This window comes from Phoenix dactylifera, chromosome 3 (genome assembly GCF_009389715.1).
Source record: "Phoenix dactylifera cultivar Barhee BC4 chromosome 3, palm_55x_up_171113_PBpolish2nd_filt_p, whole genome shotgun sequence".
Lineage (NCBI taxonomy): Eukaryota > Viridiplantae > Streptophyta > Magnoliopsida > Arecales > Arecaceae > Phoenix > Phoenix dactylifera.
Genome location: NC_052394.1, coordinates 5,783,984 through 5,987,989, shown reverse-complemented (window position 1 = coordinate 5,987,989; position 204,006 = coordinate 5,783,984). Strand labels below are relative to the sequence as shown.

At 40.3% G+C, this 204,006-nt stretch overlaps 16 protein-coding genes, 2 long non-coding RNA genes and 1 pseudogene across 28 annotated transcripts; 8 read left to right on the top strand and 11 right to left on the bottom strand.

Annotated features, from left to right (window-relative positions):
• Positions 1-21,011: 21,011 nt before the first annotated feature.
• LOC103701021 lies at positions 21,012-29,963 on the top strand (annotated as a pseudogene).
• Positions 29,964-31,289: 1,326 nt separating this feature from the next.
• LOC103701020 (gibberellin 2-beta-dioxygenase 2-like) lies at positions 31,290-35,075 on the bottom strand. Its single transcript, XM_008782950.4, has 3 exons — positions 34,554-35,075; positions 32,480-32,873; positions 31,290-31,849 (listed from the first exon to the last, which is right to left on the bottom strand). The coding sequence occupies exons 1-3, from the start codon at positions 34,931-34,933 to the stop codon at positions 31,577-31,579; spliced, it is 1,047 nt and encodes a 348-aa protein (XP_008781172.2). The 5' UTR covers positions 34,934-35,075; the 3' UTR covers positions 31,290-31,576.
• A 12,520-nt stretch (positions 35,076-47,595) lies between these two features.
• Positions 47,596-48,783, bottom strand: LOC103717578. Its single transcript, XR_605688.4, has 3 exons — positions 48,608-48,783; positions 48,318-48,389; positions 47,596-48,160 (listed from the first exon to the last, which is right to left on the bottom strand). It is a non-coding gene; the product is annotated as an uncharacterized LOC103717578 (long non-coding RNA).
• Positions 48,784-57,034: 8,251 nt separating this feature from the next.
• On the bottom strand, positions 57,035-60,469 carry LOC103717608 (putative UDP-rhamnose:rhamnosyltransferase 1). Its single transcript, XM_008806064.2, has 2 exons — positions 59,201-60,469; positions 57,035-57,142 (listed from the first exon to the last, which is right to left on the bottom strand). The coding sequence occupies exons 1-2, from the start codon at positions 60,467-60,469 to the stop codon at positions 57,035-57,037; spliced, it is 1,377 nt and encodes a 458-aa protein (XP_008804286.2).
• A 5,094-nt stretch (positions 60,470-65,563) lies between these two features.
• On the bottom strand, positions 65,564-66,937 carry LOC103717606 (putative UDP-rhamnose:rhamnosyltransferase 1). Its single transcript, XM_008806062.2, has one exon. It carries the CDS (start codon positions 66,935-66,937, stop codon positions 65,564-65,566), a length of 1,374 nt encoding a protein of 457 aa, XP_008804284.2.
• Positions 66,938-70,062: 3,125 nt separating this feature from the next.
• Positions 70,063-73,102, top strand: LOC103717605 (putative pentatricopeptide repeat-containing protein At1g56570). The gene is made up of 2 exons (XM_008806061.4): positions 70,063-70,730; positions 71,476-73,102. Exons 1-2 carry the CDS (start codon positions 70,110-70,112, stop codon positions 72,685-72,687), a joined length of 1,833 nt encoding a protein of 610 aa, XP_008804283.3. The 5' UTR covers positions 70,063-70,109; the 3' UTR covers positions 72,688-73,102.
• Positions 73,103-73,823: 721 nt separating this feature from the next.
• Positions 73,824-77,377, top strand: LOC103717577. 2 transcript variants are annotated; one of them, XM_039124386.1, is made up of 6 exons: positions 73,824-74,200; positions 74,269-74,393; positions 74,495-74,683; positions 74,810-74,861; positions 74,966-75,718; positions 77,066-77,377. In XM_039124386.1, exons 1-5 carry the CDS (start codon positions 73,931-73,933, stop codon positions 75,059-75,061), a joined length of 732 nt encoding a protein of 243 aa, XP_038980314.1. In that variant the 5' UTR covers positions 73,824-73,930; the 3' UTR covers positions 75,062-75,718; positions 77,066-77,377. The 2 variants fall into 2 exon arrangements, with proteins under 2 accessions (XP_038980314.1, XP_026664437.2); XM_026808636.2 differs by having other exon boundaries at positions 76,992-77,377.
• LOC103717604 (pentatricopeptide repeat-containing protein At3g62890-like) lies at positions 76,430-81,607 on the bottom strand. The gene has a single exon (XM_008806060.4). It carries the CDS (start codon positions 81,330-81,332, stop codon positions 78,945-78,947), a length of 2,388 nt encoding a protein of 795 aa, XP_008804282.3. The 5' UTR covers positions 81,333-81,607; the 3' UTR covers positions 76,430-78,944.
• A 15,328-nt stretch (positions 81,608-96,935) lies between these two features.
• Positions 96,936-97,616, bottom strand: LOC103717603. Its single transcript, XM_008806059.2, has one exon. It carries the CDS (start codon positions 97,614-97,616, stop codon positions 96,936-96,938), a length of 681 nt encoding a protein of 226 aa, XP_008804281.2.
• Positions 97,617-101,610: 3,994 nt separating this feature from the next.
• LOC103701019 (long chain acyl-CoA synthetase 1) lies at positions 101,611-110,950 on the top strand. Of its 5 annotated transcripts, XM_039124383.1 has the most exons (21): positions 101,616-101,897; positions 102,545-102,705; positions 103,238-103,301; positions 103,401-103,490; positions 103,606-103,662; positions 103,815-103,863; positions 104,072-104,148; positions 104,262-104,301; positions 104,402-104,496; positions 105,097-105,264; positions 105,441-105,551; positions 105,686-105,773; positions 105,876-105,942; positions 106,019-106,094; positions 106,298-106,415; positions 108,260-108,505; positions 108,577-108,716; positions 108,799-108,981; positions 110,402-110,521; positions 110,685-110,770; positions 110,806-110,950. In XM_039124383.1, the coding sequence occupies exons 2-20, from the start codon at positions 102,557-102,559 to the stop codon at positions 110,730-110,732; spliced, it is 1,986 nt and encodes a 661-aa protein (XP_038980311.1). In that variant the 5' UTR covers positions 101,616-101,897; positions 102,545-102,556; the 3' UTR covers positions 110,733-110,770; positions 110,806-110,950. The 5 variants fall into 5 exon arrangements, with proteins under 5 accessions (XP_038980313.1, XP_038980311.1, XP_038980310.1 ...); XM_039124385.1 differs by having other exon boundaries at positions 101,611-101,897; positions 108,589-108,716; positions 110,685-110,950; XM_039124382.1 differs by having other exon boundaries at positions 110,685-110,950.
• Positions 110,951-114,541: 3,591 nt separating this feature from the next.
• On the bottom strand, positions 114,542-122,077 carry LOC103701018 (importin subunit alpha-4-like). Of its 2 annotated transcripts, XM_008782946.2 has the most exons (10): positions 121,723-122,077; positions 119,232-119,328; positions 119,049-119,140; positions 118,824-118,955; positions 118,516-118,701; positions 118,222-118,385; positions 118,016-118,094; positions 116,282-116,410; positions 115,909-116,036; positions 114,542-115,160 (listed from the first exon to the last, which is right to left on the bottom strand). In XM_008782946.2, the coding sequence occupies exons 1-10, from the start codon at positions 121,942-121,944 to the stop codon at positions 114,779-114,781; spliced, it is 1,611 nt and encodes a 536-aa protein (XP_008781168.1). In that variant the 5' UTR covers positions 121,945-122,077; the 3' UTR covers positions 114,542-114,778. The 2 variants fall into 2 exon arrangements, with proteins under 2 accessions (XP_008781168.1, XP_008781167.1); XM_008782945.2 differs by having other exon boundaries at positions 118,824-119,140.
• Positions 122,078-123,827: 1,750 nt separating this feature from the next.
• On the top strand, positions 123,828-124,675 carry LOC120110177. The gene is made up of 3 exons (XR_005510952.1): positions 123,828-123,937; positions 124,221-124,251; positions 124,326-124,675. It is a non-coding gene; the product is annotated as an uncharacterized LOC120110177 (long non-coding RNA).
• A 127-nt stretch (positions 124,676-124,802) lies between these two features.
• Positions 124,803-125,933, top strand: LOC103701017. The gene has a single exon (XM_008782944.4). It carries the CDS (start codon positions 125,255-125,257, stop codon positions 125,519-125,521), a length of 267 nt encoding a protein of 88 aa, XP_008781166.1. The 5' UTR covers positions 124,803-125,254; the 3' UTR covers positions 125,522-125,933.
• Positions 125,934-126,302: 369 nt separating this feature from the next.
• LOC103701015 (adenylosuccinate lyase-like) lies at positions 126,303-137,604 on the bottom strand. Of its 2 annotated transcripts, XR_603121.4 has the most exons (11): positions 137,207-137,604; positions 136,765-136,917; positions 135,650-135,865; positions 135,316-135,498; positions 133,970-134,191; positions 133,149-133,265; positions 132,914-133,057; positions 132,504-132,605; positions 131,403-131,471; positions 126,944-127,344; positions 126,303-126,597 (listed from the first exon to the last, which is right to left on the bottom strand). XR_603121.4 is itself a non-coding variant. In XM_008782943.4 (10 exons), the coding sequence occupies exons 1-10, from the start codon at positions 137,384-137,386 to the stop codon at positions 127,111-127,113; spliced, it is 1,620 nt and encodes a 539-aa protein (XP_008781165.2). In that variant the 5' UTR covers positions 137,387-137,604; the 3' UTR covers positions 126,736-127,110. The 2 variants fall into 2 exon arrangements, 1 of the variants encoding a protein (XP_008781165.2); XM_008782943.4 differs by lacking the exon at positions 126,303-126,597 and having other exon boundaries at positions 126,736-127,344.
• Positions 137,605-145,417: 7,813 nt separating this feature from the next.
• Positions 145,418-149,984, bottom strand: LOC103701014 (probable glycerol-3-phosphate acyltransferase 3). Its single transcript, XM_008782942.3, has 2 exons — positions 149,256-149,984; positions 145,418-146,500 (listed from the first exon to the last, which is right to left on the bottom strand). Exons 1-2 carry the CDS (start codon positions 149,928-149,930, stop codon positions 145,616-145,618), a joined length of 1,560 nt encoding a protein of 519 aa, XP_008781164.2. The 5' UTR covers positions 149,931-149,984; the 3' UTR covers positions 145,418-145,615.
• An 11,806-nt stretch (positions 149,985-161,790) lies between these two features.
• Positions 161,791-168,267, top strand: LOC103701013 (AP2-like ethylene-responsive transcription factor AIL7). The gene is made up of 9 exons (XM_008782941.4): positions 161,791-161,892; positions 161,958-162,479; positions 162,613-162,695; positions 166,374-166,382; positions 166,467-166,555; positions 166,883-166,956; positions 167,050-167,100; positions 167,241-167,317; positions 167,653-168,267. The coding sequence occupies exons 2-9, from the start codon at positions 161,968-161,970 to the stop codon at positions 168,090-168,092; spliced, it is 1,335 nt and encodes a 444-aa protein (XP_008781163.3). The 5' UTR covers positions 161,791-161,892; positions 161,958-161,967; the 3' UTR covers positions 168,093-168,267.
• A 3,788-nt stretch (positions 168,268-172,055) lies between these two features.
• On the top strand, positions 172,056-174,210 carry LOC103701012. The gene is made up of 3 exons (XM_008782940.4): positions 172,056-172,219; positions 172,314-172,462; positions 173,723-174,210. The coding sequence occupies exons 1-3, from the start codon at positions 172,099-172,101 to the stop codon at positions 173,798-173,800; spliced, it is 348 nt and encodes a 115-aa protein (XP_008781162.2). The 5' UTR covers positions 172,056-172,098; the 3' UTR covers positions 173,801-174,210.
• A 2,858-nt stretch (positions 174,211-177,068) lies between these two features.
• LOC103701011 (ABC transporter G family member 51-like) lies at positions 177,069-196,353 on the bottom strand. Its single transcript, XM_039125165.1, has 24 exons — positions 195,995-196,353; positions 195,129-195,249; positions 194,461-194,549; positions 194,012-194,189; positions 192,396-192,558; positions 190,100-190,176; positions 189,859-190,003; positions 188,086-188,387; positions 187,737-188,018; positions 186,541-186,857; positions 186,273-186,433; positions 186,001-186,104; positions 185,744-185,900; positions 185,553-185,645; positions 185,306-185,391; positions 184,881-185,213; positions 184,515-184,805; positions 184,327-184,410; positions 182,968-183,101; positions 182,625-182,852; positions 180,824-180,995; positions 180,662-180,749; positions 178,271-178,437; positions 177,069-177,528 (listed from the first exon to the last, which is right to left on the bottom strand). The coding sequence occupies exons 1-24, from the start codon at positions 196,351-196,353 to the stop codon at positions 177,262-177,264; spliced, it is 4,398 nt and encodes a 1,465-aa protein (XP_038981093.1). The 3' UTR covers positions 177,069-177,261.
• Positions 196,354-198,094: 1,741 nt separating this feature from the next.
• LOC103701010 lies at positions 198,095-203,248 on the bottom strand. 4 transcript variants are annotated; one of them, XM_039124380.1, is made up of 5 exons: positions 202,882-203,248; positions 202,714-202,796; positions 201,901-202,615; positions 198,662-198,827; positions 198,095-198,345 (listed from the first exon to the last, which is right to left on the bottom strand). In XM_039124380.1, the coding sequence occupies exons 3-5, from the start codon at positions 202,454-202,456 to the stop codon at positions 198,285-198,287; spliced, it is 783 nt and encodes a 260-aa protein (XP_038980308.1). In that variant the 5' UTR covers positions 202,457-202,615; positions 202,714-202,796; positions 202,882-203,248; the 3' UTR covers positions 198,095-198,284. The 4 variants fall into 4 exon arrangements, with proteins under 4 accessions (XP_038980308.1, XP_008781159.2, XP_008781158.2 ...); XM_008782937.4 differs by having other exon boundaries at positions 202,918-203,248; XM_008782936.4 differs by lacking the exon at positions 202,714-202,796 and having other exon boundaries at positions 202,918-203,245.
• Between the last annotated feature and the right edge of the window lie 758 nt (positions 203,249-204,006).

The window sequence follows — 204,006 nt, the reverse complement described above, 5'->3', positions numbered from 1 at the left end:
CGGGATGAGAAGGAACTTCCTTCAAGGAGTCGGAGAGAAGAAGCCGAGAAGGGAAGGGCCGAAGGGGGTTTGGGGAGTGGGGACTGCCCGACTGGGGTGGGGGGAGAGAAGAAGCCGAGAAGGGTTCAGAAGAAAGAAAAAAAAGCACTGGGGCTTGTCTTGTCGTAGCCTTTACCTCACCAGGCTCACCAGTAGGCCGTAGCCTGTCGAGAAGCCGGGAAGGCACCGTAGCGGCGTCTGTCCGTTGTCGTAGGCACCAGACGATAGGCCGCCTAAGGCCGGTAGCTGCTGCCGTGAAAACTGCGATGCAGCGGTGCCTTCTTTGGGCAGCGACGCAGCGCGGCAGCGGGGGCCTTCTTCGGCCGGGGGCCTTAGGCGACCGCCTCAGTCGCCTAAGGCTCGAGCCGGCAGTGCCAGCTGCATGTCTATAACTATTACAGATAACGCAAAAGCCACAAATGTAGTTTTGAGCGGCACGAGATGCTACCTATATATGGTAAAAAAAAATGTTACAGAAAAAAAAACTATATATATTTAGACTTTAGTTAGAATAAAAATTTTAAGTTAACCTATTGGAAAACAAGATAATGATTGAAAATTATTAATGGACTATCCAAATTTGAGATCCAAACCAGTTAAATATAATCTGCATTATGAAAAATATCTAGAAATTAAAAATCATGGGTTTTAATATCCTCTAACATAATTATCAAGTAGGCGCCAAAAAAGAATAGTTTTAATATCATGATACCCTATTTTATAATGTTCTAATCATTAAAGCCTAATGAATTTACATTTATTTTTATTTTAAGATCTCACGGTTTGAACCCAACATCTGGGTCAGCTACGTGACACGGCCACATACTCCTTAAAGCAAAACCCTAAAGAATATACAAGGCCTAAAAATATATTACAACCTCAATATCATTGAACAATAATGATCTCAATTCATAATAATTAACAAAACTGGTATAATTATAAAATTTAATATTCAATCAGTATCAATGATGGTCATCTACTCATTGTTTCACCTATGATCCCAACTATAGCCAAGTACCAAGCAACCTGTAACCCCCAAAAAAAATAGAAAAAGAGGGTGTGAGCGTTACAGCCCAATAAGAATTTTCACACATCTCCACCAACATAATAATATAAGTTTGAAAACAATATATCATAAAATCACACACCGACTATCAATTATTCAAATAAACAATATACATATGTACGTCAAATATCAATAGAAAACGAACCACTTAAAAATGATATATCATACGATATCTCGTAAATTTTTAATAATGCTTTCAATGCTTTTCATTGCATTCCTTTTTAACTTGATCCAGATTCAAGATCAATTATCTTTTTTGACTTTGGGCCAAATTTCAGTCATGTTTTCTATCCGTGATGGGGCAATCGATAGTATCACATTTCCAGCCTGTGACGGGGCATTTCATAGTATCACATTTCCAGCTTATGATGGGGCATTTGACAGTTTCACATTTCCGGCCTATGACGGGGCATTCTTTAGTATCATATTTTCGGCATTTGATGATAACAAAATTAGCCCAAAGTCTTTATTTATTCAATCAAGTTCATATCCACATATCAATTATTTTTTTATTTTTAGCTTTAGACTGACCACGGTCACATTTTCCATCCTTGACAGTGTAATCAATAAGTATTACATTTCCAGCTGTGATTGAGCAATCAATATAACATGATTAGTCTAGAGCACCACATCCATTAGTCCGATTATGCAAGTATAAATTATACTTACATATGCATCCATCATACTATCAATCACAAGCATACATGATGAAAAGATGATTTAATACAGAAAGCATTATAAAAAAAATTCTTGCATTTTATTTATCTTGATCATTAGCATATCATACATATGTGTATAAAATATCTATAATCATGAAGATGAGGGTATAATGATTCTTACTTCTTTGTTGACAATTCAAACAGACTAATCACCTGCATAAACCGCGATCTATGAACTGGGGTGCGCAGAACCCTACTCGATGTTCTCTTTTTCTGAACATTGTTCTCCTACAGAATCAAATCAACATTAAAAATCATACAAGGTATTTGACAACCAAGGATTCTCTACTAGTCCACTAAAGAGTCTACCATCATATAGTAATCCTTGACTACCCATCAGTCCTTCTAACCAAGAATTTCTCTAAATCAACTAGAGAAAGAAAACATCAAGATAGAGAGAAGTCAATCAGAAAACTCGAGACCCCTCGTACGGTCGCATAACACCGACCTGGAACCTCTTGTACGACTGCATAATACCGACCCGAGACCAATACCGGCTTGAAGCTCCAAGTCACAAAACTTGCCAGGACCCCTCTAAGGGTCAGCCCAACTTCATAAAGTACCTAGACTCGCCATTGGTCCACTAAAATATACAGAGAGAGAACGCATAGAGAGAGAAGGAGTGATAAAGAAGAAGAAGGAAAGAGAGAGAGAGAAAAAATAAGGGAAGAAGAAGAGAGTTGTGAAATCCTCTCTCCTTCCCTCTCTCTCCTTTCCAAAATAGAGAAAAACCCTTGACGACGCTCGTGGTCGACGACCCCCAGCAACCGTCGATTCAAGGGGGTGTCAGCTGCGTGCCCCGCCCGACGATGACCGTCCAAATGGAAGACAAGAAATATCAAAACAGGGAGACTTTGCCTATGATCAATCCACCGATTCGCCGACCGAATTCAAGCAAGATAACGGTGGCTGCAGTGGTGCCTGGGGTCAAGGGACCCACAACCAGCTAATAGCCTCCGGTGGCCGATGGCGATTGGCGGCCAACGACATTAGTTTCACTTAAAACAAGGATTTCTGACCCTTTTAAAATTGAGGAACAATGCATCCCGACGGCCGGAACCTTGGCCATGGCCTATTGCAACTGTGAGGAATGGGAGGAAGGCCTCCGTGATGAACGTTGGCAACAGATAAAGATCGGAGAAAGAGAAGAAGGCTCGGGCTTCCGAAAATAGGGAAAAATAGGGTTTTCCTTCTTGGCCAAAATCCGACGACCACCGGCCGATCCTCAGGCTCCAAAGAATCCGGAGAAAAGGAGAGAGGGTAGCTCGAGGGAGGCTGGGTCCTTATGTGGTTTTCCGACAAGAATTGGCCGCAACAATGATGAGAAGATGATCGACATTCGGAGAGAAAAATGAAAAAAAGTGAGCTCCGATCATGGTTGCAACTCCGCTGGGGGTTAGAGAGAGGACTTAGGAAGCCTCTAAATAGACTCGATCGTGACCGGAATCCGAACTAGAGTTGAATTCCATCCGGTGAGATCGAGAGAAAGAAGACTCCCGTTGGAAGTCCCTTTCCTCTCCAGGTATGTGCGCAGCACGTGCTAGTTTCTTTTGTGCGTGTGTATGTGTGTTTGGCTAAATTCAATTCGGCCGATCAAATAGACTAGGCCCAATTCGCTCAAAGGGTTAGATTTTACATAAGATGCGTATATCATGATTTATAAAGTAGATTTTCTACTTATATGCTCTTTTATATAGTTTACCATATTAGTGCAATTGATATTGCGCCAGCTTAATATACGGATTAGAGATCATCAAAATATATAAATTTTGGTTTCTAAATATTTTTTTAATGTAAATCACGTTCAAACATTTAGATCTTTAGCCCGGATGGTCTATTATTGATTCTGAATCATTAACTATTTTTATAAGAAATTAACGCGAAGTGTATAATCCCGACTCTTTGCACGTTCTTTTACTTTTTTTTTTTTTCCGGTCTATATATCCATTTCCTTCTTGTTATAAATATATTCAGTTTAATTAAATTCTTAATATGAGATAAAGAAAAAAAAAAGGAGCACCTTTGGAAAAACAAAAGTATATTAATCCTATATGAATAATAAATAAATCGTAACAAGGTCGGCAGCTATTTTTACTTCTTCAGACAGGCGTTCAATATGCACCACGCTAGGTTCCGTGTAACCAGAATTCCACTACCATTGATCCCGTGCGTTATTATATGATGCGAAGCACATTTAGTGGCACTGGAATCACAAAAATAAAGAAGCAAGAAAACGTGACAAGGTACGCAGTTATTTTTACTCCTTGCAATGCGCGTTAAACATGTCCTCCCACTAGTTTTTGTATAACTAGAATGCCTCTTTTTTTTTTTTGGTAAACAAAAGGGGAGAAGGGGTTGAGGAGAACCTTACCCGCGTAGCAACCTCCACTGGCCTCCCTACCCCTGCTGGAGAATGTTCGATGCAGGTAGACTCAGTTTTACTCATACTCTCCCCACCCGTGGGTTGCCCTACGTGTGAGTATGTCACACCAGCACAATCTAAGTAACAACAGACCAGATAGCGATTCTATCCGGTCTCCACATTTAATCGACGCCTGCGCATTTCAAACCTAGGCCACTCCGTGAAATCAAAGTTCCGTTCTTGTCGTGCCACCACCTCTGTGGTACTAGAATGGCTCTAGCATTGATCCAATGCCTTCTTATACGATGTGAAGCACATGCATCTAAAAAAATACAAATATATAAAAAGAATAACAAAAGTTTTCCTTCCCAAATTATCTTTCCCATATTCCCAAAAATCTGAACTACATTTGATCTTTATATGCCACAATTAAAGCTTGCAAAAAAGAAATTTCTATATGGGTGTCAGATTTCTCATCCATATCATCTATCACATGTGTCATGTTAATTTGCACTGGAACTTTGGCTCATGCATGACCACCTAGCTACATGAGCCGGTGGAACGCATGTCTAGATATTTACATGAACTTCTCTTACTGGTGCCATATGCCTACTTAAGAATGTAGGTGATTTGCATGGCCTAAATATTGATGCCAAAACTACCTCCCATTCGCTGGAACTTTAACATCCACACCAAGTTTCAAAGTTTCTTAAATTCCTAGTTTCTGGTGGTTGTACACACTTATTTTCTAATATGTACACAATTACAAGTAATTGTGTCAACATAGAAACAAGCATATGTGCAAGAACAATATAACTAGTTTCTAGCTTCCCGCTGCTAAGATTTTTCGAATACAAACTGCATAAAGAATGCTCATTGTATAAGCTACTTGGGTGCCCAAATAGGCCCTCCGTGATCCATAAAGCAGCAAGAGTTGCCTAATGCACATCTAATGGAAAAGTAATACCATATCAAGCCAACCAATAAGATTAACTATAGCTAAGCAGACGAGATCTGAGACTAATTGTAACAACTCAGGACTTTACCCAAGATGGCCAGTTAGAACGTATTATTTGGGTTCCTTGAATCTGTATAAGTACCTAAGATTTATCCAGTGAATAATCGATGTGGAACTAAACACACGCCTGCAATTTACACTAACCCTAATAATCCTTACACTAACCCTAACCAACCAATTTAATCCAAATAATTAATGATCTTTCACCTTTCATTACTATTCGGAGCTGTGACCTCTATACCAACACAACAATTTTTTTTCGGTAGTGACTGCGAATTCAGCATTGACTGCACCATTAATTTGTGACCGGCCACTGCAAGCAAGTTCCATACCCTAATGGATCAAATGTGAGTCACGCTTGACACTAGCTATAACTTTTTTTTAATTTTATTCTTGACTTTTGTTTCTGTTACGGGGGAATTTAGCCACCATGTCCCACGTGACCGGCACGCGCGCCCAGGAAGACTACGACAGTCCCTTGATCCAGCAATCCGACCCCGAGTCGGATATCTTCGGCTCCGCAGCCCGACCCCGAGTCGGCTGCCCCTTGATCCAGCAATCCGACCCCGAGTCGGATATCTTCGGCTCCGCAGCCCGACCCCGAGTCGGCTGCCCCCTGATCCAGTCATCCGACCCCGAGTCGGCAATCTCCCGACAACGACAGGCTGTTCCCCTGAGGCACGCCGCGGCCCCCTGCTCCACTACTCCCTGCAACGGTCGCATCCGGCGCTGCTCCACGATCCCCTGTAACAGCCGTACAAAGCGGAGCCCCACTACGCCCTGTCATGGCCGTACCCAGCGCTGCCCCACGACGCCCTGTAACGGCCATGCCAGTGGCAACTCCATCGTGCCACACGATGACCAACCCCCCAGAAAGACCCCCCAGCCTGGTATATATGCGGCTGGGGGGGAGAAGGGGGAAGGTAAGCAAAGGTTTTCCAGAGTATTCTCTTACCTGCTGCTGCTATCTCTCCTTCTCCTTCAATCTCCTCTGACTTGATCGTCGGAGGGCCCCCACTACCCCAGTGGTGGTGCGAGGCTTGCTTGCAGGTTTTTCGGTGGAAGGTGGAGCGCAATCAACCCAACTCCAAGGGAACCTCGTTCACACCGCTGTGCCAATCGTTCTCGATTTGGACCACCAGCAACAGTTGGCGCTAGAAGGAGGGCCCGGATCTTAGAGCGATCGTAATGGCACGGCGAGGTGGTCGTGGAGCTTCCAATGCTTCCGGTCGCGGGGCCTCTCGCGCCTCTGGCCGGGAAGCCGCTGCATCTCCAACACGCTCTCAGCAACACTCCACCGCCCCACCGCCCATTCAGACGGTCGAAGTCGCCCAGTTCGACCAGCTAGCCCAGCAGGTTCGCACCCTCGCGGAGGCGGTGCAGAATCTGCAGGGTGCGATGTCCCGGGTGCCGCAGCGGGCTCAGGAGCCGCTGCTGCCTGAGCGTTCGCCTGCCCTCCTCAACCCGCGCTCCTTCCTCTCCCACGGGGAGGAGCGCCGGCGCGAGGAGGATTCTCGAGCACGCTCCATTCTGCCAGGACCTTCCCATCAGAGTTGCGCGGGGTACGAGAGGCGGGCCCGGGCGCGTTCCCAGACCCCCCAGTCCTCAAGGAACCCGCGCTCCAGTCGGTCTCCCTCTCGCCGCTCCTTGTCTCCCACCCACCGGTCGCGCTCCCTGGATCGGCGGGTGGACGATCTCCACCGACAACTCCAGGTCATGAAGGGCCATTCCAAAGATCCCTTCGCCGACTTGGAGATCTCCTCCCAGCCGGCGCTTGCCTCGAGGATCCTGCGGACCCCGAATCCGCCGGGTTTCAAAATGCCGGCGATCGAGCCCTATGACGGGGCGGCGGACCCTCGGGATCACGTCGAGAGTTTCAGGACCCTCATGCTCCTCCACGGAGCATCAGATCCCCTTCTCTGCAAAGCTTTCCCGGCAACCCTCCGTGGCCCGGCGAGGGCGTGGTTCGCCGGGCTGGAGGCTGACTCGATCCGGTCCTTCGACCAGTTCACTCGCCTCTTCATCACTCACTTCGCCGTCAGTAGCCGGCGGCGACTGGTCTCCGACTCCCTCTTTGATGTCCGGCAAAATGAGGGAGAGAGCCTGCGGGATTATCTTACCCGCTACAACAAGGCTACGCTGGAGGTCCGGAACCTGAGTCAGGAGGTGGCCCTTTCAGCCCTGAAGCGTGGCTTCCGGAAGGGCAGACTCACCTTCTCCCTGGATAAACGCCTGCCACGGAGCTTCCCGGAGCTGTTGTCCCGGGCGAACCAGTATGCGGACGCCGAGGAGGCGGCCGCCCACCGGAGCAAGGAGGCCGCCGAGATCCCTCCAAAGCTTGGGAAGAAAAGGCGAAAAGAGGCACGCCAGAGGAGGAGCCCGACGCCCCAGCGTCGGCGCAGAAGCCCGTCGCCGGCGAGGAACCACGGCGCCCCACGCCCTCGTTCTCCGCCTCGACGTTTCAACCGGTACACCCCTCTCCTGACTCCCCGGGCCCAGATCCTTATGGAGATCAAGGGGCGGGAGGATCTCCCGGCTCCGAGACAGATGCGGAAGATCCCTGGGAAGAGGCCCTCTCGGGCGTACTGTGAGTACCACCGAGACCATGGCCACGACACGGAGGACTGCTTCCAGCTTCGGGACGAGATCGAGGCTCTCATCCGTCGGGGGCGTCTCGGTCGATATGTGAGCGACCGACGTCCCCCCGCGGACCCGCGTCCGGCCGACCCGGCTCCTCCGGAGCCTCGGGAGCAGAATCGACCCGTTGCGGGCGTGATCCATACTATCACTGGGGGCTGCTCTCGGCCTGTGAGGAACGCAGGGGGCTCGGCGGAAGCATCAGGGATGGCCGTCGTAAAGAGGCAGAGGGTCGGCAATGTAATCACCTTTTCTGATGAGGATGTAAAGGGGGTTCAGACTCCCCACGATGACGCCATGGTGATCTCCCTCACTATGGCAAATTATGATGTAAGGCGTGTTCTTGTTGATAGTGGAAGCTCAGCTGATATTTTGTTTTACGAGGCCTTCCAAAAGATGAGCTTGTCCAGACAATTGTTGCACAAAACATCCACCCTCCTCATCGGATTCACTGGTGACGCTGTCCCGGCCGAAGGAGTCGTCGAGCTGCCTGTGACTGCGGGCGTTGCACCCGCAGAAGCCACGGTGCAACTCGGGTTCTTGGTCGTCCGTGTTCCCTCGGCCTACAACGCTATCCTCGGACGACCTGGACTGAACGCCCTTCGTGCGGTGGTCTCTACGTACCACTTGCTCATGCGGTTCCCCACGGCGGCTGGGATCGGAGAGGTCCGAGGTGACCAACCGACCGCACGGCAATGTTTCCTAGCGACTCTCAAAGGGAAGAAGCCCGTGGAAGCCCTAAGCGTCGAGTCCCTTGATGCCAGAGAGAGGTGGCCTTACGGCACGGGGAGCCGGCCGAGGGTATGGTCGAAGTCCCCCTTGAGGAAGGCCGCCCCGACCGGGCGGTCCGGGTCGGCGCCAATCTCGACCCGGGGGCTCGGGCCCGGTTGGTGGAATTCCTCCGAGCCAATGCCGATGTATTTGCCTGGTCGGCGGCCGATGTACCTGGGATCGACTCGGAGGTCATTTCTCACGCCCTCAACGTCGACCCGACCCACCGACCAATAAAGCAGAAGGAGAGACACTGTGCCCCGGATCGGATCCGGGTGGTCGACCAGGAGGTAGACAAGCTCTTGGAGGCAGGATTCATAAGGGAGGTAAGCTACCCGAGTGGCTGGCAAATGTTGTACTTGTCCGGAAGGCGAGCGGGAAGTGGAGGATGTGCATCGACTATACCGACCTGAACAAGGCGTGCCCTAAGGATAGCTTTCCGCTTCCGCGAATAGACCAACTGGTTGACGCGACTTCCGGATATCAGCTGCTGTCTTTCATGGACGCCTTCTCCGGTTACAACCAGATAATGATGGCCCCACAGGACGAGGAGAAAACTGCCTTTATAACAGACCGGGGGCTGTACTGCTACAAGGTAATGCCCTTCGGTCTGAAGAATGCTGGCGCCACTTACCAGCGCCTCGTCAACAAAATCTTCAAAGAGCAAATCGGCCGGAACATGGAGGTGTACGTGGACGATATGCTGGTGAAGAGCCGCCATGCAGACCAGCACATCGCGGATTTGGAGGAGACTTTCACCACCTTGCGGAAGTTTCGCATGAAGCTGAACCCAGCGAAGTGAGCCTTCGGCGCTTCGGCCGGGAGGTTCCTCGGTTTCATTGTCAACCAGCGGGGTATCGAAGCCAACCCAGACAAAATCCGGAGCCGTTCTGGCTCTCGAGGCGTATCCTCCCACGATCTCCTAAGAGTCGTTCTCCTTAATTGCATTCTTCATGCAGGACACTCCGGGCAGCGTGTATCCCGCGGCCCACGTATCTCCGCTCGCGCCCAGGCCGCATCCGCCTCGAAGAGCGCGCGTATCGCGGCCGCTTAACTGACACTCCTTGCAAGCAGCAACTAGCGATCCGATTTCCCAGGTAACGCTTCAATTAGCATTTAATGCCCTTCCAGTGTTTCCCAGGCGACGCTTGGAGAGGAGGAGAAACACGATCGTAGCTGGCCACGGAGAAATCCCGTCGAGCGGCAAGCGACAGGCGCGTGGCCAACGAGCGGAATTTTCCGAGGCTCGGCCCTCGGATGCCAGGCTAACCCGATGATCATCCCGGGAGCAGACTAGCCTGAAGCCCCGACCGGTCGCCTCGGCTTGCGCCAGCCTTGGCCGACCAACGAGTGGAATTTTCCGAGGCTCGGCCCTCGGATGCCAGGATAACCCGATGATCATCCCGGGAGCAGACTAGCCTGAAGCCCCGACCGGTCGCCTCGGCTTGCGCCAGCCTTGGCCGACCAACGAGCGGAATTTCCCGAGGCTCGGCCCTCGGATGCCAGGCTAACCCGATGATCATCCCGGGAGCAGACTAGCCTGAAGCCCCGACCGGTCGCCTCGGCTTGCGCCAGCCTTGGCCGACCAACGAGCGGAATTTCCCGAGGCTCGGCCCTCGGATGCCAGGCTAACCCGATGATCATCCCGGGAGCAGACTAGCCTGAAGCCCCGACCGGTCGCCTCGGCTTGCGCCAGCCTTGGCCGACCAACGAGCGGAATTTTCCGAGGCTCGGCCCTCGGATGCCAGGCTAACCCGATGATCATTCCGGGAGCAGACTAGCCTGAAGCCCCGACCGGTCGCCTCGGCTTGCGCCAGCCTTGGCCGACCAACGAGCGGAATTTTCCGAGGCTCGGCCCTCGGATGCCAGGCTAACCCGATGATCATCCTGGGAGCAGACTAGCCTGAAGCCCCGACCGGTCGCCTCGGCTTGCGCCAGCCTTGGCCGACCAACGAGCGGAATTTCCCGAGGCTCGGCCCTCGGATGCCAGGCTAACCCGATGATCATCCCGGGAGCAGACTAGCCTGAAGCCCCGACCGGTCGCCTCGGCTTGCGCCAGCCTTGGCCGACCAACGAGCGGAATTTTCCGAGGCTCGGCCCTCGGATGCCAGGCTAACCCGATGATCATTCCGGGAGCAGACTAGCCTGAAGCCCCGACCGGTCGCCTCGGCTTGCGCCAGCCTTGGCCGACCAACGAGCGGAATTTTCCGAGGCTCGGCCCTCGGATGCCAGGCTAACCCGATGATCATCCCGGGAGCAGACTAGCCTGAAGCCCCGACCGGTCGCCTCGGCTTGCGCCAGCCTTGGCCGACCAACGAGCGGAATCTCCTGAGGCCTGGCCTAGCGCCGGAAGAATTTCCTGAGGCCTAACCCTCGGATGCCTGGCCTAGCGCCGGAAGAATTTCCTGAGGCCTAACCCTCGGATGCCTGGCCTAGCGCCGGAAGAATTTCCTGAGGCCTAACCCTCGGATGCCTGGCCTTGCGCCGGAAGAATTTTCTGAGGCCTAACCCTCGGATGCCTGGCCTAGTGCCGGAAGAATTTCCTGAGGCCTAACCTTCGGATGCCTGGCCTAGCGCCGGAAGAACTTCAAGAGTTAGGAGTCGGCGAGACGCTACCAAGAGTTAAAAAGAGGAAGGACGAAAGTGAAATGAAGAAACACTCTATTTGCATTAACTTTCATTGTTTCAGGGCCGAGACCCATACAACTTGGCAAAACGCCAACATACAAAGAAAGGTACAGAGGGTCAGCTTGGAGGAACCCCTGGGTCAGGAACGCCGGACACGTCCGCAAGGGGTAGGGAGGCAGTTGGAGAATCAGCAGGCAATGGCGCCGGAGGGGAGTCGAGGAGGGAGACCCCACTCAGGTCAATCCCGGGGTATTTGGCCGACACCCTGGCCAAGCCTTCATCGAAGCCTAAGATAAAGGAGTCGGACCCCGCGTCCGACATGTCACGGACGAACTCATCGGACCGACGATAGGCCTGTACCGCCTCCGACATGTCACGGATGAACTCGGCGGACTGACGATAGGCCTGTACCGCCAGACGCCCGATTTCCGCGCTCTTCTCGGCCAGCGCCGCCTCTGCTCGCTCCGTAATCTGAGCTTTTGCCTCCATGACCTTCGCCACAATCCGGTCGTCCGCCTCGGAGGAGACCCTCAGCAGATCAGCCCGAGCCTCCTTGTGCTTCGCCTCGGCAGCAATGCGAGCAGCCTCGGCCTCCTCCAGGCGCGAACGAAGCTCCTGGTCGCTCGCGCGGGACTCCTCCAAGACCGACTCCAATTCGCCCAGCTTGGCTTCAAGAGACCGGGTTCGGTTGCGGGCGTTGTCGGCTGACTGCCGGGCCTTCTCCCACCTCTCCCGGAAGTCGGCAGCCTTCCGGGACTGCTTTTCGGCCCGCTCCTCCGCCTTCCTAATCTCGCTTTCGAGACCCGAGGCAACCTTGAGTTGCTCCTGAGCCTCCAACAGTTGCCTCTCGAGGGCGGCGAAGCGAGTGCCCGCTCTTTGGCCACCTGAAGCCTCGTCTCGAGGTCCCTGGTCGTCCTCCCCGCCGCAGCCTGGCCTCCCTCCTCTACTGCTTTCAGTCGGCTCTCGGCCCTCGCCAGGAGCCTCGCCTGTTCCTCGTGGCTCTCCTCCAGACGAATCATGTACTGGGCGAGCTAAAAGATAGGAAAAATGAGAGCGTCAGACGGGGACCAATAGAACTTATAAGTGGCGGAAGCAACCAAAAGAACACTCACCGACATAAGACAGACGCAGCTGACAGCCCCGACGTCAGGGATCCTCATCTGCCGGACCTGCCTACGGTCCTTCTCCAGCAGCACCGTCTCGATGAGGTTTCGGGCGCCGGCGAAAGTGAAGGCCGACCCCGACTTCGCCCCGGAGCCGGACGGTGGTTCTACAGCCTTACCCTTACCCATCGCTTGGGGAAGAGTCATGCTGACCGTGCTCGGGGCGGGGGCCGCTCCAGGAATCGACAGGGTCCCGCTTGGCCGGGGCCTCGGCGCGCCCCTCCTTCTCGTGTCATCCGAAGCCGACCGAGTCGAAGGCCGGGTTGGGGACCGATCGCGTCTAACCCGGCCGTCTCGGGCGCGCTCGGATGACACCTCCGGAATAACGGTAGTCTCATCACCGGAGGGCTGATACAGCGCCAACTGTCGGTCCGAGCCCGCGGCGTCCCCGATTAAATAGGCGGAAAGGCGGGTGACGCCTCGGTGACGTCAGAGGACGCCTGGCTGCCGAAGGATCGCTCGCGCCCCAAAGGCGAATCGACGCCATTAAGGAAGGATGTCCGCCGAAATCCGCAGACTGCCAGATCAGCGACAACCGCTATACGCCATAAAGGAGGCGGGGAGCTCGAAGTGCGCGCGCCTTTCCGAGGGATGGCGGCAATCTCGAAGCATCACTCCCTTCACCCGTTCCCCTCCTGGTTCCAGGCTCGGAAGTGGGGGGCTACTGTTACGGGGGAATTTAGCCACCATGCCCCACGTGACCGGCACGCGCGCCCAGGAAGACTACGGCAGTCCCTTGATCGAGCAATCCGACCCCGAGTCGGATATCTTCGGCTCCGCAGCCCGACCCCGAGTCGGCTGCCCCTTGATCCAGCAATCCGACCCCGAGTCGGATATCTTCGGCTCCGCAGCCCGACCCCGAGTCGGCTGCCCCCTGATCCAGTCATCCGACCCCGAGTCGGCAATCTCCCGACAACGACAAGCTGTTCCCCTGAGGCACGCCGCGGCCCCCTGCTCCACTACTCCCTGCAACGGTCGCATCCGGCGCTGCTCCACGATCCCCTGTAACAGCCGTACAAAGCGGAGCCCCACTACGCCCTGTCATAGCCGTACCCAGCGCTGCCCCACGACGCCCTGTAACGGCCATGCCAGTGGCAACTCCATCGTGCCACACGATGACCAACCCCCCAGAAAGACCCCCAGCCTGGTATATATGCGGCTGGGGGGGAGAAGGGGGAAGGTAAGCAAAGGTTTTCCAGAGTATTCTCTTACCTGCTGCTGCTATCTCTCCTTCTCCTTCAATCTCCTCTGACTTGATCGTCGGAGGGCCCCCACTACCCCAGTGGTGGTGCGAGGCTTGCTTGCAGGTTTCCCGGTGGAAGGTGGAGCGCAATCAACCCAACTCCAAGGGAACCTCGTTCACACCGCTGTGCCAATCGTTCTCGGTTTGGACCACCAGCAACAGTTTCCTTAACGTGAAAGGTTGGTATGTCCAAGAGAGATACACAAGTCACTTTGGCCACAGCTTCAGGGATGCCTCAAATGGTTAGTACATTGATGGTGTCCCCTATCCTCCAAAGTATTGCTATATGTGTTAAGAAAGCATTGCCAACGGGCAACAATTTTAGGAAATGCGATGGCCAGGATACTTCTATTAGCATGGACATTTGGCGCCTCCATTTTTTTCTCCACCAATGATTAGGATTCCAAAGAATCCACCAATAGATCACTCCTTTTCCCCAACCGCTGGGAGCCACAAGTTAGCTTGCGGCCCAGGATGGCTTATCCCATTGAGGGAGAGTAGCTCAAGAAACGATATCAAGGGGGGGATTTATGTGAGTTCATGATATCAAGGAAGGTATTGATTAGACTGTTTGAGGTCAGCTCAAGAAACGAATGCTTCCGTATGGTTGCAGTACTTTCTTCGTTATGCATCCAATTTTGGCAATGAGAGCAAAGATGGACGTTAGGAGTAAGATTTATGAGATTCATTGCAACGTGACAGCTCATTTGCTCCTTGAAATAGATAACGAGCTACGTGTGACTGTCTGATGTTACATTTGGAGCTTGGCATACAACTCTTTGGAGTATCGAGAGCAGAGTTTGGTAACTTTCGATATCATATCCAGTGGGCAGGGATGCAAGAGACACCCGAAGACCCGATAACATGACCTGGTCATTCTATAATAATCAGGTTTGGATTTAAATTGCCTTTCCTACGATCTTATCGGATTGAATTGAGTTTCCATATATAGGATTTGTTTTCTTAGCGGATCGAACTTGGATTGAACTACCTTCGAATCTGAAAACATGATAAGTCAAATATCCAAAATCAAACTATATATGTACGTAGTATATATAAATATAGGGAAAAAAAACTAGCTATATGATTTCTGTTAGCTCTTTTTTTATATATATATTTAGATTTTCATATTTTTCTTATGCATGCTCGCCTGGACTCTTCCTGCTATTTTAGTTCCAAAATCCCAACTGATGTTTAGATTATGATAATGTAAATAGAAATTGTGAAAGTCCTTTTAGTTTTGTAAATTGTTGACATTTAGTTAGTTGGCTTACTAAAGTAATGTGCTAAATTAAATCTCAGAAAAACTTAAATTTCAACTCCAATCCAATTATCCATCAAGCTTGGATACAAGTTCGGTCTCTACTCATTTTGATGGATCCGAGCTGAAATCAAGATCGATTTTCTTCTCCAGTTCGGATGCAGATGCAGCATGTATCTAAATCCGACCTGTTTACAGCCTAGCTAGCCCCGAATATAGGTGCACTTCCACTTTGCATCTGTATTCTCTAGACTTGTGTGGATGATGAAGGAGAAGCGCTACGGCGATATTGCATATGTAGTCTTGCTTGTAGGTTAGAGTATGATAGCATAGTCCAACAATGGCTCCTGCTACTAAAGCATATATGTGTTAAATGATGGCCATGCCATTCCTAGAATATCTCTAATGGTGCTTGAGCTGCATCTATTTGCAATGAAACACTCCCATCCAATTAAATAGAACCATTATAATTCATGTCCTTAGGCTTTAACATCGCATAACCATGCTCTTTACTCCAATGAGCAAACCTGGACAAAATTGCTTTCTCATCTATACATGCTAACACCGTACTAGTCGATGACATGTATTATGCTCTGATCCAAAGATCAGATTCATGGACGGTCATGGTCCATTAACAACATGGCACAGCTGCAACACGAGTTTTTTAGGGTGGTGGGCTATAGGATGATGATAGACTGGTGTATAAAGTTTGCTTGTCTATAAAACTTAAGAACCTGATTGGTATTGCTTTTATTTTTGTTTTTCTATTTTAAACACAGAAACTGAAATGAAAAACTAGGTTTGATGTTATAGTTTTTATTTTTATTTTATAAAAAAAATTTTCATTATTTTAGAAAAACAAAAGTAAAAAATTACTTTTAATATTTTAAAATGATAAAATCATGTTTTTACTAACCCCCTCCAAGGCTTTATCCTCTATAGTCATCGCTATTGTTATCATTACCTCTACTGTATTCGAGTGCTCTCAGAACCGCCATCGCTACTGTCACCAACCCTGCTATGCCTTCACCATTTCTACCGCTATTTCACTGCTTCAATCATCAAGTCACATATATTTTTTAAAAAATTAATTATATGAAATATATTTATATTTTAAAAATATAAAAAGGAACAAAGTTTTGAAAAAACTAAGTTTGCATTCCACTTGGTTATTCTCATTTTGGCCCGGCCCAAGAAGTGAACTTTGCTAATTTGTTAATGGGGCCACAATAGCTTGAACCTCAGTCCATCAAACATTTTTTTTTAATTTTAATTTTAATTTTCCTTTTTTGCGGGATGGGGGAAGAAGACAGAATGCATCTTCATTGTATAATAGCAGCAAAGTCGGTTAGAATCACATAATGCATCCATCCAATGATTATTTTTTTTTTTTTCCTTCTTTGGAGGGGAGAGGTTAAGAAAGGCTACATTATCTATACAATCATGGAGCCGTGGAAGTGCATCTATGAATTAAGTGACAATCCATGCAAAACTTGTGAGTTTTCTTTAAAAAAAATATATGACTACTTGCTAGTTATGAGTTCAGGTTGCATCTTTCGTGTAAAAGAATAAGTGATCTTCGTTCGCAATGTCATTCATTGGATCATGCCCCACGCAGCTCTCAAAATATTCCAAACTCTCTCGTTCATCGACCTGCTCAGATTCAAGGTGAAGTTTGCATGATCAGTCGGTGGATTCATGCAAAGGAAGGTGAATCATGCTTCATACAAAGAATACAACCCCTACCCCAAATTACTAGCTAATTTTCTAATCTCCAAAACCCAAACTACATTAAGAAAATGAAATGAGTTATGGGAATGGAATCATATCTTTGAAGCAAAGCCTACCGCAGGAGAGGAATAGATGGTTACAACGGACCCAGCCCAAACACACAAACAAAGACCTGACTACACTTTTCTAAAGCCCACCCCATTCGAAAACATTTGCACAACCTCTGCAAAGCCCACGGCAGCCCAAAACACACAAAACAACTCCATCCCCCCATCATCAACAATAATCACCTGCCTAATAAACTAATATTTTATCCACATATACACTAAAAGATTGATATATATATATATATATATATATATATATATATATATATATATATATATATATGATTGGATGGTATCATATGTAGCCAAACACACGAGAACTACTTTGTAGGCCATTGTGATAGAGATTCTTTCTGATTTTTTGAATATTTTATTTTCTGACTCTCATAGAATAATGGTATAATAAATCTAAATTTACCAAAAAATATGGATTGATATTTGTGCAAAGAAAATGCATTATTTCTATCATCTATTTTACTAGATAGTCCAAACTCTGAATAAGTGTGTTTCGTGAAGCTCTGCACCTCCATTTCTCTTCATGGTCATATACTCCATCGTGTCCATTGTGTCACAAATTCTATTCACAGAATTAAAACGCCGGACTTAAGGATGACTCTCGCATTGAACTTGAAGATCTTTTGGGATAATTTTTTGTTGGTTGGGACATCACCGATGGTTGATAAATAATAGTTTCCCCTTGCCGTAAGCCCTAGTACCAATTTGATGTCAATTAACGAGAATTGGCACACTCAGAAATTTACATATCTCCAACAAATTTCCCAAAAGGAAATTAAATTATGGAATGAATCCTACTGGATGAAAGATAAGAGGAAAATATAAGATTCTTGACTTACCTTTTGCTTTGTCGTCCCGGGTATCTACCTCCTCAGACCTCATTTCAGTGTTTAAAATATCTACAACTTCAAATCGGGCCCAACTAGAGCATATCAAGCTCAATCCTTAATTTGTCATGAGGTGGATTAAAATGACTAGGGGAATACATGGCTTTAATGAACTAGGTTTGATAAAGGTTGGGTGCTAGGCCTTGCAAAGGACTCCAACCTTCACAGTTGAGTTTGGTCATAACCTAGTTAGACCCAGAGGTGGCCACTCCATGATTTCTAACGCTAAACGAGCGTCCGCTCCATATACATGAAAAAATCCTTTTATCATGTGGCATGAGAGGATTAATGTGACTCTCATGAGTAAGGGGATGACAATTGACACGGTAATGAACTATTCAATCAATAAGAGGTAGATCTACAAACCCTTTCGTGCGCCCTAGAAAACACTCCAATGTATTTTTTCTTCGATTTTGACCGTTGCCAAGAAACATTCCTGTCATCCATTCAAATGACTGGAAGCAGCAGCAACAGCAACAACAACAAAAAAAAAAAGAAAAAAGAAAAAACCCTTCACACTTGCCCTACAACAAGTGCAATTGATGTGGCTGCAACTTGTGGCTTGCCTTATCAGCAATGCCATGTGATCAGGTCATAACTATTATCCTTGCGCTTCTTCTATTCGATAATGCTTCTATAAGGATCATAAGACAAAAATTAGTTTCAACAATTTATCTCTCCTTAGCATTTCTAGATGAAAGTGAAGGTGTTTAGCCTCCTTGTTTTTGAAGATAAGATATTTCAATAAAATATAAATTTATCTTGCAGCTAAAAGGTTTGGATGGGAATTTTTGTGATTGGAAAAATCTCTCCCCCCGACTCGATGCTACCTGACCTAAAAATATAGTAATAGCACGAATTAAACTAACACTTGAGATGCAAATATTCGGTTTTCAGAATCCCCAAATCCTGAAAATCATAATGGACTAATGGCCCTAATCATAATTTTGTATTTTCCAAATCACCATGTGCCTACATGTACCGCATTCTAAGGAGCTTTAGCATGATAAGACATCATCCCAACTAGTTGAATCCAATTTTTTGGCCCAATGGCCAATGGGTCATTCATTGGCATTTTATTAATTTTAACATTTTGAGTACATTTTGTTATTGTTGAGAGTAGAAGGGCTTTTTATTAATTTTTGAGATTGTAATCCACGACACGCGGGCCGTTGGATTTTGTCCCCTTCCGACATGGCGAACATTACCGTAATTTCCCCGTTAGTGGCGAACATTATCTTAACCGTAATTCCTCCGTCAGTGGCGAACATTATCTTAACCATAATTCCTCCGTTCCTGCTCAAGAAAAGAGAAAAACCACGCCACTGAGGTGGTAGCTCAATAAAACTAGGCTTTACTTCCACCTGCACGGTTCGAGTCGAAACGTATGGACGTCAATTAAATACGAGGATCGGATGGTTTCTGCTCAGATATGTAGGATGGAAGGGCTCATTGGTCCTCTAATAACTTCGGTGGTGCCAGATGTGACGTAATCATATCGAGGGCTCAGGCGCAATGTAGAGGGATAACTAAGGCCCTGTTTGGAGGAGCTGTTGGCAGTAGAGCTGTTGGAAGTAGAGCTGTTAGAAGTAGAGCTGTTGGAAGTAGAGCTTTTATAAAAAGCTGTTTGCTGTTTGGTAACTACATTTCTAAAGTGCTGTGGCACTTTAACATTTGTTTGGTAAACAAACTGAGAAAGTACTTTTGTATGACAAAATGACCATAAAGGACATTACTAGTATTATACAATAGTGTATAATAAAATATAATATATATTAATACATAAATATATGATATAGTATAATATTAATATAATGTAACATAATATTATTATAATATAGTACTATAACATTATATACTATAAGATAATAATTTAAAATAATATTAAATTATTTAACATAACATAATATTATATTATATTATATTTATAGTATAATACAATAATAAATGTATAAAATATTATAATTATTAGTATAAATTAATTTTTTACTCTTTTGATGACCATTTATTTCTCTAACAAATTTTCTAACTAGGTGAAAAAATTGGTTAAATAATTACTAATATTTTTATTTATTTATTTATTTATTATTTTATTTCATTGAAATATATTTATTTATTATTTTATTTATTTATTTATTCGTTCATTTATATACATATTTATTTATTTATTTATTTTTCTTTTTTTTCTTTTTCTTTCCTTTTCTTTTTTTTTCTTCTCTTTTTTTTCTTTCCTTTTCTTCTTTTTTTTCTTTTCTTTTTTCTTCTCTTCTTCTCCTTCCTTCCTCTCTTTCCTTCTTCTCCTTTCTTCTTCTCCCGCGAAGCCGGCGGCGCCGGAAGGGGGGCCGGGCCGCGGCGGCCGCGGGAGGGGGGCCGGGATGGCGGGCCGCGGCGGCCGCGGGAGGAGGGGGGCTCGGGAGGGGGCCGGGACAGCGGGCCCCGACGGCCGCGGGGGGGCTCGGGAGGGGGCCGGGACGGCGGGCCCCGACGACCGCGAGGGGAGGGGGGGCTCGGGAGGGGGCCGGGACGGCGTGCCGCGGAGACCGCGGGGGAGGGGGGGCTCGGGAGGGGGCCGGGACGGCGGGCCCCGATGACCGCGGGGGGAGGGGGGCTCGGGAGGGGGCCGGGACGGCGTGCCGCGGCGACCGCGGGGGAGGAGGGGCTCGGAGGGGGCCGGGACGGCGTGCCGCGGCGACCGCGGGGGAGGGGGGGCCTCGGGAGGGGGCCGAGACGGCGGGCCGGCCGGGGAGGCAGCGGCCATGGCGGCCCCTTCCTCCCCTTCCTTTTTTTTTTGGCTGTGTGGTCGGTCGCAGCGGCGGGGGGCTCAGGTGGGGGCTGGGGGGCGCGGCCACGGGTGGCCGGCGTGGTGGCTGCCTCCCAAAAAAAAAAAGAAAAAAGAGGAGGGCCGGCGGCATTGAGGAGAAGGAGATAGAGAGGGAGAGAGAGTGAGAGGGGGGGATGGTGAGAGAGAAAGAGGCGGTGGGATTGAGATTTTTGGGAGGAAAAAGAAACATTTAAATGGGGGTATTTTGGTCAAAAATACAGCTTCCTGACAAAGCTGAAAATAGCGTTTTCGGAAAGCTCCAAAATTGAGCTTCTGCCAAAAAGCTGTTTTCAGCTTCCCGCAAAAGCTGAAACAGCTTTTTGAAAATTTTACCAAACACACTTTTTTTCCTAAAAATACTTTTGGAGGGCCAGAAAGTGCTTTTTGGCCCTCCAAAAGCTCCCCCAAACAGGGCCTAAGTTGGACCTAAATGAGGAGGATATGAGTAAAATCGATCGGGTGCCATTATTTCTACCTGCATCGAACACTCTCCGGCGGGTAGGAGCCTAGTGGGACTGCTATGCGGGGATGGGGTTGTCCCTTCCTCCCCTTTCCCTGAGCGAAGGGAAAAATCTCTTCCGGGATCTCAGTTCCCCGCATCTCTTTCCGGGATTTGGACTTCCTTCGCATTATGCCCCCGCAACTCCACCAGCCTCCCTCAATAAAAGTCCAATCTTTGATCTCTGCTTCCTAAAACCTTCCATCTTCTTCTCCTCCTCCGTAGCAATCTTCACCCTCAAACCCTGCCGCCGACTCCTGATCGACTGCTCAAGACCGCCGAATTCTTCCCCAAATGCCCCCACCGCCACCGCCGGCCCTCCGCTGCTGACCCCTACTCCCTCCCCGCCGACGGCATCCGGCCAAGCGACCCCGACCCCACCCGACCTGGCCCCTGGGCAACCTCGGCCCGCTCGGGCATTCCGGGAATCTCCGCCGCCTCTCCACCTCCGTCGATTGGGTCCGGGCGGCGGCGACAAGGCCTTTGATAGGATCTACATCCAGGGCATGGCCGTGAAGCCTTTCATGGTCGCGAGCGTCGAGGCGGAAGCCCTAAAGGAGGCGCTGAAAGAGGAAGTGGAACAAGAACAGGTGGCGATGGTGACGACGGACGAAAAGGAGGGGGTTTCGGTGGTGGAGTTGGGGATTTGGAGGCATCCGGGGGGAATTTGGAGGTGGGATAGGAGACAGAAGTATCAGAGATGAAGAAGGAGGCGTGGAGGCCTTTGAATGAGGCGGTGGTGAGCGACCGTGGGAGCCTGGTGGGGACTGTGGCCGCCAATGACCCGACCACGTCGAACCAGCTCAACTACGACCAGGTGTTCATCAGGGACTTCGTTCCCTTTGCGATAGCGTTTCTTCTCAAGAAGGAGAGCGAGATCGTCCGCAACTTTCTCCTCTACACCTTGCAGCTTCTGGTAAAAATCGAGCCTTTTATCATTCAGCGTTTGTCTCAGTTCTTTCTTGCTCTAGTGATGTGAAATTATTATTACATTTTGTTTCACTCCTAATTGCTTGTAGTTTGGTTTAGCTTTCTGCTTAGAAATTATTTTCAAACTTGGCTCTTTGCACACATCCGTCTTGAATTTATTTCTATCATCGCTAAGTTAGAAATTAATGTTTTGATATGGTGTCTTGTTCGCTAGTTGGGATCTGCAATGATTTGCAAACTTTTAACCCTGGTTTCAGTGATAATGTTGCAACAATCATAATCTTAAATAAAAATAAAAAGTATAAATCCATCATCCACTAAATAATTAAATAAATATTGGTTCAGAGCGACTAAATTTAAATTTAAATACCCAAACCATAACTTCAAAATTCAGAAAGTCATCAAGTACAAATCTATAATCGATTAAAAAACTAAAATTTTGCTACAAAATCATCAAACTTGCTAGCGTGAACTCCAAGCTTGAATTATTCTTTATTTTTAGTGGCCCTATTCCTTTAAAAAGAAAAAATAAAAAAAGATATGAGCTATACAGCTCAGTAAGTAAACCTTATGCTACCTTATCGGATCAAGCATAAGTTTTACATGAATTAATACATCATTTAGGAAGAATAACTATCATTGCAAAATAAAATATTTTATAATACATCGTGATATAACAAGTCATAGAAACCAATCATACATGCATAAATCATGATGATTTCAAGTATATAGCATAAATAAAAGCCATAAATTATAATCCATTTAGCCAGTTCATAATGTGAAACATTGCTCACAGACATTCAGTGATATGGTCACTTTATACCCATGATAGGGCCATCATTGTAATCGACAAAGTATCATAGTTTGTATTTATTACTAACTTTATACTCGTTGGTAGAGGACTGTTTTCGTTGAATGCTAGCTCCAAGGTATCAATTGACCCCACATCAATGAAGCTATCCTAGCTATCTGAGAGCCTTTAACCATACTTCTTAAAACAAATTTTCTTAAGTTATATTTTCTTATAAAATATTTTTTTAAATCATACATGAAAACACTAAATGTCTTTATCGAATTTGTAGTCCATAAACAAGTCTTTAACAGTAAAGCAATCATGAAATCAATCTTTTCATAAAAAATATAAATTCCATAAATATGGAGTTTGTATTTCATAAATCAGTCATTAATACTAAAATATTCATGAAATTGTTATTTTGCGATAAGTTTTAGAGTATTGTATGCTTAATACTTAATTTTAAGAAAAATATAGAAGTATTCCTTTCATGATAAAAACAACTGGTAGTTTAAAACCTAGTAAGGAATGTCCGGAGTACTTCTTTTGTTCTGAACCTTCAAAAATTCAACTAAGCAAATTAGTTGAACCTATTCAAAGCAATTAAAATCCATAATCAACGACTTCGAAACCCAAGAAAATTAAAAAAGAGTTAAAATTGGGCAAAATGATCCAATTTAGCTACTGCAATTTGTGTGGCTTCATACCCGAATCAGGGTGGAGAAAGCACGGGCCAACTAGGCGGCGGTGCTCGACTGCTTGGGGCGGTCCAAATAGGGTGAACTCAATTGGTCAAGATTAGCTATGGTCTAGGTGACTTAATAAGGGTCAATAGTAACAAGGCAAGGGCCGAGGTGGGGTTTGGCATGCTGCCCGGTGGCTAGGGGCCAAGATCTCTTACGACTGTTAACCTATGCTGTAGCGGTCATATTGGTGAGGCCCACAAATCATGAAGATGAGAGAGAGAGAGAGGCAGGGATGAAATTTTTTTTCTTTTCTTTTCTTTCTTTCGTTTTTTTTGACAACATAGAGGAGGAAGATGGCCTCCTCTTGTTGTTCCGAAGGAAGAGAAAAAGGAGAAAGAAAGGGGTGGCAGTGGTCCGGTGATGCGGCAGCACAGTTGGAGGTTTGGCTGCAGGGGGCGAGGCATGGCCGGCGACAATGGGCATCCGACTAGCAAGAAGACAAAGGGCATCCGACCAGCAAGAAGACAAAGGGCAAAGGCTGAAAATAGGGAAAATAGGGAATTCATCTTGTTTTGAGCACTGGATGTTTACCGACAACTATGGCTCTGCCAACTAGTCATTGGGAGACCCACTAGGACTCAACCGAGGGTCCATTAGCAGGCAGTGACCGTGTCGATGGCTGGAAAAAAGAGAAAACAAAGTAAATAGGTTGGTAAATAATGGAATAGGGGAGAGGGCTTCACAGCGATTTCCTAATGAAATCTGGTCGACAATCACCCAATAGAGAAGGGGAAAGCTAGAAAAAGAAAACGGAGAGGGATTGAGGACTTCATACCTTGTCTTTGGCGAGATTCATGGTCGTGATTCCGGCAAGCACAATGATCGTAGGTGGACGACACTCAAGAAGAAGAAAGAAGGGATAAGGGGCAACGGTGGTTGGCGATGAGTGGCTAGAAGGGGGGGTTGGGGTCCTTTATATAGAGCGGAGGCTAGGGTTCCCTAGCCTCTGGCGGAGTCTGAGGAGGAGAGCCTTGGTTAGAAAGACGGAGCAGGCTTTCGGGCCTTGCTCTTGCTAAAAGGCTGGGCCAAAGGGCCGGGCCTAACACTTATTTTTGATTTTGGCAGGATTGTGGTGGATTAGTTTGCTGAGAGCTTATGGAAAGATCACATGACATTATGCATTACAAGAGAGGCTGGATGTACAAATAGGCATTAAGTTGATTCTGAATTTATGTTTGTCAGATGGATTTGGCATGTGCCCGCCTAGTCAATGATGGCTCATGTATGATAGACCATTGGATGGGCATTCATGGGCACCCTCTTGAGATCCAAATAAGTCAAGCATTGATGGATTCTCTCTTAAGAAAGCATTAATTTTCACCTTTTCTCACTGAACCAACATTTTGTGACTCATATTCTGCCATAACTATTCTTTATGTATTATAAATTATTCTTGCTACTTGATTATCTAGACCTAGCATGCTATCGCTAATTGCTGGTGTATGGTGACATGAGACACTGAAAGATGTGCATGGTTCCAGCACATAGCATCATTAGATCAGGTTATGGGTCATTTTTATGCATCTATCTATTTGATTGCATGCCATGTAATGTGCCTGATACTTTGCCCGAAAGAATATTCCAGGCCCTATGTATGGTATCCTGGATTACCATATTTGCTTGTCTGGTATTCTCTTCTTTTTTTTCTGATATGAACTGTGTATCCGTTATCTACAAATTATCCTGCCAAGATTTTCTTAAAACACATCCGTATCTCACTTACGAGATTTGTGATGACATGGTTTTAGCCATGCCAATGTGTACAAAAAATGCCACCTCATTCTATGCAAAATATCTCTTATCATTGTGCATATATTGAGTTTGTGACATCATCTTAGTTCTGATTTAGAAATGGACAAAACAAAACAAAAGTTACCTAGTTTAGATGTGCTAGTGCAGGGGGGTTATAATCTTCATAGGTCATTTTGTAAAACTGAAATTATGCCTGATACCTAAACTTCCATCACTATAAAGAAAACTAGTTCTGCATGCTATGCAGTTAGCATGTGTATGCTCTCTTCTGCATCTCTTTCGTTTTTTGGCACACACACACACCCACATGGTATGCGTGCGCACACACACCCACACATATATATATAGAGAGTTTTGTTTATAGGTGACAATGCCTAGTGGCCTTCCCCTCCCCCTTTTCCCCCTTTATTTTTGAGCAATACGTTGGTAATGTGCCACCAGGCTCACAATCAGGTACGAACTTTGGACTCCCTGAGGGGCTTGCCCTTAAGAAAGGGTGCTAACCAGGTGAGTTAACAACTGTTGGTGACAACAACTAGTGATATGGATCCTCCTTAACAAAGCAAAAAAGATAAAATACAAAGATGTCCCTTTTTTCTTCATTTCTTTCAATGTGGGATTGGAAGTGCCACCCTTTTGACAAACCCATATGATTGTACGAGCATGCTGTACGCTTGTTATATTTGAAGATTAGCACACTTTTTTCCACCAGATACCTGCATAGGCTTTGACACTCTTAAACTACTGTCATTTTATTTACGTACATTTTCTTTTTGGTTGCTCATGGCTCTGTTATTTTCTTTAACTTCCTAACACCGATAGACCATTTAAAATAAATGCTTTATATGAATCTGTACGAGATCTGGTAGGCTTCAAAATAAAAGAAGCTGTCTTTGAAAAAGGGTTGGGTTTTTTAAAGGTTAAGTGATGATAAAGGGCAGTCGTAGGTTGGCAGAAATGCTGAAGAATCTGTAAGAGATATATTCATATATCACTGTCATGTATGGTTTGTGGTTATTGAAAAATGAAGGGTGTGAACGTGCATAAGTCAACCGGCATAGATGAATATGTTAAATTTGATGCTGTTAGAAGCAGTGATACATTGAGACATCAAATTTAGGGGGTTTCTCACATCTGAACATTGCTGTGGAATGAAAATTCAGGTGACATGGTGCAACATGCATGACGTGTGCAACTACCATGCAACAATTTGTCTTGTATTGTCTAGATGTTGACACAGTGATTGAAGCTGTCTAAGTAAATATGATGAGAAAAAGGGCTATTAGCGTTAGTCTTGGCACAGTCAAACAGCTTCTCATACCATGATAGGAGGTTTAAATTTAGAAGTTTGATGCAGAGTTGCCTTATTTCACACCCTGGTGATTGGACTTCTTTTGAAGAATGTCTCTATAAAGCAAATTTTTACCATAAGAATTCATGGGTATGTGAGGCATCTTTGACTATGAGCTTATTATGCATATGGGTCCACTTAATGAGAGACTAGTTTTATGAAGTGCAGAACCCAACCTTATTAATTTATTCCTAGTTATGTTTGACTATACTTGAATGTAGCAGAAGAGATAAATATAGATAAGCATACTTGTATACAATATTAGCCGAATTGGTACCAGGACGCTTGCCAGTCGGCTACCAGTTTGATATAGGGTGAGCCGGGCGGTTCACCACCAGCTCAACAAACCAATTTCAAGCTTTAAAGAGGTGGTGGTGGTTGGGGGGGGGGGCCTGAACCGGTTTGAATCAGTTCAAATTGGTGCGAACCGAGCGGTTTTTACCAGTTTCTCTTTGAACTGCCCGTTTCGGATTGGTTCACGATATTTTCCGACAAACAAGGTCGGACCAACCCAGTTCTGCACGAGTTTGGTTCGGTACGGGGTGAACTGGTCAGTTTGGCATACATTGCTTGCATATGTATGATAATTGTGTAAAGGCAAATGTGATCATTGTTTTAAAAGGCAGTTGTTTTAACATCCCAAAATCTCATCCAAAATGGCTGGTCGGAAGGTGTTATTTAGGTTCCTTAATCCTGTATAAGTATCCAAGATTTAACCAGCGAATAACTGATGTGAGACTAAACACATGCCCGCACGGGTCCTCGCGTACTCCCCCGTTCAAGCCCTGACGTCCTCGTCAAGCTAAGGGTTCAAATCTAATCACAAACACCACGATCGGCCTATGGTCAGCCTAGTGGATCTGTACTGCAGTGTCTTCTAGTCTACATAGGTTATAAGTCGGGTTCGTTCTGATACCATTTTTAACAACCCAGGACCTCACCCAAAATGGCTAGTCGGAAGGTATTATTTGGGTTTCTTGATCCTGTATAAGTACCCAAGATCTACCCAGCGAATAACCGATGTGGGATTAAACACACGCCCGCACGAGTTCTCACATAAAAATTTCTGATTGGATATTATTAAAAGAGAAAAGGGAGAAAAAAAAAGAGAAAACAATCTAGTTGTTTGAATTTTCATGTTTGGATTGGGCTATTAGATCCTTCTTATAATTATTGGGGACTATTGGATGTGTTAGCAGATAGTCGCATAGGAAATGCGAGTGGAGTCAGCTATAGAGTTTGATATGGGAACATGTCCAATAGCACATGACATTTAGTGCTAAGTAGACCACCTTTTTGGTCCATATGCAATATGTATACATATAATAACCACATACAAGCAAATGCAGTACGGTCAAAGGACCGCATATAGGCAAATATGGTGCGATCATAGGACCGCATGCACACATGCAACCACATGCACCATATTTAAAACCCCGAATGTGATCTTTTGACCTAAGACCATGACTGAGAGAAAAAATGTGGAATTCAATATGTGAGGCCTTACTACTTATACAAGCATTACTTCTTGCTGACTTCCATTTTTTGCTTCAAGAGAATATCTGGACTTTAGACACTAAGATAAAATTTAACGAAGCTTGCTACTGCTTTAGTCAATTATGCCGTTTTGGAAAATTTTAGATTTATGGAGATAGTTCTACAAGCACTTTGCTCAAGTCATCCGTACCTACATTCTTTTTGCCCTCCCAACAAAAATACGCATACACCCTCTTTTTTCTAGGAGATAGCACCTGGGAATTTCACTTTCCTACAGCTCCAATATGCATGACCTGAAATGCATCCTTTAGGTTAGTATTCTCTGAAAATGTGTCTTTCATTATTAGAAATAAGCTCTATCATCATCTGCTTAAAAGATTCCCTTCCACAGGCTTTATTCTACTCTGCTCTGCGGCGCTCTCGTGAAATGATCGCTATCAATGATACTTCTAAGAACCTGGTGTATGCTATTGATAACAGGCTTGGTGCTCTCTCTTTCTACATAAGAGAGTAATATTGGGCGGATTTGAAGAAGATCAATGAGATCTATCGGTACAAGACTGAAGAATATTTCCATGAGCCATGATGCTGTTATCAAGTTTAATATATATCAGGAGCAAATTCCTTCTTGTCTAGTGGACTGGATTCCTGAGACAGGAGGCTACCTTATTGGGAATCTACAACCAGCTCACATGGACTTTAGGTTCTTGCAATTTTTGGGCCGTAGTTTCTTCTCTAACAACTCCAAGACAAGACAAGAGCATTCTCAATGTTATTGAAGATAAATGGGATGATCTTGTGGCAGATATGCCTTTAAAATATGCTGGTGTATGGTCACTGGTGTCACTGGCAGTGATCCAAAGAACACGAGTGTTTCTTTTACCTGCTTTTTAACTTTTGATTCCTATATGTGATGGATGCTTCATAATTGGCACCTTTCAGAGAGCTTTTGAGATGATTTCCTTAGGCATCGTTCTTCTTCTTAATTTTTCATGTTATTAAACTTGAGGCATCTTAAGCAGGCATTCAGTGGCCATAAAACCACTAGCAGGGCTTTTCCCTGCTAGCAATGCAGGATTTCTAGAAAAATAGGCACGACTCTTTCCTAACAAGTAGAGTCATCCCAATGGCAGATCTTGGCCTACACTAATATGGCAGGTAAAGTTATTTTTTGTGATCTCTTCTTTTGGTACTCTCTTTAGCATTTAGCTTTGCTAACCATAAACCTTAATTGTTTGTTCTTGTTTTATATTTCAGTTCACGTTAGTTTGCATTAAGATGGGCAGGCCAGAGTTAGCCCAGAGGGCTGTTGCAGTGGCTGAGAAGCGTCTTTCACATGGCAAGTGGCCAGTATATTATGATACGCGAGATGGAAGATTTATTGGAAAGCGGTCATGCCTATATCAGACATGGACCATTGCTGGTTCCTTGTCTCTAAAATGCTTTTGGAAGATCCAGAGATAGCATCGATATTGGCATGCAAGGAAGATCTTGAGCTTCTTGAAGGCTGTATTTGTGGTCTAAGCAAGAGTTCTTGGACCAAGTGCTCCCGTCTTGCAGCCAGATTGCAAATTCTCGTTTAACCATGCCAATCTACTGACCTTGTGGGATGTATTTGTACTGTATAGAAGAAAAAATCAACACAGGGGAACTAGTTTGAAACTGCAGACATGACATACAGCCTCTAGGTCAAGGTCATATTATTCTTTCGTCTTGATTTGTCAGTGTTTGTAATAGTTTTGTTGAGCTTCCATCAAGGACTAATCAAATCCTGTGGGTGGTGATGGTGCTGCAGCAGGCAATTTCTGTATGTTGTAACAAGATTTACTTATTCATGTTACTGCTAACATTTTAGTTCGATTTAAGAATATGTAAAATAGATGTGGACACTACTAATTGTTTCCAATACAATGGTTCTAGAGGTGTACAGGTTGTTCGGTTATGAATATGTCTCCTGGTTCCATTGGTTCTATGGTGCTTAAAACATCGTATGAAACTAATAGATGTCCAGTTGGGCTTGAGCTGGGCTGAGTTCACTTTCACCAACAGATATTGCTTTGATGGATTAATCTCCTCTCCTTCGAATTATACGTTTGCTGGTTCGTGCATGCGAGGCTAAATGAAGCATTCAGCTATCGCCCATCTCTGATCATCTCTGTTGCCATCGCTGTTGCTGCTGTTAACGTAGCAGCTTTCTTTTGTAGCCATTTTTGTGCTCCAGTTCTGCCTCTTGGTTGCATTTTGCTCTGCAGAATGTTGATCGAGCTTGCCGAGCCCCTCCAATGCTGCAGGGGCACCATCATTTTCTCTCTTCATCAGAGCTCTCAAGAACAAGAGGATAGAAGCCATTTGCATCAGAAGCCCTACAGTTGCATACCCTTTCCACTATAAATATATTCCAGGAGTGCTTCACAAGTTTATTATTGGTAGGGTATCAGGTAGGTGGGTGATTCTTCCAAGACATTTTTTGGTAACTCATGTGGAAATGCTTTCGGTTGCATGCAAGAATCCTGTTTCATTATTGCCGAAGTGTTTGTTGAAAACATGGTTGGTCATCTAACAAAGTAGGATTTCCTCTTAACAGGTCAATGGTTGTTGATCCACTAATTTAGGCATGTTTGTTTTGGTTGCCATATGCTTTCCTGATCGCCTGAATATAATTCCATTTATATAGCACTCTTGCTCGAGGATGTTTTATTATTTTCTTTGTGTTATTTCAGCTTATAAATTCCGAGATCGATCAGGCTTCTATCCTGCATGCATATTCAGGATGTTTCATTTGTCAGCATATTCAGTACATGTTGCCTACTACATTTTCATTATTTTTCTTTTTCATATTTCATTGCATTACATCAATGCAACTCCTCAATAGTTGCTTCATTTTGACTCCTTTACCAGACATATACCTTGTCCATCTTGGACATCCAGACATTCTTCTGTTCAACAATTATGACTGCACGCCACACTATATTTCTGGTTATACTACTTCCTTATCATATTTTCCTTTAAAATATTGGAAGAATTGATTGTATAGAAAAGGGAAAGGATGCAATCTTGGGACCAGGCGCCTGTTCCTCCTTGCTTCTGAAATTTTACTCTTTATCATGATAATTCATGATGCATCTGTATATGTATTTAAAGTGTGTGTATAAAAGAAGTTAACCTATTTTTTTTTAAGCTATAGTCAGACAACCCTTTTTTTTGAACTTACGGTTAAACATGGATAACTAATGCCCACTGAAATGCATTAGGAAAACCAAAATTTTCTGATTGTTGCAAAATATGGAGAAAAAAGGTTTTACCCAACCTTGAAAGCATACAACACTGTAAATCTCCTTGGATATTCTTCTCAAAACATGATCTTCCCTTTTTGACGTGACCCTGGTAATCTAATTATACTACATTGATAGCCTATTGAAGTCACCCCTCTGCTTCTAATCAACAAACATTAACAAAATTTGGGGGATTATTTCAAAAAAATAAACCCCCTCTTGATAGACATTGGTTTGTACAAAATGTTATCCTAAGAAATCTCTACTATCATTTTACTAACCAGGGATATTCTTCCATTGTATCTTGGCGGAAGTGATCAAGGCGATTGTGTCCAAGCCTGAGTGAATACATGGCTCTCTTATACTCGGCCCAAGTAAACGATCTGTAGCAACGAGGCATTTGGGGTGTGATCATCTCTGGGAGAGGGGAGATCCATTCATGGAGGGGAGGTGCACCAAAGTAAACCATGGAGAGCCTTGAGCTGTAGGAGTTAACCATGGCCCTATGTCTCACACTAACTAGTCTCCCATTCGTCATAGCCTTGGATAAGATAATATATAAAAGATAAAGCTTAATCAATAAAACATTGTTACTCTAGACTATAACTATCATGTTTAAAGAATGTGTCAAGTAAATCAGTAGATGGTCAAAGTCGAACTTAAAAACAAGAAAGTCTTCAGAATAACTTAGAAAATTGATGTGTTCTTATGTAAGTTATAAAGTTGGCGGACCAATTTGAGTTAAATAAGGGCAGGCAGGTTTTTGATTTGACTCGATGAGAGAATTAAATTCTAACATGGCTTTTGGCTTTCCACGAAGGGATGAATCGACTCAAGCTAGAATCAAGGTGGTGGAGTTGTTGCCAAGAAACAGGGGTTAAGTAATATGTTAGAAATTAATTAATCTGGCATCTGTATTTATTTATTAACAATATTTGCATCCTTCTTCCCATCTACAGAAGTGGGGTGGGGCAGCAGTGCTCCTAGGGGTGATGGATCCAAGGCCTGCACACGAGCCCTTTGCACGTGTTCAGGTTTCAGAAAGACAGCAGTGTCACCTGCCAAATTCCTTGAAGAAAGCATCAGGGGTGCGAAACTTTTTCAGTGACAGCAGTCTCATTTTTCAGAGACAAAGCAACCCTGCGAGAGGCTAAACCGAGAAGAAACAAACCTGAAGCAGATCGCCGACCATGATATAGAATGTGGTAGGGTCAGGTGGCACTGGGACCCAAGCTGCACCGTCCGAGGATGAGGGAGACAGTATCTGGAGCCCTCCCACACCATTCGATCGAAGGAGGGTGATGATCTGAGGGTCCGAGTGCTCGCCAAATCCAATCCTCCCGCTCCTAACAGTATCCTTATCGTTGCTGCTATCGCTGCTGATATCCTCCTTGTTATTATAGCATGGAGGGTAGTGATTCAGCCTGAGCAGTGAGTCGCTCTCGCTGTCTCTTATCAGCCTGCTAAGTACCCCACTGTCTGCCAGCCCCAGCCCTTCTCCCAGCAGCTCCAGTATCTCACCTGCCAGCTCTTGCATAGACTCCACGTACTCATTCACCACACAGCTGCAGATACAAGGACAGAAGTTAGAAAGGGAGAGACTTGGATTGGTCACTTAACTGGTAGTCATGGAAGGAAGACTGTTCCACATCTGCCAACTTCAAAGACCTTTTCCTGGCGCTGGGTGTTAACAGAGCTTGTGACTGCCAATACTTTGCTTTTTTATAGATAGCATGGCGGGATGTGGCATCATTCATTCAGGTGTATGTACCATGCCCTTCTTAGTGGGGCTCGCGGGGATTCTCTCACCTTGTTTTCCTGACATTGATTTGAGGTGATAAGACTTACCAGCCATTCTTATGGGGTGTCGTAGGATGTCTGGGGGCAATCAACTTGGTTGGATTTAGAGGATGACAAAACCATTCGTGCTAAAAAAACTATTCCAGGATGGAGCTTGAGCCGTAGTTGGCGATCCATGGCTAACAATGATTTAGGGAGTCCTCCATTTTTTTTCCCTTAAAAAATGTTAGTGCTGATTGGTGCTTATGCAGATATCGAATGCCACAACAGATATAACAAATCCTACAGGTGATCTACTTAACTATGGAAGATTGAGATTGATCAGCTGGTTCCGATTAAAGTAGTCATTTCATAGTTTTAGTTGATGTGATTGCTCCACCAAAGAAGCATCGTCTTTGGGAATGGCTGAGAGACATGAAAGCGTGTATGAAATAAATCATTGTATTGAAGTATGTCTACATGATTAAGTGGATGACTAAGTATTTTTTTTTTCCAGAAAGAAAGGTATGTAGTAAGTTGAGGAGACTATTTTTTGCTTATATACACACGTAATTGAGGAGTGAGCAACATCTGATGATTAGGACCGATTTCATTTTCCAAATTCGTTGCTATGTTTGGGGGCATCACCCAAAATGATATAATATATTGAGTTAGTATTTACCTTGCGACTCCTTTCAGATTGATTGGATTGATCACATGTAATATATAGTCCTTGCGTCTACACTATCTGTCTCTAGTCGTTTAACTTTTTTCCCCCCTTAATTTCTGTTGTTCCTGGTATGGATCTACCAAAATAGTGATTGATTGATGGTCTCCAAAACCATCCCTGCCGATATTACTTATCACCACATCTTCATCGTAACCCTCCACCATAAGATCTCTGGCAGCAAGTCAATAACTACAACTAAAACATGTTGTTTATAATCCCCTAATATCAAAGAATGCAGTACTCCTCCTTTTCTTCCTTCTTTTTTTTTTCTTTTGATTGGAAGTTGAATGCAATATTTGAACAACTATACTCAGGAGGATTAAAAAAATGTTAATTGTCTTTTCATCTTACAAGGACTTTTTTTGGAAACGTCAACTACTGATGTATAATATCTAAACAAAAGCCATCTTATATGGAAGTGATTAAACTATTCTAGGAGTAGAAAGTTCATGGCATGCGATAACAACCCCTGTGAATTAATGGAGATAATCACAAAGCTACACACATAAAAACACTGTTTTTGAACTCGATAAAATAAAATGACATGCATGCATAACAAACATGAATATTCAAAACGAACGACTTCAGATTTCCTCCTAAGCTCTGAGGATATTATAGCAGAGTAAAAGCTATACCTCTCATCAAAACCATAGGAAAACACTCTTTGCATAATATTAGTAATTTCTTATTCTACCATCACAAATACCATCATCTAAGAGATTAGTTCATGTGATACCTGAATTTGGTTGGATTCATTCTTGATATTGTACTGCCTCTCTGGGAGATCGAGGGGTTGGCGTGGAGGAGGAGGTACTCCACCTCTCCGGAGTCTCCACTCTGCCCAATGGCCTTGTTCCCATATCCAAGTGGATTTGGAGGCCCCGCTCGTTGCTTCTCGGCAGCCGGCAGCGAGAAGAAATCTAATGCAATGGTCTCCATCTGTGAGATGACGGCGGCAGGCACTCCATGGTTGATCACTTTAAAGAAACCAAACTCCTCGCAGGCCTTCACAATGAGCTCGGAGACGAGGCCCCTATGGCAGGAGAGGTCGACGATCGGGAGGGCGAGTGACTTGATGTCGTCACCATGCACGGGGCTCAGAGAAGCCGCTACCATGGCTGAGGGCTCCTTCTCTCTATGTTTTGTGTATCTATATAGATGTTAGAGTCCGAAAGAGTCGCTTGGTTGGAAGAGAGAAGACTCTATAGTAGGCTAAAAAGAGGAGAGTAGTAGGAGAGCAACGGTATGCAGAGGTGTAAGAGAGGAGGGTGGTGTGGATATTTAATGGGTGTGTATGTGTGGGAAATCATGGACTGAAGGCGGTTGCGTAATACAATCAGAAGAGTCCTGCATTGCACACGAGGCACTTTGACTATATTTGCTTGTTTTGACTAGATTCTCAGTGAAGCCATGCTATTTATATTTTTTTAAAGAAGAAAGGGAGGCAGAGTCTCCAAATTTCGTTCAGATCATGAAATATGGGAAGGGTAGACTCTGAATCCAGGTGTCTTGTACCAATACCAAGATATTTCACCAAATGGGCAACCTAGCATCTTCTATTAATATGCTCCATATCATGTCTCTTTTATTAATTTCATTTTTCCTGTTCCTTAACTCACGAAGCCTCTTAATAAATGCTCCTTATAATGTTTGAATTTTACGTACAAGAGCCCTGAATTGTCTACCACTGTATGAACTAGTCGCAGCATCATTAAAAATTAATCAACTTTAGGAGGATTCTCCTTTGTGGGGTTGCATCTTTCACACTAAAGAAGGGTTCTCGCACAAATCAACTATTAGATCACTTACCACACAAATCTCAAAGTACTTTGACTTCTATCGTTCATCCACTTGCACATATCTCAAAATGACCAATGGATTATCCAATGATAGATTTGCATAAAGAAAGATAAATCCTTCTTTTTCGTGAAAGATATAATTCTGACTCGGAGTGTGAAGCTATTAGCTTTGCCTACTTGGTTTTGTTTATTCTTTAGACAAAAAAAGCTCTCAAAAACAGTAAAATATATTGACTTCAGGTATTCCTTTGTTTCTCTATTACTGAATTAAATGTAGCTTCAAAGCAACATCATGTGATGGTAACTTGTTTAGCCTTTGCCTGTTGGAGCCAGTACTTTGCAACCTTGCTGCAAGAACCCTGTTACAAGAATAAGGGAATTATAATGAATTTACATATGCATTCAAAAACGAAGGATTGTGTACTTTATTTATATATTTTTTGTGGATTGACGCTACAACGTATAAACCTATAGGCGTTGAGCTGTCGAGAACTTTGTGAATCCGTTTGTGTTTGTGGTCCTCATCGCGAGCCAAGCGTCATGGTCCGCTGTTACCGTGGACCTCTCGAAATCTGGACGACTTTGTCGGCTCGTGGGTCCCACTGGTCGTGCAAATTTTCCACTAAGATCGGCGGTGCTCCCACGTGAACTTGACCTGTCCGGGCCGAAACATAATTCCGGTTCCACCGCCAACGGCCGCCTTCTTGCTAACCGGACCGGAGCAATCAGACCGGCGTGGAATTGAAACATGATTCTAACACAAGAGGGTTAAACAGAGTTTGTCAAATACACTTAGCCTCCAAAACAAGCAACCAATCTACGTTTCACCACAGCTTATCTACAATACCTTATGTGACTTCCAACCGATGTTCTTTAGATGGTACTCGGTCTATCTTAGATGATGCTGCATGATAACTTGATCGGCCTTGTACCATTTAATTTCTTCATTTATCCTTTAACCATACCCCATGGCCTTATCTAAGCTAATATCTATACCTTTGATTAGGATATGGTGTAAGCAGACATGTTATCCAATCTTTATCGGGGATGAACCCTCTCTTATTATTACTTGGCTTCTGGTGCTATTTAGATCTTTAGGTTTCCACTATGGGCAAATATGTGGTGTAAACGATATTTTTTTTTTTTTGATGATAAATATGGTGTAAATAGTATAATATTTGGTTTTAGAATTTTGTTGGTATTTTTATTGCCTAGTTAAAAACTTACCATGTAACTAATGTTCAAGAGTTCAACAGAGTACTTCTTTCAATAAAAGAATTCAATGCAGAACGAAAAGGGCGGCTAGAACATAATTAGGGTATGTTGGTGAGTTGAAAATAAGCCCCCAATTATGGTGGACTCCAAATCACCGCGATATTGATGTTCTACTATCTCGAGTCCACGTGGGATGATGCTTGGCCAAATGAGTGAGCTATCTCCGAACATGGGAAAGGTCCCAAGGTATGGCTCCAGGACTATGGTGGGCTCTGGTACGCATGCTTTGCTTGTTAATATCTATCATTATCGGTCTGATTGATTATAGGTTTAGCATAACTGTTTTATCACAAGCTTGCTCTTGGCACGCATTTATACCGTCGTGGATTGATTGTTTTAGGTTCTTCGTGAATTTCTTAAAACTATTAAATTTCTTCTTGAAATATAGTTTAATCAATTACCTAAAAATATATATATAGTTTTAATCAATATCTTTCAATATCTATTTGGATCTTTCTATGGGATTAGACTGAAAATTATGTAGGATTGGTGGATTGACTAGTATACCCAGTAAGATTCTAAGTTATAGGCTGAGCTAGGGCTGCATTCATAAAATACTCAAACATAGCTTTGGAGTATGCCGACCCAAATCCTGTAGAGAGAAAAAAAGATTTGGGCTTGTAACCTTTGATATTTTATCTAATCTAATTTGTAATATGTGATTTTGCTTGATGTACTAGTCTAATTCTATGGAAAATCCAAACATGCCCTCAGTTTTTTAATATATTTCTGGAGAACTTTTTTTTGGGGGGTCTGACACAGTAAAAACTAGCTTCTTTTACTAATATATGTTCCTAGTTTCGCAAAAGCATTTGGTGCAATGCTTGCATTTTTGTTATTTGGGAGGTGTTGGGAGTGCAATCACAACATGTTACATTCTTCTAAGATGATCAAAGTCTAAACTTGTGGTAGAAGAAGGTAGAATACTATTTTCGCCCTCTTCAAATCAAATTAAGAACCAAGGTGAAGTTTGTTTTGTGGAACTTAGTCAAACTTCTTTGTTAAGATCTAATCAATTGATGGATCTAGACAAAGGGAAGGCTCCAAGAGCTGCGTAGAGAAGGGGTAACTGCCTTTCATTAAGTCTGGGGTTTGCTTTCCCGTGCAAGACCGCCATCTATGACATTGAGGGCAGTCTCTATCAACAAGGAAAAGAAGAGAATTTGGTGGCGAAAGGCACATCTAAACCCTCAACTCAAGGCTGTGCAGTCTCCTTTCCCATTAGCTCCCACCTACCATCCATTTGGAGCATTTATTATGAAAACTCCTGCACCAACTCCTATTAACATTGGAATTGAAATTGCAGGGAGTTACCTTCAAAACACAATCAGCCACGATATTTGTAACTAAATGAAAGCAAAAGAAATTGTTCAGTGTTCGCATATTTCTATTCGCCATCGTCACCACCACCATCTTCAGTACAAGAATTTTAATTATATGGCTAACATTTCTAATGTTGAACGTCGCTATTATTTCCGTCGTTATGCCTCCAATTAAAAACTTGCCATGCTTGGAGGTTATGGCGAGCTGCCCATCTCTTTCAGTATCTTAATCAATGATATATTCCTATTCCGCCAATTAGGCATCAACTTGCACTGATTGATGCATTCTGAAAAACTAGCATATGATGTACCAAAAAAAAAAAAAAAAACTAGCATATCCTTGACAACATGACCTTTAAACAAAATGAGTTTAAATAAATAAATGTTGGTAGTGGTTGGCGAATCAGGGGCCCATCTAAATTGATTTTTAAAGACCAGGTTGACAGCCACTCCCTGTTTATTGAGACTTTGAATAAATCACCATTAGTATGATCAGCACAAGTGCGATTTAATAATGATAATTGTAAAAGTCTATATTCCTACAGACAACTTATAAAAGTCTACGCGCTCATCCAATCGGTAAGAGTGGGATTGCAAGGTACAATGAGGATTACATACCTTTTCCTTAGAATATATATATGTCCTATGTGTCACAAAATTATCAGGTTATAAGAAGGGGAGTAGCATTTCCAGCCCAGATCGTCAAATCTGACAAGAAATAAAAAAGTACTGAAGCGGTTTCTTGGCACCTGCAAGTCAATATTAGAGATTGAGAAGGATCTCTGTCTCCTATAATTACAGCACGTTGCCAGAATTAAGGGGGCATTGAGATTAGATAGTTGAGCCTCCATAAAATGTACATAAAAAAAAATAATTTTTTTAAAAAAAATCTGATTCGTTCTTAGGAGTATTGCATATACTGACAGTCAAGTATGAACTTTCTCAAATAATGGCCGCCAAAATCATTTTCCATGCACTTCGCCAAAAAAAAAAAAGAGTCATTTCTCAGGCTAGCATTTCCCTTTACTACTTAAAATGGTTCAAGTCCACTTAGATAAATAGTCTATGCAACATAAATTTCTTTGCAGCATACAAAGCATCTAGTAGGAAAAAAAAATAAATACTTCGAACAAAAAAAATATAATATATTGATTTTTTATTAAAATGTTAACATGCACTTTTCTAACAAAAATTCTAGTGAAATATACCATATTCACTGTCAGTTATCCTTCTAAATTGCTCCTCATAATTTTCTAAAATCTTTCCATCTTATTGGCAATCCAATAGTTCATTATACTTGTTCCTTATTTTCTTCACTGTATTACGAGTTAAGATTTATTTTATTGAGATATGAGTAGTAAATTTTGAGCCATTAAATTTAGAAATGAAATTGTTGTTAACTTATTTTGGAATAATAATTGCTGCAGGAAACTTAAATTACCTAATTCAATATTATAGTAAGTTACCCTCCTATTAAAAGTGAAGACAATCATTTAAAACAATAAGGTCACTGTCCTTAATGAATGCCCAATAGCCATTGTCCTTAATGAATGCCCTATGGCTCATTTGCCAATGAAACCATGGCCGCCGCTGCCGCCGCGGCGGTGCGATCGGCGGATAGCGAGCATCCTGTCAGGGAGCTACAATATTGGCTTGCATTCTTTCATACGGAACTCTTCGATAGCTCTGCTCCCACAACCAACGTAATTAATGATGCCACATCCATGTATGGACTTCGACATGAGACAAGGAGACAATGGCCCTCCACAAAACCATAGGTGAAATGAGAGCTTTGTATACATTGGATTCCTTTTTACCTTGGATTGATTCGGAGATCAAGCAATTTCCCTCTCTCTCTCTCTCTTCAGATGTATGGACCTTTTGCTTTGATGTAAATGGGTCGTGCAGGTGTCAGTTCAACGATTGATATTTTGTATTACTAGATGGTATCCAATAAAGAGACACATGCATGGCCCATGAAAGGCTTCCGATAGTAGCATAGATAAAATTGTACGATATTGTGGCCAAAAAAAAACCTTTCCGTGAAAAATTCATTTTATTTTAAGTTTTTTTTTGCGCAAATATTTTACCTCATTATTTGTGCATTGATATATATATATATATATATATATATATATATATATATATATATATATATATATATTATTTATGTATGTATTATTGTAAATAAGAATACAACGACTAAGCTCGGGCTAAATACGTGCGTTTAGTTAAGAGAGAGCATAATGGTCTAGTAAAATCCAAAACAGATAATCTTTACAAAAACAGCTAAAGTAGAACCAGAAGCAACAACACTATAAAAAACAATTCATTTTTAAGAAAGGAATATCTTCTTGCAACATAAATTTTAAAATTACATGATATTTTTTGAGAGTTTGCCAATTCAAACATATGTTGGCCACATATATATATCAATATACTGAATTAATAATTTTACAAAATTATCATCTTGTTAGAGAAAAGTATGAACATACAATTTTTAGAGGTTTTTTTGTTTTTTTGCTGACTTTTCAGCTGTAAAATAAATTGTTGTAAAGATTCCGTATAGCTTTGATTTGAGAAATGTTTGTGTAAAATCCAACAAAATTCAAAGTTTGCAGTGGATCTATTTTATGTTTTATTGGATGAGCATATTGAATGGAGTTCCTTGCCATAACTGGTGTGATCCATAAGGTTGCCATCCTTTCTAGATTAAATTTTTGATTTTATGGAATTTTTTGGTGTAAATCTTCTATTCTCGCTATCATGTCGGATGGTATACACTCCTGGTGTGATCTGTGTCAGGTCACATAACAATTTTTTCCTTTTTTTCTTGGGGATCAAATTGAATCTTAGATATTGTTCATCTTACTTGGAAAAGTCAATATTTTGTGTGCTCTTCCCTGTTGGCCAAAATAATTAGCAACTGGCAAATCTGTGCATCCGTGCATTGGATTAATTCCCGAGTTATTTCTCCATCCAAATAGGACTATGCAAACCCGAGCTCAATCCCTCTGATCCATTTAAATATATGGCAGTGAGATTCTTCCTAAGAAGCTAACAATCATATCAATTGGATACTATAATTACAAAGCAAAAATTATAGAATTTTGCAATATCTGTGATTGTACCGAACAATACGAAAAGGATAAGCTGAGGAATATTTGAACGACGGAATCATTTTGTCCCTTCATTTTTTACAACTCTTTGTGAACCGGAAAGAATCGTGGATGAAAGCATACTACAATGGACAAGAAGGAAGAAAGGCGACATTGGGAATTAAATCATTGACAGCCACCTCAGGTCTGGGTAGTGAGTCCAAAGGTTCAAGAGTCATGAATATATCCAAGGTAAAAGGTTAACAATTTCTATGATATTGATTCATTATATTTACAGCCTAACATTAATTGGCGTAAATCTGTCCTAAAAGGAGGAATATTGCATTGGGGGGGCCAAAAAAGCTAGAAGAAAGAAAGAGAGGAGGAAATAGAGTAATGTAGAGGCTAAAAGCACAAGAAAATGACTTGATTTGGTTGGATTTGTGTTCGAAACATAGCACGGGCCAAGGTAAGTCATAAACCTAGTCAGTGCTGCATGTAGTCAATTGGACCTACATGAAGGTCATGCCTACTTAGTTGTTAAAGAGGCATGCAATTGGACCTGCGGTGTCTAATTAACTTGCATCTAGCTTAATTGAGAAGTGAAGCTCTCCCTCCAAACATGCCCTCCCTCGCTGCCGGCAGCTACCGAAGAGCCACCAACACCAACGTCTGTCCAAGATCCTACACCGACCGGTCCAAAATCATCCCGCGACCGCAATCTTGTGCATGCTTCTCTGATCCTCATCCTCCTCCACCACTCCCTCTCCTTTCTATCCAAAGATAGGAGATGGGGCTATTATAGCTCAAGTGCTAGCAACTCAAATTGCATTAATTACAAATTAAATTACGGTAAAGCTCCATCTATAGCGCTCCAAACAGCCTCAAAGTTGGGCTGCACATAGGGTTGATGTCATGTATTGAGGAAAATTGGCCGGTCGGACTTGATAAGGCATGATTCATGAGCTTTTGGGTTAGGCCAGCTGAGTCACAATTTTAACCAGAAATTTGTTGCCTACATGTGGATTGGTTAAACATTACATTAATTTCATCTTAACCATAACATATTTTAGTCTCCATTGAGCGGAGGCTCTTCTATGGGGCTCTACAACCAATTAGATTTTGATGCTGCTACAAGGTTTCATAGTAAGTTAAGTTTTTAAGTGCAAGGTACAAACTACAAAGTGTAGCTAACTGGGGTTTTCATTATAATAACTCGCTCTTGCAAAATAAGCCTCATAGCAACCGTGCTTAGCGACACTCAGCCTCTTGTGACTGGTGGATATGCAACAGAGTGGGAACAAAATCCCTCTACACTGTAGAGAACTTAGGATATCTCCAGTGCTGGGAGATATCTTTTTGGAACGAGAAAATCTTGTCAGCAGGATATTACAAAGCAAAGAATGACATGCAGTGGAAAATGAATGGTTCCATCAACCTATCTGCTTAGCCCAGGAGGTGGATCATATGAATTTCGCACGAGGGAACAAAAATTTCCTTCAAGAAAAAAGGAAAGATAAGATGAAGAAATTTAATGGATGACGTTGATGGCTAAGGCAATGTGGTTGTGGATAGTACACGTAAATGGAGGCTTCTGCAACTCTCACGGCAATGTAGGCACCTCGAGAGACAAGTGGGATCGATGCATGAGATGGATCATTTTTGAATGAAATAATCTGCTTTGGCTAATGTAGATACATCAACCCAAAAACTGTTGGGATAATTAATTAGGTGGCATCTCATCTATATAGTTTCTGCTTATGAAGCAAGAAAGATATAAGAAAAGATGGCTTCTGAACTCCTCATTCTAACTTGGAATAGGATACGATAGGTCCTTTTGCCCGTAGTAGACAAGTTTTAGTGGCTTCCAAAAGCAAAAGGAGACCGAAGTATGAACGCCAATCATAAGTATCGCCTTTAAGCTCTAGAGCACCATGTGGACAGCATCAAGACATGCATTAACTAGTAGCATTAGCGGAAGACACGAGCATTCCTTTCTTATATTTTGTTCCTCAAGTTAATGGATGACCCGGCCCTACTCATGACTCACTGCAGGGTTAGAGTAGCTTTACTATATATATAGGTGCTTTTCAAGGATCGTCACTAATGGATCTATGTAGCTTAGGAAGCCTTAATTTGTTACTATCATATATTCTTGGTGGAAGTTGCAATGAACAGTAAAAGAGGTCAAGCAACGGGAAGAGGCGGTGCTATCATCCAATGCACTGCTTCTTAGTGGGATCTTATCCATCCTTTAGTTGATTGATTTGAATGTTCATTATGGTACTGGAGTTAAATCATGGTGTTGTTTAGACTATCAGCTTACCATTTGGCCTCCATAAAATGACGGGTGTTGTTGTCTCCTGTGGATTTGTTCAACCAGATGCAAAGAATAATGCTTTGTATCTGGCCACAATTTACTGTAACCGAAAGAATTTTTCTCAAAGGGAGTGCTATACTCTAATTTGTGTTATTTCCAAGCCGACATGGCATTTTGTCTTTGCCAGGCGGCACCTTGATATATAATTCGTTATTTGATGTTTGCTGTGGTTTTCATTTGAAGTATATCTGGACTTAAATCACATATCTGAAGTGTAAGCATCGCTTTTTCTTTCTTGTAACTTGATCATTTATTTTGTCATTTTGCTTTAGGCGATGGCCTTTCTGTTTTGCCAAAGCCAACAAAAGAAAACTCCATTGAACTTGAGAGACCACTTCTTACATTAATTGTATATGAACGATGGAAAAATTATCAAGTAAACATGCAAGAAGTCAAATATGGCACTAAATCCATACATATTATTGTCACCACGTTAGAGAGTTGATGACTAGGTAATCTATGGCAAACACATATGATAAACAAAACGTATGTGTCGATCCGAGTACGTAGGAATATCTATCCTAAAACTAGTTGCTGTAGGGAGACAAAATAATAATGTTCTTGCCTCATCCAACAATTACTAATGTAGCGGTCGACTTATCATGCACTAACTTTTAGGTTTAGGATGCATGATTCGGAAATCTTCTCATCAGCTTCCCTAATCTCAAAAGTTTCCTCCAACATTGCTACTTGTCTATTTTCTAAGTTTTTTTGTTATTTTTCGACAGAGAGTTTTTTCTTAGCAAATAGGTAAAAAAAAAGGAAAATAAACTAGAACTTACGGGTGCCAACCCACAGTTCCAAGTCTTGTTGAAGATCCAAGTCTAAGATCTAAAGCAAATGGGTAATAAAACTCTTTGTGTCGAAGGTTGTGTGATGCTTTGTGTTTTATCCAAAGGTAAACAGTCCAAAGGTAAAAAGTTATTTGCTCGTGTAAGAACAAGGGGAAGGATGAGGTCCATGCAAACTTATCGCCTGCAATCAACCTTTCTGGCCTTTTAACAGGCTCATTTGTGATAGGCTCCAAGACCATGAGGAGACGCATCAAAAGAACTTTAGTAGAAGCATATTCCAGGGGAAATCAGAGATGAACTACGATACAAAAAGGCCCAAATAGTCCAAAACATTCTATACGTTGGAACAGCTTCGTTTGGTTGCAAGAAGAATATCTCACCAATAAATATGCAAAACAGAAAGAAAGGATGGATGCCTGCAAGCAGGCATATTTGCTCTATGCACATTTAAAAAAGAAAATAATGACAAAAATAACAAATTTAAGCTTAAAAAATGAAATATAAACATCCAAGAGATAGCTCTTCATAGGGTGGAGCGCTTGAGATCCTTAGGAGCATGCTACTATGCATATACATATTAAATTAAGGGAATAAGCATGAAAGAACTTCCATGTAAATAGCTCATATTTGAAAATCATGACTAATCAAAATAAATGCTAAATTTGAAATCCAAGCCCTCCAATTTTATAAATAGTTGTGGGATCACATACCATAGATATCTACACAACCTTGTAGGATCACATACCATATACATACCATCTGTGATGGAATCTTGGGAGATCACATACCATTTATGGCCCATAAATCTTTCGGGGTGGCATAACATATAAATTCTTATCAATCATGGGATCACATTGCGATGGCATACCATTTAAATATTCTTATCAATAATGGAGAATTGATTTCATTACCTCCACCAACTCATAAAATTTTGAGGAGAATGTATTCTCATGGTTGCTTATCTTATAAATAGGTTACCTACAAAACTATTAAATGACAAAACCCTATATAAATTGCTATGTCGGCAAACTACATCCCACAGTCTTGTTCACATTGTCGGGTGCTTGTGTTATGGTCATAACACCAACATCTAATATAAATTTGATCATTGTGCCAAACTAGCTAGGGACTTTCATTGTTAATCTCCAAAAAACATATATGAGTAGGGATGTTATTTTCTATCGAACTTCTTTTCTCTTTTGTGGAAATACCAAATCTACCACCTCCATATATATTGAAAAAATCATGAATAATTAGATTAGATGCTATGAATGTTCGTTGAAATTAAAGTACTCAAGTCTAACAATACATGGTCTCTTATTCCATTGCCAGCTAGAAGGAAGCTCATCACTTGTAAGCGAGTTTTCAAAATCAAAAGACATTCTGATGGATCTGTCGAACACTATAAGGCTTGTCTAGTAGCTAAAAAGCCATATTCAAATTGAAGGCATCGACTACCATGAAATATTTGCTTGAATGGCAAAGCTTGTGATTGTTCACATGCTGCTTGCTATTGTAGCCGCTAAATGTTGGTCATTATGCCAACTCGGTGTACATAATGGCTTCTTGTATGGTGACTTGAATGAAAAAGTCTGTCTAGCCCTTCTACATGGATATAGCAATAAAAGGGAGAATGTTATTTGCCGTATTAAATCTTTCTATGGCCTTAAGCAAGCATCATGCAACTAGTTCTCTAAATTCTAGTGCTCTTCGAGATACTAGTTTCACATAATCAAAGATTGATTATTCTTTGCATATTTATCTTAGCGTATACGGTTGACGTTGTCATTACTAGCAATTATCTATCTTCTGTCTTCACTTTTGAGTTCTTTCTCCATCATCAATTTCACATAAAGGATCATGTGCAACTTGAATATTTTCTTGGCATGAGCTTGCCAAATATAAACAAGTGATATATCTTAACCAACAGAAATATACCCTTGATAACCTTCAAGATGCTGATCTTACCAGGGCTCAAACATTCGAAACTACTATAGAACATCACATTCTCATCTGATACCCTTCATGTTATCAACACTTGGTTGGCTGTTTGATTTACTTTACTATTACTCCACCCGATATAGTTCATACAGTCAATACATTGAGAAGATTCAAGAAACAACGTCGAAATGCATTTATGAATTTCTACAATTTGTCTCTTATATACAATATTTAATAGGTTCTCCCAGCCAAGGTATTTTGCTACCAACTAAGAATCTCTTACATTGTTTGTGTATTGTGACTCTAATTGGGCTATTTAATTATATTGTGACATGGCACTCCCAGACTGGCTATTGTGTTTCCTTGGCTCTAGCCCTATCTCCTAGAAGATAGACAAGCAATCCACTATGTCAAGACCTTCTGTCGAAGCTGAATATAGAGTTAACTTGGCTCAACTACTCAGCTTCATGATCTTGATATACACCACTCAATACCTATGCCACTATTTTGTGATAATCGAGTTGCCTTGCACATTGCTGCAAACTCAATGTTTCATAGATCGACTATCTTGTCATTCGAGACTAATAACAAAGTGGATTATTATATCCTATACATTTTCCACTTCTCTGTTGACATCTTCACGGAATCTTGAGGTACAAATCAATTTCAGTTTTTCAAAAAGGCAACCTAGGCGTCCTCGATATCTACGCTCCAACATGAAGGGGAGTATTGGAAAATCATGACTAATTAGAATGGATGCTAGCTATATATATAGCCTAATCCTATCGATTGTCTCAACATTTATGGAATCACATGCCGTCAATCATGGAATATTGAGAGATCACATACCATGTAGTGGCATAAGATAATGCATGCTCATCAATCATGGGATCATGAATCTTGAGGTACAAATCAATTTCAGTTTTTCAAAAGGCAACCTAGGCGTCCTCGATATCTACGCTCCAACATGAAGGGGAGTATTCGAAAATCATGACTAATTAGAATGGATGCTAGCTATATATATAGCCTAATCCTATCAATTGTCTCAACATTTATGGGATCACATGCCGTCAATCATGGAATATTGAGAGATCACATACCATGTAGTGGCATAAGATAATGCATGCTCATCAATCATGGGATCATGTTGGGATGGCATATCATATACATTCTGATAAACCATGGGATTATATTTCTTTAAACTGTACATATATTACATACTGTGATGTGAATACCATGTTGCATGCCCATATTTTTATTCCTAACAGCTCAGAAGGGATAGACAGGAAAGGAGAGCAAGAGGTGGCCGAGAAGGGAGGAATATAGAGATCCAGGCTTCGTCAATGAGGGCAAGGAGGAGGCTCGTGGTAGGGAAGGAGACGAGAATAACCAACCGAGAGTAGGGCCTTACAAGGTCAAGAAAAGGTCTTACAAGGTCAAGAAGACCCAAAACTTGCAAGGCTGCGAGAGGAGAAGAGGTGTTAAGTGTGTGAAGAAGGATAGGGGTAGATGTGGAGGTTGAGGGAAAAGCACAGGTAGGATAGCACCGTCAAGGCATTAAAAACAAGGAACCTCGGATGGTTCAAATGAAAACCTTCTGCTCCAAAAGATGAAGTCCCCGAGGAAGTCGAGCATCCCACTACCATCTATCCCAATTCTCGCAAAATTTGTCATGGCAACCTTGGTATCATGGTTGACCTTCTTCACTGAAGTGAGCCCGGGGCAGAACACTTGCTGCAATGAAAATATGTATGATTCAACGCAACGTTTTTTTTTTTTTTTTGAGACAGAGAGAGAGAGACAGAGATAAAGATAGAGAGAGAGATTTCAAAGTTTAATTATTTACGGGAAGGCTGAAGAAAGGATGTTTTTCTTTGCATTTGTTCCTTACCAAGTGAGGAATAGAGCTTAGAAAGAGGAGTTGATGGGATTTTACGTGCTCCATCCAACAAATGTGAAGGACCTGCAAGAGCGAAAAAGAGAAAAGAGGAAGCGCCCTGTTAAAGTGTTAAGATGATGGAAGCCAGACAACACACACATAGATCTCATTCTCATGCATGACTCCTAGCTGATCATATGGGAAACAATAGAGAAGCAGCAAGGTTCGTTGTATATCCAGCCTTCAAGACATGGATATTTAGATGGAAAACAAAAGTACTTATCCACGAGCTTTCTTCTCACCTTGTTTTCCTTTTTTTTGATAGCTTTCTCACCTTGTTGAAAGAGAGGTGGTATGAAAAGAGACGGAAAGAGCTAGAGAACGGAGTGGTAACAACTAGAAGATATGTAGTCAGAATATCAGAGAGAGAGAGACTTGCCCTTTTCGGGGGGAGGGAGGATAAGGCTATCCAGGGAGGCCTTGCAAGCTGGGGCTTTTGAAGGCTACAAGAATGGTTGGGGTGTGCTAAGGCTTAGGGTTGGGGACCTTGGGGTTGGGTTTCGGGCAGTGACTGGACTGCCCGGGGATGGACCCGGAATGCCACAGGTCAAGGTTAGGAGGGCAGGGAATATAACTGCTAATGCCTAGTAAATGACACTTTTTTTTTTTTTAATATAAAGGGAGGCAGAAGGAGCCATCCGGCTTTCATCAGAAATTAATCATATTTACAACAAAGATGATAAACAAAGACGAGTTATAGAAAAAAAAAAGCTAAATAGTTGCTTTGGCTGCCCATCAGTCCCTCGGCACGTGTGAGAGAGCTAAGGATGGCTGACACATGTCTTACAGCCACCGATGTGTGTGTGCGGTTTTCCATGCGGGACGGCAAAAGATTTTGCATGTTCCTCAGTGAAAACTCCAGGGAGGCCCAATCTTTAAAAGGTTCACCGGTTTTTAACTAAAGTCTGAAATGACCACCGCAGCCTATGTTTCAGATGCTATGTATTTTTGTTGGAGCGTTGCCTTCTTTTTTGTAACTTGATTTAAACTGATTTCTGAATTGTTTAATTCCCTTAACTAGATTAATTAAATTTAATACTGAGAACTAACATTAGATGCCAGTGTTATATGTGAAGCAATAAAGTTGTTGACCACGGCAATAGAGATGTATCAGATAACGCATGGCATATCCAGTGAAGAATTGCTTTCTATCACAGCAATGAAGAGGTGCGAATCTTGCTGGTCAAAGAATTTTCATCATTTTATAGTCTGATAATAATGTGATTTAATATCATCTCCGATCTTTGATGATCAAAAATTGTGCATGGGCTATAGTAGTTGGAAACCTTGATAGCTGTCAGGGAAAGCAGACAGAGATCAAATAATGATTTGCTTGAGATCAAAGCTCTACAAAAGCATGCTTCCAAGTAATATATATATACGGTTTAGAGCCTAAAGCGATTTGTTATTATAAACAAAATTTTGCAACTCAGGACAACGGAAGAGTCAACCTCATACTTATTTACTGGCATATACCTAGCCAATAGACAGACCTTCAGATATTCCTTGTCTAGATTGTGTCGATCGAGCTATGGTATGACAAGATGCAGGCCTAAGCTAGGTTTTTATCGAAGACTATGTCTTATCCAACATTTTAACATGTCATTGAAATGCTAAAACATTTTAGTGCATGCAAAGCATACATCATGCCTAGGCCCTCCCCTCACTCTTTAGAACGGTGAGGAATTCTAACCCTATATCTTATCCTCAACCCGCACCCCCTCCATCTGCACCAAAACTTGGATAGGTTTGGGTTGCATCTTTCACATGAAGGAATGTTTGATCTTCTCTCGCCATGTCAACTATTGGATCGCACCTTGCACAGATATGAAAGCACTCTGATTTACTTATTTATCAATCTGTACAGATCTCGCAGCAATTATTGCTTGATCCAATGAAGGATTCGTGAGAATGAAAATGAATCCTCCTTTCGTACGAAAGCTACAACCCCTACCCAACCTAGATCCCCAGGAAAAAAAAAATAGTTATGGCCAAAGAAAAAGCCATGGCTACTCAAAATTCACCTCTTGTTTAAGGGCAATGGCAGTATAATCCAAACTATAAGATTTAGTACTATGTTATGTAACAGCTCAGGACCTCGTCCAAAAAAGCTAGTCAAAAAGTCCAATAAATAACTGATGACCTCACTCAAAAAAAGTTAACTAAAAGATATTTTTTAAGTTTCTTAATCATGTATGAGTTTCTTGGGACTAAATATACGCCCTAATATTCTTATCAGACTAACAATTCAAATCCAGTCGCAAGCCCGTGGTCAGCCCCAATTCAAATCCAATCACAAGCACTACGAATTATTTGTGGTCAACCCCAAAAAAATCTGTACTATAGCATCTCTGAGTCCATATAGGTAATAGCTAGTCTAAAAATATTTTTTTAGTTTCTTAATTCTATATAAGTACTCAAAAATTTTTTCGACGAATAATCAATGTGGAAATAAACATACGTCCTTAATTATAAGTCATATATATCAGATGCAAAGGCTTTCAGCCCAGCCTCGTTGTTTTTAGAAACATGGTTCTAAGCAAGGATCATGAGTGCCGTGCCAACATATTTTGAACAACTGAAAGGAAGACGTAGAGACATACACGTGGGCTAATGGGTTTATACTCTCTCCATGGGGGATGGAAGCGTGTGGGCACGCGTGGAGCATGCGCGGAGAACGCGGTCTTCCAGGACGAGACCGGTCAAAGAGAAAGCGGGCCCACCTTCGTCCCCTTTACGCAACCCCTTCGGCGAGAGCCGACGAGGTAACGGCGGCGCGGGGGACCTTCTCGGCCGTCGCCGGGTGCCCTCACCTTGCTCAGATCACGTAAGATCTCTGGAGAGGACTCTGTGGTACGTTTAGTAACCATCATTAAGCGAAGAGGAGACCTGGCTGTCGTGAGAATGAGATCGGAGCGTTCATGTCACCCTTCCCATGCAATATTTATATATCACTCTGGAAAAGTTGGGAAAGAAGAGAAAGGTGAGATTTTTCTCACCAAACAAGTCATGATATGAACTCGGTAAGTGAACATCAAACAGTTGTTGCACATCATTGATAGGTGTGAATCTTGAACATTTTTCAGAGATGAATAATTTTTATCTGTTGGTTTGTGCTTGCTTGAACACTGGGCTATCTCCAAAGATTCTTGCTAATGTTTGGCTTATTGTTGGCACTAATCATCTCTTCGCTGTGTGTTTGATATTTTTACTAGTAACTAGAAAATTTTAAAAGCATTACTTCACGATGAAATGTGTATGTTATGGATTCTGCTAGCTATGTTAATAAACCTAGATGCATATCCGTCGTAGGCCAAGGCATATAGTGTAATAGTGACAAGTGCAGTAGGCACCATGTTCTAACTCGTTCTCTGCAAAATAACTAAAAAATTTTAAACAACAAAGAAAAAGGAGCACTCCATGTTGAAAGAGATTTTGGATCAAAATTAGGGAAAAATATCATCATGGATCAGAAAAGAAAATTCAACATTCAAGACTTAGACAAGAGCATCTTCATATTTCTCAAATATATAATATGAATAATTATTTTTTAAAAAATTAAAAATAAAAATAAATGATTTGTTCAAGGATAACTATTTCTGAGAATATGATTTTTTTTTTTAATGACTAAGAACTTAAAAACTAGTCATTTGAAGACACACATAACATTGGGGGGAAAGACAAAAAACTACTGGAAAGCTGCGATAAGAGACAAAATAAAATGATTTCCCCATCGCTTGGCTCCACTATAATCTTTAATAGTCGGTATATGTCTAAGCTTCCCATTCCTTTCCTGCGCTTTACTTCTCGAGTCTCCCGCCAATTCCGCAACACAAGGAAATTGCACATCCAGTACTCGATTTCTTTCAAACAAATTTATTAAGAACTAGTGAGTCGTTTGAAAATATTTTTGCTGTTGATTATGTTATAAACAAATTTCATTCATAAAGTCTGTGAATCCTCTGTATCCCAAACTGCAGGAATTTCCTTGTGTTCAGTTACATGGCAAGTTTTTTTTTTTTTTTTTTTTTGATGATAAGGAAGGCCGAAAAGCTCTCAGTTTTTGTTAAGGGGCAAACAATATTAATTTGCGCTCATGTAACCTGATTCTAACAGCATATACACTTATGTAACAGTTCATTAGTTGCATGCAATCAAATAATTCAAACCCTTGCTATGCCAAGAAACAAAAACCATAAAATGACTAATAATTAGCATTCACACCTCAAGTAGAACAAGAATGGTACTTCATGGCTGCCCTCTATTTTAAGATAAAGAGCCTTCGTTGATCTCAAACAACCTAGTGCTTTCCTTTTCTCTCGCAAAATTTGACTCAATTCACAACACCCCCCCCCCCCCCCCCCCCGCCCCCCACCCTCCTCTGTCTCTCTCGTGGTTTAATTCTCTCTTCCCGAGGATTCTGTCATCTTTCTAGCAAATTTGCTTGTCGTTGTTCCCATCTCTCACGTATGCACATCCTGGGCTAAGCAGAGAGGTTGACGGGGACCTTTCATCAGAGTTTGGACCAATTCCTTTAATGTACCCTTGGTCCCTTCCCTCATTGCCAACTTGCTCTCGGTCATAGGACTTTCAAGGCCAAGGTCCCCATGGACAGCACGAACCATGGGATGGTCCCTCGTTTACACTATATATATATATATATATATATATATATATATATATATACTTACTGCGATCTTGGTGACGGGTTCTGCAGCTAGACTTATCACGAGCCACCCCGTGTACCCTTGGTCCCTTTCCTCATTGCCAAATTGCTCTCGGTCATAAGACTTTCAAGGCCAAGGTCCCCAGGATGGTCTCTCGTTTACACTATATATATATATATATACTGACTGCGATCTTGTTGACAGGTTCTGCAGCTAGACTTATCACGAGCCACTCCATGTTTGTTTTTGTTGTTGGATAGATCTGCTATCATCACGCTTGTCGAGTAATCACGGGGGACTTGACCCAGAAAACAGTGGTACCATCCAAAAGAGTGGTACCACGAGAGTACCATGATGACACGCCATCAGATTTCATCGATCCATTCTCTCATGAGTCCTTTGAGTCTGTAAAACAGCATTAGGATCGCAAATGATACCTATGATCACCACCATTTTCAACTGCAACCCATAGCATCTTACACTGCACATCCATGAATCTCGTAACTCCACTGTACCTTAATTGACAAACAGCAATTTAAAAAATAAAAGTGGACAAACCAATCTTTATTATATAGAATATTCATTGATTGCATCCCACGTATTAATTGCAGCTCTCTAGCATGCAAAATGGTCTTATGCATATATGTCTTATGACATAGTTCACAGAGTTTAACCTTAATTATGCCAGCACAAGACGGCATAATTTGATCGTGCATTGATGCACCTTGGGTGGTAGCAAATCCTACGAAGAGCTCAAAATTTCATGGGGGACTCCAAGGTTTTCCAATTTGCATGACACCAATATGGATGGCCATAGCCTGTGATGTCAGAAGATTACGTTGAAGTTGGCGTAGCGACGTGGACGTGTCGAAACGATGTCAATTATGCGGACGCGCACTAAAATGAGGTCGGCCTTCAGTTCTCTCTTTTTCTCCGCCCCACTCTTTCATACCTTTCTGGCCTTTCCTGCCATCCCTTCTGCTCTTCTTCTGACGTCAAACTCAGCTTTTTCATTACTTTTGTACAGTCTCGCTGCACGCATTAATCAAGACTCAGTGGCTCGTTAAAAATAATCTGACTCCACCTGCACCACGTAATGGTTAGAAGAATTTTAAAGGAGGTATTAGGCCCATTATCCACATTTTTAAAATGGCTCCACGGTGTAGCATTCCTCATTGAAATACTAACTGCATTTTAGATGCCACAAATCAAGGTTGTAATGGTAACTAACAATAATGGAGGGGGGTTTGCAATTAATTAATTTGACGTCGCAAGTGCTGCTGGAATCTTGCGGCTCATCACTCCAAAGGCTTTATATGGAAGAACAATATTTCTATTTTATCTCTCTTGCACTATATTTTGCTCGCCGGCTCTTTAGGCTGTACTAGCACATGTTGTGTGTGAACCGCCGATTTACTTAAAAAAAAAAAACTCTTGCTTCTGACCCTCACTTGGATGGTCATTATTATTTATTTATGTTGAGTTGATTGAAAGTTCAACTTCAAGCCTTTGGCTTTGATGACCTTTTAATCTTTAGTCCCTTGTTCATGTTTTAAGTATCTATAGAACAAGAAATAAATGCATGCAAGGAACTAAAAGTATATGTGAATTATTAGATGGGATGTCCAAACATGTATTAAGTTCCTCTATTTGTTATTAGTTTGGGTCTTCAAACAGGAAGTGACAGCTTGTATTGAGATATCCAAAGACAAGGGGAAGCCCATCCGAACATCGGGATATCCTTGTTTGCAAGTGATTTCCTTCCTTCAAAAAAAAGAAGGACAAAAATAGAATAAGGAACAAAAAAAGAGGAAAGGGTGATCGAGAGACTTAGGGATAACAGATAAAGTAGTGCAAGCAGCTTAATTCATGTCTAGGCTCAACATAATTTGTGTTTGATTTAAAATCACTTCTACTCAAAGATTTAGAGTCGAATTCAACCCAACATTTAGTGGAACTTGGATGGACATACAAGTCGAATCTAAGCTGCTTAAGGTTTTGAAGCTAGATCTAGCTTCTTTTAACTAATTTTGCGGGTTGAATGTCCAATTTAATTGGGCCACTTGTAAAAAATAAAATAAAAAAACTCTCGATCAAATTATATTTGGGCCTTAATTTGGTATCCAGGGGCCTTTGATCGGCTTTATCTTTGGTGGGTTGAGTTTGAGTCAGATGAAATGCATGTTGCTGACCTAGTTGTGCCATTGCTAATATCCTTGCTAAAGTGGATGCTAGAATGAGTCATTGAGTCCTCTTAGAACAACGTACCGGTGAGCGAGCAGAACACTTGAATAAATAGGATAATTTGCTGATGGCATTGATGAATATGCACTTGGGGCAATACCATGAAGCTAGCATGAGGACAGCTAAGTCACACTTAATGCTATCGTTTAAGATGTTTTCATTCTCATTGCTGTCTTACACTTAACCAACAATAAAGATGAAAAATTTAGTAAACTTGGGGGAGTCACTCCCCTCTGATCTTTCTAAGAGATTCTGGATTAACATCCAGGTGGTGATTCATAAGCAAAATTATCACGGGTGGGGAGAAACTTCGTACCTTGAATTCACTGTTTACCTAGATTTATGATTACAAATCAGTTAATATATATATGTAGCAAGGTTCCAGTGCATTTGCCTAAAATTCAAGGTTCCAGTGCATTTGCCTAAAATTGAGCCTTAAGGAGCCTAGAGCCTGCCTAAAATTTCCAATCATCTACCTGTGCATTTGCCTTGCGACCAAAATCGGTACTGAAATCGGAATCGAAATTGAAATGGATTGGAATGTTAATCGGAGCCATATTTTACAATAAATTTAGTTTGTGACAAAATCGGAATCAAAATTAAAATAGAATTTAGATACCAGGAAACAATCAGAATAAGGTTTTGGAAGATTGGGGCATTTCTATTCCTCTTCGTAATCGGAATTGGAATGAGACTTCCCAATCAAATAGTTAGAATGGGAGTTATACATTCTCATTACCATTTCAGAGCCTAACTCCCTCTAGCCAAACATGCACTACATGTTTGGTAAAGGATCGAGTTATCTATGGAGCCATCAAGATAATCTTAGGTAACAGATAATGCTAAGTCAATAAATAAAATAAACAAGATAAACAAAATACCATTAAATCAGTAAACTAGCATGAATTAAACAAAATTTATACTTGCTATATAAATTGCCTCAAATGGAGAGAAGAATACTCTAAATTGCTCTAATTCTTAATAACCATTAATCCGTGAAACCACATTGGTCACTAGACTTTGGTTGTTCTCCGTGTCTGATCTCCTCAGGAAAATGGGCAAAATTTCTCACATGCGGATTCTCCACCTCTTTTGATCTCGAGCACAAGCCTAAATCCCCTAGCTGGGGCTTTGTACTCCTCCTTAGGGTAGCAATCAGGTTAGGTCGAATATAGGATTAGATCAAAAATTTTGTCAACTTGAACCTGTCTTGTTTACTAAATGAGTCAAAAATTCAAACTCGAATCTTCATTTTATTAAATAGATAATCTAACACAAACTATAATAAGTTGAAATAAGTTAAACGAGTTAAACGGTTAAGTATTGGCACCCTTAACGCCTCCCCATCTCTGTCCACATAACCAAATTCAAAATTCAAGCAATCTTGGCCCCAACAAAGGAGCTGTCCTCAGCCTTCCTCGGAACCTCCACCCCTAACACTTTGCCCTCCATAAGCCAGGTATCTTGCCCTTGGTCATAGACGAGGGCAAGGGCAAGTGGGTGATCTTCTACCAAACCCTAAAGGAAGGGGGGCCCACTGTCCAAACCTGGGTCCTGGATCCAGTCGTGGAACCTCTCCGGCAGTGGCCCATTGGGCTAGTCCAATATCCTATGCACTTACTCTCTCTGTGGGCTCTCCAACAATGGCCTGAGGAAGGCAACGATCGACTGCATCTCTTATGCAGTCATATGCCCTCACATTTTAGTGCAGGACATGATTTGAATGCCTAAGATGCTGACAATTGCTAGGCAAATGCATTAGAGTGACAGCTTGCATGAAAGTATTCCTCTGTAGGAATATAGTTTTCTTCCTTCGATGCCAATGAGAGTATTGAGTTGTCTAGCGTGATCTGCAGCCAATTTGAGCTAATTTCGTATCTAAAATTCGGATGTAGATCCATCCCTTAACTTGGTAGGCTTGGATCGGATACGATCTACGTTCTTGAGATTAAACTTTCACTTTTAAGCCACCTCTTATCATATTGAATCGGTTTTGCTTGGGTAAAATCAAGTCGAGTCCAATTCCTCTCACCCCATCAGTTACAGTCAATTGGAGGTCAAGTTTTACTTGGAACTAATCTCTAGCCCATGGATAATATCTTTGAATAGGGACTGGGCCTATGATTTTATGCAAGTCCACCCAACTGACTTGCACCCCTAATTCTAACCTATTTTCATAAGTGGGTTGTAGGATAAGTTGTGTTATACTAACCTAACCAAGCTCAATTAGGCATTAAAATTTGAAACTAATTTGTGTAAAATGTTCATGTGGTCAATGCATTTGCTATTATTAACATGTCTCAGCAGATTCATTGGATTCAAGCTAGCCAGATTACACCCAAACCTACCACTTGAGTTATTTCTGACCCCGATGCCAGTTTGCACCGAACCAATCGAGAGAAAGATCAATCACAAGAATTTAGTAAATTTTGATTTTCTCATAAGAAAAAAATGTTGAACCGACATTTTATTCTCTTAATGAAATGTCTGATATAGTATGCATATCTTTTTCCTAAAAAAAATAAAATTACTCCGAGTATTCAGATCTATGGTGGCAAATTGATAATCACTCACAGCAAGTTAAAGATGCTCGATCATGAAGATAATCGTGGCCAATTGCCGAGAACAGTTTCATCAAAATTTGATCACAAGATTAAGCTAATTGTTTCATTTTCTGTCAAATGGAATGCTCCAAACTTCTCGATCATGAAGATACAAATTGATGAGAATAGTCTATAAACATGCAAGCCCTAGCACGATTGCATGAATTCTAGAAATGTGTCTACATTTAAAATAAATAATCAGGTTTCTAATACTCAAAGTTTCGTAATAAAATATAATATAACATTTAACTTATTATTATATTATATTATATTATAATTATAGTATAATAATATATTATGATATGATATGATATAATATGAAATGTAATTGTGAGATTTCTTGGTGGGCATTTTGATTATCAAAAAAATTTCATTAAAACCAAAATAATTTTCTGACATTAGCCAGAAAGTACTTTTAAGAAAAAGCTACAAAAAGACGTTTTCAGCTTTTTTAAAAATAGCTTTCTAATTTTTTACCAAACACCATTATATCATCTAAAGTGCTTTTGAAGAGCCAGAAATTGCTTTTTAATCTACTAAAAGCTTTGCCAAATGGAACCTTAGTGGCCGATAAAGCTGTGCCTATCATTGGACATGATCAACCACCCTTCTACTCAGGACCAGATTATCTTTGGCCCAGGCTGGCCCAGGCTAAAAATCTTTATGATGCTTACTAATAATTAAAAACACATTCTGGATTTGAGACTAAGAAGCCCATTTGAGCATAGCCCATATCAAACCCAACCTTCACTAGCTCCAATGCTGAAGAAAAAAAGAAAAAAAAGCTTTCATAGATTCCTTTTCTTCTTTTTCTTCCCACGTCAATAGACCCACGAGCAGAATTTAGGCCAGAACTTTGACGGATTAGAAGATACTAAGCTAGGTAAGCCATAATTCCCAAACACCTGTTTGCATGCTGAGGATTTTATGGGTTAGAACCCTGTTATTAGAATTATGAAGAAGGTGGAACCGTTCAAAGAGGTGGGATTTCCGAAGAGGCAACTAATCCCTGGGGACGGGGTAAAATATCTTAAAAAGGGGATTAGTTATCGTCACATGCAGATTTTATCGGATCTATAACATGGCCCAACAGTATCCAAACAGTCCCTTCAACAAAAATAATAAAAAAAAAAACAAAAAAATCGCTTTGTGACTTAAAATTGGGATTACTTTATTGCTTCACGAACCGGAAGAAAGAAACGGCCGGCCCATCGATTGCATACTACCAAGTCTACCAGGATACTTCGGAAGCTCCCGGTCGTCACCATCAAGCTTAGGCCGGTGGCCTGGCCCCGCGTCTGTTACTTTTAAGGTGCTCGACAAAATTCCTCACATGCCTGTCGTGCACCTCCTTGCTCCCAAGAACTCGACTAAGCTCCTTAGCTCGATTCCTGCACCCCTCTCCTTCTCTGTCAACCATAACTAACCTGACTGTCCGAGCGATATCCTCCCCAACGAAGGAGCCATCCTCTTCGTTCCTCGGAACCTCCGCCCCGACCTTCTTCTCCACCATGAGCCGGGCATTGAGGCCTTGGTCGTAGGCCAGGGGAAGGAGGACGAGGGCGAGTCCAAACTGGAGAGCCTCCACGAGAGAGCTCCAGCCGCAGTGGGTTAAGAACCCCCCGACCGAAGGGTGGCCCAGGATCCCGACCTGAGGCGCCCAGCCCTTCCACACCAGCCCCCTGCCCCCGGTCTCGTGTAGGAGCGTCTCGCTCTCGCTCTCTGAGCTCCTCAGAACCCACAGGAATGGCAGACCGGAGAGCTCCAGGCCACGGGCAATCTCACGCGTTTGCTCTTGATTCAAACTGACCGAAGTCCCCAAGGCCACGCACACCACCGTTCCAGCTTCTTGCTTGCCCAGCCACTCAAAAATATAGTCGCATTCTGGATCCGTCTTCGCCGGAGCAGTTGGGGGGAAGTGGCCGAGAGGGAGCACCGGCTTCCGGTAGAGGGGTTCGAGCAGCGCGAGCCATTCGGCCTCGAGCTCCGGTGAGCTCCGGACGGCGACGACGTCGCAACCCCGGATCGCCAACCCGCCGCGGGATCCCCACGACGCTCCGAGCTGGTTGGGCTCGAACATGTCGCGCACGACTTGCCGAGCCTCGTAGGGGCGGTAGGCGAGCGACGTCGGGAACGGGAACCGACCGGTCGGCCCGGCGAGGTGCTCGGGCATCACCTGGCCGCCGTCGGCGGCAAGCGAGACCGCCGGCCAGGAGAGGGCGCTGGCGGCGGCACCGATGAGGCAGACGAAGGCGCACGGCACGCCGAGGCGGGCGGCGACGCGGGGGACCCAGTGTGGGATGAAATCGAAGATGATCCAGTCCGGGGGAGGGGAAGCACTCTCGAGGAAGGCGGCGAGGGCGGCTTCGAGAGCGTCGTCGTGCATATCGAAGTGGAGGGGGACGAGGTGGACGAGAGGAGGGAGATCGGAGTGGGACGCGGCCAGGCTTTGGACGAGGGATGGGATGGAGAGGAAGGAGATGCGGTGGCCGAGTTGGGCTATTAGCCGGGAGAGGTGGAGGAAGGAATGGAGGTGGCTGTAGTGTATCCATGGGAGCACAACAATGTGAAGACCAGCTTCTTTGTCCATGGTAGGGTACGTGGTGATGGGATGGGAATGGAATTCAGAGGGGGTGGCAAGGCGTTGCGCTTTTGTGGGTCGACATGCTGTGATTTTCCATGCAGAAACCGTGTCAGTTGCGCGATTGTATCAAAAACGAGCCACGTAATGGGTCGCGTGGAAGTGTTGAATTTGCTTTCAGCATTGAATAATTTATTTTTTATATCAATTTTTAGTATTAATTTTTATAATGACATTTTTAGATTCTTTACCCGAATCTAAAATATTATTCATTTTTCTTCTCTATTATTCCCGCTCGCATTAGATATGACGTGAGAATATTAATAATGGAACCAGTGGGAAGCTACATAGTGGTTGTGGAACTTTTTTTTGCAAGGAATTTTCGCATTTTTGTGCTTTTCATTTGAGTTTAATATAGCCAAATTTCTCATTTTCTGATGAACCGAGTGATGATCAGTAGCGGGTTAAAAAGTACTTTTGGCAGGTCAAAAAGTACTTTTTGGCCTCTCAGAAGCTCTTCCAAATGGGGCCTCATCTCTAGTTATCTAGGACAAAAGAAAAAAGGCAATCAATTTATGCTCAATTATGTCAACCTGAATTTAGCATGCTAAAACCTTTCCTTCAATAATTCATTCGTAATAATTTACCCATTTGATCGCATTGTTTATCAAGCTATTATTGGTAGCTTTCTGCTGCCGAACAAAATTCTTCACATGCCGGCCATGCACCTTGATGCGGAATTTGCACCCCGTCACCAGCATAGCCCCCCACCGATCCGAGCAGCGAAAGAGACTGCGTTCCTCCCGAGGTATTGTCCGCTTTGGGCGCTCCGGCCCGCGCGTCCAGCACAGACGGGGGGAGACTGGTGCCCTCACGGTTTTGTCCCACAAAAGGGCCCTCGGGAGGAAAGGCTTGAGCCTCCTCATTATAAGGCACAGACCTTTCCGCTACTCGGTCGATGTGGGACTAAAGTCCGGGACCCCCCCACAACACAGCCCCCCCAGCGGGAAGGTCCTATGCCGGGTTAGGAGCCCCTTGCTGGATGGAGGCGAAGGGCCAGGCCCTCCTTCTAGCGCCATCTGATGCGGGATTTGCACCCCGTCACCAGCATAGCCCCCCACCGATCCGAGCAGCGAAAGAGACTGCGTTCCTCCCGAGGTATTGTCCGCTTTGGACGCTCTGGCTCGCACGTCCAGCGCAGACGGGGGGAGACTGGTGCCCTCACGATTTTGTCCTACAAAAGGGCCCTCGGGAGGAAAGGCTTGAGCCTCCTTATTATAAGGCACAGACCTTTCCGCTACTCGGTCGATATGGGACTAAAGTCCGGGACCCCCCCACAACACACCTCTTTGTTCCTAAGGGCGGCCTCGAGCTCCTTAGCTATCACCCTGTACACCTCCCCTTCTTTGTCCACCATTACCAACCTCAAGGCTTTGGCAATCTCCTCCCCGACGAAGGAGCTATCCTCTTCATTCCTCGGAACCTTGACCCCCACCTTCTTCTCTTTCAAAAGCCGAGCATTGAACCATTTGTCATGGAACCAGGGCAGGAGCACAAGAGCAAGGACAAACTGGAGAACCTCAAGCACTGAGTTCCAGCCACTATTGGGCGATCGAGGAACCCCCCAAGAGAAGGGTGCCCCAGCATCCTGACCATGGGGCGCCCATCCCTTGAACACAAGTCCATGGTTTGGGGTTCGATCCTCGAACCCCTCGAGGAGTAGCCTATCTGGCTCGCCTTGGGAGCTCCAAAGAGCCCACAAAAATGGTAGCTCCGAGAGGTCCAAGCCACGGGCAATCTCATGCGCTTGCTCTTTGCTCAGAATTGCCTCGCTCCCAAAGGCAACGTAGACCACCGAGCCAGCTTCCCTCTAGTACGTCAAGCCACTCAAAGATTTGATGCCGGTTCTTGGGACCAGCACCACTCGGATGGATCTCGATAGCTCGGGATATTTAGGGCTCTACCTCTGCTCGTAGAGCGTCCCGTATGGTGATTTTCACCTCGGAGCTCCCACCCTCGAGTTTCCTCAAGGTCAATTTTAAATTTTAATGGCTCTGTCCTGCAGGGTGGCATAAGGGAGGGTGTGGCCTTTGTTGTCAGGGGCCCGGACTCCAGGATTGTTGCTTCTAGGGGTTGCTGGTTGTTTGATACCTCCATGCCAGAGGCGGAGCTGAAGGCAGCCTGGTTTGGACTGAGTTATGTGCGTCGTGTGTTGCAGGCTAGAGATATTATCCTAAAGGGCAACTCGGCGACAGCCATTGGATAGACTGGGCAGGATTCAGGAGGGGCTGGCGACCACCACCCCCTGTTGAGGGACATCCGGGCCATGTTGCGGAATGGGATGGTCATCCAGGTGAGGTATGTGTTTAGGGAGGCAGATGGGGCTGCTGATTGGGTAGCTTCCTTTGTCGCCAACCATTCAGGTGATCACCTATAGGTGAAAGAGGCGGAGTTGTCTAGTGCTCTCTGTGATATACTGTTTTTTTGACTTTTTTGACTGTATTCGTACACGTTATGTATGATACTTCCGTTTTAGCAACAAAAAAAAAAAAGAAAAAAAAAGTATTAAACCGGGGGCTAAGGTGTTTCGCTTGCGAGCCAGCAATGGCGTTGGTTGCACCAAATCCAACAATCTGAATGGGTTGGATGAAATGGTAAAATAGGTAGGTTTGTTGCTTGCCCCCATTAAAATCGGCATGAAGCAGAAAACCGAACTTCCAATGCTTAAATCAGGCCAAGTTTTGATAAAATAGTGAACATATGAGAGTATGTATTATGTAGAATGGAGTGGAGAAAGGAACAAGCATATCTGAAAATTCTCCAAATCGTGTATATATAGAGATATGAACGTAAAGCCATTGTTTGAAAAGAACAGGCACGTCATAACCATCGGGCATGCAATAACTATCTAGACACGTGGAACGCCTTAGAAATGCATATGTTTGTAACTGCCTTCTTTAACAAGTTTTAACTTCCTTTAATGCGCTTTGCATACTAGTTGACCGGTTTGATTGTCATTATTGATCTGCCAGCTCAGTCGGCTAGTCTGGTCGGCTGGTCTGGTCGGCTGGTCTAATTGGTTGGTCTGGTCGGTAGCAGTCTCAAGCTGACAAATTCAGACCATATCAGTGCTTTACATTAGGGAAACGGAAATATTTTGGGCTGCTATGTGTTGGTCACAAAAATATTTGCTTACAAGAGGACACATCATTAAACCTCGAGCTAAGGTTGTTTTACTTGCCAGTCCAAAAAATTATTGCAACTCCTTCAAGCATCGAAATAAAACAAGGCATCTATTACATGCACATGAGAAAGCTCCCAATGTTCTATAATAATATAAATACTAACTTGGTAATTTGATTTTCAATTACTTTCTTATATGTTGTTGCTTAAGAAAAATCTCCGTGCATGTTGAATTAATTTTGATAAATAATACTTTTTTGCACCACAAGAAAGCTCTTCACATGCATAAAATAGAGAGTCCTAGCATTACCTATCGATTCAATTAATTTATCAAATACTAAATGCTAAAAACTAATTATATTAAGACTATGCGGAAGACAAATGATGGCCAAACAAAGGTTCCAATGTGAGTTCTGATGCGGCTAAAATCAGGCTTATCTATCACAAGCTGGCACATGATATAACAGTGATAAGTTTCAGTTGGACTCAAATTCATAGCCTAATCCTAGTAAAGAAAGCCAAATAATAGTTTTCCACCTGATTTAGGACTCTGAAGAATCAAATCCCGTAGAATTAGAACTTTCCATCTATAAAAGAAGGCTCAAGGTATGAAGCATATATCTCATATTATTCTACATTACTCCTCATTCTTGGACTTAAGCATCAAAGACCCCTGGCTGGATCAATTCTAGCAAACCTTTGAGCTTTCGACCGGTGCAGATCAGATATTCTTCTTCGAGCATGAATCCACCAGCAGTCTTCCATCTATTTATTTTTTTTTTTTTGTGGTAAAAATGGCTACTCATTCATATAAGTCTAACATGAGTACAACCAGCCAAATCACGGGAAAGTAATGACAACATAGCAGAAGGAACGTCTCATGCAGATGCCCATAAAAAATTCCCGGAGTGCCGGGCAACAAAAGAGGCGACCCAGTCTGCGGCCCTGTTCGCCTGCCTAAATATGTAATCTGCCTGAAAGTCGCCCATCAACTGAGCCATCCTGCGAGTCTTCCGGATAAGGGGGTGACCATCACCATACCTGTCCGCCCTCCGGATCCAGTCGATCACCACCGCTGAATCCCCCTCAAGGTACACCCGCTCGACACCAAGCACCTGCCTGGCATAGGATAAACCCTCCCAGGCAGCCCGTAACTTTGCCCCAACTACTGTAAGCCCTGGTGTACGCCGCCCTCCTGCAGCAAGCATCCTACCATAGTGGTCCCTGATCACAAATCCAACCCCTCCAGTCACACCATCCACTGACCTGCTACCGTCGAAGTTTACTTTGAGATAGCCAAGGGATGGGGGTACCCAAGAAACAAGGACAAAACGGGGCGCTGAAACAGCGTGAAGAGTACCCCAGGTGTCCCTAGCTATCCCAGAAGAAAACACAGCGGTAGCCGCAATAACCTCCCTCATATGTCGCGCCACTCTATCCACCACCAACCTCGGAGGCGACCGCTTCCCCTCGAATATACCGGTGTTCCTGTTCAGCCAAATATGGTAGGACAGGTACGCCCTAAGAATCCCATCAAACCGGGTTTTGGAGGCAGCAAGTTCTCTCTTTTTGACAATGATGTTGATTGGATCATTTTTCAGAATTTCATAAGTCTAAGTTTTGGTAATTAATTTTATAAGTCAGATAGTTGGAAAATAACAAAAGTAAATTCCAACTTAGTAGTTTTGCTCTCATGGAACTTATTAGATCCCATGAGTTTGAGTTACAATTGTCATATCCCAAACTTTTGTATTATAGTTTCACTTAAGAACATTAGCTGTTGTCATATTTTATGAGAAAGACGGTAGAGAGCACTTCATTCAAAGTAGAACGAGAAGTACATTATTTGCTCTCCCGATTATTATATCAACGACAAATTAAACTCTGAGCCCGCTAAGACACCCATTTCGTCCAAATTCATTAAGCCTCAGCCAAAGGGGCCTTACTCGCTCGGCGCCCATTGTCCTTAAGGTACTCGACAAAATTCTTCAGGTGCCGGTCCTCCACCTCCTCGTTCCCAAGAACACCACCCATCTCTTTTGCTCTGACCCTGCACTCCTCCCCCTCTTTGTCCACCATTACCAACCTCAACGTCCCAGCCACGTCTTCCCGAGCGAAAGACCCGTCCTCGTCGTTCCTCGGAACCTCCATCCCCAGCTTCTTGTCCACCATCAGCCGGGCATTGAGCCCCTGGTCGTCGAACAAGGGCAGCAAAACGAGAACGAGCCCATACTGGAGAGCCTCCACGAGCGAGCTCCAGCCACAGTGAGTCATGAACCCCCCCACCGAGGGGTGCCCCAAGATCCTCACCTGAGGGGCCCAGCCCTTGAACACCAGTCCTCGGTCTCGCGTCCGGTCCTCGAAACCCTTGGGCAGCTGCCCCTCCGGGCCGCTGGGGTCTAAGGCCCAGAGGAAGGGCAGCTTGGAAAGCTCCAATCCATGGGCGATCTCGTGCGCTTGTTCTGTGCTCATAAACCGAACGTGGCTTCCAAAGGCTACAAAGACCAGCGAACCAGCTTCCTTGTTGTCTAGCCACTCAAAGATGCTGTCGCTGCCCGCTGCATTGCTGTTGTCTTCTGCGGTGGGGCTGCGAGGAAAGTGGCCGACGGGGAGCGCCGGCTTCCCATAGAGCCGCTGGAGGAGCTCGAGCCATTCGCCCTCGAGCTCGGGGCAGCTCCGCATTGCAACGACATCGCAGTCCCGGACCGACGCGCCGGCCTGATTGTCCTCAGCGGCGCCCGTGGCCTGCGGCTCGAACACGTCGCGCAGGACCTGCCGGGCCTCAAAGCGGCGGTAGGTCATCGACGTTGGGAACGGCACCCAGTCGGGCGGTGCGGTGAGCTCGTCGAGCGTCACCCGGGAGGCCATCCCGTTGGCAGCCGCTGCGAAGAACGGACAGATGAAGGCGCTGGCGGCGGCGCCGACGAGGTTGACGTAGGCGGACGGCACGCCGTGCCTGGCGGCGACGCGGGGGGCCCAGTAAGTGAAGGCGTCGAAGAGGATCCAGTCCGGGGGAGGGGAGGCGGTGTCGAGGAAGCGAGAGAGGAACTCCTGGAAGGCCTTCAAGTTCCGGTCGGCAGGATCGAAGTCCGGGGAGTCGACGGGGACAAAGAGGAAGAGTGGGGGGATGTCTGAGGGGGATGAGGCCATGCTCTGGATGAGGGTTGCAGTGGAGAGGAAGGAGACGCGGTGGCCGAGCCGGGCGATGCGCTTGGACAACTCGAGGAGCGGATTGAGGTGGCTGAAGCCTAACCATGGGAGCACGACGATGTGAAGGGAGCCGCCGCTGCTCATGGTTTGGTGGTGCAAATTGTTGCCGCTAGAATCCAAGACTTGTTGTAACGGGCGAAGCTAAAAGTTCACAATGTGATCTTCACTGTATCTTACTGTGTCTTAGAATACAGGTGCAATATTCATAACTACAAGAATATTATTTTTTCAATTTTAGTAGATTTCTCTCTACATTTTGTCTACCAATTTTTCAGATGAATTTGGAAATTACAATCTCAATTGAGTCAAAGCTCGGACAAACACTTGAGAAATTAGCAAATTGGTTCTTTATGTAAAAAAAATAAACGAGGTAGAATATCACTTTCTCCCCTCTATTTTGCTTTCCTATTCTGTTTGCTTGATGCATTCATCTCTTCTGTCACAAATAAATTAAACCATTCAAAATTAATCAATATTCAAATTTGAGTTCTTGATTGTGGGTGTTTTTCAAACTAAAACATTCCATCCCACTATGATAACATTTTTCTTATTAAATTCCTCTCACAACAAGCCATTGTGTATGATATCATTTTTTATAATTTTTACTAATATAATTTTAAAATTTATTTTTTTTTCTTATAACTTAAGTATGGATTGCATGCGTTTGATTGCATCCGTGTGTGACAAATGCTTAAATCTGGTTTGCTTCCCTTTGTTTTTGAATTAAGAAAATCAATCCTTAGGATATTATAGAAGGCTGCAGATTAGATATTATTTCATGAAATCCAGAAGGCTTCAAATGAATCTTCATCTTCTATTTAAGAGAAAGAATATCCTTCTGTAAAATAAAAATAATAATAAAAAAAATCCATAAATTCCACTGAAAATTAATTCCTAGCTTTTAATTTGCTTGTCATGTAGCAATTAAGATCCAACCGTTTTTCTTTTAAATTTAATTTTGAGTGTGTTTTGGACACACTTATGTTTTTATTATCAAACGCTAAGGATTTGCTGGCATTCAAAAAGTAGAGATTGAGAATTAAAAATGGCCAATAGGCAGCACTAATTGTTAAACGGTAGTCAAAACAAAGGCCAAACGTTAGCTGAAAAGCTACCCGGTTAGGAGCTGTAATAGTAAATAAAAGGAAAAGAGAGAATTTAATGACATGTTCACTGTTTGTTTATTGTGGAACAATCTCTTTGGTGGGGCATAGATTGGCTCTAGGAGCGACATCATTTGGCACTCTAATAACAATAGGACAAGGAAATAATAACTCAATAACATTTAATCTGATAGTTACAACTTTAGGAGACTTTGAATGTTAAGATAGGCTGTTTCCCATTAGTGTCGAAATTCTCTAGTTGGGGCATGCTGACTCTTCTTGCTAGATGTCACCTAGCATGCCTCAAGATTCATATACAATTGCTTACGATATGAATTAATTAGTTTTAATGATGCATGATATACACTTATATGCAGCAAGCAAAAAGATGCTCCTAGTAAAGCCAACACACATTGTGACTACTAATACCCCGTAACTGAGTCGAAGTAAAAGAGCATCCTATGTGTATATATAATTTTATCCATATTTGAAGGTCCAAATTGGTTGGCTTAGCAATGTCGTTCGGTATTAGATATCAATAACTTCAATTCCATCCTACTCAACACCAGGTTTTGTTGAACCTGCGACCCTTTTGCTCTTTTTTTTCCCTATATATATGTGTGTGTGTATGTATGTGTGTGTAGATATGTATGTATGTATATGTATATATATATATATATATGTATGTATACATACATATATATATATATATGGGGATTGATAACCTACTCTCTGTTATGGTAGGTTATCAATCTACCCATTTTTCATTGGACAAAAAATACCCTTATGTGTTGTAACTTTCAAGGGTGCTTTATGTCTTTTTACAATCTCACATTAACTCACTCTCTCAACCCCCAATTAATGCTCTCTCCCCTCTCTCTCTCTCTCTCCGGCGTGTGTGTGTATGCATGTATATACATACATACGTATGCATGTATGTATATGTATGTATATATGTATGTCTATGTATATATGTATATGTATGTATGTATGTATGTATGTATATGTGTGTATGTATGTATGTATGTGTATGTATGTATGTGCATGTATGTATATATGTATGTATATATATATGTATATGTATGAGAGAGAGAGAGAGAGGGAGAGAGCATTAATTGGAGGGGTTAAGAAGGTGAGTAAATGTGAGATTGTAAAAAGACATAAAGTATCCTTAAAAGTTATAAAAAGTAAGGGTATTTTTTATCTAATGAAAAATGGGTAGATTGATAACCTACCATAACAGAGAGTAGGTTATCAATCCCCATATATGTATATGTATATGTATATGTATGAGAGAGAGAGAGGGAGAGAGCATTAATTGGAGGGGTTAAGAAGGTGAGTAAATGTGAGATTGTAAAAAGACATAAAGTATCCTTAAAAGTTATAAAAAGTAAGGGTATTTTTTGTCTAATGAAAAATGGGTAGATTGATAACCTACCATAACAAAGAGTAGGTTATCAATCCCCATATATATATGTATGTATGTATGTATGTATATGTATATATATATGTATGTCTGTATACATATATATATATATGTATGTATGTATACATATATATATATATATATATATATGGATGTATATACATAGATATATATATATGTATATGTATATGTATGTATGTATACATATATATATATATATATATATATATATATATATATATATATATCTATATGTATATATATGTATATATATATATATATATATATATATATCTATATGTATATATATGTATATATATATATATGTATATATATGTATATATATGTATATATATCTATATATATATATATATATGTATATGTATACATATATCTATATATATATATATGTATATGTATACATATATCTATATATATATATATATCTATATATATATATATATCTATATATATATATGTATGTATGTATGTATACATATGTATCTGTATATGTATATGTATATGTATATGTATATATGTATATGTATATACATGCATGCAGCTGAATTCGAACACCATTGGTAGATTTCGAGCTCCAAAGTAATCACGATCCCATCTTCCCCTTAATTGATGGTCCTGACCTATCGGTGAACCTACTATGGAATTTGGAGGTCGTATATGGACCTCTACTTGCAATCCCTCCACGCATATCAGAAGCAACCACGAAATGACCAAATTTCCCTTCCCAATCTTACTCTTCCATCCAAATCCAAGAACAATAAGCCCACTCAGAAAGGCCCATTATAGCCCTAACAAGCCCAATCCCGCCACCCCATCGGTTCTCTCACCAGTTGCCGCCACCAACCTCATCAAATCCCTCTGCGCGCAAGGGTCGCCCGCACTGGCACGCCGGATGTTCGACGAAATGCCCGAGCGAGACGTCGTCGCGTGGACGGCCATGATCTCGGGCTACGCGTCCAACGGCCGCCACGAGGACGCGTGGGCGACCTTCCGCCAGATGACGGCCGACGGCGTGGGCCCCAACGAGTATACCGTGTCCAGCGTCTTGACGTCGTGCAAGGGGCTGGGGTGGCGCCGCGGCGGGGCGGTGGTGCACGCGGTGGCGGTGCGGCGGGGCGTGGACCGGGGAACGTACGTGGAGAATGCGCTGCTCGACGTCTATGCATCATGCGGAGGCGGCAGTGATGACGACGGCATGGACGAGGCCCGGAAGGCGTTCGAGGAAATGGCGGAGAGGACGGCGGTCTCGTGGACCACCATGGTCGCTGGATACACCCACAGAGGCGACGGGTACGCCGGTGTTCTGGTGTTCCGCCGAATGGTCCAGGTGAAGAGTTAATATGAAGATATGGGCGAGTTAAAAGTTTTATATTAAGCGTTTACTAGCAAGTCAAACATTATTTGATTCAGTCTTTCTCCTCTTAGCGTATTTAACTTTTAGAAAATATTAAATGGTCACCCACACGGGAAATTGTATTGCACACTGCATGCAACATATGGCCATGCACACCACCAATTATAGCCACCCATTTCTATAGTAGTGCATCAAGATGAGCGCTTCATGAATAAGATCTCAAAAGCGAGCAACTGTAATTAGTAGCGTGCATGACCACGTGATGTATGCTGTGTAGGATATAATATCTCCCATGTCATCGTTCACCACTTTGATATAGAAATTGATGATCAAGTAGTAGGTGGACCCAATTGACATCACTAACCTGCTGTGTACTGTGAAGTGAGCGGTGATCTGACTGGTGATCGACAGCAGTGCTCTTAATTATTTATTTCATGCCTCTTGATTAATTCCTTATTATTGGCAAACTTCGAATGAATTAAATATGTAAATCACTCGAACAAACTTCTCATCCTACTCGAAGTGGATTATGAACCCAAATTAAAAAACCAAGTAAACTAATGAACATAAGCAACTATAGTCTAACCATTAAGACTCAAATGGATTCTGTCACTTAACGTTCACTAGAACATTTTTTTTGGAAAATTACTACTTAGTATTGCTAGCGTTGATAAGATGCTGAAGTACAGTCTAACATGAAATTTCCCACTGAAACCAGGAGGGTGCGGAGCTGAATCCATTCACTTGTTCTATCGCAATTCGGGCTTGTGCTTCAATTGGCAGCTTAACACTTGGGAAGCAACTTCATGTCATGGTAGAGAAGTCCGGTCATGGCTTCAATCTTCCCGTTGCCAATTCCTTGGTTGACATGTACTGCAGATGCATGAGCCTTGCAGAAGCTAGGAGGTACTTCAATGAAATGCCACAAAGGGACTTGATCACCTGGAACGCCATGATTGCCGGGCTGCAGCGATACAATTCACAGGAAGCCCTGCAACTATTTCTCGAGATAGGTTCAGAAGATCTGCAACCAAATTGCTTTACTTTTACTAGCATTCTATCAGCTTGCGCAGATCTTGCAGTCCTACATTGTGGGCAGCAAGTCCATGGGGCTATAGTCAGAAGAGGGTTCACTGGGAACCTCCAAATGGCTAATGCCCTTGTAGATATGTATGCAAAGTGTGGAAGCATAGCTGACTCAAGAGAGATTTTCAGCGAGATGAATCAGAAGGATTTGATCTCGTGGACTTCTATGATGATTGGATATGGAATAAATGGATATGGGAAGGAGGCGATGGACCTTTTTGATGAGATGATTAATCTAGGAATCCAACCAGACCATGTGGTGTTTATGGTTGTTATAAGTGCTTGCAGCCATGCTGGATTAGTAGATGAAGGCTTGAAATACTTTGATGCGATGCGTACTGGATACGATATTCCTCCTAATAGCGAGGTTTATGGGTGCGTTATCGATCTTCTAGGCCGAGCAGGAAGGCTTATGGAGGCTTATGAGTTGATAAAAGAAATGACTTTTGAAGCTGATGAATCAATTTGGGGTGCTTTGCTTGGGGCCAGCAGGATGCACAATAATGTGGGTTTGGGTAGGTTGGCTGCTCAGAAGATAATGGATTTGAAGCCAGAGGAGACCAAGACTTATGTCTTACTCTCAAACATATATGCTGCTGGAAGTGAATGGGGCGAGTTTGCAGAGACTAGGAGGTTGCTGAGGGGGATGGGGAGTAAGAAGGAGGCAGGAATGAGTTGGATTGAAGTGAGGAATAAGGTATGCAGCTTTGTTGCTGGTGACAGAAGCAATCCTTATGTTGATCTGGTTTATGAGATATTAGAAATGCTGGTTCAGCACATGACTGAAGTTGAATGTGACTATAATTCAGATGGGTTGCTGCATGATTTGGAAGAAGTGACGTAACAATGTGAAACAATTGCATATTGTCACCAAGACAAGGACTCTGTGGTTTCACAACAAGAACACTTCTATGAATCAGCTAGCAAAAAAGGCCACTCATCATGAGATCTTTCTCACATAACAGAGAGGAAGATTGGATGCTGCTGATGAAAAAGAGATATGGAAAATTACTCATTCTTTCCACAATTCATTCTTTCAAGTGAATTGTCGGGCTTAATAACAAGCTAAATTTGTTTATTTATATTCTTTAACATGCTGTATTTTCTTTTGATTCATAGGAGAAAATGATTATTATTATGCCAAGCATACGAATGCCCAAAATGATCTGTTGTATGATACCGTGTAACAGTGTTCATGTTTACTCATGTTAAAGATATTATATAAATCTACTCCCAATACCTGGTACTTTCCAATGTAATTGTTGAGATGTATCATTAGCAGTTTAATCTGATGAGGTATTTAGCTGAGATGATGATTCTTATGCACCACACAGCCCAAGTAACAAGAACATCGGAAGTAAAACTGAATGTTCAAAAAAGCCTCGATCCATTTAACAAGTACTGCTAAATTACGGAACTCTGGGGCAATACCATGTATAATTTCAGCTATATTCTGGCTTAAGCTTAATTTAATGTATTTCCTGGTGCAGCTTTGGGCAAAACTCCAGTTTGGATAGGATGGGGTGGCTGAGAGTTAGAGGTGGTGTTAATATATCTGGAGGGGCTGGGAAGTGGTCTTTAGTGGCCTGCTGGAATTTTGAAGGGGTGTGGAGTAGATCAGGGAGTGATACATTGTTGTTGGCTTGGGAAGAGGGCCTTGTATCTTGCTATGATCATATCTTAGCTAGAAAACAATATAGAGAAACAAGCAACTCAAGCCTTCTGTCATGTATGGATAAGGAGTGGTTGATGTAGGTCTGGGAGAAACAAACGATAGTGTGGTAGTCAGGCAGTAAAGAACTCCCCAAGTCTGAGTCGACTCTCTTGACTTCTACTTCTGAGTTAAAGTTTGGCTCTGAGCTCAGCTCGAAGTGCAATTGGCCCCCATGTATGATGGGCATGGGGTGGTCACCGCACAAGATAAGTTCAAGTGAAAACAACAGCCTCTCGTTTATCTTCTTTCCCTTGTGGTCAGTTGGATCTTTTGGTCTTCCTGAATAACAGCCAAAGAGCTCAGGCCACCTCTTGTATTTTTTTTTCTTTTTCTCCTTGTCTTGAGATGCCTGAGGCTTTGAAGAAAGAGAAGAATGCAATCCTTCGGAGCCTTGACCTCCCATCCTTCTTTCCCACCAAGTTCCTTTCGCCATTTCAAGTCCTGCTCTCTCCACAACACCCTGTGCTGTCTGAGGAAGGTGAACAAGAAGGGCCTTAAGGACACCTGGCCTTCCATTTCTTTCTCATTATTCGGATCAGGTTTCATCTTGGGTCCTCTTGTTGATGGTCTCCATTCGAGGGTGAAGCTTTTAATGTACCAAAATGGAGCAATTGATATAGGCCCTCTGCATACCAACATCTGGGTAAGAAATTCTTCTCTACTATTCTAGCATTGATTCTACTCTGTTCATTCATTGATCTAGTGGACTAGGTTCCTCCTTTGCTTGGAGCCTTTTACTGCACTGTTGGCCTGTTGCAACTCTTTTTGGATGAAAGGTTCCCTTCCAGATCAAAGGCTCCAGTGGGAAACCTGGAGAGAACTGCACTTTCTCTGATGTATGTGTTTAGGTTTTTTTTTCCCCCCATCTTCTCAACCTTTTTGAAGAAGCAAAAACATGGAGCATGGTCTATTCAATTAACTGTTCTTTGATGATCAGAACACTCGTGGTATTCATTGAATTAAGTGCTGAAATGTACAAAGGTGGAGTCCCCAGCAATATCGAAGCCTACATTTTATTTGCTCTGGCAGAGTTTATATGGTTATTCCTGGATGGTACATGGCAAGGTTTTGCTTTGGCTTGCTTTGTTGGTCTTGCATGCATTCTTGCTGAGGTCCCATTAATCAAGTGAGGCATACATTTCTAACAACATGCTCAAATCCCATTTGTTTTTTTTTCTCTTTTCCTTAATGAAAGACTGCTGCAGATCATGTTGACATTGACTGGTGTTTCTAAATCTTTGGATTTTCGTAGGTTGTTTCACCTCTGGAATTACCCCAGCGCTGACATCCAACTATTCGGAGAGGTAAGCAGTCTTGTAATCAGTAAGAGATTGCTAAGTTTCTGGAAGACTGGTCCTACAATTGATTTGTACGAGAACTGAAATAAACGATTTTCCACTACTTGCAGGGGTTAATCAGTTGGACCGCCACATGTTATTTTGTTTACGTGCCATTCTTGATTAATTTGTCAAGATGGCTGAAAGTCGTAGCTGATGCTAAGTAGTCCAATACAAGTGAAAATTATGTATTGTTGCAAGTATGGAGGACTGTAAGATGTGCTGGATTTTGGAGGCTTGTTCTTTGGGTTGGGAGTGTAAGTTTTATTTCCATCCTTGCAAAGTTTAGAAAGCTCCATTATGATACTGTTGGGAAGAGAACTTCCTCTGGTTCCTTTTCCCTGAGGAAGAGGACATCAACCCCATAGAGAAGATGTCGTTGCGAATGAAGTGCTAATTATCATTTGTTGATCTCGGAGTTTGAGCTCAAAGGCAACTAATTTTGTGCAATATAGGCAACTAATCAGAGATGGGAGAAATGGAAACATAGAAGAAGGGAGAGATGGAAAGAGAGTGAGAGAGAGAGAGAGAGATGCAAAGCAGCTGCTGATCAGGAACAGTGATGGAACATTGCTAGAACTCACCAACTAGGATTCATATAAGGACTCATTGGGAATTTGGCATAGAGGATGGAAGAGCTCAGATCTCAACTATTACTTGGGAATCCATATAGTGGGATCTCTAATAATTTTTAGCAATATTTTAACAGTCTGCATGGTGAACCATGATTGAGCTATAAACAATAATGATATTGGTGGAAGGTATTTTTTGGAACTCGACCGGTGCAATAATCAAGCTATAAATAAGAATGGAATTAGTGTGAGGTACTTTTTCTTCAACGCCACTATCAAGTATTTTGAAATAAATCTAGAGCTATATATCCTCTGAACCTGTTTGCCGAAGGTAATTTTATATCACCGATATAAAATATTTTGCAATTTTTTAATCCATGGAACAATAAATCTAAGGAACCTTGCAAGCTAAATAATATTTTTATTAATCCTCTTTCTATATTCTTTTCTTGCATTTTTTTTTGTCTTTTACTCCAATCAAAATCAACAAAGCGCATAAATTATTGTTTATTATTCAAAAAGATAGTTGTTTACAATAGAGCACAATATTATAAATGAAAAGAAAATATACCAGAAAGCAAAAAAAAATAAACAATGAAAACCATGTACATCATTAGATATTTAATATCAAAACTTTAGATTTTTTTTGTACAAACATTGCGGACTATTTATCAGCAACACACTTTAATTTTGTTTGTAGTAACATTAACATGAATGGGAGAAGAAACTAAATTGGTTTGGGTGACCATAAATGGATAAGCTTATTTGTAAATGATTTTCTCTGGTATCTTAATGCCATTAATTAAGCTAAATCAAATTATAAAATTGTTTTACAATAATTTTATGATTGTCTAAGCATTTTGAATACATAAGTTATGATTTCATATGAATGGGCATTTAGTTTGCATTAAATATCAATAAAATTTTTGCAATTATGGAATTAGGAATTTTTGTTCTTATAAGATTTCTCAAGTTCTTCATACCAATAGGGGAAGTCCTACTTTCTTGATTTTCACTATTTATCCCCTTACTTTTCCTTTTAGTTTCTAAAAAATTAGAAAAGTCTAATTCTCAAACTCTAAAATTTGAATCAAGGAAAAAGATAAACTCACGAACTCAAATTAAAGACTCTCAAAGGCAGCATAGACAAAACCTAAGATTCTTCCTTTGAGTTGAATTTGGTAAATTAATTGTGAGCCATCTTTCTTGTTGACTCTTATTAAGATGATAATTAACGCTAAAGCAATTTAGCTGTACTTGGTCATCTCAATGGTCTGAATAGAGTTATCAAGCACCCAATGTGCATGAGTATGGCTTTTTTAAGAGGTCATGAAAAATGTGCACACAACAATAACAAGCCTGGATAATTTTTTTTATTTTTTTTAAAAAATTATTTTTGAACATCCTTTTGCATCAAATATTAGAATTCATGAGTATTTGGAGGGTGCCAGCCAGCTGAGTTGGTACAATTCCCATTTCTATAACATTATTATGTGTCAGCTTTCACCCATCCATTTTTTTTCAGAAAAGAGGAACAATAAGTAATTAGCTTCCAGGATTTTGATAGCTGATTATGATACAAGACCACATGTCCTTCAGATGTGGGAGGGCAAGAGAGCGCAGCGGCAGGATACGTAATTTGGGATTACTAAGCCGTGACCTTATATGCTGCTCTATGTTCGCACTCTGTTCCACATGAAGAATGCAATCAGTTCGGTTCATTTAGAAGGCATTGTTCTCGAAGGAGAGTCAGCTACAGTGGTCTCCTGGATAAATAACAACATAGATTGTTTACATTCCAAAGAAATCTCAAATCAATGCAATCGATTGCCTTTCCTACTCAGTTGGTGCAAATCCATGAAGCTGAGGTGCAATGAGTCTATTTTTCAAAAGTCTCGATAGGGCCTTTGCTGCTACCTCAAAAAAAAAAAAAGGAGGGCAATTTTATCTTTATGATAAAATTCAAAATATCTTGAAATTGAATGCATCTTATTCTCTCTATTTATTTTCTGCATTTGTTTTTCTAAGCAAATACCAAAATCCTCTTATTTCACAGAGTAAGCTTATATCTCTCCAAAAGTGATACTTCGTTCAAAATTTATTCCACAACCAAATGTTAGTTTAGTGCTCATGTACCATGGTAGACAAAAATAGTGGGAAGTCCTGAAGTAAGGTGCAGGGCGTTTTAGAATCTACTAATAACCATAAGCAAGTTGTCGCATCACCAAAGCAGCAATAACTTGACAGCACATATAGACAAAAAAAATAAAATCAACAAGGAGCAGAGCTTAAGGTAACAATGATATAGAGTGAATGAGGTCAATTTGAATAGGAAAGAGGGACAGATATAATTTCTTATGCAATTAAATGAAGAGCATTTGCTTCAGCACTTGTTACATAATAAGGTTTGCACTTTGTACATGCCAACAGATTAATCTTTCCATTATGAACAAATCAAGGGTAAAAGTGACATCCGAAATTTGTCAGCTAAAGAAGGCTTCCAGGTTATCCTCCTTTCTATTTCTTCCTGGAAGCAGAGCAAAACTAGGCCTCCAGGTCATGTGACCATTTATCATGATGTCATATACACACTCCCGGATGCATATCCATGAAACAATATCATGTTTCAGCAACTAGGTTTTGAGAGGAATTTAGCAGAATTTAGTGCACCTCGAGAGAGCCAGCAGTTCAATTGTTGCTGGACTAGTTGCTGCAATAGTTGCTGTAGCAACCTCTGAACGTCAACACAGAAAATAGTCACATCAGAATGCCTGCAAAACAAATTGGAATTCTCTCCTTTCCCTTCCCTGAGCTGCCCAACCAATTGTGGCAAGCCCCAGTTCTTCTTTACACCATGTTATACGCTTCAAGAGCTGCTTGCTATACTGGAGTAAACTCCTTTCGGTACATTCTGCTGCAATTATTTAGCAAAATTCCCTGCATTATTTAGCGAAAAAAATGCTTCCCTAGCTATCAATTTCTTCTCATTGGATCATTTTTTTCTAACTGGAGTTGTGAAAGCTAGACAACGTTGTCCTGTACAGCATCTCTCCAATGATCTTTGTGAGCACCAGCGGGCCATGAGCATCCAAAGAAGATGAGCCACATCATTTCTCCTTGAGCATCTCAAATTTGGGAAGGCATCCCATTTTTGTGAGCCTCAGATTAGACAGGCTGAGATTTGGTGGCACTGAAAAGGTGAAACTCAGGTGCACTGTTAACTTTCAAGTAGTTTTGCAGCTTTGACGGTCAGCAGTAGCTTGAAGAATGCCAACCCTGCACCAGCAGTCCATTTACTCTGCATGTTGCCATTCTGGATAATTTAATCCTGTCCTACCAAAAAACATGGAAGATTTTCTTTCATTTTTACCATGAATGGACTGAATATATCATTGATTTTATCTCATTCATGAAATCCATGCTTGTCTTCAAGACCAATTTGTTGCCTCCTTAAATATGCATCTCAATTAATAACATACTACCAATAATCAGAACACGAGCATACACCTTGTTTGAAGTGGTGAAAGCGTTGGCGATCCCTCACCACAATCTCACGTTGAAAAGTTCTGGATATGATCTTAGCTACAGCATGACAATCATTGCATATCCTTAAATTTTTCATTATCCTAATTGGGATTGGCGGACATGTGCTGATAAGCCCAAAGGCAATGGCAAGCTTCTCACTGTGCCTATAAAGAGTAGTTTCCTTCTCTTCTTCTTCAATATCAAAGGCGACGTCTGTAGTGTCTGGTCGATAGCCTTCCATCTTCAATCTCCTAGCCATCTCATCAAGCATCTCATCAATCTCTTTTATTTGTGGGTGAGATCCATCGCCTGCTAAGAATTCATGAACAACACCATTGGATTCTATCATGCTGCAGCCTGGTGTTTTTATGACCCTTCGTTGTTTCATCATGCCCCTGAGCTCCATGACATCATCCCACCTCCCTTTTGAAGCATATATATTAGATAAGAGAACATGGAACCCATCATGCTGAGGTTCGAGTTCAATGAGCTTTTTTCCTACTCTCTCTCCTATCTCAGTGCCACCATGCTTCTTGCAAGCACCAAGCAAAGCACCCCAAGTAGCTACATCAGGAGACATAGGCATGCTCTCGATCAGCTCCTCAGCCTCATTAAGCAAGCCTGCACGGCCAAGGAGATCAACCATGCATCCATAGTGCTTAATATTGGGTATTATTTTGTAAATTTGCTGCATTGAGTTAAAATACCTCCGCCCCTCATCTACCAAGCCTGCATGTCGACAAGCTCCCAAAACTCCAACAAAAGTTATTTCATTTGGCACCACTCCACACCTTTCCATTTCTGAGAATTTCTCCAGAGATTCTTTAACAAGCCCATTCATAGCCAGCCCTAATATAACTGCATTCCAAGTAGAAGTGGCCCTTTTCTCCATCTCATTGAAAACCTCCAATGCAGTTTCCAGGTATCCACATTTCATGTACATGTCTATAAGAGTTGTCCCGATAAACACATTAATCCTAAAATCATTCTTTCTTATATATGCATGAACCCATTTTCCTTGCTCTAGAGCATATAAACGAGCACAAGCTGAAATGACGCTCACCAAAGTAGTCTCATCTGGCCTAATTGCTCTAACTTGCATCTCATTGAAAAGTTCCAGTGTCTCTGAGAATTGATCATGTTGAGCATAACCTGAAATCATAGTGCTCCATGAGATCACATCCTTCTGAGGCATTGCATCAAAGAATTCCTTAGCTTCCTCCACGAGCCCACACTTCAAATAACCAGATATCATAGAATTCCAAGATATTTGGTCCAAGTAATCACCCAACTCAAACAATTGTCGCGCTGCATTAATATTTCCACAGCTTGAATACATGTGAATCAAAGCATTCTGAAGATTAACATAAGAGTCAAGCCCAACTTTAACAATCAGCCCATGAATCACTTCTCCTTCTTTAACTGCCTCCAATTGCGAACAAGCTGATAGCACAGTCACCATCACAACCTCATCCACCAAAATTTCATAACTATTCATTTGAGTAAACATCTTCAATGCCTCAGCAAACAACCCATTCTGCTCATAACTAGAAATCATAGCAGTCCATGTGACAATATCTCTTGCATCCATTCCATCGAACAACATACGAGCATCATCCACCCTATTACATTTACCATACAAAGCAATCATAGAATTCGCAGCAATAGTGTTCTGCTCTGGCATCTGATTAAATATTTGAACCGCTTCCTCAACATCACCAGCCTGGACATATGCTGCGAGAATCGAGTTCCAAGAAACAGAATCCAAGATGAGACTTTTATCAAACACGAGTCGAGCATGACGCAGGTTCCCACAGACTGAATACATGTTGATCAAAGTGTTTAACACGTAGATATCTGAATCGAAACCAAATTTTGAAACATGGCAATGAATCTGCTTTCCTTCAAATTCCGAAAATCGAATAGCCGAAGCTTGGATTACAATTGGGTGAGTATAATTATCCGGTACTGAATCGCTCCTCAGCATCAATTTGTACAAGTGGAGGCAGTTTTGGGGCGAATTCCTCTGCATGTAGGCTCTCATAAGGGTGTTCCATATGAACGCATTGGAGTTCTCAATCTGGTGGAGGAGCCAGCGAGAGTAGTCGAGATCGAAGAAGAAGGAGTTGGTGGAGAAACTAAGGAGACGGCTTGCAGCGAAGGTGTCCTTGATGAAGCCGGTGATGGTCATTTGGGCATGGATTTGGAGGAATTCTCTGGGATTCCGGCATCTTTGAAGGCGGGATTCAAGGATGGAGAGATTGATGGTGGGTTTAATGCCAGGATTTCGATTTAGGGAGGATTTGAGGGCCGAGTAGAGATGGATTCTCCCCAAAGTCATAGATAAATAGAGAGCAAGGACTCGAACAGAGGGATGGTAAGAGGGAGAAAGCGGGAAGGGACTTTAAACTCGTATTAAAACTGATCAAATGTCGGCAATATAATTGTTGACTTTAGTTTAAGTTCGAGAGGAACGTAATATTATTACATTGATTTAATTCGGCATGCCAGTCGAATTTGGTTTACACGAACCGGATCCGGTAATAGACCGCAAAGGCCGGTCACGTTGAGCCAACTACGGCGCCCAAGTTGCCGACTTACGATGTTCCATTACACATTTACACATAACCCCTCATAAAGTTTGAATATAACAGTTAAGAAAATTCGTCGAAGGGGGCATTGGGCTGCCGACTTTAGATGAAAAATAACACATTTACACATAACCCCTCATCAAATGTTAATATTTTAATTAAACTGAAGTCGGCAATGTTATTAATTTGATTGCCAGCTACCGATGGAATATTACATATTTACACATAACTCCTTATGACATATAAATATTTACAATTAAACTTTGTCAATTTGAAATGAAAAAAATATATACTTACACATAACCCTCATAAAATGTAAATATTATAATTAAACTAAAGTCCAGAAAGTTGGTATACCATTTTCCACCCAAGTTACACATTTATGTAAAAATATAATCCTTCATATGGTATAAGTATCGCAATGGGACAAAAATAGGCAAATTTTGGTTGTTGTCCCAAAAAAAAATACAATTACAGATAAACCCTCATATAAGATAACTATTATGGACAACTCTATTTATGTAAAATTACTACTAACACTACAAGCCATAGGATTTTTTATTGGTACAGTAGGTGGTTAGCGACCTCAAGAAAATAAGAACTACGCTCTATGGAGCATGACCCTAGAAGCATCATCCTAAGTGAATATAGCTCAAACAACAATCAATTAGGGGTGTGAAAAAAATTAACCAAACTGTGAACCCGATCCATACTAGTCTCTTCAATTCAGTTTATATTTATTTTTTTAAAACTAAGTTTGGTGTCGATTTGAGAAAGTCTTTAACTAAAAATGTTCGGTTCAGTCTCAGTTGTATTTTTAGACAATCGATTCAAACATATCTGATTCAACCTATATATGTGTGTGTATACATATATTTCAATTTTTTATATATATTCTCTTATATATAAAATAGAATTTTTATATTTAGACTTAGTCCAACCTATTTAGTCAAACCCATTGAACATGAACCCCTATAAAGTGGAATTTTTATGTTTAGACTTAGCTTAGTTCATTTAGCCCAACTCGTTGAATATTAGCTTTATATATATATTTATATATTTTATATATATTATAATATAAATATTTTTAAATCTTATGCAATCAAGTCTAACCGAGCTAGGTCAATTTTTATCTCAGCTTGAAAATTAATTTTCAGCCTATTTTACTAGTTCGACGTTGGCTCGTTTAGCTTCAAGCCAAGTTTAACTCAAGCTCCCCTAGAGCTGAGCTCAAGCCATTAGGTCCATTCGACAGCCCAATGCTAGAAGGGGCTCGTCAATGCATTTCATCACTAAGTGCACGTACTTGTTTGGTAAGAAAGCCTAACGCATGGACCCGATAACCAAGACTTGAGCAAAAAAATGCTTCATATCCAATTAAGCATATCTGTATTATTAATTTCAATATACATTTTCATCTATAAAAAAATCAGTATATACGTAAAATTTCTCATCTTTAATAGAGAGGACAGAGTTGCATGGTTTTAAATCATTTCTTATCCACAGGTGTTGGACATGACACATTTGAAGATGGATAAGTGGAACGTAGAAATATGTGAGGAATTGTTCAAACGAATGATTTCCATGGAAGTACCACAGTGATATAGCACTAAACATCTACTCATTTTATATGCAAAAGTCCCGGAGTATATGCTGAACTCTGAGCTTTTCATGCTGTAATTTTTTTGTTTTTTGTTTTTTTATCAATGCCAATGCTTTGTATTTCTTGTTTATCTTAAGCACCAATCATTATGTGATAAACTTCAGGGAATGTAATGATAGTAACGATAGAGGGCCCATGTATGTGATGCTTCCGAATGAAAGCTAATGCATTATCAATGATTGATGCTAGACCTTTTACTCTTTGTTTGGTATGAATGGTGGATTGAAAAAAGGATGGATGGTCAGGTGGATCGGTTCTCTGATATGTTTGATAAAATATGAAAGGATGCATATAAATAATATTTGTATAATATTTTTACTAATCTATACTTTGATAAATCATATTATTATTATCAAATCATAACATTTATTTATACTAAAAAATAGAGCAATATATAAACTTATAATTTTTAAATTTATAATAATATAAAAATATAAATATTTAGTTTTCATTAAATTAAATTAAATTAATAATTTTATAAACTAATTATATATGAATTAATTTATTTATAAATACTAATTATATAAATAACTAATTAATCCATAATTTAATTTAAATAGTTAATTAATGAGGTGGGGGTGTCTCTTGTCAGGTTAAAAAAGTAAAAAAGGTATAAGAGTTTTATAATAATAATAATAATAATAATAAAATATAACTTTATTAATGTAAAAATTTATTTCTTATATGCTCCGTCTATCCATTTTTATATTTTTTTTAATTTACGAAAATAAAAATTAGTGGAGCAAGAGGATGGGCAATGCTTTCATTCCATTCCATCCATGCTTTCTAAAATTTTGTAAATTAATTAGTGCATGGGATTCATGCATCCTTTCAACCTTGCCCATTCTTTCTGGCCCAACCAATTATAGGTGGCTGACCCATGCCAATGAAAACGTGGTGTCAGATCAACATTCATTAATGGCACCATAAATTGAAACAATAAAGTCTACCGACGAGGTCGTGCAGCCTTAATATGAGAAGTTTAGTTGGCTCATTCATTTTTTGTACTTAAGACAACGGGAAAATACAGCACTGCAATAAATACAATGGGACGTGCACCTAATTAGTGTGGCAAGATTTTATTTTTTTTTATAGCTAAATTGTTTGATAAAGAGTTTTCACAAACTCGTTGCAATCCTCAAACTAAGACGAGTTGGGTCAAGTTCGCCAACGCAAGCCCGATTCAGCACCAAGTTGTTCCTAAACCAAGTAATAACCTGGCTTGCTAATCTGAATTTACCTAACTTCATACATCCATGTCCTTAAATAGTGGTTTAGATGCATGTCACATTCTTGCATTATATTTTTCCTGAGTAGTTAAAGATGCATGTCACGTACAGGTTCAACTTCATGGATACTCGTTTGGTTTAATTTATTCATTTTTTTTTTAAGAACCGATAGCCTATCATGCTTGCATTTTATAAAGTCAAACAATATAGATTATGTAAACAAAAATCTTGCAAAGTATCTTTTGGAATGCTTCAACTATTGCAGGCACTAAGTTCAAGGCTTCTAAGTGAAATGTTTATCTCGGTAGCTTGAAACAATTCTTTCAAGCTACCAAAATTACAGCCGTTGTTATCTTAAGCGGGTTATAAAATTACAGCCGTTATAATAATTTTGAGACTCTTTGGCTTTCTATAGAGCACAAAAGTTTATCCAAAAAAAATAGAGCGCATATGTTTCAAGTAATTACTGTTAATTATCTGTTGAAGGTCATTACATGATAGGATGACAACCATTATTCGCATTTTCTATTCATTCATATTTTTTTATTTAAATCTTCTGTCCACTTGAAAATAGGTCGGACCTCAGGCATCTCAAATGGTAGAGGTGGTAATCGTGTCGAGTCGAATACAGAATCGAATATAAAATAGTTTAAATATTTATCAATCCAAATCCAAATTATTTATTATATGAATCAAAAAATTTAATCTAAATCTAAGCATTTTATTAAACAGTTAACATAACCTAATTTTTCAGCAGTCAAATCAATTTAAACGAGTTAAATGGTTGATGGAAAATCGAGAATTTACCTGTACGAGATCATAGGAAAAATTGTTGTTTCTTGGGATCAAAGTGTAAAGAATTCTACCAAATATGATTTGTATGATCCCAGTTCACATAAACAGCTAACATTTACAAGGCATAAGGAATATCCCAGATAATATGACAGTGATCGATCAGATGACCCATGGAAGGATAGACCAATTAAACTCAACTGGAAGCTAGTTTGATACACGTCCATAATAACTCATAAATGTGGTCCTAAGGACGTTCTCCCACGAAACCCCCCATAATGGCAACCAACTCTATAACGGCACCTCACCATCATCCCCATTGGCCAGACCTGAGGGTAATCTTATAATTTTTAAAAATTATTTATCTAAAAAATAATTATAAAAAAATTTTATGCCCCGAATTCGGATCGTGACACCGCCGTGCTATTGCAAAATTAAACATACAATAACACGCAGCCACTTTAAAACTTCAAATCAATTATAAACAATATATTCTTGAATGTCATCAAATATTTCATCAGTAAAAGATTGATTACAAAGCATATAAAAATGGCAAAATTTAATATTTCATTTTTTTTCCCCATAATCCAGAAGCATGTCGCACTCCTTGTTTCTGGCATCTCCCATTCATCTGTAAGAATATAAATAAATTGGTGTAAGCTATAAAACTCAGTAAGTAAACAAGCATAATCTTATCGGATCAAGCATAGTGTTGGATATGCTAATGCACTATTTGAAGAACAAACAGTTGTAATAAAGAAAGCATTTTTTATAATCAAACTAGTCATAAAACTATGCATGTCCATTCAGGCAACTTCATAAATACGATTATGCATCATAAAACTTTTGTCATTATTCCATACTAGCGGGGGTCGTAAAGCCAAGTTACTTTTACCCACTGGCTGAGGTCATATGCCTAGTTACTGTTACCCACTGGCGGGGGTCATACATAGCAATCTGAGAGTTCTTTAAAACATATCATGCTTTTCATAAATCTTTTCTCATAGGTACTTTGGAAAGTGAATAATGACATCATGTTGAATAAATTCATGATTATGCTGAAAACTTTTTTTTTTCTTTCCATGCATCTTTCAACATCATCATAATAATGTGTAAATAAAATAATAATCACAATGGATGCTATTTATCCAAAATCATGCAATCATTTGCTAACACATGCTTGATCCTAATTTTGTGAAAACATAAATAATCATATACAATTTCATAATCAAATAGTCATAAGTATTTGATAAAACATAAAATTATATCAGGAGTACTTATATTTTTCTCAATTTATATACACAATTCCAATTGCATAAATAATACTTTTTCATCATATAAAACGTGATACATGATCCATACTAAGATTAAGACAGCTTACTTACCTTAGTTTGCCCACCAACCTCCAGTTTGAGTGCCAATTCTTCAATTACCTAACAACATCATCAAATTACTTATTAATTGCACGTTCAACTTCATTTAATTACAATCTTTCTTAATTACCCAGTTTACAATCCATCTATAGGACTCAATTTCATTCTTAGGTCTCTAACCTGGTTCAATTTCTGAAAATCCTCAATTTGGGTTTGACCCAATGTCTGATTTTGGTCTAAACAATTTCTAGTTCAGGTATGACCTAAGTTTCTGATTCACGTCTGGGTCAATTGTATACTGGTTCAAACCTGACCCAATTACTGGTTCAAGCCTGGGTCAATTATATACTAGTCCAGTAAATTCTAGGTTTAAGATTATTGGGCTTGGACCAGAGCTTAGCTCGGCCTCGGGCTTCTAAAAACAAATTTATTTGAGGCCCATTCCGGAATCGGACCCAATTTAGCCCACAACAACCTTTATTTTATTTTTCCTTCCCTTTTCCTTCTTTTTTTTTCTTTCTTCTCCTCCCTTCCCGAACCTTCTCTTCCTCCTTTCTTCTCTCCATCCCGATCTCCTCCTCCTCTTCCCCCCATGAAGCTAGGAGGCTCAATGGAGCGCTCGGGAGGAGTCCGGCCCGAAGCCGGCGACGCTGCGGCCAATCGGCGGTGCCTATGGCAGCCGCGGTCGCACCTGCAGCAGCTGCGGCCCGCCTGGCCGCTCTCCTCCTCCACCTTCGGTGGAGGAGATGGGGCACGTCCACCCATCGAGGAGCGGCGGAACCCGCCGAAGCCGGTGGTGCCCGCGTAGCGTGCGGCCGATGCCTGCGGTTGGCCCGACGGTGTCCACGATGTCCCGAGCCGATGGTGTTTATGGCCAAAACGGGAAGATCCCCATTTGGCTCGTCTGCTCCGACCACCACTGCCCGAGATCAAACCGGTTCCACCCATGGGAACCGGATTTGCACGAGCCAAGGACCCTCCCCATGAATCGAGAGGTAGGTTTGCATCTTTGGATTTTTAAATCTAGGGTTTTAATGGGAGGGGAAGCCACCATCGAGTGAAGGAGGAAGATCCTCGGTCAATGTCGGATCACAGCCGATTATTGGTTAGACCTTTCTCCTCCCTCCTCTTCATCTTCTTCCTACCCTTCTTCCTCTGTTAGTCATCTCCTAGCAAGATTAGATCTAAGCTAATAGCATGTAAATCATGAATGGAGGAAAGGGTTAAGGATTTACTTAGCTCCGAGGAGCTGTGAGGCGTTCTGACGAGCTACTGTGTCTGCTCCGGCGGCGGCGCAGTGCGATGACAAGCTGGAGATCCTTCCTCCTTCGACACCGCTGCTCCCAATCCGGCTCCTTGCATAGAAGGAAGAAGGGTGAGGAAGGTAGCAGGGTGGTCGATGGAGTCCTCTGTGACTCCACGGGCTTTTATAGCCCTCCATCCAGCTCGAAGGGGTGGGAATCGCGGTTGTTAGGTGGTTAAAACCGCCTCAACAGTTGCCGATCTCCACCGCCTTTCCTTCCCAAAACTCTCCAGATGGACTGCCGACTTTGGTTCGAGCCGGTCCATCTGGTCTGGGGTTTACATTCTTCCCTCCTTAAAAAAAATTTCATCCTCAAAATTTTACGTACCAGAGCTTGCAAAAAGCTGTGGATACCTCATACGCGTTTCGTCTTCGAGTTCCTAAGTTGCTTCCCTTTCAGAATGGTTAATCCACTGAACCTTCACATAGGGAATGGTGCGCCATCTCAAAACTTGCTCCTTGTGATCAATGATGTGTAGAGGAAACTCTTCATAAGTCAGATCCTTTTCAACCAGCAATGGTTCATACTTTACTACAGACTGGGATCTGCAATATACTTTCGTAGTAGAGAGACATGGAAGACATTGTGTACACTCGATAGCTCTGGTGGTAAGGCTAATCTGTAAGCAACCTCTCCCACCTTGTTCATAATTTCAAAGGGACCAATGTAGCGGGGACTCAGCTTACTGTGTCTTCCAAATCTCATAACTCCCTTCGAGGGAGACACCTTCAAGAAAACAAAGTCACCCTCATGGAATTCCAATTTTCTTTTAAAAGCAAACCTCTACAGCATTCCTTTTCCAGCAATTCCCTGTTTGATCGTCCCAGACTTTCTCTTTGGTTCCTGATCAAATAAAAAGCAAAAATTAGTAAAGGAGAGAAAAGAGATAAGAGAAATAACAAAAATAGAAAATATTTTTATTTAATTTTAAATATATATTTTTTTGGAAAGTTTTTTTTTTAAAAAGAAAAACAACTATGCTAACAATCCCCGGCAACGGCGCCAAAAATTGATAGTCAACTTTAAAGACCACGCAATAGCACGTATCTGGTAGGATAGTGATTACGGGTATCGATCCACAGGGATTGGGGTATAGTTATTTTTCTTAAAAATATTTAAAATGATGAATTTGTGAAGACTATTAAACTAAGCAATTGAATAAAAAAATGCAATTAAAGGGATATCAGTTTAGGAGAACCTAGGGCAAGGAATTCACCACTAACATCGGAACAAGGGTTATTTATATTTTATTTCGTTCTTGGGTTAACATGCAAATTGGCTACAAGCCTAATAAGCATTTAAATAAAAATTCACAAAAGTAATTTGGGCATAATACATCTTCGGTTGGCATGAAATGTCTACCCTAATCTAAGGTGGCAGCACATCGCATCTTCCCTAAGCATGGACTATCTTATATTTACCTAGTGATCATGACGAACAGTTGTATAAACTTCACATTTAAAATCACAGAAATTAAATATGAGATGAAATAAAATATTCATTAGAAGCAAAATAAGGTTTATACAACTCCAAGAATAGAAATCAAAAATATAAAACCCTTGGCCCTTTGTTAGGGCTGCATCCAGCCCTAGTGAGGAGATCAGCCTTTTATGGAGTGGTGGACGGCAGCAGCAGCACAGCAGCGGGCTCCCATTCCTTCCTTCTCTTTCTCCTTTGAAATATTCCCAAAATAGCCAAACCTCCCTCCCTCCTCTATTTTTTTTTATTTCTTGTGGGAACTTGACCTCCGGAGAGATGATAGGGAAAACCCCCCACCCCGGTGGGGGGTTTGGCCTCTGAGGAGATGCATTTCAAGGAAGAGAAGCCTCCTCCTTTTATAGGCTTCACCAGCACCCCCCCCCTCCTTGCTTCTCTCCTTTCTGGTTGATCCGAACGGTGAGAGGATAAGGATCGAGTGAAGCTGAAATTTGTTGCTGCGGGAGATCCGGACGCGGGAGAAGTTGGAGCTGAATTTCGTTGGCTGAAGTCGGCTTGATCCTTGGAGCTCGGATGGCGAGGACGTGGAGCATGGATCTCAGATGTTGGAACGAGCATGGGAGAAGATCTCGGATCTGTTAAAATGGGAAGACTGTGGGACGTGAAGCAGGGGAGGTGAACCGGACGCGTGGGAAAATGAGTTGGGAGATGGCTAATGGTTGAGCCGTTGAACGATGGATGCGATCATGGACGGGAAAAATACGCTGGAGAGGATCTCGTTGAATGCTTGTTTTGCGGAAAGGATTAAGCGCATGGGATAGGGATGAATGGCTGAAGCTGGGAAGGATAAGATTGAAACAGGGGAGCTGGGAACGCTTGGAGTTTGGATCAATCCGGAAGAAGTTTGGATGGAAGACGCGTACGGCTGCTGGAAATGGATTCTGTTTTGAGGATGCTGGGATGATTCGGATGAAGATAAAATGAGTTGGGAACAGGGGATAGCGGGGATGCATGGGATTCGGGATGAAGCTTGGGATGGTTCGGTTCCGATGAAACAGAGGATACGTTAGAAACTGTTATCCGTGGATGCGGGAAGGGATAAGGATGATGGGAAGATATGCAGAGGAGAGGATTTGGCTGGGAGATGGAGTATAGACAACGGAAATCACTTAAAGTTAGCTGGAATGCCGGGATGCATGGGATTCGGAGAGGTGAAATCATCCGTGGATCGAGTCAATTCCAAACGGGAGAGGGAGAAACGAGGAGTTGGGAAGTTGGGATCTCGGGAACGAGATGAGAGCTGGGGGATCTGGGAGGAGCGTTTGAAGTTTTTATTCAACTAGGAACAGGCCACCGGTTCTGTTCTTTGTACGTGGAGGTTTGGATTTGGAGCTATGGATAGACTCGGGAGGTTGACGATGCTGTTAATCCGGATGAAGTTGAAGAAGCTGGGAGGTTGACGATGCTGTTCACGGTTGGAAAATCGCGTGGACGAGCAGCTGGGAGGATGGAATCGAATCCATGCGGCTGATGGAAGGGATGAAGTCGGGATGAGTTGGGGGATGGGATTCTCGTTCGTGGGATATTGGGAAGGATGCGGATGAGATCCTGAGATGGCTGGTTGCAAACGGGATTAGATTTGTCCCTTGGAGTTTGGTCACGGTTGGCTTTGTTCATGGGATAAGCGTGGGATTTGTTGATAAATACTGAACGGTAATGAAGGGGATATGAGAAGTTAAGTTGTTTTGTTAACGGAGAGGAGCTGGGGTTGTGTTTAGAGATGGAATAAGGATGGGTTGAGGCTTTGAGATCCGTGCAATTAGATGATATACTTTGAGATATAAGAAACAAATACTTAAAGAGATTTTATTAAAATCGGATCATGTGGAAAAAGAGTTTGGTGACTGAATCAGAGGGTCTTGATTTGCGGGGTGCATATGATTTGGATTCAGGGATCATCCCAAATAAGTTTGACCTGACCTGCATTCATTAGGCTCAATCATTAAATAATTAAATCAATTCGAATTACCTCTGATAATTATTAAAATGCAATGATGATGGTAACACATATTTTATGGTTAAATTTACGAAATATGTGAATTAAAATAATGATAAGTGCTGTGAATAAAAGGTTAATTTATGCATTATTTAGCACTTATCACACCCCCCAACCTACATTTTGCTAGTCCTCAAGCAAAATAAAAGCTAACTCACTTTCGCAGGAATCGCGATTGCATTTACCGTATGCAATAAGGCTTTAAACCCCTAGGTGGCCCTAGTGGACGAGTTTTGTCTCGTGAGGGTTTCCGGCTCAGATACCCACAAACTGCTGTCGAAAGAATTTATTTTATTATTTTATAAAATCTAATTTCAAATGCATAGGTGCTAAAAATTTCAAAAGCACACAAAGTTCTAATCACTAAGTCAGCCCAAATCCTAAGTCAGTATGCAACTTAAGTTGAAGTCATTAAGTTTCCGTTAAAGAGTTGTAAGGCTAATTTATACTTGGGTGCTCGGTGATGTCTGGACCATACACAAGCTAAGGCTTTAGATTCTCCAAAATACTGCTAAAGCTAGTAGCTTCCAAGAATTGGTCAGATAAGACCTAATCACTGATTCAAAATCATCCTACCTTGCAGGATTTTGAGAGTTGTGGATGTTTACTTTAATACCTCATGGGCTTTATCTGTAATATTCCAGTTTACTCGAATTTTTACAACGACGGCTTTCACACTATCGTCTTTTTTCAAGGTCAATATTATTTTCTCTTTTCTCTTTCATTTTTTTTTTTTGATTTTGATTTTTTTTTTTTTGATTTTGTATTTATAAATAAATTATGCACTTTTACTCTTGTAATGATTCCTCCATGTAGCGAGCATTCAGTCAACACTCTCACGCCAGATGGCATAAGGTGTTGGGCATCAAGACTCCCCTACGGACCTATGTTCGGGTTCCTCATTACAAGCCCGCTGACCTTTGACGATAGGTAGCCCTTTTCGATGTACCTGACTAAATTCACTCTTTTTTCAATAAATACGGGATAATAGTGAATTAGATAGGGATGATTCATCAGGACTCAAGGTTGCTACTAGACTTAGCAACATAATGTTGAACCTAATCCTTAGAAGTGCAGGCCATGTGTGTTGTGAAATTCCAAAGTAAAAATTATCTTACAACTCGCTAAAAGAATTTTTAATAAAAAGAACTCAAATTGACTTACTCCTGACTAATCATTGGGCTTTTTAGATTTTATATACTTTGTGTGTTTATCATTTCAGCACTAAAGCATAGAAATTAGGTTTTTTTTTTCTTTTTTTTTTTGAAATTCACTTTTTTTTTTTTGAAATTCACTTAAAAATATGAAAATGCGAAAAATTCCTTCAAAAATTCAAATCCTATTACCCCCCAACCTAGATCAGACATTGTCCTCAATGTTTTTTTTTTTGATGAATTTTTTTTTGAATATTATATTATTATTTTTATTGTTTTATATTTTTTTATTTTGGACGAAAATATGATGCATATGGAGGATAGAAGCATTTTACCGTAGTTGCATCAGTAATATGAGGGATCTTGTTAAAAATGTGACAAGAAAATATGCAAAAATAACCAACGAGAATTGGGTTGCCTCCCAACAAGCGCTAAGTTTAACGTCTTCAGCCGGACGCATCAGGTGCAGTTAAGCATGCATTAAAAGAAAAACACATCAATTCCTCATGTTTGCCCTAAAATCACTAGACAGCTTCTAACTGGTTTGAAGAGGGCACCTAAGCCTCCAATCCGGTTTAATGAACTGAGTTGACCAGGTAAGCTCCCAGGTAAGTGGGGGGGTCACGATGCTTTGCAAAGGTCCCACTTAAAAACCACTTGCCTCGAACAGATGAACTGTCTCCCTTAAAGGGACAAAGCTTGCCTAGACATCAACTGAGCCACAGAGCGAAATTGGTGCAACTTTCGATGATCTTCGTCCTATTGAGCTCGAATGTCCCTAGGCCTAGGTCTAATTGATTTTATTTAACGTGATAGCTATGTGAGAATTGATTCACCTAATTTGGGCAAGAATCTGGTGATGAAATCCAGTTCTTATCTTGTTGGGGTGATTGCCCTTACTATGTGCGGATTAATTGTGTATGTGTATCAGGCATGCATTCACACTTTTGCTGAATTTAAAATCAAACAATCACCACAATTTTTTTTATTTTTTTTTTTTTACTAATTGGGAATCAATCTAAATAAGAAAGGTTTAGAGGTTACCAAAGAGACTTTTTCCAGCAATTTTTTTTTAAAAGCAAACCTCTACAGCATTCCTTTTCCAGCAATTCCCTGTTTGATCGTCCCAGACTTTCTCTTTGGTTCCTGATCAAATAAAAAGCAAAAATTAGTAAAGGAGAGAAAAGAGATAAGAGAAATAACAAAAATAGAAAATATTTTTATTTAATTTTAAATATATATTTTTTTGGAAAGTTTTTTTTTTAAAAAGAAAAACAACTATGCTAACAATCCCCGGCAACGGCGCCAAAAATTGATAGTCAACTTTAAAGACCACGCAATAGCACGTATCTGGTAGGATAGTGATTACGGGTATCGATCCACAGGGATTGGGGTATAGTTATTTTTCTTAAAAATATTTAAAATGATGAATTTGTGAAGACTATTAAACTAAGCAATTGAATAAAAAAATGCAATTAAAGGGATATCAGTTTAGGAGAACCTAGGGCAAGGAATTCACCACTAACATCGGAACAAGGGTTATTTATATTTTATTTCGTTCTTGGGTTAACATGCAAATTGGCTACAAGCCTAATAAGCATTTAAATAAAAATTCACAAAAGTAATTTGGGCATAATCCATCTTCGGTTGGCATGAAATGTCTACCCTAATCTAAGGTGGCAGCACATCGCATCTTCCCTAAGCATGGACTATCTTATATTTACCTAGTGATCATGACGAACAGTTGTATAAACTTCACATTTAAAATCACAGAAATTAAATATGAGATGAAATAAAATATTCATTAGAAGCAAAATAAGGTTTATACAACTCCAAGAATAGAAATCAAAAATATAAAACCCTTGGCCCTTTGTTAGGGCTGCATCCAGCCCTAGTGAGGAGATCAGCCTTTCATGGAGTGGTGGACGGCAGCAGCAGCACAGCAGCGGGCTCCCATTCCTTCCTTCTCTTTCTCCTTTGAAATATTCCCAAAATAGCCAAACCTCCCTCCCTCCTCTATTTTTTTTTATTTCTTGTGGGAACTTGACCTCCGGAGAGATGATAGGGAAAACCCCCCACCCCGGTGGGGGGTTTGGCCTCTGAGGAGATGCATTTCAAGGAAGAGAAGCCTCCTCCTTTTATAGGCTTCACCAGCACCCCCCCCCCCCTCCTTGCTTCTCTCCTTTCTGGTTGATCCGAACGGTGAGAGGATAAGGATCGAGTGAAGCTGAAATTTGTTGCTGCGGGAGATTCGGACGCGGGAGAAGTTGGAGCTGAATTTCGTTGGCTGAAGTCGGCTTGATCCTTGGAGCTCGGATGGCGAGGACGTGGAGCATGGATCTCAGATGTTGGAACGAGCATGGGAGAAGATCTCGGATCTGTTAAAATGGGAAGACTGTGGGACGTGAAGCAGGGGAGGTGAACCGGACGCGTGGGAAAATGAGTTGGGAGATGGCTAATGGTTGAGCCGTTGAACGATGGATGCGATCATGGACGGGAAAAATACGCTGGAGAGGATCTCGTTGAATGCTTGTTTTGCGGAAAGGATTAAGCGCATGGGATAGGGATGAATGGCTGAAGCTGGGAAGGATAAGATTGAAACAGGGGAGCTGGGAACGCTTGGAGTTTGGATCAATCCGGAAGAAGTTTGGATGGAAGACGCGTACGGCTGCTAGAAATGGATTCTGTTTTGAGGATGCTGGGATGATTCGGATGAAGATAAAATGAGTTGGGAACAGGGGATAGCGGGGATGCATGGGATTCGGGATGAAGCTTGGGATGGTTCGGTTCCGATGAAACAGAGGATACGTTAGAAACTGTTATCCGTGGATGCGGGAAGGGATAAGGATGATGGGAAGATATGCAGAGGAGAGGATTTGGCTGGGAGATGGAGTATAGACAACGGAAATCACTTAAAGTTAGCTGGAATGCCGGGATGCATGGGATTCGGAGAGGTGAAATCATCCGTGGATCGAGTCAATTCCAAACGGGAGAGGGAGAAACGAGGAGTTGGGAAGTTGGGATCTCGGGAACGAGATGAGAGCTGGGGGATCTGGGAGGAGCGTTTGAAGTTTTTATTCAACTAGGAACAGGCCACCGGTTCTGTTCTTTGTACGTGGAGGTTTGGATTTGGAGCTATGGATAGACTCGGGAGGTTGACGATGCTGTTAATCCGGATGAAGTTGAAGAAGCTGGGAGGTTGACGATGCTGTTCACGGTTGGAAAATCGCGTGGACGAGCAGCTGGGAGGATGGAATCGAATCCATGCGGCTGATGGAAGGGATGAAGTCGGGATGAGTTGGGGGATGGGATTCTCGTTCGTGGGATATTGGGAAGGATGCGGATGAGATCCTGAGATGGCTGGTTGCAAACGGGATTAGATTTGTCCCTTGGAGTTTGGTCACGGTTGGCTTTGTTCATGGGATAAGCGTGGGATTTGTTGATAAATACTGAACGGTAATGAAGGGGATATGAGAAGTTAAGTTGTTTTGTTAACGGAGAGGAGCTGGGGTTGTGTTTAGAGATGGAATAAGGATGGGTTGAGGCTTTGAGATCCGTGCAATTAGATGATATACTTTGAGATATAAGAAACAAATACTTAAAGAGATTTTATTAAAATCGGATCATGTGGAAAAAGAGTTGGGTGACTGAATCAGAGGGTCTTGATTTGCGGGGTGCATATGATTTGGATTCAGGGATCATCCCAAATAAGTTTGACCTGACCTGCATTCATTAGGCTCAATCATTAAATAATTAAATCAATTCGAATTACCTCTGATAATTATTAAAATGCAATGATGATGGTAACACATATTTTATGGTTAAATTTACGAAATATGTGAATTAAAATAATGATAAGTGCTGTGAATAAAAGGTTAATTTATGCATTATTTAGCACTTATCACCAATCCATTCCTAAGATGATGTCAAAATCTTGCATGTCTAGCTGTAATAAGTCTGCCTCTAACTCTCTTTCTCCTAACTGAATTATGCAATTCTTGAAGATAATGTCAGCAATTATTATTTTCTGTAGGGGTGTGGCAACATATAATGGCTCCACTAATTTTTCAGGTATGAAGTGTAAAAAGCTAGAGAATTTGGTAGATACAAAAGAATGTGTAGAGCCAGAATCACATAATATAGATGCGTCAACTATGTTGATGGGAATCGTACCTGTCACCACACTATCGCTTGCACTGACATCCTGCTGAGTCAATGCAAAGAACCGAGCAGTCCCCTTCTGCTTCTGATCCCCTGATCCAGTAGGCCTAGGGTCATTCTTCTTCTGCTGACAATCACGTGCAATATGCCCAATCTGACCACAGTTAAAGCAGGCTCCCATCTTTTAAAGGCAAAGTCCACCATGTAGCTTGCCACAGAAATTGCAGGGCCCGAATTTGTTCTTTTTGTTTGCATTTTCCCCGAAATTTCTTGGCCTCGCACTCTGATCCCTAGTTTCCCTGGACCTCTTTAGATCACTTCTTTCTTTCTCTGACCTCTTCAGATCTGCTTCTACTTTCAATGCTCTCTCCAGGACATCTCCATAACTGATAAAGATCAGAACTGACAATTGGGATCGAATCTCATCCCTCAAGCCCTGCTCGAATCTATTAGCCTTGCTCTCTTCAACCTCCATAAACTGGGGACAGAACCGGCCCAGTTCATTGAACTTATTAGCATATTCAAGCACGGTCATATTATCTTTCTGTCTCAAAGATAAGAATTCATTTTCCTTAGTCCTTCTGACCGACTTAGGAAAATATTGTTCATAGAACATTTTTTTGAATTCATCCCAAGTCGGCATATTATCATCATTTCCAATTGCAGCTTTCATGGCTGTCCACCAAAACTTTGCATTTCCTCTCAGCATGGGAATAGCCAACCTAACCTTGACATCTTCAGGAAACTGCAGAGCATCATACATCTCTTCTATTCCCTGAATCCATGTCTCAGCAGCCAACGGATCGGCTCCACCGTCAAACATAGGAGGATTCAGTCTCCGGAACCGTTCATAATAGGAGTCCATAAACTGTGCAGGTCGGACAGCGGCCTACACCTGCTGTTGCATCTGTTGTTGCATGAATTGTTGCATCTACTGTTGCTGTTGAAGGAGCTGAGCCATCACTTGGCATACCCCAGCAAGATCCGTCGGGTGGTTACAGCATTTGGATCTTTTATAATTAGCCAGAACTTCATTCTCGCTATCACTCATCGTCACCTATCAAAATATAGTATTAATCATTATCCATTTCATCACATTATATATATATATATATTATTTATTATTTAAAATATCATTATTGTTCTTACTGTGACTCCAATTATGTGAAAGCTGACTTAGCTACCCATTCCCATGATTAATTTTAAAGTTTTTAAATCATGGTTAAACTTATTGCTTTAATACTACTAAATGTCACATCCCGAATTCGGATCGTGACACGGCCGTGCTATTGCAAAATTAAACATATAATAACACGCAGCCACTTTAAAACTTCAAATCAATTATGAACAATTATATTCTTAAATGTCATCAAATGTTTCATCAGTAAAAGATATTACAAAGCATCTAAAAATGGCAAAATTTAATATTTTATTTTCTTTTCTCCATAACCCAGAAGCATGTCGCGCTCCTTGTTTCTAGCATCTCCTATTCTTCTATAAGAATATAAATAAATTGGTGTGAGCTATAAAGCTCAGTAAGTAAACAAGCATAATCTTATCGGATCAAGCATAGTGTTCGGTATGCTAATGTACTATTTGAAGAAAAAACAGTTGTAATAAAGAAAGCATTTTCCATAATCAAACCAGTCATAAAACTATGCATGTCCATTCATGCAACTTCATAAATACGATTATGCATCATAAAACTTTTACCATTATTCCATACTTTGAAATCCATACTCTTAGATGGTAGTGTAGCTATGGCCGCTCTTAATCTCACGGTAAGACCTTTACCACTGCAGGGTCATCTTTCAGTTACTATTACCCACTAGCGGGGGTTGTAAAGCCAAGTTACTTTTACCCACTGGCTGGGGTCATATGCCTAGTTACTGTTACCCACTGGCAGGGGTCATACATAGCAATCTGAGAGTTCTTTAAAATATATCATGCTTTTCATAAATCTTTTCTCATAGATACTTTGGAAAGTGAATAATGGCATCATGCTGAATAAAATTTATGATTATGCTGAAAACTTTATTTTTTTTTGCTTTCCATGCATCTTTCAACATCATCATAATCATGTGTAAATAATATAATAATCACGATGGATGCTATTTATCCAAAATCATGCAATCATTTGCTAACACATGCTTGATCCTAATTTTGTGAAAACATAAATAATCATATACAATTTCATAATCAAATAGTCACAAGTATTTGATAAAACATAAGATTATATCATGAGTACTTATATTTTTCTCAATTCATATACACAATTCCAATTGCATAAATAATACTTTTTCATCATATAAAACATGATACACGATCCATAATAAGATTAAGACAGGTTACTTACCTTAGTTTGCCCACCAACCTTCAATTTGAGTGCCAATTCTTCAATTACCTAACAACATCATCAACTTACTTATTAATTGCACGTTCAACTTTATTTAATTATAATCTTTCTTAATTACCCAGTTTACAATCCATCTATAGGACTCAATTTCATTCTTAGGTCTCTAACCTGGTTCAATTTCTGAAGATCCTCATATTGGGTCTGACCTAATGTCTGATTTTGGTCTAAACAATTTCTGGTTCAGGTATGACCCAAGTTTCTGATTCAGGTCTGGGTCAATTGCATATTAGTTCAGATCTGACCCAATTACTAATTCAAGCCTAGGTTAATTATATACTGGTCCAGTAAATTCTAGGTTTAAGATTATTAGGCTTGGACCAGAGCCTAGCTCGGCTTCGGGTTTCTAAAGCCAAATTTATTTGAGGCCCATTTCGGAATCGGGCCCAATTCGGCCCACAACAACCTTTATTTTATTTTTCCTTCTCTTTTCCTTCTTTTCTTTTTTCTTTCTTCTCCTCCCTTCCCGAACCTTCTTTTCCTCCTTTCTTCTCTCCGTCCCGATCTCCTCCTCCTCTTCTCCTCTTCCCCCATTAAGCTAGGAGACTCGATGGAGCGCTCGAGAGGAGGCCGACCCGAAGCCGACGGCGCTGCGGCCAACCGGCAATGCCTGCGGTGGCCGCGGTCGCACCTGCAGCAGCCGCGGCCCGCCTGGCCGCTCTCCTCACGGCCATCTATCGAGGAGCGGCAGAACCGGCCGAAGCCAGTGGTGCCAGCATAGCGTGCGGCCGACGCCTGCGGTCGGCCCGACGGTGTCCACGGTGTCTCGAGCTGAGGTGTTTATGGCCAAAACAGGAAAATCCCCCTTCGGCTCGTCTGCTCCGACCACCTTCACCCGAGATCAAACCGGTTCCACCCATGGGAACCGGATTTGCACGAGCTGAGGACCCTCCCCATGAATCGAGAGGTAGGTTTGCATCTTTGGATTTTTAAATCTAGGGTTTTAATGGGAGGGGAAGCCACCATTGGGTGAAGGAGGAAGATCCTCGATCAATGTCGGATCACAGCCGATCATTGGTTAGACCTTTCCCCTCCCTCCTCTTCATCTTCTTCCTACCCTTCTTCCTCTGTTAATCATCTCCTAGCTAGATTAGATCTAAGCTAATAGCATGTAAATCATGAATGGAGGAAAGGGTTAAGGGTTTACCTAGCTCCGAGGAGCTGTGAGGCGTTCCGACGAGCTACTGTGTCTGCTCCGGCGGTGCAGTGCGATGACGAGCTGGAGATCCTTCCTCCTTCGGCGCCGCTGCTCCCAATCTGGCTCCTTGCACAGAAGGAAGAAGGGTGAGGAAGGTAGAAGGGTGGTCGATGGAGTCCTCTGTGACTCCACGGGCTTTTATAGCCCTCCATCCAGCTCGAAGGGGTGGGAATCGCGACTGTTAGGCGGTTAAAACCGCCTCAACAGCTGCCGATCTCCATCGCCTTTCCTTCCCAAAACTCTCCAGATGGACCGCCGACTTTGGTTCGAGCCGATCCATCTAGTCTAGGGTTACAGATCTATGCTTGTATGGCCTAACCCTCCATAGAAAATCTTGTCTCAGGAGGCCAATAAGGGCCTCACTCACCACCTCCAACGAGATCTCAAAGGAAGAGTGAAAATGGATACAGATAATATCCATCCAATCTATTTTTATATTTGAATATATCAGCTACAGATAGAAATTTAAGTGTTTGACTAATATCTATATTTGTATCCATATCTGTTAAAGAAAAATGAATATAAATATGGATAGACAACTACTCGGTCAGTACCCGAATATCTAATTCTATTTGTACTCGGTCATAATTTTTTTTAAAAATAAATATTTATATTAATATGCTATTAAGTTGGTTTATTATTCACTGGTATCTTTGATTTTGTAGTTCAATTATTCGACTTATGTCCATATCACGATTTATTTTTTTGGTATCCGATTTTGTATTCATATTCGTTTACAATAAATATGGATATAAATTTTTACATGTGGCTAACATTATTAGAGTATTATTATTATTTTTTATTATTTTTTATTATGTTATTATTATAATAATAATTGAAATATTTATTATTTAATATTAAATAACTCAAAAATATATGTTTGAAGGATCCAAATCAGTAGAATACTTTCAGCTTTCCACGCTACATCCCCACTGGTTAGGGCCAGTCCAATACTTTAGATGACTGAAGTGGTCGCCCAAGGACTCCGCGCAAAAGAAGTCCATAGCAGATGAGGCCTAAAAAAATAAAAAAATATAAATAAATTAAAAAATTTCCTTAGTGAGTCTGCTTTAAATTGGCCCATTGGATGGAAGGCTTCAAAATAGTATGGAAAAAGGCCCGTTCCATGAGTTCGCCGTAGACCCCAATGGCCGCTACTGCCCCTGGTCCCACCAGTGCCGTACTTAATTTGGCTTTTTAATGCCAACCGTCCTGCCCGTTTGTGTGCCTACGGGATAGCTGGCCTCATTGATGGTAGCACTGTGAGTCGCAGTTCGGAGAAAAAATCGAACATTAAATAGACGAAATGGCAGCCCGTCCTATTCTGGAATTATGTTGAAATGATTTGTTCTATCTATGGGCGATTCCTCCAACTGCCTCACCCCCAAGATTAAAGCCGATGTTGACCAAAAAAAAAGAAGAGATTAAAGCCGATGGGACAAGTCTCCCAATGAAGAACAGTTGCATGGGAGTTGCAACTTCTTCACTAGATCAAGGAAGCTTTACGTTCTGAAACTCTCTGTAAGCACCAAGAAGTAAGCTCTCTCTCTCTCTCTCTCTCTCTCTCTCTGTGCACTGTTTTTGGAGCTCTTGATGGTTATATTGATGGACGTTATGTGTTTCTTTAGGATGAGCAATGTTTCGGTGTTTTTATTTATAAAAAAATGGGTTTGTTAGTCCTTCCTTTAATGGAGCAAAGTTCTTAACTTTGTTTTGTATACAAAAGATTAAATGTTTCTTGTAGTTTTTTTCACCAAGTGAATGATGAGTTGGGAGCTCCAGTGGTATAAGGTTGATTCAGCGGTCTGAATTTTTTTTTCAAATTATCTTAGCAGCATTTTTCTACATGTAAGAATCATGACAGGCGTCTTAAGTCATATCTCCTAAACAAAAAGCCGTCTTTTACTTAATTAGGTAATAAATAAAGAAAATTGTGGCGCAAAAAGGACAAAAGGCAGAATTTTCAAGCTGGTTTGGGGTTCATTCACTGTTGATTTATTCCATTGTTCCTTGCTATCAGTAATGTTACAGTGAGTCTCATGGCTATTGCTCATTCACTTTCCTGGCCTTTTGTGTGGAGGACATGGTTCATGGTTGTTTATGGAGTTTAAAAAAAAAAATTGTCATCTTTTAGTCCATTTGCTTTCAAAAATCTTTATAGAGTTTTCTGGTGTGCACATAGGTGAGGTAGAGAATGGCGGAGAATCATACTGTTCAAGTGGAGAGTGGAAGGCCTGGCAAAGATGGGATGCCATCCGTCGGTCCAGTATACCGAAGTAAATTGGCCAAGAATGGGTTTCCACCACTCGACCCTGGCATGGCCACCTCATGGGATGTGTTTAGGTAACGAGAAAAGCATCATACTTAATGGTTGTTGTTCTTGTAATATTTTACAAACATGCAAGCATCATCTTTATTGGCAAAAAGTACTGAATCCATCTTTGTCTTCGTTTATCTTAAATAATCTAAATTAGCCGAGCAGTCTTTTCATGTGCTTTAACATTATGTTCTATATGATCTTCTGTTTTATAGGGTGTTGGATTTATGGTCACAGTTGTTCAGTCATGAATTTTCTCTTTTATATTCTTAGGTGGCAGGATTTTTCTTCCCCTTGTAGGAATGTTTTGAATGAACAATAAGTGTACGAGTATATCACAGTTTCAGCGTTACCTAATTCTAAAGATGTTATAAATAGAATGTATATCCGGCCAGTATGTGTTCTGCAGTATTGATATGACTTCAATTTGAGCAGGTTTTGAGACACAATCTCATACTTCTAGTTCGACAGGAAATACACCACAATAAGTTAATTAATTGTTTTCAGGAAATTGAAACTTGTATAGATTCTTGATGTATTAAGCTCTTATTACTGCAGAGTTGCAGCAGAGAAATATCCTGGAAATAGGATGCTCGGATGGCGTGAGTTTACCAGTGGAAAGGTCTGGATATGATTGTCATGCTGTAGATTAAATCATTTTCCTCTAAATTTTGATTCTTTATGGGGTCAAGTGAAGCTGTATGCGTTCGACATCTAGCAGGCAGGGCGTTATCTATGGAAAACTTATAAGCAGATCTATGAAGAAGTACTGCATGTTGGTTCTGCTTTGCGGCAACTGGGGGCTGAACCTGTAAATATGTTACTGATGTTATCCTTTCACTTAAGAATGTTTCAACTCAATTGGTAGCTATTTCTCCTTCAAGTTTTTTATGTAAATATTTATGGTGGAATCTGATCGTTGATAGGGCTCACGGATAGGAATCTATGGAGCAAACTGCCCGCAATGGATGGTGGCCATGGAGGTTTGTGTAAATCTCTGTTCGAGTTATTCTTCTTTTTCAAATCAGAACTTATTCTTCTTCGGTTTTTTAGCTAATACATACTTCAAATCTTTTTTTTTTTTCTTTTTTTTTTCTGCATGCCTTAACCACTTGATAGATTGGACATTGTGCAGGCTTGCAACGGATACAGCTTAATTTGTGTCCCACTCTATGATACTCTAGGTAGGTTGATCAAGATGCTTTGTGTTAAGCTTAAGATTATAACTTGAGAAGATGTTATTTATGTTGTAATTAATCCATTTTTACATTGATGGATGTTCCGCTTTTGTTGCTGCAAAGAAAGAAAAAAAGCATCCAGTTTTCCATAGCATTCTGTTTAAATATTCAACATATTCTATCATAATGCCTCTCAGCCTTTTTATGGCAACAGGGTCAGGGGCTATCAATTACATAATAGAGCATGCTGAAGTTGATGTTGTTTTTGTCCAAGATAAGAACATGAAAGAAGTGAGCATCTAGTACTTTCTTTCCAATATTCTGGTTCCTTTGGCATTGAGCATTATTTTTCGACCATATGGCATGTTCTGTTCTTGAACTCTAAACCAACTCTCGTTTTGCAGATTCTATCTGCCGATTGCAAATCTGCTCAGCGACTGAAATGTGAGAATTAAAATTTCTGAATAGTGATATTGTGTACTCCAGTAACCCAGTTGTTTAAACGTCTTTGGCTGACATCTTGCTGACTTCTATCTGATCACAGCGATTGTTTCATTTGCTTCAACAACAAGGGAACAGATTGATGCTGCCACTAACTCTGGAGTGAAAGTGCATTCCTGGAATGAATTCCTCCAGATGGTTAGTCTCTTGAGATTTTGTCTACACATATTAACTATATCTAGCAATCAAGAAATCATCTTGGTGGCCCTTCTTACTACCAAAACTGAGAGAAAGTTACTGTAAAGCTTCCTAACATCTGCTCGATCATCTTCATCGAAGAAAATTTACATCAAACCAACAATCTTCATCAAAATAATTTCAACGCTCGGATCCCATGACCACTCATAGAGGTTCCCTCACATATTCTGCTTGACTGTCTTCATCATAAAATTCATACTAGACCAGTCATCTCCATCGTGCATTATTTCGTAACACTTAATGCTCGGCCCATAGCAGTTCTTGTAACTTAATATTCCAAGTGTTAATACTTTACCATCCTCTCTCAAAAGTATGTTAATCACCTTCTTTCTCTTATGCACAAGTTTCTTTTTTTGGTTTTTGATTTGAGCATAATAGCGCTTATAAGGGAATGCTTGGCTCATAGAGGTTCTTGTGACTCAATATTCTGTGTGTTAATAATTGACCATCCTATTTCAATAGTATGTCAGTTACCCTGTTTCTCTGATGCGCAAGTTTCTTGTTTTGTTTTTTTGATTTGAGCTCAATAATGTTTACCAGGGAAAAGAATATCCATCAGACCCTTTGCCTCCACAACCTCTTGATATATGCACGATAATGTACACAAGTGGTACCAGTGGAAATCCCAAGGGTGTAATCTTGACTCATGAAAGCCATGCAACATTCGTAAAAGGGGTTGACCTCTACATGGAACAATTTGATGACAAGGTAAATGTCCTGGCTTTCTTCTTTTGAAACTGAATATGTTTGATTCTGTGCTGTGAATCACATGAAATCATCTAATGTACAGTAGTTTTTGCATTGTTCATTATGGTTTGCTTTCTCTCAAAAGTATATATGGTTTACTATATAATTGTGAGATTTACATTTGATGTGATTGTTAGATGACAGTGGACGACGTATATCTATCTTTCCTTCCACTTGCTCACATTCTTGACCGCGTGATTGAAGAATATTTTTTCCACAAGGGGGCCTCTGTGGGATACTTTCAAGGGGTATGGCAATTTTCTTTGGTTACTAGTTTTGTTAGTCCTTTTCCCCTTAGTTGCTTCTTGTTTTAAAATCAAATTCTTCTAATAGAGCCTATATTTCTATTGAAAATCTTGCTAATGTTTTTGAATTATATAAGAATATTCTTGCTTTGAGAGATGATCTCATGGAACTGAAGCCAACATTCTTTGCTGGCGTCCCTCGAGTTTTTGAAAGAATACATGAAGGTACTGAAATATTATCCTATAAGTTGGCTGTAACTGTCCATTTCTGTCTTTCACAATATTGATTTCAATTTTTTTTAACTTAGTTGAATAATTGGGCTTTAGGTGTATTGAAGGCAGTAGCAGAACTCAGACCTCTGAGAAGGATGATTTTTAATATTCTGTACAACCAGTATGTTGGTCTATCACTTCTAAATTTTTATTGGAATATTTAAAAAGCAATCTGTTTATTCTTTGTCACATGTCAGCAAATTATCATGGATGAGAGCAGGATATTCACATAAGACAGCTTCCCCATTGGCAGATATGTTGGCATTTCATAAGGTCTTGCTTTCTCCACTTCTATAATTAAAAAAATAAAATGTATAAAAAAACTCTGTCGTACTTGTATGAAAGTATATCTCCTTTAAAAAAAATGGGGGCGGGTAACAATCCATCTTGAAAGCTGATTCTTTAAGATGTTTGCTTGTGAAGATCCTTGCTATTGATTGTTTTAGCGCATCTGATTTATTGTGTTGTCTATTTAGGTCAAAGCCAGGCTTGGAGGTCGAATTCGCCTTATAATATCTGGAGGTGCTCCACTAAGTAATGAAATTGAGGAATTCTTGAGAGTCACTAGCTGTGCTTATTGTGTTCAAGGCTATGGTAAAGTATAAAAGGCATCTTTCAGAATTCTTCTGTGAGACCAAATTAACTAAATATTCATTGAATTTATCACTGTTCACTATGGTTGAATTTATATTGTTTTCCTCTCTAATATTGAAAGATATTTAAGTTATGATAGCAAAGGCTCGTGAGAAGATTATGAATTCTGTTTTGTCTTGTTCGATGCTTGGTATTTATCTCAGAATGATGATTCTCAGCTAGAACAGAAGAAATAATTTAAATGAGTTAAGCCTTGGAATCACCCCATGGTACACTGGTTATGAGAAATCTGGAGTTAATTGCAAGCTAGATAAATTTTGTAAAATATGTCTAGAAGCATGAGGGACATTTCTTTCCCTTCCTTTCCCTCCTCCTCCTCTATTTGATTTAAGCGGCTCTCAAGAAAGTACGAGTATTACCATACCTTTTACCAATTCAACGAACATAAACACTCCTCAGCTTAACCTTTAGAAAAAAAAAGGAAAGAAAAAATTGGTTATCTTCCTATTTCTCCATTAGTATTAAGAAGCAAATTCTTTAGACAAAGATTAATGATGACGCATATTTCAGCTGTTTCAACGTCCAAAGAGAAAAATAAAGCAAGTACAATAGGGAAGATTATTTTGCACTGGAATGTCAAATAGCTTCTTTGTGTGGAGAGATGATAAAATCTAGACTTCTAGTTGTTTAACATTGCCTCAAAGGAGAACAGAAGTCTTCTTGGTTTTCTGCTATATTTCTTCACTTTTGTTCAAAATGACACCACCCTACGGTGGCAGAAGGCACTGTGCAAATTTGAGTATGAATAGATTCTGTATGCTGATTTTTTTTGAGATATTAATTATGCATGCTGATCTTGTTTAATAAGAGATAACAGAAAGATATCTTCGCTGATCATAATGAAACTTTCATGCCCTGGGAGAAATAACATCCATGATGCTTTTTTAACTTTTAAGCTTATTTCCGGGAACATTAGGCCAGTTTAAACTGCTCACATATTGTGCGTTATATGAGACGAAGATGAATGCTCCATTTCAAAAGATAACTATCATCAACAAACTTTCTGGAGGGCTACCTGGGTTGATGGGGGAGAGTTCCAAGAGTGCTGTCATTTTGGTGTCAAGAGGCACTGTTAGACTGGTGAAATGTCTTCATTCATTGATTTCCTAGATAGGAGAATTATTTTATTAACTTTTTAGAGTTTAGAGAATCATTTTATTATCATTCTAACCAAGATCGTCTCGGTACCGGACTCCATACCGATGCCACACTAGCGCAGTGTCGGTACGGTATGGTACGGAGTTTTTTTTTTGACGTACGGAGTGTCCGTACGCCATCTGTACCGGATATCGGTACCGAACTGGTACGGTACGGTAAATTCCGTACTGTCCGATTCGAGCCGGTACGGTATACCATGATTCTAACATTTTCAAAGTTTCATGAATTGGTAATTAGAAGGGCGTATCACAACGTGTCTGAACAGTGATAATTCATCTTTGCTCCTTCCAGCCCATTGTGATTGCTGCTTCAATTCCTAAGTGGTTCCAATAATGGCTCATTACTTCAATTAAATGTTGCTTCAGATCTGTAGGATTACCAAAATGGGTATCATTTTTCATCCAGCTGTGATCTCAAGCCTTCTGAAATTAGGCAGTAAAGTTGCAATGCTCAAACTTGATAAATATTATTCATCGAGAAATTTGATTTCTCTATAAATGACAAGAATGATTTAATCCTAGATGCTGCAGAGGCTTTCCCTTTTCTCCCTTTTCAGCAAAAAAAAAAAAAAGTATAAAATTAGGAGCACGGAACCATCTAATATTAATTTACTTACATTCCTTCAGGGATGACAGAGACATGTGGTCTAAGCTCAATTGGATTTCCTGATGATCTTTCTTTGGTCGGAACCGTTGGTGTTGCCTCCACATACTCTGAGTTGCGCCTAGAAGAAGTACCTGAGATGGGTTATGATCCGCTAGCTGTTCCTTCGCGTGGTGAAATATGCATTAGAGGGAAGACTGTCTTTGCAGGATACTACAAAAATCATGAGTTGACAAAAGAAGTGATGATAGATGGCTGGTTTCATACAGGTGAACTATGTTACTTCATACAAGACATTAAAAAGAAATGCAAATGTTTGAACTTGTGCTGATACTTTTAGGTGATATTGGAGAGATGAGCCCTGATGGAGTTTTAAAGATTATAGACAGAAAGAAAAACATTTTCAAGCTCTCTCAGGGGGAATATGTTGCAGTTGAATACTTGGAGAAAGTATACAGTTTCACTCCTATTGTCGAAGATGTAAGTCTTTTTCTCCTGTTTTCATTATACTTGGAGGGGTTTTTCTCAGGCTCGTTCTGTATAAATGCGGTTCCCTGTTCAGATTTGGGTCTACGGGGACAGCTTCCAATCAATGCTGGTAGCAGTAGTCGCACCGCATGAAGATAATACCAGAAGGTGGGCAGAGTTAAATGGCCGCAAGGGTTCCTTCACTGAGCTGTGCGCGCTTGAGGAACTAAAGAAGTATATTCTCCAGCAGCTGAGGGCAGTTGCTGAAAAGAATAAGGTAAGCTACTTTCTTCTAATAAAAGTCATTCTTTAGTTAGCAACTGCATGCGATTACTCTGCTTCTTCCCGTGAAAATTCAACAATCTCGGTCTTCTATTTTTGCAAAGTATTAGGATTGATGTTTTCTTTCAATTTATGATTGATTGTAGTCTAGTTGGTTAGGATACTGGGCTCTTATCCAAGAGACCCAGGAATGCTGGCAATGGAATTCTTTTGTGGCTCAACTTAGTGTTTCACCAAGTGTTTGGTACAAACTACAAAGTACTGTGTACCAAGTGTTCTTGCATCATTTCTTAGGAAACAACTGGTGGCAATCTTGACCATTATTTTCAAAAAAAGAGAAGGAAATATTGTCCTCTAAATTTGAATATGCCACTTTCATTTAAGTCATCATATTTGAAGATTGACCAACTTTATTTGATGTACTTTTAGCCTTTGTTTGAAATGCTCTCAAAATGATTGATGAAACCATCTACAAAGATAGCTGATGATCCGTTCCATACTTTTCCATAGAAATGGTTGTGTTTACCTGTGAAAATTTGCAAATTTTCAAATTAGACTAACAGCATCTGCAATTTTTTCTGCCATTCTTAGCTCAGCGGTGTTTTTTGCCCTTTTTAATCTTATCAATTACAAAGTAGAGAAATGTAGAACTTTAATGAATGAAATCAATCTCAGTCTAACCCATATCACTTCAAAATAACACTACAAACTTGGACATTCTCTACTCCTCTGAAACAACTTGGTGAATTAGAGTTTTTAGACCTATAATGTACAATGATTACTTAGAGCTCGTTTGGTTCGCGGGAAAAGAAGAGGGGAAAGTGTGGTCAACGGGAAAGTATAGAGATGCCTCTTGTTTGGTTGGAGTTTTTAAAGGAGAGAGACGAAAAAATTGTATTCTCATGGGAATATGATTCTCATATTTCATGGAAAAGTCTTTTCCATAAGAAACATGGGAAAGTTACTTCCTGTATCGAAACATTTTTATTTTTTTCCAAAAAGGCCCTTCAGCTACCTTATTTGATCTAAAGTATTCAAGACCTAATTTTTTATTAAGAAGATAATAGGAATTACACATAACTTTTTCAGGAAAATGAACGGTCAACCAAACATAAGCCCTCTAAAAATCTGTCATTTTTCCATGGTCAACCACACACACTCCCACCCACCCACCCAAGCAAACAAAAAGAAAAAGCACAGCTGCTGTTATTAATTAAGCTAATTTGTTATGGGCTTTCAATTTTTGACTACAGGAAAAGAGTACGCCTCTCTGATATTTTTCATAGTTGATCCTAAAATTAAAAAAAAAAGATGAGGAAATCAGACTATAGTTTGATTTAGGTGTTCTTTTTAAGTTTTATGGATGAGAATATGTTTCATGTAATGAACTCGACGCATTACCTGTTTACAAGCAGCTGAGAGGCTTTGAGTATATTAAAGGGATTGTGGTGGATCCTCTACCCTTCGACATTGAAAGAGATCTGGTGACTCCTACAATGAAGAAGAAAAGAGGCCAGCTGCTCAAATACTATCAGGTAAACAAGATAGAGCAAACAAATGGCAACTTCCATTTTTCGCTCTGCTTGAATGACTACAAGGCCTATCTTATGTAGATGAAACATGTGTGTACTACTTTTTCTTTCTCATTTCTTGCGACCGTCGATCCCTCATTTTGTGATTTATGCTTTTCATTTGCAGTCGGACATTGAGAAGCTTTACAGAACTCTAACAGAAGGGAGGAAATAAGGCTTGGTATGTGTTCGTGCAACCTATAGTCGTCATATATCAGTTGAATGGCAAAAAGAGTGCACTTAATTAGATCATCTGATATCCAGTAGAAGGTCTAGAGAGGATAATAATGCATTTGGCTTTCCTACTTTATAAGGAGAATTGTTATCCAAATAACTGTCTTCATGTGTTAAAATAACATTATAAATATGACTTACATCTATTTCAGTACCAAACTTAGCTTCATAAAAATCATTATTAAGGGAAAAAGAAGGGGAGCAACCTACGCATGCTCATCAAATAAAGCGTTATCAGAATACCATGAATGAAGTCTCTCCTTTTAGATCAGACTGTAGTTGTACAGAGCGGGGAACAACACTGAAAGAGAGAAACAGGTAGAACATGAAAAAACTATTCTGAAGAATGATGGAAGCTGGAATGGATTTGGGTAAATAACTGCAGTTGAGAAGATGCAATTGTTGAGGTTTCAACTACCACAATTGTTGAGGTTTAAAGGCTTGTTTAAGGTTAGTTCATACAGGAAAACTTCCTCTTCTGGCTTGCACTGGTCCACCGCTCTAGCTTTTCCCAGCTACCATCGTCCATTCGTCCTTGTTCAGTGCGCTTTGCCGGCTAACCTCTACTGCTCGAGATTTGCTTCCTCATACTCTCATTTTGCCGCTTCTCTATCTTCTTCTTCCTCCTCCTGCTTCCTTAGCTTGGTTTTATCGCTGGCTCAGCTTCCTCTTCTCCAGCCATGCAACTTCGTTCTACCCCTTCCCATGCCCAGCTTTGCTGATCTACAACCTTCAACACTGGTTCTTGTTTAGGGAACCTTAGCCTATCCCCAGTGTATCCTAATACCTACCAATACCTGTCCACCATTTTGCCGATCTGGAGCTCCTCCATATCGTAAAATATAAACATATCATCAAATAGTTTATAGTTCTACTACCTTTCAAAACCATTGCACTACTCTTTGATAGGACCAACAATCGTTAAAAATTTGTTGGTTGGCAACACCAGCCAAACTGTGGCAGAAAAATTGCTTCTAGTGGATAAAATTCTTCTCGACCGGAGACATTGAGTTTGAGATCTTTTATTCACATAAAGTGTAGGATTGCTTGCCGGTCTTCCACATTGCAACCTCTTGCCAAAGACTTTCTCTCTCTTTGGTTATATCATGCATCAAAAGCTCAAACACTGCTGCGCCTGTGTAGAACAACGTGAAATCCTTAGCCTATCACAAACTTCAAGTAAGAGGCTTTTCTTTTTGGTCCCATCACGTAACAAAAGCTCCAACAATTCTGCACCTCGTAGAATCTTTAGCCTATCACAAAACTTTAGGTAGGAGGGTTTTCAACTTAAATTTTTAAGTCCGTGACCTTGGTTACTGCAACACTTTGCAACTGTGACAGATCGTGGATCAAGTTATGCCAGTAGCAACAGCGGTAAAGCGAAGAAAAATGCCTAAGGAATTACCTGAAATTGCTGGCAGATCAGAAACTTCCCATCAGTATATTCTCATCTCAAAAGTTCATCGCTCTCAGTGATACATTAGCAAATAATCTGCCATCTATATTCCTATAGTCTTCATGCTTACCCAAAATATTGTGAGGCCCAATAGTCTCTCATTGAAAAGACTCGTTTCAGAGCTTGGGCATATGAGTCGGGTGTCTTCAAATCCTGCAGACGCGTTCTGGCAGGGAAGCCCCGTGTTTCCCCCTCATGTGGCTCCCACGTGAGCACTGGGTGCCACATGTGCCCCGCACAGACGCCTTTAGAGCCTGGTTATATGAGGCCAGTGTCTCCTAATTCAATATCTGACAGGGGAGCCCCATGTTCTCCCCTCATATGGCCCCCACGTGGGCAGTAAGTGCCGCACGTACCCCGCGCAGGCGAGGGCATGACAAATATAATTCACTGTCTGAATTTCCCTAGAATAACACAACTTCATAAAAACGCCATGTAGCAAAACATTCCCCGTGGCACTGTTTGGAGAAATGCCTTCACTTAACATCTTGACAAGGTTTACTGTAGCATCCTGTAGTCTCTGTTGACAGCACACACCAGAAATTAGAGCAGTGTATTCCATCACATCACTGCAACAATTTTCTGTAGCCATTCCACCTAAAAGTTGAGCAGCAACCCCATCTTTACCTTCCTTATTGCAAGCATGAATAATGGAATTAAAAGTGATTGAATCAGGTTGACACCCCTGAACTATCTTCTTTCCTTGAAGTAGTAAAGCTTTCTTGATACTATCCACCCAGCAGAGACCATGTATCATAAGTGTTGTTAAGCCACCAAATTCAACTCAGTCTCACTTTCCAACACCTCATTTCACTAATGGTGTGCATGAACTGTCCTCCTTTGCAATTTGGTTGACAACCATGCCTTCTCATCTCATCTAATGTCTCATGGCCCAGCCTAGACTTCCACTGTCACAAAGACGTTTTATTATTGCGTCAAATGAGACTGTATTTGGAGGGCAATTTTCATACAGCGTATTTCAAATAAGACGATGAGCATGATCAAACATGGACTTCCTGCAAAAAGCATCCAGCATGCTGGTATACACAACAACATTAGGTTTGCAACCACTGGTCATCATCTTGGTCCAGACAGCAATTTCCAGGCCTCCAACTTCTGAGAAACCATCAATAAGACTACTATAGGTATTGACATTTGGAGGACAGCCATTTTTTTCCATCCCACAGAGACATCTAGTGCTATCTTTAGATCTCCATTAAAGCAAAGACCATGGACAAGAATATTAAATGCAATGACATTGGGCATACATCTCTCTTGAATCATCCAGTTCCACACATCAGGAGCTTCAAGCACTCTCTGCCTTCTTCAGAAAACCTTTTTTTATCAATGATGCAGAAAGAGGATATTAAGACTATCACAAAAGCATGGTGATTATCACAGCACATAGTACAATTCCTGTGGTGCCAAGCATGGATGAGCCAAAGGAGATGTTGGAAGAAATTGAGTGAAAGACTTAAAGAAAAATATATATTCACCCTTTTCCTTGTACATCTATGCTACAATGATGCAAATTATTTCAAATTTTCATCCATAATCCCCAAGCCTTCCTCCATGCTGAAACATCACAATCAGTCTACGCATTATCACTTTTTTAACACATGCAACCCAATAGTTTAGCCCTTGTTAAAGAGAAAAACCAAAAATTTAGAGAACCAGCTACAGCTACAAGTATGAAAGCATTTATTAGATAAATCCCTATCTCACATGATTGTAGTCATTCTTGCATCCTCTCATATCAGCGCCCCTAGAAGTGAAGATAGAGGAACAAGGCTAGCAACCATTAAGTAATCATAATATGCTACCCTGCATGCATCCATGGATACTCAAAGCTTCCAAAATACACACATCAGATGATTGAAAAATAACCTAAATATCAAATGGAAAGAGAAATGAAAGATTCTCAGAAGAAAACACCATACAGAGTTTCTAGGATGACTGTCTGCAGAAAGCAGCTCCGAAAAAATATAACTCCAAAGCATTTTCTCTATAATTTTCTCATCATAATAAGGCCATATCTGCTACATACGATATTAGTGGCTTCGAGAAATAAGATTCATGACATTATAGAACTTGCAAGAAATTTTTATCAGCAGGAAAAACCTGGAAGTTGCATTCCTCACAAAGCTAAAATTAAAGCATTAGTCAAATGACTACAACCAGAACAATATCCATGAATTTTCAGCAATACAGTAGCCACCGAGTAAGATTAACAACCCTGACCCGTATGTGAAGTGAGAATACGTGCACGAAACCTTATAAAGCGAAGGAAAAAATTATGATAAGAGATATCCTATGTTAAGTTGTGATTTGTCCTCAAAGAAAATGAAACAAAAACACAAGCCATGATGTATATACTAGGTTTGGCATCAACCCGATTTGCATAACTTCAATTACGAAGGGCTCAGCCAGAGAAAACAGAACCCCCTGGGGATGATTACATTGAAAAAGAAACTATTGATCTGAGGCACAAAAAAAACAAACCAAAAAAAGAATGGTAAAATTGCCACTCTTCAGCCAAATTTGAAGACAGCAGGAGGGAGAGAGGACTTGCTAACTCCAAATTCAAATGCATGCTCTGTTCCCTCAAGAGAGCCTCGCGCACTCTGTGCTTCATCTTCTTCCTCGAGCCAATACCTCTCCAACATCTTTATGGTCTTCTCATAGATCTCATTGTTACCATGGCCCTGCAGATTTTCGATTTTATCCAAACCCTCGCAGTCGTAAATAAGCTGTGCATAAAGATTTATGCCATCGGTTTTACCCAGCTCCTTCTCTGTCTCGCCCACCTTTAGTATGTTCTCAAGGCCCTCAAGGCATACAATCACAATTCGAGGGTCTGGAGAGACAAGAAGATCACAAAGTGGCTTTATGCACCCTTGGCTCACCAAATAACTGCAAAAAATGCCATGAAAAAGCAATTGTTGTGAGAGAATGCCCAGAAGGTCAATCTTTTGCAAATTTACACCATATTTTTCTTCGTTTCTTTCTTTCTTTCGTGCATGTGTAGGTGTGGTGTGGCAAGCGAAGGTATCATATGAAAACTGAAAAGGCAGAAGTCTAGGAGCTGCAAGGTAACCTAAAAACCCCAAAAGAGGAAAGGAAAAAAGCAAATAGCCAAAAAAGTCAGCATGATTTACAAACATTACTCAAAAAGGAAAAAAAAAACAAAAGAAGGAAAAAAAGTAATGATGAAGATGCATCAAGAATAGAAAGTTCTGCCACAGTGGATGGAAGGTAATCATACATTGTTAGAAGGAGAAAAAAAGAATCATCTAAACATTTTTGATAGTAAAAGTATGAAGGATGTAATATACTTAGGTAAATTAATAGCACACTAAGTTATACATACTCATGTCTAAGACATGTCCGTTAGTCTTACCAGCTATGATCAAGGGGTAGAAGGTCAAGAATAAACACCTTGAGAAATTAGGACAGAGTCTAGATTTTGAGAATAAGGAAAGCAAAATAAGCATAAACAGAACAGCCCTATATCTTCTGAAGATGGAATAGACTTTCAGTATCCAGCTGTTTTCACCAATTTTTTTGTACTATGAATGCTAAACTGATGATACATAATCTTGCGGTCAACATCATAGCAGGCTAAGGCATTTTAGAACTGAAGGAAAAAGTAGAACCATACTGGATCTGCTCATCGGAACCCCCTGAGGTAGCATTTGATATAGCCCATGCAGCCTCTTTTTTGATATCGAACTCTGCATGTTGTAGTAGCTGTACCAGAGGACCAATGATGTTTGCATCAATCACAGCCTGAACATAAAAAGGATGCACATATAAATACTCAAATTATTTGTCCTTTTGATAGAGCTCAATATAGCAATAGATGTCAACTGTTTGTGTCGGTAAAGATAAATCAAAACAAATCATATGATAGCGTAGCCAGTATAGTCTTAGAGGCTAAGCCCATTATGAAAATACATTTCTTCAGTCAGACCTCAGCAAGCAGATAATATAAAAGAATCATGTGACAAAATATAAAAATAGTAGCTTACTACCTGGATCTGAGCTCTATTCCCAGCAGTAATATTTGAAATTGTCCAGCAAGCTTCTTTCTTTATGCTCTTTCTGTACTGTTGTGTGAGAAGCTGGAGCAGATTAGGTAGCACGCCATTGTCTATTACAAACTGTGAACATGTTTCACATCCTAGTCTTAATGATAAGATAGAGAAAAATTAAGAAAAGGGATAATCAATAAGGTATGGACAAATATGCATACAGAGATATGAAAGCTGATGCATGCTCATATGTGCATGTAAGCATGTATATACATAAGCATAACTTTAGCCAATAAACCGTGACCCAACTATTTGGTGTCAGCTTTCTAAAAGCGTGCACCATAAAGGCAGTTTTGGCACTTGAAACATGGTATCAAACTGATATGTATCATCGGAATCATCAATAGGTTTAAATAAATGGTCCAATTTAAATAGGTGAAACCAAATTTGATGAATCTTGCACTTAAGTGGCACCATTAACCCCAAAACCCCTCCCCTCAAGGAATCCTTTCCCCCACCTTGGGGGCACATCTGAATCCTGGACCTACTCTAACCAACTCTAAGGTCAAACAGCTCTAGTATTACTGGTTCTTGAGATATCATGGACAGTTGGTAGGGAATAAGAAGGTTGTGGCTTAAATCCCAATTAGGAGTAAGTTATTCAGCAGGTATCTAAGATACTCTAGTACCTAAAATACCCATCATTAGAGCACAGACCGTACAAGAAAACCAAGGGTCACTTGAATAAAGATAACACTTACTGATTTTACAAGTAGCATTTGATTGTTCAAACATAAGATTTTAATCATTTTCTACATGTAGCTATTATAATGCAAATAAGAGGGAAGAAGTATGATTAATACCACTCCAAAGTTCCATTACAAGCAATCAAGTGAAAACTAATCACTGGATATTTGCAAAGGCACCAAGGCCCAGGAAGTTCAATTCAGGTTTGCAACCAAATAGCGACTAAGGTTATGACTCCACCAAATCACCAAATCCCAGCATTTGAGTTCAAATTTACAAGATTGATGTTCAGGTCAGCAAGTTAGATTAACACATATCGATCTTCTCCAACAACTATGTAGTGATGCTATTCATTTTGGTGCCAGACAAGTAAATTAATTTCCACTTTCATCATTAGAGATACATGGCTGGTCTCATCACTTTGTCGTACCTCACACGTAATTAATTCTAGCGGTTTATTGAGCAAAGCCATCACCTCCAAGCATGTACTTTGTTACTAAACTCTAACCTATATCTGAACAGGCTGTGAGGGGAATTTGCACATTAACAATATCCTTCTTCGTAATGGGCATGAACATCTAACAGCAAACTACTTATGAAAGTTAATTCAATATTTAAGGAATCACTTTGATCCTAGTCTTAGATACAAAATATGTGAATGAATGATCTATCAGCAAGGCCCCATGGGCACTTTTCATGTAGTGAAAATACACAAGAAATCTGCAAGTATATGTTCCTTAATTTCAAAGGATTGAACCAAACGCCTATTACAGCTGAGAATAACACAAAAAACTGATCTCCCATCAATTCCCTGAAGTTGCAATGACAACATTCTGTTAAGTACTGAATGGACTGGCAAACCAACTTATTCTATAATTGAAAAGAAGCAGGAAAGACAGATACAACCAACTTAGACATGAAAAATAAACAAGCCAAAAATAATTTTAGCCTCTCTTTATTTTCTTGAATCTGTAGCACAGTTCATACCTGGGTCTGAGCATCATCACCAGTGACAATGTTCCCCACTGTTCTGAGGGCAGGAATGAGAACTGTATGGGGCTGATGACTAAAAGGAAATACAGATATGATCAGTTATGATGTAAGTAGAAAAAGGAGCAGAAAATGAAAGAAAGAAAGAGAGCATATGAAGACCGCATGAACCAAAGAAGTACAAAAGCTGATTAGCATCTTACAGGAGAAGCTGAACAAGACGTGGACAAACACCTGCTTCTATCACCGCCTGAATTTTGTCATTAGTTCCATCAGAAAGATAAGATAGGGCCCAACAGGTATCTGTTAGAACTTCTGCGTCAGTGGAATAAATAAGGTGCTGAAGTATCTGCAGTGCGGGCTTTGTCTAATATAATCAACCAAAAGAAACAATTAAAAAGAGCCAATGTACATACCAACAATTATAGATTTCTAAGAACAGTAATGGATATTTAGTATCTATCTCAGAAAAGGACCATTTAGTATAATTCCCAAACCTGTTCAAAAGATGCAGGCGGTTTCCCACGACAAAAATTAGACAACGTCCATGTAGCATTTCTCAGCATTGATATTTTTGAATGCTCATTTATCTGGGCCATTACCAACGGGAGGGCGCCATGACTCAGAACAAGATCCCTACAACTTGGCGAGTCACCAGCTATGTTACCCAAAGCCCAAACAGCCTGTTTGAAGATAACAAAAAATAGTTTTTCACTGATCTCACATTGCACATGAAAAGCAAGCGTCCATAGTGATTAACCCCTGCATCAGCATATGAGAAACAACGTAACAAATACAAACTAACCTGCTCTCTAACATCATCATTTGGTGAACTCAAAAGTTCCACAAACTTTGGAACAGCGCCCTGCTCAATAACAACTTGTGTATGTTCAGAGGTGCCCGAAGAGACATTGGTCAGTGCCCATGCAGCCTCGAACTGGGTGGAAAAAACCAAAATGCTAAGTTTATTGTCAACATTAAAAAGGGTCCCTCCCCAAATGAAATACGTAAAAAAACAGTTAAAACATACCTGCAGCTGAGGTATGTCATGCCTTGAAAGAAATTCCACAAACCGGGGGACAACACCTGCCTTAAGGACCTCTTCGATTGGAGGATTCCTCTCTACAAATAAAGTATGTTAATCATATATAACAGATAGACTCAGTTTCCTGATGGAAACAAACCATTTTGTCCAGCACTTATGTATAAATACCAATTGATAGAAGCTTCCTGAACTGAGTCGCCGCTTCCAACTGCATAGCAGCATTCTCAGACCATACTCCTTGTACCATTGCAGGTAGATTATCCAGCTGGCAGAACATATAGAGACCATCAACATCAAGAATATGGACAAAAAAAAAAACAGATAGAAATAAATGATAGTTATGCATTCTGTAAGTTACTAAAACAATCAACTAACGATAAAATCACCAAGAGACCAATGGGAGATTTCTGAAGTTGGACTCTATGTGATGCATAAAAATACATGGTGAATTGATTTTTAAAGTAATTTTTCTTGGAACATACAAGAATGCAGTTTAAATATTTGTGAAATTTAGTAGGTGTTTCCCATTTTGATGATGATTCATGAGGATGCCTGAAAGGTTGGGGAAGGGAGTTTCCCAGATGAATGGCCTTCAGATTTATGATAGTTACCACATATGCCACTTTGACCTTTATGCTAAAAGAGAATTAGGTTAGATTATAGGAGAATAGAGAAGTTTGTCGATATTAAACGTCTAAGTGCAGGTTAGGTTGCTTGGTGTCACGATCCCATGTTGACTAGTTAAAGGGGTGCCCCATGGGTTTATTAGCCTGGGCCGGTGCTCCTCTAAATAGCTTAAAGCTTTTGAATTGCGAGTCCATGATAAGTGGTATCGGATCCAAATCCAATGTGTATCACAGCCTTTACTAGTCATGTGAGCCCCTCAATAGGGCATATCACGTTCAAGGAGCACCGATAGGGTTGAGTAGGACTAGAGTCATAGATAGGCCCCTCTCTCGAGTAGGAGCCAACTATGACGAGGGCGTTATAAGATTGGGGTAGGAGATATTGTCATAGTTCCATACTGACTAATAAAAAAGTGCCATATGGGTTTATTAGCTGAACCAGTCCTCCTCCAAACAGCTTTAGCTTTTGGGATCTGAGCCCGTGACATTGGTAGAAAACATCTATAAACATATTCCATTACTTATCCTAATATTATTGAGACCAGCTTAATACAATTCATTGAAAGGAGTCATGTTTTGCATTACAATAGCTTCTTCATGATGTCCCTTGCGCTTTGACACTTTTTTGCGCCTCCAAAATCTTAGGAGATTCCTTTTATTTTTTTTCTTTTCACTTATTGCACATATTAGGTATGATATGCTTTCAGGGCGAGAGGTACGTCCTTCTCTCTTAAAAGTATACCACCATTTTAAACAATAAAATAAGCACAAAATAGGGCTGAAAATAGATCGGACATGGACAAGATACTAGTATATCAATATATGTATCCATGTTTTTAAACAAATACGAATACAAATATGGATATTACATAGATACCAAAATTAATAATCATTTTCATTCTAAACGAATACGGATATGAATCAGATAGGCACATCCATTTTTGTTCTAAATGAATACCGATATAGGTCGGATATTATTTACATCCATATTGTCTATTCTTAGAGAGCTTGTAAGAAATAATTATATATAAGTATAGGAATACATAAAAGCTGTTAATATTTTTAAATATTTTTAACAATAAAACTTTGAAAATATCATAAAGAATAAAGTAAAATATATTCATGTTTCATTTTTTATCAAAGAGAAAAGGATCTTTGTTATAAAATGATGATTAAAACATGAAATATCACAATATACATCAAATGATATTAATGATATTTGAATAAGATAAACTACTTATATAAAGTAAGAATCCATGTGGTGACCTGGTGGTTGAAGGCTTGCCATTCAAACCTGAGAATGCTAATTCAATTCCCAAGGTCATACAACGTATCAAATTTCTATCCGAATCCAATCCAATTTGGATATGCAAACAGATGTAATTGGATTATATCCAACCAGTTTCCAGCCCTAGCATGAAATAAGGTTTTTATAGTCAATAAACCCTATCTCACCCTGCCATTCACACAATTTAAAAAGAACTGTATAAACTGTCCATCAAACTATAGTACAGAGAAGCCAGTTACAAAATTCTATATCTAGTGCTGCATCTCCACCAAATTTTCCCTGTTGATATCAATCTTATCCCTCCCCAGCGTGCATATTATCGAAGTTCATCAGCTTAAATATTAAGCGTACATTGTAAAAGAAGAAATATCAACGCTTTACAGACGCATAAAAAGCTTATGATGTCAGACCAACGTGGTGATTTCCTCATCAAGATACAGAACGTTAAGCACAGAGAACATTAAAACTACCACTTTTCTCAAAAATAAACCTGCTTTACGCTCAGGATCTAATGGAGATTGCCTCAATCACTATCAAGCTCAACAATTTCAAAAAAGTTGCGATTTTGAATGCATAAAGAGGTCCAAAATTCGATCTTTCGGGGTCAAATAATCCTAGAGAGATTCTCATAAATCAACTCCAAATAGAACGGCAAGATCCCACCAAACAAAATGCCAGGAAGAACAAAATAGGATCGAAATCGTAGGCAATAAGAAAAGGATCGAGCAAAAGGAAGAGAAAGCACCTTCTTTTCGATCCCGGAAGGGGCCTGGGAAGGCGTCTCCGTGGCCTGCTGCCCAGCCTGGAGGAGACCCTCCCGCCTCTTCTTGAGGAGGTTGTCCTCGCGCTTGTTCTTCCTGATCTCCACCAGGTTGTCCTCCCTCCGCCGCCGCGCCTCGTCGGCGTCAACTCCCGCCTTGTACGCTTTCTTCCTGCCCTCCATCCGCGTCGTCGGCCGCAGAGACATCGCCTCCCCTCTCTCGCGCTCCCTCTCTTGATATCGAAGTCCAACCGAAGGGGGAGAGAGAGAAGAAGAAGAAGAGAAAAGGAGAGCTTTCCTTTTCTATGGCCTTCGGGAGTTCACTCCGGAAGGGTAGTATTTGAAGCCAATCAATGATTGGGACCAGGGAGTGGGGTGGCGTCGGATAAAAATATTTGAAATATTAAAGATTTTTTAAATTGTTTTTAGTTTTATTCTCGACGCGCGTAGCCTCTGCCTCATTCTTTATCAGATGGGTTAGTTCCTTCAAATCCAGTCCCATTGGGCCGATTGCATGGGCCAAAATTCTTTCATTGGTACACCCATGGGGTGGTTTAAAATAGCAACAAATCTTGTTCTTGCTTTTATTATCATCAGCAATGAGAATTATCAAGGGAAAATTCTTTTTTCACATTTTTTATCCAAATATATTTTAAGAAAGATGTGAAAATGAGAGAAAAAGAATATCTGATAGCTATGATTAATATATTATTTGAACTTATTTTTTTCATTCCCCTTGATCTTTTCTTTTTATCAATCTCTGTAGAAAGGCTATGCAAAGAAAGATATAGTGAAGGTTGGCTATGAAATCAGAAGCGAGATTGTTTATTTATGAGCAAATATTCATCGAATCCAGATTTGATGCTTCCTCTCCCATTGAAACGTTTATCTTTGATGCATATTGTGATCATATCATTTGAAGTGGATATTTTTCGTATCTGTTAATTATATGACATATCTCATTTGAAGTGGATATCTTCTTGATTTTACATTTAAATCTTACTCGTAAGTTTATTGAAGTGGATATCTTTTCTTTTTTTTTGTCAAGAAATATCATGTCATATTCCCCCAAATCTCGCTATTTATATAGTGCCCGTTCCTTGCATTTCATGCGTGCTAGTCCTATTTGTTTCAAGCTCACCAACAAATATATAATATCACCATTTACATGATGCTTATTCCTTGCATATCGACTCCTACAAGTTTTTTTTTTAATCGCCATATACCCATGCTAATCTTACACTATATGTTATTTCTTTTGTATAACAAACTATATCTTTTATGTTATGCTCACACCAATCATTCGAAGTAATCTATATGTGAAGAAACAAATCCTAATATTTAGCATCATACACATTTAACATGATATGGATGAGCATTAGTAAGCAATGCTAGCAACAAATATTGAGCAAAACATCCTGAAGTTCATGTTGATATTTCAAATTGGAAAAATAATAAGGTGACAAAAAAATATGATAGAAAACTTTCAGTGGATTCTTGTGTCACTCTTTTCTTCTTTTTTTTGGTACATCACTCTTTCACTTGTTTCCTTGTCGATTGCTCATATCTTTCTCAATTAGTGATTTTTGGCGAGTGACGAGTGCACCTTTTGCATGAAATATATATTATCCTAGTATTGCCATTTTACGTTACATATTAATAAGCTAAAACAACAGCATAAATTTTAGATCACTAAGCATAAAACTAAGACATGTCTGGCTTGGTTGACTTTGGCATTTTATTTTGCCTCATTATGAAACTATTTAATAATTTATAATTGTGCAACATCCGAGTCTAGTTGCTATGAGTTACTTTGCATGTGGCCCAACTATAGATGTTTGATTGTTGGAAAGTTGCTCTAATTGTAAGCAATTGAGTCAACTTCTGGAACACACCACAATATTAATTCAAAATGATTAACACATTAGCTACATGCTAGCTGAATGATTTTTTAAAATAAATATTTGATTATGTACCAACAAATAAGATATTTGATTTATTAAAATATTAATTTTAGAAGAAATTTTGGTTCTTAAGAAACATTACTTAATATTAAAACACTCTATCCTTTGCCCTCCTCCAGGCAGCCCTTTCCACAGGTCATCCCTTCTATGACTAAAAATCTTGACATGGGGCTGGCTCCAATCCTAAATGTTACAACTCTTACGTCAGAGATGCGTTGGGCTTCGGTCTCAACAAGGTATATAACATAAAATTACTCAAAGGTGCACCTGTGCATGGCTTCTTCATTTTGGAGGACTTTTTAGCATATCCCCTTTCTTGCACTAGAAAATGTGTAAGAGAACTACAAGATCCAATGTTAATCATTAATATTTCTTTTCCTTCAGCTAGTTATTAAAAAAGTAGTTTTGCAAGTTTATCTAAATTGTCTGCTACGTGAACTGAACTAGCATACTAGAAATGACTCATTAGCACCAGTAGTTAGGTATGTGACTTGAGTTTAGCTATCCTCTCCTTTTCAGGTACTGTTTTTGATGTACCACAACTTCTCAGGTAGCATGGTACTGCAGTTGGTGGTTTCCTTCATATTATAATAGAATGCTGCTAACTAGTTCTATGTTAAACAGATGATGTGGCACCTTAATTTCTTTGTGGCTTAAAAATGATTACATGCTGTATTACATCTGCCCCACACACACTCTTTTCACCCTTATGGTTTATGGTGCACTTGGAATTCTAATTTGCAAATATATACAATGGGCTTGGATCAGTGATTGGCTCCTTTCAGGTCAGTACTCTAAAAAGTTTTCTCCTGGTCTTTTGACTTAATCCTCTTTGTTCCTTCTAAATGATGAATAAGGTTCTCAAGCCACTCATATCCAGGTTAACTAGTAGGAGCTGATAGGATATATTAAAATCATCATTTGTTCCAAAAACTTAAGTTGATAGAATGAGTTAGATTTATTTATATATTTTATATTTTTTTACACTGGTGGCAAAAAAAAAAAAAACATAAAGCTCTAGTGGTGGGAAAAAGGGAGTCATTCGCTCTAATATTAGTTTTATGGGGTAAACTCACAAACATGAAAAGAGAGAAAACTACAAAGGAGGAGAAATTAAAAGAAAACTTTTATTAACCTTGGCCACAGCACATACCGAAGAGAATCAACAGATATTTATTGTAGTAGCTTTACAAATGATAAGAACAACTAAAAGATAAATATCTAAAAGGTAGACCTAATCAACTTGGAAAGATTTTCATCGATATGTGATTGTGAAGACTTCTAAGCCATCACACCATTGCGTTTTAAAACAAACAAAGCCCGACATATTAGGATTGGTGTGGTAGCCTGCGGAGAATTTTAAAACCCACCAGGGCCCAGATTTTTTTAAAAAAATATCACCATGTTTGAAAAGGAACCAGGTGGGACCCTCTCCTCTCGAAACATAACCACGCAACTGGAAAATTCTACATCAATCTGTGTCCCCATTCCCATATAAGATAAGCACAATCCACCTACAACGCATCATGTATCCTCTTTAGATATCTAGAGAGATGGGGAGGACCCTGTTATCCTCGCCGGTGTCGATGTTCCGATGGCCGGAGTTCGACCTATCCAACCTCACCAGAAGCATGTCGTGGTCCATCTTCCATTGGCCGGAGTTCGACTTTTCTTTCTTCACTCCAAGCTGGCCGGATATCAACTTCTCGCCGATCTCGATGGTCGACAGCATCCTCTGGACCTTCGTGACCGCCTTCGAGTCTGTTGCCTTGGTTGCCATGCTGTGCTTCTTCTTTGTCTTCTGCGGTTGCACCATATGAGGCTATTGCTAGGGGTGCAATTAATCTTTACTCGGCGAGTTGTAACTCACTGTCTCAAATTCCGGAGATCAAATGATGGATTTTTCTTGCTTTGCTTCCATTTTTCTTTCTTTTCTTTTCTTTTCTTTTCCTTTCTTGTTTCCGAAAGCACCATGGGAGCACTGGCCTTGAGTTCTCCGGTGGTCTTGCCGCGGGATAATGGCAAACTGGTGGCGGTGACTAGCGGATAGGAGTGTTAGGTGGCGCCCGACCGAGGTATGTGGCACGTGTCGTGGACTCGTGGGAAACATGCCTAGGCTTGTTAATCTCCTCCACATTTCGTTTTTTGTTTTGTGAGCTGTTAGCCTGTTACTTTCTGACGCCTGTCGTACATTATTATGATGGTATCAGTAGACCTACTCTTTATGGGTCCCATCAAGAGGTACTTCGGATCCTGATTTTGTGTTCAGGAGTAGAATTTGGAAGCAGCTCTAATCTATCAGTGTAACGTATTGGATCAGATAGGGTGTGAATTGGAATGGTTATAATTTTGTATTGAGTTTGGTTTGGACAGGTTACCAGAGATTGAATCTATGTACTCCACAAATGCTGTAAATTTAATTGACCATAAGTGCCCAACTGTGTTCATGACTCTTGACAGTAAAGCTTGGAATTAAAGATGTTGAACCGATGCATAGAACAAGTTAGGCTTGACCTCGGTGGCAAGATCCAACCAGCACTCACTCGTGTGCCTCTTCTTCTTCCTCATCTCTGGTTACACCATATATAGACCACTGAAAGGATCTCAAACCCTAGACTTTGAGATCGTATAACAAAAATCTTTGCTACAAGACCAACGCCCAGTGATTGATGTGTTAGATGGGATTTTTTTTTTTTTTTTTTTGCTTTGTTGCCCCCACATTTCTTGTCTTGTTTTGAAGCTGTTCGTATCACCAGTTCTTTTTTTATTTTTTTTTGGGTCAGTGATTGATGCCATTGATTTTGCGCGCCGAGTGTCCGCGGGCCCACACGGAATGGTGATTCGAATTTGGGAATCGACGCTCAACACACGGTCCTCCATCTCCATGCAGTAGAAGCTGTTGAAATTTTCATGTACACAAATAGCCAACGATATCAGTTGAAGTGAATGAATTAAGCGCAACAAGAACAATCACATGTATATTCTTCAGGCCATCTAGCTGCGCTTTTAACAGTCATGATGATATCATGCAATGTAACTAAAACACAATCAAGTTTCATTGCCTTAGTTTATAGCAAAAATTCAGATAATACCAGCGTCAAGAAATATAAAAACTATATATATATTCCAGCAAACATCGAAGTAAGTGGTAAGTGGATAGAGAACCTCGATTCATTTTACTAACAAGAGTTACAGTTTTTTCTTTTGAAAAAAGAAAACATAATGAAGGATAAATATTGCACCTTAGCAATTTGCTTGCAGCTCGTGATTGTTTCTTTGTGTTGACATTCTCAGTTTAAGAAGAAAAACAGACCGAAAAGATTCACCTATGGTTGCAGGGTAGATTGTGAATACCAGCCTGGCTCCTTTATTGAAGTCAAGGACTACAGTAACATCCAACGATACTGATCTATAGAAGCTTAAATCCATTCTCTAAGTCCACAGCATCGTCGATCACTTTAGCTAAATTCTCTGCTTCTCCAAGATAGGACTGAGGAGCCAAATCCAAAAGAAGTGACTTGGTCTCCTGGGGCAAATCCAGACCTTCAGTGAACTCTCTTATGCTCTCCTTGGTAACATCCCTTCCTCTTGTCAACTCCTTCAGCTTCTCATATGGTTCGGGAACAGCATGCCGCCTCATAACCTGCAAAAACGAAAGCAGACACATCCCACCAGGGAATTATTATGGTCATCCTGAAACAAAGCCAGGAGGGTAAAGAAAAATTCCCTGGTTAATGCAATAGCTTTTATCAGATTAAGTTTCACTATGATAAAGAGCGTGAATCCAAAGAGAAGTCTTAATAAATGGAATAAGGTATTTCCAATTCTTAACTGCCTCCTGAAAGGATTAAAAATGAGGTTCTAATAACAGGTAGAAAAATGATTTAGTTTGGGCTGCAAGACAAGTTAGAAACAGCAACTTTGTCCATGTCCATGTACAATGTCATTAGCATGAAGTGATACAACAAATCCATGGTGTAATATCCAATAATAGACTAGATAATTTTTGGGAAAAAAGAAAGAAAATGAATTCACAGAGCTGCAATATACATTGTGTTAGCCCTCCCGCAACACCCCTACCCCTACAAACCCTGGTGAAGGTGCAATCTGAAACCAGGCCTGTGGTGCAACCACCAAGAGACTTAGCTAGCTTGGTAAGCTGGCACATCCGAACTGACTTGTTTCAGCATTTCAGATTGTAAACATTTTTTTTTATAACATGCTCATTAAATAAGAATAGAGAGGGAAATTGATGTTATTAAGACCATAAAAACTGCCTTTGGCTGTTCCATAACACCACATCACCTAAACCAGGCATCACGAACTCACTGCTCATGAGCAGATACGGCCTTAGTTACCTGAGATTACCAACAAGGAGTAGCAACTTTAACCTATCTACCGAAAAATGAGAGAGTTTGATTGAAAATCTGTAGACTTCTTATATGGAAGCCATGCAAATTTTCACCTGCATAGATAGAAAACTAGTTTGCTAATCATACCCTTGGTTAACATGCCTAAATCTTACCCAGACCTATCAACACCTGTCATCAACTTTACTCTGCTTTACAAGGATAGCAGGCCTCTGCATCTCATTTGATTTATTTGCTCTGCAAGTATTTATGGCAACCTTTCTGAAACATGTTATTACTAAAGGAACATCTAACTGCCGCATTATATAAAATCACTTATCATCTCCTGACCATGCTGAAGGGGCTAACATTCCAACAGACATTTATCCAACAATGAATCAACTTAAATGACAATAAAAATTATATTTGAATTTACAATATCTATGCCTATATGTGTACATGACTATATGCATATAAAGCAGCATGATGCTTACAGAATATGGGTCCAATTTTAGATAATCCATATTTTTTTTTGAAAGTGATTGAAATGATCTGTCTGTGCAGCTCAATGAATCTCAGGAGCTATTTGGATCCCTGCAGGTCAATATGCAAGAGCAGTCCAGCCCACCTATTTGGCCGCCTGCATCTCGAATGCTAGAGGTGGAAATGCAGCTAGGCTGCAAATTGGGGCTGAAATACAACAGCTTGACCTGCGGCCAAAATGGGCACAGGACGAGCTCCAGCCTCTCAACTCTTCACCAAAATGCCTCCAAGGCTCTTGTCACATGATTTTCACCTCCAAAACAAGCATCCGAGGCTGCTCTGCCACTTTGATCTCTCTCTATTCCCCCTCACTTGCGACTTCTCCACCCACCCTCGACTCCATCCACATTTCGATTCCAACCGCTCAAAATCAACCCCTTCATCTCCCCCACCTCCTGCCTGACCCCCTTCCCCCTTGTCACTGCTACTCCCTCCCCCACCACCATCGCCCATCGCCAACCCCTTCAGCCCCTCGCCTCCTGCATTGGCCTCTTTCCCTCTATCGTCATCACGCTCTCCCGCCCCAGCCCTCCACCCTTTGCCTTTACCCCTACCCTATCACCAGCACCATCCAAACAATGGCACCGGAGCCCCTGCAAATGGATTGCCCATAACTCTGCTGCATTACGGCACCACCCAGAGGGCTCTAAACAGCCCCTTAGTGTTGGTTAAGACATGGGATTTCTATTTGATATTCGCAACTGCGGACATTGAAGCCATGAAGAGAAGTAGGATCCTACATCTCACTATAGCAAGTGGCATGTCTTGTGTTCGTGTGTATTTGTGGATAATGTCAGGTTATATTACAAACCTCATTCTAATAATCTTATTAGTTACTTGTATAACTTAGCTATCATCAAGTCCCAAAATGCTTCATCTGTATAATGGAATAGGAGCATGGATCATCTAGTTCCATTCGGGATATAAATGTTGAGTATACATATAAAATTAGAATATCTAAGATAAAAGAGGCTATAAAAAAGATGAAAATAGCTTGGACCTGATGAAATCCCTGTTGAGATTTGGAAGTATTTAGGTAGCGTAGAATTAACTTAATTGACTAATTTATTTAAAGACCAAAAAGATGCATGATGAATGGAAGAAGAGCACCATAGTACCAATTTGTAAGAATAAAGGAAATACTCAAAATTTGTCTAACTACCATGGTGTCAAACTTACGAGCCATACTATGAAATTTAATAGACGGTGATTGGGCACAGATAGAGATGTGATAAAAAAATATTAGAGAACCACTTTGGTTTTACGACAAGGTTGAGTATGAAAACTATTTTTCTCCTTTAGAGGTTAATGGAGAAATATAGAGAAAAAAGACAATAGTTTCATAAGGTTTTTATTGATTTAAAGAAAACATATGATAAAATCCCTAAAAAAGTCCTATTGTGGGTTTTAGAAAAGATAGGAGCTTTACTTAGATATATTAATGTGATTGAAGGTATGTCTAATGGAGCGATTTCTAGTGGAAGAACTACTGGTGGTAATACTAGGGATTTTCCAACACAATGGGTTTTGTACCAAATATCTGCTCTAAGTTTGCATTAGTTATGGATGAGCTTACTAGGTATATTTAGGATAATATCCCTCGATGCGTACTATTTGCAAATGATATAATCTTAGTGGAGAAACTAAGATGGAATTAATTATAAGTTGGAATTATGAAGGAGTGCATTAGAATTTAAGGATATTAGGTAGTAGGACCAAGACATAATACATGGACTGTAATTTTAGAAAAATTAGAAATAGAGATGAAGGTGGAATTGAAAATTGAGAATCATGAAGTTTTTAAGAGTGATTAGTTTTGGTATTTTGGATCAACTAATTGTAACAAAGGAAAAATTGAAGAGGATTTATCTATAGGATTCAAGCAAGTTAGTTAAAATAATGAAGTGTAACTCAATATTTCGTTATCATAGGACACCTACCAAGTTGAAGTGAAAATTCTATAGGATAGCCATACAACTAGCTATGCTTTATAGAATAGAATGTTGGACAGTTAGAAAAAGATATGTGCACAAGATGAGTGTGGCTGAAATAAGAATGTTGTGATGAATGTGTAGTAATACAAGAAAATATAATAAAAAAAATCATTCGTAGAAAAGTAGAGGTTGCACCAATTAACTGAATTAGATGATTTGGGCATGCATAACGTAGGCCAAGGGATACACAAGTACAAAGAAGTAATTTGATCCATAATAAAAGAAAAGAGCGGACCAAAAATCATATAGGATGAAGTAGTAAGGAATTGATATTGCTCCATCTTTCAAAAAATGTGGCCCTAAACAATGCAGAATGGAGGAAAAGGATTCATGCAGCCGACCCAACTAGTTTGGGATCAAGACTTAGTTGAGTTGAGCTGAGTAAGGATCCTCAAGTGCTGTATATATTCAGCGCAGAAAACAAATCCATATTTTCAACACTTTCAAATGTAGTAAATCTTCCTTATCTTAATGGAAACTTATATGTGACTAAGAGGTGTCTGTGCATGATAATAATGAGATGAGTCCAGTTATAATTATTTGTCAATCAGAAAAATTTATTGTGATAAGATAGCTGATAGAAATATATATTTATGTATCCATATCCAGCATTTTGTTTCATTGATAACATGGGTGATGCTGATCAAATATTTAATGAGTTGGATTATTGCAAATGCTAAGTGGTTATCTCTTGATAAAAACCGAACCATCTATGTCAATAGATAATGATAATGATTGAGAACATTGGACACTGTAGCTACAATTCTAAATTTGCTTGATCATAAATAAATAAAAAAAGTGATATAAAATGTTACCGTTTGTATTGGTTCAGCAAGGACCTCCCATGTCTGCTCCAAGTCTTGATTTAGTCGAAATTCGTTCACCTGCAAACAACGAAGGATTATTTCTACATTGTGCTAGACTAATTCAAAAAACAAGTGTTTCATAGAATTGAAAGATGCCCCAACAGGTTATTCAAGTCATTCAAGAAGGAGCATATAATAAATAGTTATGTTCTAGGCTATTGCATGGTTGGCCACTAATGGATGCCAAATAATACACCTGTAACAATTATTAACAGTTAGAATAATATATAAATGCGATCATTGGAAGTACAACAATTAGATCCAAATTAGCGTTTGCTATCTGTGTGTGTATCTGCATGTGCAGGCACACACATGTATGCATGCATGCATGAGCAGGGGCATGTGTAAGCATGCAAGACTGCACAGAATGCAAGCATAGAGGCACATACAAGAAATTTGTAAAGCATACATGTACCTCACACATATTGGAAAAATCTTTATTAGATTAATGGACATTAAGAGTCAAAGTTCACATGTTCCATTATGCTTCAGTAAAACAAAATTTAATATTCAACAATAATAAATAATTTGACTATCAAATATGGGTTCATCCATCTTAAAGTACAACCTGTAAAGATTAACCCAAGGAAGAGGTGCCACTGAAAATGCTCACCACTAGTCATATCACTACCCTCTTATTTGAACATTCCATAACACTAATGGGGAACTATATGTCCTCTTAACACAAATTGGTGTGCTTGCCATTTATGCCAAATGATAGGGTGTTGAACAAGGGATGCATACGGGGGATTAGATGTGTCAGCTGCATGATGTACATTTCTACCATAAGGGATGTTTTAGATTTTTAATAAACACTTTATGATACACTATTGACGTTGTACTAGGGAACTAGTCAGCAAATTGGTGTGTAGTGCTGTTTATTACATGACCAGAACATATAAATTATGAAGTATCACCAAAGCCAGATTCCAGAACATAGTCATAAAAACAAAGTACAAAGCAAAAAATCACAATATTAGTTCAGTTGATAACCAGATCATTAAAGCATAAGTCTAAATTTCTCAATCAGACAAAATGCCAATTGCTTACCTGTAGCTTTTTAATTCCCTGTAGTGAACTTCTATAAGCCAAGAGAGAATACCCTAGGCCAACACCCAAATTCCTCAAGACAGTTGAATCGGTAAGGTCCCGCTGTTAATCATTGTAAACAGTAAGAATTACACCACTCCGTAAAAATTGACCAATAAAGCTGTCTTACCAAAGTGAAAAGAATAGGTAACGAACCTATCCTAAAATTGATGAACTGGACACAGTCTAGAAGGTTTAAGCTAATAACAAAGTCTACAGACAGGAGCATATGCCCAAAACATTTGGTAGCTCCAGATTATAAGACACTGCCAAAATATAGCTCAAGGAACAATAATGCCTATTTCTCAGTTTCTAATGTCTGTTAATTAAGAATAAAGAATGGAGAAAGAGAGAAGATCATTTAACAATACCTGCATGCGTGAAATGGGTAACTTCATGCTAAGGGCAGATAAAACAGCATTAGCCAAACATAGATTACCCTCGCTATTTTCAAAATCAATAGGATTGACTTTATGAGGCATAGTGGAGGAACCAATTTCACCAGCCTTAGTTATCTGTGTAGCAGATTAAAGGATCTAAGTAAAATATTCATGGGAAATAAAAAGAAGATTAACAACGTAGGGGCGTGAGTAGCAAAAGAGATACCTGCTTAAAGTAACCCAATGATATGTAGCTCCAAATGTCTCTGTCAAAATCAAGCAAAATGTTGTTGAACTGGGTGACTGCATTGAAAAGCTTTGCAATATAGTCATGAGGCTCGATCTGCATATGAAAAAGCAACCAATTAACTCAGGATGATAAATGCAGTATGTGGACTATATTAAGGAATAAGGATGATGCAACCCCTTTTCCTGTAATGAAGGATGTCTGGATGGGTTTACATGAAAGGCCTAGTCCACCTCCTCAGCGCTATGAGTAAAGCAACTAATAAGGATGAAGTGTTGTAGCAGTGAAAGCTCAACAATGTACAAAGCCAACTTGGGCCATTCACAATAACAATAGCTAGTTTGGCCCACCTAAAAACGATGACACCGCAACAAACAAGGCAAGACAAAGGGCAGCGCATCTTATAATTGCCTCAAGCTCATGCAACCTTTCCACACACACACAGAGAAAATGGGAAAAAAATAAGGAAGTTAAAAAAAATGGATGAGCCCACATTTCTGTGATGTAGACAACTAGGTTGGAGTTGTAAGAGTTGCTGTTTGAGAACTGAAATATCTGAACAATAATTTGTAGATTAGATATGGTTATCATTAGAGTAAGAATCATTCATCTATCCTTAAAATTGTTTCACTCATGATAATTTCGAGAGGATGACTAATGCATTACCTTTTTGGCAAGCAAATTCCCCTAAAGTCCTAGAAATTGTGTAAAAAAATGAAAAACATGAAGTGAATGACACGAATAACAAAAGGAAAATCCTTAAACACAAAATATACAAAGAAATGGACAGCAAAATATACCTGTGTTACATAAGGGTTGAAATTTATTCCCAAAGATCTCACAAACTCTGCTGCTACTCTTGGCCAGTTGACATTAGGATATGCAACTTTGTGGGCATTGTAGTTCCCAACCGCACCAGCAAACTTTCCCAATATTCGAACTTCAGCGAAAGTCTTTCCTAGCTCACTTAGTCTAACAGCAAAATTTGCCATTTCCTTTCCCAAAGTAGTAGGGGATGCTGGCTACAAGATGACAAAAAAAAATTCATAAATTACAAAACATGTTTAGTCGGGTAAGCAAAAATCTTCCTTACAATAATTATCACCTTGATCAGCAAGCTATTCAATCTACTTGGGGAGATTGAACAAGTATTATGTCAAAATAGAGTAATATTTTAACAATTAGAGATCTCAAAGTTGAATGTGTCAACAAACACTTTCTGAAGGACATCAAATTGAATTCTATTACAGTACAATTTCTATGTTTCCGGAGCCCATCAAATTTTGTATGTTGAAAAAACTCTATTGCATTGGATCTGATAATGTTATAGGGAATATGTTCACAACAATCCTGCTTGATCAATTAAATCGGTTGGACGAAGAATATTTTGCATTATGTTTTTCATGTATAGGATTGGCCCTCAAATTGTAGCTAACATGATCATGTTTTTTTAGTTTGGAGGGAAAGTGCGTGAAACCCAATCTTCTTCTCGTACGATGAAGTAAAATGTATATAAGTTTATATGTCATACATTATATATATGGCGAGATAGGCATTTCTTCTCCTCCATAAGTTTTTTGCAAGACATTCCATTAATGTTACAAATGACTTGCAAAATTCTACTGCTATTACTATTACACTTTGTATTTTGTTTTAGCTTAGTAGGGAATGTGCTTATAGACATAAACACATGTTGTTTTAAGGAAGGATTCAAGTTAACCAGAATTCATTTTCTTTGTCTTTGACAACTATTAGATTCACCCAAATAGTGCCTGCCTGAGGTTCAGACCCTAACATCTAAGAGTAACAATGTCATTGCAGACTTAACAAGTGAGCCACAATCTTATAGCTCAAAACTGTAGCATGAATCTGCTGTTCACTAGGTATGTCTACTGGCTGGAACATTTTTATTATTTCTTTCAACTCATTTGCTCTGGTAAGTAGCGCACCCCCCCCCTTCCCCCTCCCTTCCATTAATACCTCTTCTAATATATACGCCGCAAAGACAAGATCAACGTTAGTTGTTGAAAGCAAAATTAATGTTGATTTTCGATTTTTTAACATGAAAATAAAACTGGCACTCTCAAAGAACCAACGTAACAACATATGCAAGAAATTACTCTCTTATCTTGAATGATTAGCATACCTGCCCATGAGTGCGAGACAACATAGGGACATGTGCATTCTCCTTTGCCATGTCACGTATAGTTTTGCATAATTCAATCATAACAGGGAATATAACAGTGTTGCAAGCCTCTTTCAATGCCAATGCATGGGCTAGGTTGTTTATATCCTCAGATGTACAGGCAAAATGAAAAAACTCAAGCACCTGATAGAAACGAAACAATTTAATATCAAATTACAGAGAAAATTTTTTAAGCCATTTCAGTTATTAAAAGAAAATAATGGGTAACATATCTTAGTTTTTTTTTTGTTTATGAGATAAATATAGACATTTTATAGAAAGTCAGAAAGCTAACCTTTGCTACCTCTGGACAGGACTTACACCTCTGTTTTAAAAAGTACTCTACTGCCTTGACATCATGATTGGTCACTTTTTCAATTTTTTTCACTTCTAGGGCCTCATTTATATCAAATTCATGAATTATTCTTTCCAAGAAAGATTGAGCATCGCTGCTAAAGCTTGGGACTTCTATGATTTCCTGAATTTGAGAAAGTTTCAGCAACCATTTGACCTGCAAGGAAGCCAATTCAACACCATTTAAACAATGTACATACCAAATTCAAGAAGTGCTATTCCATCAAGCTACACTGTTTATACAATTCCTTCTTCCACATTCATTACAGGATATTGAGGAAGAATAACTAACAAAACTTCAAACAGAACTCTAGAATCTAGAATCTACTATCTATCACTTCAAAAAGAAAAAAGAAAAAAAGAATAGGTAACGATTATTGCCTGATAAATACCGGCAATAGCCAATGAAACTTTGAGAAATTAACCTGATGTTTTCATTGCATCAGAACTCAGTTCCGTCCCTAGAATATCTTAACATCAAAAGCTGAAATATTTTGCTGTTTGCTATCTAACAAGCCAAAGATCACTGAAAGGTCCTAAACAGGTCATAAATGAAAGCAATGAGGTATACATTGCAAATCCTCCTTAAAAGGACTTTGTTGATCATCATGCATTATTGTGTCAATCAAGTTATATCTGAATTAGTGAGAGATGCTGCCTGTCAAAAATATTAAAACCATATTTTTCCCTTCTTAGTGACTAAACTAGATTCTAGACCACTTAAAATAAAACACTATAACCAGCAGTCTATTTTCTAAGAATAAAAAGAAAGGTAATGGCAAAACTGCCTCAAATACAACAAAGACATGGCTTTATTTAACTAATACAGTAGCAAAAATGTGGAGGATTATGAGATAAGATAACCATTAATCGCAATGCCCTTCTAAATCAACGATTCACTTGGAAGAAGAACAATTGACAAGGAAAAACAAATATGTACGAAGCTGTCAGCGCTCCAAGATACTCAAAACAGAGAATAACACCACCAAGCTACAAATACACCACCATCAACAACCAATACTCCGAAAATAAATCAGGTTTTAACAATTATCTCACCTCGACTATAACACGATACCTGATTAACCCATACTCGCTGAAGATTGGCCGCAAATCTTTGACCTTTTGCACATAACGGCCATCCAACGGCGACAAATTCATCAAGCTGAACGATTCCATGTCTGCAGTCTCTTCAATATGGGTCTTCTTTATCTAAGAATTAGAAAAATAAAAAAATAAAAGCCTCCATGAACAATTTATTTCAATCATGTTGCTAAACATACAGCAAAACCTAGACCCGTAGGTCATGCGATACATTATAAGCTCGAAAAAACAAAGAGTTTTTCCTATAAGATTTGCTATTGGAGATTTAAAAAAAAAAAGCATAAAGTTTCAATCCGATTATAAAAACATGATTTTCTTTTAATCAAAAGAATTGTATAGATAGAAACAACCGCTTCTGTTTGTGAAAATTCCACAGAGAACCGGGAAGAAGGCTTACCTCAGCCACGGGCACACTGGGATCTGCAGCCAGAGAAGCTCTGCAGCATAAATTGTTGGGAGCAATAGATGGACACGAAGCGATGGGAAAGATTGGGAGCCGCGCCGATCTCGGGAGGCTCGAAGAAGAGAGAGCGGCGAGGTATGGCCTGCCGCAGCTGAGAGCCACGTGGGCTTCCATGGATGGGGATCGGAGTGGAAATCCCCCTGGGATTTGTAGAAGATAGAAGGAAAGCTTCTTGTCTCCTCCGAGCGACTGCTCTCAGGTGTTTTAGGGCAGAGGCCGTGGGAACCGGGTGGAGGGATGAACCGGAGCGGGAAAGTCCGCTTTAAAACCCCAAAATTTTAGGAAAGCCACATAGCTCGTCTCGATCGGCTCTTGAACCGATCCCGCAGGAGTTACCGCCCTTTCGGCTTCAGGGAAGCGAAAAACAAAAGGGGACCTGGAAATCATTGATTTTTCTGATTGGTTGGCAAAAAAAGGCAGTTTAGTTTAATAATGATGGAAATTATTAATTATTATGATTGGTTGGCTTGATATTTGATTTTTTTTTTTTTCCTATTGATTGGTTTAGAATTTCACGAGTGATGCTCCTTCAGTGTCCGAATGTTAGATCCACCGTATCAAATTTGATTCCTCTCGCATTGAATTCAATTCTAGATGAATTGTATCCCTCCCCCTCCTTCCATTTTTTTTTTTTTCATTGTATCTCTTCATTCTAATTAAATTAGAAAATTTTTTAATATTTTTTAAAAACTAATTTTGGGGTTTCTTGTTTTCTTTGTTGTACAGAGGCATTTTTTGTTTTTGTAATACTTTATCATGGGTATTTCGGTTCAAAAAAAAATTATAAATCAAAATAGCTTTCCAACACATGCTAAAAGTGATTTTCCGAAGAAGCTTCATTTTAAAGTTTTCTTGCAAAGCTAAAAAAACTTTTTGATTTTTTTAGCAAACACTTTTATTCCATTCAAAAGTACTTTTGGAATGTTAGAAAGTGATTTTTGATCCACCAAAAGCTCTGCCAAAGAAGACCTAAAATCATAAAGTGTAGCTAATTAGAGGTGAAAGCCAAAGATCTAAAGAAGTTTGATCTTGTAGTTAGCAACCTTGGCTCCAATTAAAACAACGCTATATTCTGGAACTCCTTGGAACCAAATTGAAGGGTTTGATAGCGACAGCAAAGCCGAACGAGCCAAACTCTGAAACAATGGCATGAAGTTCACCATTAGTATAGATTCAATGGTTCAATGTTCACTGTTTGAAAAAAACCCGACTATCACAGTTCACCATCAAAACCAGGAGGATCCAAATCTAATAGACCTTGAAAAGCCAATCGATGGTACCTAGGTCATCGTCAAAAAAAAAAAAAAAAACTTTTGGAAGGCTTACCCATGAAGCAATCAAAACTAAGATGGACTCCATTATACATGAGTTTATCCTGCCAAACATCTGGAGAGTCTCGAGCATTGTTCAAGGATCATGGAGCTGAATCCAATCTCGAAGATGCAGATCAAGGCATTTGACGGTATCACCATCAGATGGCATCCGATTGTTAATATAATTAGTTCAACATTATATCGGTCTCATTAGATGGCATTCGATGGCAATATAATAACCGTCTAAACCCTTTCGGGGTAATTAGTTCAACATCAAAAGAAAATATCTTCTAAAAGCTCAACAATGGTGAGCTTACTTTTGACTTACTTTCAAATTTTGAGGACGTAATCAATCCTATTACTGGTAAGAGATCTCAAAGTCCATAAATACTCATTATGTATCCCCTGTATTCATCAATCAACAAATATTGCTTTCTCCTAAGTGCATCTTAACTCATATTTGCTCCAAATATTTTTTTGCATGGTGGATTTTGTTGCAAGCCTTGGTGAATTCTCGAGATCAGTGAAGAGGCTGGTTTTTGGAATCCTTAGTTATGGAGTACTACAGCAACATAAGTTAGTGGAGTCCTTATTGTCGGCGAAGCCCTCTTGATAGAGTTCTTATTATCAACAAAGCCCAGCAAAGCGGTAAGTTTTATATATACTCTGGATAATTTAGTTCTTTAGTTCTCTTTAGCTTTTGAGATTTTTTTTTTTTTTTATTTTTTTTGCTTTTTTACTTATAAGTTTAGTTTATTTTTTGCTTAATAGTTAGATTATTGCTCAACTAGGCTATGTTAGTTAGCTCTGAAGCTAATGTCTCGATTAGTTAAAATAAGCCTTCTATTTATTATAAAAAATGTGATATTATTGTTGTGTTGCATTTTCAAAATTTAGTTAAAGAAAAAAAAAATTTGTGGTCACACTCGAACGGTATTAATGATGAATTTTTTTAAAAAAAAATCAATTTATTTAGAGATTTTTATTTGTCATGTGAATATAAATGTTAATAATAATTTTTTTTTTACTTGACATTAGTTAGAGTTGATTGCCTAATGGGATGTAGGCTAGTTTATAACTAGGGACCATCACAGACGCAGATTTAATAGCCCCTAGATGTGATTATTGACCCAACCCAACCTTCGATCGCATATACCAATACCAAGACCCATAGAAGACGGTGAGAACGAGAGATGGGAGGATCTAGCTTCATCACCTCAGTCAATACTCCGATGAATGGGAGCTACCGTCTCCAGCCTTAATTGGAGCATGACGAGCTCCATCTTCCGGTGGCCATCGTTCGACCTCTCCGGGCTCGCCCCAAGCTGGGCTGGCACGGTGTCACGGTGGCCGGGGATCGGTTTTTCGTTCATCGACAGCATCCTGTGGGCCTTTGTCGTCGCATTCGAGACGCTCGCGTTGGTGGTGACCATGTGTCTCTTCTTTGTCTTCTGTGGTTGCAGCATTTGAGCTAGGCTCTAAACAAACACAAATGGTGGGGCACAAACTCACCTAAGAAAATACTGTTTGTGTTTGCTTTCGTTTGTTTCTTATTCTTTTTTTTCTTTTTTTTTCTTTTTTTTTGACAACTTTGTCCGCCTGCGACTCGTTTTATACGTTTGAAATCCCCTCTTTCAGAAGGAGTTAAGAATAGCCATTAGAACTCCTAAATCATGGCAGCAGATTCGGTCCTTTCTTATACAGAACTGTAAATATAGGATCAGCTTTGTCATTGTAGCTGCTTAGTTTGGATTTATTCACTCGAGTACGCTACTAGCCGGCAAAGTGTTTGCTGAATTTATCGTTCCAAAATTAGTTCAAGTCCAGAGTTAGTTCTGATGACTGGGTTTAAGCTGATGTTAGTGATGAAGATTTGAGAAAAAAAACCCTTGGCAACAATCCAATGGATGCTACTGTGTCACACTAAGAAATTGTATGATGCAGAGAAATTTTCATCCATCCCATCCACTTTGAGGAATGATCTCAGTTTCCCAATGAATGGTGGTGTGGGTGATGGACAAGTCCAAATTAAAGATTATAATTTATCCAGACTCCATGTTCCTCCAATATAATTTTATTGTCACTGTCAGTCTTTGTGAGGCAGATGGCATTAGTTTGGTGGCACCTCCTCTGCACAGATATAGTGAGAATGCAAAATACGGAACCTATTGGCATGAATTTAATACCATGATATATAGGCATGATATAGCGTCAAAGTAAAAGCTTTCAAACTTTCTAAAGCCTTCACGCTTAAGTATCTTGGAAAGGTCATGGGTCAGCTTATTCATTGTTTATCTAAAAGAGTTGATTAAAGAGATGTAAACTATATGATTTTAAGTTGATAATTTAAGTAGGTGGGCTACAAAACAAGGAGCAAGCAACTGTTTCAGAAATCATTAGAGATGCTAAATTTGCCTGCTGATGAAGTCTCTTGGTGTAGGACACTTGTACGTACTAGAGATGTATTTGAATGCCATCTGGGGATTTCAAAGAATTGAAGGAGTCTGTTTCTTTCTCTCTCTTTTTTAAAGTGACTGCCTTTCAGTCTCTTTCTAGTTTCTACCATTTATTACTTTATTGATGAAGAAAAGATGCTAAAAATTCACTCGATCATATGCCTTTACCCCTAATAACTAAAAAGATGTTGTAACTTGTTTTATGCATGAGATATTTTGATTTATTTTTTAGCACAAGGACTCAGATGAAATGAACAGTGCTGAAGCTATGATTACAGTTTGTGTTGACTCATGAAACAAAGACAACCCATCCAGGCTTATTTGTTGAAACAAGTACACAAAGAAAACATTTGCACTTGCAGCAGGAGCAGGGTGATCCAGAAGTTTGTCAATATTTGTGGTCTGGGTTCTTGGACTGTTAAGGGGAGCCCATGAGCTGTGATTTCATACATGGAGGGGATGAATACGTGAGCCGGGCAGCACCTGCCTTGTATCCAAGCTGTAGGAAATTTCTATAGCTTGGAAGGAAATTTTAGTAGCCAAGTTCATCTTTGATATGGTAATGATGCTTGGAATTCTGAGCATGGGCACAATTGTGATCGTGTTTTAAATAAAATCATTTCAAGAAGGCTCTGCCACATCATTTGTTGGGAGAGGTTTTTCCAGCGAGGTCTGGTTTGTAAAGCTTGGGTTTTATAAATTAGTCATTATATTGTTATAATCACTATAATAATTTACATAATTAATCATGCATATATGCATGCTTGCATATAAGCATACGTTTTATTTCATTATAATAAACATTAAGTTACAAGAATACAGCCTGCTATTTAACATTACATGGTTCGCCATACAATAAAATTTGTCTAATTCAAATCTTTCACCATACTATGGTGCATGTTGCTACAATTTGGTTGTAACAAATTTGGTTATAACACCCACCCACCCAGCCAGCCACAAACAGAGCCCATGTTGAGGAAAACGCATGGCCCGTACACGATCTTTATTTGATTTCATTGCACTTGAAAGGTGTTCTATGTTCTATGCTTCTAGTGGTGTCATTTACTAGAAACCCAAAAGGAACTTGGATGTCCAAACTATTTTCACTGTCTTCCCTAAACCTGGTCTTGATATGCATGGGTTGAAGTTTGTTTAATTTGCATCCATCTCCCTTTGCACGATGTGAAATACATACATTCTCGAGGAGAAATTATATTCTACACGGTGTGCACCATATGGCCGTACATATTGATAATTACAATCGTTCGTTTCTATAGCGGTGCACTGAGATCGATGAGTATTTGATGAATGAAGCTCATATAGTGAGCGGTTGTGATGGGCAACGTGTAGATCACGCAGTGCACACACTGTAGGATATAATTTTGCATTCTCGAGAGCCCACTGCCAGCTTGATGGGCCCTACTTAACACAAACAAATTAATGGACACAAGACAAGATGGAGAAGGAAGAAAGAGCCAAGAAAAAATGTGAACACAGCCTGCACAAGGGCTGACCAACTAGCTAGGCTGTAGCTGGTTTATGTCCACCTCCTTGAACCAAGACATCCATAATATTTCTCCAAAACAAAAAAAGGACAAGAGCTATTTTAAACTACAAAGTACGCTAAAATCATTGGCAAGGACAAATATAAAGGTTTTTTTGAGGTTTTTTGTGTTTTCGATGAAGAGGGTTTATATTGGGCTTTTTGCATGGATACCCTTCTAAATATCAGATTTTGCGTGAATACCCTTCCAAAATTGATATTTGCATGTATACTCTCGTAAAACTTTGTTATTGTACAAATATCCCTAATATAACGGTTGCCCTAACGGTGTTTAAAAAAAATCATATTTATATTAATTAAAAATAAAATTAAAATTTGAAATAACGTTATTACCCTTACTCTCCTTCATCCCTTACTCTCCTTCATCTCCACTACCAACTCTCCCCCCCCCCCCCGGCCGACTTCCCCATCCCCTGCGCACCCCCCTGGCGGCTTCCCCACCCCCCGCGGGCTTACCCCCAAGCGCCCGGCTTCCCCACCACCACCACAAACACCCCTCCCCCCCCTCCCCCGCCCCCCATGTATCAGGATCCCGATCGTGGGCCCAAGCCCGAAGCCGAGAACTGGTTAGAGACGAGAGAGAGAGAGAGAGAGAGAGAGAGAGAGAGAGAGAGAGAGAAGAGGAAGGGATGGAGTGCTGGTGGGATCGAGTGGTGATTCTGATGAGGCAAGTCTAGATCAACGTGGCTACTTGCATCGGAAATCGGAAAACTGGTATTTTTTTTTGATGATGCTTGTTGAACGAGTCGATGAGAACTATTCCGGTGGGAGGTTAATTAGATTAGATTTATTTCATTTCTATTTTTTGCTGTGAACCTATATTGAAACTCGATTTTTTGATTTCTAATCGCATACCATATACTTTATTTGAGGATAAAAAAGACGAAATATCACCCATTTTTGATTGATTGTTGAAACATAATATGGTTGTATATTATTCTTTTTTCTTTTATTTTGTTAGGATAGATTTGGTTGATAAGCACTCACTCTTACAATTTATATCGTGCATATTTATTTATATACAGGTTCTTAAATGGAGCAACAACTATTCAAATTGAAAGTAAAATTTGGAAGATATTTTAAGAAAATTAAGAATTCTACAAGACTTAAGTACTACTTTGGAAGACAAAAGAGCTGGTTAGTTGATGTTGACTGCTATAAAGGATTATAAAGGCTATCACATTAATTAATGTATCCAAATTCTTTCCATTTACTATATTTTTTTTTGGCATATATACTCTTCTAAATATAAAAAATTGTATGAATATCCTTATAAAGTTACTATTTGCTTGGATACCCTTATATAAATTTCTATTTGCACGTCTACCCATTAAGGGTATTTTAGTTATTTTAATTTGAAACTGTTAATTTTTTTAACGGCGTTAGATGGCATGGGTACATATGCAAAAATAAGAATAAAAAAGGGTAGAATAGCAAAACAAGTATTTTATGAGGGTATACATGCAAATATCAATTTTGAAAGGGTAGGCACGCAAAATCTGATATTTAGAAGGGTATCCATGCAAAAAATTCTTTTATATTTTGATTACTAAATTTTACGGTAATAAACTTTTAGAAAACAAAAGGAAATAATGCCCATCTAAAAGCATCCATAAAGTATGTGCATGGGTTGCTTTCCCATCCATGGAGCTGTGGGTACAAAATGTCCAATATGGTTGGCCGAAAAGAGGGTAAGACAGAAACAAGTTTAACACGGAAGGAAAAATTCAAGCACTCCCATCTCTTTCGGGCTGAAATTGGATCAAACACGCAACAAATATTAATATAGTTATATCTATATTTTCTAATTGTTCATTAGTATTCTACAACAAATGTTGGAATAACAACAAATTGGACTCCATTGTGCCTCATGGATATTCATCTGAAGTTGTAATTAAATTTACTAACTGGCAATGAGTTGTTGACTCATGAGATTTTTGTAGTTCTTCATTTCTTTGGAAACCACGTATTGATTTTTATAGATCCTTGCCTCGGTATAACATGGTCTGGGCCTGCAATAAGGTTTTTGTTTCCCAAGTTGCGGAACGAGAATGTCGAGATAGGCCCTTTCCCATGGCATTCTTGATATTATAAACACATGTCACGTACTCTATATATTTTTGAGAACTTTGTATTGCACAGAATTGCTTAGCGGGGTAAACTTGATCAGTGGAAAGATGTTAAGGTTTTCTAAATGATGGACAGCATCTAAAACCTTTTACCGCTTGGCCTGCGAGGGAGAGAGATGTCCTATTAATCAAACAATTGCCAAAGTGTTAATATTCCTGAAAATGATAAAAAGAATTTTTGGTACACTGTCACCTCACACAGCACGCATATGGGTATAACTAACAAAATCAAAAAACAATTACCTAATGTGACCATCTTCATTGACACCGACTCTGTTAAAGAGGACTTCATGAATAGTCTCCAAGGATCTTTATGGTGCAAGAGCTCAACCAATTATCGAGTCTGCCCAGCTTCCTGAACATGTGCAGATCGACCCAGTGGGGCACGAAGGGATCAAAGGCATGCTGGAGAATATTGGATTACAACCATATGAGAAAACCTTTTTACTCGATCGCAGTATCTCCCGCATTATTTTGTGGGTAATGTGCATGGCTGATGAGCCCTATGGATTGGATCCTTAATAATGTTTTTTTAAGTGGAGTTTTCATTAGATTTGATCGTTAAACTTTTTATCTGCGTAGTTCTTGTTTCTTTATATCTGGTAATTCATATATAGTTCTTGCTTCTTTATGGTACTAAAGCAGGTACGTTTTCCTATTGGTTGCATGTTTGTGCAAGAATCTTATCACAATATGTCCCCTTCTTTTCCATTCTTTCCCTTTCAGATCAAAGAATGAGTACAATAATTAAACAAGCGTGCGGTAGTACAACACCAAGGAGAAATACAAGCTTCGACCTTTATCCAAACAAGAACAAATTAATACGCTAATATTCAAGCATCCTTCTCAGATGATCCTCATGAGGTTCTTATGCATCCGAATCATTGTCTTTTTGGCTTTGTTTTTACGATCCCGTCGGTGCCTGCAAGCATGAGGTACTTGTCCTTCCTGGTGAGATTTGTGCACTCGAAGCCCAGGGCACTTCCGATCTTTCTCTGGACATGGTTGGCCACTTGGTATGTGCTGCAACTCTTTCCACCAATGGAACGCGTCGGTGTGTTCTCCAGGAACTCGACGTCATACTCGGGGCAAGGATTTGCGAGGAAGTAGAAGGAATCCAAGAACTTGAATCCGGCTGCCGTCGTGCCATAAAACATGCTCACTCTGGTGACCAGCGCCACCGGGATGACCTCGTCGGCCAACTCCGTAAACAGTGGACTGAACCTTAGAAGATACGGTTCCCTGCAAGTGGTCCCTTCAGGGCACACCACAAGGTCTCCTTGGCTCAACAGCCTCTCCATTCTTCTCCTGTCCTCCTCTTTGTTTCGGGTCAGCCGCACCGTTCTGATCGGCGACAAAGCTTCAGAGATGGGGCTGACGCTGTAAGTGACGGCGGTCACGAGCTTGTTGAGCGCGGCGGAGATGTAGACCGGGTCGAGGAGGGTCCGGTGGTTGCAGACGTAGAGGTGACCGCGACCGCCGGGCTGGCGTTCAGTGCTGAAGCTGGGGGGATCTATGGCCCTGCCCTTCATCCCAAAGAAGGCTTCTATGGGGATGGATATGCTGTAGGGCAGAAACAAGAAGACCAGGCATCGAAAGATGGATAGGGGAACGGCAAGGGGTAGCCAGAGGAACATGAGAAGTGTGTTCATTGGGGTTGGCCTGAAGGCCAATCTGCCATCATGGAACACCAGGGGCTTTGGGTATTGTTCTCTGGGTAAGCCATGCCAGCTCCTCTTCTCAGCTTCAGTTACCAGGTGGACTTCCTGCAATAACACATGCATCCTAATTAAACTGCTGCTCATTTCAATCTTTTTGTTTTGCAAACTGCATGCATACGGAAGGTTATAACTACCAGACCCTAAGTCTCCAGTACAATCACCCACTGGAGATGATATCGACTCATATTTATAGGCTTCTTCAGGCGCATGATTCATACAGTGTTAATACGAACATAAATAAAAGGCAATTCTCTCTCTCTCTCTGGACTATAGAACATCTCTGAAGTGGTTGGCCACATATGAGGCCACTTAGTCCGCAGCCTCATTGGCCTCTAAGCAGAAAAAAGAAAAAAAAAGAGATGGTAAAGATTGAGTCTTAGTTTTTCCAATCTCTTAGGAGGAAAAAAAGAGGTCAAATTTCTTCATCCATCTAGTTTTTCTCTCTGAATCATTTCAATCACATGGCGGATATTGATTGGGTAGACCTGTTGGCTCGCCAAATGCGCCTTGCTAAAAAGACGGTTGCTTGGAGATCCACTTAAGGAAGCAAGCTCAAGGTCCTTCTGGTGGCTTGAAGTCGCCAATACTCGAGCCATTTAGGTTGGAGAGGTTCACTGTTTTTCATATAAATATTTGGTTAATTAATATCTAGAAATCTAGGCCCGTGCTAACTAACTAGTCCAAAAGCTAATCAAGGAACAATGACAGTAAGGGAACTCGGAGCAATAATATTGCTGCTGACTTGACGAATTTGGAGTTGTAACATTGCTGCTGGTCTGACCTCACCTCCATTTTTATCTTAAGGAGTTAAATCTAGAAGTGCATACTTGAAAAGAATATACTCATCCGCAGCGTCAACCACAACCATGCCCCTAGCAAAGGAACACCAACGACCTCTGGTACCTTTCACCCTAGAAATTCATGGTAGCAAGCTAACATCCCGTCAAATTAATAGCAGGCTTCCCTTTCAATCATACATACCTTGATTGGTATTGGCATTCACTTGGTTGGACATACATTTTCTTTCTCCTTCCCGGACTTCTTAATCTTCTTACTTTTTCTAACCACTACTATTGCTTAAAAGATGTCTTAACTAATTAATGCTAATAGAGAGCCAGGATTGATTGTCTTTGTGGGTGTTTGAACGAAATGCAAGTATTATTTTCTTTGGTAGGGCCTTGCTTAAGTTCCGGGCAGAACACAACCAAAATCCATAAAAATAAACCCTGTGATTTGATGACTAATGGACCCTTTTCCGGGGATGAGTCCAACCAAGTGGACGGCTCCTCCTGTTTGTACGTACTCGTTGGCAGTGTCGGTGCCATGCACCATTTCGTCCTGCAATGCACGGTCAAGCTATCCTATTGGTGCGATTGCACCATTAATGTCACGAATATGCTCGCCTTGGGTTGCCCAACATTAACGCGTCTCACGTACAGGTTTAAAAATCATGTCATGAAACCTTCCATGAGATTGACGACATGAGAAGTGGATGATGCACTGGAAAGTTGCTCCTCGAAACACTAACAAGCGTAATTTCAGTGGCATGAGTGAGTTTGGTTCTGCCATCATCATGGGGTCGTAGGATTCACGAGAGCTTTGTCTTTTTCTTTCCATACCAGCTAGCATGCCAGCCGTTCATGGAAAACTAATTATGAAAATTTGTACAAATATATATTCGTTATCCTATAAATTTTAAATATTTATATAAAATTAAAAAATATAAATAATAATTTCTAGTTAGTTTTTTTTGCATAAAATTCTAATTATTTCAAAAAGTATTAGAGCAGGCCGATCTGTGGATTAGAAACACTATAGCATGCATGAGCCTAACATCAATCTTGGGTACTTAAACGGTTGGAGCTGGTCTTTTCTTACAACAATTTATTTAATTAATGGATTCAGATCATGTATATAGAGATCATGCTCTTGTTGTTGCATGCATTTTTAAAAGTTGAAAATTCAAAACTATTATTCTTTCAAATGCATTATTTTTTTGAGAGAGAAAGGGGGAGGAAACTGACCAGCATTTTAATTGCTTAGATCCATCATTGAAGATTCAAAATTAGAAACTTTAGTTATATCTTTTACTTGGAAAAATATGATGGATTTCCAATGTTTAGTATGTATATATCCTAGAGCTTGAAAATTTTATGGTATTACCAAGCATACTCTTGGCTTGATATTATTTCATGGTTTATAAAACTATACAAATTATGATCAACAACCTTAGGAAAAAAAAAATACAGGCAGAGACCGACTTTACAAAAAAAGGAAGGCAGGCTTCATTTTAAGGAACAGCTTTTTGCAATCTGCCATCAGGGCTACCGGCAGCAGCAAATTAACTTGTGTTCAGACAAAATGGGAAAAGACCATACATGTATGTTAAAAAATCTGGACGTATTGTCATAATGTCTTGAAATAAAAGAATTTATCATAAGTTAAAAGAGCCTTGCCATAATGTCTTGAAATAAAAGAAGTATCATAAGTTAAAAGAGCCACTTGGCTTCACCGACAAGGTGTCCGTTTGGTCCCGTCTGGTGTTTCTGTCGGGCTACACCCCTCTCTATTACCACTAGATGTATAAGAAATATATCCTTCTTTTATATGGACTAGCGAGGATCCATGCCATGGATTCTTAATTTAGACTCTCTGTGGATGGCTGAATTCTTTAATAACCTTATGTACCACATATTGATAATAACCATGGAAATAAAAAAATAAATAAATGCATATAGATTCAGAAACATATAAGCATAGGCTTTTTTGTATGAAAGAAGTAGAATATATTTGAACTCACCTTGCAATGAGAGAAAAGGTGGTGCCGAGAAGAGTTGCTGCAGCTTCCAAACCCAAAGGCATCTCTACCCGTATCTTCTTCACCAAACAATACCTTCGTTTCCTCCTCCATTAGCCCCGTGTAATACCCACCAAAATCCTTCAACTCCCTCCCAACTACCACCTCCACCTCCAGGTAATCTTTGAGAAACCCTTCCACCATGACCCTTGGCATGCATGTATGACAAACCCTCCTTCTACCCCTCCTCAAGACATCAAAACCCTCCAAGCCCACATCCTCCAAGAAGAACTTGGGAAGCACTGTTGTTCCAACCCTCAACCCCTCCTTCCTTATCCCAAAGAAGCACACCATGACCATCAATCTAAGCCCCACCTCATGGCTCAGACAGCAGAGTAGAGGGTATAAAAGCAAGAGGATAAGGCCCCTCAAGAAGCTTCCAGCCTCCAAGGCCGTAAGCATGAAGTAAGGAAAGGTGGAGGAGGACCTCAAGAGCCCTCCCTCCACATCAAACACTAGTGTTTGTTCCGAGAGCTCCATAGAGAGGCTCCTCGGTAGCTTTAGGTGGGAAGATCCATGGGGACTTCTTCTGTGGAGGAAGAGTGGGTTGTAGAGCCTTCGACGAAGGAAACGGTAGAAGGAGATCAGGAAGGACTTGAAGAAGGCCTTTGATGCCATCTGAATTCTTCTCTCTTAGCTCTCTCTCTCTCCCCCACTCTCTCTTTTGTTGGTTTATGGAGAGCAGCCGAAGGCTATCCGAGAAGGTGGTGGATATATAAATGGCTGCCACATATTGCACCCCTAGCTTTTGTGGAAATTACCATAATAGCACGAGCCGGCTATGTTTGACTTGGCCTGCTAGGCTTCGGAGTCAAAATAAGCTGACGTCGATCTATTGAAGGTTGAAGTCCACAAGAAACCAACGAGACCGACGTCTCACCTTAATCTCGTTATTTTATTGCTATTGGTCCTTCACGGGCCCCACGATCCTTCCTACGTGTCGCTTCGTGAGAGCCAAGTAGATTTGGTGAGCCCATAGTCATAGTACACGTAACTCTTGCTTAGGAGTGTCACCCATGTTTTTTTTTTTCTTCTGCATCGGCGACTCACACACAACGAGTATGGACGCAGTTGCCCAGGTCTTTCGAATATGTGCCGTCTGTATCTTTCTCACCGTGCTGTACGGCACGAATGCACGGTTTAGGTTTGCTAATGCGAAGCTGAAAAGCTCACCGATCTTGAACGCTTTGAAACCTCATCGATCTCCTACTAGGCCCACTTAACATCAAGTTCTACCTGTTACGTGTATCTTAGGACATATAACTTTGTCGGCAACGGGAAGAGGGAGGTGGCAGAAGCCATGTTTGAAAGAAAATGCAGAAGCTCTTCTTATAAGATATCTACACCTATTGGCTAAACGGTTGGCTCTTTTGTTATGGCCATGCTTATTTCTAAACAAAGTATCTCAAGGGTTGGCGGAAAAAAAAAGGTCGGGTTGGTGGCTATGATTTCAAGAGGAAGCTTATTTGGCACTGGACAAAGCATATTTCATATCAAAGGGAAATCTTACTATAAGATACTATGTACAACATCTTGCATAGTTGTAAAATAGATAAAGCTCATAAAATTGGGAGCTACCTTTTGCGAACAAGTAGTCATTTAGATTAGGTAGATGGTCTTGTTTGACAATAGCCTAATGGGAATGGTTCCCACGAGTTATAGGCTTGCAGAAAAGATAGATCTATTAGCAGGCAAAAGTAAGAGAAACACTTCCCAAGTGTTTCACATATATTTAACACATGATGGTACATGAACTCGGGCAATATTGTTGACACGGTCTAACCTAATTGAACTAATATTTAATGTGGGAGTGATTTTTGGACTTGAACCATTAATAATCTCTTGCAACTTTTACTTGATTGCACTCACCACTAGTTTCACATATTTTATAGGGTCTTGAGCCGGGAAAAAAAGGGGACAACTGCTTGGTCTATGATGGTACATACAGGATCCCTTTAAACTAATTCCGCACTTCATTAGAATGGTCAAAAAGTTTACCACTACTTATTTAATTCCAACAAGTCACAAAGTCACAACATAAGGAGGTAGAAGTAATAAAAATAATTAGAAAATAATACAAGTTGGCATGTCCTAAAAAAAAAAGAAAAAAGGAGATATTGACAACAATCTTATCTTCGTCATGGCTTAATTTGTAACTAAAATAGCGTGAGATGTACTATGAGCTTGTCACAAGGTAAATCCAAGTGCTTACCTTCATGAATCATGAATCAAGGTAGCTGGTTCTAATGCATCACAAGATTCTCTTTTACTTCTAATGTTTTTCCTTGTTATTTCAACATATAATAAATTCTCAAGAAAGATGAACCATTAAAGGATCTTCATGTGCGTATAATTTGAATACAGAATCATAAATGCTGAAGGATACTAGGATAACAATAATTAAACTTGTGCTGCCTTTCTCTAATCAGCAGACGAACTATGTGGGAAAAAGTAAAATATTGCAGCCTATAGCCATTTGCATCCCATGGTACATGGCCAGAAGAGCAGTACTAGTTAATTTGGTCTGCCTCCTATTCTTGGATTCCTGCCATGCAAAATATCAAATAGCTGATAATGGTTGATTTTGGAACTTAGCATGAAGCTCTGGATCTCACTCAGGTATCCCAGGATATTATTGGGTTACTGCAGGTGTGACACTGTTGGAGGCATCTGTGTCCCAACGGTGCATTAATATAACAAATACCATGGCTCATTTATTTTTATTTTTTTTGATAAAAGCGGCTACTTATTTCATAGATCTCGGAAACCATGGCTCATCTTTTGCAGTCAGTAGAAACCCAAACACCCGGCTGCTGTAAGTTTCATCAAGCCTCCAGCTGAAGCCTTCGATCACTTAGCTTCTCATTTTGTGGAAGGTGATGAGAAAGACATTTGAACTGCCCGGGCCATTAAAACGAATCAACTTTTCTCTTGGTCATACTGTTCTCGCTAAATGTTTACCACATGTGGACAAAGCTAGCGTGCTAGAGAGGTGTTTTGAATGAGCTTCCTTGGTGGACTTCATGCGAATACCAAACATGTTAAAATGGTGATTTAGATATTAACTTTGCATGTACTTAGGAAGTTATTGATGTCAAACACAATCTTTTACCCTTTTTTTTTTTGAAAATAACTTTGTAGTTCTATGTAAACGCTTAATGCTTATTAATTTTATCTGAAGGTCTAAAAGTTCAGAAGGAAATGGAAATTAAGAAATAGAGAACATTTGGTACTAGAAATGTTCAAAAATTCACTCAAAGGATTAATATACAATCACCATATAGGCGACATTTTGGTGCTATGATCTACATCAAAGATTAGGTATAATAATTCTTAAGGTTATTCTTCTAATTCCATAATATTTATATTAGCAGCTCCAACATTCCTGAGAGTGGAGTCTGGATCCTCCCTACTTGGCTTTTAAATTTTTATATCCAGTTATGTCCAATTCAGTTGCTCGCCATCCATTGGGTGGGTCCCAGTAATCAAAAGATCTTGAATGGTGGAATTTCTGGCTGTATCCCCTTCTGTTCTATCTTGTTCAATAACGTATTGAAGGCTGAATTGGATAAGAAACTCTTGAAGTGGCTCAACATCTGTACGCTCATTGAAGTGGTCCGAACCGTGGCCAATATGGAGAGTAATTGACTAGAGATCCTGAAGCATTAGATTCCACTGGTGGCATCTTCTTAGGGAATGGTTGCATGCGAGGATATGAATGTAGCATCTGAGGATATAGAAACTTTAGGCTTCTCCGTTAGCTAGTTATTTGAAGATTGCGACAGTGAACTCATGAAATCTAAGGTTTCTGCGACTGATGCCTTACTGCATAGAAGATTATTTGTGTCAACAAAGGGATGGCAATACTCACAAACTGCACCATGCTTCACATCTTCAAAAATCAAAATATGTGCGATCACAGGTTTTCGCAACTAATGCTCGCTTCTACCATGCCCGAGATCTCGATCAAGATCTCTAACTTGTTGGCAAAAAATAGTTCTAAATATCAGATCATTCTGTCTCCCGCTTGAGCATCCCTTTAATTTTTTTTGATTCATATGAAGCTGCCAGACCTTAGCTTTCACAGAAATTAGTATTATAGCAGGTCCGCCACCAATTCAGTAATAATTCAAGCTCTTCTTTTCTATTTCTCGAGTACTTAAACCGAATGGCTGGCACAAAAAATATAGCAGTCACACTACTCTCTCAGAAGATTCTGGCGGATCTCAATGACCAACTTGGATCAATTTAGTAGAAAAGATTTCGACTCTACTAGTATTCCTTTTCCTTGCTCTGAGCTAAGTTGGTCAGCCAGTCAGTCTGCAGCACCTAGTAATTAATATTCATATTTGTTACCATGTTTTGTTGATCCGAAATAAAGTGAGAAAGTGGAGCTATATAGTGGGTAGAAGATGTCCATCAGCAGTTGCAGCCAACCTTCTGGGATTATTTCCTAATTGGTGAGAGAATGAAATGTTGCTTTAGATTATTTTAATGCAACCGAGCTTCATACTCCTGTGACAAAGAATCTGCAGGGAAATAGCGTCAAGACAAAACTGTACCTAATTGTTTCCTGTCCTTGTATCATCTGAAATAATGAACTTGACTTCCCAATCCCCTCTTTCTTCTCAACCATATATTGATAGGCTCATATATCTGGTCTATGAAAGGAGTTAAACTCACTAATTCATGTTGCATTTACGCGGAAGGCATCTATTGCTCTCAGATTAATGGTTAATAATGTTCCAAGATATCCATAGATATCAGGAAACAGCCAGACCACCCGTAGAGATAGTCATAAGTCCTACCGACCTTCTGTCCCATTGGGTTAAGCTGCTAGTACAGGAAGATCCAGCGACCTTCTATATCAACCCATTGAAGTGTCGAATAACACGAAAGCCTACCATCACAAGTCATGGAAATTATCCAACTGGCTATAAAGAGGAATACCACTTATGTAGTTGGTCCAAGATAAATACTGAGCACTTGTTCATTTGAAAAATATTTGATGAAAGCAAAGGAGCTTCAGTGGATGCATGAGAAGGGACGATGAGACTGAGCATTCTATTTCATCATGCATGGTGTGGGTGCTAGGGGACCTACCGAAGGAGGCAGAATGCTGATGTTACAATTTCATTATCACAGATTATGTTCCGTATTTGCTCTAGGAGAAGAATATGCTCAAGTGAAGCTAGATGTATGTAGAAGAATTCAATCAATGGGTCAGGCATCTGAGAATGAGGCTTCACAATTTTTATCCTGAAAAATATAAATAATATTGTAAAGAGATGATTTTGAGCAAAACATTGTTAAGGGATGTTGAATTCAGTTGATAACAAGCGAAACTGAGCATTTAATCGACACTTCTCGTGCATTGCCCATGCATTGAAAGACAAACAGATGTAAGCTTAGTGATGGTTTTGTAGCCCATGCGCGATTTGAATATTGAGGGTTGAGAAACTTTGCATGAAAAAGGAAAAGGAAAGCCTGCATTTAGTTCTATTTTTAAGCACAGAAGCCATCAATCATCATTGAGACATTGATGATGTTTTTTTTTCCCGTTGTCCGTAAGACCAGACTTAAAGAAAGCCAGATAGCGTTTAGAAATGAGAGCTGTGGTATCGTGTTGGGCTTTAAGTAGCCTAAGCCCAAAACTAACATGGGGGTTAGGCTATTGATCGAGACCAACTGCTAACTGGGCCTTCCAACTACCTGCAAAAGTATGACCTCATTTTTTTTTATAAAAAAAATAGACTTTGGACAACAGAAAATATATATGTTTGGTTGATTTTTTTTTTAAAAAAATGATGGCCAGGGATAGGAAATGAGGGAGAGGGAGGGGGGATGGGGCTGATAATGTAGCCAGTGAGGGAGATCTCAACATCGGATGGAGAGGCAGCTAAGAGAGTGGGAGAGAAAGGGGGGATAGGATTGACGTCATGGCCGAAACGAAGGGGAGGTTAGCGTTGAGTGGAGAGAAGGTCGAGAGAGCGGCAAAGGAAAAGGAAGGGGGCATGGGGTTGCTAATAAAGCCAAAGATAATAAGGAGCTTGGTATCGAATGAGAGGCAACTGAGAGAGAAGCAAAGGGAGAGAGGGCGAGGATAGGGTTTGCGATGTGGCCAAGGACAAAGAATAGCTCGGCATCATGCAGAGAGATAGTCAGTGAGGTCCATTAAGTGTGATTGGGCAGTGACAACAAGTAGAGAGCAAGGTTGGGCAAAAGAAGAGGGATGGAGGGAGAAGGGTGAAAACTTGCTTTTAAAAAAATAGAATTGAAAATTTTTTACCTTTTTTTTTTTTTGTGGAAACAATAGAACTATGAAAAAAAGGTACCAACTAGGTCTCAAAGTGAACCTTGCATATTTGAAGAAATTTGATCCATGAAAATCAAAGATATTTCAATGAAGACATTACATACTTTTTAAGTATACATCAAATATTTTTAAGTATAATTTGATTAAGTGGAAATCAATTTTTTTTATGAGAAAACAAGATAAAAGAAAAGGCCAAAATGAGGAGGCCTACGTGAGTATGACCGTTGGACTACAAATACCTAGGAATTGGCAGTCTGTGCTCTCTCGTCTATACATATTTTTCACCCACTTGAAATGGGAGTCGGTTTCTTCGCCCTTGCCTTTTTTTTTGTAACACGCGGAATGCTTTGTACCAATCTAGCATGAGTACATCCAAATCAGAAAAGAGAAGAAGGCAAAGGGGGGGGGGGGGGGGACTCATAGCTGGCCCAATAAGATGCCATTGGAATGTTGAGCAACATTGGAAGTCACCTAATCTACGGCCATGTTTGCCTCCCGATACATATGGGTATGGTTGCCTCCCGATACACATGAGTAAGCAAAAATTCTACACAGTTTTGCGTCCCATGGATATCGTACAAAAGGGGGTGCTCAACACCCGCCCTGGCGTGACCTTGGATCCACTTGATGACAGTCGCCGAGTCTCTCTATAGTTGAATCTGGTCCGCCCCTAGGACAAGACGAGCATAAAAGATGCCCTCCCTAGTTGCTCTCAGCTCGACACCTAGGACAAAAGTGTCATAGAGCCGACACACCCTTGCCGCAACCGATCTGGAACCAGAATCTCTAATAACAAACCCAGTGTCGCGTCTCCTATCGCCATTAGACATGCTACCATCGAAGTTCACCTCGAGAAAGCTTGGAAATGGAGGCTTCAGGCGATGAAGATCGTTCGAGGTGCTTCTAGCTGAATGAGAGCCCTAGGTGTCCCTTGTAGTCCAAGTTCCTCCAACAGTTTGAGTCTGCATGTACTCTGCTGCACGGATGAGTGCCCTGTCAAGACAATCCTTGGGCTATGCCTTCTGCCCTCAAAGATTCTAGCATTTTGTCTATCCAAACATGATAGGAGATATAAGCGCATCTGGCACCACCGGCCACATCGGCGAGTCTCTCCATGGAATCCTTCAGGTGAGCTAGGAACGCCGTTATCGAGATCGAAAACGGTAAGAAATGCTAGTCAACTTCAGTCAGCTGCCCCACCAAGGTAGCCCTAGGGCAGCCGAATAGAGCATGGTCCACTGATCCCTCTATCTCTAAGCATTTGTCACAAGTAGGGGGAGCCTCACACTCCTGCAAAAGACACCCTTGGTCGGAAGACAATCCCATGCAACCTTCTACAGAAACAAGGTAACTCGGGGATAAGTGCGAAGTCTCCATAACCAGCTACCATCGATCGATCGTGGAGCCTCAACTCTATACATATCCCCAAGGTTAGAGGACCTCACATTGGATCTGCATGTCGTACCCCAAGTCCTTCTATCCGGCCCATCCCTTGTATGTACCTACAAAGCAATGATTCTCTCAGTAAGCTACTTCCCAAAACGACACCACATCGACGCCACTTCCCATCTCCTCTCTCCCGAGCAAAAAAGATTGCATACCCTAAGACCTAAGGATGTCTACATCGACCATGGTGGGCCATAACCGCAATGGTAGGTCAGAGATTCAGGTATCATCCAGCACATCAATTGACCGACCGTCACCGATCACCCATCTAATCCGAGATAGCATCCTTGGAGCCGGGGAACATATCTCGCGCCATATAAAGGAGCAATATTGACTCACCTAGAACATAGACGCTGCGTCCTGATTGCCGTCTTGGTATATGTCGGGAGAAATTAATAAGTTTGATTAAATTGAAGTAGTCCCTAATATATCAGATAGACAGTAAAATGTCTTAAAATGTTTCACTCTTACTCATTAAATTTAGATGATCTAGACAATATAGACTCGTCAAGTAGATACATCAAATTTTGGTCTAAATATTGTTTGTATTAGTCTTAGGACATGCTTGAATTTTCCTATAGGATTAGGTTGAAAATCCTATAGGATTCATAGATTAGGTCAGCACAACCAGCAAGAACATATGTTACATGCTGTGTTAGGCTTGTATTTATAAAATATCCAGAAATAATTAGGGGTGGCAATCGGGTCGGGTCAGGCATAAACGGGTCGGGTCAGATATTAAACGGGTCAGAAAAGTATAAATCTGAACCTGACCTGTTTATTAAACAGGTCAAAAATTACAACCTGAATCCGACCTGTTTAATAAACAGGTCACCCGACCCGACCCATTTAACCTGTTTATTAAACAGGTCGATTAAACAGGTCGGGTTGATTTATGCTTACCCGTTTAACTAAATATTACTGTAAATAACCAAAAATAAAATACTTAAAATAAAAGAGGACCTTTTTCGCCCGCTGCCTTCTCGGCTTCTCCCGACCCATCTGCCGTTCCCCATCGCCGCCGGCCCGACGCCCGCTGGCTTCTCCCGAGTCCCGACCCATCCGCCGCTCCCTATCGCCGCCGCCCGCTGCCTTCTCCCGACCCGTCCGCCGCTCCCCATCGCCGCCGCCCGCTGCCTTCTCCCGACCCGTCCACCGCTCCCCATCGCCGCCTCGTCCACGGCAGCGCGGCTGGTCCCGGCGTAGGCCCACTCCTCCCAATCTGAGCCCCCGTCCGCCCAGCCGAAGCGGATGAGGACCTTCTCCATCTACCACTGGAAGCCTGGAACCCCGACGATCCCTCCAAGCCTCGGCTCTAGAGCTACGAGATCGATCTCGCCAAGTAGATGGAGACTGTCCCCCGGATCGCGAAACCCTTGAGTTGCTGCGTCGTTACCTCCATCGCAGTCCGTGGGCTTGCTCGGGTCCCTGCTGTCGTCGCCGTTGACGAGGAGACGGAAGTAGTCGGCAGGGGGAGGAGAGGGCGGAGGCGGATGTCCGGAGGAGAGGCGAGGGGAGGGCGGAGGCGAAGAATCCGGAGAGGGCGGAGGCGGAGGTCTGGAGGAGAGGCGAGGGGAGGGCGGAGGTGAAGAATCCAAAGAGGGCGAAGGAGAGGGGAGACCGGGAGTCGGGAGAGGGACACTGTGGGTGAAATTGAAATAAAATCGGAGAAATCCCTAGGGAGAAAGGAGGTCACGGTGAAATTGGGCCGAGCGGCGTGCGGGCTTTTTTTGGGCCAGAAAATTTGATCCAACAAATATTAAACGGGTTAAACGGGTTAAGCGGGTCAGATATCTAAAACCCGTATCCGACCCAATTAATAAACAGGTTAAACGGGTCAACCTGTTTATGACCCGAACCTGTTTAGGCCAAACCCAAACCTGTTTATGGCGGGTCGAACACGGGTCGGGTTGGCGGGTCGGGTTATACTTTGCCACCCCTAGAAATAATTTTGGAGTGGTCTGACCGAATCCCAAAAGGAGAAAGAAAAGAACCAAGGAAGATTTTTTTTTCTTCACATAGGATTCAGGTCAGTCCACTCCAAATCCTGTAATCTTGCTAATTGTACTAGCGCAATTGATAGATCCTTCGGAATTTTCATCCCAATCCTATAAAAAATCCAAGCATGCACTTAGTTAGGATGAGCCCAATCATGCTTTTGTTGGACTCCACCAACCATACCGTCCGCTCCAAATTAGGATGGCCAGTTGTATGGACCAATGTGTAACCATGCACAAAGGATGTGACAACATGGCAGGATGAGCTCCTGATCAGCATCATATGGTTCCGATATACCGAAACTTTCGGTAAATTTTGAACTCAAAACTTACGAATGACATGCTATACTGGGAACAGGTTTATGCTTTTGGCCATGCAACCCGCATCATGACTTGTGGGGCAGCAAGGTTGCCATGATCCCATACATTAGCTAGACCAGCTCCAAAAGCCCGTGATTCCCTGGAGTGCATGCACAGTGTACTTCTCACACATACAGTGCACTTCTCATGCAACGATAGACATTGGAGGTGAGGTGACGAATACGTCCTCGTAACGGAGTCATCGGGGCGATGGTTGTAATTTCCACAGAAACACGTAACCAAACAACCCTCCCCTGCGTCACTGCAGCGGGAAAGCCGGGACTTCTCGGCTCCGGTTTTGCAGCTTCCCTGTATCTTACCTCTCACATCAAACACACAATATCCAACCAAAACGACGCCAACAAAACCGGTTTCCTCGCAGCTGATCCCCTAATTCCATCTTTAGACAGCTCCGATTGGTTTATATATCTGTTCGCTGTGCTGCAATTTTCTGAAAGACGAAATTACGCTCCAAACGGGAGCCGTGGGACAAAGAACCAAAATAGACGCCGGTTTCGTCCGCAACTCAACGCACGTTTTATTTTCGCCGAGCCAGAAAAAGTGCTACACGTTAGACTTCATTATTCGTGCTGCTGATCACGAATCACGGCGTGCCACGTTCATCGCGTGGCTCTGGAGGGGGACGAGAAGGTTGCGAACGAGGGGCGTAACTAACTCGTATGGAAGCATGAGCGGCTGATTAATTAAAGGAGGGATGGAGCCAGAAGGTCGGTAGCAAGGCGCCAAGGGAAAAAAGAATGGTGTGGGCGTGCGGCATCATCATTTTCTTTAATGCCACCTGTATCCGCTCGCCGTTATTAATGCGTCAGCGCCCCAATCCGGACCCGATCCCACTTCCGGTTTGGTTGCTGAGTTCGAATCCTCTGTTATTCGTCCACGCCATCTATCTGACCAAGCCCCACTTCTCTCCCTGGCGTCGAACGAAACGGCGATTTCTCTCCGTTAGTTTCGTCGAGGTCTCTCCCATTAATGTTATAAAAAAAAAAAATCGAGGTCTCTCCCAATGTAAAAAAAAAATAAAATCAAGGCCTCCCTCCTCCTCCCTCTTCTCCACCCACTACCAGGAATTTTAAAAAATTGAGTCTTAAGACCATATGGCTATGGATGCGGTCATGGTCGACGTAAGTGGATCAAGAAGTGGTGTTTTGATCCAGTTCAATAAAGATATCTCTAGCACCTCGATCTCGATCTTCTAGCTCAACTTTGGCTAGTCGTTAAAGATGAAGTTCAAGCTCACGATTAGAACCTCAACCTCAATGAGCCCGGCAAGGTTGGCTATGGTACAATGGTACGAAGAAGGATGGGCAAGAGAAGAAGAGAATGAATTTGGTAAGAAGTTGGCCAAATAAATTTGGAAATGATCCTTCGAATTTTTACCAATTTATCAAGTAATTAGACGTCTACACTCTAAAAAGTTCCAAATAATTCTTTAGATCTCGGTGAACCTAGCAATAAATTATACAATTTTTTTATAATTATGTAATTATTATAGCAACATAGGAGATGTAATATTTTTTATAATCCCAATGATATATAAAAGTATGTCTCGTTAATTATATGCACGCTCCATTCTTAATTTTTATATTGAGATTGAATCGCCAAAAAATTGCTCTTTTCTTTCTTTTTAAAAAAAATAAAAAAAAAAAGAGAAGGACGATAGGAGGAGATAGAAGGAGAAATGCGAAATGAACGAACGAGGATGAGAGAGGACCATAATGGAGAGAGAGAAATTATATCCGTATTTTATATACCATGTGGACATGCATGCAAAATTATAGCCGCCTGTTTCTGTAGGAGACGAGCATTTGATAAATGAGGCTGATAAAAATAAGCGGCTGTGATCGGCTGCATGTACGGCTGGTCCACGCAGTGTAGGGTGTAATTTCTCGACAGAGAGAAGGTCTCATCTAATGGAGGATTGGTAACGGAGAATCCGTTCTCCTCTTTGCTTTTCCCGTCCGAAGCGGAGCCCCATTTCCGTCTCTGTCACCATCCTCAGTTATACCGCCCACGTCTTCCCTCCGCCTAGAGTATAAAGCCTTCACTCCACACCCTTTCATCGCTCTCTCTCTCTCTTTCTAGCCTGGGGCTCGGTTCCTCTCTCTTTCGTTCGCCGCCCGAATATCCGCGAAGTTGGTCAGAGCTCTTGACTACAGTGGGAGAGAATTGTGGAGACGTAAGAAAAAGATGTGAGGAAAAAGGGCTCCTTCTGTCTCTCCTATATTTCCAGTACTCCTCTCTCTCTCTCTCTCTCTCTCTCTCTCTCTCTCTCTTCTCGCCGCTACGGAAAGCCTCCCGTACAAACGCTAACCTTGTATCTCTTTCTCTAGCTCTCGCTTGGGTCGGCCTATAAGTGGAGGTGGAGCTGAGCGTGGAGAACGAGGAAGCGGAGCCTTTCTTGAACCCATCATGGCTTGAAGGTTTCTTGAAAGCCCGTGAGGTATTTAATCAAACGCTTTCAACGATTCGTAAATGCTAGGCTCTCTATCTCTTTGTTTCTGTCAGGTAGCTCAATATGGTGCCGGCGAACAACTGGATCTCGTTCTCCTACTCTCCCATGGAAATGCTCCTGCGCCCTTGTAGCTATGATCAGATCGGTCACTTCCAGTTCTTGCTCCAGGCGCCAAAGCTCGAGGACGTGCTCGGCGGGCAGCGATCGTCACCGGCGAACCCGTGCTCCGACACCCTGACCAACGGCCAGGATTCATCGTCCCTCCGCGCGGTGCATGATCGTCCCCAGAACCCGATCCCGCCGAACCCCAGCGATCTAGGCACCCTGGCGCTCCCCGGCAACGTGGCGATCTCGGAGGTGGACGACTCCGCTTCAGCGCCCGCGAACCAGTTCGGCGGCTTCTCGCCGGAGCTCGGAACGGAGTTCGCCATGTCGGCCTTCCCACGGCCGGTTCCCCCGGCTTTGCCGGCGGCGGGAAGGTCCGGGGGAGCTGCGGCGAGGAAGGCGGCGGCGACGACGCCAGCGGCGGCGGTCGGGTCGTGCCAGAGGACGTCGGTCTACCGAGGGGTGACCAGGTACATGTTTAATTAAGCGACAATTTTGTTAGCGTACTGGAATGTTCATCCAGTAATTACGAGTAGGAGAGTCGGTTTGGCGGAAGCGTCAGAGGGGTGACGTGCCGTGGCGCACGTGTGCTGGTTTTGGCAGGCACAGGTGGACGGGCCGGTATGAGGCCCACTTGTGGGACAACACGTGCCGGCGCGATGGGCAGAAGCGGAAGGGCAGGCAAGGTACGCACTTGCGAACCTCATTTCCTACGTTCCAGTTGCATTAAAAGCATACCAGCGAGCTCCCGCCTCTCTTTCCTCCCCCCGCCCCCGCGGCTCGCTCTCTCTCTCTCTCTCGTGATGATATATTTGGGTACGGGAGAGCAGCGCTTTCGCTTTCTGTGAGATGCCGCCGCTTGGGGATAAAAACAGGGGGAAAGGATGGGGTTTTGACGAGACTGCCTGCCACTGTCTCTGTCACCCCCACCTACCTCCAGGGGCTTAAATAAATAAAGCTTTGTCTGGGGTGCATGGAACCGATGTGGAATTGGGAAACCCCTTTTTTGTGAATTTTTATTTATTTTTCTTAATTTCAAATCTTCAACTAAGTTTTTAAATTATTTTTTGTGCCTGTAGGGATTTAAATACTATACTTGCCAGGTACAACCTTAGTCCTTGTAGAAGTATCATATAAATAGTACCCTACTCTGTAATGGCAGTTCTTTTTTCTTTGCCAGTTGCTCTACAGTAGTTAATATTGGTGTACTTGTGAGATGGTACGGTTTATGTTGATTTTTTGTGAGGCAGACTTTATCCATGCTCGTATTTGATTTTTTTATACGTAGTTTATGATTATATATTTATATGGTCAAGTCGGTAGTGCGCTGAGTGGTGGGCCCCCTCTGTAATGTGCCAATGGATGCCTGGCACGTCACGGAGGAACGCTGGTTGCTGTTTGGGGTGCCTTAGACAAAGTGCAGGATGGAGAATTGATATTTGATAAAGCCTCCGTCAAAGTTCTCATCATAAAGCCTTTTGGCTGGTCGGGGGGGAGGCTGGGGGTTGATACGGGGAGTGATGTGACGACACGGGGGTAGGATCAAGTGTCCCTTCTGCGAGCTGCTGCGGCTCGAAGTACACTGTGGTCCTTTGGCGTTCATGGTCAAGTGTACATTGCCCCAACCAGTATCTTTGACTGCTGAAGCCGAGCCCATGGTTTCCTATATGTCCCTTCATTAGATTGTGATAAGATTACATTGCTTTATTATTTTGTTGTGCTATCCTCTGCGCAACTTTCCGGATGGTAGTTGGAGCAAACCTTGGACTTTATGCAGGTTTTTCTTTTAGGACCCCTATCAATTATTAGTTAGTAGGAGCTTTCCTCAATTTCTTGTCAAGAGTAACTGCAATATGTAATGCCTTCGTTGGTTAAAGAGCAGCTGGGGGAGCCCGGCAACCTTGCTGAAGCTATGCTTGGAAATAATTTTCCAAAGTTGTGCTCGGAAATAATTAATGTACGGTCGATCTTATTGGTTCTGAGTGTTGCTGCTGAGAATTGACTAGCTTTTGGCATTGTGATAAAAAGCGCGACAATGCTAGAGAGCTTGGTGGCCGGCTGCTCTAGTCGGAATTGAAAAAGGCGAGAGGCGCTTGGTCACTGTAGCCGAGATTCTTATCGAAAGGCGGCACTCCGACCTGAAACAGCACAAAGCAAAGAAGTTCTCTAGTCAAAATGTATCCGACAGAGACCCTCCGATACCTAACTCAGTGTGATAATCAGAAAACAGGAGAAGGTTGTCGTTTAGTCTGTGCGGGCGTTCCTTTTGTTTACCTCCTTTGTCCTCTCTTTTTGTGTATGTTCGATGGATGAGCTTTCCTACCACCAGAAAATTTGAGTATGTGGATCGACCAAAAGCGACTAACTTAAGTACGACTTTGGCATTGGGCGTGAATGCTTCGCACGCAGATGACGTCCTACTTATGACATCGGTGAGATCTTGATGATCATTAGATTCTTCGATTAGGATGTGGCCAACTATGGGAAGCTCCTGATATGCAAGCTTGGCAATATGGTGTTGGGCCTGTCTAGTGGTTGCTCCCGATCTACTACATATTGGCATCGTGGCATGTTTTAATTAGTTGAACCTTCTGGTGAGCTGTAGCCGGTTTGGAGGCATATCACTAAAGATCGGAGAAAATAGGATTCGAGCAGTTTAATGGACCATGTAGATTTTCCATATTGTAATTCATATAAAACATGGTTACTTTCTCCACTATGTACATATTTGTGATACTTACCTGGACTCACTTCTCTTATAAAGGTAGCTATCTACATATCTATGGAGTTTCGAATATCTATAGATGGAGTCTTGAATATCAAGTCTTGGAAATTGCTTACTTGATTGCTGCACTTATTTTGACTCCGTAGTATATACATACATGTATGTATGTATGTGTGCATATGTATTATAAAATGGCTCATTGAATTGGTGCCATGTATCTGTTCAGCAAAGAATGTGATCGTGACTGGGGCTTGCCCCAGTGGTAACACCTTTTTGCTTTTGGCAATCAGTGATCCTTAGCGCATCCCCAAAAGTCCGGACCTTTATAGTTTGCATTCTTCTTTTTATAGATGCAAGAATAGGGGTGCTTTTGGAAGATATAATAGCTTTTAAATTTGCAGCTTGTGTAGTTTTCTGACTTCCCTGCTTATTGTGGTAGTACCTCCCAGTCTAAATCTGCATGGTGATTTAGGAATAAGTGAATAAAGACATCTACGAATACATAAAATGAGCAATAGAAATATCCTATAATAATTGTGATATCCATAGTGTTCTTTATTCCTAATGCTGTACATTGGAATAGGACCATATAACATGGAGTCAGCTCTTACCAGTTCGCAACAATTACGGGTGTGATTAACTGCTAAGGCACTAGCATGCATCAAAAAGGCACATGAATTATGAAGCTCTATGACTAGGGGAACAGCTTGGGTTTGAGCTCAACTTGAACCCAACTAGTCCAACTCCTTGAGTTGGGTTGGACCCTGGCCCAAAAAAATCCCAATCCAAACCAAGTTGTGTTGGGTTATGGTCGAGCTTAACTCAATCTAAACCTAACAAACCCAGCCAGAACCAATGCATCCTGGCCCAACCTGAAAATTAATTCAATTTATATTTATGTTTTACATGAAATATTTACACGTTTCATTTAACTATATTCTTTTAGCCCTTGGGTAAGTGCACCCAAATAAAATCCCAACAAATACTAACCTAACAAAAATGGCCAAAATCTTTCTCCAAGCTTAAATTACCTGTGCAACAGGAGTTGATCCAACCTGACCTAGCCTATCTCTACACTAGCCCAACCGGACCTGACTTATTTTAAGTTGGGGTTTGTTTGCAGATATCCCAACCCAAGGTTGGGTTGGGAGAAATCGAGGTCAGGTTGGGTTAGGGCGAATCCTAAACCGGACCCAACCTAATCAAATTGCAGCCCTAATCATAACTTTATCATTTTTCTCAGATGTCGGACAAAGCAAGAAACCATAGCTCCACAGTTTTTGTTCTCAAAGTTTGAAAAAAAGGGGTTTGTAAGGCTCCTCTTATATTATTCACTCAAGCTGCTACAGCTAAAAGCAAAATCTTTTCATGTCTCATGCCTCTATATTATCGAGAGTTTAATCAAAGTAACAAGAAAATGTCAAATTGTGCTTAGGGAAACAGAAAATCCACAGATTTCCACAATTGTTTTTCAGTTCTTTTTGTGCTCTTACTCGAAACTTTTTTTTCTCTATTGTCTGGTTCTGGCTGATCTAAATTGAATTTGGTACCTTAGTTACTATTCGGCTCATATGAATTTTATGTTCTCTTTTGCATGGACACGCATTCCATGTTGGTCCTGATTTTGCGGATTGCTCAGTGTACTTAGGTAAGCAACATATATTTTCAATTCCAATTTCAGCAACTTCTAATTTGAATATATGTGCGGGTTGACTCTATTGACATGATGTAGGTGGATATGACAATGAAGAAAAAGCAGCAAGGGCCTATGATCTTGCAGCTTTGAAATATTGGGGTCCTACTGCTACTACAAACTTTCCGGTACTGTCTAACTAGCAATAATTTCTTATCTCATTGTTTAGCAACAATCATTAACTTTGTCGGAAGACTGAAAGGTGGAAAGTACTTTTGCCCTGGTTTCGGCATGGCTAGATTTTCTCTTTTTAATGCCAAATCTGTTTTTGGTTTCACCGATGTTTAGGAGTTAGTTTGTGACCCTCTGTGTTAAATCTGTATCTAAAGCCTTAACAAAGTGACTAGATTTTTGCTTTGTCTAGGTCTCATTATGCAAGAATTTTACCAAAAAGGCCCGTCTCCTGAAGTTATCTGTTTTTATGACTAAGAACCTGGTGCAATATCCTTTTCTAGGTAAAAATTTACAGCAGGGAAATTGAGGAGATGAAGGCCATGTCCAAGCAAGAGTTTATTGCATCTCTAAGAAGGTAGCGATATTACCTATCCATAGCTAACTGCTAGTGAGAGGATAAATAATGCAGATTCTTATCTAGTTATTTTCTGTTGGGAAAAATTTCCAGAAAAAGCAGTGGTTTTTCTAGGGGAGCATCTATCTACAGAGGAGTGACAAGGTAAGACTCGAGACGTAAAAATATGGTGCTTGTCGGGGTATCAGTGTCATACCGACGCATGGTACTGCTTGCCATTGTGCATGTCGCATGATTTTATTTTACGATGTGCATAATGACAGTGGCTTGCTGTGATTTGTTAGGCATCACCAACATGGGCGTTGGCAAGCAAGGATAGGCCGTGTTGCAGGCAACAAAGATCTCTACCTAGGAACATTTTGTGAGTCTGATTGCAGAGTAAATCATCATGCCTATTTTGACAGAGTCTAACTGAAACGTCATCATATACTGAGTTGCTTGTAGCTTGTTCATGTATGCGCGCACGCATGCATGTCTGTATGTGTGCCTGTGTTTGTGATGCATGATGATGGTGATGATGATGATGGATTGATGGGTGGTTAGAATGCTTACCTGTCTGAAGTAGTTTTCATTATCCCTATACTGTCTAATATAGTCTATTTTACCAGAACTATTAGCATATGTTTTTCCTTTTTTTTGGGTTGTTTGTTTGTTTTTCTTTTGAGTTTGCATTAAACTTATTATATGTTCCCTCAGCCACGGAAGAAGAAGCTGCTGAGGCCTATGATGTTGCTGCAATCAAGTTCAGAGGTGCCGGAGCTGTTACCAACTTTGAGCTTAGTCGATATGATGTAGATGCTATTGCAAGTACAGACCTACCCATTGGAGCATCTGCAAGACGGATCAAGCAATCCCTTCAGGCCAGCAGCAACCATCTCACTCTCAGCAGCTCATCGATCTCACAGCGGCCAACTCTCATGCCATCTTCTCTCCTTCACAACCTCTTGCAGCTTCCTGCTAGTTCTGGACTGCCCGGCTCCCTGACTTGCTCCAGTTTGGTGCCAACCGAGCCAGATGCATGCAGCCAGAGTATGTGCTGGCTGGCTGCTGATGATCAAAATAGCAACCATAACAACCCACCAATGGGTAGTGGTATTCTCCAGCTGACACACCTTGCACCTTCCCAGGAGTCTTAACTCTTGAATGTAGGTTGCTTGTGTGACCTTCTTGGTGGCTAATATTTTGACCTCAGAGTGGCTGAATTTTTGTTGTGAAACTAATATCGACTTCCATAGATCACATGCAGAATTCTGTTCGGTAGATGTTACTTTGTCTGTTTATACTGGCAGCTTTCTAATGGAAAATTCTCGGTCTCCGGCTTCCATTAATCCCATGCAGAATTCTCTTCAGTAGATGTTAACTTTCTGTGTATCGAGTGTCAACTTTCTTACGGAAAATTCTGTCTGGAAGTTTGCCGGATTTGAGGTCATGGAATCATTGATGGTTTGATGCATTGTTAAATGGCTGGCAGTTAATTTGTTCATTTCATTTGCGTACAATCTGTAGCTACATTCTTAAGCTCTGAGTTCTAACCAAGCACATTCCATCCTCCTGTTATTGATATCATCATTAGGTCCTGCTGAATTAAAAGTTTCTCCTATTGAATTTTGAGGTTGTTGCAGGGACGGCATTCTGCCGGAGCCTCACATAATAGCCTAGCCCATATTAAGCTAGCAGAGAAAGAGGACTGCGTTCCTCCCGAGGTATTGTCCGCTTTGGGCGCTCCGGCCCGCGCGTCCAGCGCAGACGGGGGGAGACCACTGCTCTCACGGTTTTGCCCTTCAAAAGGCGCCTCGAGAGGAAAAGTTTTTCAACCCCCATTTAAGGCACAGAACCTTCTCGCTACTAGCCGATGTGGGACTAAATTCAAGGCTCCTTTCCCTCCCGCAACATAGCCCCCCCCTAGCGGGAAGGTTATTGAGCCTTCACAGTCCTGAGGGGTAGTCAACGGTCGGAGGAGGCGCCCCTACCTGGCGCGCCATCTGTTGCGGGGACGGCATTCTGCCGGAGCCTCACACAACAGCCTAGCCCACATTAAGCTAGCAGAGAAAGAGGACTGCGTTCCTCCCGAGGTATTGTCCGCTTTGGGCGCTCCGGCCCGCGCGTCCAGCGCAAACGGGGGGAGACCACTGCCCTCACGGTTTTGCCCTTCAAAAGGCGCCTCGAGAGGAAAAGTTTTCCAACCCCCATTTAAGGCACAGAACCTTCCCGCTACTAGCCGATGTGGGACTAAATTCAAGGCCCCTCCTCCCGCAACAGAGGTGTACCGGCTTCGTTCTATTTTCTCGATAAAACGGGGGGAATTTTCTATCCTTTTTCTCAAAAAGTTTGTTGTTGATGACGTTGATACGAAAGCTATGTAATACTCTTGAACTGATGGTTGTCGAGGTTTGGCAATGGCGATGACGGTGATTGGGGGGCTCAAACAAGCCAATAAAACGATCACCCCAATGGCTCCCTCTCTTTGAACAACCTCTCCAAGGCCAGACCAAAGTTTTCATTTCGGCTGGTATCTATATATTGGCCATGATCTAGGCTCAGATCTCAGTTATATGAGTAATAGAAAATATGCCAACTTTTTGTTCAATATCAATTATGTAAACTAAGAAATCGTGACATATCGGCCACTACAAAATTATTATTTTAAAACTATTTTATCAGACTATATTCTCTAATTTCATTTATGTTTTGGTTTGATATTTTCACTAGTAAATTTTAGTTTATTGTACTAAATTAATGATTGTTAGTAAACCGATATAGTGGACAGGCAACACCTCCATGAAACTTTTTTCTGTGAGATTTTCGTGTCATCAGAACACTGCTCTCCATGAATATTAACTACCTGGACCAAAACAATCGCAATCAATTCTAGATTTTTAGAAGCAAAATCAAACCAACCAACTTTGGAATAGAACCCAACCAACCAAGCTAAAATTTTGTTAGTTTGGATTGTTCTCCAAGTTACTTAAAGATTGAAAAAATGTTAGCTTAATGATTTATTGATTTTATGATTTTATTTTAGAATGTCCGCTAAGAGCTAGTGAATGACATAAACTGCTAGATGATCTATTCCAACATTATCCAATATCAAAATCCAAAAAACTAAGAGAGCATCCAAGTTTCTATTCAACAAACAGTAATTAGTATAAACTATTGAGTCTATGACGAATTATAAAATTGTTTATAATTCTGTATAATATATAGATCAGTTCAGGCTGGCATCGTATTGCTCGGCTGTTTAATCTACAACCAAATTATCTATTTAGAATATCCAAAGCAAGAACCAAAAGAAAAACCGATCCATGCAAAATTCAAACCAAACTTACACAGTGAGGTTGGATTCGTTCATTTTTTTTTCAAATTGATCTAGAATTATTTGCATCCTTCAAAAATTTTATCTTATTGTGTAATTCTTTCTTTTTTAATTCATGAAGAGTGCTAATTTTTCATTTACAAGGAAGAAATAAGTAAGTTCTGATGCTCATTGGACCATTCGATGATTGAATGGAGCATTATCTATTTGATCATACATTGAGATGTATCTTCACCTGGAGATGCATGTCACATATAGATGCCATTTGTTACATTGTGATCGCATGCATCTTCGCTCGCACGATTAATGTTCGATGCTATATTAGACCATCAAATGATCTCAATGGTCATTGTGCTTAATTACGTTGCCCATTTATAGAGAATATAGAAGCCTTCTACCATTTTGAGCATGCACAAGGCCGTATATGACTGCAATTTTTCAGATATACTACTTCGAGCATACTTCTCCATAAATGACTAGTGTCCTGGAGGAATGAGAGTGGAGGATAGCTGCCCAAAGTGGGGGAATATCTTGCCAAGCAACCAAAAGAGAGGGGAGAATATGTTGATGCCGTGGGAGGACATAACTGGGCTGCAAATTGTATAATTTTTCCCCACTATTTGGGTGAATTAGATTTGCCTTGGAAGAGAGGGAATGTTACCCCCTCCAATTACTTATTTGCTCCTATACACTATCTAAAAACACAAAAGAGTGGGAGGGTAATTTCTGCTTTGTAATAAAATTCAAATCACCAAAATTTATGCACATTAAGTACACGGTATCCCCTACACTTACCTCTTGAAGCTAAATATATATAAAAATATATCCTATAGAATAAGATCTAAATTAACCCATTTACTCCTAGTTAACTTCTACTATTCTAAATGTAGCCTACATGGTGGAGTAGTTCTCAGGTTAGGTAGCTAAAGAGGGTACTTCAATAAGGTTTGGCTTAAAAAAAAGGGTGGAATAATTTTTTTAAATATAGCTTTGAATTGAGTAATTTATTCAGAGTAAAGGGAAGTAGGAATAAGTTGACCTATTTACTCCAAGTCAATGTAATCCTTCTTTCAAAGGCTGCCACAAAGTTTGCATAGGTAACCAATTTTAGAAGGTAAGGCTTCAAGGTCTGTGCTCAATGCTAGTAAGATTGCTTTGATATTCATTATAATATGCATATCAAAGTTAAATATAATACTTCTACTGCAAGTTTGGAGACCATTACCCTCCTTCTTGTTGAGCCGAAGCCTTTCTCTAAAAAGGGTCACATGAAAGTTTGGGAGTGCATATTTGGTGAAAAAAAAGATTAGGTATCATAAAAATAAAAATTAATCAAGCAAAACTCATTGAAGGTTTTTACTTTTTAAAATTTTAATTTAGTGCAATAGGATCATTAAATTTTTAAATTTGTTCAATACGAACCTTAGCTATGAATTTTGCCTGGCTACCATGAAAGAATTGTCATGTGATGACCTATGACAATTCCATTACGACAATCAGACAAAATTCATAGTCAGGTCCTAAATTAAATAAATTTAAAAATTCAATAACTTGATTGCATTAAATAATTTTTTGTAAAAAATAAAAATTCTCAAATAATTTAGAGTTTCTTAAGTCATTGTTCCTAAAGACAACCGGGGGAAGGAGAGTAGGGTGGTGTTAGGCACCGGAGGGCGCATAAGGGGGCTGGGCCTGGCTATATGTAAATTAATTGTATCGGATTCGGATCACATGGGATCTGAAAAGGATCCGACCCGGTCCCAAACTTCCTCTTTGGCTCGTTCACTCGCCCTCCGTCTCGATTGCCATTGCGACGGCGCGATTCGAAAATGGCGCTCGTGGCCCAGTGCTGGAATCGGCTACTCGCCGGCGGAGGCAGCACGGATGCCCCTCGGTCACTCTTCCACTGCCTCTCCGCCGTGAGATCCTACCACGGCGCGCGGTATGAAGGTATCTACTACGACCTCCAAAGTTTGGGGTTTTTTATGTCTTTGGGATAGCTAGGGTTTTTCTAGGGTTTTAATGGGTTCGAACGGTGGCACAGTGAAGGTTGGGATCCCGGAGTTCTTGAAAGGGGTGGGGAACGGGGTGGAGGCCCACGTCGCGAAGCTGGAGGCAGAGATCGGGGACTTCCAGAAGCTTCTTGTAACCAGAACCCTCCGCCTCAAGAATCTCGGCATCCCTTGCAAACACGTACGGCAACTAATTCTCTTTTATTCCTTGGTTTCTTCTCTTTTTCTGAACAAATTTTGATTTATTGGTTGTTTCTCTTCTTGTTCTTGTAAAGATTCTAATGGACGTTCCGTGTTGATGCTAAAGAAGAAATCCTTTTGCTCTAAAACCCTCAAATCTGATTTTCTTTGCTTTTAAGAGCTCAAAACCAGACTTCTCTTTAATTTCCTTGAGGCTGTTATGGGTAAAGTGATCGCTTAGAAAAGCAATTAAATTGTACCTCTCTGAGAAGATAGAAGACTTGAAGAAACAAACTTGGAATCGTAGATCGGAGTAGATCCCGAATCAGTAGTATCTTTGTATGGAGACGACTTTGGAAAAATACCCTTTTTTTTCTTTTTCTTTCATGGCAATGCCTAGAACTTAATGTGACATAATGCATTCACACTTGTTTTTTTTCTTTCCCTTTATTTCTTTATGAGAGAATCAGTAGTAGTTAGATAACCTTTTTGGCTTTCCAATAACTTGGTGATTTGATAATCTTAGATGTTATTCTGACTAATTTAAGATTTCTCTCATTGGATGGTCGATCATTGATCGACGTGCATACATGCATACATGCATACATGCATCTGTTTATGTTTTATGGTGTGTATGTTCGATTTGAGGACATCGAGTGGTTTTTGGATGCGCCAGCTTGCTACACAATGATAGCATGGATATGTATTGTATTTACATTGAAATTTTCTTTCTGGGAATTATCTTTGCATTAGTTACTTTGATGGGTGGCCCAGTGGGAATACTTGGCTTAGCATTATACAAGGTAAGCACTCATTTTTGAAGGGGACATGCAGCACATAGGCTTTTACACAATCTGGATTTATGGCTTTCCTGTTATTTTCCACTTTTCCCTTTCTCCGGCTTCCTTGTGGCCCTTTAGTTAAAAATAATTAGCTTGTGCATGTTATGTGGATGCCGTTCCCGAGCATCTACATGCCTTCTAAAAGTTCAATGAACGAACAGATTTCATGTGATCCATTTTCTCATGTATATATTGACAATTGGATGTGAATTCTAAAGATGGATGTTGTCCATACACCAGTCTATGGTGATTGGATATTTTGTGCTCTTTTCCCGTGAAATAGCTGTTATTAAATCACAATTCTTTAACATTGTTATATGTTCTATGTTTTCTTAATATGTATCTTAGGTTCTAGATAGATATGCAATATGGTTCTTGCTGATTTGTAATTTCACTTTCTTTTGGTTTTATGGATGCAGAGGAAACTGATTTTGAATTACAGTCAAAAGTATAGGCTGGGACTCTGGAGGCCTCGAGCTGAGCCTCAAAAACCATGATCAGCTTCGCTTGCAGTTTTGAAGCAACCGCTTTGGAAGCGATATCTGACTGTTAGTCTGCAACTAGAATGCAAGTGCAAGGCGCTAGGTATATATATATATATATATATATATATATATATATATATATATATATGTTATGCCAGCCAGTCAGAATGCTTTTAGATGAAAAGAAGTATATGTGCTAATATTAGGATCACAAGTTGCCAGTTTGACTGAATATGCTTTGTCCTTATCAAGTATGTTTTGTCAACTTAATTTCTTAGAGAATTCTGGCTGTTCAAGTGATTTGTTGATTTCAGTCCCATCATGGTCTATTTAAGTCTTTTTACAGTTTACTTTATAAATTTGTATGGGTTTAAGATGTGCATAAAAAGTCATTTATATCTATGTATCTGCAATTTTATTAACTTATGTGCCTTCTTTTCCTTTGAATCTTTAATCTGATCCCTCAACTAAAGGAAGTATGTAGAAGCCTATTGCCCTTTTATTTTCTTTGCAAAATCATCCTCAATTTAAAGTTGCATGAAGTGAAACACTGTCGCTCATTAAAAAATGGAAGTTAGAAAAAAGATTCACTCCGAGCTTTCTCGGGTGATTTTTAAGTGGATCCTTTCTAGAAGCTCCCCTCTGTTCATTCAGAATAAAAAGAAACAAATGGGACGCCCCTCGTTCCAACTAATTTCACTTTTTCTCTATCCTCTTTTCCATTCACGATCATAATTGTCCTCCTCTCTAGGCATCCTAGCCCCTACTGACCCTTGATGAGTATAAACCATGTCACACATCAGCTCTCATGCAAGACTGCAATTTTCTCGGTCCGTCATGTCATATATATTTGCTTAGGCCCCTGTTTGGTATGCTACAGCTGCACTCTGCTAAGGAGGGAGTATAACCATCCACTGAGATACTCCTTTATCATTATGAATTCAGAATTCTTCAATAAAACTGTAAAACTCCTCTTTAGCATCTTATGCACCACTACATCCACTAGACTATCTTTATGCCTGAGTATGACTCTACTACTCTAAACTCTGAAAGTTATCAATTATAATTTCTGTTACCTTTGAATAATGGTAATGTACATATGATGATACTGATTAGGCCCTTCCTAGTTCAGATATTCAAGGTTTACTTTTGGATTTTCTTGCTGAGAGGATATTTTTCTGAGCCTTCCTGGCTTTAAGAATTTTTATATTTTTCAAATTGCCATGATTTTTTGTTAAAGGAGGACTCGGAGAATATTAGAATAAGATATATGATTCACCTGCCTTTTCTTCAATGTGTACCATTGATGCGTGTTGGAACCTCTTTTACCCCCTCTGGATATTACACTTTAGATCATATACTCAACGTCAGTTGTTTAGAATTTGAAACAGGAGGCCCTTGATGCATCAATATAGGATAAGAATTTTTAGTGTAGGCTTAAATTAGTTGTCATTTTGATTTAATTATAGTGAGTCACTTAATAATTTGTGCCAATTTTTATATAAAAAATGATATTAAGAATCAAATCACTTTTAGGTTTCCACTCATTATTATTGCCATTGTTGTGTTTAAACCTGATGAGATAACAAGTATCCTCAGTTATGATGGACAACTGGAAAAGAAAACAAGAAAAAGGAAAAAATAAGAACTATGCATGTTGAGAAAATAGTTAGGTATTATCATAGTTTGTTTATAAAAAATAAAATCAGAATTGAGGATGAAACAAAGATTTTATAAAATACAAGGAAGCCAAAAAAATGCAAAAATGCTAGTAAGGCTAAATATGTGGTTGTGATAATTTATATGGCAGGTCAAATTCAAAGAAGATGAGAATGAAATTTACAAAACAGCTAAAGCTAGAGAAATGAAAACTGAAGATATTGATGAAGTTAGATGTATTAAGAGTGAGGATAATAGAATATTAGAAAAGGATAAGGAAATTAAAGAAAGATTTTGCCATTACTTCAAAAAAATGATGATTACAACTTCTACAACTCCTCTATTATGGATAGTTATGTCAAAACATCATATAGGTATTTAATATCAAGTATCTTTTATTGTGATTTCATCCAAGAGCTCAAGGAATACCTAAAAGTAATTGAAAAAAAAAACAATTGAAAAAAATTACCTTGCATGCGGAGATGACCTGTAATGGTCATGTATCAAAACAAAATATTGTTAAAAATGGAAATTGTCCTATTTCTTAAGTCTGAGGCAAGGACCAGTCAACAGAAAAGGTATTCGAGAGAGGAGGCATCTAGACATACAGCAATAAAAAAGAAAAATTGGAGTATAGTTGAGCAGGATGATTACATAATTTGTCGGTCTATGTAAATTTTACAACCGAAAGAGACTACTAGATCAAACACTCTCTTTTGGGAATTCAGAAAGAGCAATGGTTCATCAAATATGCATGCAGAAATAGAAAAATCGAATTCTCCACCAAATTAGAAGGAAATCATGGGTATATGATATTTTTTTCTCTATATGATAACTCTTGGTTAGTTTCAAAAATTTTAAACGACAACAGATGGTAAAATACCAATCTGAAAGCAATCATGAACCATAGTCCTTTCATTATGATACACTTGATAAATCTGTTGGTGATACAGGAACTGTTATCCCTGAATATAAGCAAAGCAGTGTTCGGTGGTCTGACTCTTCATTCTTTGACTGCTGACTTTGATCAAAGGCTGATGTAATCTTGATCATTATATCAAGGTTTTTCATGAGAACTGTGCATATGCGGTGTAAAGAAGAATACATATATTTCATTTTGGATGGCTGTTCCGGTCCCATTTTCACGGTGGTAGACCTGCATTCATCTTGCATTAAGGTTTTAGATAAGAACAGGTAACCTTTTAGATACTCCAGATGGTTGTGGGATTCATGAATTGTGCACAGGAAGAGGACATCTCTTCTTTTCCAAGGCAAATCATAGCTGAACTATGATGCGCAATCGCCATTCTGCATGCATATTTGCAGACTCACCATTTAAGATGAACCATTGCTCTTTCTGAGTTCCCAAAAGAGAGTGTTTGCTGTAAAATTTAAGTAGACCGACGAATTATGTAATCATCCTGCTCAACTATACTACACTTTTTCTTTTTTATTGCTGTATGTCTAGATGCCTTCTCTCTCGAACACCTTTACTGTTGACCGTTCCTTGCCTCAGACTTAAGAAATAGGACAATTTCTATTTTTAACAATATTTTGTTTTAATTCATGATCGTTACAGGTCATCTAAGCAGAGTAGGTTTTGTTGTTTTACTCGGTTAAATTAAAAAGAACAAGTATAAGCCTTTGTTGACATGGAAAGAAATTGAGGTCCAGACTGAAGGCTAAAAACTAATTTCTTGTTTTATAATGAATTTTAATAACATCTGAGCTATTTGAAGACGAAGACAGAATTCCTCAAAAAAAGGAGGCAACCAACGCAGACGTCTTCGGTCGGCAAAGCAGTTGCTTCGAAATCACCGCCTCTGGAAGTTGAGGATTTTGATGGAGATTACGTACACGCTGAAGAAGAGCACGGAGAAGCCAATTAGCACCGCAGCAGTAACACCTGTCATTCCAGACTCAAAGCCGAGGTTCTCCTCAAGAAACTGTTTCACTGTGCCATCAAAACCAGCCCCAACTAATCTGGTTTCGACATCACCTAATTGTGATGTAATGATGCCTCGCAGAGTCCATGCAGTAGGGCATATGTGATAAAACCAAATCCACCAACCGGGGATATTCTGTGAGAAAAGGAACCATATACCATACCATCAGCGACATGAATCTGTATGTTGATCATCAGAATCCTAGAGGAAAATGAACAAAATAAACAGACAAGAAACTGTCTGGAAAGCTTCAATGATGCGACCGTCACAGGCAAAACAGACGAGTATCCTAGAAGTGGTTTAAAAAAAAAAATGATTCTAGTTAAAAAATGTAGCTGAGCAGTAAGCTTCGATGGTCTGGCACCGGAGGGGGAAATCAATTTTGTAGACCAACAGAATATATGTTTGACATGCAAATTTAAGTGCTGCTTATTTCTTAGTGGCCAGATAATAACAGACTAAAACTGATAGAGAATTTGATACTAAACCAAATATTAACTAAAATTTAGATAATACATTTGGTTAATAACAATAACTAATATTTAGCTGCTAATTATGTTATCTATTATAGATATAATTTAAGAGAGAGAGAGAGAGAGAGAGAGAGAGAGAGAGAGAGAGAGAGAACAATTTTCATATCTGTAAAAAACCCGGGTCATAGACTACTTCGATAATTATCCTTATTTTTCAATCAAAAACAAGACCATTGGTTCCTATTACTCAAGCAATAACCAGATTGGGGTTGAAGGCTGCTGTGCCATGGAAAGACATTGCCAGTAGCAAAGCGGTTTAGAGTAGATATGATCCAGGATTCGTGCAACTTCCCAAGAATGAAAGTACAATAATACAGGGTATTATCAGGATCCGAGCTACTTACAGGTTTTGGAATCAGAAAACCTGAGAGAAGATTCCACAGAGAATAAAGTGCTGGTGAAAGAACTGCTGCTAGCTGCTGAGACGGTGTCAAACCAACTGCCATCATTCCATAGAATGTGAAGTAGGTGAAAGTGAGGAAATTGAACAAGAGGTATAATAAGAATTTCCCTGCAAAACAAAATGAATTAGAGTCTGTGTTATGTGAAAAATTAAATCATCACAGTCATGGCATCATTTCAGGGAAGTGAGGAACATGACCCTAGTATGGGGGTCAGTACTGAGACTAGTATGGGGGTCAATACTGAGACTATAATATCTTGGTGTCCGTTACTCATGATATACATGATTGTGGATCATCTAATTATGTTACATCAACAGGCAAATGGGGGAAGTTTTGCTTGTTTCTAACTCGTAATATACTTAAGAGGGATGGTTCTAATCAAATTTGGTATGGTTATCAAATCTTATCAGTTTCCCTAGATATGTATTACTTCATGATTATCGATTGTCACCTTTCTTTCATTTTGACAAGTTTTATGCATTACCCTTTACATGTGAATGCTCGTTAATAATGAGAATAAAAAATTGATTATTTTGATCTCACCAAAATGATGGATATCAAAATGACATTGGTCAAACAAAGAGGATCGAATTATGTTCAAGGGGCTAAGTATGCCAAGATATTTTTTCATGACTTAATTGAAATCGAAGTATGTAGAAGAGGCAAATATGCAAAAGAATTTTTTAAAAAAAATCATGATGCAGCCTTGGGATAGTACAATCCCATCATGTGTTAAGGAGATTTTACATGCTCTTGATGACACATCTGCTGAAAATAATATAGCTTGATTTTATGAGATAGACAAAGCAAATAATTCAAAAAAGGAGCAGAAGCCCAAGTAAGTATCACAAGTTCGTCAAACTCAAGAAGTTGATTCATGACTTTAAAAGAAATAGAAATTAGATAATTTTTCTGAGCCTATTGTAACTCAGATAAATTGGGAAGTGAAAAAGTCTTAATTATGTTTCCCTTTTTAACCAAATTCCACTTCTAAGTTAGTCAAGGAATAACCATTTTTTGACTTTAAGTTAATAATTCTAGGTCGCAATAAGTTAGAACTTACAAAATCAAGCATAGGTGCTTCCACTTGTACCATTTTCATCTAATTTTTAAACTGTAAGCAATATTGAGTTCTCTTGTACTTAGTTTAGGTAATAATTTGCATAGCTAGAAATAGTTACAGGCTACATGACTTGGTGGGTGCTAAGCTACCTTATTGTTTAAGGAATCTATGCAATAAAAGATGCACCTAGTCATTTAAGATTATTTTATACAAATTTTGCCGTACCGCTCGATACCAATGTTTACCGATAATACCATACCATACCGATATCGAACCGATACATGGTATGGGGAGCATACTGACACTCAGCATGCTGAACCGGCCTCTATACCGGACATATCGACATTGTAATAAGATAGTACCGGTACGAGGTCTGGTATCAAGATGACGAACCTTGATTTTATACTCAATTTTTGTTTTCTTTAGCAAGTAATTGCTACGACTGCAATTGCTTATTTAAAAATCAGTACAATATTTTTTTCATAATTTTGAATTGATTAAAAGACAAGCAAGAGGAGTTACATATTAAGCTTTGCATTTATAAAAGATCTTTTAGGTGATTAATAAGAGCAAGGATAAATATTAAAGCATGTGGTTGATCATTGAAACTCACATGCTTTAACATCTATGTAGTTCAGATAGCATGTAGGCATGAAGTTTCATTAGTTACTAGCTATTTGCATTCTTCTTGTCTTTATCAAGGCCTTTGTTTGCTGATTTTCTTTTTTATCTTATATTGTTATAAGTTTGATGCATTTATCTCCATGTATAAATTACATTTTTTATTTTACTCAAGTCAAATAATGAGGAGTCAGCAAGTCAAGCCCCGGAACTTCTACCAGCCCCTTACAAAAGATCTATTGTGCCAAACTACAAATGCGAAGAGTTTCCAAAGTGGCCAAGTTTCCTCTTGAGGTTGATCTAAACATCAGCATTTTCAAGGACAAATTTCAGCAGGCAATGAAATGCCACCACTCGGTAACGTGTTCTTGTCCATACTGATGCATCTCTCCCAACATCATCCATGTCTATTGGTGATCAAGCAGCCTTGGTCACTGACTGCAATGAAGGAGCAAACTTATAGGTGTTGCGAACAGTACTGATGCTACCGCTCTCACCTTGGACATTACATATTATTATGTATTTGTTTAGTACAAGATGCAAAGGCTCTATGAGGCACTTACAAAATTAAAATCATTAAGTCATCTAGCAAACAAATATAAAGCTATAAATTGTAGAAACAGAAAATAAGGGATGTATGTTCTTACCTAATGCCTTTTCGTAATTGACCATGAAATAGGTGATGCAACCAAATATAATAGTTTGTGCAAAAATGTATGGAATCTCTACAGCACCCTGTAATTTGAGACAATATCTAATGTTATTTACTGTTTAGACAAAACCAGGAAAATCTGATAAGGGAAAACAACCTGTGCTGCTGCATAAGGAACTGAAGAGTACATTCCAGATGCTCTTTCTCTGTAGAAAACAGTCCTCTCAATAGAAATCATGGGCTGTACTGATGATGCATTATTTACTCCAAGAAATAGACAAGAAGCGTAAAGAGCCCCCATTACAATTTGCAAGTCCTGTGCTGTTTCCCTACAAAATGGATACGGTCTATCATTTGATACACGATACCATTATGATTTTAATATATAAAATCATATGATTGAAAATTTTCCATTAAATTGCTACATAAGAGTTTTCAGCTGAACCAAATTATTTTGAAATTATATGGTGACACTAGTATTTTAGAGAATGCCATCATGCCTGAATCTGTGAAGAAAGAAGTTGACTTTTTTGTAATATTATCCCATATCACTTGAAATAAACAAAAAAGACACAAAATTGAGTTGTTGTAAGTACTTACTACATCATAATCAATTGCTTTCTTTGTTACATGGACCCAGGTCCTTGTGTCGGGTTTGGTTGTTCATCTACGTGTTGGATCCTTATAATAAATAAGAAGAAATGGAATTATTTGCAGGCTAATTGAGTGTCCAGATAACATGGGCTGCTTTCACCTAGAAGGTGGATGAACAATTAAACGTAGTCATGATTATTCAAAGAAAGACTATGGTCTAACTCTTATTTTATGGAATTCTAAGGGCACAACTAGAGATGCTCCTTGACACAAGGAACTCTATAAGGTGATGAGGTGAACAATCTGAGAAGGGACAAATTTCTGCAGAGATTTCACACTGGATTAACTAATCTAAAACCAAGTTTAAACTACAACTAGTTAATTTTCTTACAGTTACTTTTTCTAAAAGATGTCATCAACTAATATCTGACTGCTTGGCAACACTAGGGGAAAACTCCGCCAAATAGAGATTAAATTTTATTTGATCACTGGATTCATTCCCTAGAGAACAAATCCAAGATAATTTAATAAATTTCAGGATTAGTTATAGCAGAATATCTTTTAAATGTACTCTAGGTTGCAACTTACATATGTTTAGGACTACACCACATGCAAAAAACCTCGACTCAAGCAACTAAATTGATACTCCCAACTTATTTCTTAAAAACACATTCACTTTGACCAAAAAAAAAAAAAAAATCCATCAATAGAATTTGGAGACCAAAGAAGGACGTGCTAAGGATGCTTGGTGCATATCTATGCATACCTATCGATACCCTTTGTCGGTATGATCCTCAAAATGGAGCGTGTCTTACCCTCCTTCGGTCAATACAATATATATTACCGATATTTCGAACCTTGGCAAGGATAGAGTTAGAAAAAAATATTTAGGAGGTTTACTCAGGGTAAGGAAATGGAGGATATGACATGTATTACTACCAAATAAGGTGCCTTGATTGGAAGTGCTTGGGTTTTCATGGTAAAATTGGAAAAAAGAAGAAGGCTTATAGAATCCGTGGAGGTAGGTTAAGATGAAAGGTATGAATGACTAAACTTCCATTGAGAGGGAGAATCCCTAGACAAAAGAATGGTGAAATAAAATATAAACCCAAATAAAAGGGGACAAGGCTAGTTTATATTATTATGAAAAATTTAATCTGAAATATGATCCCAATTAACAGAATGTCACTGCTGAACTATTAATTGTATTTAAAAAAAGAATTAATAGAAGGGAAAAGAACTCAAACATAACTAGATAGAGCCTTTTAAGAAAAAAAAATCAACTAGACTAAGCAAAAATTGTAGGCAAAACATTCGAGCTGTAACAAGAAATGCGTAGAGAAAATGGATGACAATTGGAGTACCTTTTTGAACCAACATTCCAAAACACGGTTCCAAATATCAAAGAAGAAATTGTGGTGAAGAACAAGCGCACAGCATTATATTGTGGACTTCTCCAGTATACAAGATTTTGCTTCAGAAAGCAGGTTTTGAATTGGGTCATGGTATCTTGTGAAAATTCTGAGGAGAACTTCAACGGCTCTGTTCCAGCAGCAGGAGTGCTTAATTGATGGATCAAATCTTCAACTTCCCTAAGACAAATAATTAAGTATTTTCACTTTTCCATGGCAACATGCAAATAAGAAAAAAAAAAAAGTGATGTGGACTTTTAGCAGAGAGCTTTCAGTTTACTACATCAAGATTCACCTGAATTGATCTGAGTTTCTGTATACGGTAGCAAAGTCAAGACCAAGCCTTTCTTCACATGCTTCCGTACTAATTTCAAGCATCCAAGTTGCTGGATTGTAACCATCTGGGATAGGAGGGACTCCAGGAATCCCCTGTATGTAGGAGACAAGTACATATTAACTGGATCACTCAGAAAAATAAAATAAACATCAAGTTTTTATGTCACATTAATTTTATTAGGGTATCCATTGATCTATCAACATAACCATTCCCCTTAATTATTAACTGTGTCGAGCTAACAGGAGAATAGAAGATATGAAATTCGAGTCAGAGTTGCTTTTTTAACCATAACAGTGGCATAATGCTAGTGCACGGCTTATCAATAAAGGCGCCTGTTCTAGGAATAATACTGGATGTAGTAGCCTGAAAGTCGAAAATGGATCAAAGTATATGAAGTTCTTGATGCAGAGGGAGATAATACTTAACGAGATTATTCAAAAGCCAGAAAGCCTATGCAAACTTGTCAGACAAAAGCACAAAGCACAAGGCACAAAGGGTTACTCATTTGGTAATTAGACTATGTCATATGTTTCAAGAGACGGAAAGTTAACAACTTGTAGCAATATATTGACATAGAAAACGAGCAAAAAATCATCTTATGAAAGAAAAGGCCAGAAGTGATATACAGCAGGTTTAGAAAATGCAGCATCCATGGACAAGATTTAGCCTATCCAAGATGTGGACTAAAACTAATTAAACAGAATAATATCTTAGGGATCATGCAAATAAGAGATAACGTCCGTAACTCCTAACTCATGTATGGCAGGAAGCAACTTTCCAACGCTCTGACAAGTGACTTCTCTCTCTTCTCTATGCATGAGTCATAGTCCATGCGCCCGTGGGATAAGATATACGCGAGCGTTGTTATACCTATGTGTATGTACGTACTACAAGCAGTAGTTTCTTGGTGTTCAGAAGCCATATTCAGAATAGAGTAAACATGAGGAATAATAGGAGCGTTCCACTATACCTATTTAAAATCAGATTTTTAATTTCCAATCAAGCAGATTTTATACAGATTAAAAATGGAGGCATACGTAATGCACATCTTCTGTTAAAATTTAGATAAAACAAAAGATGCATCTGATCATAGAATTGCAGGGCATTAGACTCCTCATCACCAGAAGGTGCTATTTTGGTTGCAGAATATTTCTTCTCCTTGAAAGAACATAACTCGATAACTAAAGGCAAACCTCCTTCCCTATGCAGAGGGAGTGAAGGGTAATGGCGGAGGTGGTGGTGGGAGTTTCTGTGTGTGGGTGCGCATGTGGGTGGAGGAGAGGTGTGTATAGAGGTGGAGATCATATATAATGCTACCTGAAAGTAATCAATCATCCTTTGTGAGTTCACACCTAGCAAGCCTGCATATATGAGATGGCCCCCACGTTTCATAAGAAGAAGCTGCACCAGAATAAAGAAGGTGATGAGAGGAAAAAAAAAGAAGGTTTGGAAGAAGTATCACAGCGAACAATTACAAGATATGCAAAAATTAAATGGTTTATAACTTCATCAAATGCTTCAAATATATCAATGCTCGGTTGGTGTATGGTGCAAACAACAGTTCTTCCTGTATCTACGGTGTTGCGAACAGTACGCATCACAATGGCTGCAGCACGCGCATCTAATCCAGATGTGGGTTCATCCATAAAAATAATAGAAGGATTTGCAACTAGCTCCACAGCAATGGTAAGGCGTTTTCTTTGTTCTGTAGATAAGCCAGAACTTCCAGGCAAGCCTACCAATGCATGCCGCAGACCATCAAGCTCTACTAAAGCCATCACTTCCTCAACAAATGCCTGCAGGGAAAAGATCTCAGATACACATGGAAGGTAAAATAATGGAAAAGATGAAGTTAGGGTAGGGAAACTAACGAGTCTATCCTCTTTGGTGATTCCTTTGGGAAGGCGAAGACTTGATGAAAACCAGAGAGATTCTTCAACTGTTACTTGAGGTGAATGTATATCATTTTGTTCGACATATCCTGATATTCTAGCGAAGGTGCTTTGTTCTTTTACATACCCAGATATTCTTATATCACCCTCTATGTATCCACCAGTCTTCCTCCCAGCGAGCACATCCATGAGTGTTGTCTTCCCAGCTCCACTTGAACCAACCAGTGCTGTCAAGACATGTGGTCTAAACACTCCACTCACATTGGACAGTAGCTGCAACCGTGTTTCTGGAACTCCTTTCGTTCTCATTTCCTACAGTTTTACAGGGGATAATTTGTCTCAAAATATTGCATGTATTAATAGGTCTTAACATGAAGCAAAATAAACAATTATCATCTACCAACCTTTGGCATGTCAATAAAGTAATTGACATTATGAAATGTCATGGATACTGGTTGGAAGGAAAGGATCATTCCTCTCTTCGGGGGTACTTCCTTCTGAAGTTCTCATTTGAGATGACTCGGGCCTGTTGCTTACTGGTGCAATCACCAGGAGTTCCACTAGTTATTTAAAATGAAAGCAAAAAGTTTCCAGGAACATTTACAAAATAAACACGAGCCACAGGATGCATCTGCTCCAACAGGAGGTCACCTTTAGATCCCATTTCAGAGTTAGTGCCTAAAACACCCTCGTCCTTCTTTTCTGCAGAATCCGATGGGATCACTGCCTGTGCCTTTCCCAGTGCTTTGATGACATTAAAAAAGGAAGTAAGAAATTCTATCAAGTGAAAAAATGAAACTAAAGCGCAATAGAATAAAAAGTAGGCATATCAGTAGACATACGGTTAAGGTATGCAAAGGCAAGGGTGCACAAAATGTTGAAGAGGATAGAATATGCCAATAAAACACCAACACCAAGCCAATACCAGTACTCCTGGGTGGGCAGACCATGCAGATGGAGAACATTGTTCCCAATTGTATCAGTTCCAGTAGCAGATCTCTGTCATCGAACAGCACAGGTAACAAGAATATCAATTAGGTGTCATGATTGTATCAAAGATAATTAATGAGAGAAAGGGGTGGGGTAACAAGATACCCACCTCTTTCCACCTAGAGGCAGTGAACTCATTAACTGAAATTGCCCGTTGTCCATATTGTAATGGAGAAGTCCAGAAAGCCCAAATCCACCATGGTTTGATTGCATCTGCGATAACAACGAAACTAGTGATAAAACTACTACTAAAAGGAAAGATGGAAATTTTATTAGTTAAACATGAAAAATAGCACTATTGATATTGCAGTAGGTCTCATAAAAATGAACCAATACAAACAGATGGTCAATTCATCTTATTATCAGATCACCAAATCTAACCTTTTGGAACAATAAATCCCCCCAGCAAAAATATAGCTATCAGTGCAAAAGATCCAAATGTATTGGCAACAATCAGATCGCGTGCAACAGATGCCATCATCTGGAAAAGACCCAGTGCCATTTGGTGCATGGAAAAGTGTAAAAGCACGAAGCGGGAAAACCTGAAGGTAAAAGTTATTATTAAATGCAGCCTATGCATGGCGAAATTACCTAATAAAAATAACAGGAAATACGTGAAGGAAAAGATGAATGCACATAATTAGAATACCTTCCAACACTTGGCGCAAACCCTACTGTGTAGTAGACTATGCAAGACCACACAACAGCCTCGATCATGGAGTAAGGAATACGTAATATCCAACTAGGAATTGAAAAGGCCCAAGCAGGATGAAAGAAATTGTCTCTCTGCTTATAGAAAACCGGCAGTCGGCTTATAGTGATTGGAAGCTCTGGAAGTCCATTGAACATCATGTGTATCAGTCCAAAAAACAAGCATGAAAGATACAAATTTCCATTTGTCTCATCAACAGGATGAATCCTCGTGCGGAGAAACATTGTGCATGTGATGATTCCCACAAATGCAACCTGCATCAGATGTCAAGCAGCAATTATCACGTAATAATAAATGAATGAGGGAAGAAAACACTTACAAGTCTGATGATAATAAGCATTGTGCGCAATATGGAAGTTGAAAATGTAACAAATGAGTTTCTTTAAATGCCTGACAATGAAGCAAATTTAGTTTCTATGAAAGGGTGGACACCCAAATATCAAATTCCTCATGCATTACAAAGATGCGAGAAGTTTTATCCCCACAATAAATAAATATGTTTTCTTTCCCCTAGTGACGTTCAGCTTAAAGGAAGGAGGGAGAGGAAAGGGAGGTATTATCATGAATTGAAAAATAAAAAAAATAAGCATTAACTGCTTGCATGATCCACATTAGATGTTTTAAATGCCTAGGAGCAAGGTTCACAATCTCGGTCCGATACCCAGTACACCCCTTGTACTGAGTATCAGCTTACTCTTATTTTCAAGGTCATATAATAGATCATACTATCTTTACAAACAGTGCGGCTTACTCTCAAATGCTGACATATTTAGATATGAAATGGACTCGCAGAAAGCCTTTGAATGTAATGTATTATCATAACAGCATGAATAAAACATATTAATTCATGCTTGATAGTCTACATATAACTGAAGTTTGCTTGCAATTTAAACCAAAAAGCACTCTACTTCAGGTATAGATCTTATATTTGGCTCAGGTCTGATGCAGACTCATCGCCACCTCATTTATTATTTTTCTGGATGCTAAGATACATTAAAGAATGTAGAATCATGTGACATGTGATATGACTGAACGTTCAGTGCCAGAGCATGCTACATGAGTAGCAGATTTATCTTGACTCTGTAAGAATCCACGAAAAATATAACAAATTCGAAAAATATATTGAAGCATACTTGACATGTTCTGAAAAGGTACAGGAAACGATGGCGAGAGATAAGAAGCAGTTCCCGAGAGAAGCATGCTCTGAGAAGGTCTCTTTTTGATATAGCAAACTTTGTCCTGGCAAGGGCAGAGGGGAGGAACTTTGTTTTATCATTAGGAACAGAGAGACTGGATTCTATAGATTTTCCATATTCAGACTGTCTGAATGCCTCAGCAATTTTTGAAACGGGAAGAAACACATAGGGCTTCGAACGATCAGACCAATACTGCGCTTGATCCTTTCTAGAGGTAACCTGAAGCACAGAAGACATTTTAAATAAGTAAATTCAGAAAATATTTGAATCAATATGAGAAGCATACCTCTTGGAGAAAGTCTGCTACTCCTTTGCGAGGTGGTAAGGAAAAGCCTAATGATTCAAAGAACCCAAGGACATGTTTCCTGGGACCATGGTAAACAATATGTCCCTCAGATAATAGTATAAGATCATCAAAAAGATCAAATGTCTCTGGTGCAGGCTGCAGAAGAGACATCAGCACAGTTGCCTCCATTTGATGAACAAAGTTCCTCATGCACTTCACAATTTGATATGTAGTAGAGCTGTCGAGTCCTGTAGATATTTCATCCATGAAAAGGGTTTTTCTCGGTCCAACTATCATTTCTCCTGCATTTAGATACGTAATAAAAATGAGTATACTGGTTTTTGCAGAAGAAATTTACCAAAGAAGATATGAAAATCACAATATGAGACACATTATACACTTAAATTTGGCATGAAAATCATACTTGAATTTTTTGTTTGTGCATAAGCAAGAATCCTTCAAGTACTGCAAGCAGAACATGATTGGAGGTTGGAGAGTTTTTTATGTTATGGCAAGATCCAGGTTATACCCAAATAACTTGACACACTAAGACATATGATACTTGGAAAAAGATATTTTTTTTCATACATTAAAAGAAAATATACGGAGGAATGCAATGATTTTTTTAAACTAATCAATGTACTATACAAACTCAGAGAGAGTGTTTTGTCATGTAAACACTAGGGCTTGTCTCCAAAAAAAGAAACAACAACTTCAGGCTCAGACTAATGTGTAGAACAAACCTATAATTATCTTGTTTCCTTAAAGGCAATGCTATGACCAATCATTTGTCCTGAATTTGTTGTAGATCTGAGAGGATTTTAGTTTGGCTCCTATTTCTGTTGGATTGGACCAGCAATTCAGGTTGTGTTAAACTAAAGCACATATCGCATCCGGAAAATAAGGTTATATGAGAAGATATAGAAATGTGATTTGAATCGAGGAGAAGCAGTGTCATGGTTATACCTACACTGGCATGTGTTCAAAGGTGCATTGGCCCTAAAGAGGAATACCTGGCACATGAGAATCCACATAGCCAACCCCAGATAGTTGGAAAAAGGCTGGATGATTATGATTATGATGAAAATTGATTAATGAGACTATTGCATTTTTTTAAGTCCTATGGTCTGTCTGATATCGTAATCAGAAACTAGGGAATGGACGCAAGCTAGGTTCCATGGATTATTGATCAACAGATAAAGATTAAAACACCCTTGAAGCAGAAAGAATAAAATTTCATGATGCGAAGTGTAAACTCTTATGTTGTTCTATAATGGGAAGATGCAGTATTTCATAGTTGCTAATCAGTAATCAGCCAAACTCTAAATCACACACTCTTCTCCTCACTTTGCCAGGTCTAGGCATCTCTTAGAATAAGCAAATACTTGTTTCAGTCCAAACTTCAACTAATCAGGATAAGCAGCAAAGACTCTTATGATTAGTAATGGAATTGTTTTTTTTTTTTTTGGCTAGAAGAAACGTTCCAATCCAAAGAGTCCAAGTTATAAGATAGTTAAGGATAAGATCTCACCAGTTAAAATGTTCTCAGAAAACAATTTTTGAAATCAGGAGAATCCCACAAACCTTTATATAGCAGTCTAGGAACTGTAACAATGTCTGATTTTAGACTTTGACAAACTAAATAGTCAAGCCAAAGAAAAGATAGAAGCTATCTGCGTGAGGCATGTATAGACAATATATGACATGAAAGACTAATATCAGCAATCGGTTCAGTTGCATAAAGATCCATTAGAAAACATTGAAGAGAATAACCTGTTGTTACTCGCTTTTTCTGACCACCTGAGACACCCCTGACCATATCACTACCAACCAGAGTATCAGCACAAATGTCAAGACCAAGTACTTTTAAAACATAATCTTTTGCAAGGTTGTCCTTTTCACTGCCAATTGAAGCAACCTATTAAATCAGATATATTTCAACAGAAGTGATTAGTAAAATAAACGGTAACAGAAAATTGAAGTTAGCAAGTTAACAGGGGACATGGATAATGACCTTCATAAATGCATCAATTTCGGGACTTGGATGGGTTTTCTTTTCCTTCTCAAGCCTGACCAGATCTTTCAAATACTCTGTATACATGAAAAATAAAATAATGAACAAAAAATAATCTAAAAAAAAAGCCATTACCCAGTTATAGTCCTGACAGACTGAGGACAGAGTTTTCTTTTTTTACCATTGCACCCAGCAATGGCCCTTGAACAAAGATAACCTAAAAAAGAAAAAAAATAATCTAAACTATTTGCAAATAAGGCAAAACAGCATATGAATTATGACATCTAAATATATAGACCCTTAATAAATATGTTGAAAGAAGCTCCAATAACTGAAAATCCAACCAGGTCCAACGAATTCTGAACCCTGTAGAGGCAAAACTTTAACTCAAAAAACAGCTGAGATTAAGGTAGAGGAAGTGACCTACACCAGAAGCAACTCCAATTGGCCAACATCTACCTGTAAAAAGTGATTGAAAATCTATTGCTCGATGGTAGGAAAAATAATAAGTTTGGAGATCCATCAACAAACACATGGATTGGCAACTAATACAATTGCTTGAGAGCAAAGCTACCGAAACTTGTAACTAGCTAGCTTCCAACACGACTGAACAAAAAGACCATAAGCTTTGCAATGGTGGCATAATGGCCCCATAAAAGCTTTAAAGGCACTAGAAAGGCCCCCCAAAAAAAGGTACAAGACAAACATTGTGTGCAATAAGAATACAAATCTAACATGCTGGATATCACATGGCAACAAGTTAGAGGCATTTTTCCTCAATAATAACTCAAATATCCCATCAATCAATAAAGAACAAAACATTAAAAACATAGAAGCTAGGAAACATGATTTCCACTCCAATAAGGGTTTCTTGGGAAACTAAATTGGAAAACTGATTTGAAGCAAGTGTCGGGAAATGCAAAGTTTCAAGTTTTCCCTCACCATAGTTTTTCCTCATGATTTGGTACAAAATTAAACATGAGCGAGATCATGTGGTTTCCTAGAAATGGATAAGATCTTGGGGGAAGCGCATTGGCAAAGTAATGAGGGAAACTCAAAGAAACACTCTAATATGCCAATATTGCCTTCTCAAACTTCTCTGTTTCTACTTCTAGACCCCAAGCCTAAAAGATAAAGATAAGTTAACAAGGGAACTCTTGATGGATAAAGAAAATAAAAACAAAAGCTTATCTAAATAAAGAAGCTACCTACTTTATATAACATATGCCATATCAACGGCACTACTTTGTACAGCATCTTGTTTGGTGCCATCGAGAAACTGAACTATAGGATGTTACAAGTTAGATGTATAAATTTTTCTCATAAGTTATTTGTTACACTAATACTTGTATTATTTTTTCAAAGACTTGGTTAAAAAACAAGACAACACAAGTGATAATTAATTTAAAAAAGGCTTTTATGACTAGTTATATATTTTTTATAGAGAGAGAGAGAGACGGACTTTGTCCCTCTCAAACAAATGACTAGACTGTGAAACAAGCCAGAAGCCTCTCTTTCTTCTTTCTCGAATTCTTCCTCCCTAACTTTCTCTCTTCTACCCTTAATTATTCATGATCGTTACTATTTTGACATGAAATAAGATCTCAGACTCTTCATGCCAGCAGGAAAAAAAAAGGCTTCTAAGTGCATAAAACTTCAAAACTCTATCCCGAACCTGTTTTCTACTTGTTGAAACTTAGTAGCTTCTTGACTTTTATGAGGATACATCATAACCCTATCCATAGGTCCCAGTTCAGAATACTGGGGTCATTTTCCAGTTCCTTTCAATTTTAGAGTGAGAACATTATTCATTTGCATCCCTGAGATGTAATCAAAGAAAAAACAGACAATAACAGGGAATATTTCAAAATCAACTAAAAAGTCATATTTCTGACTGTGTTGATGAATGAACAGCTACAAGATAATATCAAAAAACTGAAGAATCATATTTCACAGGAGTGATGAGAAATATGTACCATATTAGGGGAGATTTTACCATTTGTGACAGTGATCTGGCTGTATGTGTCTCATGTCTCAATTATTTACAAAGAAGGCACAAGCTCTTATCAAATGAAAAATAAAATAAAATTCGAAAGACAAAAAAAGAGAGAGAAGGAAAGAAAGAAAAGTCTAAAGAATTTAGCAAGGATCAGGACTGGTTAACTCATTGTACAAGCATGGCAAGCATGCCAACTATAAAAGTATAGAGAATAGTTTTAATGAGACACAAATAGCAGTAGCATATCTTATAGGTAAATTCTGATATAGCAATACAAACTGGAGTTAAACGCCAGACCTGCCCAATTGTCGCTTGCACCCTGGCATCTTGCAGCAAAATCTAAAGTTTCTCGAACAGTCAATTCTCCAATATGATTATCCGTCTGGCTGATATATGCAGATGTTCTTTGTACACAGAATTTATCAATAGCACAGCCATTGTATGTCACATTTCCACTTGTCTGATGTAAAAGAGGAGGGAAAAGGATGTAAATAAGAGCTTGCATGAACTGATAATGTTGTATACTTTAATGACAAGGGCAGTATGATATAAACTATTAATCTTCAAAGCGGCATAACCAGAGAAATACCAAAATTGTAGCCATTAACATTACTTACATTTTCAGATAATGTTTCTAAGAAGAAAGTTTTCAAGCACAGGACAAAAAAATAACATTATTACAGAAGATTAACATAAACCCCCTGACCACCACCACCCCCTCCCATTTAGAAGACCAAAAATTCCAGGACCCATCTATATGCTGCATGAAGAACTTAACCAACCATATCTCGTTATCATCGATTGTCCCGTCACAAGCTAGAAGTGTTATATTATAGCAGGCCCCGTTACGGGCTAGAAATGTGATACTATGATAGGCCCCGTCACATGCGGAAAATGTGATACTATTGGTTGCCCCATCATAGGCTGAAAATGTGATACCATAGCAGGCCCTGTCATAAGCTGGAAATGTGATACTATTGGTTGCTCCGTCACAAGTTGAAAATGTGATACTATTAATTGCCTCGTCATGGGCTGAAAATGTGACCGAGATTTGGCCCAAAGTCGAAAAAATAATCGATCCTGATCAAGTGAATGAAAAGCATTGAAACACTGTAGAAGTTTTATGAGATATCGTATGATATATCACTCTTGAGTGATTGAATTTCTATTTATATTTGATATACATATTTATACTTATTATTCGAGTATTATTGATAGTGAGTTTGTGATTTCATGATGGGTGCAATGATTTTTTGTGATTATCAATCTTACATTATTATTGTGTTGGTATGGATGTATGAAGATTCTTATTGAGCTGTAAAGCTCATACCATCTCTTTTCTTTTTCTTTTAGAATTGCAGGTTGCTTGGTACTTGGCTATAGTTGGGATCATGAGTGAAAGGATGAGTATATAGACCATCACTGATACCGGTTGGATGATTAAATTTTGTAATTGTACCAGTTTTGTTAATTGTTATAAAGATCATTATTATTCAATTATATTGAGGTTGAAATAAATTTCCAGGCCTTACATATTTTCTAGGACTTTGCCCTAGAGAGTATGCGGCCGTGTCACGTAGCCGACTAGGGTATTGGGTTCGGGGCGTGACATAATCATTTAGTAGAATCTTCGTATCACTTCACTTGAGGCATCTCTCTCTCTCTCTCTCTCTCTCTCTCTCTCTCTCGCGTGTGCATTCCTATATTCATAAGTTATAGGATTATGCGTAGAAGGCAATGAAATATAGATGCATGCAATTTTCATCATGGAATTAAGTATATATTAGTTTAGCACAATACCTAGAGACCTAAGACACATTTATCATGGTATTCTTTTCTCCTCTATTTGGAATGGATATGATAATAAAAGGAGAAGAGAAGAAGCGTCACCTTTAACTTGGAATCCAGTTTACCAGCAAGTGCTGAGAGTAATGTGGATTTCCCAGAACAAGGAGGTCCCAACAGCAGCATAATTCTGCCACCACAGCATATAAGGCAAACAACATTACACGCCCATCAAATACATTATTAAATAGACCAACAAAACCCCCGAATCTTAACTGCTTTATCATCAAGCAATACCATGTTGGCCTGCAATGAAACTATCATAAAAAACGCCCCTCTTGAACAATGTACAAGCTCCCTCCTCCCCCCCCCCCCCCCCCCCCCCAAACAAAAAAAGAAAAGAAAGAACACTGTCCAAAGTGTCATAGCTATACAGCAACATATTACTACTACAACAAGCAAGGAGGTGCATGAACTAGATTCCAGGTTCATAATCCTCCTTTCATATAGTATTTTTGCTATAAACTACTAGATATGACTTGCAGGAAAACAAAGATGGTAAGCTTTTTGTCCTCACCTTCCTGGCTTCACAATGCCACTAACATTATCCAAGATGGTGAGGGTCTGTTTATTCGGTTGGAGTATCCGCAAGGATGTGAGAAATGTCTGCATTGAACCCCATAAAAATAAATAAATCAAAAGAATAAATCATTCAGACAAGAAGAAAACTAGAAAATTGTTGAAGCAGTTGGCAAGCAACAACGGGGATTGCATAGTAATGGTTTCATGCAGGGTTGCATTCTGTGGCTTAACTCAAACCACAAGCTTGCACCACCTATGTGATGATTTGCCAAAATTTTGGGTCCACCCTGGACAGACCTCATCAGACAGTCAAGAAGAAGGTGCAATAATCTGATATCCTAAAGGAAAAAATTGAAATAAGATAAATATGGTGTCGCATAAACACTCTTGCCAGGAGAAAATGTATTCTTCTTTTTCTCTTTCTTCCCTTCTGCGGTTAGAATATGAAATGAAGAAGCATTCTGGCCATGTTGCAATGAAAAAATTCTGACAAATTAGGTTCTAGTTTCCGATGAATAGTTTCTAACAGGCCAAAATCAAATGTCAACAATTTGAAAATGACAAGTGTGAAAAAGAACAGTATCTTTGTTCATCATATGTGTTTATATTTTTGGTGACACAGTTCTACTACTTTGGTGATGGACAAGTAAAAGTGCAACATACCTCGACAGCGTCGAGGACATAGTTGGGGAGAGTAGGCAATGCTCTTCGACCAGTGTGAACTTTTGCAGACACATTCAGGCCCTGGAACCTCACTTCCACTTTCGGAACCTCCAATCCTGCCCTGTTAAGTTTGAAGTTTGAACATCATCAAATCACAGTATGGAGCTGATTTCCTCTGATTTACTTCTAGGGCGGGGGGAAGAAGAAAAGCCAAAATTTGAAAAGATTGTTCACCATCATGCCCACCACCAATAAAAGCAAAGAAACTATGAGCTAATTTCAGTATATACACCAAAACTACAGATTCTTGGAATCTAACTTCCAAACGATTAGCTAGCTGACCTCGTGCCAGATCCTCCGTAAGCTCGAGCAGAGGATCGCGATCCTCCGTTCACATTTTGTTGTTGTTTTTTTGGGCCCTGGGCTGAAGTCGGCACGATGCCGACTGCGTGCCGACTTCAGCCTTTTTTTTCGGGGCCTGTTCTCACAGATTTTATTAATAACAGTTGATATATGGAAGTGCAAAGAAAGGGAAGGACAGACAGGATGCAAAACAAAAGCCACCCGTCCCTTCTATGAGCTTTCTTCCTGGGGAAACGACGCTATCTGATCTACCAACGATAACATAATTCATGAGAAATAATGATTATAATCAAGGTAGGATGAAGAACAAAAAGAGAGCAGATCAACAACACCCAACCCTCCCGTTCATAATCCTTCTTTTTCAAAAAACTATTATATCAAGCGCTCGTGAGAGACGGGAGAAGGGGAAACACAAGAAGACAACCAAGAGAAACGAATCGAGAGAAGAGGAGGACCAAGAAACAAGAAGAGGATAGAGTTGGCCGCGGGGCAGTTTGTTTTACCGATCAAAGCGGGCTTTGATGCCGGCCAAGAGGTTGTAGTTATCCTGGTCGTTGGTGGCGAAGGCTTTCTGCAGCACGCGCTCGCGGACGCGGCGGTCGAGCTTCCGGACGTCGACGACCTCGAAGGTAGAGGACTCGCCGGCTCGGCCTCGGGGGCGGCGGGGGTAGGAGACGGAGTCGCAGCGGACGATGGCGAAGTTGTGGCGCTTGATGGAGGGCAGCCTCTCGATGGCGGCCCATACGAGCTCCGCCTCGTCCTCGTCCACGACGTCCGCGTTGGACGGCCTCGGCCGCGAGAAGTGCTCCATGGCCGACTCCACGTCGATCTCTAAGTACTCCATGCCGCTCGAAGCTGCCATCGCTAGCTCTCCTGCGGGCGCAGTAGTTAGAGAGGGAGGGAGGGAGACAAAGAGACAGAGGAGAGAGCTGTCGTTGGATGCGAAGGGACGGGGAGTTTAAGGGGTTCGGGTTTTCGCGCGGAAGAGAAGGATTCATGCCACGCCGATTCGGAAATGAATGAACAAGAACAACGCACCTGTACGTATACCTGACGGGGGTTTTATCTTTCGCGCGAAAGAAGGATTCACCTTCCTTCGCGTGAATGCACCGTCGGATGGCGCAATAGACGGCCTATGAGATCCGTGCAGCGGATGATTGAAGGAGTTTGATGCGCTTTCAGATCTCTGCGGGGTGCGATCCAACGGACGACGCCATTCTTTCGCGTGAAAGATACAACCGAACCCGTACGTACCTGCGATCGATGCTTTGGTTTGGTTTGATTTGAGGAGGGCGCGATGGAAAGTAGGAACGGGCGTTGAATGATGGATCTAAAGGCCTTCCATTTCTTCATTCTTATCTTTTACGGTTTTGCCACCCCCAACCCCCCCCCAAAACAATAAAAAATAAAAATGAACAAAAAACATTTAATAGGAACACTTTAAATGTTCTGATCAGGTGATAATGCATAAGATGGCATTTGTATACAAGAAAAACATAAAAAAACTCAATTTCTCAATCAAAGAGAGCAAAACAACCATTCTATACCAAAAGACCAAAACAATCTGTAACCCCAGTCATTCATGAACAGTAAAAAACACCATTACTCGATATGATAATGGTATGATAATATTGGTGGAGGTAATCCCACCTTCTTAGTTGCAGGGTAAGCAAGCAATCAAACATGAATTATAGATGCAGTTTCCAGATGGAAGCAAAGACACTTGTAACTACAAAATGCAGCATTCTAATCACAGCTGCATGCAGAAATACAAGCAACAAAATAACCTCTAATTGGTCCTTGATATTGATCTTGTCTACAACCACTTGTCTCCTGCACCAAACAAGTTTGCCGAACAAGTTTGGGGCTCAAACCGTATCCCTTCAATTAAATCTCCCTAGCTTAAATTATCAGTCAGCCTTTATCGAAATTTCGTCGGCCGAGCATACTCTATGGTCTAGAGTTGCTCATCCTTACTGCTCTGTCATTGAGCTTTTGCTTCTTCAGACACACTGGCCAAGCAAATACCGAATGACTCATGAGCCTAAATGGTGTTTGCTGAAATATGGAACATTTCTACTCATAGAAGCGATGGCTAGTCTCTTCGAGTCTTTAACCTGGATGGACATTGGAGGCAAGAAAAAGTGTTAGGTGATTCACTGTTGATCAATGTGAGGCCAACCGTACCAATCTATTCAACTACTGATCCCTGTAATAGTTGCTGAACTGCTCCAGAGAAATGCGGAAAGAAATGCAGTGTCAAAAGGCATCAGAGACCAGGTGGTGAGCCCTAGAAGAATTATGTCATCATCTTATATAACACTATCCTCAAAGACGCCATCCTCTTGCACCTGCTGCTACGTTTTATCCGTTCTCAAGTCTGTCCATCTTATAGCAGGCTGCCTGGTATTAAGAACCTTGAATGCTGTACCCAAAAAAGAGGGAACCTTGAATGAAGATTGCACGAGTAACCAACTCCACATTTTATACACTAGTAAGATATTTATCTATCGGAAATTGGTCTGTCAACAAAAGCACGTATATGAATGCCAGAGTATGAGGTCAGAGAAGGAAAAGTCGCATATATGTGCCAAGGAGAACAGAGGCCGAGAAAGATCAGTAAATTCTTAGCAAAAAGCTTACTGTCGCGTATATGCAATGTCTCAAAGGCACAGTCTTCATATGTACATAGGATTATGTGGAAATATGTTACAATCACTGATCCCTGCAATGGGATGATAATGCTGGAAACACATTCTTTTAGCATCGCTTCTAGAGGATTTAAGATGCTGCTCAACCTGCCCCTCTGATTGTTTTCACATGATCGTCCACCCCCGATACTGGTTCTGCATTGCTGCAAAAAGAACACAATATTACCAACAAAATCCAAACTTACCAATAGACACAAGGCCAAATACCAATCGCAAGTTCCAACTATTTATGGGTTTGGATATCCGTTGACAGATGTCATGGTTGCCTTGAGGATTAATAAAAACCAATTCAAGGCAATTATGATCACCAAAAAAAAAGGATGCATTTTCCCATCCAGTGGTGTTATGATGTTCAAGTTACAAAAAAATAATTGACTTTTGAACCATCCCTGACTAGTTAATATATTCAAATTAGATGAAAAAGAAAGTTAAATCTTAAAATCATGCTAGAGAGCATACTTCGGAGATGCTGAACTAGAATTATGCGGGCCAATTGCTGAACCATTACTGTAAAACTGAACTGAGATTAATCCGGTCCTCGTTCCTACTGAAGATTCAGGTGAGCCAAGAACACTCAAAGTAGAACTGCCTCTTGAAAAAAGTCCTGATAAGAATAGCCCCGGGGCTATTAAAAAATGAGAAATTTAACCATTCAAATATGGGCATTCAGAAAATAAAACTGCCTAGTGGCTTGCATCATCAACTTTATATGCTAGCTTTGATGACACATGATTGCACACTTCTAAAATCAGCATTTGAGCTAACAGCATTTATACTAAAGTTTATGTTATATAAAAACGCAATAAACATTTCAGCAGAGATTTTCTAATGGATTTTTTTCAACAAGCAGCTTACTACTTATGATTGCCAGCCAATTTATGCTCATCCATTATCTTATACCACAAATTTGTAGACAACACAGTTACAGTTCTTTGAGAGTTTTCCAGAATCAGTTTGCACGTGAAGATGATGTCATAACATAATTTTGAAAAATGAAAAGTGAGATATCTTAGACTTTTTGATTGTCATTATAATGTGACTAAAGTGGAAGATGATGTACATAATCCAGAGTTAAAACTAACACAAAATTATTGCCTAGAAACTCATTAAAAACAAACATTAGTTAACGAAACTAATGAATTGGAACACAGTAAAGGTACCAAACTTTATAGGAATGCAGTAAAGGTACCAAAATTTCTGCAGTAATTAAATTAAACCTTCTGACACCTTTAATTTACCAGGGATCAGGAAAATCTGCATTTTTCTCCAGTCAAATACATAGCACACCTTTTCTTTCCAAAACCCACTTTCAATCCTTTAACCTTGATACTACATGTGAACTGAAATCCCTGACTAAATCCTAGTTAAGAAACCTAAAAGAGCAGAAACAAACATATATATGAGCACTTCCCATCATGGATGCCCAGGTGCTTAAGGGTTTGGTGTCAAGGCACATCCCCCTAACACCTGCCTCTGCTTGGATTTTTAAGAAGCTGCTTCTGCAACTGACCGTGACTGCCTTAGTACCACCTAGTGTCTAAGCAGCTGCCCAAAATTCTTTGTAGAATAATAAAGGAATATGCATTCTTTTGGCATCTTATTGTCTTCTGAACTTGTGGATGTGAAACTAAACTGAGGTTAAGCCGTGCTTAATGTGAAACTTTTTTTATTAGTCACTAGGCATACTCATAAAAATACAGCCCAAGCTATGTCATCTTGGTACTGAGCCCCGTACTGATGCCGCCCTATTACTGTCGATACGCCTGGTACGAAGGCTAGTTTGGCATATCAAATATTGGTACCGTTTACCGATACCAAATTAGTATAGCACGGTCCGCTCCATACCGTCCGGTTCGGTGTGGTATGGCATATCATGATACAACCCACTATCATTTATGTTAGATTTAATGAATAACAAGTTGTAATTTTAAGTGACTACAAGGTAATCAAGAGGCTCAATTCGCAAGACCATCCAAGTGCTTAAATGTCCTTGGCATAACAGGAGAAGAAGCTGCAAGTGCATAGATGCACGATAATCATGGTTTGCTTCCGATAGTACCATCTAAAAATCGCAGATCAGGACAAAGAAATAGATACATCAGTAAAAGAAATGTAAGAAGTTTTTCTCGTAAAGTTTGAATGCACAAACAAAAACAAGGACCAAATTGACATCCTAAATTTCATTACTGTTCTATGACATTTAATTATATTTCTCTTCATTTCTGAGAAAAATTACACTGCCACTCATCCACACACTTATTCAAGTGGAAGGAGGGTTTCAGCTTCATCAAATACATCCCTTTCGTTTGATTGTTTTACCACTTAACCCAATAGATTAACCCATTAAATACACTCCTCCAAGTCAGAAAGTCTTGTTGAAAAAAATATATCCAGTAAAGTGTGTGCGAATATCATCCAACAAAAGTCTAAGAGAGCTAAACATCAACATTGAAAAGATGAACATGACAGCCTATAAGGGGAAAAATTGAAGACAAGAATAGTGAGGAATGGATAAAAAACATTTCATGTGTCTATTTTAATGCACATTAGCATTCATCACATCTACTCTGAAGATGACATGTCATGTTCCATTAAAGGCAATGAATCCAAAATTGGGGTTAAAAAACAGGTTGAAAACCAAAGAAATGATGCTTATCACCCAAAAAAAAGTCCAGTTAGAACATAGTAAAGTTAGATAACTAAAATTAGGAAAGTCCTGTGAGACAGAGAAGTTTAATGACAAAAAGGAAGAGTTACTTTAGAAGCCAGTAAATAATTAGTAAATGCAGAAATTATATAAACATTTATGAAGTCTTTAAAGAAGCCAAATGATTATGTAACAATAAAAGAAGCCAAATGATTAAAAGGAAACAGTACTCTAATGCCAATGACTAGATAATACACATAGGAAATTAAACCATGAAAAGACTAATGATAACTTTATGAAGAAGCATAACAATGAAAAGGGAAGATCTACTTTAAAAACTCCAGATCTTTATAAGAACTATATGCTAACTTCTGAAATATGCTTATCATTGTGAACTATGAAAAGTATCATTGTGATGGTTATGCACATGCTAGGCAGAACAAACTTACAAGGACAAAACTGTGTAGAAGACCTAATGTGGATTACCTATCCATGCAGACATTAGATCACTTAAAGCATGTTTTATGAATGCAGTCATAGTCTTGAAATACAGCATCATCACAAATCATAAGACAAACATATTGCAGATGTAATGCTTCTTTCCATTATCGCAGTTGGAGATACTATTAGTTTACACAAGCCCTTTTTTTCTTTACTCATAAACATTTGAAGAAATAGTTGTTATACGAAGCAGAGAGCAGTAAAAAAGCTACAAAAGCATTCGACTGTTCAAATTAATTTATGCCTCTAGGTGCAACAGTGTAACAACCATTTGGAAAATAAACAATGCAAACAAAGGTTACAAGTAAGACCGAGGATATTGTAAAAAACAAACAAGTAACTCAAGAAAATTCTTTTCTTGGCACAATATCGGATTGGTGCAAGAATGTTTGCACATACATAAATTTGTTGTGTAATATATATTGTTTATAACTTGCCTAACTAATATTGCAAAATTGCAAGTAATGACAGTAGTCCAAGCCAAACCACAATAGCAAAAAGCAATGATCAAAATTATGCAGAGGCAACCATAATTTGGTGTGCTGCTAACCTTGCCAAATTATCACGAGGCAGAAGAGAATAGTGATAATCAAGGCACCCGAGTTGATGCTGGAAGATGTTGATTTGGCATTCTTCATCTTCTTCAATCCTTTCATCTGTTCAATCCTTGCCTTTCTCAACGTAGCAAGCTCAGATATCTCACTGATCAGCTTCCTATCAGCCGCGTCTAACGCTGGCAAGTTAGGAGGCCGGGGTGGTTTTGGGGGCTTTTTACAGTTCTTCTTCTTAGGCTTCTCTGCTCCTGTCTTCTTCCCCAAAAGACCCACCTTTTTCTCACCTCCAAACCTCTTGTCCGCAAAAGTTCCTCCATTAGCAAGAGGACCTTCGGCTTTATTATTTCCCGAATGCACGGATTCCTCGCCCTTAATAGATCCATCAACGCTAACAAAACCGCTCCATACTCTATTCAGCACTTTTTTAGCCTGTCCGACGCTCGAGCCAACATCTCTGGATGCTTCCTGTCCATTTATTACAGATTTTGTGCCGCTTTCCAGGTCGATCAGAACATCTCTTTCTCTTGAACTCTTTGTATCCATAACAACCATTGTGTCAACCTCCCAATTAACAAAAAAAAAAAAAGGAAAGCTTTTTCACCAACGATTCAGGTCACTTTCGGAGATTCCATAACCGGAATCTCCATCCCTCATTGTAATCAGCACGAGACAGACAGAGTACACCTCCAAGACTTGACAAAACCTATCTTCCTGCATTCGAATAAAGGGAAATCAAATCTCTATTAAGAAAAATCCAGTCTTTTTTCATCAGAAAAAAAAAGAGAGAGAGAAAGAAACAGAGCCAAGACCTTCCAAAGATAAAACAACCATCTCATCCTCTGGGTACGATAGCCCGCCAATCCCCAGAAAACCAAACGCTTTTTCTCAAACCCTAAGAAATAGCTCGGCTTATACCTCAAATCCCGAACCCAAACAAATAAAGGAAAACCCTAGAATCAACGGGAAAAAAAAAAAACCTTCATCAACTGAAGAGGATCGCCCACGGCGCTTACCGTCAAGCCGAAAGATCAAGACCTTTGATCCGATCCAGACAATGGCACCAGTACCTCGACCCCAACCGCAATAGAATCCAAGAACCCCACAAAGAGAGAGAGAGGAGACAAATATGCGGAGGTTCTCCGACGAGAATTCCAGAGTTGGCAAAGCTACAGCCTCGGCATTGGGAGTAGCGGAATTGGGTTAGAAGACGAACAGAAAAGAACCAAAAAAAGCCAAAAAGAATTGAGTTATTGAGAGAAGGCGATGCGTTTAGGAGGGGAGGTGAGGAGGATGTTAAAAAAAGGTAATCAGTTGATCCGCCACCCTCGGCTCACCTAACCTGAACCACCAGTCAACTGAAGCCCCATTCCCACCGTCTAACTTAGACGGAGTTATATAGTCCACAGTTTAGAGTAACGGAATGACGTACCAGCAACGGCTGACTCCGTTTATGTTCGACGGTGCCCGACGCTTGCTGCTGGAATATACCACGTACTTTTGTTTTTCTTCTCTGCTTGGGAATTTTACGGAATTGAGACGGACTGACGGAGAGATTGAAGGGAGGAAATGATTAAAAAGAAAGGAAGTGGTCCACAGGTCTAGAGACATCTATGGGACGAAAGAAGCCCATTACCAACCTTGGTTCATGGAGAAGATAAGCCGGATTAAGGACTAAGTCTGCTGGTTTCTCTGCATATTATATTTAAACATGTTATTTTAGTGGCCACACAATATGCTGGTTAGTATAGCAATACACTCGTCTTCAATCGTGCAAAGATGGTCTTGGTGTGCATCGGGACAGACCATAGCTCACCAGATCGAGGAGCCGTCCAACCAAAGCTCGCTATAAAGCCAGTGCAACACTAGTCAAGGACAGACATCTAGCACAACTAGATGTACACGGCCAAGTTTGAATTTCAAAAGCTTAAGCAATCTCCAAACTCATGCCAACCTAATAGATAGAGTGCGATCTGCGTGCGAAACGCCTAAGCCCGATATTCGGAATGTGTGAAGGCCAGGTGATCCACATGCCCGAATTCTATGGCAACAGACTTCGTCTATACAACCAACTCTCTAAAGACCTTGCAAGTAAGTGCTCGGTT

Coding starts and splice junctions, on each gene's coding strand:
- LOC103717603 (XM_008806059.2), bottom strand. CDS start 97,616: ATGGACTCCTATTATGAACGGTTCCGGAGACTGAATCCTCCTATGTTT.
- LOC103717577 (XM_039124386.1), top strand. CDS start 73,931: ATGCAATCCTTCGGAGCCTTGACCTCCCATCCTTCTTTCCCACCAAGT. Junction 74,201..74,268: donor CTCTGCATACCAACATCTGG/GTAAGAAATTCT, acceptor CTAGTGGACTAG/GTTCCTCCTTTGCTTGGAGC. Junction 74,684..74,809: donor GCTGAGGTCCCATTAATCAA/GTGAGGCATACA, acceptor GGATTTTCGTAG/GTTGTTTCACCTCTGGAATT.
- LOC103701013 (XM_008782941.4), top strand. CDS start 161,968: ATGGTGCCGGCGAACAACTGGATCTCGTTCTCCTACTCTCCCATGGAA. Junction 166,556..166,882: donor CTGCTACTACAAACTTTCCG/GTACTGTCTAAC, acceptor ATCCTTTTCTAG/GTAAAAATTTACAGCAGGGA. Junction 166,957..167,049: donor TTTATTGCATCTCTAAGAAG/GTAGCGATATTA, acceptor AAAAATTTCCAG/AAAAAGCAGTGGTTTTTCTA.
- LOC103701018 (XM_008782945.2), bottom strand. CDS start 121,944: ATGTCTCTGCGGCCGACGACGCGGATGGAGGGCAGGAAGAAAGCGTAC. Junction 119,329..121,722: donor CTTCCGGGATCGAAAAGAAG/GTGCTTTCTCTT, acceptor ATGTTCTGCCAG/CTGGATAATCTACCTGCAAT. Junction 116,037..116,281: donor GGAATAGAGCTCAGATCCAG/GTAGTAAGCTAC, acceptor TTTTATGTTCAG/GCTGTGATTGATGCAAACAT.
- LOC103701010 (XM_039124380.1), bottom strand. CDS start 202,456: ATGGTTGTTATGGATACAAAGAGTTCAAGAGAAAGAGATGTTCTGATC. Junction 198,828..201,900: donor CCTCGTGATAATTTGGCAAG/GTTAGCAGCACA, acceptor ATTTTTTAATAG/CCCCGGGGCTATTCTTATCA. Junction 198,346..198,661: donor TCTAGTTCAGCATCTCCGAA/GTATGCTCTCTA, acceptor TTCTTTTTGCAG/CAATGCAGAACCAGTATCGG.
- LOC103701014 (XM_008782942.3), bottom strand. CDS start 149,930: ATGGCATCAAAGGCCTTCTTCAAGTCCTTCCTGATCTCCTTCTACCGT. Junction 146,501..149,255: donor ACCTTTTCTCTCATTGCAAG/GTGAGTTCAAAT, acceptor GTGTTATTGCAG/GAAGTCCACCTGGTAACTGA.
- LOC103717604 (XM_008806060.4), bottom strand. CDS start 81,332: ATGACTTTGGGGAGAATCCATCTCTACTCGGCCCTCAAATCCTCCCTA.
- LOC103717605 (XM_008806061.4), top strand. CDS start 70,110: ATGACCAAATTTCCCTTCCCAATCTTACTCTTCCATCCAAATCCAAGA. Junction 70,731..71,475: donor TGTTCCGCCGAATGGTCCAG/GTGAAGAGTTAA, acceptor CACTGAAACCAG/GAGGGTGCGGAGCTGAATCC.
- LOC103701015 (XM_008782943.4), bottom strand. CDS start 137,386: ATGGAAGCCCACGTGGCTCTCAGCTGCGGCAGGCCATACCTCGCCGCT. Junction 132,606..132,913: donor TACCCATTTCACGCATGCAG/GTATTGTTAAAT, acceptor AATGATTAACAG/CGGGACCTTACCGATTCAAC. Junction 131,472..132,503: donor AGGGAATTAAAAAGCTACAG/GTAAGCAATTGG, acceptor CGTTGTTTGCAG/GTGAACGAATTTCGACTAAA.
- LOC103701011 (XM_039125165.1), bottom strand. CDS start 196,353: ATGGCAGCTTCGAGCGGCATGGAGTACTTAGAGATCGACGTGGAGTCG. Junction 186,858..187,736: donor ACCTTTTCAGAACATGTCAA/GTATGCTTCAAT, acceptor CATCTGATGCAG/GTTGCATTTGTGGGAATCAT. Junction 185,646..185,743: donor TGCCTTTGCATACCTTAACC/GTATGTCTACTG, acceptor ATGTCATCAAAG/CACTGGGAAAGGCACAGGCA.
- LOC103701020 (XM_008782950.4), bottom strand. CDS start 34,933: ATGGTAGCGGCTTCTCTGAGCCCCGTGCATGGTGACGACATCAAGTCA. Junction 32,874..34,553: donor ATGAATCCAACCAAATTCAG/GTATCACATGAA, acceptor TTGTATCTGCAG/CTGTGTGGTGAATGAGTACG. Junction 31,850..32,479: donor TGGTCGGCGATCTGCTTCAG/GTTTGTTTCTTC, acceptor ATCTTATCCAAG/GCTATGACGAATGGGAGACT.
- LOC103701017 (XM_008782944.4), top strand. CDS start 125,255: ATGGGGAGGACCCTGTTATCCTCGCCGGTGTCGATGTTCCGATGGCCG.
- LOC103717608 (XM_008806064.2), bottom strand. CDS start 60,469: ATGGACAAAGAAGCTGGTCTTCACATTGTTGTGCTCCCATGGATACAC. Junction 57,143..59,200: donor ACAGGCATGTGAGGAATTTT/GTCGAGCACCTT, acceptor ATACGAAATTAG/CTCAAATTGGCTGCAGATCA.
- LOC103701019 (XM_039124383.1), top strand. CDS start 102,557: ATGGCGGAGAATCATACTGTTCAAGTGGAGAGTGGAAGGCCTGGCAAA. Junction 103,491..103,605: donor GGCAACTGGGGGCTGAACCT/GTAAATATGTTA, acceptor GATCGTTGATAG/GGCTCACGGATAGGAATCTA. Junction 106,095..106,297: donor ATATGTTGGCATTTCATAAG/GTCTTGCTTTCT, acceptor TTGTCTATTTAG/GTCAAAGCCAGGCTTGGAGG.
- LOC103717606 (XM_008806062.2), bottom strand. CDS start 66,937: ATGAGCAGCGGCGGCTCCCTTCACATCGTCGTGCTCCCATGGTTAGGC.
- LOC103701012 (XM_008782940.4), top strand. CDS start 172,099: ATGGCGCTCGTGGCCCAGTGCTGGAATCGGCTACTCGCCGGCGGAGGC. Junction 172,220..172,313: donor CCACGGCGCGCGGTATGAAG/GTATCTACTACG, acceptor ACGGTGGCACAG/TGAAGGTTGGGATCCCGGAG. Junction 172,463..173,722: donor TCGGCATCCCTTGCAAACAC/GTACGGCAACTA, acceptor TTATGGATGCAG/AGGAAACTGATTTTGAATTA.